The sequence below is a fragment of the Oncorhynchus gorbuscha genome, linkage group LG05 (assembly GCF_021184085.1).
Source record: "Oncorhynchus gorbuscha isolate QuinsamMale2020 ecotype Even-year linkage group LG05, OgorEven_v1.0, whole genome shotgun sequence".
NCBI lineage: Eukaryota > Metazoa > Chordata > Actinopteri > Salmoniformes > Salmonidae > Oncorhynchus > Oncorhynchus gorbuscha.
The window spans coordinates 56,724,930-57,013,287 of NC_060177.1; the positions used below are offsets into that span (position 1 = coordinate 56,724,930).

General features: G+C 42.9%; 13 protein-coding genes, 3 long non-coding RNA genes and 1 pseudogene across 27 annotated transcripts; 9 read left to right on the top strand and 8 right to left on the bottom strand.

The window, feature by feature from the left end:
- Nucleotides 1-12,430: 12,430 nt before the first annotated feature.
- LOC124036115 (long-chain-fatty-acid--CoA ligase ACSBG2-like) lies at nucleotides 12,431-32,404 on the bottom strand. 3 transcript variants are annotated; one of them, XM_046350270.1, is made up of 16 exons: nucleotides 32,201-32,403; nucleotides 30,915-30,973; nucleotides 28,184-28,258; nucleotides 27,748-28,022; nucleotides 22,790-23,061; nucleotides 21,567-21,655; nucleotides 20,671-20,791; nucleotides 20,120-20,200; nucleotides 19,646-19,795; nucleotides 19,204-19,371; nucleotides 18,796-18,977; nucleotides 17,962-18,195; nucleotides 17,517-17,734; nucleotides 16,031-16,170; nucleotides 15,598-15,841; nucleotides 12,431-13,112 (listed from the first exon to the last, which is right to left on the bottom strand). In XM_046350270.1, the coding sequence occupies exons 3-16, from the start codon at nucleotides 28,246-28,248 to the stop codon at nucleotides 13,027-13,029; spliced, it is 2,325 nt and encodes a 774-aa protein (XP_046206226.1). In that variant the 5' UTR covers nucleotides 28,249-28,258; nucleotides 30,915-30,973; nucleotides 32,201-32,403; the 3' UTR covers nucleotides 12,431-13,026. The 3 variants fall into 3 exon arrangements, with proteins under 3 accessions (XP_046206226.1, XP_046206227.1, XP_046206225.1); XM_046350271.1 differs by lacking the exon at nucleotides 30,915-30,973 and having other exon boundaries at nucleotides 32,201-32,404; XM_046350269.1 differs by lacking the exon at nucleotides 32,201-32,403 and having other exon boundaries at nucleotides 30,915-31,073.
- LOC124036116 lies at nucleotides 31,891-38,984 on the top strand. 4 transcript variants are annotated; one of them, XR_006838854.1, is made up of 5 exons: nucleotides 31,891-34,649; nucleotides 35,902-36,170; nucleotides 37,837-37,890; nucleotides 38,103-38,223; nucleotides 38,333-38,984. It is a non-coding gene; the product is annotated as an uncharacterized LOC124036116 (long non-coding RNA). The 4 variants fall into 4 exon arrangements; XR_006838856.1 differs by having other exon boundaries at nucleotides 31,894-34,649; nucleotides 38,103-38,193; XR_006838853.1 differs by having other exon boundaries at nucleotides 31,898-34,649; nucleotides 38,100-38,223.
- A 5,173-nt stretch (nucleotides 38,985-44,157) lies between these two features.
- LOC124036118 lies at nucleotides 44,158-46,566 on the top strand. Of its 2 annotated transcripts, none has more exons than XR_006838858.1 (2): nucleotides 44,158-45,215; nucleotides 45,408-46,566. It is a non-coding gene; the product is annotated as an uncharacterized LOC124036118 (long non-coding RNA). The 2 variants fall into 2 exon arrangements; XR_006838857.1 differs by having other exon boundaries at nucleotides 45,486-46,566.
- A 148-nt stretch (nucleotides 46,567-46,714) lies between these two features.
- On the bottom strand, nucleotides 46,715-55,115 carry emb (embigin). 2 transcript variants are annotated; one of them, XM_046350272.1, is made up of 9 exons: nucleotides 54,919-55,114; nucleotides 50,464-50,532; nucleotides 50,010-50,193; nucleotides 49,003-49,088; nucleotides 48,576-48,703; nucleotides 48,075-48,360; nucleotides 47,724-47,757; nucleotides 47,509-47,589; nucleotides 46,715-47,347 (listed from the first exon to the last, which is right to left on the bottom strand). In XM_046350272.1, exons 1-8 carry the CDS (start codon nucleotides 54,986-54,988, stop codon nucleotides 47,529-47,531), a joined length of 918 nt encoding a protein of 305 aa, XP_046206228.1. In that variant the 5' UTR covers nucleotides 54,989-55,114; the 3' UTR covers nucleotides 46,715-47,347; nucleotides 47,509-47,528. The 2 variants fall into 2 exon arrangements, with proteins under 2 accessions (XP_046206228.1, XP_046206229.1); XM_046350273.1 differs by having other exon boundaries at nucleotides 46,715-47,589; nucleotides 50,464-50,529; nucleotides 54,919-55,115.
- A 909-nt stretch (nucleotides 55,116-56,024) lies between these two features.
- LOC124035162 (complexin-4-like) lies at nucleotides 56,025-58,751 on the top strand. Its single transcript, XM_046348583.1, has 3 exons — nucleotides 56,025-56,211; nucleotides 57,161-57,248; nucleotides 57,949-58,751. Exons 1-3 carry the CDS (start codon nucleotides 56,147-56,149, stop codon nucleotides 58,174-58,176), a joined length of 381 nt encoding a protein of 126 aa, XP_046204539.1. The 5' UTR covers nucleotides 56,025-56,146; the 3' UTR covers nucleotides 58,177-58,751.
- A 22,274-nt stretch (nucleotides 58,752-81,025) lies between these two features.
- LOC124036119 (zinc finger protein 462-like) lies at nucleotides 81,026-108,369 on the bottom strand. The gene is made up of 11 exons (XM_046350274.1): nucleotides 108,085-108,369; nucleotides 92,068-92,136; nucleotides 85,879-91,865; nucleotides 85,456-85,736; nucleotides 85,141-85,259; nucleotides 84,450-84,602; nucleotides 83,961-84,201; nucleotides 83,542-83,678; nucleotides 83,133-83,359; nucleotides 81,606-82,563; nucleotides 81,026-81,471 (listed from the first exon to the last, which is right to left on the bottom strand). Exons 2-11 carry the CDS (start codon nucleotides 92,075-92,077, stop codon nucleotides 81,320-81,322), a joined length of 8,265 nt encoding a protein of 2,754 aa, XP_046206230.1. The 5' UTR covers nucleotides 92,078-92,136; nucleotides 108,085-108,369; the 3' UTR covers nucleotides 81,026-81,319.
- On the top strand, nucleotides 108,057-116,307 carry coq2 (coenzyme Q2 4-hydroxybenzoate polyprenyltransferase). The gene is made up of 8 exons (XM_046350275.1): nucleotides 108,057-108,733; nucleotides 109,545-109,896; nucleotides 111,392-111,558; nucleotides 112,066-112,187; nucleotides 112,357-112,442; nucleotides 115,301-115,434; nucleotides 115,608-115,796; nucleotides 116,016-116,307. Exons 2-8 carry the CDS (start codon nucleotides 109,596-109,598, stop codon nucleotides 116,157-116,159), a joined length of 1,143 nt encoding a protein of 380 aa, XP_046206231.1. The 5' UTR covers nucleotides 108,057-108,733; nucleotides 109,545-109,595; the 3' UTR covers nucleotides 116,160-116,307.
- A 370-nt stretch (nucleotides 116,308-116,677) lies between these two features.
- Nucleotides 116,678-118,481, bottom strand: mboat4 (membrane bound O-acyltransferase domain containing 4). Its single transcript, XM_046348305.1, has 3 exons — nucleotides 118,360-118,481; nucleotides 117,888-118,112; nucleotides 116,678-117,599 (listed from the first exon to the last, which is right to left on the bottom strand). The coding sequence occupies exons 1-3, from the start codon at nucleotides 118,479-118,481 to the stop codon at nucleotides 116,678-116,680; spliced, it is 1,269 nt and encodes a 422-aa protein (XP_046204261.1).
- A 3,278-nt stretch (nucleotides 118,482-121,759) lies between these two features.
- On the top strand, nucleotides 121,760-143,407 carry LOC124036122 (glycine dehydrogenase (decarboxylating), mitochondrial-like). Its single transcript, XM_046350276.1, has 25 exons — nucleotides 121,760-122,185; nucleotides 122,284-122,362; nucleotides 126,108-126,243; nucleotides 126,689-126,853; nucleotides 127,006-127,083; nucleotides 127,186-127,333; nucleotides 132,060-132,256; nucleotides 132,464-132,560; nucleotides 133,383-133,488; nucleotides 133,697-133,836; nucleotides 134,273-134,353; nucleotides 134,512-134,609; nucleotides 134,959-135,043; nucleotides 135,187-135,228; nucleotides 135,715-135,857; nucleotides 136,303-136,378; nucleotides 137,763-137,888; nucleotides 138,140-138,289; nucleotides 139,959-140,071; nucleotides 140,373-140,514; nucleotides 140,723-140,834; nucleotides 140,955-141,050; nucleotides 142,081-142,253; nucleotides 142,594-142,674; nucleotides 142,854-143,407. Exons 1-25 carry the CDS (start codon nucleotides 121,898-121,900, stop codon nucleotides 142,992-142,994), a joined length of 3,093 nt encoding a protein of 1,030 aa, XP_046206232.1. The 5' UTR covers nucleotides 121,760-121,897; the 3' UTR covers nucleotides 142,995-143,407.
- A 12,988-nt stretch (nucleotides 143,408-156,395) lies between these two features.
- LOC124036123 (solute carrier family 2, facilitated glucose transporter member 8-like) lies at nucleotides 156,396-171,224 on the bottom strand. Of its 2 annotated transcripts, none has more exons than XM_046350277.1 (10): nucleotides 170,798-171,224; nucleotides 162,388-162,550; nucleotides 161,983-162,189; nucleotides 161,688-161,787; nucleotides 159,796-160,007; nucleotides 159,229-159,378; nucleotides 158,920-159,028; nucleotides 158,506-158,673; nucleotides 158,108-158,253; nucleotides 156,396-157,531 (listed from the first exon to the last, which is right to left on the bottom strand). In XM_046350277.1, exons 1-10 carry the CDS (start codon nucleotides 170,893-170,895, stop codon nucleotides 157,364-157,366), a joined length of 1,521 nt encoding a protein of 506 aa, XP_046206233.1. In that variant the 5' UTR covers nucleotides 170,896-171,224; the 3' UTR covers nucleotides 156,396-157,363. The 2 variants fall into 2 exon arrangements, with proteins under 2 accessions (XP_046206233.1, XP_046206235.1); XM_046350279.1 differs by lacking the exon at nucleotides 170,798-171,224 and adding an exon at nucleotides 166,739-167,220.
- On the top strand, nucleotides 171,215-176,805 carry LOC124036124. Of its 2 annotated transcripts, none has more exons than XR_006838860.1 (5): nucleotides 171,215-172,199; nucleotides 172,324-172,389; nucleotides 172,614-172,783; nucleotides 175,204-175,488; nucleotides 175,897-176,805. It is a non-coding gene; the product is annotated as an uncharacterized LOC124036124 (long non-coding RNA). The 2 variants fall into 2 exon arrangements; XR_006838859.1 differs by having other exon boundaries at nucleotides 176,088-176,805.
- An 8,703-nt stretch (nucleotides 176,806-185,508) lies between these two features.
- Nucleotides 185,509-189,722, bottom strand: mymk (myomaker, myoblast fusion factor). Its single transcript, XM_046348584.1, has 6 exons — nucleotides 189,322-189,722; nucleotides 188,503-188,617; nucleotides 188,014-188,162; nucleotides 187,683-187,799; nucleotides 187,369-187,509; nucleotides 185,509-187,046 (listed from the first exon to the last, which is right to left on the bottom strand). Exons 1-6 carry the CDS (start codon nucleotides 189,454-189,456, stop codon nucleotides 186,270-186,272), a joined length of 1,434 nt encoding a protein of 477 aa, XP_046204540.1. The 5' UTR covers nucleotides 189,457-189,722; the 3' UTR covers nucleotides 185,509-186,269.
- A 5,975-nt stretch (nucleotides 189,723-195,697) lies between these two features.
- Nucleotides 195,698-223,541, top strand: adamtsl2 (ADAMTS-like 2). Of its 2 annotated transcripts, XM_046348586.1 has the most exons (20): nucleotides 195,698-195,831; nucleotides 200,095-200,197; nucleotides 200,631-200,773; nucleotides 200,908-200,983; nucleotides 201,299-201,401; nucleotides 201,511-201,656; nucleotides 201,876-201,999; nucleotides 203,755-203,835; nucleotides 205,809-205,984; nucleotides 206,654-206,981; nucleotides 207,673-208,027; nucleotides 214,227-214,330; nucleotides 214,632-214,758; nucleotides 214,961-215,174; nucleotides 215,479-215,634; nucleotides 215,780-215,950; nucleotides 216,220-216,396; nucleotides 221,838-221,982; nucleotides 222,203-222,232; nucleotides 222,369-222,467. In XM_046348586.1, the coding sequence occupies exons 2-19, from the start codon at nucleotides 200,096-200,098 to the stop codon at nucleotides 222,205-222,207; spliced, it is 2,733 nt and encodes a 910-aa protein (XP_046204542.1). In that variant the 5' UTR covers nucleotides 195,698-195,831; nucleotide 200,095; the 3' UTR covers nucleotides 222,208-222,232; nucleotides 222,369-222,467. The 2 variants fall into 2 exon arrangements, with proteins under 2 accessions (XP_046204542.1, XP_046204541.1); XM_046348585.1 differs by lacking the exon at nucleotides 222,203-222,232 and having other exon boundaries at nucleotides 222,369-223,541.
- A 3,413-nt stretch (nucleotides 223,542-226,954) lies between these two features.
- LOC124035165 (protein FAM163B-like) lies at nucleotides 226,955-234,962 on the bottom strand. Its single transcript, XM_046348587.1, has 3 exons — nucleotides 234,287-234,962; nucleotides 231,537-231,652; nucleotides 226,955-231,436 (listed from the first exon to the last, which is right to left on the bottom strand). Exons 2-3 carry the CDS (start codon nucleotides 231,627-231,629, stop codon nucleotides 231,017-231,019), a joined length of 513 nt encoding a protein of 170 aa, XP_046204543.1. The 5' UTR covers nucleotides 231,630-231,652; nucleotides 234,287-234,962; the 3' UTR covers nucleotides 226,955-231,016.
- A 17,118-nt stretch (nucleotides 234,963-252,080) lies between these two features.
- LOC124036125 (natterin-3-like) lies at nucleotides 252,081-256,474 on the bottom strand. The gene is made up of 3 exons (XM_046350280.1): nucleotides 256,347-256,474; nucleotides 256,044-256,167; nucleotides 252,081-253,375 (listed from the first exon to the last, which is right to left on the bottom strand). Exons 2-3 carry the CDS (start codon nucleotides 256,165-256,167, stop codon nucleotides 252,291-252,293), a joined length of 1,209 nt encoding a protein of 402 aa, XP_046206236.1. The 5' UTR covers nucleotides 256,347-256,474; the 3' UTR covers nucleotides 252,081-252,290.
- A 7,015-nt stretch (nucleotides 256,475-263,489) lies between these two features.
- LOC124034906 lies at nucleotides 263,490-266,567 on the top strand (annotated as a pseudogene).
- A 2,020-nt stretch (nucleotides 266,568-268,587) lies between these two features.
- On the top strand, nucleotides 268,588-275,603 carry LOC124035166 (probable peptidyl-tRNA hydrolase). 2 transcript variants are annotated; one of them, XM_046348588.1, is made up of 6 exons: nucleotides 268,588-268,664; nucleotides 269,027-269,155; nucleotides 273,294-273,513; nucleotides 274,448-274,547; nucleotides 274,651-274,696; nucleotides 274,910-275,603. In XM_046348588.1, the coding sequence occupies exons 1-6, from the start codon at nucleotides 268,608-268,610 to the stop codon at nucleotides 275,177-275,179; spliced, it is 822 nt and encodes a 273-aa protein (XP_046204544.1). In that variant the 5' UTR covers nucleotides 268,588-268,607; the 3' UTR covers nucleotides 275,180-275,603. The 2 variants fall into 2 exon arrangements, with proteins under 2 accessions (XP_046204544.1, XP_046204546.1); XM_046348590.1 differs by having other exon boundaries at nucleotides 268,647-268,673.
- The last annotated feature ends 12,755 nt before the right edge of the window (nucleotides 275,604-288,358 follow it).

The window sequence follows — 288,358 nt, forward strand, 5'->3', positions numbered from 1 at the left end:
GAGCAGAGCGCGCATAAAAGTGACCTGTTTTTTCGCGTGACCGAAAGGTTTCGGCCCACCAAAACTCTCATGAGAGTGCGATTCTCACAATGAGAAGCCCCATTGAAAGCTGAGATCGCGCTGAAGACAGAGAGACTGTTCCCAGACCTGTAAGTGCTTGGGACGGGTGGGTGCGATGACGTCAAAGTTGGGCCAACTTTTCCGATGATAAGAGAGAGTTTGGGGGAATGACTGCCCTGAGAGTTCTGCTTTACATACAGACATAATTTAAACGGTTTTAGAAGCTTTAGAGTGTTTTCTATTCAATAATATTTTTTATTTGCATATATTAGCAAATTTTGACAAAAAAAATTATGTTTACTATGGGCACGCAATTACTCCAGCGGGGGCAGTAGACAGCCCTATCCCCAACAGTTTAAAATGTTGTTTGACAATTGGCCAAATTCTCTTTGTCCTACCTTGGCCTTGACGCCTCATAAACTACAAGGACACTGCGTTGAAACCAAACGTGGCCTGGAGGGCTTTGAGAGGACATTCCTTCAAATCTCAACTGGCCCTTACTGTCTGTCACTCACACCACTGACAGTCGTTACCCCCTAAAAAAATTTGATCATATTACTCCAGTGCTAGCCTCTCTACACTGGCTTCCTGTCAAAGCAAGGGCTGATTTCAAGGTTTTACTGCTAACCTACAAAGCATTACATGGGCTTGCTCCTACCTACCTCTCTGATTTGGTCCTGCCGTACATACCTATACGTACGCTACGGTCACAAGACGCAGGCCTCCTAATTGTCCCTAGAATTTCTAAGCAAACAGCTGGAGGCAGGGCTTTCTCCTATAGAGCTCCATTTTTATGGAACGGTCTGCCTACCCATGTCAGAGACGCAAACTCGGTCTCAACCTTTAAGTCTTTACTGAAGACTCATCTCTTCAGTGGGTCATATGATTGAGTGTAGTCTGGCCCAGGAGTGGGAAGGTGAACGGAAAGGCTCTGGAGCAACGAACCGCCCTTGCTGTCTCTGCCTGGCCGGTTCCCCTTTTTCCACTGGGATTCTCTGCCTCTAACCTTGTTACGGGGGCTGAGTCACTGGCTTGCTGGGGCTCTCTCGTGCCGTCCCTGGGGGGATGCGTCACCTGGGTGGGTTGATTCACTGTTGTGGTCGGCCTGTCTGGGTTCCCCCCTTGGGTTGTACCGTGTCGGAGATCTTTGTGGGCTATACTCGGCCTTGTCGCAGGATGGTAAGTTGGTGGTTGAAGATTTCCCTCTAGTGGTGTGGGGGCTGTGCTTTGGCAAAGTGGGTGGGGTTATATCCTTCCTGTTTGGCCCTGTCCGGGGTGTCCTCGGATGGGGCCACAGTGTCTCCTGACCCCTCCTGTCTCAGCCTCCAGTATTTATGCTGCAGTAGTTTATGTGTCGGGGGCTAGGGTCAGTTTGTTTATCTGGAGTACTTCTCCTGTCCTATTCGGTGTCCTGTGTAAATCTAAGTGTGCGTTCTCTAATTCTCTCCTTCTCTCTTTCTTTCTCTCTCTCGGAGGACCTGAGCCCTAGAACCATGCCCCAGGACTACCTGACATGATGACTCCTTGCTGTCCCCAGTCCACCTGGCCATGCTGCTGCTCCAGTTTCAACTGGCCTGGGCCCTAGGACCATGTCCCAGGACTACCTGACATGAGGACTCCTTGCTGTCCCCAGTCCACCTGGCCATGCTCCTGCTCCAGTTTCAACTGTTCTGCCTTACTATTATTCAACCATGCTGGTCATTTATGAACATTTGAACATCTTGGCCACGTTCTGTTATAATCTCCACCCGGCACAGCCAGAAGAGGACTGGCCACCCCACATATGCTCTCTCTAATTCTCTCTTTCTTTCTCTCTCTCGGAGGACCTGAGCCCTAGGACCGTGCCCCAGGACTACCTGACATGATGGCTCCTTGCTGTCCCCAGTCCACCTGACTGTGCTGCTGCTCCAGTTTCAACTGTTCTGCCTTATTATTATTTGACCATGCTGGTCATTTATGAACATTTGAACATCTTGGTCATGTTCTGTTATAATCTCTACCCGGCAGAGCCAGAAGAGGACTGGCCACCCCACATAGCCCGGTTCCTCTCTAGGTTTCTTCCTAGGTTTTGGCCTTTCTAGGGAGTTTTTCCTAGCCACCGTGCTTTTACACCTGCATTGTTTGCTGTTTGGGGTTTTAGGCTGGGTTTCTGTACAGCACTTTGAGATATCAGCTGATGTACGAAGGGCTATATAAATACATTTGATTTGATTTGATTTGATTTGATAAGCTTTTCGTCCCACTGTAGTTAGGTTCTGAAAGGAGTGGATAGGTGTAAACTATATTACATTTACATTTACATTTAAGTCATTTAGCAGACGCTCTTATCCAGAGCGACTTACAAATTGGTGCATTCACATTATGACATCCAGTGGAACAGCCACTTTACAATAGTGCATCTAAATATTTTAAGGGGGGGGTGAGAAGGATTACTTTATCCTATCCTAAGTTTTCCTTAAAGAGGTGGGGTTTCAGGTGTCTCCGGAAGGTGGTGATTGACTCCGCTGTCCTGGCGTCGTGAGGGAGTTTGTTCCACCATTGGGGAGCCAGAGCAGCGAACAGTTTTGACTGGGCTGAGCGGGAACTGTACTTCCTCAGTGGTAGGGAGACGAGCAGGCCAGAGGTGGATGAACGCAGTGCCCTTATTTGGGTGTAGGGCCTGATCAGAGCCTGGAGGTACTGAGGTGCCGTTCCCCTCACAGCTCCGTAGGCAAGCACCATGGTCTTGTAGCGGATGCGAGCTTCAACTGGAAGCCAGTGGAGAAAGCGGAGGAGCGGGGTGACGTGAGAGAACTTGGGAAGGTTGAACACTAGACGGGCTGCGGCGTTCTGGATGAGTTGTAGGGGTTTAATGGCACAGGCAGGGAGCCCAGCCAACAGCGAGTTGCAGTAATCCAGACGGGAGATGACAAGTGCCTGGATTAGGACCTGCGCCGCTTCCTGTGTGAGGCAGGGTCGTACTCTGCGGATGTTGTAGAGCATGAACCTACAGGAACGTGCCACCGTCTTGATGTTAGTTGAGAACGACAGGGTGTTGTCCAGGATCACGCCAAGGTTCTTAGCGCTCTGGGAGGAGGACACAATGGAGTTGTCAACCGTGATGGCGAGATCATGGAACGGGCAGTCCTTCCCCGGGAGGAAGAGCAGCTCCGTCTTGCCGAAGTTCAGCTTGAGGTGGTGATCCGTCATCCACACTGATATGTCTGCCAGACATGCAGAGATGCGATTCGCCACCTGGTCATCAGAAGGGGGAAAGGAGAAGATTAATTGTGTGTCGTCTGCATAGCAATGATAGGAGAGACCATGTGAGGTTATGACAGAGCCAAGTGACTTGGTGTATAGCGAGAATAGGAGAGGGCCTAGAACAGAGCCCTGGGGGACACCAGTGGTGAGAGCGCGTGGTGAGGAGACAGATTCTCGCCACGCCACCTGGTAGGAGCGACCTGTCAGGTAGGACGCAATCCAAGCGTGGGCCGCGCCAGAGATGCCCAACTCGGAGAGGGTGGAGAGGAGGATCTGATGGTTCACAGTATCGAAGGCAGCCGATAGGTCTAGAAGGATGAGAGCAGAGGAGAGAGAGTTAGCTTTAGCGGTGCGGAGCGCCTCCGTGATACAGAGAAGAGCAGTCTCAGTTGAATGACTAGTCTTGAAACCTGACTGATTTGGATCAAGAAGGTCATTCTGAGAGAGATAGCGGGAGAGCTGACCAAGGACGGCATGTTCAAGAGTTTTGGAGAGAAAAGAAAGAAGGGATACTGGTCTGTAGTTGTTAACATCGGAGGGATCGAGTGTAGGTTTTTTCAGAAGGGGTGCAACTCTCGCTCTCTTGAAGACGGAAGGGACGTAGCCAGCGGTCAGGGATAAGTTGATGAGCGAGGTGAGGTAAGGGAGAAGGTCTCCAGAAATGGTCTGGAGAAGAGAGGAGGGGATAGGGTCGAGCGGGCAGGTTGTTGGGCGGCCGGCCGTCACAAGACGCGAGATTTCATCTGGAGAGAGAGGGGAGAAAGAGGTCAGAGCACAGGGTAGGGCAGTGTGAGCAGAACCAGCAGTGTCGTTTGACTTAGCAAACGAGGATCGGATGTCGTCGACCTTCTTTTCAAAATGGTTGACGAAGTCATCTGCAGAGAGGGAGGAGGGGGGAGGGGGAGGAGGATTCAGGAGGGAGGAGAAGGTGGCAAAGAGCTTCCTAGGGTTAGAGGCAGATGCTTGAAATTTAGAGTGGTAGAAAGTGGTTTTAGCAGCAGAGACAGAGGAGGAAAATGTAGAGAGGAGGGAGCGAAAGGATGCCAGGTCCGCAGGGAGGCGAGTTTTCCTCCATTTCCGCTCGGCTGCCCGGAGCCCTGTTCTGTGAGCTCGCAATGAGTCGTCAAGCCACGGAGCGGGAGGGGAGGACCGAGCCGGCCTGGAAGATAGGGGACATAGAGAGTCAAAGGATGCAGAAAGGGAGGAGAGGAGCGTTGAGGAGGCTGAATCAGGAGATAGGTTGGAGAAGGTTTGAGCAGAGGGAAGAGATTATAGGATGGAAGAGGAGAGAGTAGCGGGGGAGAGAGAGCGAAGGTTGGGACGGCGCGATACCATCCGAGTAGGGGCAGTGTGGGAAGTGTTGGATGAGAGTGAGAGGGAAAAGGATACAAGGTAGTGGTCGGAGACTTGGAGGGGAGTTGCAATGAGGTTAGTGGAAGAACAGCATCTAGTAAAGATGAGGTCGAGCGTATTGCCTGCCTTGTGAGTAGGGGGAAGGTGAGAGGGTGAGGTCAAAAGAGGAGAGGAGTGGAAAGAAGGAGGCAGAGAGGAATGAGTCAAAGGTAGACGTGGGGAGGTTAAAGTCGCCCAGAACTGTGAGAGGTGAGCCGTCCTCAGGAAAGGAGCTTATCAATGCATCAAGCTCATTGATGAACTCTCCGAGGCGACCTGGAGGGCGATAAATGATAAGGATGTTAAGCTTGAAAGGGCTGGTAACTGTGACAGCATGAAATTCAAAGGAGGCGATAGACAGATGGGTAAGGGGAGAAAGAGAGAATGACCACTTGGGAGAGATAAGGATCCCGATGCCACCACCCCGCTGACCAGAAGCTCTCGGGGTGTGCGAGAACACGTGGGCAGACGAAGAGAGAGCAGTAGGAGTAGCAGTGTTATCTGTGGTGATCCATGTTTCTGTCAGTGCCAAGAAGTCGAGGGACTGGAGGGAGGCATAGGCTGAGATGAACTCTGCCTTGTTGGCCGCAGATCGGCAGTTCCAGAGGCTACCGGAGACCTGGAACTCCATGTGGGTCGTGCGCGCTGGGACCACCAGATTAGGGTGGCAGCGGCCACGCGGTGTGGAGCGTTTGTATGGTCTGTGCAGAGAGGAGAGAACAGGGATAGACAGACACATAGTTGACAGGCTACAGAAGAGGCTACGCTAATGCAAGGAGATTGGAATGACAAGTGGACTACACGTCTCGAATGTTCAGAAAGTTAAGCTTACGTAGCAAGAATCTTATTGACTAAAATGATTAAAATGATACAGTACTGCTGAAGTAGGCTAGCTGGCAGTGGCTGCGTTGTTGACTTTGTAGGCTAGCTGGCAGTGGCTGCGTTGTTGACACTACACTAATCAAGTCGTTCCGTTGAGTGTAATAGTTTCTACAGTGCTGCTATTCGGGGGCTAGCTGGCTAGCTAGCAGTGTTGATTACGTTACGTTGCGTTAAAAGAATGACAATAGCTGGCTAGCTAACCTAGAAAATCGCTCTAGACTACACAATTATCTTTGATACACAGACGGCTATGTAGCTAGCTATGTAGCTAGCTACGATCAAACAAATCAAACCGTTGTGCTGTAAAGAAATGAAATGAAAAATGTGATACTACCTGTGGAGCGAAGCGGAATGCGACCGGGTTGTTGAGTGCGGAAGTTCTATTCAGTAGACGTTGGCTAGCTGTTGGCTAGCTAGCAGAGTCTCCTACGTTAAGGACGACAAATAGCTGGCTAGCTAACCTCGGTAAATTAAGATAATCACTCTAAGACTACACGCTCTAAACTACACAATTATCTTGGATACGAAGACAGCAAAGACAACTATGTAGCTAGCTAACACTACACTAATCAAGTCGTTCAGTTGAGTGTAATAGTTTCTACAGTGCTGCTATTCGGTAGACGGTGGACGTTTGCTAGCTGGCTAGCTGCTGGGCAGATAGCAGTGTAGACTACGTTAGGACGAAGAAATACGAAGTTGCAATAGAAGTGCTATATATGAATAGAAAAAAATTGTGAAGCTTACTTTCAATTGTCCCGCCCTGTTGCACACAATAAATGTCCATTTCCACTGACTCAAGGGGATTTATGGCTGATTTAAGGTGAAATCGCCAACTGTTTGCCAACCCTGTTACTTTATTTGGTACTTAAAAGGCACTTACTATAGTCAATTTTTTCTTGAGATGGCAAAACTTGTTTATATTAAGTTGATCATGTGCTCTATATGAAATCATTTTAAAATGAGGTGAAATCAAGTTTCTTTTCACAAAGTTACACATGTCAAAAGGCACCAAATTGGTGGAACAACCTATATATTACTTACCTACCCAATCCTGTTGGATCTTTGAGGGGAAAAGTAGTCATTTTAAAAACTAGTGATAATTTGATGGTAATTCTAGTGTTAAGAATTTGAGACCTATTTTTGTGGAACCTCAACATTTATGGCTTCAGTTCTTAGAATGAGAAACTTTGCCGTGGGTTCCTGTAGTTTTTATTTATTTATTTTATTTCACCTTTATTTAACCAGGTAGGCTAGTTGAGAACAAGTTCTCATTTGCAACTGCGACCTGGCCAAGATAAAGCATAGCAGTGTGAACAGACAACACAGAGTTACACATGGAGTAAACAATTAACAAGTCAATAACACAGTAGAAAAAATGGGCAGTCTATATACAATGTGTGCAAAAGGCATGAGGAGGTAGGCGAATAATACAATTTTGCAGATTAACACTGGAGTGATAAATGATCAGATGGTCATGTACAGGTAGAGATATTGGTGTGCAAAAGAGCAGAAAAATAAATAAATAAAAACAGTATAAAAACAGTATGGGAATGAGGTAGGTGAAAATGGGTGGGCTATTTTCCTATAGACTATGTACAGCTGCAGCGATCGGTTAGCTGCTCGGATAGCTGATGTTTGAAGTTGGTGAGGGAGATAAAAGTCTCCAACTTCAGCGATTTTTGCAATTCGTTCCAGTCACAGGCAGCAGAGTACTGGAACGAAAGGCGGCCAAATGATGTGTTGGCTTTAGGGATGATCAGTGAGATACACCTGCTGGAGCGCGTGCTACGGATGGGTGTTGCCATCGTGACCAGTGAACTGAGATAAGGCGGAGCTTTACCTAGCATGGACTTGTAGATGACCTGGAGCCAGTGGGTCTGGCGACGAATATGTAGTGAGGGCCAGCCGACTAGAGCATACAAGTCGCAGTGGTGGGTGGTATAAGGTGCTTTAGTGACAAAACGGATGGCACTGTGATAGACTGCATCCAGTTTGCTGAGTAGAGTGTTGGAAGCCATTTTGTAGATGACATCGCCGAAGTCGAGGATCGGTAGGATAGTCAGTTTTACTAGGGTAAGCTTGGCAGCGTGAGTGAAGGAGGCTTTGTTGCGGAATAGAAAGCCGACTCTTGATTTGATTTTCGATTGGAGATGTTTGATGTGGGTCTGGAAGGAGAGTTTGCAGTCTAGCCAGACACCTAGGTACTTATAGATGTCCACATATTCAAGGTCGGAACCATCCAGGGTGGAGATGCTAGTCGGGCATGCGGGTGCAGGCAGCGATCGGTTGAAAAGCATGCATTTGGTTTTACTCGCGTTTAAGAGCAGTTGGAGGCCACGGAAGGAGTGCTGTATGGCATTGAAGCTCGTTTGGAGGTTAGATAGCACAGTGTCCAATGACGGGCCGAAAGTATATAGAATGGTGTCGTCTGCGTAGAGGTGGATCAGGGAATCGCCCGCAGCAAGAGCAACATCATTGATATACACAGAGAAAAGAGTCGGCCCGAGAATTGAACCCTGTGGCACCCCCATAGAGACTGCCAGAGGACCGGACAGCATGCCCTCCGATTTGACACACTGAACTCTGTCTGCAAAGTAATTGGTGAACCAGGCAAGGCAGTCATCCGAAAAACCGAGGCTGTTGAGTCTGCCGATAAGAATATGGTGATTGACAGAGTCGAAAGCCTTGGCGAGGTCGATGAAGACGGCTGCACAGTACTGTCTTTTATCGATGGCGGTTATGATATCGTTTAGTACCTTGAGTGTGGCTGAGGTGCACCCGTGACCGGCTCGGAAACCAGATTGCACAGCGGAGAAGGTACGGTGGGATTCGAGATGGTCAGTGACCTGTTTGTTGACTTGGCTTTCGAAGACCTTAGATAGGCAGGGCAGGATGGATATAAGTCTGTAACAGTTTGGGTCCAGGGTGTCTCCCCCTTTGAAGAGGGGGATGACTGCGGCAGCTTTCCAATCCTTGGGGATCTCAGACGATATGAAAGAGAGGTTAAACAGGCTGGTAATAGGGGTTGCGACAATGGCGGCAGATAGTTTCAGAAATAGCGGGTCCAGATTGTCAAGCCCAGCTGATTTGTACGGGTTTGGTGACATCAATAGGTTCAGATACAGTACCCGAAGAACACCAACCAGTGGTTGGTGTCACTGTTTGCAAACTATTCAGACTCCTTGACTTTTTCCACATTTTGTTATGATACAGCCATATTCTAAAATGGATGAAATTGCTAATTTCCCCCTTAATCCACACACAATAACCCATAACGACAAAACAAAAACAGTTTTTTAGAATTTACATAAGTATTCAGAGCCTTTACTCAGTACTTTGTTGAAGCACCTTTATCAGGTATTACAGACTTGAGTCTTCTTCAAGCTACGGGGTGGCAGGTAGCCTAGTGATTAGAGCATTGGGACATTATTTGAGAGGTTGCTGGATCAAATCCCTGAGCTGAAAAGTTGAAAATCTGTCGTTCTGTCCCTGAACAAGGCAGTTAAGCCAATGTTCCCCAGTAGGATGTCATTGTAAATAAGAATTTGTTCTTTACTGACTTGCCTAGTTAAAGTTCAATTAAAATGTAAAAAATTAAATCCTTGATGAAAACCTGCTCCAGAGCGCTGTCGTGTCTTTACTATCATTAAACTAAAGATTCATCTTTATCAAATGACTCTCTGTAATTATTATTACGCGATTAAACTGATTAATCATGTAACTGTAATTAACTAGGAAGTCAGGGCACCAAGGAAAATATTCTTATTACAAAGTTAGAATTTTCCTAATATAACTTTTCAGATATTTTCATATCTGATCGATAGTCTTCTGATTAATGAATTATTTTTTAACTCACGTTAGTCTCATTACTCATTCAATCTGCACGAATCCAGTCTTAACTATGAATCATCTATACATGAATTGTCTTAAAATCATTTATTTACTAAGTAATTCACAGAAATGCATAAACAAACAGTAGATAGTTACAAGGAAATGATAACGGAGTTTCCCTAATGGGATAAACCGGCAACGTGGCTTGGTGTACAAAAGGGGAGTGGGGGTCAGCTGAGAAGTCACTACAGAGTTGATCATTATAACAATTGAAATGCTAATCCTTTGCACATGAACGCTCACTCATTCGGGAACAATTGCAATCAATATATATATATTTACGCTCAGTGTGTCGTCGGGGTCTCTGTTAAAAAATGTGTTTCTGTTGGAGAGTGTCCATCCTCTCGCTCTCTCTGTCGTGGTTAGAATGGATAGTTCAGAGCGACATTCATTCATGTCGTTATGGATAGATGTTTCGGCGGTTGTCGGTCTTCGCGTTCAATGATACCGAATTCCTAGCTGCAGACTAGTAATTAATATCAAAGACTTGTTCTTATTCTGTCGGTATCGATAGTCTAATAGTTTAACCACGTGGTATGGTTAAAAGATTCAGCCATCTACTCAAACCTTGGCTCTCTCGTTATCGAGGTAAGCTGGTCTGCAGCCTTTGTCCTCTCGTAACTGAAGGAAATATGGTCTGTTGAGAAGTTCTCAAAGTGTTTTTTTTATGCGGAACACCGATAAGGACTGTCTCATGACGCCTGGTCCTGTCTGTGCCCCTGGGGGCGTGCCAAGAACTTAGTGAAACTTTTTAGGAAATTGAAGTTTCCTTCATTAAACAGTTCAAAATCACATTACACAATTTTACAAACAGTATCATCCTCACTCATTCATCTTATACAACAATTAGATGTAAACCTAATATCTGAGGCTATTATATGAAGAGCGTTATGGTAATGTGCCCGTATTGTCTCCCATGAGTTTCACAAAATTGTACCAAACGGACCAGTTGGTAGCTGGATTCTTCACCGATCTTGTATACCTTCTCCAGAACATAAATGTAGTTTGGTTCTCCAGTTCTGTGAGGTGGAAGAAATTCCATTGTTCTCTATGAAAATTCACTCTGTCTCTATACTGTGGCCATGAGGAGATAATCTCCTCCAAGAATTTACGACCTCTCTCTGACCACATCAGCCTGGGTGTAGTAGACAGCGAGAGGGGGATGGGGCTTGCTGTACCCAAAGAGGGCAACGTCATGACAGCACTCAGGACCTCAGACTGGGGGTGAAGGTTCACCTCCCAACAGGATAACGACCTTAATCACACAGTCAAGACAACGCAGGACTGGCTTCGGGACAAGTCTCTGAATGTCCTTGAGTGGCCCAGCCAGAGACCAGACTTGAACCCGATCGAACATCTCTGGAGAGACCTGAAAATAGTTGTGCAACGACACACCCCATCCAACCTGACAGAGCTTGAGAGGATCTGCAGAGAAGAATGGGAGAAACTCCCCAAATACAGGTGTGCAAAGCTTGTATTTTTTGTAATTTTATTGAACCTTTATTTAACTAGGCAAGTCAGTAAAAACTGTTTTTATTTAAATGATGACCTAGGAACAGTGGGTTTACTGCCTCGTTAACAGTGGGTTAACTGCCTTGGCAGAACAACAGAATTTCACCTTGTCAGCTCAGGGATTCAGTCTAGAAACCTTTCGGTTACTGGCCCAATGCTCTAACCACTATGCTACCTGCCACCCCACGATCTCTCTGTACTTTGCTCCTTTCATCTTTCCCTCGATTCTGACTAGTCTCACAGTCCCTGCCGCTGAAAAACATCCCCACAGCATGATGCTGCCACCACCGCCCTTCACCATAGGGATGGTGCCAGGTTTCCTCCAGACCTGACGTTTGGCATTCAGGCCAAAGAGTTCAATCTTGGTTTCATCAGACCAGAGAATCTTGTTTCTCATGGTCTAAGAGTCTTTAGTTGCCTTTCGGCAAACTCCAAGTGGGCTGTCATATGCCTTTTAGTGAGGAGTGGCTTCCGTCTGGCCACTCTACCATAAAGGCCTGATTGGTGGAGTGCTGCAGGGATAGTTATCCTTCTGGTTGGTTCTCACATCTCCACAGAGGAGCTCTGGAGCTCTGTCAGAGTGACCTCCAATATTTTTGCTACCCTTCCCCAGATCTGTGCCTCGACACAATACTGTCTTGGAGCTCTGCGGACAATTTCTTCAACCTCACGGCTTGTTGTTTGCTCCGACATGCACTGTCAACTGTATAGACAAGTGTGTGCCTTTCCAAATCATGTCCAATCAATTGAATTTACCAAAAGTGGACTCCAATACAATTTTAGAAACATCTAAAGGATGATCAATGGAAACAGGATGCGCCTGAGTTCAATTTTGATTCTTATTGCAAAGGTTATAAATATTTATGTAGATAAGATGTGTTTTTATTTTTTTTAACTTGCAACAATGTCTAAAAACCTGTTTTCACTTTGTCATTATGGTGTATTGTGTGTAGATGAATAAGGAATTATTTGTATTTAATCCATTTTAGAATAAGGCTGTAATGTAACAAAATGAGGAAAAAAGGAAAGGGTCTGAATACTCTACCAAAGGTGCTTCAACAAAGTACTGAGTAAAGGGTTTGAATACTTATGTAAATGAGATATTTCCGTTTTTTGCAAAAATGTATAAAAACCTGAATTTTGATTTGTCATTATAGAGTATTGTGTGTAGATTGATAAGAGAGACAATTCAATCAATTTTCGTGGAAAATGTGGAAAAACTCAAGGGGTCTGAATACTTTCCAAATTTACTGTATGTAGCTAGCATAAAGCCTCTTCACAAATGGTTTCTATCAAGTCATAGCTATCACATCACTGGCACCGTTCTCTGATGAGGAGATTTTTAATTGCTGCTCCAGTGAAAAAACAGACACTAAATTGGACAGCAGCAAGTAAGGTGTGTGTGAGATACTACCAACTTTACTTTTTTTGTCCAGAAGAGCTTGTTGGCTTGAAATCGTTTCTGATTTTATTGATCAAGTTCATTTAACACATAAACATTTACATTTCAATATTTCTTCATGTACACAGAAAAGCATTGGGTAAAATTCCAAACAATTGTTGTGATTCATAGTATTTTTATGGAATCAAAAACATAACATTAATGATAAAAGAATATGTTTCCGTATCGTTGTCCTTCACTTAAAGTGATGTGTACTATGTTGCAGTGCTAAATGATTGTCCTTGGTATGTCCTTAGATTCTCCTTGAACATGTTGAGAGAAAATAAGTGTTTTTTTGCAAACATATATTTTACAAATAATAAAATAAAAGTCTATGACAGTGATACGACTTTGAAAGTATTGCTACGGTTGCAATTACAGTTATTGTTATTTTTTTCTACCAGAAGCACAAACTGCTTGCACAGTTGTGGACACTAGATTTGGCATTGATGATTATATGGTTTATTTACAAAAAAGTGCTAATATCGTTGCTGTGTAATCTTATGTGCATAAAAACAGCTTAAATATTGACATAGAGCAGATATATTTGATAGGTCAATAACTACAACAGTCCAATGTTCTCCAGTCCTGTTTGAGTGCCTCTGTTACTCTTGTGTCATTCCATAAATAGCATTGATTTTCTCCTGGAACATTTTGACAACAACCCCCCTCTTTAGCTTCATGGTAGGTCCTGGAGAGAATATTGAAGAAAGAAAGGATATTGAACCAGACTCACTGTGCTCTCAAAATAAGTGTCCTCTCTTTCCTGTGCTCCAATCACATTTGATGTACTCAACAGCTTGGAAGAAAGATTATATCATGTAATGGTATCCAGATGAATGTTGTTTAGTTTGAAACAGTCACATGGCTGCCTCGTCAGATACTGTACGTGATGAACATTACTGGCAAAACATTCATTTCAGATACCGTATGTGATTAACTTCAGATATTGTGCGTGATAAACATTACTGGCAAAACATTTACTTCAATCTCGACGTTCTTTGTAAAAGTGTGTCAAATTCTGAAAAAGCTCATTATCTATTGAAAATTACATACAGTAACATCACAAGACTAGCTTTAGTTTAACAATCTAAGTTAGTTTAATATATAGTACTATCAAATGTTTGGACACACCTACTCATTCAAGGGTTTCTCTTTATTTTTACTATGTTCTACATTGTTGATTAATAGTGAAGACATCAACACTATGAAATAAAACATATGGAATCATGTAGTAACCAAAAACGTCTTAGACAAATCAAAATATATTTTATATTTGAAATACTTCAAAATAGCCACCCTTTGCCTTGATTACAGCTTTGCACACTCTTGGCATTCTCTCAACCAGCTTCATGAGGTAGCCACCTGGAATGCATTTCAATTAACAAGTAGCCTTGTTAAAAGTTCATCTTCATGCGTTTGAGCCAATCAGTTGTGTTGTGACAAGGTAAGGGTGATTTACAGAGTAGCCCTATTTGGTAAAAGACCAAGTCCATATTATGGTAAGAACAGCTCAAATAAGCAAGGGGAAATGACAGTCCATCATTACTTGAAGACATGAAGGTCAGTCAATCTGGAAAATTTCAAGAACTTTGAAAGTTTCTTCAAGTGCAATCGCAAAAACAGTCAAGTGCTATGATGAAACTGGCTCTCATAAGGACTGCCACATGAAAGGAAGACCCAGAGTTACCTCTGCTGCTGAGGATAAGTTCATTAGAGTTAACTGCACCTCAGATTGTGGCCCAAATAAATGCTTCAGAGTTCAAGTAAGAGACACATCTCAACATCAACTGTTCAGAGGAGACTGTTTGAATCAGACCTTTATTTAATTAACCTTCATTTAACTAGGCAAGTCAGTTAAGAGCAAATTCGTATTTACAATGATGGCCTACCCAGGCCAAACCCTAGCCAGGACGATGCTAAGCCTATGGGACTCCCAATGACGGCCTGATGTAATACAGCCTGGAATAAAACCAGGGTCTGTAGTGATGCCTCTAGCACTGAGATGCAGTGCCTTCGACCACTGCGCCTGTCACGACTTCCGCCGAAGTCGGTCCCTCTCCATATTCGGGTGGCGTTTGGCGGTTGACGTCACCGGCCTTCTAGCCATCGCCGATCCACTTTTCATTTTCAATTTGTTTTGTCTTTGACTTACACACCTGGTTTCAATCTCCCAATTACCTGTTCATTATTTAACCCTCTGTTCCCCCATGTTTGTGATTGTTTCTATGTAGGAAGGTCCGTTATTGTGGGTTCTGGTATAAACGTATAAAATACGTTTATACCAGCTACACCCAGACTTCCTTACAGCGTCACTCGGGAGCCCGATGGTTGAATTGCTGCAAAGAAACCACAACTAAAGGACACCAATAAGAAGAGGATACTTGCTTGGGCCAAGAAACATGAGCAATGGACATCATACCGGTGGTAATCAGTCCTTTGGTCTGATGAGTACAAAAGTACTTCCAACCGCAGTGTTTTTGTGAGACGCAGAATAGTTGAAGGGATGATCTCTGCATGTGTGGTTCCCACCGTGAAGCATGGATAGGGAGGTGTGATGGTGCTTTGCTGGTGACACTGTCAGTGACTTATTTAGAATTCAAGGCACACTTAACCAGCATGGCTACCACATCATTCTGCAGCGATACGCCATCCCAGCTTGTTTGCGCTTAGCGGGACTATTATTAGTTTTTCAACAGGACAGTGAGCCAAAACACACCTCCAGGCTGTGTAAGGGCTATTTGACCAATAAGGAGAGTCATGGAATGCTGCATCAGATGACCTGGCCTCCACAATCACCCAACCTCAATCCAATTGAGATGAGTTTACCGCAGAGTGAAGAAAAAACAGACAACAAGTGCTCAGCATATGTGGGAACTCCTTCAAGACTGTTGGAAAAGCATTCTTCATGAAGCTAGTTGAGAGAATGCCAAGAGTGTGCAAAGCTGTCATCAAGGCAAAGGGTGGTTACTTTGATGATTCTAAAATATAAAGTGATTTGTTTAACACGTTTTTGGTTACTACATGATTCCATATGTGTGATTTCATAGTTTTGATGTCTTCACTATTATTCTATAATGTAGAAAATAGCCCCAAAAGATACAAATCCTTGAATGAGTGGGTGTGTCCAAACTTTTGACTGGTACTGTATATATTTCTCACACTGACTGACTCACCCAGTTCTCCCCCGGATATGGAGAAGTCTCTGTCCAAAATGACCCACTTCTGGACCCTCTGGGCATTGGAGTTGGCCTTAGCATTTACTCGCTCTATGCCCTCCTGGATGGCCTTGTAAATAGCTGGCTCCTCACTGGCTATAATCTCAGAGGCCTTGGTTGCCATGACGCCACGCTGCTGGCAGAAAGCCAAGGCCTCTGGGGTCAACTCGTCCGTTGGATCGCCGTTGTCGTCGACTACACACTACAGAAGGAGAATGGGGTCAAAGGTTAGGAGTGATCCAGGAGTCTTTCTGAACAGAGCCTGGTTCCAGATCTGTTTGTGCGGTGTAATTCTATTTGAATTGCTTAATAATTCTAAAGCAATAATTCTAAAGTATGCCAATGAACATGAGTTGGCAATACAGTCCACATCTAATGTTTGAGGCCTTACTTTGAGTGTGAGCAACATAGAGAGGAATTTGAGCTTGTCTCCGAGCAACATGGCGTTGCTGATGATGGCGGTCTCTGCTTTCACTGCATCCTCAATGGGCACAGGTGGAATATTCTCTCCTCCTGCTGTTATGATCAGCTCTGCAGGACAAGATATGTCATACTTAGCTAGATATTTAGATCATAGATCTACATGATGTTCAATGATTATCTTGTATATCCAGGCTCAAGGTAGGAGTTACCCTTAGGCACAGACTTAGGATCAGGGGAAGGTACACAAAATCGACCTTAGATCAGTGTCTTGAGGAAACAGCATCTTACTCACATCAAAACAGAACACTGGAAGGCATGTTGTGTAATGGCTATATACAGTACATCTAGAAAATAAACTATTTTTTTATTTCTTTTTTATTTCACCTTTATTTAACCAGGTAGGCCAGTTGAGAACAAGTTCTCATTTACAACTGCGACCTGGCCAAGATAAAGCAAAGCAGTGCGACAAAAACAACAACGCAGAGTTACATATGGGATAAACAAACGTACAGTCAATAACACAATAGAAAATCTGTAAACAGTGTCTGCAAAGGAAGTAATGAGGTAAGGCAATAAATAGGACATAGTAGCAAAGTAATTACAATGTATCAATTAACACTGGAGTGATAGATGCGCAGATGAGGATGTGCAAGTAGAAATACTGGTGTGCAAAAGAGCATAAAAATAAGTAAATATGAGGATGAGGTAGATAATTGGTTGGATGGGTTATTTACAGATGGGCTGTGTACAGCTGCAGCGATTGGTAAGCTGCTATGACAGCTGATGCTTAAAGTTAGTGAGGGAGATATAAGTCTCCAACTTCAGTAATTTTTGCAATTTGTTCCAGTCATTGGCAGCAGAGAACTGGAAGGAAAGGTGGCCAAAGGTGTTGACTTTGGGGATGACCAGTGAAATATACCTGCTGGAGCGCGTGCTACGGGTGGGTGTTGCTATGGTGACCAGGGAGCTGAGATAAAGCGGAGCTTTACCTAGCAAAGACTTATAGATGACCAGGAGCCAGTGGGTTAGACAACGAGTATGTATCGAGGACCAGCCAACGAGAGCATGCTGTTCGCAATGGTGGATAGTATATGAGGCTTTGGTGACAAAACGGATGGCACTGTGATAGACTGCATCCAATTTGCTGAGTAGAGTGTTGGAGGCTATTTTGTAAATTACATCGCCGAAGTCAAGGATCGGCAGAATAGTCAGTTTTACAAGGGTATGTTTGGCAGCATGAGTGAAGGAGGCTTTGTTGCGAAATAGGAAGCCGATTCTAGATTTAATTTTGGATTGGAGATGCTTAATATGAATCTGTAAGAAGAGTTTACAGTTTAGCCATGTATTTATTGTTGTCCACATATTCTAAGTCAGAACCGTCCAGAGTAGTGATTCTAGGCAGGCAGGTGCGGGCAGCACCTGCCCGCCTAGCATCACTAGTCTAAGTACTATACCCTTTATCCTCCCTGTGATGAACAGGAAGTTGTCCTTGTCGTGCTTGCCCAGGTCTCCAGAGTGCAGCCAGCCCTCCTGGTCCAAGGCCTCCTCAGTCTTTTCTGGCTCGTTCAGGTAGCCCATGAACACATGACGCCCCCAGAAACAGATCTCACCATTCCCATCCTGGTCTGGCTTGTCCAACTTTGTCTGGCAGCCACTCACCACCTTTCCACAGCTGAGGACAACATCAAGATATTCTTTGTTGTTGACAGTTTGCTGTCAACTCTTTCTACGGTGAGACCGCAAAGCAAGAATGTATTAAATGTCACTTTTATATCTGATGGCTTATCGGTATCAATTCATGTTTTGCTATCACAATGCTAGCTTTGTCAATGACAAATTAATGAATGTAAACAGTCATTAAAAATTGTCAGTGGACATCCTAGTTTTCCAGTTGCTGACCTCATGATCTTGAAGTTATTCTCCCAGGAGATGGTGTGAGGGCCGGTGCTTTCACTCATCCCATACAGCTCATACAAGGGGAGGCGAAGGCTCATGAAATACTCCAGGGTCTCCCTGGTGATGGGTGCGGCCCCTGTTAAGCAGTTCCTGCAGCGGTCCAGGCCCATGGCCCAGTGAACCTTCTTAAAAACCAGGTTGTTTGCCAGCATGTAGCCCCAGGGCAACAGGTTCTCACTGGAATCCACAACAAACAAGGAGGAATGCCACACATGGTGTAAAAGATTAAAGAGATTCTCTGTTACCTTTGTATACTTTTTAGCAGTAGTTCTGATAGTGGCACTCACGAGCCAAAAGCGGTCCCCGAACATTGTGCACCGCGTCATTGCTCGCCGTCTCTTGTTTTGCTGTGTGTGCATCTTGCTAGCTGTCTCTCAAATGGTGAGGGGCTGATTGGCTGAAACTCAAATTGCTAGGGGCCTGGCCCACATGGTGGAAAATGTAGGGAAAATGGCGCTGCAAAGCTTCCAGTGAACAAACTAGGGGTTTGCTGGCTAATTGAGGTAAGACAGTAATTCTGCCCATAGATTATGCATGTATGAACAAAACAAATTGACATATCCAGCCCAAAGCGGGAGGATTAAAAAAGATTTACTAGTCGCCAAACTTGGCTGGAATTTAATCTAGTTTAGAATACAAAAAATGCTATTTGGGCATGTTTTTTAAATTGTTATTGATAAGATCATGTCTATGGGTGAAATTTGATGCACTGAAAATCTGCATTATTTCTGCAGTACGGGTTTAATTGAACAACAAGAACCTGAGCTAAATTCTTACCCATTCATGGCACTGTAGCTGGCTTGCAATCCGATGGATTTAGCCCAGTCTGCCACTCTTTTCCTCATACCAGAGGACTTGGCACCAATGGCTTTCATCTTCTCCTGCATCTTCTCCCACACACGGGGAACTCCCAGGAAACTGGTGGGGCGCACCTCTTTCAGAGTAGTCCCCAAAGAGCCCTATGAAATCATAAAGTTGCTGGTTATCAAGTCATTTCAAGTTACTCCAGTCCAAGTTACTCCAGTCCAAGTTACTCCAGTCCAAGTTACTCCAGTCCCACCCTTCCCAACCAAGTCAAAACCAAACTACCACAATTCAATCAATTGTTCCCAATGTAAATAGCATTTTGAATGGAAAGTAATGCACATCATCAATTTCTGTAGTATAATAGTTATGGATTCTGACCTTCAGGGCGTCTGGTTCTGCGAAATACGTCACCGCTGCGAATCTCATGGCGAGCCACATGTCGTTGACCTGGGCAGCTACATGGCTCAGGGGCAGGTAGCTCACCACCACCTCCTCACCATGTTTCAGATCTGGCATGGTGCCCACCGCATTTGAAGTCCAGGTGATCTGAGGAGAGAGTCGGTCACCACTTAGAGGAAAAACTATGCGCTACTTTTTTGTTTGTCCTTACCGTGAACAATACATGGACAAAATTGTGACTTTTTCACATACTGTATCCAGAGCACAGTGGCCACAGAGCTATCTCAACCATATAGTACTACTGTAATGTGACTGAGGGAGCCACCACATTCTGTGAGGATGAAGGGAAGGCCAGCTGGTTACTGCAGTACAGTAAATGTACATGTAAATATAGAGCTTTTTCCTCAATAGGAATACTCACATTGTCATGACTCAGCATGACCCCTTTGGGGTTGCCTGTGGTTCCAGAGGTGTAGATGAGTGTACAACACTGGTTAGCCCTCTGACTGTCCACCACAGCATCTAGCCGTTCATCAGACACATCCTCACCCAGCTTCATAAACTCAGCCCACTGTAGGAGGACAGAGGTTGAGTCGGTAACACCTGATTCACATTATAGAGCCAATACGAATCGTACTGTGCTGGCTTAGATATTTTCTATTCACATGATCCTTTTCAGAAGGGTTCCAGCAACTATGGTGGCTGTGTTAACAAAGCTGTTTGCTCAGTAATGTGAATGGATTAACAGTCTCACAGTTACAGTGTAGGAAAGGAAATATTCTAGGAAATAATGTGTGCTACTAACATTTCTATCTATTAGGCAAATAAATCATGTTTTTTTTCCAGCTGGCTAAACTTGATCTTGTTTATAGATATTATTTTGATGCAAACTTACAGTGTACAAGTTTGGCAGCTTCTGTTGCAGTTCATCTTTGTACTGAACGATAGCTTTCAAGTGTGGAAGCTTGTCCTTAACCTGAAAGGTATGGACAAAGTAGGAATTTTAGAATTAATCATTTTGGCACAAAAACAAAAAACATTTTCACTTGATCTACTTACAAATAAAACAGCACAGTAATGGATGAATTCTTTTTTTTAATGTGTATATTATTTGCATAATTCTGTGCATAGGTTTCATGGCTATTGGTATTTTTCAGTTTTCTCCATATATTATTGTATACAAAATAATTTACGCATTTGTCTCACCCGTTTTTAAAAATCTATTGCACACCTACTGTATATTACTTGACATGGATAAATAAAACCAAAGTGTATTCATGTTTTCCTTATGTCTACTGTGTAATTTATTGTGATGTTAATGTGTCAAATGTATTCAACTGACCGAATGTACATGCCTGTACATGTATGTGTACATTTCTTTATTTTATTTTATTGGCAGACACGACCAGGGGACCGTATAGTTCAGTATGTGTTATGGGGTCTCACCTGGAGGATTTTGAGGAGCTGTTTGTGGTTCTCCACCACAAGGACATTGGCCTCACAGTTGTCTGCTACATACTGACATGCCTCGGGGGAGTTGGTGGTGTAGATGCCTGCAGCAAAACCCCTGGCACACAACACACATCAAACAACTTTCTTATTGAGGCGGTTTAGACTGTGAAGGCGGTTTAGACTGCTGAAGCAGCTGGTTGTCCAAGTCACACAGCATTTACAGTATGAACAATAGTGCAGGGTAGTGCATGGTATTATTGTGCATGGTAAGATAGTGCATGGTAAAATAGTGCATGGTAATATAGTGCATGGTAAGATAGTGCATGGTAAGATAGTGCATGGTAAGATAGTGCATGGTAAGATAGTGCATGGTAAGATAGTGCATGGTAATATAGTGCATGGTAAGATAGTGCATGGTAAGATAGTGCATGGTAAAATAGTGCATGGTAAGATAGTGCATGGTAAGATAGTGCATGGTAAGATAGTGCATGGTAAGATAGTGCATGGTAAGATAGTGAATGATAAGATAGTGCATGGTAAAATAGTGCATGGTAAAATAGTGCATGGTAAAATAGTGCATGGTAAAATAGTGCATGGTAAGATAGTGCATGCTAGATGTATAATAATAGGGGCGGCAGGTAGTCTACTGGTTAGAGAGGTGAGCCAGTAACCGGAGGTTTGCCAGTTCGAATTCCGGGTCTGACGGGAAAATATTTGGCCTGTCGTTGTTTTCTTGAGCAAGGCACTTAACCCCCCACAACAACATCTCCCCAGGCACCCAGTGTGGCAGCCCCCCCCCCCCCCCGCATCTCTCCAAAAACCTGTGTATGTACAGTATGTGTGTCTTTCAGAGGGGGTTAAAAGCAGAAGTCAAATGTTGCTATTATTACCCAGCCAGGATGCAGCCAATGTCTGAGATGAACCACTCTGGAGAGTTAAAGCCCAGAATACCGACACCATGGTAACGCTCCAGCCCCAACTACAGTAGAGAGAAGAAGAGAAAGAGTCCGAAAGAAACATTTAGAATCAATAAGAATGCGGCACACTGCCTCATTTACTGTTGACCTACGTGATGCTTTGAAAAGTACTCCAGTTTATAGCCTCTCCTTGACACTGGAGACGTAACTTAAGCATTGAATCTAACACACCCAAGTGTTGGTTTTCACCAGCATCATTCTTACAAGGAGACAGACATGGCAATGAGAAAAAAAGGAAATTATTTCTGCTGTGTCAACATTCATCATCCCCTTTCACTGGAGGTAAAATTCTAAATAGTCCATAGCCCAGGGATCATCAACTAGATTCAGCCTTGAGACAATTTTTAAATTAAGCAATAAGGCCCTCAGCCGTGGTATATTGGACATATAAAACAACCCCCTGAAGTGCCTTATGGCTATCATAAACTGGTTACCAACGTAATTAGAGCAGTAAAAATACATATTTTGTAACACCCGTGAAATACCACGGCTGTCAGCCAATTAGCTTTCAGAGCTGAAACCACCCAGTTGATAATGAAAAGTATGAAAATGTATGCACTCACTAATGTAGGTGGCTCTGGATAAGAGTGTCTACTAAATGACTCAAATGTCAAATTTAACAAATTTAAAATTACAAATAATTTGTAGACCTCAGATTGACTGCAAGAAGCCCAAAAAGATATGTTTGACTAAAACATAATAATTTCAAACATTGCTTACATTTGTATACGATCACGCATCTCTCTATTATCTGTGGGAGATTTCTTTAGTTAATTTCACTTAGGGCTTATTTCCACCAATGAAAAAAGACATATAATACTAATCTACATATATATTTTTTAGCTTAGAAAATTTGGGGGGCCAAATAAAACCACCCGCTGGCCAAATCTGGCTCAAATTTGCCAGTTTTCAGTGATGTTAACAGATCTTCATTAGAATTCACTGGCAAAGTTCAAAAATACTCATACGCCTCTATATAGATACAGACACTAATAAATGCAGAATACATCCAGGTAAAAGTACATCATAACATAGAACTTTGAAAGATTATTTTCCATTAAATTCCACGCAAGCATAGAACAGAGAGCAACTAAAGAGCACAGACACCGACACAACAACTACACCAATAAACAGACCTTGAGGAAGCTCTTGGCCGCCAGTCGGCACTGCTGGAGATACTCCCTCCAGGTCAGGGTGACCCACTGCCCCTCTTTCTTAGATGCCAGTGCAGGCAGGTCTCCGTAGTTCTCCACCGTCTCCAGGAACATCTGGTGGACGGTCATGGGGGCCTTGCAGCCCAGCCCTGTCTCAGTCATCCTCAGCTTGACCGCCTGATCCCTAAAGGAGCACCAGAGCTGCTCCGCTGGGGCCAGAGACACATCTGACAGCTTCAAGGGCACCGAGGCACCTGTAGTGAAATCAAATCAAATCAAACGTAATTTGTCACATGCGTCGAATACAACAAGTGCAGACCTTAGTGTGAAATGCTTACTTACATACAAGCCCTTAACCAACAGTACAGTTCAAGAAGAGTTAAGAAAATATTTACCAAATAAACTAAAGTAAAAATAATAAAAAGTAACACAATAACATAACAATAACGAGGCTATATACAAGGGGTACCGGTACCGAGTCAGTGTGCAGGGGTACAGGTTAGAGGTCATTTGTACATGTAGGTAGGGGTGAAGTGACTATGCATAGACAAACAGCGAGTAGCAGCAGTGTACAAAACAAATGGAGGAGGGGGGGGGGGGGTTGTCAATGTAATAGTCCGGTGGCCATTTGATTAATTGTTCAGCAGTCTTATGGCTTGGGGGTAGAAGCTGTAAAGGAGCCTTTTGGTCCTAGACCTGGCGCTCCAGTAGACTTGGCGCTCCACTTGCCGTGCGGTAGCAGAGAAATCAGTCTATGACTTGGGTGACTGGAGTCTCTGACAATTTTATGGGCTTTCCTCTGACACCGCCTATTATATACAGTGGGGAGAACAAGTATTTGATACACTGCCGATTTTGCAGATTTTCCTACTTACAAAGCATGTAGAGGTCTGTCATTTTTTATCATAGGTACACTTCAACTGTGAGAGACGGAATCTAAAACAAAATCCAGACAATCACATGGTTTTTAAGTAATTAATTTGCATTTTATTACATGACATAAGTATTTGATACATCAGAAAAGCAGAACTTAATATTTGGTACAGAAACCTTTGTTTGCAATTACAGAGATCATACGTTCCCTGTAGTTCTTGACCAGGTTTGCACACACTGCAGCAGGGATTTTGGCCCACTCCTCCATACAGACCTTCTCCAGATCCTTCAGGTTTCGGGGCTGTCGCTGGGCAATACGGACTTTCAGCTCCCTCCAAAGATTTTCTATTGGGTTCAGGTCTGGAGACTGGCTAGGCCACTACAGGACCTTGAGATGCTTCTTATGGAGCCACTCCTTAGTTGCCCTGGCTGTGTGTTTCGGGTCGTTGTCATGCTGGAAGACCCAGCCACGACCCATCTTCAATGCTCTTACTGAGGGAAGGAGGTTGTTGGCCAAGATCTCGCGATACATGGCCCCATCCATCCTCCCCTCAATACGGTGCAGTCGTCCTGTCCCCTTTGCAGAAGATCATCCCCAAAGAATGATATTTCCACCTCCATGCTTCACGGTTGGGTTGGTGTTCTTGGGGTTGTCTTCATCCTTCTTCTTCCTCCAAACACGGCGAGTGGAGTTTAGACCAAAAATCTCTATTTTTGTCTCATCAGACCACATGACCTTCTCCCATTCCTCCTCTGGATCATCCAGATGGTTATTGGCAAACTTCAGACGGGCCTGGACATGCGCTGGCTTGAGCAGGGGGACCTTGCGTGCGCTGCAGGATTTTAATCCATGACAGCGTAATGTGTTACTAATGGTTTCTTTGAGACTGTGGTCCCAGTTCTCTTCAGGTCATTGACCAGGTCCTGCCGTGTAGTTCTGGACTGATCCCTCACCTTCCTCATGATCATTGATGCCCCACGAGGTGAGATCTTGCATGGAGCCCCAGACCGAGGGTGATTGACCGTCATCTTGAACTTCTTCTATTTTCTAATAATTGCGCCAACAGTTGTTGCTTTCTCACCAAGCTGCTTGCCTATTGTCCTGTAGCCCATCCCAGCCTTGTGCAGGTCTACAATTTTAGCCCTGATGTCCATACACAGCTCTCTGGTCTTGGCCATTGTGGAGAGGTTGGAGTCTGTTTGATTGAGTGTGTGGACAGGTGTCTTTTATACAAGTAACGAGTTCAAACAGGTGCAGTTAATACAGGTAATGAGTAGAGAACAGGAGGGCTTCTTAAAGAAAAACTAGCAGGTCTGTGAGAGCCGGAATTCTAACTGGTTGGTAGGTGATCAAATACTTATGTTATGCAATAAAATGCTAATTAATTACTTAAAAATCATACAATGTGATTTTCTGGATTTTTGTTTTAGATTCCATCTCTCACAATTGATGTGTACATTTACATTACATTTAGGTCATTTAGCAGACGCTCTTATCCAGAGCGACTTACAAATTGGTGCATTCACCTTATGGCATCCAGTGGAACAGTCACTTTACAATAGTGCATCTAAACCTTAAAGGGGGGGGCGGTGAGAAGGATTACTTATCCTATCCTAGGTATTCCTTAAAGAGGTGGGGTTTCAGGTGTCTCCGGAAGGTGGTGATTGACTCCGCTGTCCTGGCGTCGTGAGGGAGTTTGTTCCACCATTGGGGGGCCAGAGCAGCGAACAGTTTTGACTGGGCTGAGCGGGAACTGTACTTCCTCAGTGGTAGGGAGGCGAGCAGGCCAGAGGTGGATGAACGCAGTGATAAGAAATTACAGACCTCTGTATCAAATACTTGTTCTCCCCACTGTAGGTACTGGACTGCAGGAAGCTTAGTCCCTTCTGTAGTGCCTTAGGGTCAGATGCCGAGGAGTGCCATATCAAGCTGTGATGCAATCGGTCAAGATGCTCTCGATGGTGCAGCTGTAGATCTTTTTGAGGATCTGGGGACCCATGCCAAATCTTTTCACTCTCCTGAGGGGGAACAGGTTTTGTCGTGCACTCTTCACAACTGTCTTGGTGTGTTCAAACCATAAATTATCTTTCGTAATGTTGTCACCAAGGAACTTGAAACTCTCGGCCCACTCCACTACAGCCCCGTTGATGTTAATAAGGGCCTGTTTGGCCCGCCTTTTCCTGTAGTCCACGATCAGCTCCTTTGTCACATTGAGGGAGAAGTTGTGGTCCTGGCACCACACTGCCAGTTCTCTGACCTCCTCCCTATAGGCTGTCTCATCATTGCCGGTGATCAGGCCTACCACTGTTGTGTCATCAGCGAACTTAATGATGGTGTTGGAGTATTGTTTGGCCACACAGTCGTGGGTGAACAGGGAGTACAGGAGGGGACTAAGTACACACCCCTGAGGGGCTCCCGTGTTGAGGATCAGCGTGACAGATGTGTTGTTTCCTACCCTTACCACCTGGGAATGGCCCATCAGGAAGTCCAGGATCCAGTTGCAGAGGGAGGTGTTTAGTCCCAGGGTCCTTAGCTTAGTGATGAGCTTCGTGGGCACTATGGTGTTGGAACGCTGAGCTGTAGTCAATGAATAGCATTCTCACATAGTGCCACGGGGCAGTAATATTTAGGCAGGTTACCTTTGCTTCCTTGGGCACAGGGACAATGGTGGTTTGTTTGAAACATGTAGGTATTACAGACTCGGTCAGGGAAAGGTTGAACATGTCAGTGAAGACACCAGTCAGTTGGTCCGCGCATGTTTTGAGTGCTAGTCCTGGTAATCCATCTGGCCCAGCGGCTTTGTGAATGTTGACCTGTTTAACGGTCTTGCTCACATTGGCTACCGAGAGTGTTATCACACAGTCATCCAGAACAGCTGGTGCTCTCGTGCATGCTTCAGTGTTGCTTGCCTCGAAGAAAGCATAAAAGGCATTTAGCTCGTCTGGTAGGCTCACGTCACTGGGCAGCTCGCGTCTGGGTTTCCCTTTGTAGTCCGTAATAGTTTTCAAGCCCTGACATATCTTATGAGCGTCAGAGCCGGTGTAGTAGGATTCAACCTCAATCCTATATTGACTCTTCGCTTGTTTGATGGATCGTCTGAGGGCATTGCGGGATTTCTTATAGGCGTCCGGATTAGTGTCCCACTCCTTGAAAGCGGCAGCTCTAGCCTTTAGCTCGTGGATGTTGCCTGTAATCCATGTCTTCTGGTTGGGATATGTACATACGGTCACTGTGGGGTCGACGTCGTCGATGCACTTATTGATTAAGCCAATGACTAAGGTGGTATATTACTCAATGCCATTGGATATATCCCAGAACATTTTCCAGTCTGTGCTAGTATAACAGTCCTGTAGCGTAGCATCCATGTCATCTGACCACTTGTAGTATGCGGACAGCAGGGGCAGCAGTTTCCTGCCATCAGTGGTAGTTTATGAAGTAATCTCAACGACTAGTATTCCCCTGCCCTGTCCCCAGTGGACCGCAGGCAGGTACAGAATGAGAATGTGTTCTCAGTGAACTTACTTTGTAAAATAAGGGTTAAATTAAAAATAAGTCAGGGTGTGTGTCTATTTCTGAGAATCAGACTGGACTATCTCTATCCCACCCTTCTTCGATGTCTCAGTGTGAAGCATAACCATTTGAACCCTCTTAACTAGAGCTGGGCTGCCTGTATCATATTGATTCAGAGAATAGAGGAAGCTATGGAATGTCCCTGCCTACCCACCAATCAGTTTTGAGTGGTGAAACTGGCTCTGATTAAATAGAAAAGGTTGATTGATCAAAATCATGCAATGGGGGACAGGTAAATCATTTTCTTCCTCAAGAAATAACACATTTCCTAGAAGTTCAGAATAACTGTAACCTTGAACTAATTATGCTTTTAGGCACATTTCTGTCAACCTGTTCCACACGTTTCTTTATAACTGCTGTATTATTAACTACAAAACACAATCATGTTTCTCTTATAGGTGATAAACATCTGATCTGCTTCAGTTAATGAAGTTGAGTACATATCCTTTAAAAAAACATCTTAGCTCTACCTATGATCACCATAAACTGCTATTACCTGAGAGAGGATCCCATTGAGGTCCCTCTGGTCCTGGTGATCTGGGTGGTTTGGTTGGTGCTTCAGGTATGCTTGCTGGGGTTATCATTGCAGGTTCTACAGCAGCTGTCTCCTGGCTGTCTTTGCCCTCTCCATCTGACTCGGACTCAGAGTTTGGCTGTGGATGGTCTACTACTCCTCCATTGACAAGGGGACTGGAATGGTTTCTGTTCTGTTGGAGTTTGAAGACTGGTGGTAACTGTTCGGTTTCGCCAAGAGGAATGTCACTCACACAACTAGAATGAAGCACACGAAAATAAAATATGCTTTAAAGAAACACTCAGTCATAAAATACTGTACCATTATTTGGTGAATATTTAGCAACTATAAACTGGTACTTCAACTGTCCTGACAGAATTTGTTCTCCAGCATAGAAGATTACTATAAGTCCACCTACCTCTCAGAACTCTTCTCTACGACAGGAACCCCATTGAGGACAATGGAATCCTCTTGTTCAGACATCTTGTAATTGCTTAAATAAAAGACGTAAATGATCTACATTGGACGTGCAGAAACCACTAGATCATGATGAACAAGCTTTACATATCAAATGAATAACATTTGTGCAAAGGCTCCTGATATTCTACTGATTGAAGAGACGAAGTGTAACCTTCTGGATCTTTATATGAGTGGGTATTGCAACATGACAGCGTCAGGGGTGGTGTGTCAATAGCTGCTTAGTTCAATTGATAACAAATGGCGAAATTAAAGGGTTTGTACCAAAAAACCTGTAACCATTTGAAGAGCTTTTTCCGACCTTTCACTTAAATATAGCAGGTTACACCAAGACGGTTGATTCTTAAATTAGAAAGTGACTGAGAAAGAGCGGGTATTTCTGCCGAAACACCCTTTTTTTGTCTTGTCTTCAAAGGCAGATCTCAGTCAAGGTCCTGTACAGTAGTTATCTCCACAGGCACACATAGTAAATGTGTTGGTTTTGAACATGTCTCAAATACAACATAGGCCCAAAGCATGTAGTGCACATAGAGTAACATGTTGGGTTACTTGACCATGATACCTCATCATTATCTCCGACATGATGTCAATCAGCCTAAGATGAAAAATGTCAATGAAATTATGCCATCTTGTGTTTTATCTTGAAATTGAAGACACTTTTCACACATAACTGCTCTAGTTTAGCTATGCCAGTCATAATGATGACATGGCTTGAGTATACCATATTGCCAAGAAGCTGCTGAACATGTATGGAGAGAGAAAAATGGATACGGTCTCTTCAAATTCCAAACAAATAGTTACAATATTGAGACAGAGCTCATAACAGTGACATAGCATTTTTCTCTGGTTCATGAGGACATTGTTTTGTTTCACCACTTCAACAAGAAAAGAACAGAATATCCGTCCAGATAGATCAGATAACTATGGTCAAAATGTCTCTCGGCAAAAGTTAATCATAATTGCAAAACAATTGCCTAAGTTATGTGGCAAAGTAAACACTGAACTTTTGCACAGAATGCTGCAAACATGAGTGCTTACTGACGTTTCTGCGAGAAAAAAAAACAATGAACTGAAATAAGATAAATTGGATAGAATCTCTATGCGCTCTTAAAGGATCAATGCACGCGTTTTTATCTCAATATCAAATCATTTCTGGGTAACAATTAAGCACCTTAACGTGATTGTTTTAAATTAGAAATGGTAAAACAAAATGAACAAAAATAGCTTCTTAGCAAGAGCAATTTCCCAAGCAAGAAATTTGATAGGGCTGTCTGTGAGTGGTCTAAGTGGGAGGGGAAAACTAAAAACTAGCTGTTATTAGCAGAGATGATTGGAACTCTTTCTTATTGGTCTATGTATTGCCTGGTGATGTCACCAGGGCAGGCAGGTCAACACTCCATCCCACCAAACAAACACTAAAAGGGCATATCATCAATTTCACAATTTCACTGTATTATTCCAAACTCATAGCGTGTAAATATATATAAAACACAGATAAATCAAGTTTTTGACTGCACTGGTCCTTTAACAGATTACCTCTAAACAAGTAGCAAATTGACACAAAAATATACAATTCTGTATCTATGTTCCTACATGAGCAAGGACTCAACCCATCAAGTAATGAGCTGTCCATTTCAAATATTGAAATATATTTTAGTATGTGTGTATCTCTCCAGCAGCATCAGCTCTAGAGTGACCCAGGCAAGCACTGTTTGTGTTGGCTTTAACAAGACAATAAAGAATAAGCCTGAGCCTGTTGGCAAAACAATAAAACCTGAGGAACCTGCTTGTTTAAGTTTAGTTCAAACATGCTTTTTGCATGTATGTCCTAAGATGTAGGCCAGGTCATGTTTGTTTGTTTGCTTTGAACACATGTATATATCTATATATAGATTTGGCAACCAATACATGCAGCTATTATAGGTTACCGGTCAAATTCTTTTCACTCTGAACATGCCTCTGCCCCTGAAATTCAAACATTACATTGGATTTATACCGTGAAGGCTACTGTATCAGTACCAGAAAGCAATCTAAAAGTCAAAATCACAGTTACTCTTGGTTATAATGGTTAGACAATTACATGCAATTATAGGCAACTTAACACCTCCCAGTATCAGTCAATGCTTTGCTGTAGATGCTGAATAAATAATCCTAAATATTCACCAAGGTTTATAATGCAATAACTGTCCAACTGCTTCAAATTGATTTCACAAACCAAGACTGACGGACCAATGTATACCAAGACAGACAGACGGACAGATGGACGGACGGACGGACGGACAGACGGACAGACAGACAGACAGACAGACAGACAGACAGACAGACAGACAGACAGACAGACAGACAGACAGACAGACAGACAGACAGACAGACAGACAGACAGACAGACAGACAGACAGACAGACAGACAGACAGACAGACAGACAGACAGACAGACAGACAGACAGACAGACAATTGACCCTAGTTCCCCACTCTGACATGTGAGCAAGGACTGTAGGAACATGTTGCAAGAGCTGTCTGTGATTTGTAGATTGACGTGGTGGTCTAGCATATGAAAAAATAGCCTATCGTGAAAGAATTGTAAGCACACATAAACAAATGTATTAATTCATTCCAGAGTAGTAATATGATAAAACCTTTCTATTGAATAAAGACAGAGCAGATATCCTACCTTGTTCAGAGACTTTGTTCAGACAGGGATAGACAGAGGCAGGTGCTATATGACATCACCTTGACAGGAGAGAGTGCAGGGAAAACTTGGATGGACCTCGATGTAATGTGCACAACGTGGGACTGTCACCCAGGACAGCAGCTGATAAGCCCGTAGAGGTATGTATAGGGAACAGTACTATCCAACTCAGGTCTGTATGTACTCTTACGTAATTTCCCCCACACCTGAGGGTCAAATAGCTAGTTAACGATCCACCGGTAAACTTGAACAAAGGTTACCTTCTGCAGCAGTAGGTGCTGGAAACTGACAAGGAGGTTGTGTGGGGGTAGCAGACTACATTACAGCCTATGGATCTAGGTTAAGCCTGTGTTGACATTGCTGTGAATGTTTACGTGAATGTTAAACAGTTTTAAGACACATTTCATGAGAAACATATTTCTGATTCTAAGAATATGAAGTAAAACCATCACTTTAGCTCAAGACCCTGATCATTTTGACTGGACTAAAGCAAGCTATTGTGTCAGCCCTTATCAGTTCTAAATCATGGGGATGTAACATTAATTATTTTCACTCTGAACATGCCTCTGCCCCTGAAATTCAAACATTACAGATGTATACCGTGAAGGCTACTGTATCAGTACCAGAAAGCAATCTAAAAGTCAAAATCACAGTTACTCTTGGTTATAATGGTTAGACAATTACATGCAATTATAGGCAACTTAACACCTCCCAGTATCAGTCAATGTTTTGCTGTAGATGCTGAATAAATAATCTTAAATATTCACCAAGGTTTATAATGCAATAACTGTCCAACTGCTTCAAATTGATTTCGCAAACCAAGACAGATGGACCAATGTATACCAAGACAGACAGACGGACAGACGGACAGACGGACGGACGGACGGACGGACGGACAGACAGACAGACAGACAGACAGACAGACAGACAGACAGACAGACAGACAGACAGACAGACAGACAGACAGACAGACAGACAGACAGACAGACAGACAGACAGACAGACAGACAGACAGACAGACAGACAGACAGACAGACAGACAGACAGACAATTGACCCTAGTTCCCCACTCTGACATGTGAGCAAGGACTGTAGGAACATGTTGCAAGAGCTGTCTGTGATTTGTAGATTGACGTGGTGGTCTAGCATATGAAAAAATAGCCTATCGTGAAAGAATTGTAAGCACACATAAACAAATGTATTAATTCATTCCAGAGTAGTAATATTATAATACCTTTCTATTGAATAAAGACAGAGCAGATATCCTACCTTGTTCAGAGACTTTGTTCAGACAGGGATAGACAGAGGCAGGTGCTATATGACATCACCTTGACAGGAGAGAGTGCAGGGAAAACTTGGATGGACCTCGATGTAATGTGCACAACGTGGGACTGTCACCCAGGACAGCAGCTGATAAGCCTGTAGAGGTATGTATAGGGAACAGTACTATCCAACTCAGGTCTGTATGTACTCTTACGTAATTTCCCCCACACCTGAGGGTCAAATAGCTAGTTAACGATCCACCGGTAGACTTGAACAAAGGTTACCTTCTGCAGCAGTAGGTGCTGGAAACTGACAAGGAGGTTGTGTGGGGGGTAGCAGACTACATTACAGCCTATGGATCTAGGTTAAGCCTGTGTTGACATTGCTGTGAATGTTTACGTGAATGTTAAACAGTTTTAAGACACATTTCATGAGAAACATATTTCTGATTCTAAGAATATGAAGTAAAACCATCACTTTAGCTCAAGACACTGATCATTTTGACTGGACTAAAGCAAGCTATTGTGTCAGCCCTTATCAGTTCTAAATCATGGGGATGTAACATTAATCGATATAGCAAGATAACTTCTGAAAGTTTATGAGAAAAGAGGAGACTTTGACACACATACACAGATCTTTAATCTGTGGAACAAACATTGTGCAACAACAACTTGTTGTAGTGTGAAACACCTCTGCATTGAAATAAGTGTAACAAATTAATGTCAACTAAGTTGTTTTCTAAGATTAATGTATATTGTTATTGACCCGTATTTAATTTCCAGTGGTTAAATTCTGTATTTTAGATCAAAGTATCAGTCTTATGTTGTGTCTTGAGGGGTGTTGGATTGTATGACGTGAGAACTGCAATAATCTGAAGCTGGACGTGGTGTTTGAGTAAATGCAGGTGAGAGTTCAACCACGTGCTCCAGTTATTCTGGGCACCAAGGTCATTTAGTCATACCACCAGTCACACCACACCTGCCCTCACTTATCATTGCCGCAGCAAGTCTGGAGATATGCCAGAAATATTAACAGGGCTACAATATCAAAATTGTACATAGCAACAACTATATATAGGCCAGACTTGTCTATGAAATTGGGTCCTGCTTGTGACATCTCCCCCCCCCCCCAAAATTGCTTAATTAAAAAAAAAAAAACATTCAAAATATTTTTTTTATTTAAAAAAGTACATACAGGAAAACTGTACAATTACATTAATCAACATATCAAAGATAGCAGACTGAACACAGCAGTGCAGATCACCTCAAGATAAAAACGTAGTATTCAATATCTTTAAATATTAGCACTTCAAGTACTGGTGGGTAATAACATTCAATCTGGATAACGACACAAAACAAATCATATGGCTAGAGAAATGTATCGACAAATATTACGAAAACAAGCAAAACCCAAACATGACGGAGAGTAAACAAGGAGAACCAATCTCCAAAAGAAAACATGAGTCCTCGATGGATACAGACGACTTAAGCTTTTCACCACCGGGAATCTGTTAAAATCAATAAATGACAAACTGGGAATACTTGAACTAGTCAGTAAAGATATAAAATAATTGTAGGCGAGCCTACAAAACAAACAAAACAAACAAACAAGCTAAAAGGGACAGTCAAGAAGATTGAAATGGACGTTAATGAACTTAAAAAGGAGAACATCTTTCTGAGAAAAGTCTAACGGCTCGTGTTCACTAGCACACGGTATATTTCCCAGAGTGGCTCGGTTGTGGGCGTGCTGGCAGCATATGGCAGCATTATAGCAGCACGTTTGATTGTGCGTCAATAATTCAGCATAGCAAATTGTATGAAGGTCTGGCTATTAAATGGGTAAATAGTTTAATCCTTTCTCAATTTCAGGAATTTATTCACAGGTAAATAATAATATGCTTTAAAATGCTCTGGTGACAAACACACTTTGTTGCCCTGTTTCAAATCGTCCACATGGCTGAATCGTCCATATGGCTGGGAGAACCTATTCAAGCAAGTAAATACATTTTGAAAATGTAAAAAATAAAATGATGCATTAAATATCACCAGCTGCCTAACTTCATATTAGCTAGGTATCTTGATGTATTTATCACTGTAAAAAAAAAAACTCCAAATGCATTTGTAGGTAGCTAGCTAGCTGTCAAAGTGAGAGAGTAGGCTATTGTGGATAGGACAGTTACTTTGTAGTTTCAGTCCATAGAAGTGATGTTCAAAGGGAGAGTGTAGGCTATTGTGGATAGGACAGTTACTGTGTAGTTTCAGTCCATAGAAGTGATGACGGAGATAATAGTAACATAATATTCAGTGCGGTCTAATTTGAGTATGATGAAGTCATAAGTGATGATGTTTCTTGTGAGTTCTTTGGTCCTCAGATACAGAGAGCTGTGAAAGCCTGTCTGCAGACTGAAGAGGTCCCAATGAAGAGCAGTGGTTCTTAGTCCTGGGGACTCAAAGAGGTGCGTGCACATTGTTGTTTTTGCCACAGCACGACACAGCTGATTCAAATGATCAACTCATCTTCAAGCTTCAAGTGGTATTTATGTATTCATTTGTGATGCTATCCTTGATATGATCCTGCTATTGTCACATGCTACCAGTGGCGATTTTAGCATGTAAGTCTTGGTGGGGCAAACCCCCCAAAATTGTGATGCACGCCAGAAAAGCCACTACACATAAAAACATAGCTGATATGGCAGACTTGCTTAGACAAATGTGTTTTCTAATGACAATTAAGATGTACAAACTATGGCATAAGGGGACGACAAGCGGATAAGAGGCAATCCATAATTTCGATTAAGACATTCATGAGAAAGCGCCGACGGACGTAGTCAATAACTAGGTGTTCAGCACTTTTGAAACGTACAGTGTGTGATGAGCATGATGGGAGACAGAGAGCCGGTTTCAAGCGCAGGGCGCAGCAGGTGTTTATTGGTAAAGGACCACAGGAGGAGGCAGGTAGCTGGGTCCAGGGGCAGGCAGAAGGTCATACACAGGGGGTCCAAAAAGGCAACAGTACAGGCAGGGAAAAGGCTAGTAACGTCGTCCGGGAGATCAGGCAATAGCTTGATAACAGGAAATACGAAAGGCTAAGGTACAGGCAGGGAATAGGCAAAAGGCGTCGTTAGTGAGACAGGCAAAAGTGATATTGCACGGGAGGATTACATTACAGGAAAAACAGCGCTCCGAATAGAAACAAACAATAGCTCACAATGATGAGGTGCAAAGAACTGAACTAAATAGTGTGTGATCATAACTATTCATCATGAACAGGTGATCAGAATTCAGGTAATTGGGATCTGGAGAGTGAGCTGTGTTCAGGGGATCTATGTCTTTGAGAGTGTGAGCTGGAAAGTGGGCTGGAAAGTGAGCTGCTATCAGGGAATCTACTGTTTGAGAGTGGGAGTTGGAAGCAGACGTTACACAGTGACAGAATTCAGAGCATTGGCCGTTATTACAGTGTTCTCCCTGTACAACAAGTCAAAATAAATGGGGCATATAAACAGACAATGAAAGCTCTTACAATATTCGATGATTACGTTAAAAGTGTGGCGCTCAGAACAGGTGGGACTCTACACACACGTGTGTGCACATGCATCTATCTATCCAATGATATCATGATTTGTTATAAGGGATATTATACTTTTGTAATCCACAATGACCTAGTGATGTAAAAGTCAAATAATGACATTATCTTCCATATTCCTACAGATACCTTTTAACTGGAGATCCCTTCAAAAAGATTGCCAACAGTTACCGTGTAGAGCACTGCCAGATTGGGTGACCAGGGCCATCTCGGACTGCCTCCTGGGGAATTCAGGCGTGTGAAGGCGACCTGTGTCCTGCATAACTTCATACGAATGGACACGAGGACCAGGAGGGGATCTGCAGCTCGTCGCCGTGTGCCAGAGGAGAAGTCTGCTGCTCTGCAGGATGTTTCAAGGATGGTGTCCAACAACGCAGGAAGAGAGGCAATCTGTGTGCGGGAGATTTTCACCTCCTACTTATTTGAAGAGGGTGCTGTTCCCTGGCAACACCATAGACTACACTATGCACAACCAAAGGCTCTTCCATTTACTTAGCTATGTCAACTGCAGTTATTCAATTCCCAGTTTCTTTCCCTTTGATTTCTGCTTCTCGGGTGAGGGTACTGTTTAGGTAATGGTGTGATGTCTGTACAAAAACAAAACAGGCTATTTTAAGTCACTGTTGGGGTTTGTTTCCTTATTCCTTGTCATTCATTGGCTCATTGGTGAAATTAGCATTTTGACAATATATTTAATTAAATCATTCAAAAACCTTTATTAATGCAATTGCAGACAGAAGTTGACAACAGGAACATAATGCATGTTTCCGAGTAAGTTCTGCAACATTTAAAAGGTCCCAAGTTATTTTATTAAACCCGAAGTCCAGTCCTTGTGATGTCACTGTACACGTCATTACCTTCTACGCTTCAGACCAAGCCCATGCATTCACAGCTACATAAACTTGCAAGAGAGATACAATAGTTCCAGTGTTTCTAAGGCCTAGGCAATAAATGTCAACTCCCCAAAGTTGATTTATTGTGGAATGTCTCACTAGTCTCTTATCTCCTACACTCCCCTGCAGAGTTCTGTCTCAGTCACACATTTCTCAGAGGGGTCTCTTTATACGAGGCAGAGTCTATAAAACAACTGTGAACTAATACTAAACCTCTATAATGAATAGATATATATTGTTAATCTGTAGTCTAGGACCCTACAAATGTAAGGAGGTCTTATGACCCCTCCCCTTCTATTAATACAACTTAAGCATAATAAATTATTATAATACATCAAACATTTGGTACAGCCCCTATCATGACCCCTAGGTGAACCTCTTTCATTTCCCCCTTTGAGACTAATTAGTCTCACAGCTTTAATCATAATATTCTCCTCTGAAATTAAATAGATTAGGCAAATCCCCTGGATCCATTTGATCCCAGGGATGGCCTTCTAAAGGGGAGAAACAACTCCTAAGGTTCCTGGAATACTAGTGAGGGTGGGTGAGTCTGGTTATACTCCCATTCCTCTTGAGTCCTGAAAAGAACCACACAAATTGAATAAACAATGGGATTAAGAGATACCAGAAATGCGCCAGTATCACCTTCAGCACGATTTGTATCAGCTTTTCTTATAACCCATCCCCTTCTATTAATTTCCACATAAGCATAATTAATTATTATAATACATCAAACATTTGGTACAGCCCCTATCATGACCCCTAGGTGAACCCCTTTCATCACCCATATTGAAAAAATGTAGAACACTTAGACAATTTATAACCCACACCTACACAGTCATGTATCAATCTGATTGATGGATTATGTTGTGCAGTAAGCAGGCTCAGGTGTATAAATGTGGCTCCTTCCACCTTCAAAGAATAGGCAAGAGGGCCAACCATGGAGCATATAAGACCCTTCATTATTTCTATAACTATGCTATATTGTTTGTCTTTATCTGTCTGCATGTTTTCCCACATAAAGTACTCTGCAGCCACTTAGTGTAGACACCAGGTGAGGCCACACACATAGATTCCTGTTGAACAATGTCTCTTTAACTACCTTTTTTTCTCAATAAGTCTCTCCTTCACTTCATCCCTCTCTCCTCTTCTCCCTAAATCCTCTAGGTGAACCCCTCCCGCATCTGAACTGGCTACATAGAGGGCACAGCATGATCAGAGGTGAGAGGTCACTTGGTCGGGTCAACAGGAAGTATTATTAAAGAGATGCTTTACATTGAAATACAGATAGAGATGTAGTAGTCCTGGAGTTAATGATCCAAGTTCAGTTTTGCATTTCACCTCCTGATAATTATGATGACTGACAGTGTCAGAATACATTTAAAAAACAAGGTTTTTAACGTGCTATCTCTCTATCTGTCTCTCGTCAGCAGGTATGTTTTGACTGAGCCAACCCCCAGTCTTGTCATCGCCACCTTACCCGCTCTTAAGATAACCTTTGGACTGACTGGGAGCAAAAGGCTGGTTAGGAGACACCACTAGAGACACTATTATGTAATTGTGATGAACTGAGAGAATATTAGGGTTGCCTTGTGATTCATTAATCATATGCTGCCTTCCGTGCTCCTCTGTTCATACCTCTTTCTCTTTCTGTCTTTTACAGATCTATCGACACATCCTCTTTCTTCCTCTGTTTTTATAATGCAGACCAGATGTGCATTGAAGTACAGATTGAACTTGTATTTATAATATTACAATTATAATATTTATAATACATGTATTATGTATTTATAACACTTGAATAATTACATTCTTTCAAGAAAGTGTTTCACATTCTCTACTGATTGAAATTAAGTCTCTCATTTGATGAAATACTACACCTATCCTGTGTTTATCAGATCAATGCAAATGAAGGAAATTAGATATTGAGATAAACCGGTTTTACAGTATTTACAAGATGCAGAGGAAGTGTGGTGTGCTGTATTTAAATTCTGTTTCTGTATATATGAGTTCCAAATCATCAGCCTTTAACTAGTTAAATCATGTTTCTAGTCTATTGAATAGTTACAATGAGTAACCATTGATGTCCCAGGGCCAGAATTGGTAAACACTGTTGAAGTGTAATGGGAGTCGTCTGAAGAAGAGGAATTGGACCAAAGCGCAGTGTGGTAAGTTTTCATGCCTTTTTATTGTAACTGAACACTATAACAAAATAACAAAGAGAAATAAAAGAAACCAAAACAGTCCTGTCAGGTGCAGAAAACACTAAACAGAAAATAACTACCCACAAAAACCATGTGGGAAAAAGCTACCTAAGTATTGTTCCCAATCAGAGACAACGATAGACACCTATTCTGAATCAGAACCATACCTGGCCAAAACAAAGAAATACAAAAACATAGAAAAAAGAACATAGAATGCCCACCCAAATCATACCCTAACCAAACCATAATAGAGACATAAAAAGCTCTCTACGGTCAGGGTGTGACAGTACCCCACCCCCAAAGGTGCGGACTCCGGCAGCAAAACCTGAACCTATAGGTGAGGGTCTGGGTGGGCATTTCTCCGCGGTGGCGGCTCTGGTGAGGAACGTAAGACCCTCTAGAGCGGGGACCCTCGCCGCCGACCCTGGACTGGGGACCCTCGTAGCGGGCCCCGGACTGGGCTCCCTTATTTTGGGCCCCGGACTGGGCACCCTCGTTGTGGGCCCCGGACTGGGCACCCTCGTTGTGGGAAACCTTGTTGGGAGCTCCGGACTGGAGAGCGTCGCTGGAGGCTCCGGACTGGAGGGCGCCTCTGGAGGCTCTGGACTGGAGGGCGACACTTGAGGCCCCGGACTGAAGAGTGTCGCTGATTGATAAAATCTGGCAGCCTTTCCTCTCCTACTTGGACGAGTCGGCGCTGTGAATTTGTACTTATTAACGCACTCTCAATGGTAAAATTTTAATCTACCTTTGGGCAGCGTGTGCTGGCCCTACCACCCGAGCAGTTGGGAGGGGGGGGGGGGAATAGGGGATGGGGGATAGGGGGGACATCTTCCCTCTTTCTTTCTACGTGTCCTTGTTTTGTATGTCGTGTTCTGTATTATTTGTTCTGCACCCAGAACTCTGGGTCTTGTTGTTCCTGTATGCTCTTTTATGTTTAGATAAGAATTGTATACCTGTCATGTATACCTATACACCATTCTTGTGTGTGTTTAATAAAAATATTTGAAACATGAAGAGTGTCGCTGGAAGCTCCAGACTGAAGGGCCCCTCTGGAGGCTCCGGACTGGAGGGCGACACTGGAGGCTCTGGACTGGAGAGCCTCACTGGAAGCTCCGGACTGAAGGGTGCCTCTGGAGGCTCCGGACTGAAGAGCGTCGCTGGAAGCTCCAGACTGAAGGGCGCCTCTGGAGGCTCCGGACTGGAGGCTCCGGACTGGAGAGCGTCACTGGAAGCTCCGGACTGAAGGGCGCCTCTGGAGGCTCCGGACTGGAGGGCACCTCTGGAGGCTCTGGACTTGAGGGCATCCGGAGTCCGGAGCCTCCAGAGGCGCCCTTCAGTCCGGAGGGGCGCCTTCAGTCCGGAGCTTCCAGTGACGCTCTCCAGTCCGGAGCCTCCAGTGTCGCCCTCCAGTCCGGAGCCTCTGGAGGCTCCGGACTGAAGAGCATCGCTGGAAGCTCCGGACTGAAGGGCGCCTCTGGAGGCTCTGGACTGGAGAGGCTCTGGACTGGAGGGCGACACTGGAGGCTCTGGACAGGAGAGCGTCACTGGAAGCTCCGGACTGAAGGGCGCCTCCGGACTGAAGGGCGCCTCTGGAGGCTCCGGACTGAAGAGCGTTGCTGGAAGCTCCAGACTGAGGGGCGTCGCTGGAACCTCCGGACTGAAGGGTGCCTCTGGAGGCCCCCGGACTGAAGAGCATTGCTGGAAGCTCCGGACTGAAGGGCGCCTCTGGAGGGATGAGACGCAGAGACAGCCTGGTGCGTGGGGCAGCCACAGGGCCCCCACCAGGCTGGGGAGACCTACAGGAGGCCTGTGCGTAGAGGAGGCACCGGATGAACCAGGCTGTGGGGGAGCACGGGAGCTCTGGTGCGCAGCCTTGGCACCACTCCTCCAGGCTGAATTCCCACTTTAGCCCGGCCCCTCCAGAGTGCAGGCACAGATCGAACCGGGCTGTGGGGGAGCACTGGAGATCTGGTGCTTACCACTCACACCTCTCCATTTGGCTCAATGCCCACTTTAAACCGGCATGGGCGGAGCGCAGGCATAGGACGAACTAACCAGTCCCAGCGCACCAGAGAAACAGTGAGCAGAGCCGGCACAGGATACCCTGAGCCGAAACGGAGCACCGGAGACCAAGCGTGCTGAGCTGCCACAATCCGCCCTGGCTGGATGCCCAATCCAAGGGTTCACATACTTTTTCCAACCGGCACTGTGAATGTTTCCACGGTGTGTTCAATAAAGACATGAAAAATTATAATTGTTTGTGTATTATTAGTTTAAGCAGACTGTGTTTGCCTATTGTTGTGACTTAGATGAAGAACAGATAACATTTTTATGACCAATTTATGCAGAAATCCAGGTAATTCTAAAGGGTTCACATACTTTTCTTCCCACTGTACATCAGTATTCAGACCCTTTACTCAGTACTTTGTTGAATACCTTTGGCAGCGATTACAGCCTCGAGTCTTCTTGGGTATGGCACTACAAACTCGGCACACTTGTTTTTTGGGAGTTTATCACATTCTTCATCTGCAGATCCTCTCAATATTTGTCAGGTGGGATGGGGAGAGTCGATGCACAGCTATTATCAGGTCTCTCCAGAGATGTTAGATCGGGTTCAAGTCCGGGATCTGGCTGGGCCTCTCAAGGACATTCAGAGACTTGTCCTGAAGCCACTCCAGTGTTGTCTTGGCTGTGTGTTTAGGGTTGTTATCCTGTTGGAAGGTGAACTGTCACCCCAGTCTGAAGTCCTGAGCGCTCTGGAGCAGGATTCATCAAGGATCACTCTGTACTTTGCTACTTTCATGTTTCCCCCAATCCTAACTAGTCTCCCAGTCCCTGCCGCTGAAAAACATCCCCACAGCATGATGCTGCCACCACCATGCTTCACCGTAGGGATGGTTACAAGTTTCCTCCAGACGTAACATTTGGCATTCAGGTTTCATCAGCCCAGAGAATCTTGTTTCTCATGGTCTGAGAGTCTTTAGATGCCTTTTGGTAAACTTCAAGAGGGCAGTCGTACCTTTTAGTGAGGAGTGGCTTCCGTCTGGCCGCTCTACCATAAGGCCTGATTGGTGGGGTCTGAAGAGATGGTTGTCCTTCTGGAAGGTTCTCCCATCTCCACAGAGGAACTCTGGAGCTCTGTCGGAGTGACCATCTGGTTCTTCTCCTGTGATTTCTCAGTTTGTTCTGGCGGCCAGCTATGAAAAGAGTCTTGGTGGTTCCACATTTCTTCCATTTAAGAATGATGGAGGCCACTGTGTGCTGCAGACATTTTTTGGTACCCTTTCCCAGATCTGTAGCTCGACTCAATTCTGTCTCAGAGCTCTACGGACAATTCCTTCAACCTCAAAGCTTGGTTTTTGCTCTGAAATGCACTGTCAGCTGTAGGACCTTATACAGATAGGTGTGTGCCTTTTCAAATCATGTTCAATCAATAGAATTTACCACAGGTGGACTCCAATAAAGTTGTAGAAACATCTCAAGGATGACCAACGGAAACAGGATACACCTGAGCTCAATTTAGAGTCTCATAGCAAAGGGTCTGAATACTTATGTAAATACGTTTGCAAACATTTCTAAAAACCTGTTTTTGCTTTGTAATTATGTGGTATTGTGTTTAGATTGATCAATGGGACCCTCTGCACACATCAACCACATTCACTCACGAAGCATCATTACCCATCGCTCCACAAAAGCCACAGCCCTTGCAGAGCAAGGGGAACAACTACTTCTAGGTCTCAGAGCGAGTGACGTCACCGACTGAAACACTATTAGCGCGCACCACCTCTAACTAGCTAGCCTTTTCACATCGGCCACAATAGCAGAGCATAAGAGTTGCCAAATCAATGTCACACTGAGTTAATTAGTTAAGTTATTCTTAATAGATGTTATTTCTGATGTTATTTTATTTAATGTTATTAGTTATATTCTATTCCAATAATCTAGACAAAACATTTTTTATGGGAATAAAAAACAACCATTGAAAACCTTTTGCTCCTGAATGTCACCTTATAGACTGCTGGGATGTAAAATCTTGCATTATACAAATAATATTTTGTGTAATTGTACATAATGTATTGTTTGGAAAAGGAACAACAAAGAAAATTCATGTGCAGGTGAGTTAAAAAGAGGGACTTTACATGGAATCTCCTCATAGTGCAGATATTAATGGTGACATTTATTTCACTTTATAATTTATTTACCTATGCATGACCTTCATCCATATACTATTTTTTTGCCAAACGTTGCTTGTTTTGTCTCAGCAATTAGACATTGTTCCTAGTGGGGATAGTTACCCCTACTACCCTACTGTTTGTCCATGTTGAGACGCTGTAGCCAGTAATCAGCATACCACCGCTGGCATGCTTCTGAAGCTAAGCAGGGTTGGTACTGGTTGGTTCCTGGATGGGAGACCAGATACTACAGGAAGTGGAGTTGGAGGGCCAGTAGGAGGCACTCTTTCCTCTGGTCTAAAAAAAATATCCCAATTCCCCAGGGGGATGTTAAACGGGTGTCCTGACTCTCTGAGGTCATTAAAGATCCCATGGCACTTATCGTAAGAGTAGGGTTGTTAACCCCAGTGTCCTGGCTAAATTCCCAATCTGGCCCTCAAAGTCACCAAATAATCCCCAGTTTACAATTTGCTCATTAATCCCCCTCCTCTCCCCTGAAACTATTCCCCAGGTCGTTGCTGCAAATGACATCGTGTTCTCAGTCAATTTACCTTGTAAAATAACGGAAATCCTCAAAATAGTCAGAATTCATCTAATATAACTGCCGATGAGATCTTAGGCGCGCAATTGTACATATAACTAAGATGTTTGGTGCATTATTTTTCTATGGGAAACATGTGCATGAAAACGAATCGTATTTCGTTGAATGATGACAAAGACTCCCTACACTTGACCAATCACGGACGAAGGGGTGTAAGACTTCGGCTCCCGAACTGGCCTTGATAAAAATGTCTGCCGAACAGCGCAAACACTGCTGTGGCAGTGCAGCACTGTCAACTGGAAAACGTCAATGAACCATTCTAACAATGCCAACCACTTGGTGAGTAGGCACTACTGTGCCACCTGGAGGACACATTTGCCCATGATCATCTCCGTCATTAAACAAATGCTGACGACTAAGACTAAAACAATTAGATTTATTCTCAGAATAGCTACATCAGTTCGGTATGCAGGGCGTGAATGGCAAACACTTGTCCTGAAACATTGTGCCTGCGAAAATGCATAGCTATACATTAGTTCAGAATCGTGCGTTACATAATTGGTGTAAAATGTTGTAAACATGACCTTTTAGATTAGAATAACCATTCAATTTATAGCATACAGTTTCCAGTGGCCCAGACATTATTTTCACTCGAATAGTATTTCAACCTCCACATAGAGGCGATATTCCGCGTTTGAGGATGTTGGACGAGACGCACAGAAGAAGAACCTACTGTCATTAGCAACAACCGTGGCGGCGCCCGCAATGTTGACTTTACAGTCATTAATTCATTTAAAAAAATGACTTGTGTTTAGAAGCGACCATATCGTTATTACTAAGATCGAATTTCAATAACCTGCATGGATCTGTGCTAAACTACTTCAATAATTGTATAATGTTATTTGAAGGATTCTTTCTCGCTGACGAAAGGTAAGGTCCATAAGGTTTCGAAAGCCGCGTCGCAATCGATAGCTTGTGGGCGAAGGTAATGGCTGGGACTCTAGGGAGAAGGCAGAATGCCGCCCAGGGTTTTCGAGAGTTAGCTATTATCATATGTCAAACATTGATGTCAAGCTGGGTTTTGGCTAACTGTTTTTGGGGCATGGAATTAGACCTACATTTGAGTGCGAATAGTTTCCTAATTAAAGTTTACCCCAGACCTGCTTCCCCTATTCAGGAGACAGTATGAGAACAACATCTTAACAGGTAATAATGGAGTTGGGAGCTGGATGTTAAGTGAGTGTCACAAAGTTTTGGTTGTTAATCTAGTTATATTGATCAATAATGTTTGCGCCAGCCTGCAACCGGTCTGTTTCCGCTTTAGTAATTTACTTTGTTATTCTCATAGGGGGTGCTTCATTGTTTCCACTAGTGTTGGTGGTAGTAGTATCAAAGTATTTTGTGTCCGTGTCTATTTCAACATGGTTATTTTTCTCTCTGCTTTCCCAGGAGCCAAATTTCCTGACCCAGGCTGTTATGGCCACACCCAGTTCCACCTGGTCCCTGATCGGTATCGCAGGGACAAAATGGCTTAACTGAATCTGACTGACCAGATTGAGGTCTACCTGAGAGCTCATGGCATTGCCAGTCTATTCACATGGACAGGAGCACAAGCCATGTATCATGGTGTGTAGTCATTACTTGAATATCAGGTGTTATTCTCCTTACCACCCTAAGCGTCAGTAACTTTTAATTCATTTTACCATTAAGCTGTTTTCTGCCTGCTCTTGAATACATTTATTAATGATACATTGTAGTTGTGAATAACATCAATTGTTGTTAATGGACATTTTGTAAACTTGAACAAAACATCATCAGGTTTCTGGAACCATGAGGATGTGGCCAGGTCCTTTGTGTCCCACTATTGGCCAGTACTTCTCTTTCTTCTGTTACCAGCTCAACTCCCTGGCCCTGTCCATGAGACGGATGCTGTGAACCCCAGGAAGAACTTGTGCTGGGGGACAGACAGTATTCATCTGTATGAAATGAAGCATGGTGTTGTGGTTGGGCTGGATTACAGGGTCCTCAAGCTCCTGGTCTGGTTCCTACTGGGCAGGTCAGGTGGACATGGAGAGATGGTGTATGCAGGGTGAAATAAGTGTTTTTGTTGAATTGTTTCCATTTGGATTCAACAGTGGCAAATGTCAATTCATGTACACTGACCATGTGCAGTGTATATGTATGTACGGTGTGTGTATCTCTGGTCTGATCTGGCAGAATGTATTCATGTGGAAAGTAAAAACAGTTGCATACAGGGTTGATTGGTGTCCACAACACTAAGGACCTATCATGGTTCAAACACACCAACATAGTTGTGAAGTGGCCACAACAATGCCTCTTCCCCCTCAGGAGGCTGAAAAGATTTGGCATGGGCCCCTGTTATTCAAAAAGTTATACAGTGGCACCATTGTGAGCATCTTGACTGGCTGCATCACCTTTTTGTATGGCAACTGCTCGGCATCTAACCGCAAGGCACTGTGGAGGGTAGTGCGTGCCTACGGCCCAGTACATCACGGGTTGTGCTCCCTGCCATCCAGGACCTCTATACCAGGCTGTTTCAATGGGGAAAGATTGGCTCGTACCCCGCTTCAGTGATTGTTGAAAACCCTGCTTCCGGTGTTCTGCTGTTTGCCACTAGGTGTCGCTTAGTCAATGTGGACATAGGTCACAACCACAGATGGAACAAGGAGACTGATGTTTCACCGGATGTATAAATCTGAAGGATCCGGTTGGAATTTCCACCCCTCACCAAATATGGTGAGGAGAGGAAGCCCAGTGGGAGAGTAATGGAGCGAGATGGAACTGGGCTGGCGTTCTGCTGATTTTTCTCATAGAAGAAGAAAAGCTCGATTTCAATTAGTTATCTTTTCCCAAAACTAGAATCTGTTACAGAGTGCAATAAGTTTTGTAAATGTGACCCTTTGCCAAAGTTCCCTAACGGAAATATGCAAATAAATGCCAGAACGCGCAAATAGGATCTCGGTAGCTTGTCCTTGGCTCTGCCCACCTCCTTGCTTGTTCTGCCCACTCTGCTTAATTTTCTCCTATGAAAAACTGCACAGATAAATGAGTTAGTTATAAATGTATTTGGCACAACCATTTATCAGGGATACTGACAAAGATGATTCATCATTAGGATTTTTATTTACCATTCACATACAACAGGAAAGTTTCATCTGAGTTAGGACAACAATAATATAGCATTTTAAAATGTATATTAAAGGCACATTGCTTTAACACTGACAGATAATGTAAGATAAACATCATATGGGGGCTTCAAGGGATGAATTATATCAGCAAAGCAGAGAATTGACTTGTTTGTCAAAGTACAAGGCACCGCACACCAACTACCATATGTAATTGATAAGTGTAGTTAGGCTAGAAGAGTGCAAGAATAAGAAGACTTGTCAAATAAGAAGACATTGGCATTTATGTCAAACCATAGGCACGCATATCCTGTTAGGCAAAAGTGAAGGCCTCTCAAGCGATCTCACCAACCGAACCAAGCAACACACTGTGCTCAGATATTACTGCTATTGACACAACCTCATAGGTAATGGTAGTATGATGCTGACTGAAACATGGACAAATATAAAGATCAATTATGTCAAAATGCAGAAAAAATATATTGTTGCATTATAATTATTGACCCAAAAATAAAACAAATATTTTACTAATATGTCTCAGTTGACACATTCAGAAAGGGGGACATTTTGTCTTTGGTAGTGGAAGTCCTTGTTTTTGTGGAAAAGGTGTTCCTGCAACAGTTTGCCATAAGACATTTTGTTGTTGAGTAAGGTTATGAAACTACTTAGAATTGATTTTAAAAATGTGCTATTGATTTATGAATAAGAAATGGTTTCGGCGACACTCAGAAAACAAAACTTAGCACTAGGAACATTTCTTATAGTTTATTTACCCTGTTGATGCTGTATCGGTTTAAATCTTTCGTTGTCTCGTTGTGGTATTCTCATCCATTCCATTATTACCTTCCCTTGTCCTAAAATAGCAGAAGTTAAAAAGAACATCATAGTCTTGAAAAGATACCGCTTGTGCAAAGTAATGTCACTGTAAGAATCAGTCGAACAATACAATTCTCTTGAGTAAGGTATGATTAGCTTAAAAAATACTCACAATTTATGTGTTGGTTCAGCATGCACCCCATTTTCTGAGAATAAGAAAATGTGAGTTTAGTTTTATACTAAGGATGACCTTCATGTTATAAAGAACACATTGTACGTGAAGGATAAAACAATGGCCCTGAAAGCTACTGCAAAGCTGTATACACAGCTGCTTGCTTAGCGAGTATCGCTTCCTCCTGATTCGACTTGCATGTGACACGTGACCGCGTCCCAAAGTGTCTTACCAGTCGCGCAAAACACGAAAAGCTAGCTGTTCGCTGGCATGCTTCAGGCCGAGTAGTAAATTCCCCACATCCCGATGTGCTACACAGAGCTGTACGCAAAGAAGTGTGTATGTTATTACCTGTGGGCGAGTGACTGCTCCTCTGTGAACTCCACCTCTCATAGAGCAGAATGAGGAGGACCAGGATGATCACCTCAGCCACGATGGCTATGAAGGGTTTCAGAGGCTCCATGAAGGTGATGACCCGAACTTCCACCCGGCTCACACTGGCCTTGATGTTATATATGGCACTGCAGACATAGACACCAGAGTCCTCCTCTGTCAGGTTCATCACAGTGAGCTTGGTTGTGTTTCCATCCACACTGATCTTGTAACGAAGGGGGTCTGTAGTTGCATTGATGAGTTCCTGAAACCAAAAGAAAACAATCGTACGAAGCCTCTTAACACGAAGTGGTACTATTGATAATTGTCACAACTGTCAAATGAAATAACATATGATTTATTAATGGTCAACTGTAAGTTGAATGGAATAAAAATATATTAGGTTACAATATGTAGTTAATAACTAATGTTGATGGCGTCTCCCTTTACAAATTGATTACATTTGGGCAACCTTCTCACCTGCTCGGTTCCGTTTGCTCTGTACCAAAGCCAAGTGTTAGGGGGAAGCTTGGTTTTACAGGCCATCGCAACAGAGTCACCCACATACGCAACAATCGGCTTGTCCTTCTTATCATCCATCTCTGGGGCTGGAGGAAAAGAAAGGGACCAGTATCAAGATCAAAATGCTATCTATAGGCACACTTCATTATTCAATACAAATTGCCAGGGCCTTGCACAGATGGGGTTTTAGTCCATTTCTGTGCATCCTTGTAATGTTGTGAATGATCACGTCGCTATACTTTTTATTTAATAAAAACATACATATTGGATGACAGAGAACATGTAGCCTAACTTGACATGCCTGTAGCAATACATGGCTATGCATGAGACTAGAGAATGTGAAATATGGTGTATGCATTGACTTATGTCATATAACATACTGTACCTGCCACATTGAAATCAATTTTTGCCTCGTCGGTATCACTAAAGATGCATGAGTAGTTCCCAAGGGTATCCCCAGTAATTCTGAATCTGTAAAATATATAGTCATAGCTTCATTTTCACTTACACATGTCTTGGGAAAATATAATTGTTTTGTCAGTCTAAGAAACATTTGCTGTCAAATGTCAATTAGGCACATCATTAGAAGATGTTGGCAAAGCATGGCCTCTGACCTCTGGCCATGGGCCAGAATTGGTTACAGTCAAGGAACCAACTACTCTGGGATACAATATAACTGAGGCTAAGTGTTTAATTTTAACTGCTTCAGTAGTGAAATATAACCAAGTCCTGACGTACCAAAAGTGTATTTGCACAAAGTAATACATAGTAGAGGTCTTCACGGGTCCACCCGAACCGGAATAGGCGAGACCTGACCCGGGACCCAAACTTTTCCCTCTGGTCCAGGTCGTGCCCTGTTTGATTGTCATCGGGTCCCAGACCTAATCTTGGGTCTATGTAACTACAGCTGATAAACTCGAGTGGACCTGAATGGACCCGCTCTGCATAGCCTATAGCATATTTATTTTACGCTAATAAGCTGAATTTATTTACTTATAGAAGGCCTAGCCAACATATAAAGACCTATTCGTTAACCTGAAGAGCAGCTTAGCTGATAAACATGTTTTTTTTGTCACTCTGGTCCAATTGGGTTTGGTCTAGACCTGGACCCGTTAGGGTACGGGTCTAGACCTGGACGTCGTCAGGTCCATTAGAGTTCGGGTCTGACTGTTCTCGGGTCCAGATCTGATTGTCCTCGGGTAAGTTAAGGTCAAAGTCCTTAACTCAAAGTTTTTGGACCTGAGAAGACCTCTAATACATAGCTGCCTAATTTGGAGAGTAGATACTGAAGATATTCTCCCAACCTCTATAATTAACATTTGGGTCCATTTGGGCTGTTACATTTCAGATTTACATTATCTATCCCTGATGGAATAATGAATACATACTTACACTCTTTTGAGATTATATTGTTCATTCTCCAATTGTACAGTAAGCCGAGAGTTAGTAATTTCACTCCCATCTTTTCGCCAGTACCCGGTAATGTTTGGTAATTTGTTTGGATTACCGGTCCAGGTACATGCTAGCTCTAAATCGATGGGTTTCAAGATTTCAACTTTTTCAACCAGACTGTCACCTGTGTTTAGAATTTTGGTGGGATTTCAAACAGATAGAAAGAAAGAAGCTAAAATGAGACATCTGTTCAACCCTATAATACAGCTAAAATAGATATGTAAACTTTACACAAAACATATACCAGAATTTCAGACAAAACATTTTCTAAAGTATCACAAGATGACTGAGTGAAGAATGAGTTAAGCATGTAACACTACACGACTGTACACAAAGAAATTGTGTACAGCAACGACACAAACTTGTGACTTAACAAGAACACTCTAGTAGTTACCTTTCAGGACTGCACTCTTAAAGACTGTTGTGACTGGAACTGTCAAAACCAACGGAGGATTTGTTTCTGCTATAAGGGAAATGAACATAAACATTATGTTGTTTGATATGACGAATGTTACTGAGTGATGTGTTGTGTTGGATTTGTTCCAAACATAAAGCTTTCTATTCAAGACATAAAATGTGGTTTTACTTTAGTGCCTTGTTGCAAACAGGATGCATGTTTTGGAATATGTTTTATTCTATACAGGGTTCCTTCTTTTCACTCTGTGGTATCTTTCCTCTCCAGCAACTAAATTATGAAGGACGCCTGTATCTTTGTAGTGACTGGGTGTACAGATACCCCATCCAAGGTGCAATAACTTTACCATGCTCAGAGTGATATTCAATGTCTGCTTTTCATGTTTTATTAATTTATAAAAACAATTCCACTTTGACATTATTGGGTATTATGTGTAGGCCAGAGACACATTTTAAAGGCAGGCTGTACACAATACAATGTGGAAATAGTTAAGGTGTGTGAATACTTTCTGAAGGCACTGTATGTACATATTTTTTAAAAGCTCAGTAGTCTAAACACTTAAGGATAGGGTTGATCCACGAAAAGAGTACATTTTGCATCCCTTTGATATTTTAAGTAGAAATTCTGCACCAATATTGCATTATAAAAGCCTGTTATAATTCTGCCATTTAATATAGACCACATATAAAATTCAATAAATCACATTTTTAATATGAACAAATGCTCGCTAAATTGCCAAAAATTCTGCATTTTGATATGTCCCTCTGTGCACCCTCTGTGACTTCAATATATAATAATAATAATATAATAATAATAATAATATATGCCATTTAGCAGACGCTTTTATCCAAAGCGACTTACAGTCATGGGTGGTCCCGGGGATCGAACCCACTACCCTGGCGTTACAAGCGCCATGCTCTACCAACTGAAGAAGATTTTAACCCACTTTTAACCCACTTAACCTCAACATTTCTCCAAGTTTTCACCATCATTTTAAAGCGCTAGTTATGCCATTAGTTATTTTGTTGCTTTTACAGAGTCATTTCTGAAGATTATTACTTATTTATTAGTGATTCATTTACACTCACCAGTCAATTTATTAGTTACACCACCCTATTCCCGAAAATAGATCGCTCCTACAGGCAGTGAGTCACATGGCCGTGGATTGCTATATAAAGCAGGCAGACAGGCATCGAGGCATTCAGCTACTGTCCGATTGAACATTAGAATGGCCAAAACTAGTGACCTAAGCGACTTTGAGCGTGTTATGATCGTCAGTGCCAGGCATGCTTGATCCAGTATCTCAGAAACGACCGCCCTCCTGGGCTTTTCACACACGACTGTGTCTTAGTGTTTCCTGAAAATGATGTGACAAAAAAAGAATAACATGCAGTCAGCGGAAGTCCTGTGGGCAAAAACAGCTTGTTGATGAAGGAGGTCGAAGGAGAAGGGCAAGAATCTTGCAAGCTAATAGGTGGACCACAAACAAACAAATAGCGGCGCAGTACAACAATGGTGTGCAGAACGGCATCTCGGAACGCACAACTCATTAATCCTTGTCATAGATGGGCTATTGCAGCAGACGACCACACAGGGCTCCACTCCTATCAGCTAAAAACAAGAAGAAGCGGCTTCAGTGGGCACACGATTACCAACACAGGACAACTGGGGAGTGGAAAAACATTGCCTGGTCCGATGAATCCCGGTTCTTGTTGTGTCAGGCTGATGGCAGAGTCAGGATTTGGCATGAGCAGCATGTGCCCATGACCCCATCCTACCTGGTGTCAACGGTACATCCTGGTAGCGTTGGTTTACTGATGTACAATCTGGAGCAACTTTGTGATGCCATCACGTCGGCTTTGACCAACATGCCTGTCGAGCGTCTCCGACTTGTAGAATCCATCCCCCATAAGAATTCAGGCTGTTCTGGTGGCAAAGCGTGGTCTGACCCGGAACCAGATGGGTGTACCTAATAAACTGACCGGTGAGTGTACGCCTGTCCTTCATAATATCTTGAAACTATTCCATTAATTAAAGACAATTCTAAAGAAACATTCAAATAGTGAAATAGTGTTTAAAGAAATCACTTTTTGGCCATTTTGTGGTGGAAAACTGAGCGGGTTGAGCATAACACGTCAACCCTATTACATATAGAAAAACAGGCTAGAAATGTTTTAGCAATTTAAAATGTTTTTGTGAAGCTTATATTCCATTGTCACTCACTGTTGCACACAACAAGCTTCCATTACCCCTATCACAAGGTGATTCATGGCTGATTTAAGATTCAATCGTCAACCCTGTTATGGGTCACACTTTATTTGGCATTTTATAGGCACATACTATAGTCATTTTTTATTTAACCTCTTGAGATGATGAATTATGTTTTTTATTAAGTTGAACATGTGGTATTTCTTTTTACTAAGTTACACTACCCAAAAGGTACTCAATTTTGGTGGAATGACCCAGTAATGTACAGTGGCTCCAGAATTGCTGGCACCCCTGACTGGCAATGCACAAACAAATATAAACAATATAATTATAGAGAGAAACTCAAAATACCAACATGTGAGAAATACTGTACTTTATTCATGTTTCAATGGAACCAACCAAAATAATTGATTGATTTAATTAAAAATCAATGTCCTCCAAACCCAGGTTTCACAATTAATGGCACCCTTAAAGATTATTGTAAATAACATCTACCAAAATTAAACCACAAATTAAATTCCACTTATTTAAGTTTATCTAAGTCATATTGAGCCATTACATCACTTCCAGTTTCACTAGGGTATAAAAATGAGGTAACACACATGCAGTATCCTGCTGTCATCCAACACCATGAAGAAAACAAAAGAACTAGCAGTTCAAAAAGAGACAGATGGTCGTAGACCTTCATTAATCTGGTAATGGCTACAAGAAGATCTACGATTGAATATACCACTGAGCACTGTCAGGGCAATTATTAGAAAATTCAAAAGATATGGAACAGTTGAAAACCTCACGGGTAGAGGATGCAAATGCATTTTGCCCCCAGGATCAGGAGGAGGATGGTGAGAGAAGCAACACAATCCCCAAGAATCACTGTGAAAGAATTGCAGGCTTTGGTGGTGTCTTGGGGTCACCAGGTTTCAAAACACACCATCAGACGCCACCTCCACAACCACAGGCTCTTTGGAAGGGTTGCCAGAAGAAAGCCATTTCTGACCCCAAGACGCAGACACAAGTGCTTGGAGCCAAATGTCATTTAAATTATGACTGGAAGAAGGTGCTCAGGTCAGATGAGACCTGAGCATGTTTCAGATACAGCATCTTGGCGTCGAAACAGAGATGTATACAAGGAGAGGCACCTCATACCCACGGTGAAATATGGAGGGGCTTCAGTGATGTTTTGGGGCTGTTTTAATTCCAGAGGTCCAGGGGCACTGGTTAAGATTGATGGCATAAAGAATTCTACCAAGTATCAGGCAATTTTGGCTGACAATCTGGTTGCCTCTGTCAGAAGGCTGGGACTTGGCCGTAGGTGGACATTCCAACAAGACAATGACCCGAAACATACCTCAAGATCCATACAGAAATGGTTCTGTGACAACAAAATCAATGTCCTGCCATGGCCATCTGAGCCGGACCTCAATCCAATCGAAAACCTGTGGGCTGAGTGGAAGAGGGCAGTTGATAAGCGCAAACCCAAGAATGTGAATGCTCTAGAAAGGATCTGCATAGAGGAATGGTCCAAAATCCCTCCAAATGTGTTCCTTAACCTTGTCAAACATTACAGGAAAATACTCCATGCTGTTATCCTTGCCAGAGGTGGTTGCAATAAGTACTAAATGAAGAGTGCCAATAATTATGAAACCTTGATTTTGGTGAAATTTATTTTGTATTAAATAATTGAATGATTTTGGTTGGTTCCATTGAAACATTAATAAAGTACAGTATTTCTCACGTTGGTATTTTGAGTTTATCTCTATAATTATATTGTTTATATTTTTTAAAGTATTGTTTGTGCTAGTAATTTTAGAGCCCACTGTATATGACATACAACTGACATTTAAGCAGTTAACTGCCGCAAAGGGTAGTCATGTAAAGCACAGGGTGCTTACGATACACACTTCAAAGTCATTGCCAGCAGCACACCACCAGTAATGAAAAATTATCTCAGTAACGGGAAAAAATGGCATCTCTGGTGATCCATACAACAGACCCAATTATTGGTCCAATGTCCTCCTGATACATAATACTGAAGGATTAGAAGCATATTGAATACACCAATACCAATGCAGTTACTGAAATCTAATGCACATTTGCAGATGTACTGCTGCAGCTAAGACTCTCAGCCACACTTGTTCCACTGGCTACAAGGTCACATCACAACCAGCCAAGCAGAAAGACCTGTCTACAAAGCTGATACATATAAAATCCAGAATCTGTATTTACTTGTATAGATGCCACTCCAGAAGAGAGGAAACAGGATGAGCTGAAGGGAAAGGATCCAGGGCGAAAACATGGTTGTTTCAGTCAGTCAGCTAGTCCTGCGTTATCTGCAGCGTAGAGTTTTTCTATAAGATCTCTCTCTCTCATCAGCTGCCTGCTGCTCCTCTCTCTCATCCCCTTCCCTCCCCTCTTTGTTCTTCCCCTCAGCATCGGTGACGCAGCAAAGATATCAGCCTGCTGGTGTTCCTCTATTATTCATACAGACACAGACCGAGGGTACAGACAGTCCTGTCCCATAGTGCAACAGCCACCTTGTCATGGAAGGTGCAAAAAAAGTAAAGAGATATACAGGTCATGTAAAATGTGATGTAGGATGGCTGTAAGTCACATGGTACAGAATGCCTGTCATCTTGGAGATCACTGTCCAAAGTCCTTGTCCATTATTCCCCTCAAATTATATGTGCAATATCAGATTTATACCATAAACATCACCTATGCTAATATTAGCAATGGTTGAGTTTACTTCTATATTCATTGCTATTTCTGTATTCACAGTTGTTATATTCTAATGAAATGTATATCTTTAAAGTTGTTTACCTCGGACAAGACAGTATAGTTTAATGTATTGAGTGTAGATCTGGTGATTTACTCAGGGGTATACAGATTCCACTCTGTTGGCAACAGGGCACTCAGGCTATGGTTGGTGATGTAAGGGGATTAAAGTCAAATTCACACACGTAGCATGAGACGAATAGTGAGTATAGCACCACACCCTGTCTGTAGAATATAACACTGTCCCAGTCTAAACCACAATAGTACCCATCTCAAAAGCAGTCCCTGTGAACTTTCACTTTCATTACTTATATTAAATGTTTACATTTATACTATCTTTCCCCAAAATAATTAATCCAGATCATGGCGTTGGCAGAAATTCCTCAGATTTTAGTCACCCGGGCCATCAGTGATCAGCCATGCCCTTCACAGCGCCATCCCCCAGTCGGAGGCCTCTCTTGGCTTAGCCCGCTTGGAGACCAATCGAATCCAGGGACTCAGTGACCAAAACTTGACAGAAAAAACAAAAGTGCTGTTTGCAAATCCCCTGGTAGGATATTCACCCTGCTGAGGCTGATAGTGAGTAGTCAAGCAGTTTGGTGAAGAGCTACAGTAGTAGAGCACTGTCCAGTCCAGCTCTCTACTGCAGTGTTCTACCAGGGGAAAAGGAGACGTCACCATGTCCACCGAAGGGATGTCTAGAGAGGAGGCAGAGGAGTACCAGAAACAGTTGGTGGAGGAAAAGTAAGTCACTACTACTAGCCCTTATTTTACAGTACTTTAAAAGTCATACAAAGTGATAATCAAACAACTGCAAAGGAATGCTTCAAGGTTGGGGTCAATTCCATTTCAATTCAGCCAAATACAAGAAGTAGAGATTCAATTCTTATTCATTTGAAATTAAATGTAAAATAAATTATGCTCCTGAATCTGAGGCAAACCTCATTGGAATGATTAAAATTGACATTTTGGATTAGATGTATTCAATAGCAAGCAAGAGCAGAGCATTTAGTTTGAATCTTTCCCTTTTTTGAAAAATGTTAGCATTTTTTATTATCCTAGCTATGTGAAGTAAAAAAGCCAAACAGGTGTAAGGGAGATACAATGGCAATTTACACCTGTAAATGTACCTCTAGTCAAGAGAATTACACTGATGAAAATACAATGAAACATATTTTAACATTTTTATGAAGAATGCTTTACCAAATAATAGGGAAGTCAAACTGGTAGGCAGACTAACCTCCATACAGTCCTATATTACTTCACACCCAGATTATTTCAGAATTACTGTCTGTCTCCAATTGCTGAGAGTGGTGGGATTGACAATGCTGCCATAATCTGGAGATTAATAAAATATATATATATATTACTCTGCTGCCCCAGAAACTGAGTCATTTCTATTGTTTTGTTTTCCTACATTATCTTATTTAGAGCTGACGCCCATAACATGTCATTGATTGATATGGAAACTGCAATGGCCATGAATAATTATCATTGCACAGAAGCATAGAAACATATTTATATATCTGAAAACAAATAATGCACATTTTTACACAACCAGCATCACGCAGTGAAAATACAAGCTTTTTACCTGTTAAGAATTTTGTAAGAGTTATATGATCGACTGCCGGACAATATATTAATTCGCTTTTATAGGTTTGGTAACATGGTTTCTTTTCTTGTCTGAAAACAGGATGGAGAGAGATTCCGAGTTCTTGGTAAAGAAAGCTGAGAGGGCCACACTGAGAACGTGCTTAAGAGACAAATACAGACTACCAAAGGTAAGACAGTCTCCTGTCATTCTCCTCCATTCTCATGTCATATGAAACAAGAGGAGAAATGCTCATAAATACTTTGATAAAAATGCCCTCAATAGCAAAATGACCCACATTTGTAATTTCCTGTGAATGACGTATGGTGATAATCTTATGCAATTTCTCAGTAAACGAGAACACATTGTCACAAATGAGTAACATGATGAGACACAGGCTGTGTCGGTCAGTGTCAGAGTGCGTGACTGAGTACATTTACAGGAGCACATGGCCTGCTAGTCAGATAGGCCTGAGTAGAGCCAAGAGATTAAGGCATAAAAAAAGCCCAGTGACCGCAGCTATCCTGCGTTTGAGCCCCAGGCCTGAAATGCCCTGTGTGTGTGTATGCTATCTATCTCAGAGGCCCTGTCAGGGTCATAGAGGGTTACATGTGATGCTAAGCTGTTTTCTTTAGCTGTTGGACCTATAGACAGCAATGTTTTAGGACCACGTGCCTGGATCAGGTGCCTTCCAACCCAAAATCTTACCTGGTCAGGAAATACCTATAATATGTTTTTTTAAATGGTCCAGGAAGAAAAAATATAGAATTAAACATAATAAACATAATAATATTTATACTGTGCCTGGGCATAATAATGTCCTCCTCAGCGAGTCTGAACAGTGATTCCTCTTCAGCCAGTCTGACCAGTGCATTGCTTGCTGTGTTTAGAGTGAACAGGACGCAAACCTGATGGAGTTGGCAGGGGACGACATTGACGTGCCTGAAGAACTACTCAAAATGGTGGACGAGGACGCCACAGAGGAGGAGGAGAAGGACTCTATCCTGGGCCAGATACAGAACCTCCAGAACATGGACATGGACCAGATCAAGGAGAAAGCCTCAGCCACCATGGTTGAGATGAAATCTAAAGCAGAGGAGAAGTGCTCTGTAATGTGATGTGATGAGAGGAAACACTGGTTCAGTTGATCTGAGATTAGTTCATAAGCACCAAGTTTGACCAAGGATAGGACTTCCAAGGTTGGACTTCCCTGAAATATTATAGCTTTCAAGTATTCTAATCTAGACTGTGGGCTTGGATTTATCCTAAACACATACAGTAGTCCTACTACAAAATCTAAATTTAACCAGTCTTAAATGGGTTAATCTGTCAATAGAGGGCCCTCTCTCCTGGAGAGATGACTCTTAATCTGTCTTTCTCAGAAAGCTGTGGGGAGGAGGTCAGGAAAAACATCACAGGGATGGCAGTAAAAGTATTTTTGTTGTTGAGGTTAATACGGTTTTATTTTATTTTATATACAGTAAACCTCATGTCTTCTTTGCAAGAAGGTACAATTAAGAGGATGTCATTTCATCACGGTTATAAATGCTCTGAATTGTTTCATGTTAAAAAATACATTCCTCTGAATCTTTGGTAAAGCCTTTGTAAAACGGACCGTATACAATTGGATTTTGTACTTGAGCACGTTTGTAATAAATATAGAGATGTTTCATAAGAACCCCATGAAAAACAATAGATGTTCAGACCTGTGGTTTATATAATGAGAGACAATGCCTCCATGTGGATAAAATCTTTACATTTTACATGAAACTGCTCTTAAATTTTCCGGATATATATCTCTTTATAGAATATGAAAGAGGCTGGTTCACAGGCTGACTACATAGCATGCGTCGAGTGCACGAGCGTTGCAAAATAAATGTAGAAATCTATATTATTCAATTATTGCACCCACACTGCTCGCGCGCTCCAACGAATGTCTGCGTTGCTGCAAGTCCTGCCTCCCCATTGGTTTATAGGATCAGGTACCCACGTACCATCTCCTCATTGGTTATACCCACATGGGTGACTGAAAGACGAATGAGGTCAGTGGCGGTAATGCACCTAATTTATGAAAGTTGCCAATAAAGTCAAGAGAAGATAAAGCCTAGAAGGAAGAGAGATGACTGGAAACGATTCGGTTGACTATTTTATGTGTGGATTAATTGTCGGAGTAGAGGACCTTGTGCATTTCAGGTAAAATAACAACTCAATGTTTATATCCCAGGACAAATTATCTAGCAACAGCAAGTTAGCTAAATAGGACAAATTAGCTAGCAAGTGCAAGCTAGCTAGCTAAATTGCCATAAATGTTTAATGGTAACACTGAGTCACTAGTAGTAAAGCAAGAGGAGCTACAGTTGTCATACAGCTTGGAGCTCACACAGCATGAGCCTCCCACAGCTCCCAGTAGACGCTCGTACACATCCAGGTAAAGGTTGGAGCAGTGTGGGGAGAGAAGGCCATGGTCTTGGGGGTGAGGGTGGTGGATGTGGAGATGCTTGGCTCTGGGGCTGTGTTAGGGGCTGTGGGGCAGGTCTGCAGACAGCTGTTCCTCATGGTGCACTGTAGGTCTATGGCGATCAGGGGCTTGCCAATGTTGACATCCGTGGTTCAGTCCACCAGCTCATCCACAGCCTTGAAAGAGTACTGTAGACACCCTGTGAACCCCAGCAGATTCTACAGAGATGAAGGAGTAGAATAATATTTTTTTGACCTTATGTATTTATACTAGAGCGACAATGGAGGTCAAAACTCTTGTCCAATGTGAATACTGCCCTAAGATGACATCAGCTGCTCCTACAGGAATGTAGTTTTAAAATGTTTTTTTCAAGAGATCAAACAAAAGGGGCAAATACAGTTTAATAAAGTAGTAGTAATGTGAGAATGTAGAGAGTGGTGATTATATTGTACGCTTCTGTAGAGAGCTGAGACGTGTGTACAGGCAGTGCTGGGACAGACTGCTGGAGAGCAGGAAGATGTGAGTCTCCTCTGGTGCCTTCCTTTTCATCGGTTTGGGGTCAACATATAGGAAAAGATTATAGAAAGTATTCACACCCCTTAACTTTTTCAACTTTTTGTTGTGTTAGAGCTTGAATTTAAAATGTATGAAATTGAGATTTTGTCACTGGCCTACACACAATATCCCATAATGTGAAAGTGGAAATACGCTTTAAAATTAAAATGATTTTACAAATGAATTAAAAATGAAAAGCTAAAGAGTCTTGAGACAATACGTATTCAACCCCTTTGTTATGGCAAGCCTAAATAAGTTCAGGAGTAAAAGTACAAATTTGCTTAACAAGTTCCATAATAAGTGGCACGGAATGACTGTGCAATAATAGTGTTTTAATAGTTTTTGAATGACTACCTCGTTACTATACCCCACACATACCAATCATCTGTAAGATCCTTCAATCGAGCAGTGGATTTCAAACACAGATTCAACCAAAGACCAGAGAGGTTTTCAAATGCCTCGCAAAGAAGTGCACCCATTGGCACATGGTTAAAAAAGCAGACATTGAATATCCCTTGAGCATGGAGAAGTTATTAATTACACTTTGAATGGTGTATCAATACACCCAGTGACTACAAAGACGCAGGTGTTCTTCCTAACTCAGTTGCAAAAAAAGATGAAGGAAACCGCTCAGGGATTTCACCATGAGGCCAATGGTGACTTTAAAACAGTTACAGATTTAAATGGCTGTGATAGAAGAAAAATTAGGATGGATCAACAACATTGTAGGTAGTCCACAATACTAACCTAGTTGACTGAGTGAAAAGAAGGAAGGCTGTACAGAATATAAATATTCCATAGCTTGCATTCTGCTTGCTACAAGACACTAAAGTAATGTGGCAAAACAATTCACTTTTTGTGTCCTGAATACAACGTGTTATGTTTGGGGCAAATCCAATACAACATATTACTGAGTACCACTCTTCATATCAGCAAGCATAGTGGTGGCTGCATCATGTTATGAGTTTGCTTGTAACTGTTAAGGACTGTGGAGTTTTTCAGTATAAAAAGAAACAAAATGGAGCTAAGCACAGGCAAAATCCTAGAGGAAAACCTGGTACAGTTTGTTTTCCACCAGACACTGGGAAACTAATTCACATTTCGGCAGGACAATAACCTAAAACACAAGGCCAAATCTACACTGGAGTTGCTTACCAAGAAGACCATGAAGGGTGTATCCAAGTTACAGTTTTGACTTAAATCTACTTGAAAATCTATGGCAAGACCTGAAAATTTGACAGTGCCTGAAGAATTAAAAAATAAAAATAATGGTCAAATATTGTATCTGCAGTCTGCACAATGCCACCTATGCTCCTAATGTTGTTTCAGTAAACCCCAATAAATTAAAATGCTCTCATTGGTATTGAACAGAGCTGGGAAGAAACATTATGGCATCAGTGGCATATTGCATTTAAATTCCTTTCCCTATCCTCCTATCCCTTTGGTGTTCACGGATCTGAAATGCTTCGATGGATGGATTGGATTAGGCTATTGGATTAGTTACACCTTTTCAGATCTGTGAACACTTGAAGGGGTAGGGGATAGGAAAGAAAAAGTGAGAAATTGGTGACAGGAGCTTGGGGAAGGAACAAGTTTGCATAATTGAACTGGGTGAAAGACTGTAGCATCTCACCAGGGAGAAGTTGGTGGGTGGGCCTGGCAGAAGGACATGGTTTCCTCTGGTTTCTTCATGATGTGGGTGTAGATGACCAAAACGTCGGAGAACTCTGCAGCGAAGCCCAGCTTGAGCTGAGCCCCACACTCAACTTCCAGAAACATTATCTCAGGCAGTAAAAACACAACGTTACATCCTCCATAAGTACATTGAGCCCAACCTGTTTTGAAGGGGGTGGGGGGGGGGCTGTTTTACATGTTATTTTGCCATTAATATGCGTCACATATCAGTTTGGATACAATGTAAAAAATAAAATAATTGAGTTCATAAAGCTGCATTCAAACATGAGCTGTGTTCGAACACTCATACTAGCCACACTAACTATACTATTTGTGATTTAAATTGGGTATGGAGTATGCTTATTGGTCATAGTATGGATATGGTTAGTGTGCCAAAGGTTCCCAGATATCGTATAAAATTTGCCAAAATACGAAGTACACAAGCAGTGAGCACCATTTCCGTACTTTTAGGGCAGTTGTTCAGAAAATTGGCGTGGGTTCAGAACGTTTTCATATTTGAAGAAAATGGGGGAAAACATACAGCCGAAGTCCAACGAGAGTGGATACAAACTCATTGCTTTATCTAATTATGACAAATGTTATGAAAATGTAGAGCAATTTAATTAATAAAGTAATAACTTTTCAAATAAGTAATGTTGCACATTATGTTGGCTGCCAATTTGTTAACTACACTATCCTTATGTACCACATAGCATTACAGCAGTATGTACCGCTAACAAGCTATCAAGAGGTTGCATAGCAACAGCATCAACTTCCGGTAGATAGGCGAAGCGCTAGTACAATAAAACTGTTAGTCTACAGTATACTAAAATGAACTAATAGTATGTAGTATATACTCATTAAGTATGTAGTATACAGTATGTTAGTATGGGTATTCGAACACAGTTATGGTCTCTTTTTTGCTTTCTGAGTAAGACAGCTCCAAAATGCAGGTGCTTCAGCCTAGCTCAGTGCTTTCTGTAGTGGTGGGGCTGCCAGTGGAAAATACAAAGCGTAGGGGTTGGTAATGTTCTCTAGTTGCGCCGTGATTGGCTCAGCTTTCTGCCGCTCATGGGGACACTACGTCTCCGCCAAATCTAAGGGTAGAGCTAAAACATTCATGCTCATTGGGTGCCGCCATAGAGTTACATTAGAACGTATTCAACCCCTTTGTTATGGCAAGCCTAAATAAGTTCAGGAGTAAAAGTACAAATTTGCTTAACAAGTTCCATAATAAGTGGCACGGAATGACTGTGCAATAATAGTGTTTTAATAGTTTTTGAATGACTACCTCGTTACTATACCCCACACATACCAATCATCTGTAAGATCCTTCAATCGAGCAGTGGATTTCAAACACAGATTCAACCAAAGACCAGAGAGGTTTTCAAATGCCTCGCAAAGAAGTGCACCCATTGGCACATGGTTAAAAAAGCAGACATTGAATATCCCTTGAGCATGGAGAAGTTATTAATTACACTTTGAATGGTGTATCAATACACCCAGTGACTACAAAGACGCAGGTGTTCTTCCTAACTCAGTTGCAAAAAAAGATGAAGGAAACCGCTCAGGGATTTCACCATGAGGCCAATGGTGACTTTAAAACAGTTACAGATTTAAATGGCTGTGATAGAAGAAAAATTAGGATGGATCAACAACATTGTAGGTAGTCCACAATACTAACCTAGTTGACTGAGTGAAAAGAAGGAAGGCTGTACAGAATATAAATATTCCATAGCTTGCATTCTGCTTGCTACAAGACACTAAAGTAATGTGGCAAAACAATTCACTTTTTGTGTCCTGAATACAACGTGTTATGTTTGGGGCAAATCCAATACAACATATTACTGAGTACCACTCTTCATATCAGCAAGCATAGTGGTGGCTGCATCATGTTATGAGTTTGCTTGTAACTGTTAAGGACTGTGGAGTTTTTCAGTATAAAAAAGAAACAAAATGGAGCTAAGCACAGGCAAAATCCTAGAGGAAAACCTGGTACAGTTTGTTTTCCACCAGACACTGGGAAACTAATTCACATTTCGGCAGGACAATAACCTAAAACACAAGGCCAAATCTACACTGGAGTTGCTTACCAAGAAGACCATGAAGGGTGTATCCAAGTTACAGTTTTGACTTAAATCTACTTGAAAATCTATGGCAAGACCTGAAAATTTGACAGTGCCTGAAGAATTAAAAAATAAAAATAATGGTCAAATATTGTATCTGCAGTCTGCACAATGCCACCTATGCTCCTAATGTTGTTTCAGTAAACCCCAAGAAATTAAAATGCTCTCATTGGTATTGAACAGAGCTGGGAAGAAACATTATGGCATCAGTGGCATATTGCATTTAAATTCCTTTCCCTATCCTCCTATCCCTTTGGTGTTCACGGATCTGAAACGCTTCGATGGATGGATTGGATTAGGCTATTGGATTAGTTACACCTTTTCAGATTTGTGAACACTTGAAGGGGTAGGGGATAGGAAAGAAAAAGTGAGAAATTGGTGACAGGAGCTTGGGGAAGGAACAAGTTTGCATAATTGAACTGGGTGAAAGACTGTAGCATCTCACCAGGGAGAAGTTGGTGGGTGGGCCTGGCAGAAGGACATAGTTTCCTCTGGTTTCTTCATGATGTGGGTGTAGATGACCAAAACGTCGGAGAACTCTGCAGCGAAGCCCAGCTTGAGCTGAGCCCCACACTCAACTTCCAGAAACATTATCTCAGGCAGTAAAAACACAACGTTACATCCTCCATAAGTACATTGAGCCCAACCTGTTTTGAAGGGGGTGGGGGGGGGGCTGTTTTACATGTTATTTTGCCATTAATATGCGTCACATATCAGTTTGGATACAATGTAAAAAATAAAATAATTGAGTTCATAAAGCTGCATTCAAACATGAGCTGTGTTCGAACACTCATACTAACCACACTAACTATACTATTTGTGATTTAAATTGGGTATGGAGTATGCTTATTGGTCATAGTATGGATATGGTTAGTGTGCCAAAGGTTCCCAGATATCGTATAAAATTTGCCAAAATACGAAGTACACAAGCAGTGAGCACCATTTCCGTACTTTTAGGGCAGTTGTTCAGAAAATTGGCGTGGGTTCAGAACGTTTTCATATTTGAAGAAAATGGGGGAAAACATACAGCCGAAGTCCAACGAGAGTGGATACAAACTCATTGCTTTATCTAATTATGACAAATGTTATGAAAATGTAGAGCAATTTAATTAATAAAGTAATAACTTTTCAAATAAGTAATGTTGCACATTATGTTGGCTGCCAATTTGTTAACTACGCTATCCTTATGTACCACATAGCATTACAGCAGTATGTACCGCTAACAAGCTATCAAGAGGTTGCATAGCAACAGCATCAACTTCCGGTAGATAGGCGAAGCGCTAGTACAATAAAACTGTTAGTCTACAGTATACTAAAATGAACTAATAGTATGTAGTATATACTCATTAAGTATGTAGTATACAGTATGTTAGTATGGGTATTCGAACACAGTTATGGTCTCTTTTTTGCTTTCTGAGTAAGACAGCTCCAAAATGCAGGTGCTTCAGCCTAGCTCAGTGCTTTCTGTAGTGGTGGGGCTGCCAGTGGAAAATACAAAGCGTAGGGGTTGGTAATGTTCTCTAGTTGCGCCGTGATTGGCTCAGCTTTCTGCCGCTCATGGGGACACTACGTCTCCGCCAAATCTAAGGGTAGAGCTAAAACATTCATGCTCATTGGGTGCCGCCATAGAGTTACATTAGAAATGCCCATCCAAGAAGGCTCAAGGCTAAAATGACGTCAAACTACGTTATATCTACAGTGGCTTTGATTGTACTGATCATGTCAACATTATACTTTCAAAATCTTAGCTAGCAGTCATCCTCATGAATCAAGTCGACAATCTACTGGCAAACTCGGAACTGGGAAATCTGACTTCAGTGAGTTCAAGACAACTAGGAACTCAGGAAAAAACACCATTAAAAAAGCACCATAAATCCAGAGAATGTTTGATGACAAAATTTGCCCACGGGGGACCGCCGCACAACCTTCCTGTTCAAGTGAGCACAGTACAACAAGGTGAGTCCAAAAATGTATTGTATACTGCTGCATAAATGATGTAATATGCCAGGGAAATATGTATATTGTAGCTAAGAAAGTAATACTAAGTCTATGTTGTGTAGTAAGATGTTAGTAGCCCATGTGCTTCACCATAATAATTTGGTCTATTTTCCCCTCTTAATTTGCCTACAGTTCTGACTTGGTGGTGCACATGTAGCCTATAACCTGTTTTAGAGAAATGTAATCATTGAATATTTGTGAGGGATTTCCTCCTCTTCTTCTGAAGAGGAGAGGCAAAAAGGATCGGAGGACCAATATACGGCGAGGTAAGTGTCCATGGTTCTTTTAATACGAAATAGTACACATGAACAACTGAATACAAAAACAATAAACGTGGAATGAACGAAACCCAAAATAGTACAGTGTGGTGAAAAACACAGACACGGAAACAAACACCCACAAACACATAGTGAAACCCAGGCTACCTAAGTATGATTCTCAATCAGAGACAACTAATGACACCTGCCTCTATTTGAGAACCATACTAGGCCAAAATATTGAAATCCCCAAATCATAGAAAAACAAACATAGACTGCCCACCCCAACTCATGCCCTGACCATACTAAATAATGACAAAACAAAGGAAATAAAGGTCAGAACGTGACAATATTGTAAGAGATTTCATTGTCTGCTTATATGCCACCTTTATTTATCCTATGGTTCTGACTTAGTGTAAGAATGGCCCATGTTATGAATTCTGTCGCTGTCCATTTCAAAAGTGCTCAACAAATAGTTATATTAACTACGTTCGTCCTAGCTCGCTCATTAATGTCTTAATTGAAAATATGGATTGCCCTTTATCCGCTTGTCTTCCCCTTATGCCACAGTTTGTACATCTCAATTGTCAGTAGAAACCACATTTGTTTAAGCAAATCAGCCATATCAGCCATGTTTTCTGAAAATCCAGTAAATTAAGCTGAATTAACTGTTTTGCTGCCAGACAAGGCTCTGCTGATAGCCAGGTGTAGTGGTAAAGTGTTGGGACTGCTGTTGGGATGTAGGCCCTAACAGTTTGTGTGCACCATTAATGTATTGTTTAGTATTGTGTTGTGTTGTGCTATTTTGTGTAGTGGCTTTGCTGGCATCCATCCCCCACCCCCAAAAAATGGTTTTCCCCTCCATGATTTAAATGCTGAAATCCCCACTGACTGTGAGCCTTGGCCCACTGACTGTTGTGAGCCAGGTCCATGTCAGAGCTGTCATCAGGCACAATAGTGTCAGTCAAGAGCCCTGAGCTCTGATAGGCTGCTGCGGATCTCCAGAGCCTGCTTCCCCTTAGTGGCGTCGAACTGGCCCATGTCTGGATAAAACAAACAACACCACAATAACATTATCTCAGGCTCTCACAGAAGTGATTTGTCAGGCAAGGTATTATTGCCATGATAATCAATTCATGGAGGTACTGTATACAGGGTAGGAAAGTATATATATAGTTTTTGTATCGCTTTTACTTACTTTGCATGGTACTGCACTGTGTACTTTATTATTAATAGACTTGTATACTCCATGACCACAAATAGTGACATTTGCAAAATGATGATTATTTTACCAATACATAATTGGTCCATTACTCCATACCCTCAGCCACTTTGTCCAGCAACACAGTGATCTTCTCATCCTCCAGAAGACGTTCCTTCAGAAACTTGATGAAGACACCGTTGGTGAACCTGCTAGAACTCAGCCCATAAGCTTCTGCATCTTGGCAGCTGCACAATAGAAGAATGGAACCACATAGAGGAATATATAATATACCACATAGAGGAATATATCTGTTCCTACAAAGTAACATGCTACAAATAGAAGTTTAGATATATTTTTGAGTAATCAGATTACTTACGTTGCATAAAAGAAAAATTAAATAGTCTAACAATATAACAACAACAGTATGGTGAGGGGCTTTATATCCCATGTTAGTAACAGGGAGTGGACACTGAACATTAGTGAAAATCAAATGAACATACTGTAGCATAAGCATCACAGCTAGCATACCTCCTTGGCACAGACATAAGTTCAACTTTGATTTACATTTGGTTGAGACATCAGTTCATCTAGTTTTGATTTACATTTGTTTGAGATGTTAAGTAACGTCAATTCAACGTGAACCCCCCTAAAATCCACCATGTTATTGGATTTAGATGACATTTGGGGTGAAAAAAAAACTACATTCCCTTATGTATCATTCTGGGGCGGCAGCTTAGTGGTTAGAACGTTGGACGAGTAACTGAAACGTTGCAATATTGAATCCCTGAGCTGACAAGGTAAAAATCTGTTATTCTGCCCCTGAACAAGGCAGTTAACCCACTGTTACTAGGCCATCATTGAAAATAAGAATTTGTTCTTAGCTGACTTGCCTGGTTAAATAAAAGTTCAATAAAAATTCTCTGCAACCTGGCTTGAGGTGAGTAAAGGACTCCCTCTGCTGGAATCAGAGTTTTCAGAAGCTATACTACCTGACCAAAAATATGTGGACACCTGCTTGTTGAACATCTCATTCTGAAATCATGTGCATTAATATGAAGTTGATCCCCCCTTTGCTGCGATAACAGCCTCCACTCTTCTGGGAAGCTTTCCCACTAGATGTTGGAACATTGCTGCGGGAACTTGCTTCCATTCTGCCACAAGAGCATTAGTGAGGTCATTCACTGATGTTGGGCTCGCAGTCGGCGTTCCAATTCATAACCAAAGGGGTTCAATGGGGTTGAGGTTAGGGTTCTGTGCAGGCCAGTGAAGTTCTTACGCAGCGATTTCGACAAAACATTTCTGTATGGACCCTTTATGGACCCTTTCTTTGTGTATTGTCTTTGTGTATTGTCTTTGTGTATTGTCATTCTGAAACAGGAAATGGCTATTTCTGATTTAATTTAAGACATTATCCCCGATTAATAACAAAAATAATGACATCCTCTTTAATTATTATTAAGAGATTTAAAATTGCACTTTATTTTTCTTTTTTGTGTGTATTTCAACTCTCTTCTTGTTTTTACCTGTCTGTTTTGTTTCGCGTTAGATGTGTTTGATGTAGTAATGTAAGATGTTGATTGCTGATAATTTGTATAATTATGCTTGATATTTGTAATTTGCACTTGGAATAAAAAATGTATTCATAAATTTACATAAAACATTTAAAAAAGGCCTACCAATTTTGTTCACTGGGTAGGCACGTTTGCCTACAGAAAACATTTTGCTCCTCTCTAGAGCATTTCTGACAGGAATTTAGGCTTTGAAGTATGCCTACATGCACGTACACAGTAATTCTCAGGGATAATGTTTTGAGAGTTGCACCAGCCTCAGAAATAGCAGCCCAAATAAATGCTTCACAGAGTTCAAGTAACAGACACTTCTCAACATCAACTGTTCAGAGGAGTCTGAGTGAATCAGGCCTTCATGGTCGAATTGCTGCAAAGAAACCACTACTAAAGGACACAAATAAGAAAAATAGACTTGCTTGGGCCAGGAAATATGAGCAAAGGACATTAGACTGGTGGACATTTGTCCTTTGGTCTGGGGTCCAAATTGGAGATTTTTGGTTTCAACTGCTGTGTCTTTGTGAGACGCGTTGTGGGTGAATGGATGATCTCCGCATGCGTATTTCCCACCATAAAGCATGGAGGAGGAAGTGTTATGGTGTGGGGGTGCTTTGCTGGTGATACTGTCTGTGATTTATTTAGCATTCAATGCACACTTAACAAGCATGGCTACCACAGCATTCTGCAGCGATACGCCATCCCATCTGGTTTGGGCTTAGTGGGACAATCATTTTACACCCAAGCCACCCCCTCTACCCAGACTTTGAACTACTCCCCTCTGGGCGCAGGTATAGGACACCCCTCAGCAGGAAAAACAGAACTAGACAATCATTTGTGGCAGGTGCGTCCCTACTAAATAGCTCGGGCGAATGTTCCTATCGACTCAGTAAGGCCAGCAGGCTAGTCTTCAAAAAAAATGTTTTTAATGTATTGGTATGTAACTGTTATGAAAGTTGTATTGTCAATTTTGTTTTGTATTTAAACGCCACATTAAACGACACTGCAACAAAATTTCCCCATGGGGGACAATAAAGTCAGTAAGTAATGGCCCAACACACCTCAAGGCTGTGTAAGGGCTATTTTACCAAGAAGGAGAGTGATGGAGTGCTGTATCAGATGACCTGGCCTCCACAACCCCCCGATCCCTGTTACTTAAATTGTTTTGTTCATCCCCCTCAAAATAAAAACTACTTCCGGTAGGGGCGCTGAGAAGGTACTGGCCTGGTCGGTGCTGCTTCTTTGAATGCACACCAGATTGAAAGGTACTGGGGCAAATGCTGTCTCACCACACGTTTTCCGGCAGCTCTTCCCTTCTCCCTGTTTTCTCCAAACTATATTTTCTATTGAACTCCAAGAGCAAATTCCGTACCTTTCCATGAGGTCACACTCCCAGCTCACCACAACCCACCTCAGTGTTGCCCTGAGCAACCAACCAATAACCTTGTAAATGAACTGTGTTTGTCTGCCCTGTATTAACATTTTTCGTATTTCCGATGACCCACAGTTCATAGTGATTGTTTGTGGTGACAGTGGTTACGAGTGCAGCGATCACATTGTTAGCCACATCTCTCTTCTATCAACTGTTTTGGGTCATTGGTTTTTGGTTTTTCAGTTGTTTCTGTCCGGGAGAGATTCTGGGTAAAAGTGCTAAACACTAAATATGTTTCAGTAAATTAATTAAGCTGTTATTAATAATCTGTCAAATCGTTCCAATTCTACAGAGTAGGCTCCCTCCTCCTTATCAATACTGATATTAGCCCCCCATGACTATACTCAATGGTCCCTAAAACTCTTATTTAATTTGACTTTGCACTCTCTTGTACTATAGTAGTGAAACTCCTCAGATCACATAAAGGGGAAATATAGCCCTGCAGAATATGGTTGCAAAGTTTGTGTCCAATATACTGCCACATTTACTCACACACATAAGATTACATACTGAGAAGCATAGTATGTATGTCAAGCCTGGGGGATTTCTTAGATTTATGGTTAATGGTATTTTGTTCATGCTAATCTCTAATTCATTTGATATACAGTGGGGCAAAAAAGTATTTAGTCAGCCACCAATTGTGCAAGTTCTCCCATTTAAAAAGATGAGAGAGGCCTGTAATTGTCATCATAGGTACACTTCAACTATGACAGACAAAATGAGGAAGAAAAATCCAGAAAATCACATTGTAGGATTTTTTATTAATTTATTTGCAAATTATGGTGGAAAATAAGTATTTGGTCACCTACAAACAAGCAAGATTTCTGGCCCTCACAGACCTGTAACTCTGTCCTCCACTCGTTTCCTGTATTAATGTCACCTGTTTGAACTTGTTATCAGTATAAAAGACACCTGTCCACAACCTCAAACAGTCACACTCCAAACTCCACTATGGTCAAGACCATCATTTGTGTAATTATTATTATTATTAAATATAACTTGTTATGTCTCATGAATTCCACATCTTCAATGGGATTGCATTGTATTAATCTAAGTTGCCATTGTTGTATAATTATGGTGTGTTTATATGTTTTCATACATTTGTAATGTTCCACAGCATGTTATGTCCAGGTACAGGTAGATTGTCATGGGCTAATCAAAGATGGTGGATAAATGAAGATAGTTCACTCAGGCTGTTTACTATTGGAAAAACTTAAGCAGCTAGGTCTGGTCTTCTTAGTTCATTGACTTCCATTGAAACATAAAAAAATGAGGGAGTGGGATGCCTGCTTTCTCTTCAGTCTCTAGGCTAATGTTAGTCTGTGACCTGTGTGTGCGCCTAGGGATCTCTCCCCCGTGAGAAGGAAACCTTTACATGCTGGTGGGAGCCTGGTTTTGATTATCCACCACCCACCAAATCAAATAAAGTTTATTTGTCACGTGCGCCGAATACAAAAGGTGAAATGCTTACTTACAGGCTCTAAACAATAGTGCGAAAAAAACGTATTTGTGTGTGTATGCGTGTGTGTAGCTAAGTAAAGAAATAAAACAACAGTAAAAAGACATTTGAAATAACAGTAGCAAGGCTATATATAGACACCGGTTAGTCAGGCTTATTGAGGTAGTATGTACATGTAGGTATGGTTAAAGTGACTATGTATATATGATGAACAGAGAGTAGCAGTAGCGTAAAAGAGGAGTTGGTGGGTGGTGGACACAATGCAGATAGCCCGGTTAGCCAATGTGCGGGAGCACTGGTTGGTCGGGCCAATTGAGGTAGTATGTACATGAATGTAAATAGTCTGGGTAACCATTTGGTTACCTGTTCAGGAGTCTTATGGCTTGGGGCTAAAAACTGTTCAGAAGCCTTTTTGTTCTCGACTTGGCACTCTGGTACCGCTTGCCATGCGGTAGTAGAGAGAACAGTCTATGACTAGGGTGGCTGTGGTCTTTGCCCATTTTTAGGGCCTTCCTCTGACACCGCCTGGTGTAGAGATCCTGGACGGCAGGCAGCTTTGCCCCAGTGATGTACTGGGCCGTACGCACTATCCTCTGAAGTGCCTTGCGGTACCAGGCAGTGATGCAACCGGTCAGAATGCTCTCGATGTTGCAGCTGTAGAACCTTTTGAGGATCTCAGGACCCATGCCAAATGTTTTTAGTTGCCTGAGGGGGAATAGGCTTTGTCATGCCCTCTTCATGACTGTCTTGGTGTGTTTAGACCAATCTAGTTTGTTGTTGATGTTGACACCAAGGAACATGAAGCTCTCAACCTGCTCCACTACAGCCCCATTAATGAGAATGGGGGCGTGCTCGGTGCTCCTTTTCCTGTAGTCCACAATCATCTCCTTAGTCTTGGTTACGTTAAGGGATAGGTTGTTATTCTGGCACCACCCGGCCAGGTCTCTGACCTCCTCCCTATAGGCTGTCTTGTCATTGTCGGTGATCAGGCCTACCACTGTTGTGCCGTCTGCAAACTTAATGATGGTATTGGAGTGTTGCCTGGCCATGCAGTCGTGGGTGAACAGAGAGTACAGGAGGGGACTAAGTACGCACCCTTGGGGAGCTCCAGTGTTGAGGATCAGCGTGGCAGATGTGTTGCTACCTACCCTCACAACCCGTCAGGAAGTCCAGGATCCAGTTGCAGAGGGAGGTGTTTTGTCTCAGGTTCCTTAGCTTAGTGATGAGCTTTGAGGGTACTATGGTGTTGAACGCTGAGCTGTACTCAATTAATAGCATTCTCACATAGGTGTTCCTTTTGTCCAGGTGGGAATGGGCAGTGTGGAGTGCAATGGAGATTGCATCATCTGTGGATCTGTTTGGGCGGTATGCAAATTGGAGTGGGTCTAGGGTTTCTGGGATAATGGTGTTGATGTGAGCCATTACCAGCCTTTCAAAGCACTTCATGGCTATGGACGTGAGTGCTATGAGTCTGTAGTCATTTAGGCAGGTTGCCTTTGTGTTCTTGGGCATAGGGACTATGGTGGTCTGCTTGAAACATGTTGGTATTACAGACTTAATCAGGGACATGTTGAAAATGTCAGTGAAGACACCTGCCAGTTAGTCAGCACATGCCCGGAGCACACGTCCGGAGCACACGTCCTGGTAATCCGTCTGGCCCTGCAGCCTTGTGTATGTTGACCTGTTTAAAGGTCTTACTCACGGGTTGGGCGCCCGCAAAACTGCTGCCATTTCTTCCATCACCACCTCTACTAACAGAAAGAAGAGATAGTAGCATGCAGTTGTGTCCACTGTTGATTTGTAAGTCTAGTGTCAAGATCACTCTTCATTTAATTAAATTTGGTGGATGCTTATATGTGTCCTATTTCATGTACAATTGTGTATTAATACAAGTGTGAATTTGGAAATGTGTTTTTTGCACATTCCACGAGACACACTCCGAGAGTGATTATATGGTGGTAGTCCTTGTTACCCAGCTTCAACAATATTGATATGTGTACTTGAAGCTCTCCTGTGTCAGTATTAGCTCAGTCTTCATACTTAACATGTGCAAGATCAGTCCACTGTGCAAGTCATTTTTTAAATTTCACTTCACCAATTTGGACTATTTTGTCAATTACCTGAAATCCAAATAGAAATCTATTTAAATTACAGGATGTAATGCAACAAAATAGGAAAAACGCCACAAACACAACACAATGCCACAGATGTTGCTGGTTGAGGGAGTGTGCAATTGGCGTGCTGACTGCAGGAATGTACACCAGAGCTGTTGCCAGAAAATGGAATGTTAGTTTCTCTATCATAAGCCGCCTCCTAACGTCATTTTAGAGAATCTGGCAGTCCATCCACCCGGCCTCAAAACCACAGACCACGTGTATGGCATTGTGTGGGTGAGCAGGATGCTGATGTTAATGTTGTGAACAGAGTGTGCCATGCTGGCGGTGGGGTTATGGTATGGACAGGCATAAGCTACGGCCAACGAACACAATTGTACTTTATCGATGGCAATTTGAATGCAGAGATACTGTGACGAGATCATGAGGCCTATTGTCGTGCCATTCATCTGCCATCAGCTCATGTTTCAGCATGATTATGCACGGCCCCATGTCGCAATTCCTGGAAGCTGAAAATGTCCCAATTCCTCCATGGCCTGCATACTCACCAGACACCAATTGAGCATGTTTGGGATGCTCTGGATCGACATGTACGACAGTGTGTTCCAGTTGCCTCCAATATCCATCAATTTCGCACAGCCATTGAAGAGGAGTGATGCAACATTGTGTAGGCTACAATCAACAGCCTGATCAAATCAAATTAAATCAAATGTTATTAGTCACGTACACATGGTTAGCAGATGTTAATGCGAGTGTAGCGAAATGCTTGTGCTTCTAGTTCTGACCGTGCAGTAATATCTAACAAGTAACCTAACAATTTCACAACAACTACCTTATACAAACAAGTGTAAAGGAATGATTAAAAATATGTACATAGAAATATATGGATGAGTGATGGCCGTGTGGCATAGGCAAGATGCAGTAGATAGTATAGAGTACAGTATATACATATGAGATGAGTAATGTAGGGCATGTAAACATTATATAAAGTGGCACTGTTTAAAGTGACTAGTGATACATTTATTACATCAAATGTTTAATTATTAAAGTAGCCAGAGATTTGAGTCAGTATGTTGGCAGCAGCCACTCAATGTTAGTGATGGCTGTTTAACGGTCTGATGGCCTTGAGATAGAAGCTGTTTTTCAGTCTCTCGGTCCCAGCTTTGATGCACCTGTACTGACCTCGCCTTCTGGATGACAGTGGGGTGAACAGACAGTGGTTCGGGTGGTTGTTGTCCTTGATGATCTTTTTGGCCTTCCTGTGACATCGGGTGGTGTAGGTGTCCTGGAGGGCAGGTAGTTTGCCCCCCGTGATGCTCCTGAGAGCCTTACGGTTGTGGGTGGAGCAGTTGCCGTATCAGGCAATGATGCAGCCCGACAGGATGCTCTCGATTGTGCATCTGTAAAAGTTTGTGAGTGTTTTCGGTGACAAGCCTAATTTCTTCAGCCTCCTGAGATTGAAGAGGCGCTTGTGTACCTTCTTCACCACGCTGTCTGTGTGGGTGGACCATTTCAGTTTGTCCGTGATGTGTACGCCGAGGAACTTAAAACGTTCCACCTTCTCCACCACTATCCCATCTATGTGGATAGGGAGTTGCTCCCTCTGCTGTTTCCTGAAGTCCACAATCATCTCCTTTGTTTCGTTGACTTTGAGTGTGAGGTTATTCTCCTGACACCATACTCCGAGGGCCCTCACCTCCTCCCTGTAGGCCGTCTCGTTGTTGTTGGTAATTAAGCCTACCACTGTAGTGTCGTCTGCAAACTTGATGATTGAGTTGGAGGCGTGCATAGCCACGCAGTCATGGGTGAACAGGGAGTACAGGAGAGGGCTGAGAATGCACCCTTGTGGGGCCCCAGTGTTGAGGCTCAGCGAGGTGGAGATGTTGTTTCCTACACTCACCACCTGGGGGCGGCCCGTCAGAAAGTCCAGGACCCAGTTTCATAGGGCGGGGTCGAGACCCAGGTTCTCGAGCTTAATGATGAGTTTGGAGAGTACTATGGTGTTAAATTCTGAGCTGTAATCGATGACCAGCATTCTTACATAGGTATTCCTCTTGTCCAGATAGGTTAGTGCAGTGTGATTGCGATTGCGTCGTCTGCGGACCTATTGGGGCAGTAAGCAAATTGGAGTGGATTTAGTGTGTCAGGTAGGGTGGAGGTGATATGATCCTTGACTAGTCTCTCAAAGCACTTCATGATGACGGAAGTGAGTGCTACGGGGCGATAGTCATTCTTGGGAACAGGAACAATGGTGGCCCTCTTGAAGCATGTGGGAACAGCAGACTGGGATAGGGATTGATTGAATATGTACGTAAACACACCAGCGTTGAACAGAACTGGGCGTTTCCTCTTTTAGTTTTTGTCTATAGGCTTGGAGCAACAAAATTGAGTCATAGTCAGATTTGCCTGTATGTGAAGGAGATGGGTTGTGCTGCAAGAGGCAAATAGTGGTCACACCAGATACTGACTGGTTCTGATCCAAACCCCTACACTTTTATTTAAGGTATCTGAGACCAACGGATGCCTGTCTGTATTCCTAGTCATGTGAAATCCATAGATTAGGGCCGATTGAATTGATTTCAATTGACTGATTTCCTTATATGAACTGTAACTTAGTAAAATCTTTGACATTTTTGCACATTTTTGTTCAGTGTGTATATACAGTGCATTCGGAATGTATTCAGTCCCATTGACTTTTACCACATTTTATTTAAAAAATGCATTAAATCGTTTTTTCCCCTAATCAACCTACAAAAAATACCCTATAATGACAAATCAAAAACCATGTTTGCAAAATCTGTAAAACTTAAATATCACATTTACATAAGTATTCAGACCCTTTCCTCAGTACTTTGTTGAAGCACCTGATTACAGCCTCGAGTCTTCTGAGGTATGACGCTACAAGCCTGGCACTACAGTATTTGAGGACTTTCTCCCATTCATCTTTGCATATCCTCTCAAACTCTGTCAGGTTGGATGGGGAGATGTTGCTGCACAGCTATTTTCAGGTCTTTCCAAAGATGTTTGAGGAGTGGCTTCCGTCTGGCCACTGTCATGACTGTCATGTGAGGATCAGAATGGGTCGGATCAGTTTGGCTATGAGGAACAGTAACCAGACCTCCTCTCACCCACAGAAGAGGAGAGGAGGGAACTGGTGTGGGGGTTATGACACCTCTACACCCTTTTGTAAATTAAGGTAGAAGAACCCTCCCTCTTCAAATGTGCATAGGAATGTGCATTTGTTTCACAGACAGTTTTCCAGCGGAAACTTTAACACGCTCAAGAGTGAATACTGGAACAATATTTCTAACATAAGAATGTGGGGAATGGTCAGAGATGAGCTATAGAAAACCAATGTTATTAAACTGATGTTATTAAAAAGGTTATGGAGGAAATTCTGTAACTTGAAAAGTATTTACACTACAGGTATGAAGTCTCCATCCTTAACGTTGTATATAGTGCATTCATAGTGCTTTATTATGAAGCATGATACATATATTACTGAGGATAGAAATAAGTTGTTTCATCTAACACATCTAACATCTTATCAAGCAGGAATGCATGATTCAAGATATTTTGATGTGTAACCTAATCCAGTGACTGTCATGAATTTCGGGTTGGCAAATTAGACTATAGTTGCTATTTTACTGTCAAAATCGGACTCCACAATTTCCGGATTTGTTTTTGGTTCAAATAGAGATGAATTACATACATATGTACGTGCACTAACTAATATCATAGGCTAATTCCTTTGGGGTTCAACACCTGAGGAAGTGGAAACTCGAAACACATTATCTAGATTGCTAAATGTAATACCCACTGATCTCGAGCACACAAGGGGGAGAGGAGAGTGGCTCGCTCATCACAGCATCAGGCTCCAGCGAGGGCACAGGAACATGGGCAGACACTTTCACTACAGGAATCATGAGGATTTATGCACTTTACTGTTTGACCAAATTATGGCTTTAGCCACCCAGAAAATAGGATATTTTGAGTGAGGTGACAATGTAGAATGTGCTCTTTATACTTTTTGTCTAACTGATGAGCAGGTCTCTTGCCTGATGCCGTGTTTGACTTTGAATGTACGTTTTTGAGGCGTATCGGAAAACAGGGCCAGCCCATCTTGGTAAGGGGGGCGGTCATTGCACACTGATCAGACAAAGGTCCATTATAAACAGTGTACAAAACATTAGGAACACCTACCTAATATTTAGTTGGAACCATTTTCAGAACAGCCTCAATTCGTCGAAGCATGGACTCTACAAGGTGTCAAAAGCGTCGTTCCACAGGGATGCTGGTCCATGTTGACTCCAATCCATCCCATAGTTGTGTCAAGTTGGCTGGATCTCCTTTGGGCCGTGGACCATTCTTGATGCACCCGGGAAACAATTGAGCTTGAAAAACCCAACACGGTTGCAGTTCTTGAACCGGTGCACCTGGCAACTACTACCATACCCCATTCAAAGGCACTCAAATCTTTTCACTTGCCCATTTACCCGCTGGATGGCACACACACAATCCATGTCTCAATTGTTTCAAGGCTGAAAAATCCTTCTTTAACCAGTCTCCTCTCCTTTCTCGACACTGATTGAAGTGGACATCAATAAGGGATCATAGGTTTCACCTGGTCAGTCCATGTCATGGATAATGTTTTTCTAAACTCAGTGTAGATTATTATAACAGAGAAATTGCACAAAAATCTTTTAAACAAATCTTTATAGGCCCATAGGCCGTAGGCCATGTCATGTTTTTCTAATATTTTTGTGTGTGTCAATTTTTACCAGCCCACCCAACTAAAAAATACATTTCAATACATTTTACAAATACATGTCCTGGGAAAAAAAGCAGTCTGCAGCATGGAGTCAGGGGTCCAGTAGTCCCTCATAGAGCCCTTCTTCACTAGCCCCATCAGCAGCACTGTGACCTGGAAGGTATACATATCACTGAAGGTGGTGTTCACCAGTTTTGAGAGCCTCCCTTTTACACCAAGGGCAGTCTTCTTTTTCAGTTCATGAGCATACTTGCATATTTAGTAGGCTAAAGGGATTCTGGATGTGGATACATTTGAAGAGAGCCTTGGGTTTTTCTCTAGTATGATAATGAGCTTACCTGTTGGTTTCCTGCACCACACTCTCCACCAACTCCTCATCATGGAACATTTTAAAACCCCTCTGAGGGGGTAGGCAGGGTGCTTGTACACCAGACAGGGCATCATTGAAGTCTGTCTCCAATGGTGTGAAGTGACAGGATTTGAAATATGCTGAAAAGTGGCAATGGGCGCAGCAATTCTTGACTGTTTATTTGCGATTTATAGTGAAAGGAATTCTATGATTAGGGAGTTTTCGCTTGTCAAACATACATTTGCTTATTAGCGTTTTTATAGTGAATGGCATTTTTAGAACCAACATAAACAGAAATGGCTGCCATCACAAAGAACTTAAACAATATTATATTTCTCCCTTGTACTCACCAGAGATGTGGTATGTTGTAAACAAGTCTAGCTGTTAGGTCGCTAAATTGTTTTGTTGTCAGCCCAACCTGTTATTTAGACTGGTTTATGGAATGAGTTTGGCTGTGGATGTGTTCCGTGTGATGCTTGGACGAGGAAGTTTGCATTTATCTTTTACAATGAAAGGAATAAGGAATAAAGTTGTGAATGCCTTTTATTTTCCGACTGTACAAAACATTGTTTCGATGCTTTAAAAACAATGTTATTTATACTTGTTGGTTGCATCATATGTAGGTAGATGTTGTTGATACTGTTCTAATCACATATTTGCAATGGTATGCTGCAGTGACCACTCAACAATGATCACTAATATGTAATTGTATGCATCAAAATGCTATTAAGTAATATTCTGTCTTATGTAACCATACCAAACTAATTTATGTGTCCTGGATTGTATTTTACTATGTTATGTCTAGTCTATGAGACTAGGCTAATTGAATACAAACTGGCTACTTGTATGAGAAAAACACTGAGTGAATGTGTGAAGAAATGTATTAAATAAAGGTTGAGTGTGATGTCAATGCAGACTTACAGCTGTTGCCACTCTCCTCAACATTCCCCCATTCATTGTACATACAGTTGGGCCAACAAGTAATGTTATTTCTCTGAAAAGGGTTAGAGTAAAAATAATTCACTCATTTTCAAAACCTCATTTTCAAAAACGCCACTGAGCCTTTTTCTAAAATGTTTTTATTTGAGTTGGAAGGGATCTTATAACATTCTTCCTTTCAGAATCCTTCCAGATCCTTGATATCCTTTGTCTGCGCTTATGGACTGCCCTATTCAATTCAAACCATAGGTTTCAATGGTCAAGTCCAGACAAAGATGGCCATTGCAAAAAGTGGATTTTGATGTGTGCTTGCAGTTGTCGTCTTGCTGGACGATCCATGTGGCCAAGTTTCATCCTCCTAGCAGAGGCAACCAGGTTATTGGCAGAGGCAATCCTGGTACTGGTTAAAGTTCTTGATGCTGTTGACCTTAACATGGGCCTCAGGATCAGCCCAATAACATCAAAGATCCACCTCCATATTTTACAGTAGGTATAGGGTTGTTTTTGGCTCATGCATTCTAATTGGACACCAAACCCACCACTGGGGTTTGTGGCCAAAGAACTCTATTTTCATGTCATCCAACAAATGTAAACGAAGTTTGCTAAACAGCATTGTCATTTAGATTGGAACCGGTGGTTTGGTCCGATGAGAATACATGAGCAGAAAATAACCCCATACCTACTGTAAAATATGGCGGTATATCATTGCTGTTATGGGGGGGGGGGGCTATTTTGCTTCCACTGGTCAATTTTGACCCCTACCTTTGAGAGAGAAACTTTTTGACTTGTTTCTGATCAATTGTACTGTATTAAAATATACATTTCCTTTTTCTTAGCATACAATAATGCTCAGTATTTAAATGTATTTTATAGTCATTTTTGATAATCCTTAACAAGGGTGTCAATCATTTCAGATCCCATTGTATTTACAAAAAAAAAAACACCACCTCTTTCTCTAGATGAGACTAGGATTTTTTTCATTGCTTCGTCCTCAGGAACAGTTCAGGAACAGCTAATATCCTTAAAACAAGGAAGTGTTTTCACAAATGAAATATCTATAAAACAATAGTTCTAGGATAGTCATTTATTACAAAAATGTTAAAAGACAACAGGATGAAAATATTAAGAAAGCACCAAAACTAATTAGTTGGAAATGTGAACCGCTGTCATTCTGGGATAAGACTTTTTGTCCTTTACAACAATAGCTACAGTGTCTCCTCAGTCAAGACTAGTTACACGTGGAAACAATATGCAACCGTTTCAATTGAAATTCACATAATCTCCTTGCTGTTAAAATCAGCATTTCTAAGCAGCAACACCCTCAAAGTCAGTACATCCTTATCAATTGCACCGACACACTGAGTTACAAGCCATGGCGCATCACATGTCGTTCCAGGTCAGTGCTGTTCATGAGAGTTCGGCCACAGAGCTTGCAAGAAAGCGCATTTGCATTTATGGTCGATGGAATTATCCTCAGGGTAGCGGAGGCATCTATACTCAGGGCAGTGGAGGCATCTATATTCAGGGTAGTGGAGGCATAGAATAGGAATGATAATAGAATGAGTAGCAGAGTTAAACACCTGACAGGGAACCAGAAACAGTTTCATCAATTGGATGTCAATAGTTTCATCATGTCAAAATGTACATACCTTTTGGTGCAGATGTGTTGCCATTTTCATGATCTTGCTTATCGTCACTCATGGGGTTTTCTTCAGACATTTCGTTCTCTACAGACCCTTGCTCCCGTTTCGTATTGCACTCAGGTTTCAGACTGTCATTCTTTACCACCACCACCTCCTCATGTTCCGGTTTCTCACTAGGATTCCTGTGTGTCTCCTCTTTGCCCTCTTCATTTTCAAGCACTGGCATTTCATGATAGTGGCAGGCTTCATTTTTAAGCACTGGCATCTCATGATATTGGTCGTTTTGTTCTCCTATGTCTATCTCTCCAGGTTCTCGGTTCTCTTCCTCAAAGTCCATAAATTGTTCCTCTACCATCTCCTTATCCTCATGCTCGAGCTCCCCATGGCAATCTTCATATTGTTCCTCCTTGTTCTCCTCATAACTAAAATCATGGCTCTCGTGGAATTCACTGCTTTGGGCACTGTTCTCTGACACCTCATTATCTCCACCTTTGTTCACCTGATCTTGTTGCCCATGGTTCTCTTCACAGTCCATGGATTTTTCTTCTACGTACCCTTTGTTCTCGTATTTTTGGGGGGCAATGTTCTCCCCATTTTTCTCCAAACCTTTTTCCTCAACGGTATCCCCTTCTTTGAGCCCTTGAGTTTCTTTAAGTCTTCTGTTAGTTTCTTCCTGGTCTTTCTCTTCTTCTTTTCCTAGCTTCTCTATGTTCTCTCCCTCCTCCAGCACCATCTCACTATGTCTGTGGTTGGTTTCTTCCTTCTCTTTGTTTCTTAGCTTGTCAGAGTTCTCCCCCTCTCCCTCCAGCCCTTGTTTCTCACCATGTTTATTTCTTTCTTCTTTGTCTTCTTCATTTTCTAATTCCTGGTCACATTTCTTTTCCTTTTCTCGGTTGACTCTGTCCAGTCTGGTCTCCAGTTCCTCCAGATGGACCTGTCCCACCAGCTCATGGTTCCTCACGACCTACAAGAAAGAACAACACAAGTCAGAAGACATTTACATCCGATATAGAAGGTCAAACGACTCAACAGAGAACAGTTGACTATAGAACAAAATTTCAGAATCAGCATTAATAAAACAATGTGTAAGAATACTACGAGTTGTGAGCTTTGATTGGCTATTTGTCAACATAACCACTGTCCATGTGTAGAGACACAGGCTCATCCAGAAACATCCCTGATCACAAAGGTACTGTGCAGCTCTGATGGGAGTACAGGTGTAAGCAGTCCAACAGATATCCCCTCTAGTCTTTCAGAGGAAAAGTTGCGCAGTGGTCTAAGGCACTGCATCTCAGTGCAAGAGGTGTCACTACAGTCCCTGGTTCGAGTCCAGGCTGTATCACATCCGGCCGTGATTGGGAGTCCCATAGGGTGGCGCACAATTAGCCCAGCATCGTAGGGGTTTGGCCATCATTGTAAATAAGAATTTGTTCTTAACTGACCTGCCTAGTTAAACAAAAAAAACAAGTGGATACACAATCATATTGCTTACACCTATGCAGTCCTTTCAGATCCTAAGGGTAGAACACTAACCTGGTGCTTATCGCATAGGTGTGCCTCCAACTCGCTCAGCTGTGTGAAGTCAAAGTAGCACAGTCTGCATTTGTACGGCTTGATATCATCGTGCTTAATGAGCATGTGCAGATGCAGCTTCTCGTCACTGGAACTCGTGAAGGTGCACTTGTGGCAGCGGAACACGAGGCCCTGGAGATATCGCGATAGCCTTGAACGACGCACCTCTATCGGGGCCACGGGCTCCTCTGTTGTAACGGGATAAAAACCAGGATCAGCAGCATAGAGTCGGGTAAGACACTGATAAGTATCCGACAGAATAAACGGTAGACAGCCAGATTAAGTGTCTAGAGAGTGTCATGGATGTATAAAGCATAATTGTGTATAGTCATAATGTAATTTATTGTGTTAATACCACAAAAATACCTACCACGATGGAGGACGATGTGGTCGATCATGCAGTTTTTGTTTTTGGTGTGGTAAAGACAGAGAGGGCAGCGTAGGTCCTTAGGAGCTTCTGTTGCGCTACTGGCATGTGCCGTCTCTATGTGTATATCCAAATTCTTCCTAATGTAAGCATTCAGAGAAAAATGTGTTACACTCATTTGGCAATACAGCATATTGAGGCTTAATAGTTAGAAACAATTATGACCACGAAGTGATCATTTAAAGAGGGAGTTAATTTAGCAACCCTTGTCGTCACAGGTGCTAATTGTTCAATCACTTCAATTAGTTTCTATATTCTTAGATATCCATAGCAGGAATGTGTATACTAAAGCCCCAACTATGACCCAGCAAAGTCAAGCATTGGCATTTGAGCAGATTCTACCACTGAAAATAATATATTACCTGAAGCCTGTGAAAAAGGAGCAGTCCTTGCACCTCACCAGCCTTTTCCCATTGTGACGATTGATGTAGTGCCGGCGCATACTCTTGATGTGTGTTGAGGTGTAGATACAAAACTCACAGATGAATAACGCATCTTGAGTGGTCGCGGTGGCCTGTTGGCCTGGATGTCTGGAGGCCTGAGCCACCTGCCTGTAGTGGTTGAGCTGCCGCTGAACATCTGGGGGCTCCAAGTACACTGGTTCTGTAATGGAAAGTACACTGGATATTAGAACCACATTACATTCAGTCACTCAGCAGATGCCTTGTAGGGGTAGGGGAGGTGTGCTATTGACAAAATACTTGAGGTCAATACGTAAAATGTTATGCGTTTTTCAAAAATATTGATGGTCTGTATGCTGCACAACACATTTGATAATTTATAGGAAAGGTTCTTAATCATGAAGTTTAATCATTAAAATTCAAATAATGAATGTAAAGGGGAGCACTTGCTTTCAGTGAGGTCTGTTTCCTCAGAATCGTCAGACATGTGATTGCCTTCCTGAGGTTCTGGCAGGTTAGGGGCCTCTTCATTGGCCTCCAGGGTGTGTTCTCTGTCCTGGCTACCGGTCACGGGGGAAGGAAGGTTCTTGGATGGGTACTCAGCTACTCCAGCAAGACAGATTAAAAAAGGAAACAGGTTTTAACATCTTTTTCACAGCTTTTGCCATTTCAATTGACATTTTATACAGTATCAAATTCTGCAAAATTAACAGATAAATATTTTTTTTAATCTTTAAAATGTGGTGACATGACAAATCAAATCTTATTGGTCACATACACAAATTTAGCAGATGTTATTGCGGGTGTAGTGAAATGCTTGTGTTCCTAGCTCCAACAGTGCAGTAGTATCTAACAATACACAAATCTAAAAGTAAAATAATGGAATTAAGAAATACATAAATATTAGGACAAGCAATGTTGGAGTGGCATTGACTAAATACAGTAGAATAGAATACAGTATATACATATGAGATGAGTAAAGCAGTATGTAAACAGTATTAATGTGACTAGTGTTCCATTATTAAAGTGGCCAGTGATTCTATGTCTATGTATATAGGGCAGCAGTCTCTAAGGTGCAGGGATGAGTAGCCGGGTGGTAGCCGGCTAGTGACAGTGTGCTATATTAGTAAGGCTGCCTCACCACCATGTACTTTGAGCAGGTGGTTCTTCAAAAGGCTCAAGATGGTAGTTCTGTACCGACAGAGCCCACAATGGAAGGGTTTGATGGTCCCGGGGCGATGTCTAATATGGCGGTCAAACCTGAGGAGACATTTGCAGACAAGCTGTCATTTCACAAATGGATTTATTCAGATGTTTAAGCAAATCTTTATGGTTATATAGAAGCAAGAAATAATGTTGTATTGTGGTACCTAAAAAGGTAACATCACAAGAGTGATTCTATCACATACTATCAATACTCTCCTCTGATGTAAATATACAATATATTTCCTCTTACATCTGCTTCTGTTGATGTGGTACGTTGTCCAGCCGTTTGAGCGCTGCTGTAGCTGCATGGCTCCGCTCATGTGAGCGCAAACCTTTCAAAGACATGAAAGTTCGCCCGCAGTGCTTGCACTCCTCTCCTGCTGACCCCCCCTCTGGTTCTGTTGTCGACGGGACAGGGGAAGGGGACCCCATTGGACCCATCCCTGTTGCAACAGATTCCACCTTTGTCACAATCCAATGACTGTCCGATTCCGCTGCCGTCAGAACATCGGACAGTTCTTGTCTTTCATGCTGAAAGACAAATAAATGATTACGGTTGAGAATCACATATGGGAAAACACAGATGTATTTTTCCAATGTTGTACAGTACTACCATCTGTCAAACAATCACAAGCCCGTAGGTTTGCAGTTTACTACATTATGTGCCACTTACCTTAATAGACTTGGTCTTTATTGGTGGTTCACTAAGGTGTTGTTTCCTCTTCTGTCCATTTTCCAGCGTCTGAAACTCCTCATTATGATGGTCGAGATGGGAGCCGAGGTCCACACTGCCCTGGATTTGGAGGTTACAGTATCCACATCTGTAGAACTCTGTGCCAATCTCTGAAGTCTTTGAAAGTATAGTGAAGTCCCGTTTGAAATCTTCGTTGTGGAAATTGGTGTAGTGGATACTTAGCAGGAGATTTGAATTGAAAAATAATTTCACACATTTCTTGCATTCAACTGGACGCAATGCGCTGCCTTTCTCACATTCTGGATCAAATAACTTGCAGACAGGTTTCTGCTGCCTGTGGCGATTTCTGGGCTTTGGCGGAGAGTGCAGTGTGTTAATCGGTCGGTGTTCGCTAGATTTGTGCATGCTGTTAGAGACTCCTGGATGGCAAATCACATAATGGGAGACCATGCCTTTTTCACTAAGACATTGGAAAAAACAGAGAGAACAGTTTCTCTTCTCACCAGATGATTTGGTTTCCGGACTCAAAGAAGCCTTATGGTGTGGTGAGGTTGGAGGAATGCGGTGAGCTCTGAATGCTGGAACAAAGTGGTTGTTGAAAGCGGCATTGTCATGTTGCCTCCTATAGTGGGCTGCAAGGTACTTACAAATCAAAGTCGTATACGAGCACAGTGCACACTTGTAGGAAAACTCTTTGTCCTCAATTGGAGCCACTGTACTGTGGTTAATGCGAAGATGGCGGGCAAGACCCTTTTTAGTGGTGCAAAAGTACTTGCAAAGGTGGCATTTGACTATGATGGATTTCCTATTTTTTAAAATGGCAGCTTGGGCAATTGAGGTCTGGGAGCCTCTATATTTGGAGAGAAGATGTTTTTTAATGGCAGCGGATTTTTTCAAGGCCGGTTTGAACATATTGGGGGCAGATCGTTTGTGATCCATCTCATAGTGAGCTTTCAACTTCTTGAATTTTGCATGGATGACTGGACACATATTGCACTGGAAGCCTGCCAATCCTATCCTCTTACCCGATCGGACTTTCACACATTCATCTGGGTCACTGAAGTGTACAATTTCTTGTTCAAGTCTCTCAGTTCTGGCTTTGGTGGTTGGATGCCTCATCTGGCAGTGAGTTAGAACACCATGAGGGCGAGAGTTCACATACGGACAGATTGAACACTTGAATACCAGAGTCCCATCACCTGTACTAGATTTAGGTTCCTTTTCACAAGTTGATGGATCATATTCCGGATGTTTCTTTCCACAATGAGTTAACACACCATGGAGGGTGTTGAACTCTCCGGAACAGACAGGGCAACTCCATCGCTGGCTTGGATTTGAGGTTTCATGAACATCAGACTGCTCATGAACCTTCATATCATATTCTGGATGTTTCTTTCCACAATGAGTAACCATACCATGGAGGGTGTTGAACTCTCCGGAACAGACAGGGCACATATGTGTCTCGCTTGACCTCGAGGTTTCATGAACAGCTTGCTCTTCATGGACCCCTGGCTCTTCATGGACCCCTGGCTCTTCATGGACCCCTGGCTCTTGAGTCTGCCTACTACGAATGACATCTAACACAGATCCATCTTCCTTGACAGACCATGGATGAACTACACGGTAGTGGCTGCCGATACCCCCCATTGAAGTAGCCTTAAAGGAACATGCTCGGCATGGATAGACTTTTGTGTCACCTTCTCCGGACTGAAAAGATGGAGAGGTCTTCGGAACTTCCCCAAACCTGAGGGTAATATTTTCATGTTTAACATTGCACTCTGTGTTAGGCTTGATTGTTTTAGATAGAGAAGTCTTAGGGCCAACATGTAACCTCAGGATGATGGACTCAAGTCCAGTATTTTTATCTGGATGACGTTGCCGGTAGTGCCGGAGGAGTCCCTTCGCTTCAGTGTGTGAACAAACACACCACTCACAATGATAACCTGCTTGTAAATGGCCATCTTGGTAAGCCCAACGCATAATCGTTGTGATTGGGGCTTTCTCTTGGTGGTTATTCCTCAGATGCCTTTTCAAAAGATATATATGGGGAGTTATATAAGAACATTTGCGGCATTTTAAGGACCTGAGTGGTGCAGCTTTCTGCGTGCGAGATTGTGAAGCTTTCACGGGGGACTTTTTAGGTTGTTGGGTTATTAATTTCTTGGGGGGGGTGCGAACAATGGTAGTATACCGGACAACTTGATCCGCAGTAGCCGGCAGATCACTATGTCTTAATTTCTGATGATTCAAAACACCCCTAACTGTGGCATTGTCATAGTCACAATGCTGGCAGTAAAACAACTTCCCCTCTTCTTCTTGGGATGAGTTAAGTGGGTCTTCTTGTACTGGCTGCGATTTGCCCATAACCGTAGCAGTATGTTCAAGGATTTGCTTAGCAGTTAGTTTCATATCAAGGTGTCTTTTCCTTTGATGATTCAAAACCCCTATCACTGTTGGATTGCTATAGTTGCAAAGCTGACAGAAAAACATGTCTGCAACCTCGTCCTTCAAAAGAGGACGAGACAAGACGTGAGGAGAGTTGGGTGAGTGGACTGCTTTTGACTGAGATTGTTTGGTTTGCCCTTGAACCACAACTGTATGCCTTAAGATCTGCGCAGCGTTTGTTTCGAGATCACCATGCATTTTATTTTGATGATTCAGAATCCCCCTTACTGTAGAATTGCTATAGTCACAATACTGGCAGAAGAACTTCTCTAATTCTTCCTGGAAAATCTCAGATGTTAAGAATGATGAGTGAGGTGATTTGCCAGATTGGGCCAAAATCATAGCAGCAGTATATTCAAGGATTTGTTTATGAGTTGCCTTAAGATCAGGGTGTCTTTTCCTTTGATGATCCATAACCCCACTCATGGTTGGATTGCTGTAGTTGCAAAGCTGACAGAATAACACAGCCTCTTCCGTCACAAGAGGAAGAGGTAAGATGTGAGAAGAGTTCATTGAGTTGACTCTTTTAGACTCTTCTGATGTTTTCATTTGCCCTCGAACCTCAGTAGTATGCCTGAAGATGTCATCAGGAGTTGTTTTGAGTTGACCGTGTCTTCTCTTCTGATGATTAAAAATCCCGCTCATTGAGGGATCTCCATAGTTGCAAAGCTGACAGAAAAACAAGTTACCTGCCTCATTCCCAACATCAGATCTGAGGAGAGAGGAGTTAGGGGCCCCAAATCCAGCAGACTGAGATGTAGATTTTTGACTAAGAAGCTCAGATGTATATTGAATAATCTGATTAGTGGATATCTGAAGACGGCGATGTCTTAATTTTTGATGATTCAAAACCCCTGCAACACTTGGGTTGCCATAGTTGCAGTACTGGCAAAAAAACAAGTCAGCTACCTCATTCTCAACAGTAGATTTGAAAGAGGAATTAGACGAGTCATATCCAGTAAACTGAGGCTTTTCACATTGACCATGAACCTCAGCAGTATGTTTGACGACATTATCAGCAGTCACCTTGAGACGACTATGAGACGACATCTGATGATTCAAAACCCCTCTCACATTGGGGCTGCTACGAATCATAGCAGTATGTTTGATTATACTTTCAGCAGTTGACTTACGAGTACTGTGTTTTAACTTCTGATGATTCATAATGCCTCTCACTGTGGGGTTGCAATAGTCACAAAACTGGCAGAAATATGGACTCTCAACATCTGCCTGTGAAACACTGGATATGGGAGAGGATGTGTTTGGAGACTTAACTTCTGGAAGTTTGAATGGCTTTAAAACGTCTTCCTGTGTAACATCATTTTGGAGGGGAGTGCTAGGTGAGACTATTACGATGCCCTGTGATTTTTTACATTGACTACGAACCTCAGCAGTATAGAGGTGTATCTGCTCAACAGAAGCCTTGAGATCACGGTGTTTTGACCTTTGGTGATTCAACACCCCCCTCACTGTGAGGTTGTCATAGTTGCAATGCTGGCAGAAAAACATGTTCTCTGCATCTTCCTGTGCAACATCTGGTTTGGAGAGGGAAATGTTGGGGGACTTAACTTCTAGGAGTTTAAATGGCTCCAAAACCATATTTTCAGGAGACACCTGTGTTTCGTCCTTAGGTTTCCTGGAAGTGGCAAGAGAAGCTTGTTTTATGCTGTCAATTGTCAATCCTGCCTTCGGGTGGCTTTTTTGGTAGTGGACAAGCATGACAACCACTGACTTATTGCTGAATACACAATGTTTGCAGTGGTACAGTTCCACATCCACTCCCATGGAAGCAGAACATGCTAATGAGGGTGTATTGGTGATATTAACAGTTTCTTTATGTGGGGTCGGAGACCTCTCAGGAGAGACCTCTGCATTCTTTAGGCTGGAGGTATGCCCTAAATTTTGTGATGTAGAGGGTTTATGTTCAGTGGGCTTGGTAGTAAAACTGCAGTACATTAAGGGATTGCTCATTTTCAGTTTTGGATGCTTGTTTTTGTAATGGGGTTTCAAGTACTTGCCATTAGAAATGGTGAATGGGCAGGCAAAGCACTTATACACCAAATCAAGCTGATCTGATCGCATCATGAACACATTTGGGGCTTCTGGGTGATGATCCCTATAGTGCTGCTTAAGGTCATCAGGGGCGGCAAAATCAACCGGACACTCCAAGCAACGGAAGGTGGCAGTCCAATCATCTGGATTCATGATGTACTGAAAGTCATACCTGATGTAAGGGTGCATTCTCTGGTAATGGGTGCTCACACTGCGAGATGACTTGTGACTGTAGTCACAGTGTTTGCAATGATAAAGATTTTTTGGGTTGTCCCTGCTTTCCCCATTTGCCAACTGATCTTCTATTTCATTTCCTGAGGCATCTAGTTCAGTTCTCCAGGCATTTCCCTCCTCTTCATCCTCGCTAACCTCAAAGGTGAAAGCAGTGCCCCCTGATAGCTTACTTTGGATGACTGTACTTTCGGGGTTTGTTTTGATATTTTTCTTAGCAGGACTTAATGGAGTGTCATCATGCGTTCTCTTCTTGGTGGTTTTAGCTAATGGCTCTGTCAGTGACATTACATTATACGTTTCAGGTTTGAGATTCCGCTGTTCTGTCACCGTTTTGTCCAGCAGACTTGACCCCATGCTGTAAAAAAGGTAACTGTGCTTACTTCGCTGGTGAGTGTGAAGATCTTCCAACCAAGTCGCAGAGAAGTTGCAGAGCGAGCAGCAGTGAGAGCCCATCTGTTCACTTTCTGAATGAAATCTCTCGTCAGTTACTTTAGAAACACCTTTACAATTGTCTTGGTCATAGCTATGGAAAGGCGCATCTGACATGACAGTCACATCACACGCACCTGATGGCCTTGGGAGGGTGGACATCTTCATTGGCAAGGAATTTAAAGATGACTCATGCGCTGAACTTCCAGGTACGACTCTGAATTTAGAACAATTTCCTGAGGATCCCACTTGAGTTCGCAGGTTCTTCAACAATAAGCTAGAGCTAGGAATGTTTATGGTTTTCAAGGTAGACTTGGAATTCACTCTCCCCACGTCCCCTTTTTTGCGTTTGAGTGCTGACACATTTTTGTGATTCTTCTTACCTGGCAGTGACACTTTGGTATTGAGAATCTTGCCCCTCAAATACCGTTTCTGTGTTTTCAAGGTCCCGCCCTTACCAGGACCCCTTACCGGCATCTTGTGATATGTTTTTTCATGTTTGATAATAACGGTCCAACTGGAAGACATAAACACACAATGCCGGCAAGAGAAAAACTTTTTTGAACTGTTGTAGCGTGTGCTACTGTGAGGTGGCGTGGAACTCTCTGAGGGAGTAGAACTCCCTTCATTTTGTGAAGGATCCACATCAACGCCATGCACCTTCTTCGTGTGTTCAAGGAGGAAATACTTTGATTTGAAGAGGAGGACACAATGGTTACACTGGAATGACTGACTTGGAGACACGGATTGTTGAGAGCCTGGTTGACCTTGGGTCATTTGGTCAGACTTCTTGAGGTGCCCGGAATCTGTGGGAGTATAAAATATCTTAATAATGAATGAAAACAATATACAACTACAGAATAAAAATGTGTATCATCAGATATTAATGACTAAATGTGCCATGCACCTAAGCATTTCCAGACCAACTAAGCAGTTAAAAACATCAGGTGATAAAGTTCACCATTCTCCTGTTTACAACTTGTATTATGGTATAAGAACAAGTCATACCTTCCTCCATGTCCCCTGGCTCTGTGAGATTCTTGATCCCAGAAATTCCCTGACAAACAGGAGAGAAACCTGTTGGGCAGCATAATAATTTAATGACAGTAACCAGGTTCCCATCCCAAAATGTTTAAATTAATTACGCGAGAAATGGTGGTGAAAACGCCTTTATGCGCAAATGTTATACGACTCGGGAAAGCATGCAGTTTATTAGGATACAGATTAAATACATTTAGATGAAAGTGCACTATGAGCTTGATGCTCCTTTCCAATTAATAGTGAGGGTCTTATTCTGGTGACATGATGATAAGATGCTTGGCTGCTGTTTGACAAATAAAAATAATCTCATGTACAGGATAAAATGTAAAAAAATTCCACTCATCAAGCTACACAGAAGACCCAATCATGACAAAGCAAAAACAGGTTATTTAAAATGTTTTCAAATTTACTTTCAAAACTGTTCTTCACATTTACATAAGTATTTTACTCCAATCATAAGCCCTTTACTCCAATCAAACTTTATTTGCCACATGCGCCAAATACAACAAATGTAGACTTTATTGTGAAATGCTTCCTTACAAGCCCTTAACCAACAGTGCAGATTAAGAAGAAGAAAATACTTACCAAGTAGGCTAAAATAAAGAGTAACACAATAAGAATAACGAGGCTATATACTGGGGGCACCGGTACCGAGCCTGTGTGCAGGGGTAGAGTCTTGAGTCTTAAAATGGTATCCATGAGTTCATCTGACTCTGGGTAAATTAAACAAACACCAGAATCTAGCAGTTTTATCCCTTTAAAGCTTACTTTGTGGACTGCACCACCAGTCAGTGATAGTAGCAGGGATAGAAATAACCATTTGACAAGACCATCATTGTCAAACCCCCCCCTGCCTTTTGGATTTTGTGTAAGGTCACCTGCATTACGCAATGTCGGCACTCCACTTGTTAGAGCAAGGAAGTTAACCTTGAAGGTTTTAGAATCTCCCTGGTGGACAAGTTGACCTGTTTAACAAATGTGATTGGATGGTTGCTTAACATAATGGATAATTTTGTCAGGTTTACCTGAGAAAAGCTATTAGCTAGCCATTTTAGACCAAAGGTCTAAACAATGGGTCTGTAAAAAAGTTTGTGAGTATGGAATCCGCAGTAAGGGAAACAGTACCACTGTCTGTATCCCCACCTATTGTTTCGTTGATGAAGCAGAGGTAAGGAGTGTTGCGCAAGGTGGTCATTTTTTTTTTGCAGTACACATTATGCTGTTCTATCACGCATACAAAGATGTCCATAGGACAAAAAAACTGTTCATTATTTGCAGTAATGTCTTTGTAATATCGCAAACAGACGTAGCAGTTTCAGCATTAAGGGTTCCAGCTTTAAAGTTGGTAAACCAGTTTAAATACGCTATAAAAGTCCTGCCTACTTCCTGGATCATGTCCCTTGCTGTGCAGCGATATGCTTCTGTTACTAGCTAGTAGCGCCTAACAATACAGTAAAACGTCAAAGTACAAAAAAAACAAGGCCAGGAAGAATCCAATCAACAACCCAAATAGCACAGTAACAGTATTCCAAACTATACGTATGAAAACGGGAAGAATTTCTGCAAGATATACAAAGAATGATATGAACAGCAGTACAGTGCCTTGTGAAAGTATTCGGCCCCCTTGAACTTTGCAACCTTCTGCCACATTTCAGGCTTCAAACATAAAGATAGTCTCAGAGGTCCGTTAAAAGCGCAGAGAGCATCATGAAGAACAAGGAACACACCGGGCAGGTCCGAGATACTGTTGTGAAGAAGTTTAAAGCCGGATTTGGATACAAAAAGATTTCCCGTTTTAAACATCCCAAGGAGCACTGTGCAAGCAATAATATTGAAATGGAAGGAGTTATGTTTGGCGTAAAAGCAACACAGCTCATCACCCTGAACACACCATCCCCACTGTCAAACATGGTGGTGGCAGCATCATGGTTTCGGCCTGCTTTTCTTCAGCAGGGACAGGGACTGAGATGGCCGCCTCGCTTCGCGTTCCTAGGAAACTATGCAGTTTTTTGTTTTTTTACGTGTTATTTCTTACATTAGTACCCCAGGTCATCTTAGGTTTCATTACATACAGTCGAGAAGAACTACTGAATATAAGATCAGCGTCAACTCACCATCAGTACGACCAAGAATATGTTTTCCGCGACGCGGATCCTGTGTTCTGCCTTACAAACAGGACAACGGAATGGATCGCATGCAGCGACCCAAGGAAACGACTCCGAAAAAGAGGGAAACGCGGCGGTGTTCTGGTCAGACTCCGAAAAAGGGCACATCGCGCACCACTTCCCAGTATTCTTCTTGCCAATGTCCAGTCTCTCGAGAACAAGGTTGATGAAATCCGAGCAAGGGTGGCATTCCAGAGGGACATCAGAGACTGCAACGTTCTCTGCTTTACGGAAACATGGCTTACTGGGAAGACGCTATCCAGGGCGGTGCAGCCAACGGGTTTCTCCACGCATCGCGCCGACAGAAACAAACATCTCTCTGGTAAGAAGAGTGGCGGGGGCGTATGCCTCATGACTAACGGGACATGGTGTGATGAAGGAAACATACAGGAACTCAAATCCTTCTGTTCACCTGACTTAGAATTCCTCACAATCAAATGTAGACCGCATTATCTTCCAAGAGAATTCTCTTCGATTATAATCACAGCCGTATATATCCCCCCCAAGCAGACACATCGATGGCTCTGAACGAACTTTATTTAACTCTTTGCAAACTGGAAAACATTTATCCGGAGGCTGCATTCATTGTAGCTGGGGATTTTAACAAAGCCAATCTGAAAACAAGACTCCCTAAATTTTATCAGCATATCGATTGCGCAACCAGGGGTGGTAAAACCTTGGATCATTGTTACTCTAACTTCCGCGACGCATATAAGGCCCTGCCCCGCCCCCCTTTCGGAAAAGCTGACCACGACTCCATTTTGCTGATCACTGCCTACAGGCAGAAATTAAAACAAGAGGCTCCCACGCTGAGGTCTGTCCAACGCTGGTCAGACCAAGCTGACTCTACACTCCAAGACTGCTTCCATCACGTGGACTGGGACATGTTTCGTATTGCGTCAGATGGGAATATTGACGAATACGCTGATTCGGTGTGCGAGTTCATTAGAACGTGCGTCGAAGATGTCGTTCCCATAGCAACGATAAAAACATTCCCTAACCAGAAACCGTGGATTGATGGGAGCATTCGCGTGAAACTGAAAGCGTGAACCACTGCTTTTAATCAGGGCAAGGTGTCTGGCAACATGACTGAATACAAACAGTGCAGCTATTCCCTCCGTAAGGCTATCAAACAAGCTAAGCGTCAGTACAGAGACAAAGTGGAATCTCAATTCAATGGCTCAGACACAAGAGGCATGTGGCAGGGTCTACAGTCAATCACGGACTACAAGATGAAATCCAGCCCAGTCACGGACCAGGATGTCTTGCTCCCAGGCAGACTAAATAACTTTTTTGCCCGCTTTGAGGACAATACAGTGCCACTGACACGGCCTGCAACGGAAACATGCGGTCTCTCCTTCACTGCAGCCGAGGTGAGTAAGACATTTAAACGTGTTAACCCTCGCAAGGCTGCAGGCCCAGACGGCATCCCCAGCCGCGCCCTCAGAGCATGCGCAGACCAGCTGGCCGGTGTGTTTACGGACATATTCAATCAATCCCTATACCAGTCTGCTGTTCCCACATGCTTCAAGAGGGCCACCATTGTTCCTGTTCCCAAGAAAGCTAAGGTAACTGAGCTAAACGACTACCGCCCCGTAGCACTCACTTCCGTCATCATGAAGTGCTTTGAGACTAGTCAAGGACCATATCACCTCCACCCTACCTGACACCCTAGACCCACTCCAATTTGCTTACCGCCCAAATAGGTCCACAGACGATGCAATCTCAACCACACTGCACACTGCCCTAACCCACCTGGACAAGAGGAATACCTATGTGAGAATGCTGTTCATCGACTACAGCTCGGCATTCAACACCATAGTACCCTCCAAGCTCGTCATCAAGCTCGAGACCCTGGGTCTCGACCCCGCCCTGTGCAACTGGGTACTGGACTTCCTGACGGGCCGCCCCCAGGTGGTGAGGGTAGGCAACAACATCTCCTCCCCGCTGATCCTCAACACAGGGGCCCCACAAGGGTGCGTTCTGAGCCCTCTCCTGTACTCCCTGTTCACCCACGACTGCGTGGCCACGCACGCCTCCAACTCAATCATCAAGTTCGCGGACGACACAACAGTGGTAGGCTTGATTACCAACAACGACGAGACGGCCTACAGGGAGGAGGTGAGGGCCCTCGGAGTGTGGTGTCAGGAAAATAACCTCACACTCAACGTCAACAAAACTAAGGAGATGATTGTGGACTTCAGGAAACAGCAGAGGGAACACCCCCTATCCACATCGATGGAACAGTAGTGGAGAGGGTAGCTAGTTTTAAGTTCCTCGGCATACACATCACAGACAAACTGAATTGGTCCACTCACACTGACAGCGTCGTGAAGAAGGCGCAGCAGCGCCTATTCAACCTCAGGAGGCTGAAGAAATTCGGCTTGTCACCAAAAGCACTCACAAACTTCTACAGATGCACAATCGAGAGCATCCTGGCGGGCTGTATCACCGCCTGGTACGGCAACTGCTCCGCCCTCAACCGTAAGGCTCTCCAGAGGGTAGTGAGGACTGCACAACGCATCACCGGGGGCAAACTACCTGCCCTCCAGGACACCTACACCACCCGTTGTTACAGGAAGGCCATAAAGATCATCAAGGACATCAACCACCCGAACCACTGCCTGTTCACCCCGCTATCATCCAGAAGGCGAGGTCAGTACAGGTGCATCAAAGCTGGGACTGAGAGACTGAAAAACAGCTTCTATCTCAAGGCCATCAGACTGTTAAACAGCCACCACTAACATTGAGTGGCTGCTGCCAACACACTGTCATTGACACTGACCCAACTCCAGCCATTTTAATAATGGGAATTGATGGGAAATGATGTAAATATATCACTAGCCACTTTAAACAATGCTACCTTATATAATGTTACTTACCCTACATTATTCATCTCATATGCATATGTATATACTGTACTCTACATCATCGACTGCATCCTTATGTAACACATGTATCACTAGCCACTTTAACTATGCCACTTTATTTACTTTGTCTACACACTCATCTCATATGTATATACTGTACTCGATACCATCTACTGTATGCTGCTCTGTACCATCACTCATTCATATATCCTTATGTACATGTTCCTTATCCCCTTACACTGTGTATAAGACAGTAGTTTTGGAATTGTTAGTTAGATTACTTGTTGGTTATCACTGCATTGTCGGAACTAGAAGCACAAGCATTTCGCTACACTCGCATTAACATCTGCTAACCATGTGTATGTGACAAATAAAATTTGATTTGATTTGATATTGATGGGAAGATGGATGGAGCCAAATACAGGACCATTCTGGAAGAAAACCTGATGGAGTCTGCAAAAGACCTGAGACTGGAACAGAGATTTGTCTTCCAACAAGACAATGATCCAAAACATAAAGCAAAATCTACAATGGAATGGTTCAAAAATAAACATATCCAGGTGTTAGAATGGCCAAGTCAAAGTCCAGACCTGAATCCAATCGAGAATCTGTGGAAAGAACTGAAAACTGCTGTTCAAATGCTCTCCATCCAACCTCACTGAGCTCGAGCTGTTTTGCAAGGAGGAATGGGAAAAAATGTCAGTCTCTCGATGTGCAAAACTGATAGACATACCCCAAGCGACTTACAGCTGCAATCGCAGAAAAAGGTGGCGCTACAAAGTATTAACTTAAGGGGCTGAATGATTTTGCACGCCCAGTTTTTCAGTTTTTGATTTGTTAAAAAAGTTTGAAATATCCAATAAATGTTGTTCCACTTCATGATTGTGTCCCACTTGTTGTTGATTCTTCACAAAAAAATACAGTTTTATATCTTTATGTTTGAAGCCTGAAATGTGGCAAAAGGTCGCAAAGTTAAAGGGGGCCGAATACTTTCGCAAGGCACTGTAGATACAAGTGAGTCATGTCAAGAATCCAGTATTTTAAATAAGTGTGTATAAACAGTTTAACTAAAATATAAAGTACAAGTACAAATATTATACTGAACCAAAATATAAAGCATGTAAAGTGTTGGTCCCATGTTTCATAAGCGGAATTAAAATATCCCAGGAATTTTCCATACGCAAAAAGCGTATTTCTCTCAAATTTTGTGCACAAATTTGTTTACATCCCTGTTAGGGAGCATTTTTCCTTTGCCAAGATAATCTATCCACCTGACCGGTGTGGCATATCAAGAAGCTGATTAAGCAGCATGATCATTACACAGGTGCACCAAGAGCAGAGCACCAAGTCTAGGTCAAAAAGGCTCCTTAACAGCATCTACCCCCCAGAGCACCAAGTCTAGGTCAAAAAGGCTCCTTAACAGCATCTACCCCCCATGCCATAAGACTGCTGAACAATTAACCCCCCCCCCACGGCTACTCACTGTTTATTATCTATGCAGTCACTTTACCCCAACCTACGTGTTAATATTACCTCGACTAACCTGTACCCCTGCACATTGACTCGGTACCCCCCATTGTTATTTTGTGTTAGTTTTATTTTATTTTTTACTTTATTTAGTAAATATTTTCTTAACTGCATTGTTGGTTAAGGGCTTGTAAGTAAGCATTTCACGGTAAAGTCTACACGTGTTGTATTTGGAGCATTTGACAAATAAAATTTGATTTGACAATGTCACAAGTTGAAGGAGTGTTTATGTAATAAAGCCCTTTTGTGGAGAAAAACAAATTCTGATTGGCTGGGCCTGGCTCCCCAGTGGCCTGGCTCCCCAGTGGGCGGGTATGATTTTAAGCAAGAGACATCTAAGCCTCCCCTAACACGGATGACGCTGGGCCAATTGTGCGCCGCCCCATGGGGCTCCTGATCACGGCCGGCAGTGCCACAGCCTGGGACCGAACAAGAGACATAGTGGCGCCTCAGCACTGCGATGCAGTGCCTTAGACCACTGTGCCACTCGGAAGGCTTAGATGTCTCAAGTTGAGGGAGAGTGCAATTGGCATTCAGGAATGTTCGCCAGAGCTGTTGCCAGAAAATGAAATGTAATTTCTCTACCATTACCTGCCTCCAACATTGTTTTAGAGAATTTGGCAGTACGTCCAGTCGGCCTGACAACCGCAGACCACGTGTATGGAGTCGTGTGGGCGAGCGGTTTGCTGATGTCAACATTGTGAACAGAGTGCCCCATGGTGGCAGTGGGGTTATGGTATGGGCAGGCATAAGCTATAGACAACGAACACAATTGCATTTTATCGATGGCAATTTGAATGCAAATAGATACCATGACAAGATCCTAAGGTATCTGTGGTATCTGTATTCTCAGTCATGTGAAATCCATAGATTAGTGAATTAATTTCAATTGACTGATTTCCTTATATGAACTGTACTCAGTAAAATCTTAAATTGTTGCGATTATATTTTGGTTTAGTATATTTGTCCTACAGTACTTCACACATGTATTATACACACCTCAACCTAACGTAGCAGGAGTAAAAGAAACACCTGAAACTAGATCCCTTACATACTGGGCTTGACGAGAAGGGGGAAGGGGGTTCTCTTCTGCACTGTTCAACCAATCCAGTAAATGTGGAGGAGTTGTTAAGATGGAGTGTCACCTTGTTAACATCCAAAAGCGGAAGTTGTGTCACAGGCTCTCTTTCCATGTCCCCTGAAAACCGGAACACCCGGATGCTGGGGAATTGGCGAGGCTTTACGCACCCTGAGACACCCTCAGACAGTGGTTGAATGAGATTTAGACATGAACACACATTGAAAACCTATTTAGCTTCAGCTATTCAAGCACAACAGAGGCATGGCGGTGACTAATAACAAAATAAACAAGGGAAACTTATAGGCAGGTGTAATCGTCATGTTGGACATTTTGGATTCAGAATGGGCATAAGCGCTGTAACCTTAAAATGGCAGCCATATTGGATTTGAGGCAAAATCCGTGGTGAACCCAGAGAGAATCTGTGGTGGCCCCGGACATAATTACAAGAGTAGGGCCTAAAGATACAAAATCCTTCAAGGAACCTTGGACCCCCAAAAAAATTGAATTCCAAAGCCTGAGCCCACTTGTTTTCCATCGAGCTGGTTAAAATAGACTCAACATTTTTTTTTAAACATGCCATCGTGAGCATGTTGAGTTTGTCTATCCCGATCAGACCCGATCAGGATACGCAGGTTGAAATATCAAAATGAATTCTGAACCAACTATATACATTTGGGGACAAGTCGAAACACATATGTAACATTCATTCATGGACATTTAGCTAGCTAGCTTGCTGTTGCTAGCTAATTTGTCCTGGAATATAAACATTGGGCTGTTATTTTACTTAATGTACAAGGTCCTATTTTTTTCTGGATCTTTGTAGAATACCGACCCATTTTGAGTCACACAAAATTGTGTGTTTTATACAATTAATCCACAAATTAAAAGGGATAAACCTTGTTGCTTTCTAGTAATCTCTCTTCCTTCAGTCTTTTTCCTCTGTGGATTTTATATGGTGGTTGGCAATCAACTTTAAGGTGCATTACTGCAACCAACTGGACTGGAGTGTGGACCTCGTTCATCTCTCAATCGCCCCCGTGGGTATATGCTTCTAAAAACCAATGAGGAGATGGTAGAGGTGGGACTTGCAGTGCTTCAAGCATCTAAAATAGAGCCAAGTTTTATTTTAGCCCCCGGCAGCTACGCAGGCCAGGGATGCCAACTGGTGAGAGCCTAAAAACGTGACACTTTTTTGTTGTTGTCGAAACACACAAAATAAATCCCTGCTAGGGGGAAATGCAGGTTAACTAATTACACAACAAAGAATATGATCTACATGATCAGTCTGCGTGTGTAAAATAAAGTGGTTAATGTGAACCTAACAGCTAAAAAATGTAAAGAAAGCAATCCAATGTTACTTGTTGCCTAGACTTTACTGCAAATGACACTTGAGAAAAAACATTACACTAATATTGCAGTTAGCCATGACAGCCTTTACAATAGAACGCTTGTGAACACACACATCTAAATATTGCACTTAAAATAGAAAGAAACAAATAGGCATTCTATTTTTGCTCTATTATAGTGGCCACTATAGTAGACATTGATCAAGTGCACAAGGCTACATGTGTGCAAAAATAACATTCACTGAGTAAAACACTTTATAATCCCCCCTCACAAGTGTTTCTGTCAAATTCAACAACAAAATCAATATCTTTGGGCTACACTGCACATCATTACATTATACACTTTCTGCCTGTGGACATCTGTTCTACAATGTGCCAGCAGAGCACGATACCGTTTGTTGGCATAATTGATCTCTTTCAGGCAGAGAGTACACCTGGCATACCCCTTTTTATCCAGTGAGAAAGAGGGAACGTGTGTTGTGTTCCTTTCACCTCTATAGTGGCATCCAGCTTAAGCCAGGCCCAGCTCCAGCTACACTTGTTAAACAAGCAACACCTCATTTTCACTTAATTCTCTCATTCTGAAAATTAACCACATACTGTAAAGGGAAAACATTAGTTAACAGATAGTGGTTTGCTAGTTAACTAGTTAACATTTCACAGATTGCCAGGGTCCAGTAAGCAACCAAAGCGTTATAACTTGAGGAACGGCAAGGAGTCGTATACCAGCTAACACTATCGCATATTGGTTAGGTTACTAATGTTAGCTCATCTGATGTTGTAATGTTAGCTGTCGGCCTTTAATAGCCTGCTAATTTTCAAAAACTCAATAATTTGATCAGACAAGTTGGCTAATGTTGCTCAACATTTCTCTGGCTAGCTAAAGGAGAAATCGATCCGGCTAGCAAGATTCTTAAACTCAACATGCAGAATAATGCCAAGCTGGAAAGGGGATGGGCTGCATAAGCTCATGTAACCCAATAGTGGAAGCTCTGATATACTGTAGCAAAAATGTGGAATAAAAGTAGTCGGTTGCCTGCCCTACATGCATAAACAAACAGCATTTGGATGTTTTAATGCATACCTGTAAACACAGAGATACAATAGGAAGACATATTAAACTATGAATATTTATGAATGTAAGCTTTACTTTTTGGTAGCTGATTATTAGACAACTTTCCAAGTCAAATGTGCTCTTATTCCGTGCTGTATGAGCCTCCCTGACAAAAAATACATACTGTTACATGAACAACACACCGTCCGGGTTGCGTGCACGAGCATAGCGAAATAAATGTACCCCTACATGTTATTCAACCATAACATCCAAACGTTGTGCGCGCGTCAACGGACGTCTGACAGGCATGCAAACTAGTCACCTTATGGCGAAATTTGCTGTTTTAAATCCAAAAATAGGTGGGGGGGGGGGGGCGTTGGCTGTATCAAGGCTCCTATCCTTCACCTAACAACAGAATGCAGCACGCGACTGAAGAGAGATGAGACAACCAACTTGCTTACAGCATCAGCATGCGCTCTGGAAAGTCAGCTTGCCAGTTAACTTACAGCAGCGCGTCCCCTGAACGAACTTCATGAGCTGTAACTGAAAAACAACTGGCATCTGGAAAGTCTGAGGTGAGGGAGAAAGTGTGGAGGAACAAGTATGGTTAGCATGGTTAACCTCTTGTGGCTAGGGGACAGAATTTTCACTTTTGGATAAATAGCGCGCCCAATTTCAACTTCCTGCTACTCATGCCAAGAATATAAGATAGGCATATTATTCATAGATTTGGATAGAAAACACTCTGAAGTTTCTAAAACTGTTTGAATCATGTCTGAGTATAAGAGAACTTACGTAGCAGGCAAAACCCCGAGGACTAACTGTTCAGAATTATCCCCCCCTCTCTGTTACCTGAATTGTCTTTGGCAAGAAATATTTTATAGGAACTTGTTTTCAGTTCCTACCGCTTCCACGGGATGTCAGTCTTTGGAATTTGGTTGAGGTTATTCCTTTGTGCAATGAAGAAGTAGGCCAACTAGGAACTGAGGACACTTTTGTGAGTTGCGCAAGACGTGAAAAGCAGCACTGGTTTGTCTTCTTTCCTGTATTGAATACAGATTGCCCCATCTACAATTTGATCGATTATTAACGTTTAAAAATACCTAAAGTTGTATTACAAAAGTAGTTTGAAATATTTTGGCAAAGTTTATAGGCAACTTTTGACATTTTTTGTAGTGACGTTGCATTTTTTGTAAGCTGTTTTCTTCTGGATCAAACGCGCTTTACAAATGGACATTTTGGATATATATGGACAGAATTAATCGAACAAAAGGACCAATTGTGATGTTTATGGGACATATTGGAGTGCCAACAAAAGAAACTTGTCAAAGGTAATGTATGTTTTATATTTTATTTCGGCGTTTTGTGTAGCGCCTGCAGGGTTGAAATATGCTAGCTCCTTTGTCCACTGCTGGTGCAGATGGTGCAGGCTATCAGATATTAGCTTCTTATGCTTTCGCCGAAAAGCATTTTTAAAATCGGACATGCTGGCTGGATTCACAACGAGTGTAGATTTAATTGAGTATCTTACATGTTTGATTTAACGAAAGTTAGAATTTTTTAATCTGGCGCTCTGCATTTTCCCTGGTAATTGGCCAGTTGAGACATTTGCGTCCCGCCTCTCCCTAAGAGGTTTTTAATGGGTGTGCCACAATATCTTTAAATGTAACCATGTTTGCAGTAAACTATTATTACCCAACCATCCATTTCATAAATCGGAGACATTAGGGATGTGAAAAAACATATTTTGCTTGTCCATTCCCAGCGCGCCTCTACAGGGTGCTGTTGGAGAGATGCATCGCTGAGGCGCTCCACCAATGTTCAATCAAATAAATCATGTATCAGATATAGGATATGGTAGAAAAAGTGTGTGGCCTTTTTCTGTAGCCTACAGGCTGGAGATAAAATGGATGACAATGTAATGAGATGGACACTAGTGATGCACCAATATGACATTTTTGGCCGATAACGATATCTGAAATGTTCCTTGCCAGAAAAACCGATAACCAATGTTTAAAATGTTAGCGGCCTTTTAAACATTCTAGTACAGTTAAACAGTTAACACACACGCAGCGGTCTAAAAGGTGTCACTATAGTCCCTGGTTCGAATCCAAGCTGTATCACATCCAGCCGTGATTCGGAGTCCCATAGGGTGGCGCACAATTGGCACAGCGTCGTTCGGATTTGGCCGGGGTAGGCCATCATTGTAAATAAGAATTTGTTCTTAACCTACTTGCCTAGTTAAATAAAGGTTACACACACAAACACCACACTGACCAAAAAGTTATTTTGTTGGCATTTTACGTATGTCCCCATTACCAGTAAAACAATCAAAACCTGTTACTTTCACTTACTTGCTATGTTGTTTCGTTGTTCATTTGTTCAGACGTTCCATTCTCAACCAGGATTTCTATGGAACGCTGTTTGGGTCTTTGCATGTCAAAAAATATAGGGGAATAACACTATTTGACATGTCAAATAAGCTTGTTGACAAAACAGGACCTGAATATGACCGCACATAACATAATACTTAAATGCGTTAATTAATTTTAAAAGTAGTTATTATACTAGCACTCGTATTTCATATGTCACAACGATTCATCGATACGTATGCTATGATGCTGGTAAAGTTGTCTCAAACACCTACAGTGCTGGTCATAAAAAAGCTAGCTATCTCATGGATGCAAACAATGTTCTCCCCAAAAACATAGCAAAACAATCTGTTTCAGTAGCTATAGTTCGCTAGCTAACTATATAGCTAAGTGTCATCATCTAAAATAACACTAATTCATAAGACAGTTTTAATTATATTAATGGTGGTCGGAACCATCTATGTGAAGCTAGCCACAATAAGGATGAGTTACAATAGTGGACTTTGCGGTTTGCCTTCAAAATAAAAGCATGCCATTGACAGTGATGCAAATGCATACAAATAGTAGAACTATGCCTTAATTTAATAGATCACGCTAAATGAGGTTGGAATGTTATATAGAATCAACAAAAGACTATTTGTTAATTTGACAAATCTGTTAATCACACTTGATGTATTATACTTTAGAATTGCATTGGGGGCATACTTATTTCACTGTACAGCCTTACATATGGATTGTGGATCAATTACATGGTGTTTCAGTATACTCAGTGACACCCAGAAAACATTAGCATTGTAGCTCTTATTGCGGGACTCAAACAACTGAATTGAGACACATTTATTGTCAACCAATGTGTATTGAACAGTATTCCAGAGATAAACAATACTGCGTGGATGTTAACTCTGAGCAGGATGTTCTGAAAAAATATATTGGGTATTGTGATTGTGTGAAATCACCTCCCCAGTCAGCCTATTGTGTGTATTGACATTCATATTGCACTGTAAAGCTTTACCTAAGGATTGGGCATTCATTTTTTAAATATTTTTTTTAACCTTTATTTAACTAGGCAAGTCAGTTAAGAACAAATTCTTATTTTCAATGACGGCCTAGGAACAGTGGGTTAACTGCCTGGTCAGGGGCAGAACGACAGATTTGTACCTTCTCGGCTCAGGGGTTTGAACTTGCAACCTTCCGATAACTAGTCCAACACTAGGCTACCCTGTCGCCCCAATGAAATGCCGTAGACTGTTACCACATTTCATTGGGGTGACAGGGTAGCCTAGTGGTTAGAGTGTTGGACTAGTTATCGGAAGGTTGCAAGTTCAAACCCCCGAGCCGAGAAGGTACAAATCTGTCGTTCTGCCCCTGACCAGGCAGTTAACCCACTGTTCCTAGGCAGTCATTGAAAATAAGAATTTGTTCTTAACTGACTAGCCTAGTTAAATAAAGGTAAAAAATAAAAATAAAAAAAAGAATGCCCAATCCTTAGGTAAAGCTTTACAGTGCAATATGAATGTCAATACACACAATAGGCTGACTGGGGAGGTGATTTCACACAGTCACAGTCCAGCAATAAGAGCTACAATGCTAATATTTGTGTAAACTCTTCAGTTGTGTTCTGTGGGTGTCACTGAGTAGACTGGTACCCCATTTCATTACTTCACATTCCAACCTTGTTTAACATGATCTAGTCTAAATATGGCATGATTCCACCAATTGTAACCTTCTGCATCACTTTCAAATAGGTACTTTTATTTTGAAGTCAACCGCAAATTCCACTATTGTGCCTAATAGTCAGATAGAGCTTCACAGTAGCTTCACAGAGCTACTGATAGTAGTGGTGGCGCCTGCCTTGCAAGTGCAAATACAGAACACACAACATTCTATAATAGAGCTGTGTTATTTGACGTGTCACATAGTGTTATTTGACATATTTTTTTTGACACGCAAAGATCCAAACGACGTTCCATAGTATGCCATGAAGCTAATAGCAGTGGCGCTATTACTGTGTAACTCCGGTTGGGCAACATCTGAACAATATCGCACTTGGTAACATTAGTGTGTATCGTGCTCAACCAGTCGCGAAAGCCAACATCACCCACGACAGAGAACGGTTGCTTGTCAAGGGCAATGAATTCCATTATCTTGGCGTTAATGGATTTCGGCTTTGAGTTGTCTCGCTGAAATGTTGTTACTATTTCAAATGACTGCTCGACTTTGACTGCTTGATCCACACAGCCGACATTGTGGGCTAGGTAGGGAATGCTGTGTTGCAGGTGAACCGCAAAATTGTACATGGTGTCACTTACCTACGCTGTATAGGTATGCACGTCAGCTTTGACATTGGTTTATCACATCAGCGTTAAACTAGACATCGGGCCGATAGCGATGTTGGCATTTTTAGCTAATATCGTCTGATTCCGATATGTTCACCGATATATTGTGCATCCCTAATGGACACTTTTTAAACCATGCAGGTTTCTCTGACCAAACAGCCTAACCTAAAATGGTGCCCAATCCAACAAAAACAAATGTCTTGTCATGTAACAAACTATCCTAAAAAAGGTATCCTAAAAGCAGGCCAGGTCAAAGTAAAATGGACAAAAAATGGACAATATGAAATGGACAATCACAACTGCTTTCTGGAATTTTTGACAAGTTGTCATAGCAAAAAAAATAATAATTCTGCACTTCCTGCTGTGTAAACATGTAACTAGAGTCAAGATAATTCCTGATAAAGATGGGTAGTTGATATTCAGAGCTTAAATAGCCACACTGATATGTCACAGGAATCTGGACTAATAAAGCCAATGAAACAGCCTGTTTTACAAATGGTGGTCCTACCACATGGGTGGGCATTCATACAGTTCTATTGTGGGCTGATATGGTAGGCTACACCCCAGTAAGCACGGGCCGACGTTTTTTTTTTGGTACAGTCCGGTCACCTTGATTTCCACATCCACAGACATTCGTTTTTGGTCCGGTCCAAATCTGAACCAATCATAGACATCGATGTTTGGTTCAGATTTTTTAGCGGCCTGGACCAGCCTTAATTTGACCCAAACATAGACGTCTATAAATTACGCCCTTTCAATTTACAGTCAACCCAAAAATTAGATAGATATCAACAATAGGAAAATACGTATTTTTCGAAGTCCTGGAAAATATGTACACTTGCCTTAACAGTCCTCCAGACAAAAGTGTATCCGTTAAGTAAATAGCGACCATTAGCGGCTGGCTGGAAAACAACATACTGCAAACTCCGATAACTCACTGCAGAGATTGATCAAAAATCACTTGCTGCATTTGGTATTAGAATCAAACTTGTGACCAAAATTAAGATGATCCGACTAACTGTTTGGCCACTCAATTAAATTGACAACATTTTCGTCCCAGCCCTAACGTTAGGTCTTGTCGAAGAAGAATTAACAAGGGGCGTGGAATCTGAACCCCTCTCTATTTGATCCACCATAGAAATCTGAAATGGTTTCGCATGCAAATAGTTAACGTTACAAAACGTGGCATAATTTACCAAAACGTTAACGAAATATATTGAATAGCCTACTTACACGTTCATACAGAGAAAAGAGGCGCCTCAGACAATGTTTTGCGTCCTCAATGTGCTAGCTAGCTTCGTAGATGTTCGTCGCCATGTTTTTCCCGCTCCTACAACAACATGTATCTTCTTACGTCTGCGGACCAAGCTACACTGGTGACCAGTAGCTAGAGCTAGAGACTACAAAGAACTCTGCAGTCAAGCAAGAAACGGGGTGGCGGTGCAATGGAGAAAAAAAAATCTGGCAATTGCCGCTAAAGCTCATCCCATACTGTCTCTGATGGGCCCTCGTGCACACTGATTTATTTTGAAAGAAAGTCTACTGAACATACACTGTACCTATAAATTGTAGCCACTTTAACTAAGACTTGCATGTGATAATGTCATCTTTCGTATTTTCAAAAATAAAGTTGAATTTATGTAGACACCCTAAAATCTACTAGCGACAAATTTATTCGTTTCCACCTGGTTTTTAAAAGTGTCAACCCCGAATATGACCATAAAACATTTAGCTGCGCCAAAATTGGCGGTGTTTTGATATCCCACGTGGAATATCGTCCCACAAGCAGAACAACAACCGATCAGGCGAGTGTTTCTTGCGGAACATTTAACACGTCGTACCAAACATTCCGCGAGAAAAAATGGGAAGCCATTTTAGTAAGGTAAGTTTGCATGTTTTGTAAAAATATGACCGTTCAGTGAAAAAAAATGTAACACATTTCGTCCTACAATCTGAAATAATATAGCAAGTGAACTCTAACCTCAATGCGTTCAGCGTTATGAATCCATAGATTACTTAGACCGATAGTGCAGATCTAGCGCCCATGCACTAAGCTTGATGTGCATTCCCGGCGATCGTGTCCCCCGTGGACCTGCTCATACATAAAGTATCCACCATTTAGCCTGCGAAGGCAACATGTTTCTCTAACTAGCTTTAATGGCGAGAAGGCGAAAAAACAGGGAAATATACGTATTTTATTAAACATAATTTTTCTATTTTCGGACAATTTAGGATTTTGTACATCACGTTCTGCCAAGGGTATGCAACAACTTAAATAGTCTGAAATCGGACATTTGGTGCCTAAACTATAGGCTGCCTAGGCTATTAAGAGTAATTGATTCACGGCAGAATTTTTATTGTAGATTGCAAATGTCACAAAACACTTGGTTAGCTTGTTTTGAATTTAGAAAATGCTCCTTTTAGCCGTTACAGTATCTAACCTGGAACGGCGAATGGCGCACCACATTAGCCCGTTACAATCAGCTGTATATTACATTATATTTGAGTTTTTCCACAGTCTGATGGTGTGTCAGTCATGTAAATCCATTCAGTTATGGCACACAATAAAACACTAGACTGTAAAGGCAAAGAGTGCAACCCTATTGTGTGTGGTTGGCACTTCGTGACAAAGGACATAATTTGCATATAAATTACAACGTGTCATGTGCCCATCATGTTTCCTCTCTCTCCAGATGTGACAAGTGTCAGGGAGGATAATGTGCATTTGACTGCAGAGAGAGGAGATGATGCTCCCTGCCAGATTAACTTCTCAAATCATTCTGAACACCTGGAGGCTGCGTCACCATGGGACCTGCTACTCCAACCTCCCTAGCCTCTCCAGCAATTACCTGAACAATCAGAGAAAAACAACAGCCTCTACCCACCACCCAGAAAATAGCCCGCAATCATGGTTGTTAAATCCACCAACCAGACTTGATGCCACCAGGAAAAGACTATTTAGCCTGTCAGCGGCTGGGATTGTCAACTCTGCCCCAGCGCCCATGCAACCCTACCTCAGATTAATGAGACTTGACAAACCAATCGGTTAGTAGCTTTAATGTTGACCTAGGGTTTGAATGTTATATTATGTGGTAGGTGGATAACTGATGGACTATAGATTTAACAGTCTGGAATCATATTATAATTTTGTATTTTTAATGGCAGCCCTTTACACTCATACCTGAGTTGGGTTGAAAATGGCTAGATCTGGACTGTAATAAACACCTACATTGGAACCTAGTGTCTGTACAGTAACATGATATACATGTCAGAGTTCTGACTACGCTTCACAGCCCTGTATAGATTTTTACTGACAGCCATTCTGAACTTGAGCACCACGCACAACAAGAAGTTGCCATCAGCCCTCCTGGTAATTGGGCAACTTTCTCATATTTATTGTTGTCTGAGTGAGGGAAATGATGTAAATGATGTAAATTAAGATTACTCAATGTATTTTGAAAGACGAGATGTTGAGGATTATAATAAATACCGCTTTGATGTCATACAAGCAAGTCAAACCCCCCGTGAGTCCAAATGTGCACTTCACATTTCCAAATCAGAAAACTTGTCATATACAGTGTCAACGTTGATTATCACTATGTTTGATGTACAGTTACAAGATGACATAGCATCATAACCTGAGTTGTTCTAACCCTATGTTTGTTTTATTGTGAAAACAATTTGTCGCAGAATACGCACCTAAATGCACTTGTGACTCCTTTTTATGCATTCCAAAATGACCAACCGTTCTTCTGAATTGCCTTGTGACAGCCTAACACTGTAAGATCTTCTTTTTTTTTTTTTACTTCCCTAGTCAGGTTGGCAATAGAACAAGCTTTCAAATCATTCCCACCTGACCCAGATAGTGATTTATAATGGACTGATTTTAGATTAGGTTAACAACAGCAGTAATTCAGAGATGCAGGGTGGTTTAGTTATTCAATGGCACAGCTAGGAGAGTGCCAAAAAGTACCTTATAGTTGGACTCTTCTTTGAGCCATAAAAGTGCATTGAAATTGCTTAGGAACTGCACACTTTGTTGAGGTGTGTGCCGACTTGGAGACATCAGTTCGTCCTCTCACATAAACCCTTGTCATTTTTTGTTGTTGTCTTATGTTGTACCTAGCCCACATTTCCCAGGAATACTCTTATCGTGTTACTGAATGTATCCAGAGTATTTTCAGATGTACTTATCAACAAATATGCCGAAAGTACAGAATGTAAAATGCACATAAAATCAACAGTGTAATGTTGGGATTCAGTCTTGTGTCAGGTGAACTCTTGTGCACTCACCTTTGGTCTAATTCTTTTCCCATGATCTCCAAACTGTTCACTTTCAATTGCTACCATGGTCATGCATATGCTTTTCATAGTTCTTTTTAAAGAACTATTTAAAATCAGCCCTATCCATATAGGCCAATTCCCATGAATGTAAAGGGTTAAGAGGTGTACGTATGTATGAGGTGTCTGAAACGCCATCAGTTGTTCTTCATTTAATGTTTTGAAATATTGATCTGATTGCCTGTTCTTTGTGACATAGGAACATGGTTGTTGTACCTGCCTTGCACTTGGAGCATCGGCCTGGCTGCAGACCCAGGCTGCCTCCCACATCTGGGCATGCTCACATTATTCGGCACGGGGGCCCTGCTGATGAGAGGGGCTGGCTGCACCATCAATGACATGTGGGACAAGGACTTTGACAAGAAGGTAATCTACTAGTTGTCACCTTTTTTTATAGTATAGGCCTACTCATCGTTTTTGTTGAAGTCCTACCCCAGTCTCCTTTTCACCTCATCTGATTTACTTTTAAAAAGTTACATCTCAATAGGTGGTCCTCATGACATAGCACATGTGGAGGGGGACTTTCCTCTTTTGTTCTCTGTTGTCCCTCAAGCGAGGGAGGAGACTGAGGAAATCAGCGGGGCACCATCAGACTAACTACTACTTGAATTTTGATCAAAACATACTTTTGTTTTGTCCTTTACTGTATTTTGACATGGGATATTGTTTTTCTCAACAGGAAAAGTAAAAAAATATATATTGCCGGAGGGTGTCTTTTTAAATCACACTTGTCACATAGTTTATGGCCAAAAGTAATTCATCTTTACTCAAAGCAGCACAAAATGGAACAAACTGCCATGGAAATGATACAATCAGAGGACTTAATTGAAAGGCTTTTGACTGTTTATTTTGCCTCATCTTTGTACTTTGCAGGTTGCCAGGACAGCTACTCGGCCAATTGCTGCAGGGGAGATCACTCAGATGCAGGCCCTAGTCTTCTTGGGGGGTCAGCTTTCTCTGGCATTGGGGGTCCTGCTTTGTCTCAATTATTACAGGTACATGCCCCATTCAAACCAAAGAACACATTAGCCAGCTGTAAAATACTTTTCTAAAATTAAATTAAGGCTAGATTGTGAAAGTGCACAAGATTGTGACCGGAATACTGTCTTGTCCACGAGCAGTCCACTTGGACAGATGTGATGACATTCACTTTCCCGTTCACAGTATAGCTCTTGGAGCTGCTTCCCTATCTTTGGTAGTCACATATCCACTAATGAAGAGGATCACCTACTGGCCACAGCTTGTATTGGGTATGTTTTTTGTAAATACTTTTTAATCCGCATTGTTTCAATTGTCACAAATAGTAGCTTCCCCTTTGCAATAGATAGTTAGAGAAGTAATTAACCTTGCATGATCCTTGGCTTGTAGGAGCCAGAACGTCTCAGGGCGATCTGGATACAAATCCATATCGCGATAAATGTATCCATTTTTTATGATAACTATGAATCAGCGCTTAAATTACAATAAAATATTTTTTGGGGAAGGTGCTAGAGCTGGGCGTTATGGTAAAAAGTCATATTGCAATAAATGTAACTATTTCTCTCGATAACAACCAACACAATGATAAAGACATTTTTGATGGACAGTTACTTTACATTAGCGTCAGGGCTCCAGACATAAACATTTTCAGTGCCAAGTAAGACAATGGCGATGGTGTAGCCTATGATTAAAAAAGTAAGCTATTGCATCTAACATATCCAGGAAATGCATGATTGATTTATTTTTTAAATTGCCACCTGGCAAAATAGGATCCAGAATTATAAGATTTATTTTGGGCTTTTCAGAGAATTATTCAACATCTTTGGGCATATTTTCCATGGTTATATTATTCAACACCTGAGGAAGTGGGATCTCAAAACACTTAGCTAGATTTCTAAATGGGGTATTGTTGCTAGGTAGCCATGTAGGCTAATTGATTCATCTTTAAGTAAATGTAATGTCCTACAGAAAATTTCCAGTGCTAGGACTAGGCCTATTCATTGCAAATGGCATCCCCGCGGGCGCACCAAAACCATCCTAACTACATCCTACTTCGGTTGTAAAGTGGTGCCATGAATTTTAATATTAAGAGGTGAGAAATATATGATATACTCACAGAAAAGCTGTGACTCTACTATCTGTAACTAGAACAACAGTAGTTGCGCAACAGTCGTATGCTTGTGCTTCAGTAGTCGACAGTGAAACAGGGACATTCAGATACTTTCATAACAGGAATCGACATAATGCATTACTGTTGACCAAATAATGGTTTTAGAACAATCTACAGGAACGTTGTGTGGCAAAATGACTGACATAAGCTTTGGTAAGAGGAACTGAAATCTCGGTGTCAGTAATTTTTGGTATATCGTCCCAGCTCTAAGCAGGAACCCATCTCCTTTTTCTGTAGCGTGAGGCAGGTGTATAAGTACACCCCCTGGACAGGACGTTAGTTTGTTGCAGGGCCTTACCCCAATATGTCTCCTTAATGCTGAGTGCCAAGCAGAGACTCATCTGGTCCCATTTTTACAGTCTGATATTACTTGGCCAGGGTTCGAAGTCCCAACCTTCCAATCTTAGGGAGGACACTAACCACAAGGCCACTGAGTTGGTCTTTGCAATAGAGCTGCCATATGCAGTGCATTTGGAAAGTATTCGGACCCCTTGACTTTTTCCACATTTTGTTATGTTACAGCCTTATTCTAAAATGGATTAAAGAAACAAATGTGCTCATCAATCTACACACAATACCCCATAATGACAAAGCCAAAACTGGTTTTAAGACATTTTTGCAAATTTATTTAAAATAAAAAGTATTCAGACTCTTTGCTATCAAACTTGACATTTAGCTCAGGTGTATCCTGTTTCCATCATCCTTGAGATGTTTTTACATCTTGATTGGAGTCCACCTGTGGTAAATACAATTTATTGGACATGATTTGAAAAGGCACACACCTGTCTGTATAAGGTCCCACATGACAGTGCATGTTAGAGCAAAAATCAAACCATGAGATCGAAGGAATTGTCCGTAGATTTCCGAGACAAGAACATTTCTGCAGCATTGAAAGTCCCCAAGAACACAGTGGCCTCCGTCATTCTTAAATGGAGGCAGTTTGGAATTAGCAAGACTCTTCCTAGAGCTGTCGGTCCGGCCAAACTGAGCAATCGGAGGAGCAGTGCCTTGGTCAGGGAGGTGACCAAGAACCCGATGATCACTCTGACAGAGCTCCAGAGTTCCTCTGTAGAGATGGGAGAAACATCCAGAAGGACAACCATCTCTGCAGCACTCCACCAATCAGGGCTTTATGGTAGAGTAGCCAGGCGGAAGACACTCCTCAGTAAAAGACACATGACAGCCCGCTTGGAGTTTGCCAAAAAGGCACCTAAAGGACTCTGACCATGAGAAACAATATTCTCTGGCCGAATGAAACCAAGATTGAACTCTTTGGCCTGAATGCCCAGCGTCACATCTGGAGGGAACTTGTCACCATCCCTACGGTGAAGCATGGTGGTGGCAGCATCATGCTGTGGGGATGTTTTTCAGCGACAGGGAGACTTGTCAGGATTGAGGGAAAGATGGAACAGAGCTCAGAACCTCAGACTGGGGCGAAGGTTCAACTTCCAAAAGGACAACGACCCTAAGCACACAGTCAGGAGGGGCTTCGGGACAAGTCTCTGAATATCCTTGAGTTGCCCAGCCAGATCCCGGACTTGAACCCGGTCAACATCTCTGGAGAGACCTAAAAATAGCTGTGCAGCAACGCTCCCCATCCAACCTTACAGAGCTTGAGAGAGTCTGCAGAGAAGAATGGGAGAAACTTCCCAAATACAGATGTGCCAAGTTTGTAGTGTAATACACAATAATTTGCTTCAACAAAGCACTGAGCAAAGGGTCTGAATACTTATATAAATAAGGTATTTCTGTTTTATATTTGTAATGAATTTGCAATTTTTTAAAAAGTATTTATTTGCTTTGTCATTATGGGGTATTGTGTGTAGACTGATGAGTAAAAAAAGCAATTGAATCAATTTTAGAATAAGGCTGTAACATAACAGAATGTGAAAAAGGTCAAGGGGTCTGAATACTTTCTGAATGCTCTGTAAACAAAATAAAACACTTGTTTCTCCTCAGGTCTGACCTTCAATTGGGGAGCACTGCTTGGTTGGTCAGCGGTCATAGGCTCCTGTGAGTGGTCGGTGTGCCTGCCTCTGTATTTCTCAGGAGTGATGTGGACATTAATTTATGACACCATCTATGCCCATCAGGTATTAAGTGTACACACGTGCTATGACTGTCATTTTGTGACAATTTAAAGTTGCTGTTGCAAATGTTGGTGCTTCCTCAGTTCATGCTGTTTGTTGGAGAACATTCTAGATTGTTCTATGAATGACGACTCTGTTTATAATGTGTGCACTATATTCCTTCCTATTGTCACCAGGACAAAGATGACGACATCAGGGTAGGAGTCAAGTCTACAGCATTGTGGTTCCAGGAGCAGACCAAGCCTTGGCTCAGTGGGTTCATGGTGGCCATGATGTCAGGGCTGATTGTGGCTGGGGTCAACGCGGACCAGACTCTGCCTTACTATGCAACACTATCAACTGTGGCTATTCACCTCACACATCAGGTGAGGGTATATTTGATATACGGTGTGCTAACATTTTAGTTTGAGATGATTCAATAATGATTTAGCCTTGGTTATGCAGAGAAATATCATTCTATGTTATGTTAATGTTTTACACAGAACCCTCAACTGAATCATTCCTTAATAATCGAGACAAATGCATCCCAACAACTATTTTCAATGGATGTAACTGATTGTGATTCCTTTCTCTTTATCGGGTAGATCTACACATTGGACATCAACAAACCAGAGGACTGCTGGAAAAAATTTGTTTCAAACAGAAACCTTGGACTACTCCTGTTCTTAGGAATAGTCTGTGGAAACTTGTGGAAAGAACGAAGAGACACTTCATTGCAAAATGATTAACTAGCGGTACAATGAACTTCTCAGAACACAAGATTTACATTCTAGTGTGCAGAGGACATTCTAGCTATAAAGTAGTACTCAACCCATTATTTTGTAAGTCTTGACCGTATTGGGTGTTGTCTCCTAATAAAGCTCATGTTAAGCTCTGGCTTCTATGAAAATCTATGTCAAGAACAGCTGATCAACTATAATTCAAACAGCCCTAAAAAAATGTTTAAAAAAGATGCAACAGCCATACAATTAGGATAAAATCATTAAGTTTCTACAAATCTACACTGACCCTCAGCTGGTAGATGCATTCAACAAGGTATATAGTGTTCTGTAAATAAGATAACAATTGCTCCAAAATAATCAGATGGTTGCACTCTCTCAGAACACGATACCTTCCCCTTCAGTCCTCCAAAACAAGCAAGAATAGAAGTGTGCTTTTTGTGTCAATGATGAATATGAATAACGTCAACTAATTGATTTTACAGCAACATTTAAAAACCCAGATGATATGATTGTTCTTGCTCTTATCATACAATGAAGATAAAGAGAACATTAAGAAGAGGAAAAACACCAGTGTATGTCAGACCCAATATTTTCAAAGAGGAAGTGCTTCGAAGCTCGATTGCAATAACAACACACGCCATTACCATTTGAGTGTTTAACCAACACAGACAGGTGCGCACCAATCTCCTCCTAGTAGACGTGAGCTTTGGCTTCAAGTACTTGTGTATCTGGTAGTCTGCTCTCACAGCTGCAGCCCAGAGAAGAAACCCTACAAACTGACCCAGGTGTATGCCATGCCACCAGATGGAAAACCCAAACGTCATTACCAGCGGAGCGGTTTTGCATCTTTGGAAAACCAGCCTACGTAGCCATGTAGCTGTCGTACCATTCCACCGACGGGCAAATTCGGACACCTGGCAGGACATCTCTGTGGTCCAAAGATCTCCGTCAGACAGGCCACTCCAGTTTGGGCTGTCCTCCCTGACCATCCCCCTGAACCCAAACCCAGCAGCATTATTCAGACATTCACTGATCTTCCAGTGGGAATAGTATCTGATCCTCAACACCACAGCAAGGCCCCATATCCACAAGACATCGGTGAGGACGTTGTTGGAGACGGACAAACTGGAGGCATTGTCTCTGAGGAGACGAGTGAGATAGTTCCTAGCCCACTCCAGAGATAACACCTGAAAGCCCTTGTAGGATATAACGGACAGAGGCTGGGGAGGAGGGCTGATGGTAATCTGCTCTACAAAATATACAAATTGGTCAAATGAGGACAGGGGTCCGCCGAGCAAGGCAGTGAAGTTTAGTGCATAGCTGATGAGTGGGAGAAAGACCCGGCATTGGGTCATTAATGTCACCCTGCCCCCGTCCTGTAGATCCATTGACACGGAGGTGACTCTCTGGGTGAGTAGCATCAAGGAGGACATTGATAGGAGAAGCCTGACAGAAAATAAAAGTAAGACAGTCAGTCTGAGATTAAGTTCTGTACTTTACACATTTTATTGGTGGATTGGGACTGGGAGATGACTATTTTATTTCAAATGTACTTATTGTGGAGCTGATGTTATGTTTTCCATTGTGAACTCATTGATCCCCCCAAGCCCCAGATTATAGTTTGCTCATGAGGTCTACTGCACAGACAACCAACACAAACATTTAAGTCACAAGGACATGTAGGAAACTAACATCCTTTTGAAAGTCTTGACTGAATTAAGAACAGTGCTGTACCTGGAATCAGTGGGCTCATTGAGGTAGTATTCTCTGTACTGTATGAGCAGGTGCCAGAATGTTTGCCAACCCATCTGCAGTCCAAAGACCCATGGATGGACACGCTCTGGGCTCAGTGAACACACCAGCAGCACAAAGATCACAGTGGAGATGAGCAGAAGCAAGCTGTATACACCCATGGTGACAATCGCTAGGATACAGCCTCCGGATGCCAAGAAGAGGTACCTGTTAAGACCAGTGTTATACCTCCTACCGCTCAAACAAAATAAGCAGTTTGATTGAAATCCTTTGTTAATTCCAAATGGAGGTTCCAACAAGTGTGAATTAACCAGTGGATAAAGAATTTGTATACACAAGTGTGTGTGTATACTAAAAGTAAATTATAATTGGTCTGACCTTGCAATTTTCTTTTTTAAATGCCCTGATCTTCAACTTAATACTACAATAGATGTATAAAAGATATAATACAGACCTGTATGTCAAAGAGAGACATCCCTGTTTAGCCAAGACGTAGAATAGTAAAGCAAAGGGAATGGAAAAACATTGGTACGTCAGAAATGGATGCTGCTCACACAGCCACTGGATTGGCTCCATTTTAAATCCTTCCTGTGAAATATCAACACTATTATGAGTAGAGAATGGTGGGACTTTAGGCCTATATATAGTGTTGACTGTCTTTATAGACAATTCCACCTGTGTCTGGCATGAACATAATTATCATTGTTTAATGATAAGCAAGCAGTACATTTGAGCCATCTGCAAACCACTTTGTTTTCTCTTTGTCTATAGCAACCATGAAATCTCTATACTTTACAGTCCACTGTTGATAATGTAAAATGGCCTGAATATACTGTAGTTGTCTCCACCCTGATATCTTGGATGGATAAATAAATTGTATTCTACTTTTTTTTAAAGAGCCATCCACAATGAGCAGCAGTAATCTATTATTTTAATGCAAAACAGTTGCACATATGAGCCAATATTTCTCTCTATTTCTAAAAAAAACAAGGCCATAATGTGTTTTGAAAAGCTTTTACAACCAACTGCAGGGGCAAATTCAGTGACTTCTATTGTACAACATGTTTTGGTCAGGGTAATGAGGAGAAGCACTATGGAAACTGCCTCCATTCTCATCTGTGCTCAAAGCATTTTAAAAGGAATTGTTTAGTAGACAAACATTATTGCAAAGATTGCAACAATACAGATTGCCAAAAAGACAGTAGGCTTGGCTTCAGTTTGACCTCCATTCACAAAAAATAAACAGTTCTGTCATTGTTTTTAACCTTTACAATTTCCGTGGTGCATGGGAGGCACTATTAATGCTTTATATACTAAACAAAAATATAAACTCAACATGTAAAATGTTGGTCCCTTGTTTCATGAGCTGAGATTAAAGGTCCCAGAAATTGTCCAGATCCACAAAAAGCTTATTTCTCTCAAATTGTGTGTACAAATGTGTTTATATACCTGTTAGTGAGCATTTCTCATTTGCCAAGATAATCCATCCACCTAACAGGTGTGTAAATAAAATGGCACTCTAAAATGTACAGTTTTGTCACACAACACAATGACATGTCAAGTTTTTAGGGAGCGTGCAATTGGCATGCTGACTACAGGAATTATGAGGTTGGTCCCTTTACATGGTGTGACAGCTACTTTAGTCTACCAAAATATTAAGAACGCCTGATCTTTCCATGACAGACTGACAAGGTGAATCCAGGTGTAGAGGAAGGTGGAGGAAACGAGTCAAAGAAGGATTTATTGGCCTCGTGTTTTAGTTTATTGTCCTGTTTAAAGATGAATTTGTCTCCCAGTGTGTAGTGGAAAGCAGACTGAACCAGGTTTTCCTCTAAGATTTCGCCTAGTCTTAGCTCTATTCAGTTTATTTTATCCCTTAAAAAAACGAGTCCTTGCCAATGACAAGCATACCCATAACATGATGCAGCCACCATCATACTTTAAAATATGAAGTGGTTCTCAGTATTCAGGACATAAAGTGAATTTATTTGCTACATTTTTTGCAGTTTTATGTTAGTGCCTTATTGCAAACCGGATGTATGTTTTGGAATATTTTTATTCTATAAAGGCTTTCTTCTTCTTTTCACTCTGTAATTTAGATTAATATTGTGGAGTAACTACAATGTTGTTGATCCATCCTCAGTTTTCTCTTACCCCAGCCATTAAAATCTGTAAGTGTTTTAAAGTCACTATTGGCCTTATGGTGAAATCCCTGAGCGGTTTCCTTCCTCTCCGGAAACTGAGTTCGGAAGGATGCCTGCATCTTTGTAGTGACTGGGTGTATTGATACACCATCCAAAGTGTAATTAATAACTTCAACATGCTCAAAGGGATATTCAATGTCTGCTTTTTTTTACCCATCTACCAATAGGGGCCCTTTTTGAGGTGCATTGAAAAACCACTCTGGTCTTTGTGGTTGACTCTGTTTGAAATTCACTGTTCGATTGAGTGACCTTACAGATAGTTGTGTGGGGACAGAGATGATGTAGTTAAAAAAGCATGTCAAACACTTAAAGCACACATACTTATGTGACTTGTTAAGTAACATTTTACTCCATTTATACTGAACAAATTTTTTTATGCAACATTAGAAGTGTTGGTCCCATTTTTCATGAGTTTAAATAAGATCACAGAAATGTTCCATATGCACCAAAAAGCTAATTTGTCTCATTTTGTGCACACATTTGTTTACATCCTTGTTAGTGAGCAATTCTCCTTTAGCAAGATAATCCATCCACCTGACAGGTGTGGCATATCAAGAAGCTGATTAAACAGCATGATCATTACACAGGTGCATCTTGTGCTGGGGACAATAAAAGGCCACTCTAAACTGTGCCATTTTGTCACATAACACAAGGCCACAGATGTTTTGAGGGAGCATGGAATTGGCATGCTGACTGCAGGTATGTCCATCATAGCTGTTGACAGATAATGTAATGTTAATTTCTCTACCAGAAGTCACCTCCAATGTTGTTTTAGAGAATTTGGCAGTAAGTCCAACCAGCCTAACAACCACAGACAACGTGTAATCACGCCAGCTCAGGACAGCCACATCTGGCTTCTTCACCTGCGGGATCATCTGAGACCAATCACCCTGACAGCTGATGAAACTGAGGAGTATTTCTATCTGTAATAAAGTCCTTTTGTTGGGAACAACTAATTCTGATTGGCTGGGCCTGGCTGTAACTGTAACTCGGTAAAAATCGTTACAATTGTTGCTTACGTGTTACATGTTGCATTTATATTTTTGTTCAGTACACTTAAACACTTCAACCATTAAAATGGCTCTTCGGCTAGCTTTTGCTAAAGCCGATATCAATGAGCATTAGCATTCTAGCTAACAACGGCTGCATCCAAAATGAGCCATTTTGCAAAGATCACAACCAAATATAATCTTAGCACCACCGTTGGAGCAAGAATCAAAACATAAATGTAAGTGTATGAGCACCCCAAAAAGTTATTTAATTTAGAAGTAATAAAAAGGTACATCTAGGCTATGTTGAATGGGTGCAGATGGCGATGGCTTTTTACTGCCACCAAAAGTCACGCGAATCTCTCAACTGCGCGATATATGTCATTTATTTCCCGTGTAAACGCAGGTTGCAACCTGAGAGCCACAAGGTTGGTATAAGCACAGATGGTGGATATATGTCCCGTTTACGATTGGGGGAAAATTATAGGCACCAATGCATTGGCAACTGGGTCTGGTAGGCTTTCATTGACTGTATATAAACCAGAAAAATTAAGAAGTTTGATGTCTCGCTTCCGTATCTGGGCTCAGTGCAGCCTGGCATATTCAGCGACCGTTCTCTTATCGATTGGTTAGTTCTTGTGGAATGGGCAGGCGTATAAATTAAACAGTTTCAAGTAGTTTGCAGATACTTTGGGAGAAAGCAGAGCAGTGTCTAAGGGATTCAGTTGAGGTCGGCCGCTTGGAAGGTTTCTTTAATCTCTCTATATATATTTTACATTATCGTTTTAGTGAGTTAAAAATGCAAAGCTGTGCAAAGTCATGGGGGATCCTATTCGCCAAGTCTGTGAATCCCCATGCACCTTGCAGACACATTAATGGCAAAAGCCGTATCTTTGGGAAACAACAGAATAGATTCCAAACACTTAATAATGCTTGTGTAACTGTACGGGGTCTACGGACTTCTGCAGCCTATGCTGCTTCTAGACAGATAGACAGAATACTGCCGAGACACGATGATTTTGCAGAGAGGCACATTGGCCCAGGTGAAAGGGACAAAAGGGAGATGCTGGATGTGCTTGGACTTGAGGTAAGTTTTAAATACATTTTGGATAAAGAGAGAAACTATTGCAACTATTTATACAAATTCAGTTGGTTTTGACTTGTATCGCATTTATTGCTTTTCAGTCGATCGCCCAGTTGATAGAAGATACAGTTCCAGAATCCATCCGTATTCAAAGAAGTATGAAAATGGATGATCCTCTCTGTAAGTGTTTCTTCTCTCCAACATCTTTGACAGCACGTGTTATTGTTGATGTTTGTGTTCTCGATAGATATATTGCCTCGTCAATGGTATAAAATGCTGAATTTGCTAGCCGGTGTTTTTTCTTTACAAGTGCGTTATAATGTATTTCTGCTGATATCCCTGACAAATTCATCGTGAATTGATTGATTAATAAATCATCTTGCATATGTCACTTTTTTAAATGTTTTGTCAATATATTTGACTGATCTCTGAATTGTATTCTACAATGGGTGTAAATAAAGCCAAACGAGTGGCTGAAATGTAGATTGCACTCCTATTGTGTGCCAGTGGGTGAAGCGCTCTTCACCCTTAAGTCTTCCTTTGAACATATTTGGAGTTGTTTTTGCGAAACTCAATGACCAGCACCAATCTCCAGTTGGGGAGCCGATGCTAATAGGATGGCAATTGGAGTGTAAAGTTCAGCCTTGAGCTCCTGTCCCAACTCCAGTTCAATCTGGTTATAACATTACATCACAGTTGAATGAAATGCACAAAGGAACTTCATGAGATTCCTTGATGGGTTAGGCATGTATTTTTCTTACTTGAATACATATTTTTCATATTTAATAATAGACTGATTTCAGTTGCTTGAGCGAATAGTGAAACCTTTTGAAACGTGTTTCTATCAATAATGGTCTACAGCAGACCTACATCTACGAGGTGTATTTCATTAGCAAACCCATGCTGTATAATTCCATTAGAGACCGACATATCAGATCACTTGCTTGAGATTTACAAGGCTACATACACATACTATTCTGGACAAGTGCAGTACATTGTATTACTACTTTACCTTGTTTTGTATAATAAATTAGATTTATTTAAACAATAGTTCTGAAGCAACTGACAATATGGCCATAATACAATTAATTAAACAAGTCAATTAAACAGACAAGCATTACATGCAAAGTAAATCAACACAATAGTATTGCTTAAGACAATTATTTGTAATAACATAGATGCATATTTTTTTGCCAATATTTTCACTACTGTAAATTGATGCTCTAATGCGCTCTTCCCATTTGATAGTGATCCATAACCTATGTCATACAAACAACTGCATTGTTTTCAGAGGTCAATAGTGAAACTCAGCTGTCAATTCATAGTATTATTGTTACGTAATTTTCTATTTTACATTAGATACATTAGTCATTGTTTTCACTATCCTGATACACTGTATATTATATACAAAAGTGTGTGAACACCCCTTCAAATGAGGGGATTTGGCTATTTCAGCCATACCTGTTGCTGACAGGTTTATAAGATAGAGCACACAGCCATGCAATCTCCACAGATAAACATTGTCAGTAGAATGGCCTTACCAAAGAGCTCAGTGACTTTCAACGTTGCACCGTCATAGGATGCCACCTTTCCAACAAGTAAAATGTCTGCCCTGCTAAAGCTGCCCCGGTCAACTGTAAGTGATGTGATTGTGAAGTGGAACATCTAGAAGCAACAATGGCTCAGCCGCGAAGTGGTAGGCCACACAAGCTCACAGAACGGGACCGCCGAGTGCTGAAGCGCGTTGCAAAACTTACTACTGAGTTCCAAACTGACTCTGGAAGCAATGTCAGCGTAATAACTGTTCGTGGGGAGCATCATGACATGGGTTTCCATGGCTGTGCAGCCCCACAAAAGCCTAATCACCATGCGCAATGCCAAATGTCTGGAGTAGTGGAAATGCGTTCTGGCAGTCAGACGGAAGTTCATCTGGCAGTCAGACAGACTGAGCTGGGTTTGGCGGATGCCAATAGAACACTACCTGCCCTAATGCATCGTGCCAATTGTAAAGTTTGGTGGAGGAGGAATAATGGTTAGGGGCTGTTTTTCTTTCATGATTTGGGATAGGCCCTTTAGTTCCAGTGAAGGGAAATCTTAATGCTACAGTATTCAATGACACTCTAGACGATTCTGTGCTTCCGATTTTGTGGCAACGGTTTTAGGAAGGCCTTTTCCTTTTTCAGCATGACAATGCCACCATGCACAAAGCGAGGTCCATAAAGAAATGGTTTGTCGAGATCGGTGTGGAAGAACTTGACTGGCCTGCACAGAGCCCTGACCTCAACCCCGTCAAACACCTTTGTCATGAATTGGAACGTCGACTACGAGCCAGGCCTAATCGCCCAACATCAGTGCCCAACCTCACTAATGCACTTGTGGGTGAATGGAAGCAAGAACCCACAGCAATGTTCCAACACTGATTGGAAATCCTTCTCAGGAGAGTAGAGGCTGTTACAGCAGCAAAGAGGGGACCAACTCTATATTAATGCCCATGATTTTGCAGTGAGATATTATTATTATATATTATTATGTTCGACAAGCAGGTGTCCACATACTTTTGGTCATGTAGTATATTTCAGAAGTCCTCAACTTGGGGGAGAGGAATAAGTCCTTCAATTGGTAATGAAGACTTTGCCTAGTGTACTCTGAAATAACACTGTACTACTAGTCACATGTTAGAACAGAACACAGTATCTGCCACTTGCTATTTGCAGAATGGTTGACTGAATATTGCTCGGACCTTATTCTAGGTTGGGTAATAAGGTCCGTGGATCGGGGGGGTTTAATACCACCTTCGGTCACTCCTTTCTGTCGCGTTCCGTTATGTAGCAAGCCATGCATGAAGGAACAAACTGATGGCCATACTGGTTTTTGCTTGTTCAGGTTGGAGGAGGTTGGTTTGCAAAGCCAGCAAGGGATTCGCTCCTCAACAATGGTTCTGAATCAGGCTTTTCTGTTGCTTTGAGGATCTTTGCGACCATAGTGAAACTCCCCTTTGATGAAATGTGCAAATCCACAGTACGGCCCCCCACACTAAACCACTGGCCTCTACTACTAATGATGCTTCCACTTGTTTTGTTATTAATGTTAGATATTTCCAAACACCATCTTGTGCTGCTGTGTCCTAAAGCATCACATTTTTAAATGCAGGATGGATTTACAGTAAAACGTCTTGTGCCACCTAAATTCAAACCGCAAATGTTCACATCTTTGTGTGGTGTATAACAGGAGAAATGCTCATCCTGAATATGAGCGTAGTTTGGGCATTCGGTTCAGAGGGGTCGTGTTGTCCATTCTTTGCTGAGGGAGTTGCTAAGCAGCAATGGAATGCCTGAGGAATTCCAGTGTCTCTGTGTGTATTGGCTGATCCTTGCCACAGCACTGAGGAATTAGGCTAGATAACTAGCCATCGGGAAAGGGACCATATGTTGCACATAATTGTCCCCGCCAATGTATAGAAATATGATGACCAAATGGAAATGCATTCGACATGTACCAAAATGTTGTATACAGTTCACACACTAACATGACACGCAGAGATGTGGATTACACATCCAATCACATAAAGCTGTTTAGTTTAAATTCCTATCCACTCCATTTTGAAAGCAAATCTGATGCTATATGATGTCACTGCCCATTTCAGAAAATGGATGTGTAAAATCATTTTCAAGTTGGTTTCATGCAAGCCTCATCCCCATCCTGACTGAGTCAGGATGATCCGTAATCATAATGCAGCTACCTGTCTAAATGGGAGAGAAGATGCCATCAATCTTGTGCTGTTTTACAGTTGAAATGAAGATACATTTTTATTCATTTAAATCAAACCAATAAGGAAACATACACATCAGAAATGTCTTTTTATTGAAATGCATTTTTTTTTTGTCTCAAATGCATGTGATACCAATTGTGATGGCTATTTCTCCAGGTGAGAATGAAGTCTTGGAGCGTCTCCAAAAGATTGCATCAAAGAACAAGGTGTGGAGGTCTTACATCGGAATGGGCTACTACAACTGCTCCGTGCCTCCAGTTATACAAAGAAACCTTCTAGAGAATTCGGGATGGTATGGGCCACTTTGACACACACACAGAGTGATATGTTCGTCTTGTAGCCAAATTGTCCCCATTTAATAGGGCATTCTATATTTGATTGTGTACTCAAGGTGTGTATATGTATGGGCTTCTGTTAGTCATTAAAGCACTAATTGCTACGTTGCAGAAAAACTTGCCCCGAATCAGAAATCTTGTGACTTGATGCTCAAGTTTCCAGTTTAGGTTTGCACTGGATTAAATTACATGCTCACATGTGGAATCTTGTGATCCATATTTGTTCAACTTAAAACGAGACAACACTCTCAATCATAACACTTTGATTTTACATTTTACAAATGCATTTCTCTCTTTATCTTCGTAAACTTCCACTCACGTCAGCCTAGTGTCTTGATTCCTTGAAAACCAGCTTGTTTTTCTGTATCTTTTAATGATTTCTCTGTATCCTCTTCTCTTCAGGGTGACTCAGTACACCCCCTATCAGCCCGAGGTGGCTCAAGGTCGCCTGGAGAGTCTGCTCAACTACCAGACCATGATCTGTGACATCACGGGCATGGCTGTAGCCAACGCCTCCCTGCTGGATGAGGCAACAGCTGCCGCCGAGGCCATGCAACTCTGCCATAGGTAAGGCGAGAATAAACACAAGTGAGAGATAGTGGTTGACCATTAAAGGATAGTTAATTTAGTAAAGTAAATTGGGCCCAGGCCACTTAGTCAGGAAAGACTCCTGGTCCTACAGGTGTGTTCATCATTTTATTGTTACATGCTCCCCACAGACAGAACAAGAGAAGGACGTTCTACATTGACCCACGTTGCCATCCTCAGACGATCGCTGTAGTGCAGACAAGAGCCAAGTATGGGCATCCTTTCAATACTTCAGGAACAAGGTTAGAACTGTGTACCAAAAGCAGCATCCTCACTATTGGGTGCTCTGCTCTGTGATTGTTGACTAACAGCTACATTGGGGTGAAGACAGTGCTGAAGCTGCCTCATGAGATGGACTTCAGTGGGAAGGATGTGAGCGGGGTGCTGTTCCAGTACCCAGACACCGACGGCAGAGTGGAGGACTTAACCGCGTTGGTGGACCGCGCTCACAAGGGAGGGGTAAGAGAGCCGCCACGTCTGACGTTATTGTTAGTAATGGTTTATTAACCTAGGATGATATGGGGTGTCAGGTAGCCTAGTGGTTAGACCGTTGGACTAATAACCGAACGGTTGCAAGATCAAATCCCTGAGCAGACAAGGTTCAAATCTATCGTTCTGCCCCTGAACAAGGCAGTTAACCCACTGTTCCTAAGCCGTCATTGAAAATAAGAATTTGTTCTTAACTGACTTGCCTAGTTAAATAAAGGTAAAATAAAATATATCTTCAAGTAAATTGGGGTGGGGGTTTGGTAGACTTATTTGGATTTGTCGCTCCTGGTTTGGTAGGAAAGGATCCCTTCTTGCCATGCCACATAGCTTGCCCCTGTCTACTAACTGCTAGCTTGCCGGCCCCGGCTTGCTAACTGCTAGCTTCCCTGCCCGGTCTGTAACTGCTAGCCCCTGCTAACTGCTTGCTTACTAAGCCGGCCTGCTAACTGCTAGCTTGCCCCGGTCTACTAACTGCTAGCTTGTTTAGCTCCGGGCCTACTAACTGTTAGCTTGTTAGCATTGACCTGCTAACTGTCTGAATCGCCATGTCTTCAGTCAGCCCAACCACTCACTGGACCGATATGTTCACTTGGCTACGCATGCCTCTCTCTAATATCAATATGCCTCGTTCATTACTGTCCTGGTTAGTGATTACGGTCTTATTTCACTGTAGAGCCTCGAGCCCTGCTCAATATGCCTTAACCAACCATGTTGTTCCACCTCCTACATATGCAATGACATCACCTGGTTTAAACATCTCTAGAGACTATATCTCTTTCATCATTACTCAATGCCTAGGTTTACCTCCAATGTACACACATCCTACCTTACCTTTGTCTGTACACTATGCCTTGAATTTATGCTATCGTTCCCAGAAACTTGCTCCTTTTACTCTCTGTTCCGAACGTGCTAGACGGCCAGTTCGTATAGCCTTTAGCCGTACCCTTATCCTACTTCTCCTCTGTTCCTCTGGTGATGTGGAGGTTAATCCAGGTCCTGCAGTGCCTAGCTCCACTCCCACTCCCCAGGTGCTCTCATTTGTTGACTTCTGTAACTGTAAAAGCCTTGGTTTCATGCATGTTAACATTAGAAGCCTACTCCTTAAGTTTGTTTTACTCACTGCTTTAGCACACTCTGCCAACCCAGATGTCTTAGCCGTGTCTGAATCCTGGCTTAGGAAAACCACCAAAAACCCTGAAATCTCCATCGCTAACTATAACGTTTTCCGCCAAGATAGAACTGCCAAAGGGGGCGGTGTTGCAATCTACTGCAAATATATTAATACAGAACTCTGCAGGCTATCTAAGTCTGTACCCAAACAACTTGAGCTTCTATTTTTAAAAATTCACCTTTCCAGAAACAAGTCTCACTGTTGCCTTTTGCTATAGATCTCCCTCTCCCCACAGCTGTGCCCTCGATACCATATGTGAATTGATTGCACCCCATCTATCTTCTGAGCTCGTGCAACTAGATGACCTAAACTGGGACATGCTTAACACCCCGGCCATCCTACAATCTAAGCTTGATGCCCTCCATCTCACACAAATTATCAATGAACCTACCAGGTACAACCCAAAATCAGTAAACACGGGCACCCTCATAGATGTCATCCTAACTTACTTGCCCTCCAAATACACCTCTGCTGTTTTCAATCAAGATCTCAGCAATCACTGCCTCATTGCCTGCATCCGTAAATGGGTCTGCGACCAAACGACCACCCCTCATCACTGTCAAATGCTCCCTGAAATATTTCTGCGAGCAGGCCTTTCTAATCGACCTGGCCAATGACATTGACCTCATCCCGTCAGTAGATGATGCCTGGCTATTCTTTAAAAGTGCCTTCCTCACCATTTTAAATAAGCATGCCCCTCTCAAAAATTTAAACTAGGAATAGAGGAATAGAACTAGGAATAGATATAGTCCTTGGTTCACTCCAGACCTGTCTGCCCTTGACCAGCACAAAAATATCCTGTGGCGTTCTGCATTAGCAGAATAGCCCCCGTGATATGCAACTTTTCAGGGAAGTTAGGAACAAATATACACAGGCAGTTAGAAATGCTAAGGCAAGCTTTTTCAAGCAGAAATTTGCATCCTGTAGTACTAACTCAAAAAAATTCTGGGACACTGTAAAGTCCATGGAGAATAAGAGCACCTCCTCCCAGCTGCCCACTGCACTGAGTCTAGGAAACACTGTCACCACTGATAAATCCACTATAATTGAGAATTTCAATAAGCATTTCTCTACGGCTGGCCATGCTTTCCACATGGCTACCCCTACCCCGGTCAACTGCCCGGCACCCTCCACAGCAACCCGCCAAAGCCCCCACCATTTCTCCTTTACCCAAATCCAGATAGCTGATGTTCTGAAAGAGCTGCAAAATCTGGACCCCTACAAATCAGCCAGGCTAGACAATCTGGACCCTCTCTTTCTACAATTATCTGTCGAAATTGTTGCAACTCCTATTACTAGCCTGTTCAACCTCTCTTTTGTATCTTCTGAGATTCCCAAAGATTGGAAATCTGCCGCGGTCATCCCCCTCTTCAAAGGGGGTGACACTCTAGACCCGAACTGCTTACAGACCTATATCTATCCTACCCTAAGGTCTTCGAAAGCCAAGTGAACAAACAGATTACTGACCATTTTTGAATCCCACCATACCTTCTCCGCTATGCAATCTGGTTTCAGAGCTGGTCATGGGTGCACCTCAGCCACGCTCAAGGTTCTAAACGACATCATAACCGCCATCGTCAAGAGACATTACTGTGCAGCCGTATTCATTGACCCGGCCAAGGCTTTCGACTCTGTCAATCACAACATTCTTATTGGCAGACTCGACAGCCTTGGTTTCTCAAATGATTGCCTCGCCTGGTTTACCAACTACTTCTCTGATAGAGTTCAGTGTGTCAAATCGGAGGGCATGTTGTCCGGACCTCTGACAGCCTCTGGGTGTGCCACAGGGTTCAATTCTTGGGCCGACTCTCTTTTTTGTATACATCAATGATGCTGCTCTTGCTGCTGGTGATTCTCTGATCCACCTCTACGCAGACGACACCATTCTGTATACTTCTGGCCCCTCTTTGGACACTGTTAATTAACCTCCAGACGAGCTTCAATGCCATACAACTCTCCTTCCGTGGCCTCCAACTGCTCTTAAACGCAAGCAAAACTAAATGCATGCTATTCAATCGATTACTGCCCGCACCTGCTCACCCGTCCATCATCACTACTCTGGACGGCTCTGACTTAGAATATGTGGACAACTACAAATACCTGGTTGTCTGGTTAGACTGTAAACTCTCCTTCCAGACTCACATCAAGCATCTCCAATCCAAAATTAAATCTAGAATCGACTTCCTATATCGCAACAAAGCATCCTTCACTCATGCTGCCAAACATACCCTCGTAAAACTGACCATCCTACCGATCCTCGACTTCTGTGATGTCATCTATAAAATAGCCTCCAACACTCAACAACAGACTGCATCCAGTTTGTTTATCACAGTGCCACCAAAGCCCCATACACTACCCACCATTGCGACCTGTACGCTCTCGTTAAAAGTCCCTCACTTCATACTCGTCGCCAAACCCACTGGCTACAGGTTATCTACAAGTCTCTGCTCGATAAAGCCCCGCCTTATCTCAGCTCACTGGTCACCATAGCAGCACCCACTCGTAGCACCCGCTCCAGCAGGTATATCTCACTGGTCACCCCCAAAGCCAATTCCTCCTTTGGTCGTCTTTCCTTCCAGTTCTCTGCTGCTCATGACTGGAACGAATTGCAAAAATCTCTGAAACTGGAGACTCACATCTCCCTCACTAGCTTTAAGCACCAGCTGTCAGAGCAGCTCACAGATCACTGCACCTGTACATAGCCCATCTGTAAACAGCCCATCTATCTACCTACCTCATCCCCATACTGGTATTTATTTATTTAATTTGCTCCTTTGCACCCCAGTATCTCTACTTGTACGTTCATCTTCTGTCGATCTACCATTCCAGTGTTTAATTGCTATATTGTAATTACCCCCCCTTAAAATATTTAGATGCACTATTGTAAAGTGGCTGTTCCACTGGATGTCATAAGGTGAATGCACCAATTTGTAAGTCGCTTTGGATAAGAGTGTCTGCTAAATGACTTAAATGTAATGTAAATGTACTTTGCCACCATGGCCTATTTATTTCCTTAACTTACCTAATTTGCACTCACTGTATATAGACTTTTTGTTGTCTTTTGTTCTACTGTATTATTGACTGTATGTTTAGTTTATTCCATGTGTAACTGTGTTGTTGTACGTGTCGGATTGCTACGCTTTATCTTGGCCAGGTCGCAGTTGCAAATGAGAACTTGTTCTCAACTAGCTTAAATAAAGGTGAAAAAATATATATATATTCAGTGATTCCCTTTGATGCAGGTCTTTGGTTGAACAGTGGGCAAGGGAGAAAGTGTAGGATGTGGTGACTCCAGTTTGGTACCTAAGTGCTGTGTATTTATTTAGATTTTTTTTATTTTACGAGGCAAGTCAGTTAAGAACAAATTCTTATTTTCAATGACGGCCTAGGAACAGTGGGTTCAGGGGCAGAATGACAGATTTGTACCTTGTCAGCTCGGGATTTGAACTTGCAACCATCCGGTTACAAGTCCACCGCTCTAACCACTAGGCTACCCTGCCGCCTCACTGTCGCTCATCCCTGTAGGCTCTGGCTTGCTGTGCCACTGACCTGCTGGCCCTGTGTGTGCTACGCCCCCCTGGAGAATTTGGGGTGGACATTGCCCTGGGCAGCTCCCAGAGGTTCGGGGTACCTCTCTGCTATGGTGGTCCCCACGCTGCCTTCTTCTCTGTCAAAGAAAACCTGGTCAGGATGATGCCTGGCAGGATGGTGGGAGTGACCAGGTGAGAGCCCTTGAGATCCACATTGGTCCTGTTCAGAATGGAAGTCAGATCTCTTGAAGTTGTTCAGTTTTGGGCAATATAAGCAGCATATCGAGATTCACTTTATATCATACTTGCTCATAGTCGAAAAGACTGAAGTATGTGGAACACATACATAAAGACTATCTTGATGTACATTTGTTTTAAATGTCCCTTTTTCACCTGCAGGGATGCCGCTGGTAAGGAGGTGTACCGCCTGGCCCTGCAGACCAGAGAGCAGCACATCCGCAGAGACAAGGCCACAAGTAACATCTGCACTGCACAGGTACTGTACACTGAGCCTCCATCCAATATTGACACACTGAGCCTCCATCCAAGATTGACACACTGAGCCTACATCCAATATTGACTGTTGGAATCGGCTAAACTTTGAACATTGAGATATGAAATAAATGATAGAGAAGAAGCCTTGAGTGAATGGGGCTGGGTTTTATGTCAGAAGTTAATGGTTCTCTGTAGGAAGACAGATAGCTTCGGAATGTGTTGGGTGGAAGGGAGGAAATCAACGTGTAGAGATAGAGATAGAGATGACAGATGCACTGTGGATTAGGTGAAGGAGGGGTTGAGGTCAGTAGGTGAGGACAGAGTCCCTTAAGGGAGTAATAAGGGTTTGGTATTCTGTTACCCTTTTCCTGTTGAACCATAAAATGTAAGGATTGGAGAGAAGGAGTTTCTTAAGTGGGATGTATATAACTGTGATGGTGAGAAATGTTTTGCTGTCTGAATTACAGCTTTACAGATCCTTTGGGAAGAATTAAACTTGGTTAAAGCTTCTCTAGTGTCTGAGTTACTTACTCTGAAAAATGAGAACCTAACATGACACACTGAGCCTCCATCCAATACCGACACACTGAGCCTCCTTACAATACCGACACACTGAGCCTCCTTACAATACCGACACACTGAGCCTCCTTACAATACCGACACACTGAGCCTCCTTACAATACCGACACACTTTGCCCCAGAGCAGTTTTTTTGTGTAAATTTCAAATAAAAAATTAAACTAGGTGTAGTGGTTGTCTGCGTTTTTCTAAGTATATTTTTAAAGAACTTTCTCTCACCTTCAAACTGTATATGTCTCTTTCAGGCTCTGCTGGCCAACATGGCAGCCATGTTTGGAGTGTATCATGGACCCCAGGGCTTAAAGCACATTGCTGAGAGGACACACAATGCTGCACTGATCCTGGCTGAGGGTATGTCCTCCAACACTCTCGCTGCACATGTGCATTGCTTTATTATTTCTCTTACATCACAACACTTAGGACTTATGTCAATCAACCGTGACCTAATTTAATCACAAGCGTGTATTGAGAAAGAAATAGTAACATTGCTTTTCTTTAGATAAATTATGAATGATACTGGGTTTTTAGAAATGCCTTTCTCTCTCTCCCTTTGTATCAGGTCTGAAGCGGGCCGGACACAGGCTGCACAGCGAGATGTTCTTTGACACACTGAAGGTTGGCTGCAGTGTGGCAGCCAAGGACATTCTGGCGAGGGCTGTCCAGAGAGAGATCAACCTGCGTGTTTATGGCGAGGGAGTGGTGAGTAGTACCAGATACGTTTTAGGAACAGATTACATACACGTCCATCCAGTGTTCCTACTGTAAGCAGGGCAACAAAGGTACAACAAAACACATCACACTTCAGTCCATGCTCCCATGTGCTTTATTGACAATGTTTGAACCTTAGAATACTTTGTCAAATCATTTTGTAAATAAAGCATAGATACTCTTACGTTGAGTCCCCCCCTATAGATAAAACCAGGGGCTAGTTCCGGATGGGGAAGTGTTACAGAACGTTCAGATAGAAATGTATTGTAGAGTCATTTGAGCTCTACTCATTAAATATCTATCTGCAGCATTGTAGAATTAGCACCCCTGTGAATAAGCCACGTGTGGCCATGTTCATTTATGCTTTAGATACACACACACACACACACATTTCTTTCACTCTGAAATGATTACTATGTTTCCCTAGTTAGGTGTGTCTCTGGATGAGACTGTGAAAGAGAGGGACTTGGACGATCTGCTCTGGGTCTTTGGATGTGAATCCTCAGCGGTACGTTTTGATTTCAATATTCAATATAGGAGTATGCATAAACTCTGTATTGACCCGATTGCAATCTTGAGAGTGAGTGCAAAAGATGCATCTTGAAGCCATGGGACAAACTGATTTCAGCTATCCCATATATAATTCCATTAAATCTCAATTGACAGGAGCTCATTGCTGAAAAGATGGGTGAAAGGGTGAAAGGCATTATGGGTAGTCCTTTCAAGAGGACCAGCAAGTACCTCACCCACGCAGTCTTCAACAGGTTGGTCTGTTTGTAACGAACTCAAATTCCAGTACTGGCCTGGGCGTGATGAGGATGACGCTTGATATGCCATAATTGTTATTATGACTTGTGTTCTCAGCGACAATAGTATTATCAGTATGATACCAGAATGGTGAGAGACATTAGCTGACCTTCCATATTGATTAGTTCTTTCTGTTGTCCCAAACTGCACTTGATGCCTGATAGAATAATTCCTTACACTGGTAACATAAGGTTGTTTACACATGTACTGTAAGTGATAATACAAGGTTTTAGAAGTGAAATAACATATCAGGCCTAAAACGTGTCTTATGATCTTGATTCACTCTGATTCTTCGTCCCCGTGCAGTTACCACTCCGAGACCAACATTGTGCGCTACATGAAACGCCTGGAGAACAAGGACATCTCTCTGGTTCACAGCATGATCCCACTGGTGAGTCTCATGGGAAAGCAAATAAGACATGTTTTACTTTAGACATGGTGCTGTTCACATAATCTGAATACTACACAAAAAAATTGCAAACCACTAAAGTTTAGTGGGCTATCACCATTTTTAATATCCATTTTGTTTTCCAGGGTTCCTGCACAATGAAGCTGAACAGTTCTTCAGAGCTCATGGTGAGTTAATAACAGGTTAACAGGTCAATTCGAATTAAAGGCAGTCAATTCAGGGCATGAACTGAAATTCCAGTTCACTAATAAAAAAAAGGGCATGTATTTTCAATGATTTCTCAATAAACTTAAAAGTAAAAGCTATTTATTTAAAAAGTTGTTTATTTCTCCTTCATTTTAAAATCCAATCAGTGCCTGAATTGACTTTCTTCAATTTGAATTGAACCCAACCCTGGTTAATATCTCTCCTTGGACAAAACATTAATACACCCCCCTAGTATTGAGTGGGAAAAACATCCTTCTTTAACCTCTCCTCCCCTTCATTTACACTGACTGAATTGGATTTAACAGGTGACATCAATAAGGGATCATAGCTTTCATGTTTTGTACACTCAGTGTATGTCCCCTTTTTACACTGATTACTGCAGTCCTTTTTTTTATGGTGGTGTTCTGACTATTTCTCACATTGTTCCCTCTTTCCAACTGTTTTAGCCCATCACCTGGAATGAGTTTGCCAACCTTCACCCCTTCTGTCCCCTGGACCAGGCTGAGGGTTACCAGCAGCTCTTCAGGCAGCTGGAGAAGGACCTCTGTGAGGTGACTGGCTATGACAAGATCTCCTTCCAACCCAACAGGTAAGCCCCTCACTGACACCATGGGGGGGGGGGGATTCATGACCAAATGGGATGTCAGTTTCCCACACATCATCTGAGCGTGATTTACCAAACCGATTCACCACACTGTCAATTAGTTCAGGTCATTTTACTTGATCATTTAACTATCAAAGCTAACTTTGTGGCTGATATCTCTATGTTTCCAAGCCCCCCCCCCCCCCACACACTTATTCAGTATTAACTGGGCTGATGTATAGCACGTCGTGCGACATTGGCCGAGATGGCAAGATGGCGGTATGGTTGTTCAACTTAGTCTATGCTTTCCCTTTACAGTTACTGTAAAGCCCATTGACCAACCTTAGAACTTGGCACGTTTGATGATTATGCTGAGACAGGACTTCACTGGGAGCATGTTTCTGTGCATGTGGCTGGTACATTAACAAACTGGATGACCTTGTCTTTTTAGTGGTGCTCAGGGAGAATACGCTGGCCTCGCTGCCATCAAAGCCTACCTGAACTCTAAAGGAGATGCCCATAGAACGGTAAGTATTGTGCTAATGAAACGAAACACATTCATTTTTGCTAGCACACGTACTAGACAAGGCAGAGTCATGCAGTATGGGAAAGGGGGATACCTAGTCAGTTGTACAACTGAAATGTGTCTTTAACCCAACCCCCCCCGAATCCGAGAGGTGCAGGGGGCTGCCACAATCGACATCCACATCTTCTGCGCTTGGGGAACAGTGGGTTAACTGCCTTGCTCAGTGGCAGAACGACCTTGTCAGCTTTCGGTTACTGGCCCAATGCTCTAACCTCTAGGCTAGTATGTCCACCCTTTGTTAATTGTTAATGCAATAAAATGTAGATTATAAAAGTACAGTATTATTTTTGGGAGTATATTGTCAGAAATGTGGGGGTGTATGTACTATAAATGATAACCCTAATAAATGTTCAGCCTGAATGTTTGCTGTAGTCAGCCTGTAATAAGCGTGTCACATGGTATTGCACATGGGATACTTAGACCTGCCTACAATCATTTGTTAATCAGCGCATGTAAAGCCATCAAGAGACTTGTTTTAGGTACAGACCGCTTTTAGGTATGATGATGGCAAAGATAATCATCCACTCGTTTGCCGACAGACATTGTATTGGAAAAGCCTTCTGAAGAATATCGCGTTTTGGATACTTAAACAGGAACTGTTTGAAAGTCCTCAAGTAGACTAGCGGTTAAGGGAGTTGAACCAGTAACTGAAAGGTTGATGGTTCGAATCACTGAGCGGAATAGGTGGAAAATCTGCTGATGTGCCCTTGAGCAAGGTACTTAACCCTAATTGCTTCTGTAAATCGCGCTGGATAAGATCGTCTGCTAAATTACTAAAATGTAAATCTAAGTATCACAACTGTGTCAAGTAGAGTTCCCGTTTTGTAATTTGACATTTGTCTCAAGAGCTCTCACCACTATCAAAAATAACAACTCCCTTATAAGCACATCTTAGATAGTGGTGTGAGCTTTTCAAACAGTCAATGTCCACAGTTGTGCAAATAAAGGACAGAAAACCCAACACTACCTGGAGGTTACTTGATTTCAAGATCCCATATTTGGTGATTTTAAGACTTTGTGATCAGCAAGTCATGTGCAAAACTGATTGAGCGCGGCTGTTTTTCCCGTCAGGGGGGAATGTAAATGTTACCCAACAAACACACAGGTATTCGTGTCCCTGTGACATTTTTGACAATGTATAAATAAGTCACCTAATAAGAAATCAAATCAGCTGATTACCTATTTTGCATTGATGTCACAGAGATTTGCACAAAGAAATGTTAGGACTCTAATGCTGTAATGGTTGACTTACTTAGGCCTAGTTGGATCTCTTTTACTTTGATGGTCTGATTGTAACTGTCTTTGATGTTTTCTATTTTGCTCAGGTTTGTCTGATCCCCAAGTCAGCCCATGGTACCAACCCAGCCAGTGCCCAGATGGCTGGCATGAAGGTGCAGGTGGTGGAGGTGGACAAGGATGGCAACATTGACATGGCAAACCTCAAGGCACTGGTAACAGCTGGTTGGAGTGATTCTGATAATAAGCTCGCTGTTACAGAAGAGCCTTTAAATATAACCAATGATCTTGAGTATCCCTTTCAAATGCTTTTAAATCTAGGCACAAAGAATAATTGAGAAACATGATGGCCAGAGAGTCGGTGGTCACTATCTACCGGTCGTGCAACCAGCAGTGAATTAGCCCCCTTAAAAGTGGCCTCACACATTGCAGAGTCACACGGACTAACCCATTATTCCTTACTTAGGTGGACAAACACAAGGCTAACCTGGCAGCCATGATGATAACGTACCCCTCCACCTTTGGTGTGTTTGAGGAGAGCATTGATGATGTGTGCAATCTCATCCACCAGAATGGTGGACAGGTCTACCTGGACGGTGCTAATATGAACGCACAGGTGAGAGAAGAGTATATGTTTGTCACCTTGCTGATAAAGTATGTTTTTGTGTGGACATACTGCATTGATACTTTTTTAAAGTTGAACAGTGTGTTTATATAAACTATTTTGTATAGTAAAACTTTGACCCTTTTTGCCAAAATAATTAAAACAACACATTGGGTTGCTTATCCAGGTGTTAACTGAATCATGGACACATCAATCACAAGACTATTTTGAATACATTTAGTTATTTGAGTTAATTGAGATACTGTGTGCGTGTATTCACATGCACACACACAAGTATGTGGACACTCCTTCAAATGAGTGGATTTGGCTATTTCAGCCACACCCGTTGCATATATAAAATTGAGCACACAGCCATGCAATTTCCATAGACAAACATTGGCAGTAGAATGGACTTACTGAAGAGCTCAGTCACTTTCAACGTGGCACCGTCATAGGATGCCACCTTTCCAACAAGTCAGTTTGTCAAACTGCTAGAGTTGCCCCGGTCAACTGTAAGTGCTGTTATTGTGAAGTGGAAATGTCTAGGGGCTGGGGCTGTTGTTCATGGTTTGGGCTTAGTTCCAGTGAAGGGAAATCTTAATGCTACAGCATACAATGACATTCTAGATGATTCTGTGCGTCCTACTTTTTGGCAATAGTTTGGGGAAGTTCCTTTTCTGTTTCAGCATGATAATGCCCCCGAGCACAAAGCGAGGTGCATACAGAAATCGTTTTTCGAGATTGGTGTGACCTCAACCCCATCGAACACCTTTGGGATGAATTGGAATGCCGACTGTGAGCAAGGCCTAATCACCCAAAATCAGTGCCTGACCTCACTAATGCTCTTTTGGCTGAATGGAAGTAAGTCCTCCAACATCTAGTGGAAGACTTCCCAGAAGAGTGGAGGCTGTTCTAGCAGCAAAGGGGGGACCAACTCCATATTAATGCCCAACATTTTGAAAAGAGGTGTTCGAGCAGTTGTCCACATACTTTTCGACACTACTTTTGGTCATGTAGTGTATATTATTTAGTTATTTATTTGTAGCATTTGAACACAGCATTTTTACAAGGCTACCAGGGAGTGCATGGTTGTGCTATTCCACAGCGTACAGAGTGACCTTTGACCACAAGTCTGTGAAAAATACAAATTTCTTCAAACCTCCTTGCACCAATAGCCATCGGTCTGAGCACCCCAAATTCCTTTCTTGAGCAGAGGTCAACTTTCTCATGCTTTTCCTCCCCTGTCAGCAGTAGCCTCTTGCATAGTCAGTCTACACAGGATCCTAAGGGCAGGGATATTTGTATGTGGAGTGGTGGGGGAAAACCCTCTTTCATATGAATAACATGTTTCACTACCTCGTGCATTGCAGGCATGGATTCAAATAGTATTTCAAATCATTAAAATACTTAGGCTGTGTTTCATAGAGCTTGCCTGGGGCAACAGAAGCAATGCAATAGTCCCAAACGTGCAAATAAACAAACATTTGGTACTCCAGGCAGGATCAAGTATTTGAGCAATTACATTTGAAAGATTTATATTTAAACTCAAGTCTGATGCATTTTACCCTCCACCAGTACAGTAGCATCTGCTTCTGCAGATAAGAGGGAATGTCATTTTGGAGAATTGCCTTTCTATCACCCTGAAATCTCCTCTCTCTCCTGCCTGCTCTGCTCTCTACAGGTGGGCTTGTGTCGTCCTGGTGACTACGGATCTGACGTGTCTCACTTGAACCTACACAAGACCTTCTGTATCCCCCACGGGGGTGGAGGACCAGGGATGGGACCTATCGGAGTGTAAGTGACCATAACGGGATTGTTTCCATCAAATGCACAGTAATGGACTAAGTACAAAAACTGAACCTGCCCAAAGGAATATAACTGGCCAAATCCATTATAAATGGGGAGTTCTGTCCTGGTCAGGTCACATAATATATGTATGCCATTTAGTAGACACTTTTATCTGAAGTGACTCGTAAATGTGTGCATACATGGTAAGGAAACACTCCTGGCACAATTTTTTTGTGTGCAAAACATGACTTAAAAGTGGATAATTAATGACTTTTGATGACTTAATGGAGTTGTGCATGTTTAACAGGAAGGATCACCTCGCCCCGTTCCTGCCCTGCCACCCAGTGGTCAGCATGTCAGCAGGCAACATGTCCAGCTCCCTGGGCACCATCAGTGCTGCCCCCTGGGGCTCCAGTGCCATTCTGCCCATCTCTTGGGCTTACATCAAGGTCAGTACCAGTGTACTGTAACTATCCTATGGTTCAGTGCCATGAAATGTAAATAGAGATAATGATAGATTTGTTAGAATAGTGATACTTTATTGGTGATACTTAAAGGTCTTTATAGGCAAATGCATGGGAGAAAAACATGCAACTGAAGTGGGGACGTACCAGTTTAGTACACGCGTTGATACCCTTTTTGGATCCTACTGTGTAGATGATGGGAGCCAAGGGACTGGTTCATGCCACAGAGGTGGCTATCCTTAATGCCAATTACATGGCCAAGAGATTAGAGAGCCACTACAAGATTCTCTTCAAAGGCAGGAAAGGTGAGTGGTGTTGGTCCTATTCACCCAAGTATGATGTCCTGTGTCCATCAGTAATCGGCCAACACTAGCAAATGTTGATTTTCTTAATTAACACAGATTTTTTTGGGGGGGGGTCCACAGGTTTTTGTGCCCACGAGTTTATTTTGGATGTGAGGCCATTCAAGAAGACCGCCAACATTGAAGCGGTGGATGTGGCAAAAAGGCTACAGGATTATGGTGAGCTGGAACATGGATATTCACAACATTGCATTTACGGATAGTTTGGTACTGCTTAAAAGTCAACAGGGTCTACTTCTGTCTCTTTCTGTATATTATGTAAAAGATAATTGAATTATATATATATATATATATATATATATACAGTGCCTTGCGAAAGTATTCGGCCCCCTTGAACTTTGCAACCTTTTGCCACATTTCAGGCTTCAAACATAAAGATATAAAACTGTATTTTTTTGTGGAGAATCAACAACAAGTGGGACACAATCATGAAGTGGAATGACATTTATTGGATATTTCAAACTTTTTTAACAAATCAAAAACTGAAAAATTGGGCGTGCAAAATTATTCAGCCCCCTTAAGTTAATACTTTGTAGCGCCACCTTTTGCTGCGATTACAGCTGTAAGTCGCTTGGGGTATGTCTCTATCAGTTTTGCACATTGAGAGACTGACATTTTTTCCCATTCCTCCTTGCAAAACAGCTCGAGCTCAGTGAGGTTGGATGGAGAGCATTTGTGAACAGCAGTTTTCAGTTCTTTCCACAGATTCTCGATTGGATTCAGGTCTGGACTTTGACTTGGCCATTCTAACACCTGGATATGTTTATTTTTGAACCATTCCATTGTAGATTTTGCTTTATGTTTTGGATCATTGTCTTGTTGGAAGACATCTCTGTCCCAGTCTCAAGTCTTTTGCAGACTCCATCAGGTTTTCTTCCAGAATGGTCCTGTATTTGGCTCCATCCATCTTCCCATCAATTTTAACCATCTTCCCTGTCCCTGCTGAATAAAAGCAGGCCCAAACCATGATGCTGCCACCACCATGTTTGACAGTGGGGATGGTGTGTTCAGGGTGATGAGCTATGTTGCTTTTATGCCAAACATAACGTTTTGCATTGTTGCCAAAAAGCTTACTTAAGTACATACTTACTCTGCTTACTTAAGTACATATTTAAAGTAATGTTTTTTACTTTTTTATTTATTTAACTGAGCCCTCTCCTCATCCCCCTCTGTGTCTGACCCTGGCCAGGTTTCCATGCACCCACCATGTCGTGGCCCGTGGCAGGAACCCTGATGATCGAGCCCACGGAGTCGGAGGACAAGGCAGAGATGGACCGCTTCTGTGATGCGTTGATGGGAATCAGACAGGAAATAGCAGACATTGAGGAAGGCAGGATGGATGCCCGCGTTAACCCACTGAAGGTGCACTTCACTGGCCTGACTCATAGACACAATTTACACAGTGTGTATTAAGCCATGCAATCAGCTACATACAATGGTCTATAAACTCATAGTTGTGTGTGTGTGTGTGTGTGTGTGTGTGTGTGTGTGTGTGTGTGTGTGTGTGTGTGTGTGTGTGTGTGTGTGTGTGTGTGTGTGATAGCATCCTATATTTCAACCTAAGTTATAACAACTGATTGTGATAAGACTGGTGTTCTAAAAAATGTGTGCTTTATTGATAGGACCTAAATGTAGCAAGATTTGAGGTATGTTGCCAGAGCAGCTAAAATAGATGTTCACTTGGGTCTGTCTGTGTCCACAGATGGCCCCTCACTCCCTGGCGAGCATCACCTCCTCCACCTGGGACAGGCCATACTCCAGGGAGTACGCTGCTTTCCCCCTGGTGAGTCTTCCATCTGGACAACATCACTACCAACTCCACTTCCCCTGAGGAAATTATGGCTCTGTTTACAATTTGATTTACCAAAATCGTTAGACACAAATTATTTTACTCTCTCTGTATTAATGTTAATAAATTGTAAGCATGGTAAACTAAAATGTTTCTCATTTTAAAACTTCCAGCCATTTGTGAGGCCAGAGACCAAGTTCTGGCCATCCATCTCCAGGATCGACGACATATACGGTGACCAGCACCTGGTCTGCACTTGCCCCCCTATGGATGTGTACGAGTCACCATATGAGGAGAAGAGAGCTTCCTCATGACACTAACGCCTCTGTTATACCAGCCCTCATCATTCACCACACTTCCAAATTCTGAAAGTCCAAGAGTTGTGCATCTTTTTTCTGTATTTCCGTGATGTACCCTTGGTGCCTCAACTCTGTCTATATTCTATGTTGTACAAATAATTGCCTTGACTCTTCCTTCACGCTGTTTTATTCTCTAAAGTCCAGGATCGGCCCAAAAAAACGTATATCTCAACTTGTGTAGGGTTGTTGTTTATTTGCCATGTGTTTTGTGTTTGAATATTTTTAAATGTGTATTTTGACACTTGTTTACCTAATTACTTATACTAACGTTAGTCTTGATGTTAATACTTTATGGGGATAAAGAAAGTTAATCATCTTTAAATGACCTGTTAGGGAAAAATAGTTGTAATAAACATTGATTGTCTGGATCTTTTCTTATTCAGTTTTGGAAGTAGACTAGACTTCAGTAAAAATCACATTTGAGGTAATACTGCCAGCTAGATGTGACTGTTGGAATATTGGCACTTGCTTTGTCTCCCATGGTTTGCCACATGATTTATTCTGCGGGACACAACACTAATATATTTGGACATTCAGAGTTTTTTTTTATCACCAGACGACATTATATAATTGGGTGAAAAAGAATAAGTGCCGATTACAGTTCTCATAACTGTCCTGTGTTCAGTCTTTGATGCTAATTAATTGGGTTTTTACAGTTCAAAATATGAGCATGAGACCCTAAGGGAAGTTGGTTAATCCTATTGGGTGATAATCATTTTGCTTTGCCTCAAATCTAGTTTGTGTGGTTTATGACTGAAAGCACAATCAAAGGAACTGTTGTGGGTGCATGCCTAGTTTAAAGTAATACCTACACTTACTGTATGCAAGAAGCTATGGCATTTTTCCATTTCTTAAGACACACACCCTATTTTTACCCCGTCTGCTTTACAACTCCCCACACGGTGCTAAAGTTTTGGGGATTGACATTAAGGATTTCCCTATTGCCTGGGGCAAGTGAGCAGTCCTGCTCTGAGGTTGCCCCATTGGGCAGGTTGTATTTTTTTATTTTATGTGAAAACAATAAAACTGCTAGGAATTCCAGTTGCCTAAAATGAATCATCTGGGGCCAGATTCCCAAAACCTTATTAAGAAGAAATTTCTTAACTGACATTTTTTTCCTTAACTATAGACTTAAGAAGAACATGTTTTAGAACAGCAATCCCAGTATGAAATATGCTAACATGACTGCCATTGCTAGCTAAATTGGTTACCCAGCAACAGACATTCTTAAGAAAGTTCATTACGGAATTGCACTTACAAACTATCTTAAGAAGTTCTTAAGTTTTTGTGTAAGAAGTGTCTTGTGAATCCAGCCCCTGGTTCCTCCCCATTGTTTAAGTGAGAGACTATTTTTTTTTTTACACCTCTTGACATTTTCCACATTTTGTGTTACAGCCAAAATGTTACATGGATTACAATTGTCTTGTTTGTCACTGGCCTACACACAATACCCATAATGTCAAAGTGGAATTGTTTTTTGAAAGTTTTACAAATGAATTAAAAGCTAAAATGTATTGAGTCAATAAGTACAGTGCATTCGGAAAGTATTCAGATCCTTTGACTTACTCCACGTTTTGTAATGTTAAAATAAAATAACCAATGTTTATATCCCAGGACAAATTAGCTAGCAACAGCAAGCTAGCTAGCTAAATTGCCATACATATTTAATGCTTTTCAACCTGTCCCCAAATTAATATAATTGGTTCAGAGTTTGTTTTGATATTTCAACAGAGTTTGTTTTGATATTTCAACCTGGGTGTCCTGGTCACGTCTGGTGTGGGGGGACAAAATCAACATGCATGCAATGGTGCATGCAGACTCACACGTGTGTGTTCGGGTCAGCATGTTATTCTAAAATGGATTTAAACAGTTTTCCCCCCTCATCAATCTACACACAATACTCCATAATGACAAATGTATTTTCAAGTCTCTTCAAAGATGTTAGATCAGGTTCAAGTCCAGGCTCTGGCAGGGCCACTCAAGGACAATCCGAGACTTGTCCCGAAGCCACTCATGCATTGTCTTGGCTGTTTGCTTAGGGTCGTTGTCCTGTTGGAAGGTGAAACAGTCTGAGATCATGAGTGTGCCAGGTTTCCTCCAGACGTGACACTTGGCATTCAGGCCAAATAGTTCACTCTTGGCTTCATCAGACCTGAGAATCTTGTTTCACATGGTCTGAGAGTCCTTTAAGTGCCTTTTGGCAAACTCCAAGCGTACTGCCTTTTACTGAGGAGTGACTTCCGTCTGGTCACTCTACCATAAAGGCCTGATTGAAGGAGTGCTTCAGAGACGGTTGTCTTCTGTAAGATTCTCCCATCTCCACAGAGGAATGACCATCGGTTCTTGGTCACCTCCCTTACCAAGGCACTTCTCCCCCGATTGCTCATTTTGGCCGGGCGGCCAGCTCTAGGGAAAGTCTGGGTGGTTCCAAACTTCTCCCATTTAACAATGATGGGGCCACTGTGTTCTTGGAGACCTTCAATGCTACAGAAATGTTTTGGTACCCTTCCCCGATCTGTATCTCGACACAATCATGTCTCAGAGCTCTACGGGCAATTCCTTTGACTTAATTTCTTATTTTTTTCTGTGACATACACTATCAACTGTGGGACCTTATAGACAGGTGTATGCCTTTCCAAATCATATCCAATGAATTAAATATAACACAGTTGGATTCCAATCAAGTTGTAGGAACATCTCAAGGATGATCAATGGAAACAGGATGCACCTGAGCTCAATTTCGAGTCTTGTAGCAAAGGATCTGAATACTTATGTAAATAAGGTATTTCAGTTTTATATTTGTAATAAATTTGCAAAAATTTCATAAACTGTTTTTGCTTCCTCATTATGGGGTATTGTGTGTAGATTGATAAGGACATTTTTAGAATAAGGCTGTAACAAAATGTGGAAAAAGTCAAGGGGTCTGAATACTTTCCGAATGGACTGTATATCACCTTTTCCACTGGGAAGTTTTTGAAATGCTGGCCTTATAATTTAGGATGACATTTGGAGACCCCAGCTACAGGCTTCTGTAACCATATGTAAATGAAAAACCAGTTCCAAACCTACTGAGTTGATTTATGATTTCTAGAACGTTCTAATTATTAGCCCAGACTTTTCACTGTATTTTTGTAACCATTATCTACTATCGGTAGCCACTGTCAGTTACACCCAAATAAATGTATAACTTTTACTGACTTTTAGTGTTAGTTTCCTTATATTTTGCATCATTCAATTACATCGTTCATTTACCTTTTTGTTACCACTGTCATGTTCATGTGGTTGTTCCTGAGGATTGATTGCTGGCAATAGTGGATCATATTAGGTTAACATATTACAAGTTGTGCAATAATTTGAGACATGTAGCCTATTTGAATCGTTATGAAACGCAGATCACATGTAGCAGTTTAAACCTCAAGCCTGGCCGCACGGTTCACGAAGAATGGACCGTTGTCATCACAGTTCCTTGATTGGGGAGGATTATTAGGGTAGATTTATAGGACTAGTGTTCAACCCCTATTGTACACTTCTCACCTTCCAATATTTCATGGATGGAGCAATTGAATATGGCAATTTGGAGGACTCAAACCACTATTTTTTCATTCACCAATATATTTTGTATTATTCATGAATATTTTCCTAACCCTAAATAATATACAAGATCAGAGTATTTTAAAATCTACAAATTGGTGCTGAAACGGAGACGAATATGTGTGTATTACAGCTGTGAGTCTTTCTGGGTGAGTCTCTAAGAGCTTTGCACACCTGGATTGTACAATATTTGCACATTATTCTTTTTAAAATTCTTCAAGCTCTGTTATGTTGGTTGTTGATCATTGCTAGACTGACATTTTCAAGTTTGCCATAGATTTTAAAGACGATTAATGTCTAAACTGTAAGTAGGCCACTCAGGAACATTGATTATTGATTATAACTCCAGTGTATATTTGGCCTTGTGTTTTAGGTAATTGTCCTGCTTAAAGGGGAATTTGTCTCCCAGTGTCTGTTGGAGAGCACACTGAACCAGGTTTTCCTAGGATTTTGCCTGTGCTTCATTTTATTCTGTTCACTTTTATTTAAAAAATCTCCCTAATCATTGCCGATGACGAACATACCCATAACATGATGCAGCCACCACCATGCTCATGTATATTATTAAGAGTGGTACTCAGTGATGTGTTGTGTTGGATAACAAAAATATCCACTGTCCAAATCACTTTTGGAGCTTACTGTGTGTAAACTGGCAACTTTAAAATAGTGACTGACCGGGTATAATTTCAACACCCTCTGTTACTTACTGTAACTCCTGTGAAGCAGCTTAATAAGGATAAAACCCTAACTACACACTACAAGCTCTGACTCGAGAAATCCCAAGAGCTCATAAACTGCAAACACAGTTACTGCAATATCATCTGAAACAGATTCATATTATTTGCAGTAGCTCTCACAAGAACCTCCTTCAACCCCTTACACCTTAACTCCCTAACTTAACTCTCTCCTTAACTCTTGTAAGTGCAGGCCTGGGTGACCATTGGGTCTGTTTCACTGGGAGCTGCCTTCCTCCTCTCGACAAGCTAGTCTACTAGTGCCACAAGCACACCAGATATGATGAGAACCAATCCAGACAGGTAAAAGCCTGCACCGAAGTCATTGGCCCGGTCAACCAGCCAACCTGTGCCAAGGAGAGAAGGAGGAGAAATGAGACCACAACAAATGGCCTGGATGAATAAACCAATAGCTTCACTGAATTAAAGCTTAGTTTATTCAAAGTGCAAATTAATTCAAACTCTTAGTAGGAAGCAATTTTTAAAAACAAATTGTCCCATAATCTCCAAACTGTTCCCTTTCAATTGTTACCAAACTTGTGCTTTTTATATTTATTTTGTATGAAAATGATTTATTTAGCCCTATCTATACATACTCAGTAGCCAGTCAATTAGATACAGCACCCACAAAAAGAGTTTGCTCCTACAGACCGTGAGTCATGTGGCTGTATATTGCTATATAAAGCAGACAGACAGGCAACAAGACATTCAGTTACTGTTCGATTGAACGTTACAATGGGCAAAATGAGTGACCTAAGTGATTTCGAGCATAGTGTGATCATCAGTGCTAGGAGCACCGGGTTCCACTATCTCAGAAACAGACGACCTCCTGGGCTTTTCATACACAACAGTGTCTAGGGTTTACCAAGATCGGCATCTCGGAACCTAAAAACAAGAAGCGGCTTGTTGGCACGTGATCATCAACACTGGACAATTGAAGAGTGGAAAAACATTGGTCTGGTCTGACGAATCGCGATTCCTATTGTGTCATGCAGATGGCAGAGTCAGGATTAGACGCAAGCAGCGTGAGTCCATGGCCCCATCCTGCCTGATGTCAACAGTACAGGCTGGTGGCAGGGGGTGTTACATGGGGGTGCACACGTTAGGTCCCTTGATACTGATTGAGCAACGTTTCCATACCCCAGAGAATTCAGGCTGTTCTGAAGGCAAAGGGGGGTCCAACTCAGTACTAGATTGGTTTACCTAATAAACTGGCCATTGAGTGTAGGCTAGCCTTAGTGAGCGCTATGGATCTCCACTATCGTCTTGGCTTAATGTGCACAGCTAGTAATACACTCGTGTTCCCCGGCTACCGACAGAGAGGGTTGCCCTCGCTTCTAGTCCTCAGGAAACAATGCAGTATTTAGTTTTTTTATGTATAATTTATTACATTGTTAGCCCAGAAAATCTTAAGTGTTATTACATACAGCCGGGAAGAACTATTGGATATCAGAGAGACTTCAACTTACCAACATTATGACCAGGAATATGACTTTCCCAAAGTGGATCCTTTGTTCGCACCACCACCCAGGGCATTTAATCTGATTCCAGAGGCCGACCCAAAACAACTTTGCCGTAGAAGAGGTAGACGGATCGGCCTTCTGCACACCACCCACAGCTTCCGAGTATGGTTATCTCGTTGGTTATTGTCACAGCCGAGTATATCACCCCTCAAGCTGATACCACGTCAGCTGTCAAAGAACTTCACTGGACTCTATGCAAACTGGAAACCATATATCCTGGGGCTGAATTTATTGTTGCTTGGGATTTTAACAAAGCAAATTTGTGAACAAGGATACCTAAATTCCATCAGCATATTGATTGTAGCACTCGTGTGGGCAATGCACTAGATTACTGCTACTCTATCTACCTCTATGCATCTTCCGCGATGCATAGAGGGCCCTCTCCCGCCTTGATTCGGCAAATCTGATCACGACTCCATTTTCCTCCTCCCATCCTATAGGCAGAAACTCAAACAGGATGTACCCGTGACAAGAAATGTTCAATGCTGGTCGGACCCATCGAAATTTTGATCATGCAGACTGGGAAATGTTCCGGGTAGCCTCAGAGAATAATATCGACTTATAGTGAGTGACTTTTTAAGGAAGTGCATTGGTGATGTTGTACCCACTGTGCCTATTAAAACCTACCCTAACCAGAAACTGTGGATAGATGGCAGCATTTGCACAAAACTGAAAGTGCGAATTACCACATTTAACCATGGAAAGATGACTGGGAATAAAAACAAACAAATACAAACAGTGTAGTTAATCTCTCCGCAAGGAAATCAAACAGGCAAAATGTTGGGATAGGGACAAAGTGGAGTTGCAATTCAACAGCTCAGACACAAGACGTATGTGGTAGGTCTATATGAAATGAATGGTTGTGTAAAAATATTTTACTGCAAAAAGTGGTTACATTTATAGATATTGTAACACACCCCCTTAACTCAATTACCTCAACTAACCGGTGCCCCCACACATTGACTCTGTACCGGTACCCCCTGTCTATAGCCTCGCTATTGTTATTTTACTGCTGCTCCTTAATTATTTGTTACTTTTATTTATTTTCTTTTTAGGTATTTTTCTTAAAACTGCATTGTTGGTTGAGGGCTTTGCAAGTAAACATTTCACTGTAAGGAAAACACCTGTTGTGTTTGGAGCATGTGACAATTAACATTTGATGTGATTTCATTATCAAGCATGACAAGGCATTCTAGGCATGCTCAGAGGGGGAGAGAGCGTGCACCTCATCAATGCAGGTCAGGAACAAAGAGAAAGAGAATTCATCTGAGTCCTTTTTATAACATCTGAGTTTTTGGGATTCAGAATCTGAATACTTGACCAATAGTATTACTGTAAAATTAACCTGCAATTAGATATCAGAGCTACAGGATGTCAAGACAACAGAACCTCTGCTTCACAGAGGTGTGACATAATGGGGTTTGGAGAGCAACACAGAAGGCTGAATTCCTGAGAAGACAATGAAACCTTTTGCATAGAGTGTAAAGACTCAGGTGCATTCTTACATAATCCTCCCGGATGGCCACTGGTAGTCACTGTAGACAATCTCATGGTCATAGTAGCACCCCTTCAGGAGTGTCCTTTTAGCGGGTAGCATTGTCATTCTTTAGACATGCAAATGCAACTAGGTAACACCTTCCCTGCAAGCAAGCTATAAAGGAATGCTCCATTCTCCTTGTAAAAGCAAAGCACAGAGACTGAAGGTACACCAAGACATCACAGATTAAATGCAACATTTCAACGGACATAAACTCGTCTATTCATCTGATTGGATTGATCAATGTTTAACGTCAGATGTAGTTTTATCAAGTCAGTCAGATGAATATTGAAGATGATCAGAGATCACTGCATCATAAAATACAGAATATTTAAGATCAGACAAAACTTTCAAGGAGAAAATAGATTCACCTTGAAAATGAGAAAATAAACAAAATAACCAGAATTTTGAAATATTCAAGAACAATTTCAAAACAGGCTTTCAAGCAACTGGTTTAGTTTACAGTCAAAACATTAGCATACCAATGGTGAAGGTTCTAAGATAATTTCGTGAGAAACAAGGCAATTCCTTTTCATACCACACACACACATCTATCTATTCATGCAGATGGACTTAGCCATATGCACTGCACTACGCATAGGAAAACAAACTGTTCTTTGTGTCTTATCAGGAGCCGTTACATTTTGTCTATCAGTACACATAAAAAGCACAGTCACAAAAGTAACCTATATACTGTAGCGTCACAAATGGATATAGAAACTATTGAGTTGCAAAGGAAGAAATTATACAACGGGTGGCTCTAATCCTGAATGCTGATTAGTTAAAACCGCATTCCAGCCGGTGTCTATTCCACAAGTTGCCACTGGCTAAATCTATGACGCTAAAATGCCTATTTACTCTTTTCCATTTTCCCGTACTCCTTTTTCTAGTCCTCCCTGTTTTGACCCTTGCGTGTTTTCTGGACTTTGTACCCACCTGCCTGACCATTCTGCCTGCCTTGACCACGAGCCTGACTGTCACTCTGTACCTCCTGGACTCTGATCTGGTTTTGACCTTTAACCTGTCCACGACCATTCTCTTGCCGACCCCTTTTGCTTATTAAACATTGTAAGACTCCAAACATCTGCTTCCTGTGTCTGCATCTGGGTCTCGCCTTGTGTCGTGATAGTAATATTGTTGTATTACACATTTTGTAATGTAGATGTGGAATAATTTGTTGAATGATGTATTGTTTTATTTTTTTTCTTTAGATGTAATTGTTTTAATCTTGTCTGGACCCCAGGAAGAGAAACCTTGGCAGCAGCCAATGGGGATCCTAATAAATACAAATACTGTCACGACTTCCCTTGTTCGGGTGGTGTTCGTCGGTCGACGTCATCGACCTTCTAGCCATCACTGATCCATTTTTCATTTTCCATTGGTTTTGTCTTCACACCTGGTTCCAATCCCATCATTACATGTTGTGTATTTAACCCTCTGTTTCTCCTCATGTTTTGTCGGAGATTGTTTTATTGTATGCTTGTGCAAGTCATGTGTCGGTGTGCGGCGAGTTTTGTACCCAATGTTATTTTTTGTATATTTTGGTTTTTGGAATTGTATCAGCACTTATTAAACGACTCCGTTTATACCAAGTTTGTTTTCCTGTGCCTGACTTCCCTGCCACCGACACGCACCCATTACAAATACCACCACTGGCTACTTTGTCTCCTCATCCGGTTAGGACACACATGTCCTGGCCACCTCAAAGACATTGCATACTTAATTTTAGTGTGGAAAAGAGGGCTGTGCATATCTGCTACTAGAGTAGTTGACTGTTGTATTACAGTTAGTTACCTGTAACTTGGTTACACTGCTATGTGCTTCTGTCCTGAAAGGCTTTTTATTATATTTTGTGGTATTGCTCATTGTTTATATGCTATAAGTGTGTGAATGAGATTAAAACATGAACACACATTTAAAAATCTAGTTGGCTTGGGCTATTCAAACACAACAGAGGCATGACAGTGCCATTCCCTAGATATAGTGTACCAAGACTCTTATGAAACACTTTCAAAGACAGAATAACATTATATAAAATAAACAAGGGCTGCTTACAGTGCCTTGCGAAAGTATTCGGCCCCCTCGAACTTTGCGACCCTTTCCACATTTCAGGCTTCAAACATAAAGATATAAAACTGTATTTTTTTGTGAAGAATCAACAACAAGTGGGACACAATCATGAAGTGGAAGGACATTTATTGGATATTTCAAACTTTTCTAACAAATCAAAAACTGAAAAATTGGGCGTGCAAAATTATTCAGCCCCTTTACTTTCAGTGCAGCAAACTCTCTCCAGAAGTTCAGTGAGGATCTCTGAATGATCCAATGTTGACCTAAAGGACTAATGATGATAAATACAATCCACCTGTGTGTAATCAAGTCTCCGTATAAATGCACCTGCACTGTGATAGTCTCAGAGGTCCGTTAAAAGAGCAGAGAGCATCATGAAGAACAAGGAACACACCAGGCAGGTCCGAGATACTGTTGTGAAGAAGTTTAAAGCCGGATTTGGATACAAAAATATTTCCCAAGCTTTAAACATCCCAAGGAGCACTGTGCAAGCGATAATATTGAAATGGAAGGAGTATCAGACCACTGCAAATCTACCAAGAACTGTCCGTCCTTCTAAACTTTCAGCTCATACAAGGAGAAGACTGATCAGAGATGCAGCCAAGAGGCCCATGATCACTCTGGATGAACTGCAGAGATTTACAGCTGAGGTGGGACACTCTGTCCATAGGACAACAATCAGTCGTATATTGCACAAATCTGGCCTTATGGAAGAGTGGCACGAAAGCCATTTCTTAAAGATATCCATAAAAAGTGTCGTTTAAAGTTTGCCACAAGCCACCTGGGAGACACACCAAACATGTGGAAGAAGGTGCTCTGGTCAGATGAAACCAAAATTGAACTTTTTGGCAACAATGCAAAACGTTATGTTTGGCGTAAAAGCAACACCCTGAACATACCATCCCCACTGTTAAACATGGTGGTGGCAGCATCATGGTTTGGGCCTGCTTTTCTTCAGCAGGGACAGGGAAGATGGTTAAAATTGATGGGAAGATGGATGGAGCCAAATACAGGACCATTCTGGAAGAAAACCTGATGGAGTCTGCAAAAGACCTGAGACTGGGACGGAGATTTGTCTTCCAACAAGACAATGATCCAAAATATAAAACAAAATCTACAATGGAATGGTTCAAAAATAAACATATCCAGGTGTTAGAATGGCCAAGTCAAAGTCCAGACCTGAATCCAATCGAGAATCTGTGGAAAGAACTGAAAACTGCTGTTCACAAATGCTCTCCATCCAACCTCACTGAGCTCGAGCTGTTTTGCAAGGAGGAATGGGAAAAAATGTCAGTCTCTCGATGTGCAAAACTGATAGAGACATACCCCAAGCGACTTACAGCTGTAATCGCAGCAAAAGGTGGCTCTACAAAGTATTAACTTAAGGGGGCTGAATAATTTTGCACGCCCAATTTTTCAGTTTTTGATTTGTTAAAAAAGTTTGAAATATCCAATAAATGTCGTTCCACTTCATGATTGTGTCCCACTTGTTGTTGATTCTTCACAAAAAAATAGAGTTTTATATCTTTATGTTTGAAGCCTGAAATGTGGCAAAAGGTCGCAAAGTTCAAGGGGGCTGAATACTTTCGCAAGGCACTGTATATGCTGGTGAAGGTGTTTGATTGAAATCATGTTGGCTATATTGGATTCAGAATAAAATTGTTTTCCACTAACAGTCTTTATAGGCATGAGTTTTGCACACATTTTTGAAAAAAGTACTAATTTCAATCATTTATGTTTACAGGTGATTTAACCTTCATCAAATTGTATTATTGCAGCCATATTGGATTTTGGACTCCAGACTCGATTTGAGGATAAATATAATGATAATCTGTGATGATTTATTTGATAGACTAAGGGCTAAAGTTACAAAATCCTTTAAGGAACCTTGGACTCCGAAAAAGGTAATTTCGATGTCGGAGCCCACATGTTTTCCTCAGAGACCAACACAATAGCCAAAACATCAAAAAGCATGTCTAACTTTATGCATTTTTCTCAAGCAGGACCATGCAGTACTGGTTAACGTTCATCATAAATATTAAAATCTGATAATTCCACCTATTGTATCTGTCTGTTTACAGGTCTATGTTTCCAAGATGCATGAAGATATCTTAATGGTGTTTATTTGTGTATTTTGGGCAGACAACGGACTACTTGTCTTCCAAATTTGAGCAATATCAGAGCTTGCAATATTGGGTTACATGAGCTTACGTGGCCATCCCCTCTCCAGCCAGGCATTATTCAGTGTTGCGGCGTGCCTAAGAAATGGCCATATACCTACTTGTCAATCCTGACTAGTCTCCCAGTCCCTGTCATTGGAAAACATCCCCACAGCATGACGCTGCCACCACCATGCTTCACAGTAGGGATGGTGCCAGGATTTCTCCAAACATGACACGTAGCATTCAGGCCAAAGAGTTAAGTCGTAGTTTCATCATACCAGAGAATCCAAGAGGGTTGTCATGTGCCTTTTACTAATCTATGGATTTCACATGAATACAGCTATGCATCTATTGGTCATGCAGCGTGACACATCTCCTTTGCATAGAGTTTATCAGGCTGTTGATTGTGGCCTGTGGAATGTTGTCCCACTTCTCTTCAAACGGCATGTGAAGTTGCTGAATATTTTTATTTATTTTACCTTTAACTATTATTTAACAAGTCAGTTAAGAACAAATTTTTATTTTCAAAGACAGCCTAGGAACAGAATCAGAATCATAAAACACGGGACGAGATGTTAAAAACTGTCCATTGTGCCAATAGATGGAATGCACTCGCATGAGATTTGCCGTGATGTTGACAGAGTGGCATGGGAGGTTTATTTCTTAGACTGGGGTAAGATGTCAATTATTTTCAAAGACGGCCTAGGAACAGTGTGTTAACTGCCTGTTCGGGGGCAGAATGACAGATTTGTACCTTGTCAGCTCGGGGATTTGAACTTGCAACCTTCTGGTTACTAGTCCAACGCTCTAACCACTAGGCTACCCTGCCACCCCAGGGGAACTGGAACACAATGTCGTGAAAATCAAACCAGAGCATCTCAAAAAATGCTCAATGGGTGACCTGTCTGGTGAGTATGCAGGCCATGGAAGAACTGGGACATTTTCAGCTTCCAGGAATTGTGTACAGATCTTTGCAACATGGGGGGGTTATGCATTATCATGCTGAAACATGAGGTGATGGCGATGGATGAATAGCACGACAATGGGCCTCAGGATCTCACGTTATCTCCATGCATTCAAATTGACATCGATGAAATGCAATTGTTTTCGTTGGCTATAGCTTATGCCTGCCCATATCATAACCCCATTGCTACCATTGGGTACTGTGTTCACAACATTGATATTAGCAAACCTCTCGCCCAGACGACATCGTACATGTGGCATCGTGTTGTGACAACTACACATTTGAGTGGCCTTTTGTCTCCAGCACAAGGTGCATCTGTGTAATGATCATGCTGTTTAAAAAGCTTATTGATATGCCACACCTGTCAGGTGGATGGATTATGTTGGCAAATGAGTAATGCTCACTAACAGGCATGTAAACAAATTTGTGCACATCAAGTATTAAGCTTTTTGTGCGTATGTAAAATGTCTGGGATCTTTTATTTCAGCTCATGAAACCAACAGTTTACATGTTGCGTTTATATTTTTATCAGTGTATATTGGGTATCATGTGTATATTTATGTAGTATATACAGGGCACATTTGTAAGAGACCTAGGTCTTAATGTGTCTGCCCTGTTAAAATAAAGGTTAAATAAACCATTTTTAGTTGACTGATTTCCTTATATGAACTGTAACTCAGTAAAATCTTGTAGTTAAGAACAACACCATAACCCCAAGAACCATTCAAGGGAAGAAACCCAAATAGAATACATAAGGGAAAAATGAAGGTGCTTCTATGATCGACAAATCTCTTTTAATAACACGATATTATGACCATTCACTAGTGTAGCACTTTGAGTTCCAATGTTTTGGAACTGTCAATTAAATTACAGTGTGCATTGATACTTTAAAATTGTATTCACACAACCATTCTTAACAAAATCACATGAATTACACATTTTTTTTTGGAAAGGTGGAAAAAGAGTATTAACATAGTTATTTGAAAAGATATGAAAAATTATAATTCCAAGAGGACATTAGTGCACACTTACAAATGTACAGAAACGACATTTAAAAACATACCACAGTTCCTGCTTCTCCTGGTTCTTTATGTTCAAAGGTTCACCTGTATAGAAAGTGTCAGTGTTGTGTAGATGTGCTCAGTGCATTAGTTTTTAACAGCTTTACCTGTATTACAAGTGCATCAGTAACCCATAGTATACCCACATGGTATAAACAGAACATTAAATCAGCCAACAAGAAAATATTATTTTTGGAACTATTCACTTATCATTATGGGCCAAAACATTTGTGTTCTCACATTTGAATAAGGCAGTAACCGTGTGTGTACTGGAAAAAATAATACATACAAAAAGTGTGTTTCATTATGTTTGTGTAATCGTTCTTATTATTATCAATAAGTAAAATGTACAAATATCTCGGATTCATAAATATTTTCTTGAATGTGTGAATGTAATTACTCCAGTGAAAAGAAATAGTAAAAGTACCATTAAAAGCTCGCTTAAGAGGTCCAGCATGCATTCATTCAGGATGCCCAACAGGCCAAAAGCCCAGACTCCAGGACCCGCTACTAAGTCAGAGTAGAGCATAATACTCAGCCACAACCATTATACTTTTTCAAGTAAGAGAAAGCGATAGATTATCCCATCTTAAAAGGACCATCCAGAGAACTATCAATCACAAGGTATCACGAGACCCTCCAAACTGTACTGTCCTTACTGAGGTTATATTTGGCATTGATGTTAAGTTGGTCTATTGTAGCTTAATTGTTCTGGAGTCCCTTTGAAACGTGCCTGGATCTGCTCCAGAGTCTTGCCTTTGGTCTCCGGGACAAAGATGATGGTGAAGACTATGTTGAGCGCACAACACCCAGAGAACAGCCAGAAGGTTCCAGCACTGGTTAGGAGATCCTGAAATACATTTTCATGGATTGTTATTACAATACCCAAATACATCCTTACAGTTACCAGCATTACCTTATAGACCTCGGAGCTGATCCTCTAAAAATGTACTGACACTACATATTAACTGCAGAGTAAACCTCTTTGTTCAGTGCATTAAGTGTCTATCTGTATACACAGCAATGTTTGTATATCTGCTTTATTTTTTATTTTACCTTTATTTTACTAGGCAAGTCAATTAAGAACAAATTCTTATTTTCAATGATGGCCTAGGAACAGTGGGTTAACTGCCTGTTCAGGGGCAGAATGACAGATTTGTACCTTGTCAGCTTGGGGATTCGAACTTGCAACCTTTCGATTACTAGTCCAACGCTCTAACCACTAGGCTACCCTGCCACCCTGTAATAAAACTGTTGTTAAATTTCACATATAGACATTTGTGTCTCTGCTTGGCTAAGAGAATGCGAACCAGTAAAACCACAACTGCTAAATGGCTCCCTCACAAGCCCTCTTTATCGGCCCGCTCAACATCTCTTTAGCCTCCACATCTGCCATATAGGATGCCCAAAATCAACAGCAGCTCACCATCAAGTTCTGGAAGTTCTTGGTGATGACGAAGGCAGAGCCCCAGTTGGTGAGGACACAAACAGAGCTGGCAAACCCCTTTACTCGCGTGGGAAAGATCTCTGACATCACCAGCCAGGGGATGGGACCCCAACCAAGAGAGAACCCTGAATTGACCACAAGGTATGACGATTAGAATAAGTTTCACACTAAGCTAAATGTCAGATCTGAACTTAAAATATAAATGGCTATATGGCTGATAGTAAGTTCAAAACACATGGAAGAATTGACAGGTGACTAAACCAACTATACTCTAAAAGAAACATTACTAGGCAATGCAGACAATTCATTTCATTGTTTTTATCTAGCCAGGATAGTTTTCTGGGCCCCAAAAGTCACAATTTAAGAGTGGGGTTCACCTGTGATGAAGAAGCCCATGCTGGACAGTGCGAGCCATGACAGATCAGCCGCAGGGTTCTGGGCAAGGGGACTCTCTACTAGAGAGAGTCCTGAGGAGTTACCATGGGTTTCACTGGACAACTTGAAGTAGACACCAAAGGCAGCAGTGCTTAGACACATAAACACTCCTTAATAGAGAAAGAGAGGGAGGAAGAGAGAGAGAGGGACATTTCTTTTCACAATTGAACATGGATTTTCAGGTAGTTGGGGCCCAGTTTGGGTGATGGGTGTGGCAATTTGATGTCAAGCTTGACAGTGCCTTATTTCCGCCCTACAATTTTGGAGAGTGATTGCTACAAAGGACTCTATTGATGCATTATAAAATCAGTGGAGGAGAAAGATAAGTAACTGATAACACGCAGACAGACACACACCAGAGAGGATGAGGAGAAGCTTCCTTCCAGCGCGGTCCATGACCAATGCTGCTACTGCAGTGAATACTACCTGGGTTGCTGCTACTACTACCGTAGCAACATTACTGTTCTGAAAAACAAATAATCACCTGTTATTTTATTACATTTAACTGCACTGGTATGTCAATATTCATAATATCTATAGTACTTAGATAATCAATTTACAGCTTATGAATAGTAATGACATTAAAATACATCAAAAAGATTACAATAAATAAAGCATTGGTCGGTCCAGCTGCCAAAATACCGATAACACTGAACAATTCTTACCTTAAAATGGGCCTTCTCAAAGATAGTCTCAGCATAGAACATGATGGCGTTGATACCGGTGAGCTGCTGGAAGAGCATCAACATGATGCCCACTCCAAGGGGCTTGTATACTCCAGGATCCTTAAGATCAGCCATCCCAAAACTACCTCCCTGGTTTAACACAAAGCACACAGTCATCACACACTCTAATGCCAATTAACATGGGTCAGATGTGTTAGCATGCTTCTTTGTTCCAGATTCTCCTCAGACTAAATCCACAACGTAGAGGACAACCGTTTCTCAGCTCTGTCAAGTTTCTCTCTGCTCTGGTTCCCTACAGTAGGTGGGCTGACCTAAATATACTTACTCAGACACATAACCATGCAAGTAAAGAGAGGTACCGCTATAAATATTGTAAGACTGTTCCTACTGATTTGGTTAAGTGCAACACAGCGGTGTGACTCTCTCTCCCTACCTGAGTATTATTCTACAATCAATACCTTTGTCGCACACATTGTGAAATGGCATAATGCCTTTCTTAAAGCAAGTCTTATACTTCAAGATTACAAGGGAATACGCAAAGCTCACCTGGTCGTCAGAAGCATCCTCGATGCGGGCACACTCCCACTCTGCAGGGGCGTCTGGCCCCCTCAGAAAGCGCAGTGCCTCCTCAGCTTCCTTCCGTTTACCCTGAGAGAGCAGGAACCTGGGCGTCTCAGGCATGAAACACATGAACACCATCATCAGGGTGGGAGGGATGGAGCAGCAGATCGCTAGCCAGCGCCAGTCCAGTGACAGCCCTGGGAAGCATCTACATTTAAGTCATTTAGCAGACGCCATTATCCAGAGCGACTTACAGTTAGTGCATTCATCTTAAGATAGCTACATGTAGGTGGGACAAACACATCTCAGTCACAGGAAGTACATTTTCCCCAATAAAGTAGCTATCAGCAAAGTCAGCGCTAGTAAAGGGGGGGTAAAGTAAAGTCAAGTGCGAGTGTTAGTTCATGAAAGGTGGGGTGAGTAGGGGGTGCGAGGGGGAGGGTGATGGTTGTGATTATTTAAGATACTCTTTGAAGAGGTAGGGTTTCAGATGTTTTCGGGAAGATGGGCAGGGACTCTGCTGTCCTAGCTTCAGGGGGGAAGCTGGTTCCAACATTGTGGTACCAGGACAGAGAAGACCTTGGACTGGGCTGAGTGGGAGCTGCCCACACATAGGGGTGGGAGGGCCATGAGACCAGAGGTGGAAAAACGAAGTGCTCGGGTTGGGGTGTAGGGATTGAAGATAGCTTGAAGGTAGGGAGGGTGCAGTTCCTCTTGCTGCTCCGTAATCAAGTACCATGGTCTTGTAGTGGATGTGAGCTTCGACTGGAAGCCAGTGGAGCATGCGGAGGAGCGGGGTGACATGGGAAGGTTGAACGCCAGGCAGGCTGCAGCGTTCTGGATAAATAGCAGGGGTTTGATGGCACCCAGCCAACAGAGAATTGCAGTAGTCCGGATGTGAGATGACAAGTGCCTGGACTAGGACCTGTGCCACTTCCTGTGTGAGGTAGGGTCCTACTCTACGGATGTTGTAGAGCATGAACCTGCTGGAGCGAGTCACTGGAAGCAGAGAGACAGTAGAGTATGGAATGTGAGAAGGCAGTAGTGTGATGACCCTAGTAGAGTCATTCCGTGTGAAAAGAAACTATTAAGTTCGGGATTCCACAGCTGTGTTGTCGATATTACGTAATTTGATGTTTTTTTATTTATTGTTATTTTTTTACAAGGTAACTCCAGAACATGAACAATGAAAATGTAGAATGTTGATCATTAGTATTCATCACTAGCCTAGCACAAATTAGATCAGGATAGCTTGTACAAGGCAAATCCATCACCCCGGTTCATTAAATTGAAATTCATATTTAGAAGAGCATATACAGGAAATTAAACGTTTCTTCCTTTCAACATTCCTCAGCCAGAGACCATTTGCCTCTAAATATTAGAGACTATGGAGACAAAACAGCCAACCGCTCCTGCAATGGTACTGTCTATTGAGGAAGCAAATGGAGAAACACGCATGGTATGTCGGTAACTAGATTAGGTATAGCGGTGGCTTGTGAGGCCGGCATAAATGAGAGCATTCTCAGTCAGTAGGCTGGAATCTTGATCATGCCTGGCGATGATGATCACATGACAATACCGATTGCAGCTGAATAGCCTTTGATGGTGGTTTGTACCTTGAACAAAACACCACATCATTAAAATATTGCTCTCTACAACTACCTCTACCCGTATGACTACTGCTGTAACTTCTGTCATAAAATTGTACAACACTGACAAACTCTTAATGACATGGTCAGATGCTTGTCAAATCCTGTCTCCAATCCTGTCTGCTGACCAGATACAGTATAGAAATGTTATTTACAATTTCTCATGAGATTCAAACCAATAAATCATAACATTCAAATGCTGCTAAAAAATGGACATCTGTGGCGTACCTGCTATATATACTCCCATGATTCCTGTGACCACCATGAGTTGAACACAGGAGCCCATTGCCCCACGGACACGCTCATGGGCCATCTCTGAGATGTACAGCTAGAGCAGAGGAAGAGAAAAATTATGTTCACACAGGAAGAGTACGAAGCAGGACATATTGCTAGAAGCGATAAAACAGACGTACAACGTAAAATAGGAAATCAACTAATTAGAATGCATGCATTAATTTATACAGTCATGCATCTTGGTTAATTTAAGCAGATAGCATCAGAGTAGACATTCCATAGTACTTACTGGGACCACTAGAGATGTAACCCCACTTGCCAGTCCTGTAAGGACCCTTCCAAGATACAGCATCCAGACATTCTGAGCAGCAATGATGATAGTAAAACCAAAGATATAAGGTATGGAGCAGAACATAAGACTCAGCTTCCTCCCGATCTTGTCCACCATCCAACCGCCGAGTAGACCCCCTATAGCAGCTCCTATCGTCACGATAGACTGAAAAAGAGAACAGTGTCAATTAAATGGATAATGTCCACTTTAAATCCACTCAGGAATGATTAGAGCCCCGACCTGACCAGGTAAAAAAACTCTGAGTCCGTGTTAGAGCATGACAATGACCCAAAGCTCATCCTGGTTGGGTTATATGGGGGGGGGGGGGAATCAGGGCCCCATGACAAGAATGCTATATCTCACCCCAAACCAGGAAGCCTCTTCTTTGTCTAGTTGTAATCTCAGGTCAGTGATTGTGCTTAGTTCCGGGATGGCAGGGGAGCTGTACCCTAACACGAACCCAAAACTCAGGGGGCCAAGGACTGCTGCAAAAGTGGCAAGGTACAACTTTCCATTCTTCACCTTGCTGTTGAAAATATAGAACAGATGGGGTTAAAAAATTAGCTTTGTTGTAACAACACTATTTACATGCAAGACTTCACCAACCCAACAAAACTAGACCATGTTTTTAGTAAAAACAACACTTTGCTACTGCTGTCAAGTAAGCAGACACTCGCAAAATGCAGTCAAGCCATCCCCCTGAATTTGGGTGCTCGAATACACAAGACTTGACCGGCGTCGCTTGTTTTCTGGTAGGGAAACTGAGTCGGATGCACAGATGGAGACGATCGCTACAAATCATTCCAAGCAAACAGTTTGAAGCGCACATTCAATATTCCACAAAAATCATACCAAATGTATATTTCAGTTTTGCGCCTTATCGAAAATGACTTTATCACGGGTGAGGCTGCAGTAGCCTACCGGGGGTGCTGTTTAGCAAATATTAAATTGTGGAAGCAAGAAGTGTTTACAGCCATGACATCCAAACACAAAGCTATGATCTAAGTGAGCTTGATGGGTTTTCCATTAGAGAGAGATTATACATTTCTATAAAGTGTTAAATAACTACATTTTACTTGGTCTATTCCCAAATTCTTTATCTTAAGCATTATTTTATGTACTTCTGTTAATGTGTACTTTGATCACTCCTAGGAAATCCACATTGAAAATGTCTGGTAAATGTTTAATTATTTTTAATGCGTGTCACTAGTAGATCATTAATCCAGTATGATGGATGACAATTGCATACCAAAGTGACAATATTATGCCACATCTTAAAAGGAGTTGACACACACCAATTTTATGCAGCCTCTTGAATGATGTTCATTTCAATATTTACCCTTGGAACTGTTCCTAACATTAACCTCTCTCTCGTCTGTCTCCCTTACAGGGTTCCCAGGGGAACTATGAGGCGCGGACACAGGAGGGAGGGATGAGGCAGATGACAGGAGAAAAGCGAGGGAGGGGATGGAGCAAAACAGAAAAGGTGTTGCACAGGGGAGGGGGAGACACCACGAACCAGCCCTCACTCCTGATCTAAGCGCACACACACACACACAAGTTTGAGCCAGCTATACCCTTCCTGTGACGTTATACGCTTGCTTTCTAAATACAGAATCATGTAAGAAAGATATCATTTGTGCTTGAAAATGATATATTTATGACTGACTTAATTACAATATTTATTAAGAATTGTCATTAATTTCATATGTTATCGCTTGAAAAACATGAAATCCTGTGGTGCTGTAGAGCAGGAATGTTGGAGGTGAAAACAATGTATTTTTACACCAGAAATTAATATAGGCGATTTCAAAAGGCTTCTGATGTTCTTATGCTCGTGATTTGTGTAACTCTGTGTAATAAACAGCTCCCCATCCTCTGGATGTGTACCAAACTCACTAACAGTGGCAGTAATAAAGCCTCTCCTGAATAAGACAAACCTTGACCACCCAAAAATAAAACAACAAATAAAAATGGCCTATATCAAATCTCCCATTCCTCTCAAATCTTCGGGAAATGAAGTTTACAGAACGCTCCAGTCTGGTTTTAGACCTATTCATAGTACTGAAACCTCACCCGTAAAAGGTGGTAAATTATATTTTAATGGCGTAAGACCAAGGCCCTGCTTCTGTCCTCCTGCTCCTAGACCGTAGTGTCGCTTTCGACACCATCGATCACCACATTGTTTTGGAGAGATTGGAAACCTTAATTGGTCTACACTGACAAGTTTTTGCCTGGTTTAGATCTTATCTGTTGGAAAGACATCAGCTAACCTCTGTGGATGGTTTGTCCTCTGACAAATCAATGGTTTCAGTGTTCTGTTCTAGGACCACCATTGTTTTCACACATATGTAACACACACTCAGCAAAAAAATATATTTCCCTTTTTCGGGACCCCGTCTTTCAAAGACAATTGGTAAAAATCCAAATAACTTCACAGATCTTCATTGTAAAGGGTTTAAACACTGTTTCCCATGCTTGTTCAATGAACCAAAAATCGGACACGGTGGTTGGATTTACAAGAAGTGTATCTTTAAAATGGTGTAAAATACTTGTATGTTTGAGGAATTTTAATGATGGGATTTCTGTCGTTTTGAATTTGCGCCCTGCAATTTCACTGGCTGTTGGCGAGGTCGGACGCTATCGTCCCACATATCCCAGAGAAGTTAATGTCATTTGTGAGTTCTACTTCTGAAAATAAATAAGAAACATTAAAGCCTTTGGTTTGTTCAGGCATTATTTGATTAATATCATGATAATTATCAAATTCTATATAAATAAATCATTTGTTTGCCATGTCGCCCAACCCTACTCCTGAGGTGTTGACCTGTTGCACCTTCTATAACCACCGTGATTATTATTTGACCATGCTGGTCATCTATGAACATCTTGAAGAACGACCGGGCCATGTACTCTTATAATCTCCACCTGGCAATGCCAGAAGAGGACTGGCCACCCTTCAGAGCCTGGTTCCTCTTAAGGTTTTTAATCCTAGGTTCCTGTCTTTCTATGGAGTTGTTCCTAAACACTGTGCTTCTATATCTGCATTGCTTGTTATTTGGGGTTTTAGGCTGGGTTTCTGTATAGGCACTTTGTGACAACTGCTGATGTAAAAAGGACTTGATAAATACATTTGATTGATTGAGTCTCTGGACTTTATCCCCATTTAAAACCTGTAGTTTGATTTGAAGACAGGAGTCCATAAGTGCAGATGAAGGATATCAAAGATCTGGAAAGATCATGTATGGAGGAATAGTTGGAAAAAAAATAAAGTTCCCAAACAGTCACCGTTTCCCATGTAAAATAGCACTTTGAGTGATTAAAATATCACTCATAATGTTGGTTTGGATAGAAATACTTGAAAGGTGCTTTCAATGGCTAACTACTTAGAAGTTTCAACATTTTTTGGGGCATGGAAACATTGCTCAATTGGTATCAAGGGACCTAACCCCCAGCCTATACCATCGACAAAAGGCCGGATGGGGCCATAGCTAGCTAACTATAGCTACTGAAACAGATTGTTGTTTTTGCTATGTTTTTGGGGAAGAACATTGTTTGCAACTTTACCAGCTTCAAAGCATACGTATCGATGAATTGTTGTGACATATGAAATACAAGTGATATAGTGTAATCAATGTGTAATGACTACGTAAAAAATCATGAATGCATTAAATGCAGTCATATTCAGGTCCTGATTGGTCAAATAGTATTATATGACACGTCAAATAGTATATTTTTTGACACACAAAGACCAAACGGCGTTCCTTAGAAATCATGGTTGTGAATGAAACGACTGAACAAATGAACAATGAAACAGCACAGCAAGTTAGTGAAAGAAATAGGTTTTGATTATGTTTTATTGGTAATGGGGACATACGTAAATGCCAACAAAGTAACTTCTTGGTCAGTGTGGTGTGTGTGTAACCTTTATTTAACTAGGCAAGTCAGTCAAGAACAAATTCTTATTTACAATGACGGCCTACCCCAGCTAAACCCGGACAACGCTGGGCCAATTGTGCACCGCCCTATGGGACTCCCAATCATGGCCGGATGTGATAGAGCTGGATTCGAACCAGGGACAGTAGTGACTCTTGCACTGAGATGCAGTGCCTTAGACCGCTGCGCCCATGTGTGTGTGTGTGTGTGTGTTACCTATTTATCTGTACTAGAATGCTTACAAGGCTGCTAAAATTTTAAATATCGTTTTTTTTTGGCAAGGAAAATATTGGATGTCGGTATCGGCCAAAAATGTCATGTCGGTGCATCACTAGTGAAAACCCCAGGAGGCCGGTCATTTCTGAGATACTGGAACCAATGTGCCTGGCAGGGACGAGCATACCACGCTCAAAATTGCTTATGTCACTCATTTTGCCCATTCTAATGGTCAATTGAACAGTAAGTAAGTGAATGCCTCGATGCCTTCTGGTTGCTTTATATAGAAAGCCACAGCCAAGTGATTCACGGTCAGAAAGAGCAAATAATTTTCGTGAAGGTGGTGTACCTAATAAACTGTAGGGTAGTGGACATCATTGGTGTTGGCTCACTTGAACGCAGCATGGAAATGGCGCCAGAGGGGATGATTGCCGTTTTATGTGCTATTTTGTCAATGTTTCTGAATTGTTTGTATTTTTTAAAACTTATTTTGTACATAATGTTGCTGCTACTGTCTCTTGACCAAAAATAACTTCTGGACATCAGAACAGCGATTACTCACCTCAAACTGGACAAAGATATTTTTCTTTAACGAGTCTGACGCAAAGAATATACTGCTTTCACGGGAACGGGCCCAAATCCCCGTCATTTTCCTGAAGAAAAGAAGGTGAAAAAGGGGGTGGAGATCGGGCTGCCTTCTGAGAATTCGTAGGTGAGTGAGTAAACCTCCACTACCGTCCGTTCTATTGGCCAACTTGCAATCATTGGAAAACAAAACTGATAATATACGATCAAGACTATTCTACCAATGGGACATTAAAAATGGTTATATCTTATGTTTCACTGAGTCGTGGCTGAACCATGATACATTATATAGAGCTGGCGGGATTAGCCATGCATCGGCAGGACAGAGAAGCTAAGGGCGGGGGTGTGTCTATTTGTCTATAACAGCTGGTGCACAATGTCTAATATTAAAGACGTCTCGAGGTATTGCTCGCCTGAGGTAGAGTACCTTATGATAAGCTGTAGACCACACTATCTACCAAAAGTGTTCTCATCTATATTATTAGTAGCCGTCTATTTACCACCACAAACCAATGCTGGAACTAAGACTGCACTCAACCAGCTGTATAAGGCCATAAGCAAAAAAGAAAATGCTCATCCACCAGCGGCGCTCCTAGTGGCCAGGGACTTTAATGCAGGCCAACTTAAATCCGTTCGACCAAATTTATACCAGCATGTCACATGTGCAACCAGAGGGGGGAAAAACAACAACTCTAGACCACCTTTACTCCACACACAAAGACTCATACAAAGCTCTCCCTCTCCCTCCATTTGTCAAAACTGACCATAATTTTATCCTTCTGATTCCTGGTTACAAGCCTGAACTAAAGCAGGAAGTACCAGTGACTTGCTCAATACAGAAGTGGTCAGATGACTCAGATGCTACGGGACTGTTTTGCTAGCACAGACTGGAATGTGTTCTGGGATTCATCCAATGGCATTGAGGAGTATACCACCTCAGTCATCGGCTTCCTCAATAAGTGCATTGACGACATTGTCCCCACAGTGATCGTAAGTACATATCCCAACCAGAAGCCATAGATTACAGGCAACCGGAGCAGGATACTAATCTGGACGCTTTTAAGAAATCCCGCTACCCCCTCAGACGAACCATCACACCAGCAAAGCATCAATACAGGATTAAGATTGCATCCCATTGCACCGGCTCTGACGCTTGTCGGGTGTGGCAGGGTTTGAAAAATATTATGGACTACAAAGTGAAACCCAGCCGCCAGCTGCCCAGTGACCAGACGAGCTAAATGCCTTTTATGCTCGCAACACTGAAGCATTCATGAGAGCACCAGCTGTTCTGGATGACAGTATTATAACGCTCTCGGTAACCGATGTGAGCAAGAACTTTAAACAGGTCAACATTCACAAAGCCACGGGGCCAGACGGATTGCCAAGACGTGTACTCAAAGCATGCGCGGACCAACTGGCAAGTGTCTTCACTGACATTTTCAACCTCTCCCTGACTGAGTCTGTAATACCTCCATGTTTCAAGCAGACCACTATAGTCCCTGTGCACAAGGAAGCGAAGTTAACCTGCTAAATGATTACCGCCCCGTTGCACTCACAACGGTAGCCATGAAGTACTTTGAAAGGCTGGTCATGGATCACATCAAAAGTATCATCCCAGATACCCTAGACCCACTCCAATTCGCATACCGCCCCAACAGAATCACGGATGACGCAATCTCAAATCGCACTCCACACTGCCCTTTCCCACTTGGACAAAAGGAACACCTATGTGAGAATGCTGTTCATTGACTACAGCTCTGTGTTCAACACCATAGTGCCCACAAAGCTCATCACTAAGTTCACTTCTTAAGGTATAAGGGGTAGCATTTTCACTTTTTGATAAATAGCGTGCCCAATTTCAACTTCCTGCTACTCATGCCAGGAATATAAGATATGCATATTATTAGTAGATTTGGATAGAAAACACTGAAGTTCCTAAAACCGTTTGAGTCATGTCTGTGAGTATAACAGAATTTATGTAGCAGGCAAAACCCCGAGGACTAACTGTTCAGAAATGGTTTTTGAGGTCTCTGTCTGTTCAGTCAGTTCTCATTGGGAAACAATATTTCGTAGGCACTTGATTTCAGTTCCTACCGCTTCCACTGGATGTCACCGGTCTTTGGAATTTGGTTGAGGTTATTCCTTTGTGCAATGAAGAAGTACGGCCATCTAGGAACTGGGTAACACTGTTGAGAGTTGCGTAAGACTTGAAAAGTAGCGTTGGATGGTTGTCTTCCTGTATTGAACACAGATAGACCCGTCTTCAATTTGATTGATTATTAACGTTTAAAAATACTTAAAGTTGTATTACAAAAGTAGTTTGAAATGTTTTGGCAAAGTTTACAGGCAACTTTTGAGATATTTTGTAGTGACGTTGCGCAAATTGAAAGCTGTTTTTTTTCTGGATCAAACGCGCCAAATAAATTGACATTTTGGATATATATGGATGGAATTAATCAAACAAAAGGACCAATTGTGATGTTTATGGGACATATTGGAGTGCCAACAAAAGAAGCTCGTCAAAGGTAAGGCATGTTTTATATTTTATTTCTGCGTTTTGTGTAGCACCTGCAGGGTTGAAATATGCTACTCTTTGTTTACTGTTGTGCTTTCATCAGATAATAGCTTCTCATGCTTTCGCCGAAAAGCCTTTTTAAAATATGACATGTTGGCTGGATTCACAACGAGTGTAGCTTTAATTTAGTATCTTACATGTGTGATGAAATGAAAGTTTGATTTTTATATCATTTTATTTGAATTTGCCGCGCTGCATTTTCCCTGGCTGTTGGCCAAGTGGGACGCAAGCATCCCCTATCCTAGAGAGGTTAAGGACCCTGAAATTAAACACCTCACTCTGCAACTGGATCCTGGACTTCTTGATGAGCCACCCCCAGGCGGTAAGGGTAGGCAACAATGCATCTGCAACACTGATCCTCAACACTGGGGACCCTCAAGGGTGTGTACTTAGTCCCCTCCTGTACTACTCCCTGTCCACCCACAACTGTGGGGGCAAACACGACTCCAACACCATCATTAAGTTTGCTGACAACACAACAGTGGTAGGCCTGATTACCGACAATGATGAGACAGCCTATAGGGAGGAGGTCAGAGACCTGGCAGTGTGGTGCCAGGACAACAACCTCTCCCTCAATGTGAGCAAGACAAAGGAGCTGATAGTGGACTGCAGGAAAAAGCGGTCTGAACAGTCCCCCATTAACATTGACAGGGTTGTAGTGGAGCGGGTTGGGAGATTCAAGTTCCTTGGTGTCCACATCACCAACAAACTATCATGGTCCAAACACACCAAGACAGTCGTGAAGAGGGCACGACAACACCTTTTCCCTCTCAGGAGACTGAAAAGATTTGGCATGCGTCCCCAGATTTAAAAAAGTTCTACAGCTGCACCATCGAGAACATCCTGACCGATTGCATCACCGCTTGAAATGGCAACTGCTCTTAAGGCACTTACAGAGGGCAGTGCATACTGGGGCCAAGCTTCCTGCCATCCAAGACCTATATACTAGGCAGTGTCAGAAGGAAGCCCCAAAAAATGTCAAAGACTCCAGTCACCCAAGTCATAGACTGTTCTCTCTGCTACCGCACAGTGCCAGAGTGCCAAGTCTAGAACCAAAAGGCTCCTTAACAGCTTCTACCCTTATGCCAGAAGACTGCTGAACAATTAATCAAAAGGCCACCCAGACTATTTACATTGAAACCCCAACCTATTTGTTTTTACACTGCTGCTACTCGCTATTTATTATCCATTCATAGTCACTTTACCCCTACCTACATGTACAAATTACCTCGACTAACATGTAACGTACTCCCGCACATTGATCCCCTGTATTTAGCCTCGTTATTGTTATTTATTTGTGTTACTTTTTTACTTTAGTTTATTTCGTAAATATTTTCTTAAATGTAAGTAAGCATTTCCCGGTATGGTCTACTCCTGTTCTATTCGGCGCATGTGATAAATAAAGTTTGATTTGATCGCTGGGTTAAAACTTTTCTTGCCATAATCATAACACAAACTTACTCAAGATATTCGTCCTGTTCCGACCTTACGCCTGTCTCTTCTTCTCCATATTCTGCATCAAGCAATCGTCTCGACTCATTATTTTGGATTTCCATCATGTTTTGTTCTGTTGTTTGCGGTCACTTAACAACAAAGGCCAGGGATGCTGGACATGCAGAGCCAGTGAAAATCTTTGCCAAAAACACTTCGCGAAGGGGAAAACCGCCGCACGCGAGACTACAAACCCTCAATTCAACAAGAACATTCTCAGGAACTTATGGAAATCATAATAATATAATATTTTTGTAAGCAAAATATATCCGTTTCACTTTTGTCAACTGACCGACCGGACGGTTATTGTCAAATTGGGTCATATACTTTCACAGAATCAGCTGATTCGCATTCTTCCTATAAATTCATATTTCCGGTTCCGTTTAAAAAAAGTTAAGTTGCAGCCATTCCCAGGGTGTTCCGTATAAAGATAATGTCATCATATTTTGAAACAAAGTACAAGAAGTTGGTGAATGGGGTGCTGATAGACAATCGTTGATGGATATTTATAGAGCTCTGATCAGGACAACACTTGATTACGAGTGTAGAGTTTATGGAACAGCGCGGAAGACTTTGCTTCAGAGGCTGGACAGAATCCAGTATATAGCTTTAAGGATGTGTATTGGTGCATTTATGCCGTCGTTGTAAAATAAGACTTACCGATTTGCCTAGTTAAATAAAAAATATATTTTTAATGATCAACATCTGTATATGCCTTAGTAGTGGAGGCAGGTGAGATACCTTTAGAAATACGGCATAAAAACCCAATAAGCATTTTCTTAAGTTGAAAGGCTGCCATTGAACATTGAGTTTAACATGTCAATAGATTGTTTTAGCTTTGACATTAATGTATATTAGCTACTTTAATCACATTATGATTTCTGAAGATGAGTTGAGTTTACCTTAAGGGGCATTCACCTAGATTTAGCAATTTGCAGCTATGGAGAAGAGGCAATACCAATAGCTGTATCAATTTTCAGTCTGTGACTTGCTTCGCCAAAGCCATCAATAGTTGGGCTCCCGAGTGGCGCAGTGGTCAAAGGCACGACATCTCAATGCTAGAGGCGTCACTACGGACACTCTGGTTCAATTCCAGGCTGTATCACAACTGGATGTGATTGGGAGTGCTGTAGGGTGGTCCTCCACCAGCTCTATGTGAGCCAGGTGGAGGACTTCAGATGTGTGACTTCCAGCTCTATGTGAGCCAGGTGGAGGACTTCAGATGTGTGACTTCCAGTCTATAGCCATCATCTGCAGACATGCCTGCCTCCTGGAGCCTCAGGCTAAGGCCCTCCACAAACCTCTGGCCTGTGATCTTCTTAGAACAGTCTGAGAAAACATTCAGACATAATGATAATCCCTACACAGTCAAGTACGCACCCAACACTGTTGAAATACCTCTTGCTTTCGCTTGCATTTTTTTTGTAAAAATCCGAAAACTTGTAATTGTCTTGTTTAGAGAATAGAGATAATATTGAGTTTTGTCCACTCCGCAGGGGATGTTCCTGGATGCTCTGGAGTTGTTTGCCAAGGTCTTGCTGCTGGTCATATCACATGAGGAGGTCAGTGTGAAATTTAAGGTATTCACATAGCTATGTGCATGAAAATTAATATAGTTGTTACTGTTTCCACCATATACAAACACTTTCTTTGGTTTTATCCAAATGTTATCTGCCTAAGGAGGGCATGTGAAATCCTTTGACCTCAGCCATCTCTACAGACAGACACTCCTTGCACAGCCAACAGATGGTGCTATTCACCTAAGATTTAAAACAATGTTTTACAGGTGTGAACCACGGAAGTGTCTCTCTTTGCTGCTGTTTTAGCCTGGCATGTCTGACGGCCCTGGGCCGCTATTCTGACTGTCTGAGGCTGGTTAGTAACTGGCATCAGGTAGACTCTGAGACCGCAGATCTGCTCACCCTCAGAGCACGTCTCCACAAACAGCTCAACCAGGTCAGTAGTACACTCTCACACTTTGTTTCCTCGGTGTTAACACTTGGCAATATCTGACAATACCATGCTATAAAGAACGCAGGTGTGACGATTTCTAGCACCAAATGTAATTTCAACCACTAACCTATGAGCTGTAACCTTTGGGAAAAATTGCTTATGTACCAGTTCAACACTTGTGACATCATTTCCACTTTTGTCCTCTCGGACCATCTAGTGACTACCTATAAAAAGTATTTAAAAAGCCACATTTACATGCATTCTAATGGAATGACAGGACCATTCTTCATTAGTGATGGGGGGAAAAAATCTATACAGTTACATATCGCAATATTATTTTTGGAAGATATATAGATATTTGACTCCCAAAAATTGCTACCATAGGTAGCGTTAACTAGCGCTAGTCAGCTGTGCCTCTTCCAAAACGTAAGTATTTTTCATCCTTTAGCTTGTTCTCCATCTTCTTTTTAAATAGTGAGCCAACATGTTTTCAGCACTTTTATTTCTCTGACGGATCAAAACTTGTTTTCTCTTGTCTCTCTGCAGCAGACATTTAGTGAGCAATATGTTTGGAACATAAAATCGCAATAAAATGTCAGTATGGAATCGCAATACATATAGAATCGTGAAAATCGCAATACATATCTTATTGGCACTAAGTATCGTGATAATATCGTATCGTAAGGTCCCTGGCAATTACCAGGACTCTTCTCCATACAGGTAACACTGTGCTACCCTGATCTGAGGTCAGCCGTGGTCCTCAGTCCATCGTGCCTAGAGGCAGGTGCCCTGCTGGGCTAGAGGAGGCCTGTGAGAGGGCCAGGCAGCAGGCCATCAGCAGGGCCCTGGCAGGGAAGCTCACGGAGGCCCTGTCCAAGATCAACATGGCCCTGGAGCATTGCACTGAGACTGAAGAACGATCTGGCCTTAATAGCGATGCACTCTTATAATCTCCACCCGGCACAGCCAGAAGAGGACTGGTTCCTGGTTCCTCTCTTGGTTGCTTCCTAGATCTGCCTTTCTAGAGAGTTTTTCCTTGCCACTGTGCCTTTAAATCTGCATTGCTTGGGGTTTTAGGCTGGATTTCTGTATAGGCACGTTGTAACATCTGCTGACGTTAAAAGAGCTTTATAAATAAATCTGGAAAAAAAGAGCTTTATAAATACATTTGAGCAGCACTTCCTCTTCAGGTGTTCAAATCAAATCAAATTGTATTAGTCTCATGCGCCGGATACAACCTTACAGTGAAATGCTGGAATCACAAGCCCCTAACCAACAATGCAATTGAATAAATAAATAAAAATATGAATAAAAAAGAAATGAAAGTACCATGTAATTAACGAGCAGCATTAAAATAACAATAGTGAGACTATATACAGGGGGGTACTGATACAGCAGGTGGTCATAAGGTTCTTGTTAGAAGCTAGAATCTTGATCTTGTTGACAGAGTATTTATCTGTACGTGTAAAGGTTCTGATACAGCAAGCAAGAGTGTTGTGGTTTAGTTGATACATGCCTGGTTGATCCCATTTTACCAGACCATTCTCCTCTACCAATTTTTTAAAATTTATTTTACCTTTATTTAACCAGGCAAGTCAGTTAAGAACAAATTCTTATTTTCAATGACGGCCTAGGAACAGTGGGGTTAACTGCCTGTTCAGGGGCAGAATGACAGATTTGTACCTTGTCAGCTCGGGGATTCGAACTTGCAACCTTTCGGTTACTAGTCCAACGCTCTAACCACTAGGCTACCCTGAGAGATACACTGAGTGCACAAAACATTTTAAAAAACAATCATAATATTGAGTTGAACCCCCCCCCCCCCTTCTACCTTTTCCCCTCAAAACAGTCTCAATTCCTCAGGGCATAGACTACAATGTGTCGAAAGTGTTCCACAGGGACGCTGGCCCATGTTGACTCCAATGCTTCCCACAGTTGTCAAGTTGGCTGGATGTCCTTTGGGTGGTGGACCATTCTTGATACACATGGGGAAACTATTGGGTGTGAAAAGCCACCTACTTCCATACCCTATTCAAAGGCACTTACATTTTTTGTCTTGCCCATCCACCCTCTGAATAGCACACAAACACAATCCATGTCTGAATTGTCTCAAGGCTTAGCAATCCTTCTTTAACCTGTCTCCTCCCCTTCATCTGCACTGATTGAAGTGGATTTAACAAGTGACGTCAATAAGGGATCATAGCTTTCACCTGGATTCATCTGGTCAGTCTAGGTCATGGAAAGAGCAGTGTTCTTAATGTTATTTTTAGAAGCTACAAGCTTGATAATGTTGACACGTTTTCAGACTGATTCCCGTCTACCAATTTACAGTAAACAAATGAGGATACATCATCTACATTGTGTTTCTGTGATATGCTCCATACTGTCTATTATCCACTAATATGTAGTATTTTGCACCATAGGGGTATTATGTACCGCAGGCTGAAAGACTTCACTTCTGTCATTGAGGACCTGGTCCTGGCTGTGGAGCTGAGTGAGACTTGAGTCCAGGGGGCGGAGCCGAGCGGACACACCCAGGAAAAACTGAGGGCCGTGCAGTAGGCGGCCCAGGCCCAGCTGGTGCTCACCTATAACGACTTTGCCGTGCCGTGCTTCTTCCCATAGCTTCTACGTCGAGGAAACCATGCTGCTCAGCAAGGCCGTCCAGGAGCAGAAGGAGGAAAGCGGCCTCCACATTAACAGAGGAGGTGAGGGGAGGGGAAAGGAGAGGACGGGAGAGGAAAGCAGAGGAGAGATGAGGGAAGGGAGGTAATGTTTAAGGGGGTGGGAGGAAGTGGAGGTGAAGGGGGTGAGTTTGGCTGAAGTAAAATGAGAGAGGTTGTGGGCTCCCTCTTGAAAAAGGTGCAATTGATGTCTGGCTCTGTGAAATAGAAATAGTGTGTGAATATGGACAGTGGGCAGGAGTCTCTGAGATCAAGAGTGGATGTGTTTAAAGTGACTGGAGATTTGATTTCATATCACCTCACAGACCTTGAATACATCAATGCATAAAGTTAGTACCTATATCCATTATATCCAATTTCAGGAAGGAGTGCATCTGAGTCGACAGTAGATATCACCTCTGATATTTACAGAGGTGGTTGTGGTTTGTGCAGACTGTTTCTTCCAGCAGGACGAGTGGGAGTTTGCCCTGGCTGACTACCAGCAGGCGGAGGAGATGTCTCCTGATGACCAGGCCATCTGGATCCGCCTCGCTGTCATCCTCAACACCCTGGGCACACACTGCTACCAGGACTGGTGAGTCTCAGTCTGTCATCCGTAACACTGTGTATTGTCTTCACCGCAGGAAGTACCATGAGGCAGCTCTGACAAGTTATCTGAGGCCATCAAGTACAACCCTGGAGATAGACAGTACTATGAGAACTGGGCCAAAGCCCCACCATAAAGTGCCCAACGTGGAGGGGGCCTAGCCAGATGCCATCACTACCCTTCTCCTGGACCCCACAAATGATCAGGCAAGACCCTCAATGCCTGTACTGTGTGTCTCATCAACTCTATCCATAATACTGAGCTGTTATAGCTAGGGTCTAATGTGGACTAAAGACCCTAGTTATGCAAGTACTAAGCTCTCACCACTTGTTTCCAATGCACATTGGGGGGGGGGCATGTTTTTTATAAGTATATGAACAGATTATTCTTTATTTTAACGCACATTTCATTTTATGTAATACATGTTTCATAAAGTGGTGTGAAACTCCCACTTGGTGCAGAACTGACTACTGTAGTAAATCTGTACCTCTGTCTGCATGTGTGTGTTTCCAGTTTTAATGTCACATGGACAGGTACAGTGAAATGTCTTTCTTGTAACCAACAAAGCAGTAATCAATAACAATGTAATACAACAAATAACATGGTAGAACAAAAACAAGTGAGATATAAACATAAAAAATAAGAACACAATAAAGTAAGCATACTATATACAGGGTCAGTGCCAATACCATTATTAACAATGTGCAGGGATACTGGATCGATAGAGGTAGATATATACAGTACCAGTCAAAAATTTGGACACACCTACTCATAAAATAAAGGGGTTTTCTCTATTTTTACTGTTTTCTACATTGTAGAATAAAGGTGAAGACATCAAAACTATGAAATAACACATATGGAATCATGTAGTAACCAAAAAAGTGTTAAAACAAATCTAAATATATTTTATGTTTGACATTCTTCAAAGTAGCCACCTTTTGCCTTGATGACAGCTTTGCACAATCTTGGCATTCTCTCAACCAGCTTCATGAGGTAGTCACCTGGAATGCATTTCAATTAACAGGTGTGCCTTGTTAAAAGTTCATTTGTGGAATTTATTTCCTTCTTCATGTGTTTGAGTTGTGTTGTGACAAGTTAGGGGTGGTATACAGAAGGTAGCCCTATTTGGTAAATGAACAAGTCCATATTATGGCAAGAACAGCACAAATAAGCAAAGAGAAACGACAGGCCATCAAAACCTGTTTTTTTTGCTGCAGAGGATAAGTTCATTCGAGTTAACTGCACCTCAGATTTCAGCCCAAATAAATGCTTCAGAGTTCAAGTAACAGACACATCTCAACATCAACTGTTCAGAAGAGGCTGTGTGAATCAGGCCTTCATGGTCGAATTACTGCAAAAAAAACTCTAATAACGGACACCAATAAGAAGAAGAGACTTGCTTGAGCCAAGAAACACGAGCAATGGACATTAGACCGGTGGACATCTGTCCTTTTGGTCTGATGAGTCAAAATGTGAGATTTTTGGTTCCAACCACCGTGACTTTGTGAGACGCAGAGTAGGTGAACAGATGATCTCTGCATGTGTGGTTTGCTGGCGACACTGTCTGTGATTTATTTAGAATTCAAGACACACTTAACCAACATGGCTACCAAGGCATTCCATCTCATCTGGTTTGCACGTAGTCTCACTATCATTTGTTTTTCAACAGGAAAATGACCCAAAACCCACCTCCAGGGTGTGTAAGGGCTACTTGACCAAGGAGAGTGATTGAGTGCTGCATCAGCATATGTGGGATCTCCTTCAAGACTGTTGGTAAAGCATTCCTCACGAAGCTGGTTGAGAGAATGCCAAGAGTGTGCAAAGCTGTCATCAAGGCAAAGGGTGGCTACTTTGAAGAATCTAAAATGTAAACAAAATAAATTCTGATTTGTTTACTTATTTGTTAAACTTATTTCATAGTGTTGATGTCTTCACTATTATTCTACAATGTAGAAAGTATAAAAAATAAAGAAAAACTCTTGAATGAGTAGGTGTTTCCAAACTTTGGACTGGTACTCTATGTACGGTGCATTCCAAAAGGATTCAGACATTTACACATTTTGTTACATTACAGCCTTATGCCTTATTGATTACATTTTTAAAAATCCTAATCAATCTACACGTAATATCCCATAATGACAAAACAAAATCAGGTTATTAGAAATGTTTGCAAATTTATTAAAAAATAAAAACAGAAATACCTTATTTACATAAGTATTCAGACCCTTTGCTATGAGACTTGACATTTGGCTCAGGTGTATCCTGTTTCCATTGATCATCTTTGAGATGTTTCTTCAACTTGATTGGAGTCCACCTGTGGTAAGTTCAATTGATTTGACATGATTCTATATAAGGTCCCACAGTTGACAGTGCATGTCAGAGCAAAATCAGAGCAAAAACAAAGCCATGAGGTCGAAGGAATTGTCCGTAGAGCTCCGAGACAGGGTTGTGTCAAGGCACAGATCTGGAGAAGTGTCCCAAAACATTTATAGTATTGAAAGTCCCCATGAACATAGTGGCCTCCATCATTCTTAAATGGAAGAAGTTTAGAACCACCAAGACTCTTCCTAGAGCTGGTCGCCTGGCCAAACTGAGCAATCGGGGGATAAGGGCCTTGGTCAGGGAGGTAACCAAGAACCCAATGGTCACTCTGACAGAGCTCCAAAAGAACCTTCCAAAAGGACAACCATCTCTGCAGCACTCCACCAATCAGGCCTTTATAGTAGAGTGGCCAGATGGAAGCCACTCCTCAGTAAAAGGCACAAGACAGCCTGCCTGGAGTTTGCCAAAAGGCACCTAAAGACTCTCAGACCAAATCAAATTGTCACATGCGCCAAATACAACAGGTGTACCTTACCGTGAAATGCTAACTTACAAGCCCTTTACCAGCAATGCAGTTAAAATAAATTGGGTTAAGAAAATATTTACTAAATAAACATTTTTTTTTTTAAAGATTAACACAAGAAACTTACATAACAATAACAAGGCTATATACAGGGGAGGGGGGGACAATGTATATAGTCTGGGTGGCCATTTGACTAATTGTTCAGCAGTCTTATGGCTTGGGGGTAGATGCTGTTAAGGAGCCTTTTGGTTCTAGACAGTGCTCCGATACTGTTTGCCTTGCGTTAGCAGACTGAACAGTCTGCTGTGACTTGGCAACTGGAGTCTTTGACAATTTTTTGGGCTTTCCTCTGACACCACCTAGTACATCCTGGATGTCAGGAAGCTTGGCCCCAGTGATGCACTGATGCACTACCCTCTGTAGCGCCTTACAGTCAAATGCCGTGCAATTGCCATACCAGGTGGTGATGCAACTGGTCAGGATGCTCTATATGTTGCAGCTGTAGAACTTTTTGAGATTCTGGGGACCCATGCCACATCTTTTCAGCCTCCTGAGGGGGAACAGGTGTTGTCGTGCCCTCTTCACAAGTGTCTTGGTGTGTTTAAACCATGATAGTTTGTTGGTGATGTGGACACCAAGGGACTTGAAACTCTCGATCCTCTCCACTTCAGCCCCATCAATGTTAATCGGGGCCTGTTCAGCCCTCCTTTTCCTATGGTCCACAATCAGCTCCTTTGTCTTGCTCACATTGAGGGAGAGGTTGTTGTCCTGGCACCACATTGCCAGGTCTCTGACCTCCCTATAGGCTGTCTCATTGTTGTCAGTGATCAGGCCCACCACTGTTGTCGTCAGCAAACTTAATGATGGTGTTGGAGTCGTGCTTGGCTATGCAGCCGTGGGTGAACAGGAGAGTACAAGAGGGGACTAAGCATGCATCCCTTAGGGGCCCCAGTGTTGAGGTTCAGCATGGCAGATGTGTTGTTGCCTACCCTTACCACCAGGGGACTGCCCGTCAGGAAGTCCAGGATCCAGTTGCAAAGGGAGGTGTTTTGTCCCAGGGTCCTTACCTTAGTAATGCGTTTTGTGGGCACTATGTTGTTTAATGCTGAGCTGTAGTCAATGAACAGCATTCTCACATACATGTTCCTTTTGTAAAGAAGGGAAAGGGCCGTGTGGAGTGCAATTGAGATTGCGTCATCTGTGGATCTGTTGAGGCGGTATGTAAATTGGAGTGGGTCTCGGGTTTCCAGCATGATGGTGTTGATGTGAGCCATGACCAGGCTTTCAAAGCACTTCATGGCTACAGACGTGAGTGCTACGGGGTGGTATTCATTTAGGCAGATTACCTTTGCTTTCTTGGGCACAGGGACAATGGTGGTCTATTTGAAACATGTAGGTATTACAGACTCGGTCAGGGAGAAGTTGAACATGTCAGTGAGGACACTTGTCAGTTGGTCTGCGCCTGCTTTGAGTACACATCCTGTGAATTTTGAATGTTGACCCGTTTAAAGTTCTTGCTCACATCGGCTACAGAGAGTGTGATCACACAGTTGTCCGGAACAGCTGGTGCTGTCATTCATGCTTCAGTGTTGCTTTCCTCAAAGCGAGCATAAAAGGCATTTCGCTCATTTGGTAGGCTCACATCACTGGGCAGCTTGCGGCTAGGTTTCCCTTTTGTCGTCCGTAATATTTTTCATGCCCTGCCACATACGACGAGCGTCAGAGCCGGTGTAGTAGATTCAATCTTAGTCTTGTATTGACGCTTTGCCTGTTTGATTGTTTGTAGCGGGATTTCTTATATGCGTTCGGATTAGTGTCCCGCTCCTTGAAAGCAGGACACTCATTGAAAGCGGCAGCTCTGTACTTTAGCTCGGTGCAGATGTTGCCTGTAATCCATGGCTTCTGGTTGGGAAATGTACATACAGTCACTGTGGGGAGGACGTCGTTGATGCACTTATTAATGAAGCCGGTGACTAACGTGGTATACTCCTCAATGCCATTGGATGAATCTCGGAACATATTCCAGTCTACGGTAGCAAAACAACAACCATGAGAAACACATTTCTCTGGTCTAATGAAAACAAGATTGAACTTTTTGGCCTGAATGCCAAGCGTTACGTCTGGAAGAAACCTGGCACCATCTCTACGGTGAAGCATGGTGGTGACAGCATCATGCTGTGGGGATGTTTTTCAACGACAGAGACTGGGAGACTAGTCAGGATCGATGAAAGATGAACGGAGCAAAGTACAGAGAGATCCTTGATGAAAGCCTGCTCCGGAGCACTGAGGACCTCAGACTGGGCCAAAGTCTTCCAACAGGACAACGACCCTAAGCACACTGCCAAGACAACGCAGGAGTGGCTTCGGGACAAGTCTCTGAATGTCCTTGAGTGGCCCAGCCAGAGTCTGGATCGAACATCTCTGGAGAGACTGAAAATAGCTGTGCAGCAACGCTCCCCATCCAACCTGTCAGAGTTTCAGAGGATCTGCAAAGAAGAATGGGAGAAACTCCCAAAATACAGCTGTGCCAAGCTTGTAGCATCATACCCAAGATAACTCAAGGCTGTAATCACTGCTAAAGGTAATTCAACCAAGTATTGAGTAAAGGGTTTCAATACTTATGTAAAGTTGATATTTCATTATGGGGTACTGTGTGTAGATTGATGAGGATACAATTTAATCCATTTTAGAATAAGTCTTTAACGTAACAAAATGTCAAGTGGTCTAAATTCTTTCCGAATGCACTGTAAATGTGTGTGCATACAATGTGTGAGCAAATGATGGAGTGAGTGTTTGTTTGTATGTGTTCGAGTGTCAGTGTGCGTAAGTGTATAGGGCTCTGTGAGTGTGGTCAACTCTGATTGTGGTCAACTCTGAGTCCGTGTAGTCATTTGGTGTGTGTGTGTAGGTGGCCCCTCTGCTGCTGAGTCTGTTCCCAGGCTGCTCAGTGTCAGATGTGCTGTCCAGTGAGACGGCCAGAATGGTTAAAGCCGAGCTGATGGACAACATCCAGGCCTGGAAACACTGCATCCTCCATGCTAAAGTTAGGTTAGGCTAACACTGTTTGTCCACAACCCCTCCCTGCCACGGCTAAAAGTGGTCAGACCTGAATCAGAAAGATATATAAATACCTGGTTTAGTTTTCCAGGTACAATAGAATGGAAAACCTCCCAAAGTACAGAATCATAGCTAAATCAAGCACATGTACTTTTGTGTTTTTTTAAACATATTTATTTAACTCTGGTCTGAAAATGGTCAAAAGGGCAGTTGCACAGATCCAGATGAACACTTCTCCTGGACTAAATAGAAGCCTGTTCAATAGAGAGTCTCAATTGGAAGTGCTTTGTAGTCCTTCCTTACATAGGCCAAATATGGGTGTGTACACCAGTCCCAAAGTGTACAAACTAATTGTGGTTGATGCTCATTCAAATCAAATCAAATCAAATTTATTTATATAGCCCTTCGTACATCAGCTGATATCTCAAAGTGCTGTACAGAAACCCAGCCTAAAACCCCAAACAGCAAACAATGCAGGTGTAAAAGCACGGTGGCTAGGAAAAACTCCCTAGAAAGGCCAAAACCTAGGAAGAAACCTAGAGAGGAACCGGGCTATGTGGGGTGGCCAGTCCTCTTCTGGCTGTGCCGGGTAGAGATTATAACAGAACATGACCAAGATGTTCAAATGTTCATAAATGACCAGCATGGTCAAATAATAATAAGGCAGAACAGTTGAAACTGGAGCAGCAGCACAGTCAGGTGGACTGGGGACAGCAAGGAGCCATCATGTCAGGTAGTCCTGGGGCACGGTCCTAGGGCTCAGGTCCTCCGAGAGAGAGAAAGAAAGAGAGAATTAGAGAGAGCATATGTGGGGTGGCCAGTCCTCTTCTGGCTGTGCCGGGTGGAGATTATAACAGAACGTGGCCAAGATGTTCAAATGTTCATAAATGACCAGCATGGTTGAATAATAGTAAGGCAGAACAGTTGAAACTGGAGCAGGAGCATGGCCAGGTGGACTGGGGACAGCAAGGAGTCCTCATGTCAGGTAGTCCTGGGACATGGTCCTAGGGCCCAGGCCAGTTGAAACTGGAGCAGCAGCATGGCCAGGTGGACTGGGGACAGCAAGGAGTCATCATGTCAGGTAGTCCTGGGGCATGGTCCTAGGGCTCAGGTCCTCCGAGAGAGAGAAAGAAATTCATTTCAGATGTGTTTCCCCAGAATCTGCAGTGGGCTTGACAAGATGACCCTGTCACATGACACAGACACCCAGTCTGACATCCAATCCTCAGAGGACCAGTCTAACCAGGTGGCGGAGCCGCTTAAAGCCTGTGTGGCACCCCAGTACGTGTACAAGCAGATCGTCAGGATCAACCAGCGGGTACTAGACCAGAAAAACACCCAGACACTGGGACAGACAAACTCATCTGTGAGGTCACTTAATTAAGTGAGGTCACTTAATAAAGCCCTTCAGTTCAAACTCTCTTTCCATACCTCTTATTCACAAAATCACATAAAACACTCAACTTATGCTTCACCATAGATCAGTACTTGTTTTAGTTGTGTCCTCCACCCGTAGAGATCATTGAAAGAGTCTCTCATACTGAGCAGAGGTGCACTTCCTGTGTTGGCTGTGCCAGGTGAAGCGAGCAGTGCGATTGGCCCTTGAACGGCGATAGCCTCTGCAGTATGATGGGTCCAGCCTGGCCCCCACCCGCACAGTGGAACAGGAGCAGTCTGCACTGGTCTCTAAGGACAGGCTGTACCACTGTAGGAAGTTTGGGGGGTTTGGAGTGAATTCCACATAAGCATCAACACTATGGTGTTTACTACTCTTAGGGTGACATAGTGGAGTGTGGCCATGGTACTATAGCTTGAGGTTGCCATGGCACAACACTATTCTCATATCCAACAGGTGTCAGTAGAGGCCCAGTTTTCCTTAGTTCCACCTCACCTGTTTGGATTTACAGTCATTTATCCATTAGTCTAGATTGTCAGGGCTCAAGGATTTTCTAATGGGATTGTTTTTGTCTATAACTATGATTGACAGGCAAATGGAGACATGTAAAGGGCGTATGACAAAAAGCAAGATGTGGGCCAGTTAGATGAAGGCAGTTCAATGATATGACAGATAGAAATGATGGAGAAGCTGTAGCTCTTTTGTATACGTTATATTCCCTTGAGAATTTAGTTGAATGCCAAAGGTATTGTGCCTTGGACGTTTTTTCCCTCAACATTACAGTACATCTTTATTTTTAACAAGATCATTTAGCTGTGTAAATTTGCCTGAAAATTATGATTTTTTTTCCCTTGCCAAATATAATAAAGATATGTATCAAGATTATAGACAAGTGTATAGATTGAATTCACCCCGAAACTGTAAATGTATCTAGAGTTTAAAAGTTTTGAATATGTGCGGCAATAATGTGGTATACAGTGTGTACCAGTTGGGTATTGTAGCATACTGTACATGGTGGAGACTGGAGAAGAGAGGGGGGTTGTTTTGAGAGAGAAGCAGCTGCCCCCCCCCCCCCCGCCCAGCTCTGACAGCAGCTATAGTAACAGCCGATAAGGAGATTGTGACACTCAACCCTGTAGGAAACACCCCAGCAGCATCTGATCACATGCATTCCATCCACACCAGCTATTGTTTCAATTACTGAACATACAATCATTTGTGATGAACGTACAGTGCAAATTCTACTCAGGTTCCCCCCTTGCATGTATAAGACGTCATTGAGAGCAGTGGCATAATCCCATGCGGAGTGTGGCGTAGCAGAGATTCTAGTTTAAACGTACATGTTCACACAGTACGCCTGGTACCACCCAAATCTTCTCAATGGTGTCTGCCCAATGTTTGTGCAGGCGACCACGGAGCCCATGCCTAGACTGATGTCAATCATCAGATGGGGTGATGATGTTGTGGCTCCATTTGGAGAGCGTGGTCGACCGCCGCCTCACAATGCGATGTCGGCGTGGGGATGGGGCTTGGTGCTTGGTTCAGCTCCCTCAGACAGTATGTGTGGGCTGCAGTCCTTGAACAAAGTGGTCTGGGACAGACAGTGGTCATAAAGGAGCTGAAAAGTGTTTCACCCCCTCGCAATAAAAGTTTAAGGTTACCGTCCTGTCAGGAATGGGGAAATGCAGCCAGGAGAGCCCAGTGGCCGCCAGGTTCTACCCCAGACAAAAACACCTTTCTATGGGCACAGGAGCTGGTGGCTTTGCCCCCAGTCAAAAAAAAATGATTGGTGGACCGGAGGAGTTTCATTCACGTTTGGCTAGAGACTGTTTTGTCTAAGACTTGCAGAACACGTTTGTAATCTTTGGGTAGTGTTCGGAACAGGTGACGTGCAGCTAACGCACGCCACTTTTTCCTCCCGAAGGGAAATGTAGAATTCTTGCAGCTTTATGATGTGAAGGGCTTTAAGTGGATTAGTGCTGCTTGAATTAAGTATGTGCCAGTCAGGGTGTGTATCAATAGTGAAAGAGCTGTTCTTGTGCAAAAGAAAATTACTCCGATACAGGTAGTTATTTTCACATGAGGGGTGTCTGCTCAATTCCATCCATGAAACAAGGATACAGAATCATATCAAAGGAAACATCAACCATGTATTTTCAAATATTTATTTGAAAAATAATTACATACATTATAGTGAAACCATCACGGTTAAATAAAACCCTTCCCATTGCAATAAATAAGCATTATGTAAAGTACATCATGAAAACGCTTAGCGAGAGTGAGGCTGAAAAGGAAGGATACAAAGTTGAAGTTGCTTGGTCACTCAATATATTGGAATAAATACCTGCCACCTCATTCTAAACATTCTAAAACACTGCAGTTGGTTTACAGTCTAGTGTCTGGACCGGATTCTGCTGCACTCAAATGTCTGATGCACCAGATGACATGTTTGGCACCTAGGGGATATATAAAGCGAGTAAAATGTGCTTTTACAATCTTGTAATTTTCATAACTGAATTTAACTGCATAGTTCCTTTCTCAGAGAGAGAGAGCAGCAGACGAAAGGTCCCTCCTGAGAAACATTTGAAAGACAATTTATTCATCTTGGAGAGAAAAAATGTCTGCCGCCTGTGCTACTCACAAATTTTCCAGTCAGTTTTACTGGCTTGCCTCAGGAACCCTTCTCCCTGTCACTCTCCTCATGTTTTGAAGTAAAGGGCTTCTCTCCTGTTTTCTGTACAGACAGAAGAGACAGCCATACTCTTTGTCTCCCTGGGGGCACAGGCCAGGGCTTGACCTTCGTGGATGATGTCTGTGTTCCTGTAACCCCGTATTGTATGACATCGTTCTCTCTCTATTTGCTTTCTCCCTGGACATCACCAAGACCAACTGACTCATAAAAGTTTATCTGTCTTGTGGGGTCACTTCCACCCATTCTGTTCTTTGAGCTTGCTGATGTCCAGTCCTTTGTGAACAGGTTTAGTGCTGCTAATATCTAGTCTGATGTCCAGTCCCTTCTCAACTGGTTTAGTGCTGCTGAAGTCCAGTGCTCTCTTAACAGTTTTAGTGCTGTTGTCCAGTCCTTTCTTAACAGGTGTAGTACTGATGATCTCCCATCCTTTCTTAACAGGCGTAGTGAAATCCAGTGCTTTCTTATCAGGTGTAGTGTTGATGTCCAGTCCTTTCTTAACAGGTGTAGTACTGATGATCTCCCATCCTTTCTTAACAGGCGTAGTGAAATCCAGTGCTTTCTTATCAGGTGTAGTGTTGATGTCCAATGCTTTCTTATCAGGTGTAGTGTTGATGTCCAGTGCTTTCTTATCAGGTGTAGTGTTGATGTCCAGTGCTTTCTTAACAGGTGTAGTGTTGATGTCCAATGCTTTCTTAACAGGTGTAGTGTTGATGTCCAATGCTTTCTTAACAGGTGTAGTGTTGATGTCCAGTGCTTTCTTAACAGGTGTAGTGTTGATGTCCAGTGCTTTCTTAACAGGTGTAGTGTTGATGATCTCCCATCCTTTCTTAACAGATGTGGTGATGTCCAGTGCTTTCCTAACAGGTGTACTAGGTGGGTTGTACAGAGGGAGAGTTGGTGAGTTGCAGGCCCGTGTCCAAGGCCGCTCAGTGGGAATGGTCCAAATGGTTCGAGACGTGGTCTTCTTCTTGTCCTTCTTCTCCTTCGTAGAAGCAGGAAAAGGTGTCTGATCGTACAGAGAGAAAAGTTAGAGAAACCTTGGTAAGGAGAGTTGGAGAGACAACAAATATGTTTTGAAACAAATGTGACCATAGGAGCTTACAGCACCTTCTCTGACTAGCAATTCAGCAAGTGTGTTTGGTTCAACTGTAAAAGACACGGCAGCTCCGGGAACAAGCACCATTGCAGTCGCTGCGACTGATTATCTAAGTTATAGGCAGAATCCAACTTTTCATTGAACAAACTGAAATGAACTTGTTCTGTACGTCATGCAACATGTTCATAGCACTGAAACTCCGTGCATTGGTGAGATATAAAGGGAGACATACGCAGCAGAGGAGCGTGTAGCAGCTGAGCTTGGCGGGGTTGCCGTCGGTCCCCGCGTAGCGGTTCTTTTTGGGTAGCAGCAACACGAAGGACACCGCCATAGACAGGTGGTAGAAACTGTGGACATAGGCGTAGTCCCACTCCTGACAAACAAATTGAAATCGATAAGTCTCACCCCCCCCCAAATGTCAATGTTGTTCCCACTTGTACAAGCGAAACACAGATCTCAACCAGGTGTTTTGCAGTTGACCGTCTAGTTATTGTCTTGATTGTGAATGGGGCGAGGGGAAGGAGGGAGATGGAGTTGTTCTGATACCTCGAAGTAGAAGCGGAGCATCAGAGCCAGGGCACCGAAGCAGCATCCTGGTCCCACCTGTTGAGTATATACTCTCTTCTCGGGGTAGAGGCCCCTTGTCTCTTTCATTTTCTGTAACTGAAATATCATGCACGGGATGTGTTTCCAAACAAAATAGGTTTAGTTGGAGAGATAGTCAATGCAATGTTGCTAGGCAATACCTCAACTAAGTATGGACTTCGGTGTACATTTCACATTATGAGATCTCTTATCACATTACTGTAAACATGACCATATTAGGGCATATCGTTATCAGTGTTTGTCATAGCCATATTGTATTGTCTTCACACACCCATTTGACAGTGATTATGAATACTGCTGATCCTATTGGTCCAGAGTAGATCCCATAGCCCCAGCGGTCCTGGTAGATCCTCACAGCACAGGTCAAAACCCCAAACATGGTCAGAGTAGAACGCTTTGGCTCATCAAAATCCCCTAAAGCTGGAGAAGAGAGAGAGAGAGAGTGTGTGTGTGTGTGTGTGTGTGTGTGTGTGTGTGTGTGTGTGTGTGTGTGTGTGTGTGTGTGTGTGTGTGTGTGTGTGTGTGTGTGTGTGTGTGTGTGTGTGTGTGTGTGTGTGTGTGTGTGTGTGTGTGTGTGTGTGTGTGTGTGTGTGCGTACAAGAGAGTGAGAGACAGACACAGCACATGCTTCCGAACAACTGCTCAGTGGTACTGAATGCAGAACTCACGAGCTCTCTGAACATAGTTTTAGGCCACTTAACACACTCCGAGGGTAAGCCATTAAAGTGTCATGACACAACAGCGTGCTGTTTACACTCACCTATCAGTGTGACCCAGATCGAGATGGCTGTTCCGTACACGCTGAAGTACTCCAGGATCTCATACTTCATGAAACATATGATGGAGAGGCCTGGCCCATCACACGCATGGTAAATCTAGGGTCGAACACATCCCATATGGGTTTCACGTACAACAGTATTACACAGCCACTTCCTTTCTGCTCGTTTCAGTTCTGATAGGACATCCTGTCTCTGGTAGGTTAAAGTAGACCCACACTTTAGGTTGTAATCATAAGCACCCCTACGAAATGGCTCAAATGACTGTACAAGGGACTGTACCACAGGAGGTTGGTGGCACCTTAATTGGGGAGGATGGGCTCGTGGTAATGGCTGGAGCTTAATGATGGAATGGTATCAAATGCATCAAACACATGGTTTGATGCCATTCCATTTACTCCGTTCCAGACATTATTAAGAGCCGTCCTCCCCTCAGCAGCCTCCACTGGTCACTGTGCAATGCATTTTCTTCAGTATTACAGTACTAATCATAGATTGTTTGAAGTTGTCTACACAATCACTCACAAGTACAGCACACACACACAGCCCCACTCACAAGTACAGTACACACACACAGCCCCACTCACAAGTACAGTATACACACACAGCCCCACTCACAAGTATAGTACACACACACACACACAGCCCCACTCACAAGTATAGTACACACGCACACAGCCCCACTCACAAATATAGTACACACACACAGCCCCACTCACAAGCAGTGTCAGTAACACACAGACAGCCTCCATAATACAGTAATGCACATTGTCAACATCTCAGCGTCATGCCATGGATCTTACCGTGGTGAAGAACATGGTGAAGAAGTAGACCATGGCCTCCATGTGGAATCCTCTCTTGGTGGCCACGCTGGCTGCAGGCAGGAACACCAGGCTGCTAACGGTGGGCAGCAGCATCTTGGCAATGTAGGCTCCCATGGTGGCTAACTACAGCAACACCGACTCCCTGGGTGTTGGGTATCTGGTGCAGATGATAGGTTGATCTGATCCGAGGTTTCAACCAGCAATAATCACACCTCAGCTGAATTGATATTGATACAGGCTGTCTACAGTAGTACTGCTCTGTGGCTGTCTGGCAGCGCTGGATGGGAAGATGTCCTTGAATCCCTCAGTCCTCTACCAGTGAAATGAGAGAGCTGGTAAGTGGACAGGGAAATGTACACCACACCACACACACTCTCACACACAGCTGTCCTGTTGGAGCTCTTTAAAGTTTTCATTTGCCCCAGCGAGGCGTGTATGTGCGCTGTCGTCGTAGGACAGCTGTCTGCATACCAGGTCTGGCAGGCACGGCTGGGTGGGGAGAGTGGTCGCATGCCATGGCATTGCGGCATGTTTGTGACGTGTCGTGTTTCAGGTTGTTAGGCTCTAATTTTCAGAGCACAAACTCAACGGAGATGATGAAAGCTTTAAAACCAAGATAATTCTGCCCAGAGGGTCAATACAACTGCATTCAGACAAAGACATGGTTTCAGCCGTAGTAGTATACAAACCCCACTTTGGGTGGAGTCTCCTCCTTATCGCTACACATTGCATTGTTATTGCTAGGCAGGGAGCTGAGTGAAATTGTCCTTAAATGGTTCCTCCTCTTATCAGTACTGCCACGTGTGACCGTGTTCCCTGCACTCAGCCCCTCCCAAACTTCATTATGCCCCCCCCCCCCCATGTCTCTTTTAGAACTAATGATTGGTAATTGTTCAAGCTCAGAAACCAAGCCTATCATTGTCAATGGTGAGGCACACGTTAGATTCGAAGCTCTGCCATGGGTTTTGTTGTGGTTGTATGACTGTTGTTGAGAACCTCCATCTCTTGTGGCAGTCACTCCAGGCAAGTCAACTTTTTAGCAGTGGCTCTGTTAGTGTCCCATACAGAGAAACACTGCTCGTCTGAATTTGCCAATGGTGACCATGCAATACCAGTCCACCCCAGGCAGCACTCTTAAAGTATTTCTATGAGTATGTATTGTACATTGGATCAATGTTTTTCCAGAGCCAATTGTGAAGTAGTAAATGTTAAACTCGCATGGATCTAATTAAATGAGGAGGTCACGGTCGAGAGGGAGCTCTTTAAGCCTTTCGAAGTAGCTGGTGGTGCAGCAGTTGCCCTCTCCTCTCCTTCTCTCCTCTGTTCCTTCTCTCCTTTCCTCTCCTCTCCGCTCAGCTGTTGCACCTGCCCTGTGGGGCTGACGGGAACACAAAGAGTGCAGTGTAGTTGGGAACACACCCCACGCCTCAGATTCCTGGAGGGACTCCGTAACATGAGCACTCGGGACATGGTCAAAACGGCTCTCAGGCTCGGCTTGGGGACCCCTATTGGCTGGACCCTGCGCTCTGTCAGTATCCTCTCTATACCAGCCCATAGTTTTTATTTTATTTTATTTTTTTAACCTTTATTTAACTAGGCAAGTCAGTTAAGAACAAATTATTATTTACAATGACAGCCTACCAAAAAAGCAAACGGCCTCCTGCGTGGACAGGGGCTGGGATTAAAAATGTAAAATAAATAAAAATATAGGACAAAACACACATCACGACAAGAGAAACAACACATCACTACATAAAGAGAGACCTAAGACAACAACATAGCATGGCAGCAACACAACATGACAACAACATGGTAGCAACACAACATGGCAGCAGCACAACATGGTAGCAGCACAAAACAAGGTACAAACATTATTGGGCACAGACAACAACACAAAGGGCAAGAAGGTAGAGACAACAATACAGCCAATACAACAAGTACAGCCTTTGGAATTTGGAATGACCCCTGGAATGGGGTGGGCTGGTCCCAGGATTCTGAGGTTGGAGTTCGTTCAAGTTTGAATTTGTTGAGAGTACAATGTGAGAGCAGGGGGATAGCTAACAAAATGAAAGTGTGTCATTGTTACTTTCACCCCAGCAGGCCCATGCCCCTGCTCAGTCCCTGTCTAAACATGGGCATGGACGGTAGTGTGGGAATGTGGCAGCCAGGGACTTCCTGTAAGCATCTGAGAAAACACTGGGCTTCCTTTTGATTTTCTCATAAATAGTTCTGCCCTCTGCCCTCTAGTTCTTTTATAAATAATTGAAAAGTAGATGTTTTAGTTAGTTTTCTCTGTGAGCGCACAATTCCAAAAAATATATTTGTTTTAAAGCTGTGGGAATGTATCCAAATTACAGTGCATTTAGAAAGTATTCAGACCAATTGACTTTTCCCACATTTTCTTACGTTACAGCCTTATTCTAAAATTGATTAAATATTTTTTCCCTCATTAATTTAATTTACCCATAATATCCCATAATAACAAAACAAAAACAGGTTTTTGAAATGTTTACAAATGTATAAAAAACACGGAAATCTTACATTTACATAAGTATTCAGACCCTTTACTCAGTACTTTTTTGAAGCATCTTTGGCAGCAATTACAGCCTCGAGACTTCTTGGGTATGACCCTATAAGCTTGGCACACCTGTATTTGGGGAGTTTCTCCCATTCTTCTCTGCAGATCCTCTCAAGCTCTGTCACATTCAGAGACTTGTCCCGAAGCCACTCCTGCGGTGTCTTGGCTGTGTGCTTAGGGTCGTTGTCCTGTTGGAAGGTGAACCTTTGCCTCAGTCTGAGGTCGTGAGCACTCTGGAGCAGGTTTTCATCAAGGATCTCTCTGTACTTCTCTCCCTTCATATTTCCCTCGATCCTGACTAGTTTCCCAGTCCCTGCTGCTGAAAAACATCACCACAACATGATGCTGCCACCACCATGCTTCACCATAGTGATGGTGCCACCACCATGTTTCACCATAGTGATGGTGCCAGGTTTCCTCCAGACATGGCTCTTGGCATTCAGGCCAAAGAGTTCAAGCTTGGTTTTATCAGACCAGAGATTCTTGTTTCTCATGGTCTGAGTCCTTTAGGTGTCTTTTTGGCAAACTCGAAACGGGCTGTCGTGTGCCTTTTACTGAGGAGTGGCTTCCGCCTGGCCACTATACCATAAAGGCCTGATTGGTTGAGTGCTGCAGAGATGGTTGTCCTTCTGGAAGGTTCTTCCATCTCCACAGATGAACTCTGGAGTTCTGTCAGAGTGACCATCAGGTTCTTGGTTACCTTCCTGACCAAGGCCCATCTCCCCCAATTGCTCAGATTGACCAGGCGGCCAGCTCTAGGAAGAGTCTTGGTGGTTCCATTTAAGAATGATGGAGGCCTCTGTGTTCTTGGGGACCTTCAATGCTGCAGACATTTTTTGGTACCTTTCCCCAGATCTTTGCCTCAACACAATCCTGTCTCGGAGCTCTATGGACAATTCCTTCGACTTCATGGCTTGATTCTTTTCTATGACATGCAATGTTAACTGTGGGACCTTATATGGACAGGTGTGTGCCTTTCCGAATCATGTCCAATCAATTGAACTTACCACAGGTGGACTCCAATCAAGTTGTAGAAACATCTCAAGGATGATCAATGGAAAAAGATGCACCAGAGCTCAATTTCGAGTCTCATATCAAAGGGTCTGAATACTTATGTAAATAAGGTACGTCTGTTTTTTATTTGTTATAAATTTGCCAACATTCTAAAACCCTGTTTTTGCCTCATCATTATGTGGTATTGTGTGTAGATTGATGAGGACTTTTAAAAAATGTAATCAATTTTTGAACAAGGCTGTAACGTAACAAAATGTGGAAAAAGTCATGGGGTCTGAATATTTTCCGAATGCACTGTATATTTGGAAAATAACATAGATATACTTATAGAACAGTATAGAATACAGAATAGTATAGAATAGTTTTGTGTATAAACTGTTATTGCGAGTGCATTGTGCCCCATTGAGAAATGATTTCCAGGGCACGTGCACACGTGTGTTTGTGTGTGTGTGTTGGTATGCAATTATGTAGTTGTATTTTGTGTGTGTGTGTCAGTCTGTGTCATCTGCTTGATGATGTGTAGGTCTGCCAATCTGTCTGGCTGTCTGACTTGCTGCCTGCCTGTTTGTCTGTCTGTCTGCGAGCATGAATGTGTCCGTCTAAAGTGCAGTACAAGCCTGAATAAACCTGGGCTGTGAGCCAAGAGGACATCAGAGAATTTTATGACAGCTCCTCTCCTCTCCTGCTGAAGAAGAGCAGTCTGTGCTTCTAAAATAGGTTGGAATTTGAAAATATAAGACTATAACCTTTGAAATGGACTGGAAATCAATTTACCAGGTATCTAGATAGCTGATATACATTTAAGAGAAATTAAAACGTTTAAAATAAAATGTGGAAAAGACATCTCACAAATGAATAGAGGTTTATCGCTAAACAATTCAGATAGGTTTTTATAAATCTGACTTTAGACATATAAATGATAATACACAGTAAATTACTTAAATTTACTTAAAATTACTTAAATTTACTTAAAATTACTTAAAATTAATTTCAATTTTTTTGTGGATTGTTATATCTCAGTTTGAGAATACACCTTTTTATTCTAGAACATTTCTCTCACTGAAAGAGTGTCATCAACTTAAACAGTGTATATTTATTTTCCAACATCTGTGGAGGGGAAAAAACACACTCTGTTTTTTCTTGTCTGTGTGTAGCCTACTAACCACAATGTTTCCAAAATGTTTCTCCACACAACAACACAACACCTAGGGACTATTGTTAGCCCTCCACGACCCATTTCCTCTGTTTTCCTCCTCTATTTAGAGAGAGAGAGAGAGAGAGATGGGGAAAGATAGACACACACAGAGAGAGAGAGAGAGAGAGAGAGAGAGAGCATGCTTCTTGACTTGCAGACTGTGCAGTTCTCCCCCTGAACTACTGTATGTCTATCACCATATAAATCTGTGATGGCATGGAGGATGTGATTGATGCCTAGCAGTGTAGTGTAGCAGAGCAGGCCTAATGCACGTAGCAGACACCGAGGCAGCGCAACAGAGAGAACATGTGGCTGCTGGGTGCAGACGTCGTGGGCAGGCATGGTGGTCCTCCCTGTCCCAGCGTCCGTCACTCTCTCTCTCCCTGCTGCTCAACACATTCTAGAGACTCAACCTCTGTGTATGTCTCTCTCTCTCTCTTTCTCTCTGTGCTGCTCAATACATTCTAGAGACTCAAACTCTCTCACTTTCACCATAGGTTTTTCTTTTCTCTTTTTCATTCACTCTTGGTTCATGCAGCTTTCGATATGCATATGCTTTCTAATGGAAATATTTGTTGAGATATTCTGTATTCACCTCAGAGATAGGTAAAGGCCTGCTCTGAAACTCATGACATAGGTAGGCCATTTCCAGGTGTGTTCTCTCCATATAGAAACATATGAGATGAAAGAGGGGAGCACACAGGGCAAGACACCAGCATCTGTGGAGGAGATGGAACAAAGGACGTGAGGGGGACTGATAAGATGGGGTGATGGGAGGCCTCCCGGGTGGCGCAGTCGTCTAGGCCGCTGCATCGCAGTACTAGCTGTGCCACCAGAAACACTGGGTTCGAGCCCAGGCTCTGTCGGGAGGTCCATGGGGTGACGCACAATTGGCCTAGCGTCGTCCAGGTTAGGGAGGGTTTGGCCAGTAGGGATATCCTTGTCTCATCGCGCACTAGCGACTCCTGTGGCGGGCCGGGCACAGTGTGCGCTAACCAGGTCGCCGGGTGCACGGTGTTTCCTCCACCACATTGGTGCTGGCTTCTGGGTTGGATGCGCGCTGTGTTAAGAAGCGCAGCTTGGTTGGTTTGTGTTTCGGAGGACGCATGGCTTTCGACTTTTGTCTCTCCCGAGCCCATACGGGAGTTGTAGCAAAGAGATAGTAACTACTAACAATTGGATACCACGGAATTGGGGAGAAAAAGGGGGTAAAAAATATATGGGGGGGGGTAGGGGGTATGGGGGGGTCGCACTGTGGGAAACAGCGACTTCCTCTGTCTGTCTGCCAGTGGAGCGAAGTGGAGTGGAGGGGAAGAGCAGAGAGAGAGAGTTGAGAGAGCAGGGAGAGCAGAGAGAGAGAGTTGAGCTGCCAGGCTTGGCTTTGGGCTGTCAATGGGACAGAGTCCCCACCACATACAGCAGCAGCAGAGGCAGGAGAGGCAGACCCCAGTGCTTGGCACTGGGCAGGAGCCTCCTGTTTGTCTAGGCGTTCCTCCCTACTGCCACTCTCTTCCTGCTGCTCGAAGGAGGAGGGGTGGGGGGGGAGGAAGAGAGGGGCTGAGGGAGGGAGGGGAAGAGGGATGCAAGGCACACACCTTACCTCTCTCTCCCTCTGCACACACATCTCTACAGCACCACCACCACCACACCACCCACTCTGACCCGGCATCACACAGCTCGGCGGCCCCTGGACTGCAGCTAGGTGAGTGGGTAAATATTTACACTCCTCCAGCCTGTCTGTGTGTTTAAGTGTGTATACGTGTGTGTGTGTATGTGTGTGTGTTCATATGTGATTCTGTGTGTGTGTGTGTGTGTGTGTCTGGCATTTTGTGAGGTGGCAGGCGAGCCAATGGGACTTGTCTCCTGTTCCAGACCAAAACAAATCCTAACAATGATGTTTACTTTCCTACAGCGGTGTGTGTGTGTGTGTGCGTGTGTATGTGTGTGTGCTGATGCCAGACTGTCTGGAGAGCTCTCTGTTGCTGTGGGAGAGACGGATGAGGTGAAGGTTTCATGCTAATTCAATTTCTGAAAGTGATGTAATACTTTGGTGCTCCCAAATGAAACTGTGATTTGGAAAGGTGATAATGTGTCATATAGTTTACCACATGCATTGTGTTCTGATGATGTAAGTTGTTCTATCTAAGAAAGACAAGTGTTCAGTCATGCCTAGGTCATAGGTAATCCAGTTAAAAGTGTGAAGATGGTCAGATCTTGTTCTCGGGGAGGCGACTGCAGCAGCATAAGAACCTTGAGTAGAAAATGTACACACATGATGACACCATGTTTGTGGCATCAGTGAAGCAACAAGCACCAGTCTAAGAGAGAGTCTGTGTACATTCTGTAGTATTATGTTTTACAAGAGTGAAATTAGTGAATTGCTTGGAGTTAAAGGAGTGGGGATAGTTTTTGGGGAAAATGCACATGGAAATGTACCATATCAGAGCAACAGATACATAGGGAAATGTACCATATCAGAGCAACAGATACATAGGGAAATGTACTGTATCAGAGCAACAGATACATAGGGTAATGTACCATATCAGAGCAACAGATACATAGGGAAATGTACCGTATCAGAGCAACAGATACATAGGGTAATGTACCATATCAGAGCAACAGATACATAGGGAAATGTACTGTATCAGAGCAACAGATACATAGGGAAATGTACCATATCAGAGCAACAGATACATAGGGTAATGTACCGTATCAGAGCAACAGATAGATAGGAAATGTACCGTATCAGAGCAACAGATACATAGGGAAATGTACTGTATCAGAGCAACAGATACATAGGGTAGTGTACCATATCAGAGCAACAGATACATAGGGTAATGTACCATATCAGAGCAACAGATACATGGGGTAATGTACCATATCAGAGCAACAGATACATAGGGTAATGTACCATATCAGAGCAACAGATACATAGGGTAATGTACCATATCAGAGCAACAGATACATAGGGTAATGTACCATATCAGGGCAACAGATACATAGGGTCATGTACCATATCAGAGCAACAGATACATAGGGTCATGTACCGTATCAGAGCAACAGATACATAGGGTAATGTACCGTATCAGAGCAACAGATACATAGGGTAATGTACCGTATCAGAGCAACAGATACATAGGGAAATGTACCGTATCAGAGCAACAGATACATAGGGTAATGTACCGTATCAGAGCAACAGATACATAGGGTAATGTACCGTATCAGAGCAACAGATACATAGGGTAATGTACCGTATCAGAGCAACAGATACATAGGGAAATGTACCGTATCAGAGCAACAGATACATAGGGTAATGTACCGTATCAGAGCAACAGATACATAGGGAAATGTACCGTATCAGAGCAACAGATACATAGGGTAATGTACCATATCAGAGCAACAGATACATAGGGAAATGTACCGTATCAGAGCAACAGATACATAGGGTAATGTACCGTATCAGAGCAACAGATACATAGGGAAATGTACCGTATCAGAGCAACAGATACATAGGGAAATGTACCGTATCAGAGCAACAGATACATAGGGTAATGTACCGTATCATAGCAACAGATACATAGGGTAATGTACCGTATCAGAGCAACAGATACATAGGGTAATGTACCGTATCAGAGCAACAGATACATAGGGTAATGTACCACATCAGAGCAACAGATACATAGGGTAATGTACCGTATCAGAGCAACAGATACATAGGGTAATGTACCATATCAGAGCAACAGATACATAGGGTAATGTACCATATCAGAGCAACAGATACATAGGGTAATGTACCGTATCAGAGCAACAGATACATAGGTTAATGTACCATATCAGAGCAACAGATACATAGGGTAATGTACCATATCAGAGCAACAGATACATAGGGTAATGTACCATATCAGAGCAACAGATACATAGGGTAATGTACCATATCAGAGCAACAGATACATAGGGTAATGTACCATATCAGAGCAACAGATACATGGGGTAATGAATAGTGGCACTAGTGAGATGATCCACCTGTTGCTTTTTCCTGTTAATGACACAGCTCCAGGAAGTTTCCCTGGTAAAGGAGGAATACCACCAGCTGCTCTGAGGAAGGTAGGCTGTTTGGAAGTGCCTCGGTGTGAAGGAGAAGTATTTGGTAGCTAGACCATTACTCACAAAGGACACATCAATTGCTGTTATGGTCACTGAGGGAAAACAATGTACGCAGAATGAGGTGTGGAACAAACTAGTGGAAGGCACTCTATCACAAAGAGGACTGAGTCCCCAAAGTGGTGTTTACTCGAAACAATGTCTAAAATGTCACTCATTCTGCAAATACATACCACATGCACTCTCTCTCTCTCCACTCCAAAACACCAGTGTCCTCTCCTCTCCTTCTCTCAGCCATGCCTCTGTGTGCACTTTATATAAGCAGAGCGAGGTCAAGGACTCGTGGAGAGCAACGGGCGATTGAGTGGGAGCAACATCAATTTTCCACTTCACATATGAACGTGAGAAGGCTGCTACGAAAGGACGAAGGAGCCCCAGTCTGGTTAAACAGCTCCTCCAGAAAGGATGAGTCTGCCTGGGCCTTCCATCCAGACCAGACAGCCCCGATCCGACCGGCCCCAGCTCCCCACAGCCTCCCCAGGGATAGCCTGCTGTCTGTCTGCTGCCTGTGAAAGAAAAACACCCCTCCTACCCTGAACAGGGGGCCCCAGGGGGGCAGAGGGCCGGGAGGGGAAAGGGGGACGCAGGGGGGTGTGGCTAGGGGGGAGACGCGCAGGGCTGTGTTTACTCTCCTCTGTGGCCCTGTGAAGCCATGTGAGGAGGAAGGCCTGTCTCGACGGCGACAGACTGCGTGGTTTGTGGGAGAGAGAGAAAGGGAGAGCGAGAAAGAGAGGCATGGGAGAGGGAGAGAGAGAAAGGGAGAGCGAGAAAGAGAGGCATGGGAGAGGGAGAGAGAGAAAAAGAGAGCGAGAGAGTTTGGCAGCTGGACACGTTCCAGCTGTGTCTGGGAGGATAATGAACTCCAGGTGTTCCAGCGGGTAGTTTAAGACACCTGTCACCAATATTTAGTGCCAGAAAAAGCCAGACTGCAAACAGGGCTAGACGATCTGTTTGCTTATTTTAAGAAGCCTACCTAACTGGAGTTGTGGGCCTGATGAGGAGGAGAGGTGGGACAGGGGGATGTGCAAGGGGGCTTTTTCTAGAGTCAGAGCGTGTGTATGTCACTGACCTGATGTGTGTATCACGTGTGTGTGTGTGTTTGCATGAACGTGTGTATGTTACCATACAGTAAACGTCTGGGCAGCCGGTGCATTCACACTAAGGTGGAGGAAACAAAGGCCTACCTGTGTGTGGAAGGGCTACACCTTCAGTTAGGAAACTTACCTTAGTCCCTCCAGCACTGAGCCTTGTTTCACATGCTGCTTCCATGTTCCAAATCCTGTCTCCAACACCTGTGCTCACTCAACAGCCTGTCTTTGTCACCACCTGTCTGCGTCTGAAGGTTTTCATCCAAGTACACGGTGATTGCCAGTGCACTAAAAAGTCTGAAGACATTTACGTTGAAGCCCACACGGATGTGGCACGAATAGGTTTCCTCTGAAACACTTTTAAGTGCTGTCCCTTGCAAGGACAGTAGATCCCTGATATATATGCAAAAGCTAAGGACGGTTATAAAAGCCTGTTTTATATCACAGCATACAGATATCCAAATGTTGTATTGGAATTGGGACTGGTGATTTATGAACTGAGTTTACTTCGCACTAATCGTACAGTGCATTATGCCCTAGTTAGGGGTCTGCTGTATCAGATATACCAATGTAAGTTCATTAAAGATGTCTTTTCATTTCCACAGTGTTCTTCCCATCCTGTTTGTCTGTACCTAGTTCAGGTTTATCAATGTGTGAGTCTTCAGCTCCTACCTTTCTGTCCCATTGAGGTCTTTCTGTGTATTTGATCGTGTCAGGATGAGGATCTGGTCGTGGGAACAATGTGGGGAGACCAGCCTGGTGCTACTGGGGTTTCTCACCTTGGCTTTGTCTGTAGGGAACCTCTCAACCAGGGGACAGGTACGCTTGTCACACTCTCTCTCTCTCTCTCTCTCTCTTTCTCTACATGGTACATGCTCGCCCAACTCAGGCCTCTCTCTTACACACACACACACACACAAACTCTCTATCACTGGCATCATTTCAGTCAGTCAGTCACACTGCTTGTCTGTTGGTCTGTCTTTCTCTTCTTCTCTATTTGCCAGTTGTTCCCTCACTCACTCTTGCTCCCTCTTTCTGGCCCTCACATCTCCAGACTATTCTTTGTTACATGTCTTCTTATAAAAACCCACAGCTGTTTTCTCTCACACCTTTTACAAGGAGAGCACAGTACATATCACTTGTCTCCACTTAACCCAGATTGGCAGAGTGGCTAGACATGCTTATAATTAGTCACAGTGTGTACAGGGCCCTGTTCTGCTGCTTCTCTCTAAGGGTTCTGTGTTGTGTCTAGGAGGAAGGGGGAGCCTCCAACAGTCTGGAGGACGAGCTGGAGTCCACCACATACTGGTGGGGGGAGTGGGCCAAGTGGACCGCCTGCACACGCACCTGCGGAGGGGGGGTCATGTCCCAGGAGAGGCACTGTCTCAAACAGAGGTCAGTCCGCTGACAGACAGTTTCGATTCTAACCTGTTCTATTCCATTGCATTCTATTTTAGTCAATAAAGGTGTTATTTATCTTCAAATCTCAACATGCAGGTTTACTAAATTCATTCATTTTCTATCCAAAGAAAGAAAGCAGCCGCTGCTAGAGACAACATGACCTGCACTGGCACTTCGAAGAAATACCTCCTCTGTAACACCAAGGTTAGCATGCATCTATTACTGCCACCCCGTTTCCTGACGTTAGCAAAATACATGTTGACACAACACCCCACAACCCGAAGCCTATGATGCAGAAGTCAATGTAGACCACACAGCTTTTTTTGTAATCAGTTGAGATACAAATTGCTTAAGGTTTAGTAAAGCGGCCACAAAGTCTGGTCCTGGAGAGGTACAGGGTGAACGGCCTTTTTGTCCTAGAGTTGTCACACCCTTTCATAATATATTGTAAAACCATTCTAAAATTAAAAATACATGAAGCAGACAGAAAAGTGTGTGTATATTTTCTTTCTTGTGCAGGACTGCCCTTCCTCTGGGAGAAGCTTCAGGGAAGAGCAGTGCTGGTCGTTCAACTCACAGGTCTACAATGGCAGGAACTACCACTGGATACCCCTGTATCCGGGTAAGACCCATAATAAACCCACTCAGCTCTGTGTCACTCCCTCCTGTGTGGCCTGTCCTCGAAGCTCGTTATTACACTGTGACTGACCTTTGTATCCATCCATCTACAGATGACTATGTCCATATCTCCAGTAACCCATGTGACCTGCACTGCACCACGGCCGACGGCCAGAGACAGCTGATGGTTCCTGCTCGGGACGGAACGTCCTGCAAGTACAGCAACTACAGAGGGGTCTGTGTGGACGGCAGATGTGAGGTCAGGGAACGCTTGTTTCTTACATCTGCTGAGGAGATTGCTTTGCATAATCTGTGAGAATGGCCGAAATGCTTATTATCCTGGTCACATGATAGTGTCAATAAAATAATTCAGTTTACTTGCTATATTCCGTGAGTGTCATACGTTCAACTTGCTTTGCATGTGCTGAAATGATTCAAAATGATAATCATCCTGTTTGTCTTAACATCATTTCTGCAGCCAATCGGTTGTGATGGAGTACTTTTCTCGCCCAACATGCTGGATAAGTGTGGTGTGTGTCAGGGGGATGGCAGCAGCTGCAGCAGGGTCAATGGAAATTTCCGCCGCGGGGCCACCACTTTGGGTAGGAGTGTGTTCAACCTCAACCACAAACTGAGATAGTTTGGGTGTGTGGATGGATGGATGGGTGGGTGGGTGGCATGGATAGAGGGTACTGATGGAGGAGATATTTCTCTCCATCTATTCCAAACCTTGAGCACACCTATCTGGGACGAGCCCCACAAATACAGTGGGGCAAAAAAGTATTTAGTCAGCCACCAATTGTGCAAGTTCTCCCACTTAAAAAGATGAGAGAGGCCTGTAATTTTCATCGTAAGTACACTTCAACTATGACAGACAAAATGAGAAGATAAAATCCAGAAAATCACATTGTAGGATTTTTTATGAATTTATTTGCAAATTATGGTGGAAAATAAGTTTTTGGTCAATAACAAAAGTTTATCTCAATACTTTGTTATATACCCTTTGTTGGCAATGACAGAGGTTAAATGTTTTCTGTAAGTTTTCACAAGGTTTTCACACAATATTGCTGGTATTTTGGCCCATTCCTCCATGCAGATCTCCTCTAGAGCAGTGATGTTTTGGGGCTGTTGCTGGGCAACACGGACTTTCAACTCCCTCCAAAGATTTTCTATGGGGTTGAGATCTGGAGACTGGCTAGGCCACTCCAGGACCTTGAAATGCTTCTTACGAAGCCACTCCTTCGTTGCCCGGGCGGTGTGTTTGGGATCATTGTCATGCTGAAAGACCCAGCCACGTTTCATCTTCAATGCCCTTGCTGATGTAAGGGGTTTTTCACTCAAAATCTCACGATAAATGGCCCCATTCATTCTTTCCTATACACGGATCAGTCGTCCTTGTCCCTTTGCAGAAAAACGGCCCCAAAGCATGATGTTTCCACCCCCATGCTTCACAGAAGGTATGGTGTTCTTTGGATGCAACTCAGCATTCTTTGTCCTCCAAACACGACGAGTTGAGTTTTTACCAAAAAGTTTTATTTTGGTTAATGTGTGTTACTGATGGTAGGCTTTGTTACTTTGGTCCCAGCTCTCTGCAGGTCATTCACTAGGACCCCCGTGTGGTTCTGGGATTTTTCCTCACCGTTCTTGTGATCATTTTGACCCCACGGGGTGAGATCTTGCGTGGAGCCCCAGATCAAGGGAGATTATCAGTGGTCTTGTATGTCTTCCATTTCTTAATAATTGCTCCCACAGTTGATTTCTTCAAACCAAGCTGCTTACCTATTGCATATTCAGTCTTCCCAGCCTGGTGCAGGTCTACAATTTTGTTTCTGGTGTCCTTTGACAGCTCTTTGGTCTTGGCCATAGTGGAGTTTGGAGTGTGACTGTTTGAGGTTGTGGACAGGTGTCTTTTATACTGATAACAAGTTCAAACAGGTGCCATTAATACAGGTAACGAGTGGAGGACAGAGGAGCCTCTAAAAGAAGAAGTTACAGGTTTGTGAGAGCCAGAAATCTTGCTTGTTTGTAGGTAATCAAATACTTATTTTCCACCATAATTTGCAAATAAATTCATTAAAAATCCTACAATGTGATTTTCTGGATTTTAGTTGAATGGCATAGTTGAAGTGTACCTATGATGAAAATTACAGGCCTCTCTCATCTTTTTAAGTGGGAGAACTTGCACAATTGGTGGCTGACTAAATACTTTTTTGCCCCACTGTATGTCTCTGAAAGAGAACTATAGCCAGTTAGTCTGACAACAAGCTCAATATGTGCTTCTTTAGCCAACTCTTCTGATGTTCAGGCTATTTAGTTGCAGGTAAAATGGAGTCATCATAATGTTTCCTGTCTCCAAGGTTACTCCTTCATCACATCAATCCCCGAGGGCTCCTGGGACATTCAGATCATTGAGAGGAAGAAGTCAGCTGATGTTTTGGGTGGGTACTTCCTTCTTATCCTGGTCACCATGCCATGTATACACACATCTCTAATGTTTGCTGTTGGTGATGTTGTTATGTTGCATATAAGGTGCAAAACATTTATTCAAGATTTTCAGAAAATACAGCAATGGGATCCCTATTAATCAACTGAAATTAAACTCTGATGATCTACAGTCTGAAGTTTACATACACCTTAGCCAAATACATTTAAACTCAGTTCTTCACATTTCCTGACATTTAATCCCACTAAAAATTCCATGTCTTAGGTTAGTTAGGATCACCACTTTATTTTAAGAATGTGAAATGTCAGAATAGAGATAATTATTTATTTCAGTTTTTATTTCTTTCATCACATTCCCAGTGGGTCAGAAGTTTACATACACTCAATTACTATTTGGTAGCATTGCTTTTTAAATGGTTTAACTTGGGTCAAACATTTTGGGTATCCTTCCACAAGCTTCCGACAATAAGTGAATTTTGTCTCACTCCTCCTGACAGAGCTGGTGTAACCGAGTCAGGTTTGTAGGCCTCCTTGCTCGCACAAGCTTTTTCAGTTCTGCCCACACATTTTCTATAGGATTTAGGTCAGGGCTTTGTGATGGCCACTCCAACACCTTGACTTTGTTGTCCGTACTCCATTTTGACACAACTTTGGAAGTATGCTTGGGTTCATTGTCCATTTGGAAGACACATTTGCGACCAAGCTTTAACTTCCAGACTGATGTCTTGGGATGTTGCTTCAATATATCCACATAATTTTCCTACCTCATGATGCCATCTATTTTGTGAAGTGCACCAGTCCCTCCTGCAGCAAAGCACTCAACAGGATGCTGACAAACTCGCGCTTCATGGTTGGATGGTGTTCTTCGACTTGCAAGCCTCCCCCTTTTTCCTCCAAACATAATGATGTTCATCATGGCCAAACAGTTCTATTTTTGTGTCATCAGACCAGAGGACATTTCTCCAAAAAGTAAGATCTTTGTCCCCACATGCAGCTGCAAACTGTAGTCTGGCTTTTTATGGCGGTTTTGGAGCAGTGGCTTCTTCCTTGCTGAGCGGCCTTTCAGGTTATGTCAATTTAGGACTGTGGATATAGATACTCTCGTACCAGTTTCCTCCAGCATCTTCACAAGGTCCTTTGCTGTTTTTCTGGGATTGATTTGTACCTTTCACACCAAAGTACATTCATCTCTAGGAGACAGAACGTGTCTCCTTCCTGAGAGGTATGACGGCTGTGTGGTCCAATGGTGTTTATACTTGCATACTATTGTTTGTACAGATGAAAGAGGTACCTTCAGGCGTTTGGAAATTGCTCCCATGGATGAACCAGACTTGTGGAGGTCTACAAAAAATGTTTTTGAGGTCTTGGACTATTTCTTTTGATTTTCCCATAATGTCAAGCAATGAGGGACTGAGTTTGAAGGTAGGCCTTGAAATACATCCACAGGTACACCTCCAATTGACTCAAATTATGTCAATTAGCCTATCAGAAGCTTCTAAAGCCATGACATCCTTTTCTGGAATTTTCTAAGTTGTTTAAAGGCACAGTCAACTTAGTGTATGTAAACTTCTGACCCACTAGAATTGTGATACAGTGAATTATAAGTGAAATAATCTGTCTGTAAACAATTGTTGGAAAAATTACTTGTGTCATGCACAAAGTAGATATCCTAACCGACTTGCCAAAATTATAGTTTGTTGACAAGAAATCTGTGGAGTGGTTGAAAAACTAGTTTTAATGACTCCAACCTAAGTGTATGTAAACTTCCGACTTCAACTCTATATACTTTTATTTCCTTTGCGATCTCTTGAATTGACTGTATCCATTTATGGTCATGTATGGGGAGGAGAAATTCCAGTTTAGGGTGAACATCAAAGATATGACCTTTTCTGTAGAGTCAACCAACTGGTCCTCCTCCAATGGTCCTCCATCCCCTCAATGAGACTATGTTCTATCCTATCCCCCACAGCTGTGACCGATCAGGCGGGGAACTTCTTCTTCAATGGGAACTACAAGGTGGACAGCCCCCAGAACTTCCACGCGGCGGGGACCGTCTTCAAGTACCGGCGGCCCATGGATGTGTATGAGACGGGGATCGAGTACATCGTAGCCAAAGGGCCCATCGACCAGGCCATCAATGTTCTGGTACTGTAGCCTGCTGAGGTCTGCTCTGCTCCCTCCCCTCATCTGGCAGCCAGGGCATCTGGGTAATGTCTAGTTTAGAAGTAGTGTACACGTATCCAGTAGCTTGCAGGTGCAGGGTAGAAGGAAAAGTTCTGCAAGATAGATACCTGCAAACTGATAATGCTCCTTCATTTTCATTGCGCATCTTTTCCTGTTAATGCGTTACACAGTAAAACTTCAATAGTCTACATGTATCTTATCTTTTCTTTCATGGCCTCACTCACTGGCAATCAAGCCCCATGTCTGAATGAGTGCAGGCAGGCTAGACGGCTGACTCTAACAGCAGTCATGTACTGTACAGTATTTACTGTATATGTGCAATTGACTGAGTTTGATAGGAGGGAGGAGGGAATGGGTGAGCTCTCGGTCTCTGGTGCTATGCTGGTCTGTCTCTGCTGCTTGCATGTTCTCTCTTAAGTCATCCAAAAAAAGACCTTGGCAAATACCTGGTCAGTAATAATTCTGTTTGACTGTGCTGTTTTGTGCACAATGTAGTTTATTACGCAAAGCATTACCTCTGGTGTAAGACACTGTAAAAGAGAAGTATAACCAACATCATTTAATCCAAAGAATCCGTCTGACCACCCCCCCACCCCCCCCCCCCCCACTCATTATTTTGACTCCTCATAGGTGTGGAACCAGAATGGTCGTATTCCTTACATCACGTACGAGTACACCGTCCTGAGAGAGTCCCTGTCCCCTGTCCCTCAACCTCCAGTCTACACTGGCCCCGACAGCACCACCCCAGGGGTTTCAGTGGAGATGGGCAGTATGGTGGCCCCCAACGGGAGCACGTATGACAAGGTGGCCCCTGAGACCCAGAGGAACCAGGTGCTGAAACAGGGGGCCAAGGCGGCAGGGACCGAGGGCCAGAAAGGCCAGGAGACCAACGAGGTGTATGAGGAGACAGGAGCCATCGACTGTCACCAGGACAGCCCAACCCCACCACAATACACAGGTAACACCAGCATACCAGAAACCAAAAAACCAATACAATAAACATAACACAAATAATCCTAATTATACATAACCCCAATGCACAAGTGATTAACGCAGGTAACTGGGTGGGAGGGAGAGATGTTTTCTTGACTTGCAGACTGTGCAGTTCTCCCCCTGAACTGCTGTATGTATCTCCATATAAATCAGTTCACCACTCAGATATCAGATGAGATAAAATATTGTTTTACAAAAAAGAGAGTCCTCGCTGCTGGCCCTTTGGAGTCCTGCATTATTCACAGGCATATATACAAAGAGGAGCTTGGGGAGATGAAAAATTCAGAGAGCTCTGGCATTTTCTCCTTTTTTTAAATGGCTGCATCACAAACATGAGTGGTAATGAGTGCAAGCCGACCTGCCTGTACCAAGCTCTCAGACAGCCCTTCCACTTAGACTGTGGGACAGTTATGCAGGGAGTTTGGCCATTGGGTGAGACCGAGGCCCTCTACTGCCTTAAGGAATATGTTGAAAGGCTTTGTGTGCTGTTTTGTTGTAGTGCAAACTGCACATAAAACTCCTCTTTTATTAAGGAAGCACCAGGAGTTTTTTCTGACCACCTGACCAGTAAACGCCTCTGGTGCGACTTAGTATAAGGCTTTCTCCCACTTTAATAATTTCTCTATCTTTCCACGCCCTTCTTGTTATCCCAACAGATGGCAACAGCAGTCACACAGGTAGCGTAGCAGTCCCTGCCCCGGCAGCCAGCAAGCCTTTAGAGGAGAGACCAGACTCCGAGAACCTCATCTGGAGAGTCTTGCTGGGCAAGCAGATTGGTCCAGATGAGCTGCTCACCAACATCTCAACCAATCAGCTCCTGACGGAGGGAGAGGGAGTGTTCTCGTTGGAGGTGGACTATAGCAGTGTGGAGCAGGGAGGCCAGTTCCCCCTCAACAGCTCTCTGGGGGAGTTCAGTCTGGGCGCGCGGAGGAATGATACTGGAGACCTGCTGTTCCCCAACAGGACGCTGCTGACGGGGATGAGGAGCAACAATCGCACCAACAGAACCAGGTAGTGTAAGGAGGAATCCACACAATGTTGAGCAGAAGTAAAGAGGCAATGTTGACCCAACGTCAGCTTGCTATCTGGTATAGGAACCCATCCAAACAATATCACTTCAGAATCCCATCCACAACCCCTCTGGTCTTTATCTTCCACCTCTAATACTCTTCACTTATTGATGCTGCTGCTGAGGGGTTAGAGTGAACACAACAGACCCACTGGGCACACACTGGTTGAATCAACGTTGATCCTTGTCAATTCAATGAAATTACGCTGAACCAACGTGGAATAGATGTTGAATTGATGTCTGTGCCCAGTGGGGAGTCCTTCTCTCTCTGAGTAAGGATTGAAGTGAAGGTCTGTGACGATACCAGTATCGCAATAAGTTTTCCATGGAAAAAAGGAAAACACGAAGCAGACCGAACTATTTGGTCTTTTAAAAGCCTGCTTTGTAAAATATAGCTTGTAAAATATTTACATGTGACTGTGGATGACAACATAATGATGTTTGTATCCAACATTAAGGCTGTTTTCCTGAGGAAGTAAATTTTGCTTCATGTTTTGTTTCCTTGCCACGATACTGACACGTATCGCGATATTGGTATCGTCCCGGCCCTACTGCAGTGAGTCATTTCAAGGCATGTAAAAGGGCTGGATATTCTCGTCAGGAAAAGGGCCCATGCTGCTGGCTGGGGGAATGGAATGTGCTCCAGGCTGGCTTCTGGCCCCATCCATCCCTTACTTCTTTTTCTTTTTGAGACATCCAAAGAATCGCATGAGGAGACAGCCAAAGAATCACATGAGGAATCAGCCAAAGAATCACATGGAGAGGAGACAGCCAAAGAATCACATGGAGAGGAGACAACCAAAGAATCACATGGAGAGGAGACAGCCAAAGAATCACATGGAGAGGAGACAGCCAAAGAATCGCATGAGGAGACAGCCAAAGAATCACACGGAGAGGAGTCAGCCAAAGAATCGCATGGAGAGGAGACAGCCAAAGAATCACATGGAGAGGAGACAACCAAAGAATCATATGGAGAGGAGACAGCCAAAGAATCATATGGAGAGGAGACAACCAAAGAATCATATGGAGAGGAGACAGCCAAAGAATCACATGGAGAGGAGACAACCAAAGAATCACATGGAGAGGAGACAGCCAAAGAATCGCATGGAGAGGAGACAGCCAAAGAATCATATGGAGAGGAGACAACCAAAGAATCATATGGAGAGGAGACAGCCAAAGAATCATATGGAGAGGAGACAGCCAAAGAATCACATGGAGAGGAGACAACCAAAGAATCACATGGAGAGGAGAAAACCAAAGAATCACATGGAGAGGAGACAGCCAAAGAATCGCATGGAGAGGAGACAGCCAAAGAATCACATGGAGAGGAGACAGCCAAAGAATCGTATGGAGAGGAGACAGCCAAAGAATCGTATGGAGAGAGGAGACAGCCAAAGAATCGCATAGAGAGGAGACAACCAAAGAATCGCATGGAGAGGAGACAGCCAAAGAATCACATGGAGAGTAGACAGCCAAAGAATCTCATGGAGAGGAGACAGCCAAAGAATCTCATGGAGAGGAGACAACCAAAGAATCGTATGGAGAGAGGAGACAGCCAAAGAATCACATGGAGAGGAGACAACCAAAGAATCGCATGGAGAGGAGACAGCCAAAGAATCGTATGGAGAGAGGAGACAGCCAAAGAATCGTATGGAGAGGAGACAGCCAAAGAATCACATGGAGAGGAGACAGCCAAAGAATCATATGGAGAGGAGACAACCAAAGAATCATATGGAGAGGAGACAACCAAAGAATCATATGGAGAGGAGACAGCCAAAGAATCATATGGAGAGGAGACAGCCAAAGAATCATATGGAGAGGAGACAACCAAAGAATCACATGGAGAGGAGACAACCAAAGAATCGCATGGAGAGGAGACAGCCAAAGAATCATATGGAGAGGAGACAGCCAAAGAATCACATGGAGAGGAGACAGCCAAAGAATCACATGGAGAGGAGACAGCCAAAGAATCACATGGAGAGGAGACAACCAAAGAATCACATGGAGAGGAGACAGCCAAAGAATCACATGGAGAGGAGACAGCCAAAGAATCGCATGAGGAGACAGCCAAAGAATCACACGGAGAGGAGTCAGCCAAAGAATCGCATGGAGAGGAGACAGCCAAAGAATCACATGGAGAGGAGACAACCAAAGAATCATATGGAGAGGAGACAGCCAAAGAATCATATGGAGAGGAGACAACCAAAGAATCATATGGAGAGGAGACAGCCAAAGAATCACATGGAGAGGAGACAACCAAAGAATCACATGGAGAGGAGACAGCCAAAGAATCGCATGGAGAGGAGACAGCCAAAGAATCATATGGAGAGGAGACAACCAAAGAATCATATGGAGAGGAGACAGCCAAAGAATCATATGGAGAGGAGACAGCCAAAGAATCACATGGAGAGGAGACAACCAAAGAATCACATGGAGAGGAGAAAACCAAAGAATCACATGGAGAGGAGACAGCCAAAGAATCGCATGGAGAGGAGACAGCCAAAGAATCACATGGAGAGGAGACAGCCAAAGAATCGTATGGAGAGGAGACAGCCAAAGAATCGTATGGAGAGAGGAGACAGCCAAAGAATCGCATAGAGAGGAGACAACCAAAGAATCGCATGGAGAGGAGACAGCCAAAGAATCACATGGAGAGTAGACAGCCAAAGAATCTCATGGAGAGGAGACAGCCAAAGAATCTCATGGAGAGGAGACAACCAAAGAATCGTATGGAGAGAGGAGACAGCCAAAGAATCACATGGAGAGGAGACAACCAAAGAATCGCATGGAGAGGAGACAGCCAAAGAATCGTATGGAGAGAGGAGACAGCCAAAGAATCGTATGGAGAGGAGACAGCCAAAGAATCACATGGAGAGGAGACAGCCAAAGAATCATATGGAGAGGAGACAACCAAAGAATCATATGGAGAGGAGACAACCAAAGAATCATATGGAGAGGAGACAGCCAAAGAATCATATGGAGAGGAGACAGCCAAAGAATCATATGGAGAGGAGACAACCAAAGAATCACATGGAGAGGAGACAACCAAAGAATCGCATGGAGAGGAGACAGCCAAAGAATCATATGGAGAGGAGACAGCCAAAGAATCACATGGAGAGGAGACAGCCAAAGAATCACATGGAGAGGAGACAGCCAAAGAATCACATGGAGAGGAGACAACCAAAGAATCATATGGAGAGGAGACAGCCAAAGAATCACATGGAGAGGAGACAACCAAAGAATCATATGGAGAGGAGACAACCAAAGAATCGCATGGAGAGGAGAAAGCCAAAGAATCGCATGGAGAGGAGACAGCCAAAGAATCACATGGAGAGGAGACAGCCAAAGAATCGCATGGAGAGGAGACAGCCAAAGAATCATATGGAGAGGAGACAGCCAAAGAATCATATGGAGAGGAGACAACCAAAGAATCATATGGAGAGGAGACAGCCAAAGAATCGCATGGAGAGGAGACAGCCAAAGAATCGCATGGAGAGGAGACAGCCAAAGAATCACATGGAGAGGAGACAGCCAAAGAATCATATGGAGAGGAGACAGCCAAAGAATCATATGGAGAGGAGACAACCAAAGAATCATATGGAGAGGAGACAGCCAAAGAATCGCATGGAGAGGAGACAGCCAAAGAATCACATGGAGAGGAGACAGCCAAAGAATCGCATGGAGAGGAGACAGCCAAAGAATCATATGGAGAGGAGACAGCCAAAGAATCATATGGAGAGGAGACAACCAAAGAATCGTATGGAGAGGAGACAACCAAAGAATCACATGGAGAGGAGACAACCAAAGAATCACATGGAGAGGAGACAGCCAAAGAATCGCATGGAGAGGAGACAGCCAAAGAATCACATGGAGAGGAGACAGCCAAAGAATCGCATGGAGAGGAGACAACCAAAGAATCACATGGAGAGGAGACAGCCAAAGAATCGCATGGAGAGGAGACAACCAAAGAATCGCATGGAGAGGAGACAACCAAAGAATCGTATGGAGAGGAGACAGCCAAAGAATCGCATGGAGAGGAGACAGCCAAAGAATCGCATGGAGAGGAGACAACCAAAGAATCACATGGAGAGGAGACAGCCAAAGAATCGCATGGAGAGGAGACAGCCAAAGAATCACATGGAGAGGAGACAGCCAAAGAATCGCATGGAGAGGAGACAGCCAAAGAATCATATGGAGAGGAGACAGCCAAAGAATCATATGGAGAGGAGACAACCAAAGATTCGTATGGAGAGGAGACAACCAAAGAATCACATGGAGAGGAGACAGCCAAAGAATCACATGGAGAGGAGACAACCAAAGAATCGTATGGAGAGGAGACAACCAAAGAATCGTATGGAGAGGAGACAACCAAAGAATCGTATGGAGAGGAGACAGCCAAAGAATCATATGGAGAGGAGACAGCCAAAGAATCGCATGGAGAGGAGACAGCCAAAGAATCATATGGAGAGGAGACAGCCAAAGAATCGTATGGAGAGGAGACAGCCAAAGAATCGTATGGAGAGAGGAGACAGCCAAAGAATCGCATGGAGAGGAGACAACCAAAGAATCGTATGGAGAGGAGACAGCCAAAGAATCACATGGAGAGGAGACAACCAAAGAATCACATGGAGAGGAGACAGCCAAAGAATCATATGGAGAGGAGACAACCAAAGAATCACATGGAGAGGAGACAGCCAAAGAATCATATGGAGAGGAGACAACCAAAGAATCACATGGAGAGGAGACAGCCAAAGAATCACATGGAGAGGAGACAGCCAAAGAATCATATGGAGAGGAGACAACCAAAGAATCATATGGAGAGGAGACAGCCAAAGAATCACATGGAGAGGAGACAGCCAAAGAATCATATGGAGAGGAGACAACCAAAGAATCGTATGGAGAGGAGACAGCCAAAGAATGACATGGAGAGGAGACAGCCAAAGAATCATATGGAGAGGAGACAACCAAAGAATCGTATGGAGAGGAGACAGCCAAAGAATCGCATGGAGAGGAGACAGCCAAAGAATCGCATGGAGAGGAGACAGCCAAAGAATCGCATGGAGAGGAGACAGCCAAAGAATCATATGGAGAGGAGACAGCCAAAGAATCACATGGAGAGGAGACAGCCAAAGAATCACATGGAGAGGAGACAACCAAAGAATCGCATGGAGAGGAGACAGCCAAAGAATCACATGGAGAGGAGACAGCCAAAGAATCACATGGAGAGGAGACAACCAAAGAATCGCATGGAGAGGAGACAGCCAAAGAATCGCATGGAGAGGAGACAGCCAAAGAATCGCATGGAGAGGAGACAGCCAAAGAATCGCATGTAGAGGAGACAACCAAAGAATCGCATGGAGAGGAGAAAGCCAAAGAATCACATGGAGAGGAGACAGCCAAAGCGCAGGGCTGGCTGGGTTAGCATTCCATCATATTTATAATTCATGTTGGCTTCCCTGCACTGTGTCCAAACACCGCTTTGCCAGTTCTCCTGCCAGAGCCCCATAAAACACATCACATGACACACCCTGTCTTCCCCTGCCCTGGGGAGAAGAACGGATTGGAGGAGAAGAAGGAGAGGAGGAGGAGGGGGGAGGAGAGGAAAAGAGGAGGAGGAGGACGAGTAGGAGAAGGAGGGGGACAGATGAGAGGAAAAGGAGGAAGGGAAGGAGGAGGTGGAGGAATAAAAATGGGATACGGTCCACTTAAAAGCAAATAATTCAAGGTATTTGCGGCAAAGTGAAAAATATGACTGGGAAGAAACATACTGTCAGACTGTAGTCACCTCTAGGGATAAATGTGCAGGAATTAGTCACAGTTGCACTGAGATATGCCGGTTAAGAATGATTCAAAGTTCCTGTGTATTTTCAAATAAACATCTCTGCTCTGGCTATAAAAAAAAACAGCCAGTGATATGACAAGAATGTTCATGTCACTTTTATGTGAATTAATGAAAAACAGAATGTCGCTGGCTGTTATGATTTGGAGGGTGAGGTGAATCAGCCGTGTGTGTGTGTGTATGTGAGAGAGAGACAGAGAGAGAGAGCTGGGGTTCAGTGGGTTTACTGTGAAGGCCTGGTCATGTCTTGTTTGACAGTGTGAAACATTCTTAAAACCTTATTGTCATGTTGTGTTTGACAGGACTAATCAGAGGTTCCTGCAGAAGAACTTCAAGCTGAGCCCTGCAGACATGTACCGCTGGAAACTTTCTTCTCAGGAACCCTGCTCCTCCACCTGCTCTATAGGTAAACATACACACACACACACACACACACACACACACACACACACACACACACACACACACACACACACACACACACACACACACACACACACACACACACACACACACACACACACACACACACACCCCACACACACACACACACACACCCCACACACACACACACACACACACACACACACACACACACACACACACACACACACACACACACACACACACACACACACACACACACACACACACACACAGTATGTATGGATTAGTTATGAAATTTTAAGTTATCATTTCTGCTGCAGGAGTGTCAAAGTCCTTTGCCATGTGTGTTCGCTACGACGGCGCTGAGGTGAATGACATGCACTGTGACACTATGACCCGACCTGAGCCTGTTCATGACTTCTGCATTGGGAGGGAGTGCCAGCCCAGGTATGCACCAGAAAACAACACACTGAGAAAGTACTTAAAGGACTGTTTACCGGTCGAACGACTCTTGAAGTGATGCAAAGTTCTTTGAGAACAATGTTTGCCTCTTGGCCATTACCATTTTATTTAAGATTCAATTTAATTTACTTCCGAAGATAACTAATTGTGCCTGAACTCTGCTCTATTTGCATCCTCTCACCCTCAGGTGGGAGGCGAGCAGCTGGAGTGAGTGTTCTCGTACCTGTGGTGAGGGCTTCCAGTTCCGTCTGGTGCGCTGCTGGAAGATGCTGTCCCCCGGGCTGGACAGCTCTGTGTACAGTGACCTCTGCACCCTGGCAGAGCTGGAGAGGCCCCTGGAGCGCCGCGCCTGTAAGAGCCCAACCTGTGGCCCCCAATGGGAGGTGGCCGAGTGGACTGAGGTGGGTGGAGCTATACTGTGGGAGTGGATGGTGGGACAGGGGTTGTGTGTGTGTGTGTGTGTGTGTGTGTGTGTGTGTGTGTGTGTGTGTGTGTGTGTGTGTGTGTGTGTGTGTGTGTGTGTGTGTGTGTGTGTGTGTGTGTGTGTGTGTGTGTGTGTGTGTGTGTGTGTGTGTGTGTGTGTGTGTGTGTGACTAATGACTGAGCAGGTACACAATATAGTAGGTAGATTGTTGCATCCTACTGTTTGAGCAACTGTAGGTGATATTGAAGGTGAGTGTGTCCTCTCTCCTCTTTCCTGTACAGTGTCCAGCGAAGTGTGGCCGCAGGGCCCAGGTGACCCGGGAGGTCAGGTGTTCAGATGAAACCAAGTCATGTGATCCCCTGACCCGCCCCCATAACACCAAGAACTGCACAGGCCCGCCCTGCGAGCGCCAGTGGACTGTGTCAGAGTGGGGGCCGGTGAGTACACTACTTCCACTCACTACTACATTTCTATGGTACGTTGATGACTGATACAAATAGTGATTGCACTGGCTGTTTCTCTAGATCAGTAATACTATGTGTTATTGCCGTGTCATCCCCGTTGAAACTGTGACCTCTGCAGTGCTCTGGGTCGTGTGGCCAAGGGAAGATGGTACGTCACGTGTACTGTAAGACACCAGAGGGCCGTGTGGTGCCTGAATCCCAGTGCTCTCCGGAGAATAAGCCCCTGGCAATCCACCCCTGTGGGGAGAAGGACTGTGCCCCACACTGGCTCACTCAGGATTGGGAGAGTGTAAGGCAACTGGGTCCTTCTGTTGATGTTCTGTTGATGTTCTGTCGGACGTTTTATTGATGTTCTGATGATCTATATATGGCCTCTTAATGCTCTGTTTGTGTCCTATTTTGACAATGTTTACTTGATGTTCTCTTGATGTTCTGCTGGTGTTCTCTTGATGTTTTGACAATGTTATCCCAATGTTCTGTTGATGTTCTATATACGTTTTCTTGATGTTCTCTTGGTTAGAGATTCATTGGCTGAGAGCAGTCTTTTTTTCCTCTCAGTGTAACACGACATGTGGCCGCGGTGTGAAGCGGAGGATCGTGCAGTGCGCCGGCATCACTGCTGGGAAGTTCCAGACCCACGACGACGAGGCTTGTGGTGCCAGTAAGAGGCCCGAGGACGAGAACACCTGCTTCGAGAGGCCCTGTTTCAAGTGGTACACCACGCCCTGGTCTGAGGTGAATAACATTTCAACCATGACATTGTTCACAAAGGCAGTCGGTCACACTCACTTGCTACAAATATCATATTCCCAAGACGTGCTAACCTCTGACCATTACAATAACAGCGGAGGTTAGCATTTTTTTTTTGAGGGGGGGAGGGGTATGTTATTGGTACTGCTGTAACTTTCTAACTGATCATTATTCACAGTTAATTCAGAACTATCCATAGCATCCACATTACTGTAGAATTGTTTAGAAACAAATAATATTCTTTTACAATAAAAGTGACTTCACAATGCATCATTTATCATTCATTTTTATTTGGCACAAGATGATAGTCTGAAACACAACCAAAACAAATAGCAAATCCAACCAACAAGTTTGTAGAGTCACGAGCTTGATGTTATCATTGCATGCTAGGAATATGGACCGAATACTAAACTTTTGACTAATTTAATACATATATAAGTGAATTTGTCCCAATACTTTTGGGCCCCAAAATGGTGGGACTATGTACAAAACATGCTGTAATTTCTAAACGGTTCACCCGATATGGATCAAAATATCATCACATTAAATCTGACAGTGTGCACTTTTTTTTAACCTTTATTTAACTAGACAAGTCAGTTAAGAACAAATTCTTATTTTCAATGATGGCCAAGGAACAGTGGGTTGACTGCCTCAATCACCACCTTCCGGAGACACCTGAAACCCCACCTCTTTAAGGAATACCTAGGATAGGATAAGTAATCCCTCTCACCCCCCCCCCTTTAAGATTTAGATGCACTATTGTAAAGTGACTGTTCCACTGGATGTCATAAGGTGAATGCACCAATTTGTAAGTCGCTCTGGATAAGAGCGTCTGCTAAATGACTTAAATGTAAAAATGTAAATGTTCAGGGGCAGACTGACAGATTTCTAACCTTGTCAGCTCAGGGATTCGATCTTGCAACCTTTCGGTTATTAGTCCAACACTAATAACAACACTAACCACTAGGCTACCCTGCCGCCCACTTAAACCTCATATTGATTGTGTCATTTCATATCCAAAGTGATGGAGTAAAGTGTGTCCCTGTACCAATACTTTTGGAGCTCACTCTAGATGGTGTTCTATTAAAGACGACAAAATCATCCAATCAAATTGGATTCGTCACATGCGCCAAATACAAAAGACGAGCAGTGCTGCTGTGTTCATTCCTCAGGTCACTAACACACGTGGTGTGGGTGTCCGGATGAGAGATGTAGCCTATTAAATATCATTGTTAAAAGAAATGTCCCTTTTTCAGGACCCTGTCTTTCAAAGATAATTCGTAAAAATCTAAAGAACTTCACCGATCTTTATTGTAAAGGGTTTAAACGCTTTTCCCCATGCTTGTTCAATGAACCATAAACAATTAATGAACATGCACCTGTGGAACAGTCATTGAGACACTAACAGCTTACAGATGGTAGGCAATTAAGGTCACATTTATGAAAACTTCGGACACTAAAGAGGCCTTTCTACTGACTTTCTTTTGACACCAAAAGAAATATGCCCAGGGTCCCTGCTCATCTGCGTTAACGTGCCTTAGGCATGCTGCAAGGAGGCATGAGGACTGCAGATGTGTCCAGGGCAATAAATTGCAATGTCTGTACTGTGAGAAGCCTAAAACAGCACTACAGGCAGACAGGATGGACAGCTGATCGTCATCACAGTGGCAGAGCACCTGCACAGGATCATTACATCCGAACATCACACCTGCGGGTCAGGTACAGGATGGCAACAACAACTGCCCGAGTTACACCAGGAATGCACAATCATCAAATCAAATCCCTCCATCAGTGCTCAAACTGTCCGCAATAGGCTGAGGGAGGCTGGACTGAGGGCTTGTAGGCCTGTTGTAAGGCAGGTCCTCATCAGACATCACCGGCAATAACGTCGCCTATGGGCACAAACCCACCGTGGCTGGACCAGACAGGACTGGCAAAAAGTGCTCTTCACTGATGAGTTGCAGTTTTGTCTCACCAGGGGTGATTGTCGGATTCGCGTTTATCGTCGAAGGAATGAGCGTTACACCGAGGCCTGTACTCTGGAGCAGGATCGATTTGGAGGTGGAGGGTCCGTCATGGTCTGGGGCGGTGTATCACAGCATCATCGGACTGAGCTTGTTGTCATTGCAGGCAATCTCAACACTGTGCGTTACAGGGAAGACATCCTCCTCCCTCATGTGGTACCCATCCTGCAGGCTCATCCTGACATGACCCTCCAGCATGACAATGCCACCAGCCATACTGCTCATTCTGTGTGTGATTTACTGCAAGACAGGAATGTCAGTGTTCTGCCATAGCCAGCAAAGAGCCCGGATCTCAATCCCATTGAGCACGTCTGGGACCTGTTGGATCGGAGGGTGAGGGCTAGGGCCATTCGCCCTAGAAATGTCCGGGAACTTGCAGGTGCCTTGGTGGAAGAGTGGGGTAACATCTCACAGCAAGAACTGGCAAATATGGTGCAGTCCATGAGGAGGAGATGCACTGCAGTACTTAATGCAGCTGGTGGCCACACCAGATACTGACTGTTACTTTTGATTGACTGTTACTTTTACTGACTGTTACTTTTTTCCTGACTGTTACTTTTGATCTTGTTCAGTTTGTGTCTCAGTTGTTGAGTCTTGTTATGTTCATACAAATATTTACACATGTTAAGTTTGCTGAAAATAAACGTAGTTGACAGTGAGAGGACGTTTATTTTTTGTTGAGTTTAGAATAGACCTATGCATCAAATGCATCCTCAAACTGCAACGTCTGCCTATGCCCATGGAGAGGGAATATGCTTTTAGATCTTCTGGAATGACTGTTTCATGGGTGAATTAAAGCAGATGGTGATAAACAACTATTAGCCTTGCTTGTAGACCTATTTGTTTCAATCTTAGCATATATCCTGCCTAGTGGCGCGCTCTGTTAAGTTTTGGCCACATGAGGAAAACAATTAGATCATTCAGCTTCAGATAATAAATGACTGAGTTGGGTGTAACAATGACTTGGGTGTAACATTTTCTAGGCCAACTATCCTACGGTTGAAGTCGGAAGTTTACATACACTTAGGTTGGAGTCATTAAAACTCGTTTTTCAACCACTCCACAGATTTCTTTTTTTTTAACAAACTATAGTTTTGGCAAGTCGGTTAGGACAGGGTCAGAAGTTTACATACACTAAGTTGACTGTGCCTTTAAACAGCTTATACAATTCCAGAAAATTATGTCATGGCTTTAGAAGCTTCTGATAGGCTAACTGACATAATTTGAGTCAATTGGAGGTGTATCTGTGGATGTATTTCAAGGCCTACCTTCAAACTCAGTGCCTCTTTGCTTGACATTATGGGAAAATCAAAAGAAATAGTCCAAGACCTCAGAAAAGAAACTGTAGACCTCCACAAGTCTGGTTCATCCTTGGGAGCAATTTACAAATGCCTGAAGGTACCACGTTCATCTGTACAAACAATAGTATGCAGGTAAAACACCATTGGACCACACAGCCGTCATACCACTCAGGAAGGAGACTAGAGATGAATGTACTTTGGTGCGAAAAGTGCAAATCAATCCCAGAACAACAGCAAAGGACCTTGTGAAGATGCTGTCGGAAACTGGTACGAAAGTATCTATATCCACAGTAAAACAAGTCCTATATTGACATGACCTGAAAGGACACTCAGCAAGGAAGAAGCCACTGCTCCAAAACCGCCATAAAAAAGACAGACTATGGTTTGCAACTGCACATGGGGACAAAGATTGTACTTTTTGGAGAAATGTCCTCTGGTCTGAGGAAACATAAATAGAACTGTTTGGCCATGATGACCATCATTATGTTTGTAGGAAAAAGGAGGAGGCTTGCAAACCGAAGAACACCATCCCAACCGTGAAGCACGGGAGTGGCAGCATCATGTTGTGGGGGTGCTTTGCTGCAGGAGGGACTGGTGCACTTCACAAAATAGATGGCATCATGAGGGAGGAAAATTATGTGGATATATTGAAGCAACATCTCAAGACATCAGTCAGGAAGTTAAAGCTTGGTCGCAAATGTGTCTTCCAAATGGACAATGACCCCAAGCATACTTCCAAAGTTGTGTAAAAATGGCTTAAGGACAACAAAGTCAAGGTACTGGAATGGCCACAAAGCCCTGACCTAAATCCCATAGAAAATTTGAGGGATGAACTGAAAAAGCATGAGGCCTACAAACCTGACTCAGTTACACCAGCTCTGTCAGGAGCAATGGGCCAAAATTCTCCTCAATTTACTATAGGAAGCTTGAGGAAGGCTACCCGAAACATTTGACCCAAGTTAAACAATTTAAAGGCAATGCTACCAAATACTAATTGAGTATATGTAAACTTCTGACCCACTGGGAATGTGATGAAAGCAATAAAAACTGAAATAAATAATTATCACTACTATTATTCTGACATTTCACATTCTTAAAATAAAGTGGTGATCCTAACTGACCTAAGACAGGTCATTTTTACTCAGAATAAATGTCAGGAATTGTGAAAAACTGAGTTTAAATGTATTTGGCTAAGGTTTATGTAAACTTCAACCGTATATGCTCTTATATTCAGTTCTGTTATGTAAAATGCTAATTAATCATTGTGATCTTGGGAAACATCGATTCAGCTTTGATCTAACTTTACTAAACGAGCACCATTGTGAGAAGTGATAATCTTCTATTTGTAATAATAATAAGTGATGAGTACGACTACTAGGTGTAGGGAACAGATCTTGATGAAGGTTATTTTAAGCGATTTGAGTGACTTTCTAATTGTGGTGCTGAAAGAACAGCTCCGTAACCAAGTGGTCGCATATTGTTCTGGGTTCGACTGCGCAAGAGGGGGTCCGTGGAGTCTTATGAACATCAAGGCAGACACGCCGTGAAGTTGGATCCTAGATCCATTCGGTAGATCAGTTTGTCTGCATACGCAATATAGGTGGTACGTTTCCGTAAGCTAAGCACGCGGACAGTAGGGCGAGTTCAAGTGTGTCGTACATGAGCCCCAAGTCCATAACAAACCGCTTTGAGGAAAGACGTTTTAGCAACCCCTGGCAGAGTTTTCTGTCTCTGGCTGTTCTTACGTCAGATTTGGCCCGCTCAAAGTGGTCAAGCCTTTGACAAGTGGGCCCCTGTACACACGCCTACAGTTATTCATCATTTGCGCCACCGCCAGAGAGAGAGAAGACAAGGAAGAAACCACCATTTACCTACCTATAGGCTGCTACACATTTATTTCGTTTATCATTCTAGAATTTCCATGGAATGTTTGTGGTAATTAAATATCATTTATTTATAATTGATCAGAATTTGAATGACCAGCTCTGTGTTATCTCAAATTGAAAAAAGTGAGGGAGCGCCGCTCCTCAGTGCAATGGCAGCACTGTACCCCTGGTATAACCCTGGTATAGTGCTGACGTGTGGTGTGTTCACTCCCCAGTGCACTAAGACATGTGGTGTGGGTGTCCGGATGAGAGACGTGAAGTGCTACCAGGGCAGGGAGATCGTGAGAGGTTGTGACCCCCTGACCAAGCCTGTGGCCAAGCAGACCTGTGCCCTGCAACCTTGTCCCACTGAACCCCCAGGTACGTAAGCAAAAGCCTGGTCCCAGATCTTGCCAACTCCAATGACCATAGGACACTTGGGATCACATCTGGGATCAGGCTCTGTAAGCAGCAAATCACTCTGGAAACTTTAGGAGAGTTAAAGTCTAGTCACAGGCAAAAGTCAACCGCAGAATACAGCATGTTTAAAGCACTTGTTTTTAATTGTATTATTTAAGTACACCTCTTTCTTTCATAACAGCCTAAGGTCCTGAGCATTTAGATTGTGGAGGTAAAAAGGCATTGATTGATTAATTCATTCATTAATTAATTCATTGATAGGTTTATCATTGCAGTATTTTTGGGTCGTGATGAGGCTACTTTTTCCATGTCATTGAACATGTCATATATGTCTCTCTGCCATGCAGATGAGAGCTGTCAGGACCGTCCCACCACCAACTGCTCTCTGGCTCTGAAGGTGAACCTGTGCAGTCACTGGTACTACAGTAAGGCCTGCTGCCACTCCTGCAGGGTCCAGCACGCCTCTTAGTATTGCCTGACACCTACAAAACCTTACCCTGCAGCTCTCCAACCCCCACTCCCCACCCCCTACCTCCAGCAGACCCCCACAAACCCCTTAACTCCAACCATTGCAGACCCATACCCGCAACCCACTTACTTCCAACCAAAGAGCCCTCTACCCCAGACTACTCGTCAACAAATTACCCCCCCAGTAGGTTCCTCTACTAGCCCCAGTATGTTACTCTATGACCCCCAGTAGGTTACTGTACTACCCCCAGTATGTTACTATATTACCCCCAGTAGGTTTGTCTACTACCCCCAGTAGGTTACTCTACTACCCCCCAGTAGGTTTGTCTACTACCCACCAGTAGGTTACTCTACTACCCCCAGTATGTTACTCTACTACCCCCAGTGTGTTACTCTACTACCCCCCAGTGTGTTACTCTATTACCCCCCCCCCAGTAGATTACTCTATTACCCCCCAGTAGGTTACTCTACTACCCCCAGTATGTTACTCTACTACCCTCCAGTAGGTTATTCTAGTACCCCCAGTATGTTACTCTATTACCCCCAGTAGGTTACTCTATTACCCCCAGTAGGTTACTCTTCTACCCCCAGTAGGTTACTCCACTATCCCCCAGTAGTTTACTCTACTACCACCCAGTAGGTTACTCTACTAACCCCCAGTATGTTACTCTATTATCCCCCCCAGTAGGTTACTCTTCTACCCCCAGTAGGTTACTCCACTACCCCCCAGTAGATTACTCTATTACCCCCAGTAGGTTACTCTTCTACCCCCAGTAGGTTACTCTTCTACCCCCAGTAGGTTACTCCACTACCCCCAGTAGTTTACTCTACTACCACCCAGTAGGTTGCTCTACTAACCCCCAGTATGTTACTCTACTACCACCCAGTAGGTTACTCTACTACCACCCAGTAGGTTACTCTACTACCCCCAGTAGGTTACTCTACTACCCCCAGAATGTTACTCTATTACCCTCCAGTAGGTTACTCTACTACCCCCAGTAGGTTACTCCACTACCCCCAGTGGGTTACTCTATTACCCCCCCCCAGTAGGTTACTCTATTACCCCCCAGTAGGTCACTCTATTAACCCCCCCCCCAGTATGTTACTATAGTACCACCCAGTAGGTTACTCTATTACCCCCTCCCCCAGTAGGTTACTCTATTACCCCCCCAGTAGGTTACTCAATTAACCCCCAGTAGGGTACTCTACTACCCCCAGTAGGTTACTCTACTACCACCCAGTAGGTTGCTCTACTAACCCCCAGTATGTTACTCTACTACCACCCAGTAGGTTACTCTACTACCACCCAGTAGGTTACTCTACTACCCCCAGTAGGTTACTCTACTACCCCCAGAATGTTACTCTATTACCCTCCAGTAGGTTACTCTACTACCCCCAGTAGGTTACTCCACTACCCCCAGTGGGTTACTCTATTACCCCCCCCCAGTAGGTTACTCTATTACCCCCAGTAGGTCACTCTATTAACCCCCCCCCCCCAGTATGTTACTATAGTACCACCCAGTAGGTTACTCTATTACCCCCTCCCCCAGTAGGTTACTCTATTACCCCCCCAGTAGGTTACTCAATTAACCCCCAGTAGGGTACTCTACTACCCCCAGTAGGTTACTCTACTACCCCCAGTATTTTATTCTACTACCCCCAGTAGGTTACTCCACTACCCCCCCCCCCCCGGTTGGTTACTCCACTACCCCACCTTAGGCTACTCCACTACCCCCAGTAGGTTACTCTATTACCCTCCCGTAGGTTATTCTATTACCCCCAGTAGGTAATTCTATTACCCTCCCGTAGGATATTCTATTACCCCGCCGTAGGGTACTCTACTACCCCACAGTAGGTTACTCTTCTACCCCCAGTAGGTTACTCTAATACCCCCAGTATGTTACTCTACTACCCCCAGTACATTACTATATTACCCCCAGTAGGTTACTCTACTACCCCCAGTATGTTATGCTACTACCCCCAGTAGGTTACTCCACTACCCCCGGTAGGTTACTCCACTACCCCACCTTAGGCTACTCCACTACCCCCAGTATGTTACTCTATTACCCCCAGTAGGTTACTCTACTACCCCCAGTAGGTTACTCTACTACCCCCCAGTAGGCTACAGTATATCTAAAGGGCCTGGTCCAAATGAGAAGGAACAGTAGCATATGATAAAGGCTTCAGTCTGAACCACAACCACATACCTTTCTTTCAGAGAGGTTGTCAATTGGGCACATACAAAGAATGACACCCTGAAGTACTAAGAGTTAAGGGGGATAGATGAGAGAGCGAAGAGTGAACTGGTGCGTCTATTTGTGTCTTTTGAAGAGAGAATCTTACACCAGAAATCTCTTAAACCATCGCTGTCATTGCTCCAAATATTAACAACCTATTTCGAGAAGGGTCCACACTAATGTGGAAAGATATATTAAATTATTTCCTGGTTGACTATACTGCATGTCTAGTCTGAATTTAAGATAAATATTGACTATGAATATTATTTAATTATCTTTTAAATTAGTGTGTGGCACAGGAAAGGTGTCCATACTGAATGTTATCCTTAACTATGATATGAGAAATAGTACAATACAATGTAACTGCCCCATTTCAGTTTTTATTATTGGGCCCATACTGCTATTTTTTGCAGAACTTACAATTTATTTATTGCTCATCACACATGATTTTATCAATTATGGCATATAATTCACGAAGTTACTAAATGCCAGGAAGTTACAGTGCCTTGCGAAAGTATTCGGCCCCCTTGAACTTTGCGACCTTTTGCCACATTTCAGGTTTCAAACATAAAGATATAAAACTGTATTTTTTGGGGAAGAATCAACAACAAGTGGGACACAATCATGAAGTGGAACGACATTTATTGGATATTTCAAACTTTTTTAACAAATCAAAAACTGTAAAAATTGGGCATGCAAAATTATTCAGCCCCCTTAAGTTAATACTTTGTAGCGCCACCTTTTGCTGCGATTACAGCTGTAAGTCGCTTGGGGTATGTCTCTATCAGTTTTGCACATCGAGAGACTGACATTTTTTCCCATTCCTCCTTGCGAGCTCAGTGAGGTTGGATGGAGAGCATTTGTGAACAGCAGTTTTCAGTTCTTTCCACAGATTCTCGATTGGATTCAGGTCTGGACTTTGACTTGGCCATTCTAACACCTGGATATGTTTATTTTTGAACCATTCCATTATATATTTTGCTTTATGTTTTGGATCATTGTCTTGTTGGAAGACAAATCTCCATCCCAGTCTCAGGTCTTTTGCAGACTCCATCAGGTTTTCCACCAGAATGGTCCTGTATTTGGCTCCATCCATCTTCCCATCAATTTGAACCATCTTCCCTGTCCCTGCTGAAGAAAAGCAGGCCCAAACCATGATGCTGCCACCACCATGTTTGACAGTGGGGATGGTGTATTCAGGGTGATGAGCTGTGTTGCTTTTACGCCAAACATAACATTTTGTATTGTTGCCAAAAAGTTCAATTTTGGTTTCATCTGACCAGAGCAGCTTCTTCCACATGTTTGGTGTGTCTCCCAGGTGGCAAACTTTAAACGACACTTTTTATGGATATCTTTAAGAAATTGCTTTCTTCTTGCCACTCTTCCATAAAGGCCAGATTTGTGCAATATAAGACTGATTGTTGTCCTATGGACAGAGTCTCCCACCTCAGCTGTAGATCTCTGCAGTTCATCCAGAGTGATCATGGGCCTCTTGGCTGCATCTCTGATCAGTCTTCTCCTTGTATGAGCTGAAAGTTTAGAGGGACGGCCAGGTCTTGGTAGATTTGCAGTGGTCTGATACTCCTTCCATTTCATTATTATCGCTTGCACAGTGCTCCTTGGGATGTTTAAAGCTTGGGAAATCTTTTTGTATCCAAATCCGGCTTTAAACTTCTTCACAACAGTATCTCGGACCTGCCTGGTGTGTTCCTTGTTCTTCATGATGCTCTCTGCGCTTTTAACGGACCTCTGAAACTATCACAGTGCAGGTGCATTTATACGGAGACTTGATTACACACAGGTGGATTGTATTTATCATCATTAGTCATTTAGGTCAACTTTGGATCATTCAGAGATCCTCACTGAACTTCTGGAGAGAGTTTGCTGCACTGAAAGTAAAGGGGCTGAATAATATTGCACGCCCAATTTTTCAGTTTTTGATTTGTTAAAAAAGTTGAAATATCCAATAAATGTCGTTCCACTTCATGATTATGTCCCACTTGTTGTTGATTCTTCACAAAAAAATACAGTTTTATATCTTTATGTTTGAAGCCTGAAATGTGGCAAAAGGTCGCAAAGTTCAAGGGGGCCAAATACTTTCGCAAGGCACTGTAAGTGTGAATGAGAGAGTGAATTTAGAGGTTAAGACTAAAGACACATGGTATGGCCATACAGTTATCCCATTCATGGACTGAAATATTCTTGACACTTGAAAAGGTTGAATTACATTGAAGAGTTTGTGTCTCATTTTTTACAATATATATCCAGTGTACTGTTTTTGTGTAACTGATACCTCTTTGTACAAAGAAGTAATCATTGAGCTTTTGTACTGTTGTTAACTGAAGTCCTCAATGTATTTACCTGTATTTCGATTAAAAACTGTAAATTATCGTTGTTTCTTTGATTGATTTGTTGTGTTCAGCATACGAAAAAAACATGCACAAATTGTTCTGTTTATTGTTGACGCTATTTTGTACAATGCAAAATGCTGTATTCCACATATGGTTCATCCATAGTAGTTAATGGGAAATGCATATACCAGGACCTGATGCCACCTGCTGGTTTATGTATAGGGCTCTCCCTCTCACATTTACTGCTGAAATAAAACACAAATATCCTATACACCAAGAAGACAAAACACTGTTAAATCAAAACAAGACATGCCATGTTACATTTTTGGGGGGAATTCAATAAGAGTTTGGCCACCCATACTTGCCAAGTAAACAGTACATACATTACTAGAGCAACCAACTCAATTGACATACACTAACTTTTTATTGTGGAACTTGAAGTATATGACTTGACAATGAGCTACATGAAAATCACTTCAAATATATATTTAAACATATTTTCCCTTTAAGTTTGAACCAAATGAGCTCTTAAAATGGTTATGTTTCCTCTCGATTAAGAATATATTGAGAGGACACTCAAAACTGAAACAACAACACTTCAGAGGATTTGAGAATCAGGCTAATGAGACCAAGATATTAGGGTTCTGTCCTTATTTTAGCAGCTTACAGTGCCTTATGTGTCATCACCTACACATAAACCCCAAGAAAATTCACCGTACAGATATCACACAACAGACACAGTTATTACTATGCCTCGGAGGTGGCACCACAGGTCCCAGAGTGGTGGGGCGATTCTTTTTTTCCTGGGTCCCATAGTTTTTCCTGATCTGGTAACCTAACGAGGTAAAACTCTGGACCTTATATGGTATGACATGATTCATCAGTTGTAAAAAATAAAATAAAAGCTTTAATATGGGCTATGATGAGAGCGGCGTTTTCTAATCAGGTCACGTTTATAATAACCAGGAGAAAAATAACCTGGCAGTGGGGAGGATAAAAACCCTGTCAAACTGCAGCAACCTGTTCATATGAGTTATATTTCAAAGCTAGACTAACAGGGTTTCTCTCTACACAGACATAGATACAGCAATATGATTGGATAATAGAGGTCACAGGGCTTAGCTTGCTTTATGCAAGTTTGCATTGTGGAGGCCTGCCCTCTGCAACTGTAGGCCTAATAAAACATTGAACTCGCAGTCTATGTCAGCTATTGTGTTTACTCGTTAATTCCGGTTAATCATTTTTTGGATAGAAAAGGTCTAGGCAGCCCAAGTGTGAATATAAACCAAATATGATCAGTTCCTAACACAAACAAATGGAGCAATAAATACATACCTTTTCCGCTTCGTTTACCCCGGCCAGAGGTGGACCAACCGACTGGCAGATGGTGTTATTATTCCTTGTACGTCGTTTGTCATCTGCGTCCAACAGGAATGTAATTCAGCCGGCTGTACACTTGTGTCCCCTGGCCATTGGCTCGTACATAAAACCTTTTTTTTCAGGCTGCAAAGGCGTCAGTTGCCTTGTTAACTAGCTTTAATGCCAAGCCAGCAAAAAAATAAATATGGGAAAAATATGTATTGTCTTAATACATTTTTTTCGAATGGATAATGCTACTTCCTGGTGTTGTACACAGCGTTCAGCCAGGGGTACGCAACCGACTGTTGCAACTTGATTGGCTGAACATCAGGAAGTAGCATCAGCCACTCTAGCATGGTGGTGGAAAATTGTGTTTTATGAACAGGATTATTAAACTAGCATATGGAGTTGTTTTAATACGGCCATTCCAATTGTAATTTTGCTATTTGATTTAGAATTTTAAGACCTCTTTAAGGTATCCAAAATATATATTTAAAAATATATTTGATGAAACATTGAATTTGGCCTTACTGCTATTAGCCCATAGAAACAGATTCACTGCAGTTTCACTGCATGGGACAACACTCCCCAAAAAATCAAAAGGAAGTTTGTTCTGAAATATATCTGAGAGATATAAGAAAGATCAGGAAACTATTTATATATTTTTGTACACCTATTTAACCCTAGATTTTAGGCACTAAACTACTTCCATATATACTTCCATTCATTTTTTAAAACTTATACCGGGGTACCTTCAGGCGAGGCTTGAAAATCGTCCTAGAGCAAAACAAGAAGGGGTCATATTTTTGTGTAGGCCAAACCGCTAAAGACGTTTTTATGTGAGAAGACCGATTTTCGGGATGTCTCATGGTCTGACAAACACCAAACACTGCTGTAGCTCAGCCACCTTTCACCGCAGATGCGAATGTGGTGGATTGAAAGGCATCCAAAGCATCCAAACAAATCTATCTAACTTTAACAGATGGATTTTGATGGAGATTTTGATATTATGCTAATTACAATTTTGCCGTGGAAATCGACTCGAGGGGGTTAAGGGGACACACTCTTTTCACACTCCGATACAAAGTGATTGTCATAGCAGGATAAGAGAGAATTTACGCTAACCCTTTTCCTAACCTTTACCTCAGTCTCATAACTTTCTATGGTAATTCTCCTAACCTGCTGTGTATGTTCTCCTAACCTACTACGAAAACGTCAATTTGTTATTGAAGTGACGTGAAAAAGAGTGTTTCCCTTTTATTAAGGCAGTACGCATATTTTTCATGGGTATTTTTTCAGGCGGCTCACATTTAAAGCTTGTTGAGGAGGCAATCAACGCCCTTGCAGCCTGAATGGAGAACAAATTAAGTCAAATTAATAATAGCGCAATTTGCCGGCGGGTTGAGCTAGGCTAGAGGGACAGGGTGTAGTAGACTGTTTGCAGCTGCTGTTGTTAGTAGCCTACAGTTGATCAGACTGAAGAATCGTCTCGTTTCCATGCAATACAGCATGTCAGATTGCTAATGTTCAGGTGTAGGCTGCTACAACATTTATGTAAAGACTTTTTGCTCGTGTCTGTCGGGAATGATATGTTATCACATTTGCTAAATAAATACTGAGGAAAGTGAAGCGTGCCTTGAGCTTTGTGCCTGGCCTAACCTAAACCTAATGGAGCAGGTGTAAAATAAATGCCTGAGCAGAGCTCCGGTTAACAATGGAAAAGGAAGCTAGGTTGAGTTAGCTGTGTCCCTGAAAACTGGGTGCATCCGGTTGTTGGCAATTCAGGTGAGGGTGTGCCAGGCCAGACCTGTGATTTCCGTTCATCTCTTTTGTCAAGACACTGCAGCAGAACAGCGATGTGAAGAACAGAGAAATTGTGAGCGAGTTGACAAATCATGAGGCAAATCGGTCTAAAAAAACGGCACATTTCCCCTAGTTTTTTACGCCTTTCTCGTCAATATTTTTTTGTAAACTAAATCAGAAGTTGTGGAACCCTGCCACATCTGATAAAAAAATGCTGGTGCAAATGCCAGCTCGCCACACGTTTTCCAGCGGCCCTGTTCTGCCAGCTTAAGCTTTTCTTGAGAAAAAATGTCTCCCTCACAATCACAGATCCTCTATGCTGCCTATGATATTAAGCCCTTTTTAAAATACCGTTCATGTGCTTCCCCACACACAAACACACACACCTACACACACACACCTACACACACACCTACACACACACACACACACACCTACACACACACCTACACACACACACACCATGTCCTTGCTGTGTTCTTGCTGTCTGAATCATAATCCTCTAAAGAAAGACGAGCAGATTGACACATTGCCATCAACATACTGACAAATTAACCTTTGAAGTGAAAGCATGACGTGAGAAAAAAAGGTGAATTCAGGACTAGGTGTCCATATATCTACAAGTGAGACCAAAAAAAAACTCTTTACATCGTGTGAGTGAGTGAACGTACCCATCGATTTGTTGAGGTGGAAAATATCTACACTAAGTAAGAGTTCAATCAAATTCCCTCCAGCCAGGTCAGATCCCTGACATTGGTCCTCCCAGCCACCAGGGGGCTACACGTCAGTGCTGACACTGTGGCTGTGGGTGACCACCTCCCTCATGGTGACAGAGCGGATGAGGTTGAGCTTGTGGTTGAAGCTGGCCAGGTCCATGGGCAGGTCCAGCTCCTGCTGCTGCACAGTCCTGTAGCTGATGCGCCCACCGCCGTTACGCAGCCTCTCAGAGGGGTGCTGCAGGTAGAAGGGCAGGGAGTAAGGCGTGCAGGAGGGGCAGAATGTATGGGAGCGTGTCACTGGTTTGCGGACCAGGGGCGGAGTGTAGACAAAGGCGGGCCCGTTAGGCTCGGAGGGGGGCGTGGTCATCACGTCGAGGTCCCCAGCTGTGTGTACTGGTGTGGGGAGAGAGGACATGGTGGTGATGTCCGGTTGCTCCTCCTCCTCCCTCTCTGGCTCCTCCCTCTTACAGCAATAATACTGCAGAGAGAATCATATGAAAGAGTGAACAAGCTGGTCGCCGTAAACCCTGAGCATACATGCACTTATCATAGCTAAGTTAGACAAAACTATAACCTACCTGCAACCTACAGTAGCACAGTACTGCAACGATAGTCAGTAAGATGACTGTAGCTAGAATTCCACCACAGATAACCACTGTCCCGGCTGACATTCGAAGTCCTCTCCATCAACACCCTGCAGGAGAAGAGGATAGGAGGAGAGATGGATTGAAAGGGGGTGCGGTGCTTAAACTTACATCATCTGTCAGTTATGTACTGTAGATTTGTATCCTTGCCAACAGCCCTCATTGGTAATCTGATGTTGCTGCTTTTAGTGATCACTTCCACTCTTTGAATCAAAGGACTGGTCATAGTGCAGTAATTGCCCATTCCTTCAGATCATCTGGTCAACTTAAAGAGTCAAAATGGTGATATTGCCATTTTAGTACCTGTTCAGGTGGGAGGGAGTTTCAGCCTGTTCAGGTGGAATGGAGTTTTGGTCCACAGCATGACATCAAAATCTGATCTGATTATTCTGACCGATGACCAGTCATGTTTTATTTGCATATGTGTCCTACTTTGAAGGGGTAAGTGGGGTTGGCTCGAGAGTCTAGAAGTTCCTATCCAGCCAATCAAGGCTGTTTATGTTAATATATTTAAATATGCATCAACACGCCTGAACGGTCACACTGAGCATTTCAAAGGCGAAAGGAGGCTCAGGGAAATAAATTATAAAAAATATGTTTTAAGTTATTTTCATGAAATAAACCCACAGTGATGTATTAGAGATACAGTGATGATTTTAAAATGAAATTGAAAAGACTGCATGAGTGCTTTAAGCTATTTCACAGAAATACAGTATGTACATTAGAGGGGATATTGAAAAGCCATCGATTTACTAGTTTTAGAGAGAAAATCAAGCTCAAATCCAATGGTTTACGCAGAGACATGGTAAAAGAACTGTGGCATATACTATAAATACACACGGTTGTATGATTCTTAAATTAAATCATATCCTCCTGATATCCTGAGTCCATCTTAGCTTGCTTTTCCTATTGCTGAGACTGTTAGATACTGTGGGAAAGGTTCTTGGAACATGTCCTTGGGACCATCATGGAATAATGCATGGGAGTTACACAGCAGAAATGACATCAAACCCAGAAATAGCCCCAACACTAAGGCAGAGACAGAGAAAGGCTCCCATGTGAATTTTAATAAGACGCTCATTTTCCACCTGATTCTCACCTCCTACTCAATCAAAGCAATCAAAGCCCAAAACAACCACTCGCACATAATATTAATCAGGAATATTGTAGAATATTGCACCAGACCAAAGTAGTTATGGATCAAAGTTGAAGATGCTTGATGCTGTAGATGTCTGGACTGTTCTATTGAGTGTCCCCTGCTCAAGCAAACGTTAATGGAATGGTCACTTCTAAAGCAGTTAGAAGTGATATGTGATAGGTTTGATAGTCAAACTCAGCTGGTATCTCATCTCAATAGCTATGAAAGACTAGCTTGTATGTAGAGCTACACAATTTCTCGCGATGACCATACAGATACTGTATTCTCTAACAGAAAAATGGCTAACCTTGCTGAAGATATCTTGTGACAGATAAGGAAAATGGTGGCCACCACAAACGCTCAGACCATTATTTATCCTATCCTCCCTGAGTGTGGCAGCTCAGCTTGCCACATCTCTCAGACCTAAGCACTTCATCAGCCCCAGGATCCAGAGTCAACCCAACATATTGCATTCTGTTCTCATGACAAGCTGGCATGGACATCAGTGTCCCTGAGCGTAGGGAGTCATTTTCACCCATAGATTCACCATCAAACACAAATCACTGGCCAAAGACATGCGGCCAAGACTCAAAAGGTCATCATGATCCACACTGTAGAACACACAATTACTTTCACAGTAGAGCTGGCATTATTGTATTGACCATGGCTCTCAGATTGGAATCTATTGAAATAGATCTTTCTGAGAACAATCTCTGACATGACCTCTAGAGACTCTAAAGACATTCAACCGACTCTCTAAGTCAATGGACAGGCTTTTACACTTGGTATTCTATCGTCAACTAACCATGAACGTTTCCCTCAGACTGAAAAAAATGCTATTTCGTTGGAGAAAGTTCAATTGTTTATTTGTTTAACAGATTTGTACAAGGCATCTAATCATAATAAACAATTGCAGTGTTGAACCATTGAACATTTTTTGCTAAAACCCCCACAGCACATTACAGATATAGGCTATAACATTAAATAATCGCTTGGTTCAAGACAGAGATGCATATCCGGGCCACGAGTGAAAAATATCCCCCACAGGCTACGCACTTCAGCCAATCTACCAGTCTGCACAGAGTTGCTTTAGGTTTTAACCGCACCGCTGCATGGAGAGCATATCAGCACCATGGACAGCCGCTCAGTGCCCAGAGCACGCGACAAGTGAACTGGATTGATCAAATATATGTCGTATTAAATGATCATGATAGCCTAGATAGTGTCTCTTTCACTCTCATGACACGTTTCACTTTCTATCTCTGTCTCATCGGATCTCTTTATCTATCCAGTTTCATGATCCAAACTCATGCCTTCAAGATAAAACTTAGTCCACGTACAGTTATTTAAAAAGGCCATAATCACCAGAATATGACGGAACAAAGAAACACAAACTTTTCTCAATATACAATAAACCAATTGCAAAAAGCAAAGGTTTTTATAATATGCCCAAATTAGCCAAGTTTAGCCAACTCCATGAGCACAAGCAAGACGGTCAATTAATTTTGTTAAAACAAAGACACCAGACCAATCAAACTAATCTTACCTCTATAAGTATTTGAATCGTCCCATGTTGCTTCTCCGGCGCCTACGGCTCCTGCAACACCGGTTCTGGGCATCCGTGTGGCAGCCACGTGACGCTCAAAGGCAGCCGCGCCTGAAGGTGATTGATAGAGTTTCAACAGAGAGGAATGGACCTCTCATAAGCTACTGCTACTCTTCGGAGCACACATTTGTCTTGTACCTTTAACACTGAACACCACAAAAGTGACTGTCCCTGTGGATCTTCTGTGGTAAAGCACTTATTTCCTTGGGAAAAACGAGTCGAATCTAAAAGAAACCAAACATAATTAAATTCCCATCACAATTTCCCAGGTTTATCGCCATCTGTCTTCATTTCCAAAAAGGGTTGAAGAGATGGGTACTTTCAAGCAATATTGAAAGATAACTGAAGTAGGCCTACAAGTTCATTTGGATGCTTATGCAAGAATGGTTATGCGCAACTGAATTATTTCCCGCGCTCCCAAGTACATTTTCTCCTTACCGCGCAATTTTACCAGGGACATTTGATAGGGGAACGCTGAAGAATGGCACTAATGATGCAAAATACATGACAAAAAAATGAAATAAACTGCTAAAAATAAATAAAGATGACGACCCAAAAAGAGAAAAAAAGGTTGGTAATTGCTCAGCGGATACCATGAAATGTATTATCTTTTCCGCGTGCGTTGTCCTGTGCCGTCCCCTATGTATTGCACTTTAGCAGGACATCGGACCACGCGCGCATTAGTTTCCTCTGCTGATCTGACGAAATGTGGCCATGCGGCAAAGCAGCGGTGCGTTGTTTTTCATTGACGCACTTTTACTAAAGGGCATACAGTTGACTTTCATGATAGAATAACTGTGCATCTACAGGGTCATCGTTCTTTCCAGTTGCCACACAACGATATGGAGAAGGATGTAATTGATTAAAGCATCCTTGGTCGGTTTCCTTGAAGAATTGCCAAGAGTTGACAGTTATTAGGACAACTGGATGAGCTGTGTGGGATAGGACCTACAAATTACAATTTGATGGTATTTCTTCAGAAGGAAATACAACATTTACTATAAAGATATAATAGAAATGCTGAATCCCTTATCATATCAATTTAGCACTAACAATGTTCATAAGAACCCTTAAATATCTGTAATTATTTGAGCTTGAACTTCTGATCTCAACAGTAGAGAAATCATCAAACATTCCCTTCAATGAGTCAGAAAGAATCCAATTGTCAGCTGGGAGAGGCACTTAGTCAGAATCACGGACTTAGTTTCCACAAGTATTATCTAACCTTTTCCTATTATCTAACAACCTTTCTCTCTCTCTATCTCACACGCACGCAGGCAGGTACGCACACGCACGCACACACACAATCCCCTTCATCTCTACTCTCTCCCAGCACTTTGCCTGGGCCTGAAATCTTGTTCCCCACTGCTACCACTTTGAGAATGGCCAAGAAAAGAAGATAGTCTGAGGGAAGTGGAAAAAAAACACAGATTTTATTGCATTAATTATTCAGATGTTAAAGGAGGCTGAGATTCCACTGTATTGTACAGACAAGGACGTGTAATATTTATGAGTAGAGATGTGGTGTGATGATGGTTGGGTTATTTTCCGTCTTGTCCTGTTCTGGTTCGTCTTCCATTCAGGTCTGCTTGCGTTATCCCCATCACCCCATCAGGAGCCCATGAAGCACTGGTGGTGTACTGTATATCGACTGTGATCAGTGTAAGATGGCCTGAACACACTCATATAACCTGAACCATAATGTCACAACATCTTTGCAAACAGAAATGAGTTGTTAGGACATCCCGGAAAGTCACAAAATGGTTGCCTAAAGTCATCAGGACGTTGTGTTATGGTCCCCTGGAGGCTTTGTCTAGTTCACAGTTTGTCCTGGGGACGTTTTTAGTACATTGTTGGGATGTTGTGTCATGGTCCCCTGGAGGTTTTGTTTAGTTCCCAGTTTGTACCGGGGAAGTTTTTAGTACATTCTTAGGACGTTGTGTCATGGTCCCCTGAAGGTTTTGTCTAGTTCCTGGTTCTTGGGACGTTGTGTCATGTATGTGTAGGGACTTCCAAAATTATAGACTTTGTGGTGCAGCAGAATGAATAGCATGCCCCAAAACCAGAGGTTGTGAATTCAAATCCCAGGTGTGGTCATATTGAAAAGTTAGTGCTAAGTGATGATGTCAAATGTAATCATATTGTAATTGATTGAAGACTTGTTTACTATTTTAGCTGACCAGCATACCACTTGTCACGAATATCACCAAAGGTGGCTGCCCTTCCCATTCGGGCAGCGCTCGGCGGTCGTCGTCGCCGGTCTACTAGCTCCAACGACGACGGTGGAGAGTCCAGACCAGGTTTCCACCGTACGCATTCCCGCAGAGTATGCCGATTTGGCTATCGCCTTCAGTAAAAAGAAGGCGACCCAATTACCACCCCATTGACAGGGGGATTGCGTGATAAACCTCCAGGTACACGCTGTACTGCCCATGAGTCACGTGTATCCTTTGTCCCAGGAGGAGACGTTGGCTATAGAGACATATGTCACGGAAGCTCTGGGACAGGGGTACATTCGGCCCTCCATGTTCCCCGTCTCCTCAAGTTTCTTTTTTTGTGAAGAAAAAGGAGGGTGGTTTGCGTCTGTGCATTGATTATCGAGGTCTCAATTCCATCACGGTGTGTTTTAGTTACCCACTACCTCTCATCGCTACGGCGGGGGAATCATTTGACGGGGCACGGTTCTTCGCGAAACTGGACCTCAGGAGCGCGTATAATCTGGTGCGTATTCGGGAGGGAGATGAGTAGAAAACCGCTTTTAGTACCACATCTGGCCATTATGAGTACCTCGTCATGCCTTACGGTTTAAAGAATGCTCCAGCCATCTTTCAATCCTTCGTCGACGAGATTCGCAGAGACCTGCACGGACAGGGTGTGGTGGTATATATTGACGAAATCTTGATCTACTCCGCCACACCCCCCACGCATGTGTCTCTGGTGCACAAGGTTCTTGGGCGACTGCTAGAGCATGACCTGTACGTGAAGGCGGAGAAATGTGAGTTTTCCAAACGATCCGTTTCCTTCCTGGGTTATCGCATTTCCACCTCGGGGGTGTTGATGGAGTGTGACCGCGTCAAGGCTGTGCGTAATTCACCGATTCCGACCACGGTATTGCCAATTACTACCGGTTTATCCGGGGTTTTGGTCAGGTAGCGGCTCCCATTACTTCACTGCTGAAGGGGGGGCCTGTGTGTTTGCAGTGGTCGGCAGAGGCGGACGGGGCTTTCCGTCGTTTGAAGGCGCTGTTCACCGACGCGTCAGTGTTGGCGCATCTGGACCCTTCTTTGGCGTTCATAGTGGAGGTGGACGCATCTGAGGCTGGGTTTGTAGCCGTGCTCTCACAGCGCTCGGGTACACCACCGAAGCTCCGCCCCTGTGCTTTTTTCGAATAAGCTTGGGCCGGCGGAGTAAAACTATGATGTGGGAGACAGGGAGTAGTTGGCTGTGGTTAAGGCCCTGAAGGTGTGGAGACACTGGCTCGAGGGGGCTAAGCACCCTTTCCTCATCTGGACTGACCACCGTAATCTGGAGTATATCCGAGCAGCTAGGAGACTGAATCCTCGTCAGGCAAGGTTGGCCATGTATTTCACCAGATTTCGATTTACGATCTCGTATAGACCAGGTTTCCTCAACACTAAGGCCGACGCGCTGTCCCGTCTCTACGACACAGAGGACCGGTCCATCGATCCTACTCCCATCATTCCGGCAGCTAGGCTGGTGGCACCGGTAGTATGGGAGGTGGACAAGGACATTGAGCGGGCGCTAAGGGAGGAACCTGTGCCTCCACAGTGCCCAGAGGGTCGTAGGTACGTGCCGCTCGCTGTTCGTGATCAATTGATTTGGTGGTCTCATAGTCTACCCTCGTCTGGTCACCCAGGTATTTCGAGGACAGTGCAAAGTCTTAGGAGGAAGTACTGGTGGCCCACCTTAGTTAAGGACGTGCGATTCTATGTCTCCTCCTGTTCGGTGTACGCCCAGAGTAAGGCTCCTAGGCACTTGCCATGAGGGAAGTTACAACCCCTCCCCGTTCCACAACGGCCGTGGTCCCATCTATCGGTGGACTTTCTCACTGATCTTCCCCCATCTCAGGGAAACACGACGGTCCTGGTCATTGTGGATTGGTTCTCTAAGTCCTGCCGTCTTATCCCGTTGCCTGGTCTCCCTACGGCCTTACAGACTGCGGAGGCTCTGTTCACCCATGTCTTCCGGCACTACGGGGTGCCCGAGGACATCGTTTCTGATCAGAGTCCCCAGTTTATATCACGAGTGTGGAAGGCATTTATGGAACGTCTGGGGGTCGCGGTCAGCCTGACCTCGGGGTATCACCCGGAGAGTAATGGGCAGGTGGAGAGAGTGAACCAGGAGGTGGGTAGGTTTCTGCGGTCATATTGCCAGGACCGGCCGGGGGAGTGGGCGAGATACATCCCCTGGGCTGAAATGGCCCAGAATTCACTAAGCCACCGTTTCAGTGCATGTTGGTGTACCAGCCGGTCCTGGCACCATGGCATCAGAGCCAGACCGAGGCTCCTTGCAGTGGAGGAGTGGGTGCAGCGCTCTAAGGAGACCTGGAGGCCCGTCCAGGAGTCATTACGTCAGGCGAGTGGACGGCAGAAGAGGAGCGCTGACCGTCACCGCAGTGAGGCCCCCGTGTTCGCAACGGGGGACAGGATCTGGGGGGAAGGGGGTACTGTCAAAAATATCACCGAAGGTGGCTCCCCTTCCAGTTCGGGCGGCGCACGGCGGTCATCGTCGCCGGTCTACTAGCTGCCACCGATCCCTCTTTTCCCTTTTCATTTGGTTTTGTCTAATTGTTTTCACCTGTTCCTTGTTGGGGTTTTGGGGTTGGGATTATTTAAGTTCGGTTAGCCCGCCTGTGTTTGTGCGGGCTTGTAACTGTTTATGTTAGAGGTGTACTCTGATTATTGTTGGGTTTTCGCTGTCTGGTATTACCAGTTGCACTTGGGTTTGGTATGTTACGCCTGTGTTCGGCGTCACCCATTGTACGTGTTCCTGTCTTGGACATTAAAGCGTTTTTTCCCCAGATACTTCTGCTCTCTGCGCCTGACTCCACACCCATCCTCTTCGGGCGTTACACCACTTACCTTAAAATCCCCATACCATTTCATGACTTTACTTTACTAATGGTTTGGGACACCTGGGACCATCATGTGACAAAAACCTCCAAAGGACCATGAGACAACGTCCTGGGAACTTACAGGGAACTACACAAAGGTCCTCAGAGAACGTTCCCTTGGGTCTATCATGCGAAGTCCTAAGGACTACATTTACATTTACATTTAAGTCATTTAGCAGACGCTCTTATCCAGAGCGACTTACAAATTGGTGCATTCACCTTATGACATCCAGTGGGACAGTCACTTAACAATAGTGCATCTAAAACTTAGGGGGGTGAGAGGGATTACTTATCCTATCCTAGGTATTCCTTAAAGAGGTGGGGTTTCAGGTGTCTCCGGAAGGTGGTGATTGACTCCGCTGTCCTGGCGTCGTGAGGGAGTTTGTTCCACCATTGGGGGGCCAGGGCAGCGAACAGTTTTGACTGGGCTGAGCGGGAGCTGTACTTCCTCAGTGGTAGGGAGGCGAGCAGGCCAGAGGTGGATGAACGCAGTGCCCTTGTTTGGGTGTAGGGCCTGATCAGAGCCTGGAGGTACTGAGGTGCCGTTCCCCTCACAGCTCCGTAGGCAAGCACCATGGTCTTGTAGCGGATGCGAGCTTCAACTGGAAGCCAGTGGAGAGAACGGAGGAGCGGGGTGACGTGAGAGAACTTGGGAAGGTTGAACACCAGACGGGCTGCGGCGTTCTGGATGAGTTGAAGGGGTTTAATGGCACAGTAAAATGAAAGTCCTGAGAACGTCCTAAAAAGGTCCTGAAATGGTCCTCAGTGACGTCCTGGGAACTTACAGGGAAATAGACAAAGATCTCCCAGAGAACGTTCCCTTGGGACTATCAAAAATAATTATATGTGTGTGTTTTATTGTCACACATCGGATGGGTGCAGTGAAATGTGTTGTTTTACAGGGTCAGCCATTGTAGAGCAAATTGGGTTTAAGTGCCTTGCTCAAGGGCACATTGACAGATTTTTCCCCTTGTCGGCTTAGGTATTCAAACAAGCAACCTTTCAGTTACTGGCCCAATACTTTAACCACTAGGCAACCTGCCACCCTATCATGAGATGGCCTAAGGACTTGTAAAAACTAATGTCCTAATAACATCCTAAAAAGGTTCTGATTACATAAAAGTCCCCCAGAGAACGTTCCTTTGGGACCATCATGCGACGTCCCCTTGACCATCATGAAACGCCCCCTTGTGGTCATTGAATGTTCTATGGATAACGTCACGCTGAAAACCTTTAAGGGATCTAATGGGAACGTCCTTGAACATCCCTAGGACGTCCCCTGTTTACGGGGATACAAGTGATTTGGAGATGTATCCCCACCACATGGTATGTATAACTGTATATAGTGTCTGATGCATTGGTCTCAGCAATATGATAGAACAGTATAGGCCTGCCGGAACTGCAGATACAAAAATCAAGTGAACATGGTTCATGTCTAAATAAACAAATAATACACGGCTTTGAGGCAGGGTTCGGGGCAAGTATGCGTCCTGTGTTCAGAACGTCTCAGCAATTTCAAGTAAAGGAATACTTTTCTGCTCCTGCCTTAATGAAGTCAAACCCAACTGCAAAGAAATACACTACAGTCTCCTGCTGCTCACTTGACTTTCTTTCCCTTTTTTTTATCCACTCCAACTCATCTGTGTGTACTTGTCAATATCCCTCCCTGCTCTGGCGTCTGCCTGGGCTCTCTCCACCCCATACCCCACCCTCCCTCCCTCCCTCCCCTCCCTCCCTCCCTCCCTCCCTCCCTCCCTCCCTCCCTCCCTCCCTCCCTCCCTCCCTCCCTCCCTCTCCCACCCCTCTCTCTCTCCCCCTCTTTCATTTGATTGCATGTCCGATAACGTTGGCTGTGCTGTTCACAGTTCAATACAACAAACATGGATCCAGTGTTGTCATCTACTTAGCATTGGTTCAATCGGTAATGTCGTACATTAGGGTACGGACACTTACTGTCAAGGTCACCTAACAAGCCCAGTCCACAGATACCAACCCTGTTTAATATGTGGTGCACTAACTAACCCTTTGTATCCTCTGAATTGAATCGATTCACACTATAGGTTTCAATGGATGTTCACTCATCTGAAACATGAGTCTTTGGAATCGCTTGTGGCGTGCTTATAATACATGTAATCTCTATACAACGTCGATTTGACCATTTTGACTTATAAATGCCTTTTTTCGAGGGTTGGTAAAACTGTTTATATTGTTCAATCAAATCCATCATATGGGTTCACTATTTCTCCATTACTCTCTCTCTTACTATGATGTTCCCTTCTGATCTTCTTTCTTTGCTGTCTATGAAAATGTGAGGTTCAAAAAAGATCCCTCCATCTGGGTTCGTGTCATTCCAAAGCTCAGATGTATGCATGACTTACCTAACTGACAGGAACTGAGAAAAAGACACAAAGGCATGAACAAGCTGGTGAATGTTTAATGTGGCCAGGCATAATGATACCCACCAACTGTTATTGCGCTTCCTGTATCTCTCATTCTGACAAGTCCCCTGTTCCGAAGCACTGATGTGTTGTACACGCATGGGCTCATTCAGAGGGATACGGAGAACATGATTTGAAACCCAAAGCATGTCTGACTCCTTATACAAGAGACCACAAGAGCAACAGCAGGCTTGCTACAGTACAGCAGTGGGGGCTGGTGGGAGGAGCCATAGAAGGATGGGCTCATTGTAACGGCTGGAATGGAAATAATAGAACGGTATCAAATACATCAAACATCATATGGAAACCACGTGATAGACTCCGTTCCATTGATTCCATTCCAGCCATTATAATGAGCCCATCCTCCTACAGATCCTCCCACCAGCCTCCACTGCAGTACAGTAGCGTACAAAAACAGCTGCTCCTGCAGCTCCACTATATTACCTCCTTGTGTAACTCTTTGGCTGCACTTGAGGCTTATTCTCCATAATTATAGCAATAACCATTTATGCAGAATCCATCATAAGAGATAGCCATAGAAAAAACTGAGCTCAATATGGGCTTGACAGAACCCTACACTATCTCCCTGCTGCGGGTATTGATTTGTAGTGCTGCAGTGCTGAGTCTATGGACACCCGGGGCCCATAAAACTTCCCTCTGGGCACTGCCCATCCCATCTGATCACTCATACCGAATGACTGAATGAGAGGAGCTCCTGCAACTGGCAGATATACAGATTGATACAGCTGCTGAGGAGTCTATCTCAAACATCAACCAGTCAGAAGTCATTTGAATGTTAAGGATCGTTTGTGAATTTTGGTGGTGTATCGTGACTGTCCGAATAAAATTGGGGTAGAAATAGTCCTATGTTTATAACCAATTACTTTTGGCATATGGACAACGCTGCATTTCACAGTTATGATGATAGTTACTGACAGTTCTACAGCACACATTGCAGTTTGTTAATGCCAAAATAACTAGGCTGACAAGATGAGTCCTCTTGCTTGTGGCATCCAGCTCCAGCTTTGCCCAATCAGATTTTGACTAACAAGCCCAAGGCAGACTCTAATGAACTGCAGTTTTGGGAAAGATTCACATCCAGATAACCCACGCACGAGGTACGAGGCAAGTTTGAGGGAGTTCTTCACAGAGTTTAGACTAGAGACGCAGAAGCCAAAGAGCTATTGAGAAGAAGGGCTGCTTTGGTTGACTCCTTTGTTTGCCAGTTTCCCAACCTACAATGAATTTATAGGGCTTTATAAAGAGAGGTCACATTGCATGAGCAACCAGACCAATTGGCCTTAGTCATGTACTCCTATCTGAAACCAACCTCTTGGCCATGTTGGGGAGTAGTAAACAACATGTAGTCAACTAGTCATTTCACTACATATTTGCAGTGTTTGGTGGTAGTTGAACTAAAATCAAATCTTGGTAGTGTTCTCAGTAGTTAATTACTTTTTTTGTTGCCATTTAGCGGTGTAGCTAACTACTGGAACTACATACTACTTTTTTTGCAAAAAGAAAAGATATGGGTGAAGTAGGGAAGAATTACCTTTATTTTTCGGCATCCGACCTGCCTAATTCTCACTTGAAACGTGTGTTTAATAGGCTAAATTACACATTCTGGTAACATCTGACTCCAGGGGGATCTGTCTTTCAATTTGTAGTCTATGAAATATCAGATGTAGATATGATAATGCATCACTTAGTAGTTTGGATGTAGTGAACTACTTTTTCAATGTAACTTCAAAAAAGTAAACTATATTTTTCTTAAGGGTAGCTTTAGTGTAGCTTATCTTCTTCCATTGTGAAGTAATTGTAGCTTGGTAGGCTCTATTTTCAGAGGAGCTTCCCCAACACTGCCTGTTGGAAGCTCTTGGATACACTACAAAAGTATGTGGACACCTGCACATCCAACACCTCTTTCCAAAATCATGGGCATTAACATGGAGTTGGTCCCCCCTTTGCTGCAGCAACAGCCTCCATCCACTCTTCTGGGATGGCTTTCCACTAGATGTTGGAACATTGCTGCGGGGACTTGCTTCCATTCAGCCAAAAGAGCATTAGTGAGGTTGGGCACTGATGTTGGGCAATTAGGCCTGTCTCGCAGTTGACGTTCCAATTCATCCCAAAGGTGTTCGATAGGGTTGAGGTCAGGGCTCTGTGCAAGCCAGTCAAGTTCTTCCACAATGATCTTGACAAACCATTTCTGTATGGACCTCGCTTTGTACACAGAAGCATTGCCACGCGGAAACAGGAAAGGGCCTAAAACTGTTGCCACAAAGTTGGAATCACAGAATCGTCTAGAATGTCATTGTACAGTGCCTTCGGGAAAGTATTCAGACCTCATGACTTTTTCCACATTTTGTTACGTTGCAGACTTAATTTTTTTACTCAGCAATCTACACAATACCCCATAATGACAAAGCGAAACAGGTTTTTAATTTTTTGGGGAAAATTATTACAAATAAAAAACAGAAATACCTTATCTATTTAAGGTCCCACAGTTGACAGTGCATGTCAGAGCAAAAACCAACCATGAGGTCGAAGGAATTATCCGTAGAGCTCTGAGACAGGACTGTGTCGAGGCACAGATCCATCATTCTTAAATGGTAGAAGTTTGGAACCACCAAGACTTCCTATAGCTGGCCACCCGGTCAAAATGAGCAATCGGGTGAGAAGGGCCTTGGTCAGGGAGCTGACGAAGTACCTGATGATCACTCTGACAGAGCTCTTGAGTTTCTCTGTGGAGATGGGAGAACCTTCCAGAAGGACAACCATCTCTGCAGCACTCCACCAATCAGGCATTTATGGTAGAGTGGCCAGATGGAAGCCAGTAAAAGGCAAATGGCAGCCCGCTTGGAGTTTGCCAAAAGGCACCTAATACTCTCAGACCAAGAGAAACAAGATTCTCTGGTCTGATGAAACCAAGATTGAACTCTTTGGCCTGAATGCAAAGCATCACGTCTGGAGGAAACTTGGCAGCATTATGCTGTGGAGATGTTTTTCAGTGGCAGGGACTGGAAGACTAGTCAGGATCGAGGGAAAGATGAACGGAGCAAAGTACAGAGAGATCTTTGATGAAAACCTGCTCCAGAGAGCTCAGGACCTCAGACTGAGGCGAAGCTTCACCTTCCAATAGGACGACCCTAAGCACACAGCCAAGACAATGCAGGAGTGGCTTTGGGACAAGGCTCTGAATGAAAAATGAGAGAAACTTCCAAAATACAGGTGTGCCAAACGTGTAGCAACGGTGCTTCAACAAAGTACTGAGTAACGGGTCTGAAAACTTACGTAATGTGACATTTAATTTATTTTGTATTTTTATAAATTAGCAAAAAATTCTTAAACCTGTTTTTGCTTTGTCTTTATGGGATATTGTGTGTAGATTGATGACGGGAAAAAAACTATTTAATCAATTTTAGAATAAGACTGTAATGTAACAAAATGTGAAAAAAAGTCAAGGGGTCTGAATACTTTCCGAATTCACTGTATGCTGTAGCGTTTAGATTTCCCTTCACTGAAATTAAGGGGCCTAGCCAGAACCATGAAAAACATCCCCAGACCATTATTCCTCCACCACCAAACTTTACAGTTGGCGCTATGCTTTGGAACAGGTAGCGTTCCCCTGGCATCCACCAAACCCAGATTCGTCCGTCAGACTGCCAGATGGTGAAGCGTGATCCCTCACTCCAGACAACGCATTTCCACTGAGTCCAATGGCGGCGAGATATACACCATTCCAACCAACGCTCGGCATTGCGCATGGTGATCTTAGGCTTGTGTGCGGCTGTTCGGCCATGGAAACCCATTTCATGAAGCTTCTGACGAACAGTTCTTGTGCTGACGTTGCTTCCAGAGGCCGTTTGAAACTCGGTGGTGAGTGTTGCAGTCAACAACAGACCATTTGTTTTTACACGCTACGCACTTCAGAACTTGGTGGTCCCGTTCTGTGAGCGTGTGTGGCCTCCACTTCGCTTCTGAGACGTTGTTGCTCCTAGACGTTTCACTTCACAATATCAGCACTTACAGTTGACCAGGGCATCTCTAGCAGGACAGAAATTTGATGAACTGACTTGTTGGAAAGGTGCCATCCTATGACGGTGCCACGTTGAAAGTCACTGAGCTCTTCAGTAAGGCCATTTTCCTGACAATGTTTGTCTATGGATATTGCATGGCTGCGTGCTCTATTTTATACACCTATCAGCAACGGGTGTGGCTGAAATAGCCAAATTCACTAATTTAAAGGGGTGTCCACATACTTGTGTATCTTTATTATATTTTTGTTAACTTCAGGGGGATAGGAGGTAGTCCATTAAAATTCAGGCTCCTGGCTAGACAGTGACTTTAGTGTGAAGGTTTCAGTTTTGTGGGTGTAAACGGCTTTAGTTGAAATCGCCAAAAGTGCTGCGGGCAAGGAAATACCAGACCTCATAGCTGCCCCCAAAATCCCAAACCTCAATGTTTATAAAATATATAGAGTTAGCCTCGAGTTACTGTCTCTGATGTCAGAATGCATGGGAGGTTACCACTTAGCGCCCTCTCCATGCGTCACCAATGGGTCTGGGTATGAGGGTTCAGAGTCTGGATTCATTCAAACATCTTTCAGCTCCCGGACATTAGAAAAACACCCTCACCTGTAGACAAAACAAAGTAAGAACCTGTCTTCCACCTGTCTTTGCGGTTCAGGGTGTTTTTCCTTTCTTTTCATTTGTTTCCAGTAATTTGCTAGATCTATATCTTTCGGAACCACTCAACATGGTTTTCTGTTTTGGGTCAAGAGTTTCAATGCACTGACTGGAGTAAATTCAACACTGCAAGTGTGTTGTCTCTGACTTCAACCTAAATTCCCCTGGAGAACCTTACTCAGAACAGAATGCTGAGATTTGACCCTCACTTGCTTTGAGTATACATAATAACAAAGCAGCACTGAATACAGTGTGTATGTTGGTTTCTAGTTATTCACTGTATGATCTATGACATAACTGGAGCAGCTACTCAGAAATAGAGGAAATGCCCGCATTATATGTAAAAAAAAAAAAAATGTAAAGTACTTTTCTCAAACACAAACACCAGTATAGTTTGTGAATCCGAGCTACATCACTTCAGTTAATCTCCTAGACCATCCATGTCCCAACTGATTACAAACTCCCCAAACCCACTCAGAGCACATAACTAGGAACCAACAGGAGATAAATAATGAATCAAAATGTTTCAATTTGATGTTATACTCTTACAAGCTGTTCTGCGACTCCTACTTTGAGAAGAGGCTTTTCAAAGAATTCAGGCCCGTATCCATTGAAGCGCATGGGAAAGCATCCCAGGAGGAACTTCTCGTTGGAGGAGAGGAACTGGAAGGCTATTAAAGTATACAGCGCTTAAGAGCACCTGGCCTGTAGTACACAGCCTCAATTACCACTACATACATCTCAGCACCAATAACATGCATTCTGTGACGCACATACGCCATACTATGCTTCATAGTGTACTTATATTATTTCGTTATAGTCAGGGGTGGGTTCAACTTGGACTTTCAAAATGGTGGACCGTATCATCCACAAATCAAAGCATTCTTGGTATGTTAGTTATTGTAACGGTACTATTGGAGTACAGTGGTGAGTAATGCTGCAGCTGTTGTTAGACGGTAATTCTGTCCAGCAGGCTCAGACACATGTCCTCCTGACACCCCCTTAGAGTCTCTCTATGACATCACTCTCTGGCTCCACTGTCCTTACTCCTTAAGCCAATGATAAACTCATTCATATGCATTCATGACATTAGCATTTTCCTCATATAGATTAACATTTCCTCCGACACAAACAAAGGCATCAAGAGAGAGGGGGCAGATGAATCAGATGGCATGGGGAGTGTGGGCTGAACTGGCTCAAAGGGAGGACAGGTCAGCATTCGTTACTTGCCTGAGCTGGGAGGGTTGAGCTGGGGAGGGGAGAGAGAGGTGGCAGAGAAAGTTCATTGGAGTTGTAATGCTTATCTGAGATGATGAGGCTCATGGTTTAGATCTGCAACTATCACACACACTCATGCGTCATGCACACATTCACATGCATGTACAGTAGCGCACACACACACACACACACACACACACACACACACACACACACACACACACACACACACACACACACACACACACACACACACACACACACACACACACACACACACACACACACAACACACACACAGCTCTGAGCACACAGCTCTGATGGAGGTTACCGAGTAACGTTGAGGCCTTGAAATGCAAATGTGCTGAAAGACAAAGTCAATGCATATTTAATGGAGAACAAGGCAGCTTAGTTTCTGCTGTGTGACAGTGACCACTTGTGTGTGCTCACTGGGATGTGCTGTTGCCAGAGATGGACAGTATTTATGTTACAAGTATTTGAAATACGAATTTGGTCATTTGAATTACACTGGGCTGAACTACACTCCAATGTATTTTGTATTTTTAAATACTGTAACTTGTATTTTCAAATACGTTTCCTATACCATTTAAAAAAAATAGTGATTCACATTTTGTGGCCCCCTTTCACCCTGCATTTGTATCAGAAGTCTGATAGCACTGTTGTTTAAAGAGCATCTGCTAAATGAACTAAATATAAATGTAAAAATGTTGATAAATACTTTATTGAGGGAAATGTACTTGATATAATTGTGATATGTTGTTGTCTCACCTAGCTATCTTAAGATGAATGCCCGAATTGTAATTCGGTCTGTATAAGAGTGTCTGCTAAATGACAAATGTAAATATGAAAAATTGCAAAGCATGCTGAGTATTTTTCTAATGAACTCCGCCCCAAAACAACGGCAATAATAATAATAGCCAGTGTGCTTTGCAGTTCATTTTGGTATGTTCATTTTCATAGATACATTTATATGTTGTTCATTTAGCAGACACTCTTATCCAGAGTGAATTACTCATCTATGCTAGATAAACAACATTTCACAGTCATAGCAAGAAAAATGCTTTTGTAACCGTTGTTGCTGTTCGGGCTAGCTAAATACAAATGTTTTTTGTATAATAAATTACAAAATTAATGTATTTTAATTAAATACATTACAAAATACAATACATTTCAAAATACATGATCTTTATGGTATGATCTTTTTGTATTTTGTCATTCTATTTTGCCATTTTTGCCGATCCCTGGCTGTAGCCGTAGCGGGCACAGATGAACCCTCTCACTTGAAGATATCCAGCTGCACTACTGGGGAGCAGAGAACAATTCAGACGCCGCATTTTATGGTTTAACTCATGTAAGATTCTGTAAGGATCTAAACGTAACAGATCATTTCAGGCACAAGAGTTTGTCGCAGCGAGACGCAATATTTAGTCTCAGTGAAGTGACTTGTTTGTGGATTTGACAATGAAGCTGTTGACCCAGGAGACAGCTTGTGTGCGTGTTTCTGTGCACGTCGGTGCCGTTTAAGATGAGAGAGGATGATAGAAACATGTACGACCTGCCTTTTGTCTATTACAGCATATTGGATGACTGTCATTCATATTCCATTCACCCAGCTCAATGTAACATCTGTAGGTTTAGGCTACTACACTATACTAACATTTTCCCCGTACCCATCATGAGGTTGCTACAACCTAGCCTATGAATGAAAGCTTACAACGAAGGTTCAAGATCATTTTTAGTAATCAAGGTGACAGACAGTGACACATTCAATACCGTCTTGCACACCCGTGCCTGCATCCAGCTAATCTAGGGTGTGGTCATTAGTCCAACAGTTGCAAATGAGAGTTTCTATTTGACAAATTCAGCTTGCTCACATAGCATCCCGCTGTGTTTGAGGCGGGTGCTTGAGTAGGCTAAACTAGCTAGCTGGTCACTAGTTAAGTGAATGCAGCCAAGTAAATATATCAATCTCTCTCTCTCTTCTCCTTCATTTTGGATGAAATACATTTGTTCAAAACTGTTCTACTATCGTTTTTTTCTCTTTTTGAGTCAACTCCTCACCACATTTAATGCACTGCAGTGCTAGCTAGCTGTAGCTTATGCTTTCAGTACTATATTCATTCTCTGATCCTTTGATTGGGTGGACAGCATGTCAGTTCATATGCTACAAGAGCTCTGATAGGTTGGAGGACATCCCCCGGAAGTTGTCAAACTTACTGTGTAAGTCTATGGAAGGGGGTGAGAATCATGAGCCTCCTAGGTTTTGTATTGAAGTCAATGTACACAGAGGAGCTTCCACTGATGTTAATGTTTTACTATTTTTATGAAATTCACTGAGGAGGATGGTATGGAAGGGGGTGAAAACCATATATTGAAGTCAATGTATCCAGAGGAGGACAGAAGCTAACTGTCCTCGGTCTACACTGTGGTGCTACTCTACAGAGTGCTGCTGAGGATGCTCTAGACCTTCATTGCAAAACAGTGTGTTTTAATACATTATTTGGTGAAACTGTATTAATGCTTCACTATTTCTATGTTTTTGAAATTCACTGAGGAGGATGGTCCTCCCCTTCCTCCTCCGAGGTGCCGCACATGTGCATGTGTGTGTATGTGTGATTGTGCACATTCCTGTGTGTGTGTATTTAGCGGGACACAAAGGCTGGTGTTCAATGTGCAGTTTGCTTTCTGGTTACACAGCTGTAATCCTACTGACAACACAAACAATCAACACACACAAACTTCGTCCTTGCAATACTGGAGTGATAATGGGGACCATCTTCAAGCTAAAGGAATGCCATGGGCACTTGGATCATTCAGGGATACTGTTAGGATCTCATGAATACTAACATGTCTAACAGAAGTTACACAGAAATGTGAAGTATGAAGAAGCCACACAAGTATCTGGCCACCGTGCTGGATCTGTTCACTCACCCATACTAAAGCCTTTTAGGGCCTTTGAGGGCTAACCCTATCAGACCACACTGTACTAGCGGATGGACTTTCACAACAAACAAAACAAAAAAACAGTGTTAGATCAAGTCAATGCCGTAACAATTCTCGTATCTACATTCTGGTGTTTTTCTTTTCATAGAAGATTTTAAAAAGCATACATTTCAGGATTGAGAGTGTCCTATTTTCTGGAATAATCAAAACATCTATAGTTCTGAGTTACTGTGGTAACATTACATCATACAAGCAGCTCACAACATCCTTCCCATTCCAACGGCTACAGACACCAGACCCTGCCCTGACGCAATCGATAAGGGGAGAGGATTCAGAGTGATACAGAGCACACCTTGGCCATTATTCCACATGAAGGAAAATTACTGGAGCATTTCATCTCAGCCATGAGAGAGAGGGAGAACAGAGGGCATGAGACATATTTTATTCATCCCACTGGTAAGTGCAGTCACAGTGGAGGGAGGAGGCTGCAGGTCCAGTCCTCTAGGCCAGAGGTTTCATACAGACTGGCCGTCTTCTCTACTGTACAGACCATCTCTAAAAAAGCACTTGTATAGCTGTCAATAATTGTCAATAGCAACTCTGAGTTGGGCGCAGCTGAATGCACAGATTTCATGTAGAACCCTGATACACCTCTCTTCTTAGACACGGTGTATAGTTGCAGTAAGCAGTAAGTGCTTATTGACACTGTGGAAAGGACATGCACAAAAAACACACACACACACACACAGATGTCCACGCAAGGACGCAGGCAAGCACACACACACACACACACACACACACACACACACACACACACACACACACACACACACACACACACACACACACACACACACACACACACACACACACACACACACACACACACACACACACACACACACACACACACACACACACACACACACACACACACACACACACACACACACACACACACAGGTTGTGTAATCTGATCCCAACTTCCATCTCGGGCCAGCTGTCAACTATTCCTGCTCTCCAAAATCCATTAGCTGTTGCTGCCCTCTGCTGCTCCATTATAGTAATTGCAATGGAGGCAAAGTTATGAGCTGTACCGTGAAGTCAGTAGCAGTAATTTGTTAAGCCTATCAAATTGTAGATAAAAAAGACAATAACAAGGTATTCAATAAATATAAAGTGCAATATTTCTATGTGAAACAGATAAAGGCACGTGTGTGTATTTGCTGTCATTTCCTTTCACAAACATAAATTGTGAAAAAGCTTTTGAACAGAAGAATCACAGGAGTCAGTTTTGCCATTGCATTGTAGTTTACACTTGGTCAGGAACCACAAACTGTACAATACTTATGCAAAATGTACTTCACATTAATCAGTGTTGGTATAGCCTTGGAAGTTACAGGAAATCCGGACCATATACATTGGAACATATACTGTACATTTATGAGTGTAGATATATTTATTAGGTTCAGAGTAATGAGTCAGTTTGGATGAGATCAGTCTTAAGGACAGGGTTTGGAGTCTACGACAGGCTCACAGCGGTCCACCACGGCCCGGATCTCGCCAATCTGAATGCCATCGTACACCCCAGAGATGGAGGTCCACTGGGTCTCTCCGTTGCGGTATGTACGGCTCAGCCTGGCTGTGAAGGGGATGTCTGCTGTGATCTTACGGCCCTCCATGCGCACGCTACAGGAGTGGTTGGGTGGCACCTTGAGCTCCACAGACACAGAGTGGCTGAGGGCTTCCACCATGGTGGTGCCCCTGTTGAACTGCAGGGTCTTCTCCCCACTGAACTCAACCCCTGCGGAGCCGATCAGGGGGATCTTGGCGGTGATGCCGGCGGTGATGCCCAGCATGGTGGTGCGTCCGATGTTCCAGGTGCTCTCCACCTCCGACGTCTTGGAGATGGTCACCGTCTTCACCACCGTCTGGCACTCGTTGTTGGTGACGCCGGAGAGGCGCATGGTCTCAGGGGGGTAGTGGAACATTTCCACCTCATCAATGCCATACTTGACATGGGAGATATGCTGGGTGTAGGCATCTCTGTTGATGGCCAGGACCTGGTAGCTCTTGTACCAGTACTCATCGCCCTCCCAGGGCAAAAAGAAAGCCTCGAACTGAGGGACCACCTTCCCCAAGCCATACTTGTTCTTCCCAACGTAGATGCCCACTCCAGAGCACGTTCTAACTGAGTGTTTGGGCAACGAGCCGTATGAGTCCTCCTTCCACTCAACAAACTCAAAGTTGTCTCTGTTGGCCAGGATCTCAAACTCTGAGGCTTTGTACTCTCTCTCACCGTAGGGGTATTGGCAGTACGGGCCCTTGCTAGGAGTGTAGAAGCCGGCTTCGCAGTTGTATTTGCAGATGTAGTCGGTGCGTTCGGTGTAGCCGTTGTAGATGCCCATAGCTGCGGTGGGGAGAGAACCATTCCAGCTCAGCCACTGCAGGTTGACATTGTCCCCGAACATGAATGGAGCAGGCTTCTGTTGGTCCTCAAACTCAGGCGGGTTCTTTGGACCCTGGATAGGACCATTACTGGACAGTGGGGGGACCTTTCCTTCCAGCACTGGGTTTAACAGGGACACTGGAAGACAAAGAATACACTGGACATGTCAGAATACCAACACTTTAGTCCTAAATAGTAGGCAATTTGAGTACGCACATTTTTTTAGTTTAATAGTATGCAACATTTCGAAAATCGAGTATACTTTAAATGCCCGCATGTCATACTCGTTTTGGCTTTTGTCAATGAGATATGGGGATGCGCTATCGAAATCAACGAATAGCAGGAAACAACGCAATCGCACATGACACATTCTCAGTATGAGAAAAAAATGATATTTTATAGTAGCCTATGTGATTTTTTTTTTAAATCAAGTATGGTTTAAATGTCAGGATGTTAAAGGCCTACTCATTTCGGCTCTTCATCTAGTAGAATTTGATGCACACTTTTCCATAACGCATTGGAAGAGGTGGGCTGGGGGTGATAGGCCCTAGTTCTCTTCAAGTAGCCAAACAACAACATTAAGCTACTTAAATGGGAAGACGCCGAATAGCGAAGCTGCTGCGGTGGTGTTCAAATGTAGGCCAAGTAGTTTTTGTTCTCCTGAATATGATCACAAGTATTGCATCGTAGGCTACATCTTTGAAAACAGAAGTCTTTAAAAAAATTTTTTTTTACCCAAAGTGGATTTATGTTTTCCCATTGAAAAGTGCTTCTTGTCCTCTTGGCCTTCATCAGGGCTTTTAAAATAAATACTAAACCACCTTTTGATTTCTGAATGTGCCGGCACCAGGGACTCAGGATGTGGCTGCATGATTGATGTCAAGTTAATCAGGCCTTTTGATTTGAACATATGGTTTGTCTTGGTTTTGTAGGCTGAGGTCGTTAAAGCATACACAAGTGACGATGGTGTCAATATTGGAGTAATTGGCCAGAACCGTAGACAGGAGAGAGTTGATGTCATGGACACGGGCTCCTGTGTGACAGTGGACCTTGGTTCGGTCCACAGACCGTAGGCAGGCCAAAATCTCTCACCATCGAGCTGCCCACAATGATGGTGGTCATGATGGCATCCGATGGGTAAACAACCTACTGAACTGTGGTGGTCATGGGGGAGGGTGTCACTGGGCGGCCGCCGGCTGTTGGTATACACCCAGGATCTGTAATGACCCCCGGGCCTGGTATGTCCGTCTTAAGCGGGGAAAAGCTGTTTGATAGCTGGATCAGACCTTATCGGATAGATGGGTGGCCAGACTGCCTCTCCGATCTACTACGCCTTGCGAGTGTCCAGTCTCCCAGTTGAGCTTAATATCTGTCAGTTGGATTAGGACAGATCAATGCCACCAATACGCTCATCGATAGCTTTGCTACAGGAGGCATTTAAAACTGATATTCAGTTTTCCCTTGGTTACAGAAAGGTCGGTGTACATAGAAAGCAGGTTGTCCTTTTTCCTTGCAGCCGAGCTATCAGCCGGAGAATCACTTCCCTAAGATGCTTGATGGTGGTGCTCTTAGGGCAGACAAATCCCTGCCATTTTCCAGTTACACCTTATCTTCAACTTGTCATTGTGTGGAAATCATCTCACACCTGAAGCATTTGTGCCCAGCCATGGATAAAAATACAGATGGGCTAACACTGCTAGCGTTACCCTGCTCCATTTTTATGATGTCTAGCAGCTGCTACTCAACAGGAATCCGGGACAAAAATGTGAGGTCCCAGCCATAAAGGCTGACCGGTTCGCAGAACCAGAAGCAATAGAAACTTAAGCTACGATTAAAAACTATTTAATAAAAACTATTACATAAAAACAACAAACCGGCAGTACACTGTTCTGTTGCGTGCTATGGTGACGTCCGTTGCGTGCTATGGTGACGTCTGTTGCGTGCTATGGTGACGTCCGTTGCGTGCTATGGTGACGTCTGTTGCGTGCTATGATGACGTCCGTTGCGTGCTATGATGATGTCCGTTGCGTGCTATGGTGACGTCCATTGCGTGCTATGGTGACGTCTGTTGCGTGCTATGATGACGTCCGTTGCGTGCTATGATGACGTCCGTTGCGTGCTATGGTGATGTCTGTTGCGTGCTATGATGACGTCCGTTGCGTGCTATGGTGACGTCTGTTGCGTGCTATGATGATGTCCGTTGTGTGCTCCTATAGCGCCATGATGATTTGGCTCCTATATGTTACAGCACTTTGGTTTCCCTAATAAATATGTTGAAATGGAACCAAATGATCAGTTTCTGTATGCAGTCCTTTAAATAGGCTAGACGGACTATATGGGCTACATTATAGGTCGAATGTGATAGTCTGCCTCCAACCAGCCTGAGTAGGCCAATAACTCCATTCCTATCCTATTCAGAGTTTAGAGAAATTAATCAAATTGGAAATGAGCTATTATCAGGTTAGTTAATGTGATGCATTTTTATTTAAAATTTGAAAAAATTAATCCTCACATATCCCCGCCCCAGCCCACCTACTCAGCCAGTCAGGAGCCAGTACTGCATTGAGGCCGTGGCATACTGCAAACGTTTTACTAAACGGTACATGCTAAATAGTATGTGATGATGAGTACATAGTATGCAGTTGAAGTATGTAGTACGCTGGTATGGGTATTCGGACATGGATACTGTCACAACATGCACCCATTACTGTTGTGTTGAAACAACTGACTTTCTGAATGTTTTCTGTTTTCCTTTCTAAGAGGTTAAACGCTGGGATTGGTTGAATAAAAGGGGTATATAATTTACCCTTCTGTCTCAGTGAGCTCTTCCTCACTATGTCCTGCAGGCTGCCTGGAGGGGAGCCTGCATCCTGGGCACAGGACAGCCCCAGGTGCAGCAGGGAAACGACCACCAAGACGAACAGCTTCATCTGAGGAAGACCAGGAAAGAGGAGGAATATTAGGAAACATTAAAGTACAATAGTGGTTACCACTTTAGCTATAACACTATAGTGTTACACAAATTCACGTTGTGTTAGTGATTCTTCTTCCATTAGCTCCATTGAAATAGTGCCCTAAATGCACTAAGTAGAAGAGCCAGTGCACTCACCCTCACAGTCTTCCCTCAGTGAGCAGTGAACCTGTCCGTTCTCCAGGGTTATATAGCTAGCTCCTTTATGACACTCGTAAATTACAACACTCACTCTCTCAGGGCTTTGACATGGACTAGCATGATAGGACAAACAGGAGGAAAGTGGATAAAATGCTACACACTCTTCTTTTTGTTTTATTGTTATTATTGGTTTCATTATCATAATCATCTGAAATGTATGAGCTAATCTCTCTCTCGCTCTCTTCTCTCTCTCTCCAGCCCCCTCTCGCTTACGCCCTTGACCGCACCAGACCATGACAATGTATTAGCTTGACAAAATAATGTAACTTGGAGTTAGCTTAGACACTTCAGAATATTTTTGTTGTTCTTGCCATCCTGTTGATGTACAGTTTTCTTTGGAAGACAAATTGTCCTGTCTTCTCACTTGTCACACCAGCTATGAGAAGGGAAGAAGCGACACATTGAAGACGAGGGATTATTAACATGATTACGCAAACAGAGTAATAACAGAGACAAGAGGTAAAAGGCTTCTAGGACAGAGCTGACTGTCCTGAAATATCAGACAGTCTTATCGGTGTTCCCATACGTTTCCTCAAAGTTGGTTAGGAAGGAGAATTTAGTTGTGGGCATAATAGAATGATGCAATTCAATGGATCTTTATTGTTTCCAAAGGGTAACTTGTGCATTATTGATATGGAGTTGAATGGCAGAAAGGACGACAAGTGGGGTGATAAAGAATGATCAAATACAGATTCTATCAATGTAAAAACCTTTATACAGCCTATCAATGTAAAGACCTTTATACTGCCTGTCCTATTTCATTATCTGCAGAGGAACATTGAACTAGCGTGATAAAGACATTGATAATAGCTATCTGTGTCAAGGACTTATAGAGATGGCCTTGACACTTGGGATCATCAGTAGATTTGGCCAATCAGTACAAATCCAAGTTTTTGGCCTTCGCCCAATAGGATCAACATTACATCTGGGGGATTCTGAAGGAGGGTCTTCTCTTGGCTTATCAAAGGAACGCTTGTGATATCTCCGAGAACAACCTCACTTGCTAGTCAGGCAAAGCTTCAATACAGGACTAAGATCGAATTGTACTACACTGGCTCTGACGCTCGTCTGATGTGGCAGGGCTTGCAAACTATTACTGACTAGAAAGAGAAGCACAGCTGAGAGCTGTCCAGTGACACGAGCCTACCAGACAAGCTAAATAACTTTGAGGCAAGTAACACTGAAACATGCATGAGAGCATCAGCTGTTTCCGGACGACTGTATGATCACGCTGTCCGCAGCCAATGTGAGTAACACCTTTAAACAGGTCAAAATTCACAAGGCCGCAGGGCCAGATGGATTACCAGGACGTGTACTCCGAGCACGCGCTGACCAACTGGCAAGTGTCTTCACTGACATTTTCATCCTCTCCCTGTCGGAGTCTGTAATACCAAGCAGACCACCATAGTCCCTGTACCCAAGAACACTAAGGTAACCTGCCTAAATGACTAGCGACCCGTATCCCTCACATCTACAGCCATGAAATGCTTTGAACGGCTGGTCATGGCTCACATCAAAACCATTATCCCAGAGACCCTAGACCCACTCAAATTTGCATAATGCACCAACAGATCCACAGATGTCACAATCTCAATTGCACTCCACACTGACCTTTCACACCTGGACAAAAGGAACACCTATGTGATAATGCTATTCATTGACTACAGCTCAGCGTTCAACACAATAGTGCCCGCAAGCTCATCACTAAGCTAAGGACCCCTAAACACCTCCCTCTGCAACTGGATCCTGGACTTCCTGATGGGCCGCCTCCAGGTGTTAAGGGTAAGTAACAACACATCTGCCACGCTAATCCTCAGTACTGGGGCCCCTCAGGGGTGCGTGCCTAGTCTCCTTCGTTACTCCCTGTTCACTCATGACTGCACGGCCAGGCACGACTCCAACACCATCATTAAGTTTGTGTGTGTGTGTGTGTGTGTGTGTGTGTGTGTGTGTGTGTGTGTGTGTGTGTGTGTGTGTGTGTGTGTGTGTGTGTGTGTGTGTGTGTGTGTGTGTGTGTGTGTGTGTGTGTGTGTGTGTGTGTGTGTGTGTGTGTGTGTGCTTGCCTGCGTCCTTGCGTGGACATCTGTGTGTGTGTGTGTGTGTTTTGTGCATGTCCTTTCCACAGTGTCAATAAGCACTTACTGCTTACTGCAACTATACACCGTGTCTAAGAAGAGAGGTGTATCAGGGTTCTACATGAAATCTGTGCATTCAGCTGCGCCCAACTCAGAGTTGCTATTGACAATTATTGACAGCTATACAAGTGCTTTTTTAGAGATGGTCTGTACAGTAGAGAAGACGGCCAGTCTGTATGAAACCTCTGGCCTAGAGGACTGGACCTGTGTGTCAGTGACGTGCGGTGAGGTCTGAGGCCGGGTAGGCACTTTCTAATGACCACCCTACCCCCCACGTCCCCATCTCTCACTCACACACGCACAGTCAAAAAGCGGATTTTTGTTACTGTAGTCATCAGTATGACACGATCACAAAGTAACCATCAAACAACTACAGCCAACCATCAAACAGCAGCAGGTATGCAGCGCAACCATTAGACACACATTCACAGGCCCTAATAGCTTGTGCCACGCAACTGGCCCGCACGTACAGACAACGTTCAACACCACAGGCAGCAACCCAAATGCCAACGAGTAGGCCTATAATAACCCATAATGACATTTGCGATGTGGCATAGGCTACAGTTGAGTAGTGGCGTTTATAGGATATCCACAGACGGGGAACATTTGTACTTTTAAAAACTGTGCTGCTGTTCGCAAAAAATTGGGAGTTGTTAAGAAATAATTGGTTCTATAGACCGATTAGTCTTCTCTTTTCAGCGGTAGGCATTTGCTTTCCCGACTGTAATTTTTTCCCACAATTGTATTTTGAAATCTGCAAAAAGAAAACAGACAGTCACAACCAACCATAGAAATATAATCCATAGATGGCAGTTCACATTCAAGTCAGGACTGGCGGCCATTGCTAGCGTACTTTGAGTTTAACACTAAAAAAGCCAAGGTAAGAGGTTCCAAAACCTATGGATTATATGTCTATGGCCACAACCCAACAAGCTGTATATTTGGCATGCATGCTGCCCAAATTGCAACAGGTCGAAATTGCCTAAATAAAGGAAACATTTGAGTCTCAATGTCAACAGTAAAGAGGCGACGCCGGGATGCTGCCCTTTTAGGCCAGAGTAGCAAAGAAAAAGCCATATCTCAGACTGACCAAACAAAAGAAGAGATCAAGATGGGCAAAAGAACACAGACACTGGACAGAGGAACTCTGCCTAGAAGGCCAGCATCCCGGAGTCGCCTCTTCACTGTTGACATTGAGACTGGTGTTTTGCGAGTACTATTTAATGAAGCTGCCAGTTGAGGACTTGTGAGGCGTCTGTTTCTCAAACTAGACACTCCAATGTACTTGTCATTATGCTCAGTTGAACGGTAGTACATATCTAATATGTACTGTATAAATGTATACTGAGTGTACAAAACGTTAAGGACTCCTTCCTAATATTGCGTTGCACCCCCCCATTTTGGCCTCAGAACAGCCTGAATTAGTTGGGACATGGACTCTACAAGGTGTCGAAAGCATTCCACAGGGATGCTGGCCCATGTTGACTCCAATGCTTCCCACTGTTGTGTCAAGTTGGCTGGATGTCCTTTGGGTGGTGAACCATTCTTGATACACACGGGGAACTGTTGAGCCTGAAAAACCCATCAGCGTTGCAGTTTTTGACACATCTCCCCTTCGTCTACGCTGATTGAAGTGAATTTAAAAAGTGACATCAATAAGGGATCATAGATTTCACCAGGATTCACTTGGTGTCATGGAAAGAGCAGGTGTCCTTAATGTTTTGTACACTCAGTGTATAAATATGTATTCTTTTTTTACAATTGTTTTACTTTTTATTTTATTTTGCTGCTTCTTGCGCCCCCCCACGGGCTTGGGCCACAGGGCTTCAGCCCTGGTAAGCTCCAGCATTAAACCGCCCCTGTTGAGACTTAGACTTACATAGACACGTAATATAATAATAGTAGACTGCTCTACTGTAAATAAACACTTTACCTTAAATTTACTTGTAAACAAAGTATATTTTATCCTGCTGGATAAAGACATCAGTGACTGAACTGTAAAACTCCTCCCTGTTGGCCCTCAGTTTTAAAAGTCTCTCTGTCTCGATGGAGATGATGGCAAGGGATGAGAGTCGTCCTTGATAGGCCCGGATTCGACTGTATGTCTTGATCCATTTCAGCGCAGAAAATGACCTCTCAACGGATTCTGTTGTAGCTGGTATAGTGAGGACCAGCTGCAGTAACTTTGGCGCCTCTGGGATAGTCTGTGTCAGGTCATGATGGAACAAAAAGCTGAGGAGCTGTCCAGGCGATTTGTCTCATACCATTTGTGAACTGTACAATAGACAAGATCAGCCTTAACTCCCTCAAAATCGAAGTACTTTGCATATTTTGACAGACTCTCCAGTTTGCAGCTGTCAAACTTTTGTGACATTGTTTCTATGTTTTTGCAGCCCACTAAGCCAAGGAACTTAAAATCCCCAGAGTGGTTGTTATGGATTTCCCTGCCTGTGAGTTTTATAACTTCATGCAGCTCACTCCACCCATCCCGGCGGATCCAGAGAGACTAGGGGATCATAAACTGTTTCCCCAAAGTGACCTCAGCTTCCAGGCCACCGATAGGTTGCTAGGGGGCCAGACACCTGGCTTCTGCCCAACCTGGTCTCAGAGAATTTCATATTATTATGTATGTAAATCTGAGTTACTCTATTTAGTATATGTTATGTTCCGTATGGTATGGTATGTATTAATTTGTGGATGTCCATCACCCATTTTGTATGATATGTTACATTTTACGATTTGAAATATGTTATGACTTTGCAAAATGTACGATATGTTACGAATTTGCAAAAATGTATGATATGTTACAAATTCTAGCTTACTAATTTAAGGTTTGAGATAGGCGAAGGGTTAGCTAAAAGCGTTAGGGTAAGCTAACATGCTAAGCAGTTGCAAAGTAGCTAAAAAGTAGTATGCAGTTGAACAGTTGCAAATTAGCTCAAATTGTCTACGATGAGATTCGAACTAGCAAGACATTCACGTTATACACAAATCAAATCAAATCAAATTTATTTATATAGCCCTTCGTACATCAGCTGATATCTCAAAGTGCTGTACAGAAACCCAGCCTAAAACCCCAAACAGCAAGCAATGCAGGTGTAGAAGCACGCCCATCATCCAACTTTTGTTTTTGCCTTAAGTAACCATGCCAAAGTAACTTACTGTATCATACTACATGAAGAATTTCACATTCACATACAGAATAATACAAAATGCTCTAAGACAGGGTTGTTCTGCCTGCTCATCCCAGATCCTCCCCAGTCTCTCCAAGTGGAGTGATGGAGTGCTTGGACAGACGTGAGCGATGTTGTTATTGAAACGTGTGCATTTACTGTTGGTTGTTACTATTGCTGTTTGCTAATAGTAGTTGATTACATGTATTATACAGTCCTTTGCTTATGTCACCATCTCCTTATACAGTCCATATTATTGTTGCTCTTGTGTTATTTATTACTCATTCATTATCATGTTTATTAGTATATTCATTTATTAGCATATCCATTCAGAACTATTCTCTGTACAGAACCACATCCATCTCATATGTCCTCTCTAAATAAAGTGGTTAAGTGTGAGTAACTCTCTGTGAGGTTGCCTTATTCCTCTACCCAACTGGAGAACCGTTATCTTTCAGTGGTCAAACCTGGCTCTCATCTGAACATTGATATTGTCCAGTATGTTGTAGAAGATTCATTGGCTGTTTCTATGAGTTTCGCTTTCAGCCAGGCCCAGTTTATTGCATTTCTGCTCGAGTCGCTCATAGAAACCAAGGCATATAATAGTTCCAGAGTTGCCCGTATGTTGATCTGGCACTCTCAATTACAGACTCCTGTATACCTAGGTAGCATGTAGCCTAGCATTTATTAGGTCTTTCGAAATCTTTTATCTTCTGCCTTTGCATTGTGCATGCTGATGTTCAATCTCCGTTGTTCATTCAATGCCAGATCTATCCGTGAGCTGCCAAATGTCTCATTAAGAGCTATCTGGCTTTGGATGTGAGAAAGACTTTTCATTCTTGTTGAGCACTATATGCAAGTTCAAGTTGCAGTACCTGGCTCTTGTCCACACGTTGTCGCTGGTGTAGAACTGTAGGCATGGGAAGCAGTAGAGTCGGCTGCTACCAGCGCAGCCTCAGAGCCAGACGTTCTATTGATACCACTCAGATTTAAATGGTGGTGTGATTTTCTGTCCCTTCCTTTGATTTAGGTCCATAAGCTCAGGTGTTGGTCACCCCCTGTTTCGCTCGGAAATACAACTTTGATAACTGTTTCAGATGCAATATATTAGCTATCCTGATCACCTTCATTTTGGCTAGCAGTAGAACGAATTGAACAGGGTTGTTGCCAGTCTCACCGCTTAGCGTATTTCAGGAAACACAACTCAAAACTTTTATGAAAGCAAACATGACAAATTATTACTGGTATAATAGTGTCATGAGGTATTGTATTGTACAGTCTCAATCGTTTTCACAAAGACAACTCAAGATTTTATGAAAGCAATATAGTGAGGACACAAGAATATCTTCCACCAGGATAACCTCATTTTAATCTCCTCATAATATAATTTCCTAGTATGAGACGGTTATCACCGTAGGCTGTAGGCTATTTTTGCCCGAGCCACTCGCATCATCGGCAGCCGGGCAAGGAACCCATAGGTCTGCCCTTACGCAAGCTTGCCATCAGTGTTTAGAAATGGCACATCGACAAGTTTAAAAATGACATTGCGCACAGTAGACTAGACAACTGCAATTAAACGTGATACATGTAACGTTATATGTAACATGTTTACAAGATGAAAGCATGTTAAGATACATGCATTTGCATGCAATGTTTTTCACGATTTCACGACACCATCATTCTGAGTTTCCCAAAAGTAGACATGACGCAGTCATGTTTCTACTAATATCTGCACTCGCTGGCAAGAACTGACAGAAAGGCAGGCCAATTACATGTGCGCCTTCGATAGGCCGACTTTCTTTCGACTCACCCAGTGTCCGGCTGCCATATTGGAGGTACAGAGTGTGCGGTGGCACCAGTTCGTCGAGGTAATTGCAGTAATAAGTACATGTAGGTAGAGTTATTAAAGTGACTATGCATAGATAATAAACAGAGAGTAGCAGCAGCGTAAAATTGGGGGGTATCCATTTGATTAGATGTTCAGGAGTCTTATGGCTTGGGGGTAGAAGCTGTTTAAAAGGCTCTTGGACCTAGACCTGGCGCTCCGGTACTGCTTGCCATGTGGTAGCAGAGAAAACAGTCTATTACTAGGGTGGCTGGAGTCTTTGACAATTTTTAGGGCCTTCCCCTGACACCGCCTAGTATAGCAGGAAGCTTGACCCCAGTGATGCACTGGGCCGTACACACTACCCTCTGTAGGTCGGAGGCCGAGCAGTTGCCATACCAGGCAGTGATGCAAACAGTCGGGATGCTCTTGATGGTGCCGCTGTACAACCTTTTGAGGATTTGAGGACCCATGTCAAATCTTTTCAGTCTCCTGGGGGGGAAGGGTTTTGTTGTGCCCTCTTCACGACTGTCTTGGTGTGCTTGGACCATGTTAGTTTGTTGGTGATGTGGACACCAAGGAACTTGAAACTCTAAACCTGCTCCACTATAGCCCAGTTGAGAATCGGGGCGTGCTGGTGTAACCGATGTGAAATGGCTAGCTAGTTAGCAGTGGTGCGTGCTAATAGCATTTCAATCGGTGACGTCACTCGCTTTGAGACCTTGAAGTATTGGTTCTCCTTGCTCTGCAAGGGCCGTGGCTTTTGTGGAGCGATGGGTAACGATGCTTCGAGGGTGACTGTTGATGTGTGCAGAGGGTCCCTGGTTTGAGCCCAGGTTGGGGCGAGGAGAGGGACGGACTAAAGTTATACTGTTACATTGATGCTGTTGACCCGGATCACTGGTTGCTGCGGAAAAGGAGGAGGTCAAAAGGGGGGTGAGTGTAACCGATGTGAAATGGCTAGCTAATTAGCGGTGGTGCGCGCTAATAGCGTTTCAATTGGTGACGTCACTCGCTTTGAGACCTTGAAGTAGTGGATCTCCTTGCTCTGCAATGGCCGAGGCTTTTGTGGAGCGATGGGTAACGATGCTTCGAGGGTGACTGTTGGCGTGTGCAGAGTGTCTCTGGTTCCGGCCAAGTCGGGGCGAGGGGACAGACGTAAAGTTATGCTGTTACATTGATGCTGTTGACCCGGATCACTGGTTGCTGCGGAAAAGGAGGAGGTCAAAAGGTGGGTGAGTGTAACGGATGTGATATGGCTAGATAGTTAGCGGTGGTGCGCGCTAATAGCGTTTCAATCGGTGACGTCACTTGCTCTGAGACCTTGAAGTAGTGGTTCCCCTTGCACTGCAAGGGCTGTGGATTTTGTGGAGCGATGGGTAACGATGCTTCGTGGGTGACTGTTGTCTGTGTGCAGAGGGTCCCTGGGTCGAGCCTGGGTATGGGCGAGGGGACCGTCTAAAGTTATACTGTTACTCTCGGTCCTCCTTTTCCTGTAGTCCACAATCTTCTCCTTTGTCTTGATCACGTTGAGGGAGAGGTTGTTGTCCTGACACCACACGGCCAGGTTTCTGTGTCATCAGCAAACTTAATGATGGTGTTGGAGTCCTGCCTGGCCGTGCAGTCATGAGTGAACAGGGAGTAACAGAGGAGACTGAGCACACACCCTTACCATGACAGGGGCGGCCCGTCAGGAAGTCCAGGATCCAGTTGCAGAGGGAGGTTTTTAGTCCCAGGGCCTTTAGCTTAGTGATGAACATTGAGAGCACTATGGTGTTGAATGCTGAGTTGTAGTCAATGAATAGCATTCTCACATAGGTGTTCCTTTTGTCTAGGTGTGAAAGGGCAGTGTGGTGTGCAATAGAAATCATCTGTGGCTCTGTTGGTGCGGTATGCAAATTGGAGTGGGTCTAGGGGTTTCTGGGATAATGATGTTGATGTGAGCCATGACCAGCCTTTCAAAGCACTTCATGGCTACAGATGTGAGTGCTACGGGTCTGTAGTAATTTAGGCAGGTTACCTTATTGTTCTTGGGCACAGGGACTATGGTGGTTTTCAAACTTGAAGTATTCATCCTCCAAGTTCGAAGTCCTGGTCAACATGGACAACTTTGAGTTTGTGGAGTGGATCGAGGAGGAATACGGTGCTGTCCCTCATCATACTGTCAAGACCTGCCCAGACGTTGAGATATATGTCAGCAAGAACAAATACAGTCTGGGAAAGGTTGTGACCCAACATAAAGCCTTCGTCCTGCCCTTGGAGGGTGATGACTACTGGTACAAGAGCTACCAGGTACTGGCTATCAACACAGATGCCTACAGCCAGCACATCTCTCACCTGGAGTAGGCCAACGACCAGATCGAGCTGTTCAACCACCCTCTTGAGGCCTTGCAGTTCGTCAGGGTCACCAACCTGGAGTGCAGCAGTGTAGAGAAGACGGTCTTGCTGGAGAAGACCAGCACTGTTGAGAAGACCTGGGACATCGTCTGGGAAAGCCACAACAGTTCCACCACCATGACAGCCAAGGTGCACATCCTCATGTTCAGGCACCATGTACTTCACCAAGCAGCAGACCGTGAGCTTTTCAGAGAGTACCACCATGGTGGAGTCCATCAGCCACTCCATCTCTGTGGAGCTGTTGGTCCCTCCCAACCACTCCTGTACCGTGCAGATGGAGGACAGGAAGATGACAGCCAACATCCCCTTCACGGGTAGACTGAGCCAGACCTACCATAATGGAGACAGCCACTGGACCACCATCACAGGGACTTATGATGGTGTGAGGGTGGGGAGATTAATGCTGCCGTAGAGAGATGCCAGCCTGTCCCTGATGCCATCCCCTGCTACCCTGATGTGACAGACTACTGAGACAGATTCTAGATGTGTGAATTTTGAACTCTAATGTGCCCGTGGTATCTCTGCAGACACAAAGTGAAGAAATTAGAACCCTTGTATCGCAATAATTTTTCATCAAACACGAATAAACTGATATACTGTGTCTCCATATTCAGATTAAACAGACAGTTAATAGTGTGTTATTGGGTCAAGAAAATAAATGTTTGCAGTATTTTTCTAGACAATAAATATGATCTTGGTGCAAAATTTTTTTTTTCTCTTTTCTTCATTGAACTCATTTACTCCTGTCGGCTACACCAGCTCAAATCAAATCAATGTTTATTTATCACATGCGCTGAATACAACAGGCTTACGTTGAAATGCTTACTTACAGGCTCTAACCAATAGTGAAAAAAAGGTATTAGGTGAACAATAGGTAGGTAAAGAAATAAAACAACAGTAAAAATACAGGCTATATACAGTAGCGAGGCTATCAAATTAGCGAGGCTACATACAGACACCAGTTAGTCAGGCTGATTGAGGTACATGCACCTAATACTGTATCATCATCATTAGTTTCAATGGCCTATTGAAATTAAATATAATTTCAACACATAAAGTTTCACAATGTCCAAAATCCCTTTTCCAAACCAGCAGCCTATGTATATTACACTGAGCATTTGCTACGAGTGTTAAGGTGTGTTTTCAGTGCATTTGCAATATTCACACCCCTTTACTTTTTCCACATCTTGTTGTGTTACAAAGTGGGATTAAAATGGATTTAAATCGATTTTATTTGTCAATGATATACACAAAATACTCCGTAATGTCAAAGTGGAAGAAAATGAAAAAAATAATTAATAGAGGCAAAAAAACATGAATATATCTTCAGTAGAATAATATTCAACCCCCTGAATTGATACATGTTAGAATCACCTTTGGCAGCGATTACAGCTGTGAGTCTTTCTGGGTAAGTCTCTAAGAGCTTTGCACACCTGGATTATACAATATTTGGCAATTATTCTTTAAAAAATGTGTCAAATTGGTTGTTGATCATTGCGAGACAGCCATTTTCAAGTCTTGCTATAGATTTTCAAGTCAATTTAAGTCAAACTGTAGCTATGCCAGTTAGGAACATTCAATTTTATCTTGGTAAGCAACTCCAGAGTATATTTGGCCTTGTGTTTTAGGTAATTGTCCTGCTGAAATGTGGATTTGTCTCCCGGTGTCTGTTGGAAAGCAGACTATTCCGCTTGTTTTTATCCTGAAAAACTGCCTAGTCCTTGCCGATGACAAGCATACCCAGAACATGATGCAGCCACCGCCATGCTTGAAAATATGAGGAGTGGTGCTCAGTGATGTTTGTGTTGTATTTGGCCCAAACATAATGCTTTGTATTCAAGACAAAAATATCCATTCTTTGCCACTTTTCTTGCAGTATTACTTCAGTGCCTTATTGCAAACAGGATGCAATGTTTTGATGCAATATTTTTTATTGTGTACAGGCTTCCTTCTTTTCACTCTGTTATTTAGATTAGCATTGTGGAGCAACTACAGTGCTGTTGATCCATTCTCAGTTATTTCCTATCCTATCAGAGCCATTAAACTCTAACTTTTTTTAAATCACCATTGGCCTCATGGTAATATGCCTGAACGGATTCCTTCTCCTCCTGCAACTGAGTTAGTGTTGATACACCATCCAAAATGTAATTAATAACTGCAGCATGCTAATCTACCAATAGGTGCCCTTCTTTGCGAACCAGTGGTCTTTGTGGTTGAAACTTTGCTATAAGTACTCTGCTCGACTGAGGGACCTTACAATTATCTGTATGTGTAGGGTACAGAGATGGGGTAGTCATTTACAAATCCTGTTAAACACTATTATTGCTTACAGAGTGAGTCCTTGCAAGTTATTACGTGACTTGTTAAGCACATGTTTACTCCTGAACTCATTTAGACTTGAAAAAAAAAAAGACTTATTGACACAAGGCATTTCAGCTTTTCATTTTTATTAAATTGTAAACATTTCTAAACACATTTTCTACTTTGACTAATGGGGTGTTGTGTGGAGATCGTTTAAAAAATCTACATTTAATCCATTTTAAATTCAGGCTGTAACACCACAAACTGTGGCAAAAGTCAAGGGGTGTGAATAGTTTCTGAAGACACCGTAAGTATAAACCTCCAAGCTAGGTGGCGGTATGGTTGAAAAGATCAGAAGTTGGTCACAATGAACCCTCTCAGTTTTCTGCCCACCAGTCTCTTTGATTCATGTCAAAGTTACATGGTACGGCAGGTTTGTTTTTACCAAAATAACTATATAGATATCCTTTTCCAATGTTTCTTCTTTTGTGTTCTCAATTTTATAGTCAGGGCCGAGATTTTTAAACTATAGACATTTCAAATATATTAGTTTATTACTGAACTGAAACGTCGGAGTACGTTATTGGATCTAAGCTATTGATGGTGGTCACAGACAGTAGGCTTTTTACGCTAGGCTCCAAGAGAACATGAAGTTATGAACGTAAAAGTGTTTGTAACGTTGCCTTTTCTGTGCTTATGAGAAACGTCAATAGACATTAAAGCCTGGGAAACGTCACTGTTGTTGGTAGGTCTAAACTTTGGCTTTGTGTGTCACCGTTTTTCAAGACTCTGCTGAACTTTGTCACAATGAGACGACTTTTATTAAAACTGATAAATCGGGCGATGCTGACTGGACCCGTTGGACCTATGATGGGCAGTGAAGCTGGAGTCCACACAAATTCTCGCCGGAGACTGGTAAGTGAATTATTAAAGAAAAACTATTGCAACCCAAATATGTTGTAGTCAGTACACTGCATACACTATTTTGACTAGATTGGATGCAGTTGGTCAGTGTTGACTTTTCAAGCTGGTTAGGAGAATTAATATAGCAGTTTCGGACAATTAGGTTAAGGTTTGCTAAAATGCAAACACTTTAAATGTTTGACGTACATTTGACAAACTTTATCTATGTTTTTACGTTATAAAAGTGAAATACATTATTTTATTTTTTTGCTCCTGGGTGTTATTGTCAATGATTGTCAGTATTAACCTGAGCTACGGTGCACCGGCCTATGACCTGTGACGTGAACGGACAAAATTGGTGAGGGAGGAGCGCCCTTTTGAAGTCATGTTGTAAACAATGTAGCATGGTGCATCATCCAGAAACATACATCTCTTTATCATAAAATAGATGTTAGAATTACAAATGAGTTTTCATTGGGAAGGCAGATAAAGCATTTTTTAAATCAAAAGTAATGAGTTTTGCATGTGAAAACAGTGTCATACTCATCACCCCACGTGCTTAATCAAGCCTAGGCTAACACACTTGTTTTGAGCCGATTTCACCGTGGGATTTGAATAGGACACCTGGCTCATGAGGAGATTTGGCAGGAGGAGACGTTAGGTCCCTTAGCCTACTACTGTAGCGTCACCTTCCTAGGTATGAGTGTCTTTTGGGCTGCAAAGCTCACTAGGCAAAAAGTATTTAAAATAAATGATGGCTTTTAACTAACTTGACAAATTTCTGTTTTTATTATTAGATGGATAATACATTGTTTTAGGCATACAAGTTATGTTAGTTATTGATAACGACTAGGCTTGTAGCGGTATACCGATCAGTTTGAAAGCAGGCTATTGCAATACAGAAAATAAATCTTCTATTTATTTTCTATAAGTTCATAGTTCTAATTATGGGAAGGAGAATGGGAACAATGGCAAAAGCATGGTAGAGTCTTTCAACAGGCCTTTCTGCAGCCACAACTCTACAACCTTTTTTTGTGGCCATTGTGCTTTGAGAAAAAGTAGACTTTTGTGACCTGTCACGAATTTAGAATGAGTCATAGGCTTATGTAGCGGACTAAACTCCACTCCACTGCTTTTAATCAGGGCAAGGTGACTGGAAACATGACCGAATACAAACAGTGTAGCTATTCCCTCTGCAAGGCAATCAAACAAGCTAAGTGTCAGTATAGAGACGAAGTAGAGTCAAAATTCAACGGCTCAGACATGAGAGGTATGTGGCAGGGTCTACAGTCAATCACGGACTACAAAAGGAAAACCTGCCCCGTCCCGGACCACGATGTCTTGCTCCCCCACAAACTAAATAACTTCTTTGCTCGCTTTGAGGACAATACAGTGCTACTGACACGGCTCGCTACCAAAAACTGTGGGCTATCCTTCACTGCAGCCAACGTGAGTAAAACATTTAAACGTGTTAACCCTCGCAAGGCTGCCGTCCCAGACTGCATCCGCGTCTTCAGAGCAGACCAGCTTGCTGGTGTGTTTACGGACATATTCCAGTCTGCTGTTCCGACATGCTTCAAGAGGGCCACCATTGTTCCTGTTCCCAAGAAAGTGAAGGTAACTGAGGTAAATTACTATCGCCCTGTAGCACTCACTTCCGCCATCATGAAGTGCTTTGTGAGACCACCTCACCTCCACCCAACCTGAAATCCTAGACCCACTCCAATTTGCTTACAGCCCCAATAGGTCCACAGACGACGCAATCACACTGCCCTAACCCATCTGGACAAGAGGAATACCTATGTAAGAATGCTGTTCATCGATTACAGCTCAGCATTTAACACCATAGTACCCTCCAAACTCGTCATTAAGCTCGAGACCCTGGGTCTCGACCCCGCCCTGTGCAACTGGGTCCTGGACTTCCTGACGGGCCGCCCTCAGGTGGTGAGGGTAGATAACAACATCTCCACCCCGCTGATCCTCAACACTGGGGCCCCACAAGGGTTCGTTCTCAGCCCTCTCGTGTACTCCCTGTTCACCATGACTGCGTGGCCATGCACGCCGCCAGCTCAATCGTCAAGTTTGCAGTCAACACTACAGTGGTAGGCTTGATTACCAACAACAACGAGACTGCCTACAGGGAGGAGGTGAGGGCCCTCGGAGTGTGGTGTCAGGAAAATAACCTCACTCAACGTCAACGAAACAAAGGAGATGATCGTGGACTTCAGGAAACAGCAGAGGGAGCACCCCTATCCACATCGACGGGACAGTAGTGGAGAAGGTGGAAAGTTTTAAGTTCCTCGGCTTACACATCACGGACAAACTGAAATGGTCCACCCACACAGACAGCGTGGTGAAGAAGGCACAGCACTGCCTCTTCAACCTCAGGAGGCTGAAGAAATTCAGCTTGTCACCGAAAACACTCACAAACTTTTGCAGATGCACAATCGAGAGCATCCTGTCGGGGTGTATCACCACCTGGTACGGCAACTGCTCCGCCCACAACCATAAGGCTCTCCAGAGGGTAGTGAGGTCTGCACAATGGACCACCCGGGGCAAACTACCTGCCCGCCAGGACACCTACACCACCCGATGTCACAGGAAGGCCAAAAAGATCATCAAGGACAACAACCACCTGAGCCACTGCCTGTTCACCCCGCTATCATCCAGAAGGCGAGGTCAGTACAGGTGCATCAGAAGCTGGGACCGAGAGACTGAAAAACAGCTTCTATCTCAAGGCCATCAGACTGTTAATCAGCCATCACTAACATTGAGTGGCTGCTACCAACATACTCACTCATCTCTAGCCACTTTAATAATGAAACATTTGATGTAATAAATGTATCACTAGCCACTTTAAACAATGCCACTTTATATAATGTTTAAATACCCTACATTACTCATCTCATATGTATATACTGTACTCTATACCATCTACTGCATCTTGCCTATGCCGTTCGGCCATCGCTCATTCATATATTTGTATGTACATATTCTTATTCATTCCTCTACACTTGTGTGTATAAGGTAGTTGTTGTGAAATTGTTAGATATCACTGCATGGTCGGAACTAGAAGCACAAGCATTTTGCTACACTTGCATTAACATCTGCTAACCATGTGTATGTGACAAATAAAATTTGATTTGATGAAGAAAGTTTCTGATGACTCCACCAACGGAGTGGAGCAGATACCAGGCTTTGTGGAATCTGGCTCTGACTACATCGATTCACCTAAGGTCAATACTTCAATTATGTTTTGATTATGAAACGCCTACCGTGTACCTATATTTGTCCTCTGTAGTTGGGTGCCTTTTTTTGTTTGCTGAAATCCATCATTTTTCAATAAACGTTAACCAAATGCAACCACCAACTCTTTGTTCATTGCTGTTGCTCTAAGATGGAAAATCATCTCTAATTCGAATGTGCCAATTGAATCTCAGCAGGGAAACAGTTGTTGGTTGTATTTGATTCATGTTTATTGAAAAAGTATGGATTTCAGCAAAAAAAGAAAAGCACGCAACTACAAAGGACAAACAAGTACAAGACAGGGGGTTTCATTATTTACAGTTTTTGAAGTACTGACCTTTTGCGAATTGATGTAATCAGAGCTAGATTCCACAAAGCCTGGTCTCCGCTCCACTGCGTTGGAGTCATCAGAAACTTCCTACACCATTGAGTGGAGTTCAGTCCGGCCTACGTGTCTATTTCACAATAAGCCGTGATGAAGGGCTCGCTTCGCCTGCGATCAGTCCTTTGATTTAGTTCACGCTGTCCATTTTGCTGATTTTTATGCACTTGTATTAGGACACATCAAGGGATTCTCGCAGGCGGGTTATATGTCTTTAAAGTTTGCTATGTGGGGTAGCAGCAATGTAGGCTACCTGGGGTTTCTACATTTTTATTCTTCATAATTATAAGTTAGACATGAAGAGCTCCAAAAACAAGGCTCCCTGGCACAATTATGAGCCAAAAACAGATTTTGATCATATATTTGAAACAAGACTTTGTGTTATTGTTAGTTAAAAATGTGTGGCTAGCATGACACAAATCAGTATGTTCTTGTGGTAGGAGAACCACTGTGCTCACCAATGGCGTTTAGAGAAATATAATATGCAAAGATGGAAAATATGTATTTATTGTCGTTGTGCAGGTTGTGGGCTTGGGAAACCCTGGAATGAACCGTTCACGCCACAGCGTAGGCATGGCAGTGCTGGAAGCACTTGCTTCCCGGCTTGGGGTAGCTGATAACTGGCGTGGTGATAGGCATGTGTCCGGTGAGGTCATCGTATCTGACATCCAGGACACCCAAATCGTGCTTCTCCGACCACGACTACTGATGAACATAAATGGTGTATCCGTGGCCAAAGCAGGTGAGGAATCTTGTCTTCTTGATGTCTTTTTACATTTTATGCATTTTGAGTTTTGACTGAGGAATTAGTCCAAAAGGCTAGTTGTAAACATGTTCTCATTTAAAACTGCAGTCAAAAATACAATATAAAAAGTCCTGGCCAAGATAAAGCAAAGCAATAGTGTGAAATAATTACAATATAGCAATTAAACACAAACAACAACACAGTTACAAATAACAGTGTGGGGATGGAATAATGAGATAAGGTGCAGTGATCTGGGCTTTACCTAAAGCAGAGATTTGTAGATGACCTGGAGCCATTGGGTTTGGCTATGGGTGGGTGCTGCTATGGTGACCAGTGAGCTGAGATAAGGCGGGGCTTTACCTAGCAGAGATTTGTAGATGACCTGGAGCCATTGGGTTTGGCGACGAATATGAAGCGAGGGGACACTGTGATAGACTGTATCTAATTTGCTGAGTAGTGTTAGAGGATATTTTGTAAATGACATCCCTGAAGTCAAGGATCAGTAGGATAGTCAGTTTTATAAGGGTATGTTTGGCAGCATGAGTGAAGGAGGCTTTGTTGCAAAATAGGAAGCCAAAGGAGAAGGAGGCTTGGGCAAGTTGCTGTGGGGTGCGCAGGGCTGTTGACCGGGGTATGGGTAGCCAGGTGGAAAGCATGGCCAGCTGTAGAAAAATGATTATTGAAATTCTTAATTATTGCAGATTTATCGGTGATCACAGTGTTTCCTAGCCTCAGTGCTGTGTGCAGCTGGGAGGAGATGCTCTTATTCTCCATGGACTTTAGCATCCCAGAACTTTTTGGAGTTTGTGCTACAGGATGCACATTTCTGTTTGAAAAAGCTAGCCTTTGCTTTCCTGTTTGTTAATGATATTTGATCATATGAATGATGTCATTGTTAATGATATTTTGTTTTTAATTACCTTGAATCAAGCGGGTAAATACAGCATCAAGCCTGAGCACATACTGCTGGTTCATGATGAGTTGGATAAGCCTCTTGGAAAGCTTGCTATGAAACAAGGAGGGAGCGCCAGGTGAGTTGATTCCCAGACAGATATCCGCATGATTATTGACGCTATCTGACAACAATGTGATCTTCCCAACTTTGTGCTCATTCTATATGTTGTTGATTGACAGGGGTCACAATGGTGTGCGGTCCTGTGTCGAGTGTCTGCAGACTGATGTAAGTAACTTTCCACATGGACAAATACTCTCCCTTCCCACATTGGGAGGAATTGAGAGCTGACTGTTCCTTTTGACAAATTTGTGGAAAGTGCTAGAGAGTCCAGAGAAATGTCATGTCTGTCGAAGGAAACTGTTGTCTGGGGGGGGGGGGGGGGGGGGCAGAGCAAAAAGACAGACAACAAATTACTATTCTATTCTTGTGCCCCCCCAGGTGATGCCCAGACTGCGTGTTGGGATTGGCAGACCATCAGGTAAAACATCAGTGGACAGGCATGTTCTGGGCCGCTTCTCTCAGGAGGAACAGGAGGTTCTGAGTGGGGTTTTAGAAGAGAGTGTGGACATTCTCCTCTCCCAGCTCACTGACAAGGAGAATGTGCAGTCCCCAGTGTCGCCACCTGGAGGCAGACTAGCATCACAGACTGGGAAACAAAGGGAGCGAATAAGCGCTCCACGAAAGGACACGACCACTGGCCAGACCTGAGACTAACAAGAGACTTTGACAGAGCCAGTGAAACTATGACTACTCTGGGATAGTAGCTTTGCTGCTGCTGAAACAAAGCTGCCTCTTGCAGAAATATGAAAGTGTGTACATGTTTTTATTTATTATGACTTTGTTTATGCTCTGGTTTAGGATGTATGTGAAATGAATGCCAAGTAAGCACACTTCGTTTCAAGGACAAAGAATTTAGATGTGTATAAGATAATCATCGCATAGATCTAGATTGGTATGCAGTATGCATTTATTTTTAAGTTTCCCAAACTACCATGTGTATGGCTTTTGGTGGTCTAATTATGTGCAAGGTCGAAGGAGAGACCAATACTTGATTTTAAAATGATTAAACAACCATCTTACCAATGGCATTGAGAAGAATTGGAACTAATAGTGAATAAACGGGTTTTCCTGATAAAAGAGCATGGTTCATTCATGTTTCAGCCACCCAAACTCTCACATCTTCTAAACTCATTGTCTTTGGTGTATTTACTGATACAACATATTGATTCCATCCTATAATGGTCAGCCTATAACCACACTCTTAATCAACGAGCGTTCTTAATGAGCAATAGCAAACTGTCAATAAGTGTAGGATTCTCACCAAAGTGAATACCAGCCCACAAAAACTGAGCAAGGACCATATAAAAAGTACAGAAAGAGGCAGAATGAGAGAGAAACTGATAGAATGGGCCAAATAGATTGCAATGCAGGTCGAAAGAAAGGGCGGGGGAGAAAACAATGGGGGCCAAACATTGTAGGATAGGGCTGTTTGAAGCCGTCTGTTTGGCCTTAGCTCAGAGTCACAACAAAGCATCAGGGCCACACTTGTGGATGTGGGGAATGGGACTCAAAGGGAATCTCTCCACTCATGACAGACTCCCACCTCTCTACCCCTTTCGCTTTCTCTCATGTGACCCTCTTGAGCCAGCCATCTCACCTACCAGGGCACTTTCCCAGCCCCTCTGAGTGGTCAGCCTGGGAGAGTGCAGTGGTGGCCTCTAACTTTTCTCTGAAAGGTCAGAGGTCACTAATAAGGATGGACACTGGGCTAATTTATTCAGGAATGGCTTCCCCTCAGCAGTTATAGGCTGAGCTGCACTAGCCCAAAGCCCAGTGGGGGGTCTTCCCCTAAGCTCACAGATGTGCTAAGACCAGGGATACACAAAAAGACAGGGATGGGGGATGGATACACACAAACAAACTGCATTATTGTCACTCAAATTGCAGACCCTCAGAGATTTCTTGAGGTTGAGGCTTTTTAAGCTTTGAGTTTAAAGTGGATTTGTTATTCACTGTGATCCCCAACAGATGAACTGGGAACGATAATATGGACATTATCAGTATAGGAATGTGGATCGATTTCACTGGTTGTGAAGGTGAACTTTCTCAAAGTAGTCCTTTGTAAATATCAAGCAAGATACTGTCTTCCTTCCCTCTCTTTGGGATAAGACCGTCAAACTAATCCTAATGGTTTAGTGTAGGATCTTATATTGAGGCTCTGGTTTAGTGATGCCATATGTCACAGCCAGCCACCTTCACCTAGCTTATTGGGGCCATTATACTCTCCTTACCTAGGAACCGTGCAGTATTGGCATGCTGTTTTAAGTCAAGAGAAAGGTGAATATGACGAGAAGTGAAATCAAGAGGATTCCCCAGTTCTACTGGTTCACATTGAGGCTTGGAGAGTGAAATGTATTTCCCCATTCACTTAAAGACTGCAAAGATTTTTTTCCCTATATCCAAAAATGAACAAAGTCGGTCTCAGAAAATATATATGATAACTTGATGCCCTACATTAAGATTTACACATGGGCTATGGCCCTGGTTTGTATTGTTGCTTCTGTTATAAGCATACAAAATGGAATGAACTTATATCAAAGTAAGGAAAACTAAAGAGAATGTATTTCCAATGAAAGAGGCAAAGCTTTGGGCCTAGAATATACCTCTCAGATTTACAAAAATTGTTACAATAAATGATGTTATTATATATTCAGACCTTGAAAAATTGGCTAGGCCTACTCAAATCCACACTGCACTGGGGAAAGAGTGTCCTTACAGACCTGCTATCTTAATTTGACCATGTTAATCACAGCAGGAAAATAATAATGCAGCAACAGGAAATGTGAATTACTTTGTGGATTAAAGTTCATGGAGATTTTTTTTAGGGTTGATACATTTTTCGTTAGGGCAAATCAAGTCTGATATTTTAAAGAGGGAATTCACACTTTTTAGAAGCCTTTTTAAACCTTGAATAAATTACATTTAGCATTTTCGGGTGCGCAGGAAAATTCTCAGGGACAACAGTGATCAAATTAAGAGGCCTATGTGTTTTTTCATTTAGTGGTGACTGTGGTGACGAACTAGGAAGCATCAGTTAGCACTGAAACTTTTGAAATGTCGAAGTTGACTTCATACAATAACAAAACATGTATGAAAGGAGTATCAATCTCTGGAAAAAAAGAAGAAAATATAATATAGTTTTAATATAATAATATAGTTTTTTCTCTCGAATGAACTGAATGGGTTTAGTTTAGTGAATCAGTGAAGTCCCTGCCTGCATTCCCGATAAGTAAGCATTAATAACGCGTCTTTTCCCTCCCTTCAGCCATAATCTCCAGTGATCTCGCGCCTCCCGCAATAAATTATTCTGACATGGCCGTGAAAAGGCAGCAGCGGGCAGGCCCTTTAAGAGGCAAATGAGCATCGACAGTGAGAAGATGTTCCCAGCAAAGGAAATGTTAACTCACTCCCCTGTAGGAGTGCGATGCGATGGATGAAACCAACTGAGATGTCTTTAAAGGGAAAGGGGAGAAGAGTCCAAACCCGAAGGCGATCACTGTTTAATAATGTATCAGGGAGAAGTAGGCTTTTAACCCGAGCTATGATGGGCCTAAAGCATCTGGAGTGTGGGAAGCGCAAGTAGCATGCCTTTTTGGGCAAGGGTTACCTTCCTCCACACCATGCGATGCATATTCGATAAGGGAAGTGATTCGATATAGCAATTGAACCTAGCAAATCATTTGATCCAGTCGATCTAATTGCCTTTTGAAAGAGATGTTTGGGTCCAAAAATTTGAAGAATAGTAGGCTAGTCAGAATAGTTGCAGGTCTTCTGGGGATCTGGACACTTACTGGTAAGTTTGTTTCAGAATGAGGTCACAATTTTAGACCCATAAGCACAACATTACACTCGCGCGCTTTGTGGTTCACCTGTCAATCACCTGTGTCATACAGCTCTAAAGAAATCTTTAGTATGTGTCTTGAAGATTTTCCTGAAAACGACTACAATGTCCTTATCAGATAGATGAGGCATAGACCTAAACTACACGAGCATTTATTCAATTTATGGTAATCAAATTGACCTCAAAGTCTTATAGGCTCTACTAATTAATATGTAATTAACATGTTATTAACAGGCAAATCATCTGCCAATAGGTCATTCATTAATATTTTTTTATAAACTAATGAATAAACAAGTTGATATTTGTTAGTGCCTGGCTGCATTGTACGAATACCCCTGGTTTATTCTTGTGAAACAACAGAGAGGAAAGTTCATTTCGTATTGACAATACGTTTACAAGGATAACAGCGTTTTGATTGTAATTGCCCTGGAGAGCCAAAATAGGTCTGTTGTGTCTTTAAAATGTTTACTGGTCCTTCATTCGCAGCTGCTGGCTTGTGTGTGCTATCAGAGCTAGTGCAGATGCATTACTTCTTCAGCACAATGGACATTTATCACCCCGTGGTGTTATTCAAATTCAGTACCAAGCGAAGACCATCCCCACTCCCTCTCGCCGTCCATCTCGGTAACACCGTTATTGTTAGTGAAGCTCAAGAAAAGCCTTTGGATAACAGAATAGCGAGCACGCAGTGCCATGCCCGTGCAGTCGTCATATTAAGTAATAGCCAGTTAAAGGAGCGCCACGAGTTGACTCATATAACCCTTTTTTCGCGTCTTATACTTTTTCTACAAGCTGGAGTATACAAGAAATGCTGCTTGGGGACGGCGGAGGAGCAGGTGCATTCGCGTTTTAACAATTTCCCCTCGGCTTTCTCGCATCAGCAATGTTCTGCTTTGTCGCCTTATACCGTTTTAACATGAATATAAACATTGAGTTTTTTTTTGTATGATTGGAAGAATTTGAAGTCGAGTTAAAAATGCTTGTGTTCTGCTATATAATGGTGTGGAAACTATATGTGCAAGGAGATGCGTCTTACAGGTGCTGATATGTCGAAACGCAGTCGTAATGCAGTTTGAACGACTCGTTTCTTCTGATTCCTATGCTGGTGATTAGAGCAAACCATTTTCATGTTGTCATATTATGGTATTGAATTTCAGAAGTTTTTACCGTGTTTTGACGTTTTCCAGGGGGAAATTGTATAATCGTTGAGGCCTTCGTCGAATTAAACATCTTCTGGTAAATCATGCCATTGGTATAGGCTATCAAAGATCAGAGTATCGAAAATCGTAGATATTGTGAATTTGAAATGTGCATGTTTGTTACTAGACCTGTTGACTTATAAAATGTTTAAAGGAGAAAACAAAAGTTTTGCTATATAAGAAAACAATAGACTACTGCTTTTTAAACGGTATTAGTTTAATTTGCACATATCCAGATTACATTATGTTTCTGTATCCTGCAATTGATGATATTTCATTTGACCAAATAAGATGAGGATCCTTGGTCAGGTACATGATTGGAATGACAATTACTGATAGTGCCTCCATATTTTCTATAGGTCTATATATTCTACAGATTCAAAGATCATTTATATGATGAATTTAAATGGATTAATTGAGAACTGTTTTGAATGATGAGAGCAATTCGTTTTGAGACACACTTTGAGCCCTTGCAGTTGATTGTCCAAACGCAATTCTTGTGAAATTTAAAACACAACCCGAGAATTGTATCTGGACATCTGTTGCTGGGGGTTCCTTTCACATCAGTGTCGTAAATACAAGTCCTTAGTCTTGTAACCATAGTCGTGATATTTCTTTTTTGGAAATCTGCCTTAAAGTGTTGATTATTCGATGTATTCATAATACCACCAATTATCCAAAACGGAGTCATTATTGGTCAAAAGCTTTAGACGATTATGTCAACTAAAAGTCATTGTATAGCCTGCAGTATAGCCTACACGTGTACATTCATTGCATTATAACATTATACATCAACAATGCTTTATTTAGGACTAAGTAGGCCTACAGTTATTTTGAGAAGAGTTCGGTCCAATCCCCCGAAGAGAAGCTTTCAATGTTTTCCATTTCCCTCTTCCTACTTTCGATTGCCCCTAGGCAAGGATGGGTTTATTGCTGCTCTACTGGTGAGCTTTTGTTGTGGCTCCTAGTGCTGTTTTAGGATTACAATTTGCATAATTCTTAAGGAATGTATCATTTGAATTTTGCTTAACAAACCGTGACCTTTGCAACCTCTTTATAATTTTAAAACACCATTACAAGCCAATTAAGAGGGAATTCGTTTGTACTTATATTTCAAGGTATAGCTAGTTTTACATCATTAATAATACAATTATTAATCTAGGTTTATTCATTTTTTGTTTGTTTTTGTTGATCTTTTTGGAAATAAGATTGTTTATGTGTTGTTGAATTCATATTGCATGTAAGCTTGAGTTGCACATGTGTGATATTGAAATATGATGCTTTAAAAAAAAATAATAATAATACAATTAAAACTTAAACATCATTTCATTATTTCTTGCTTTGACCAGTCATTGGTTTTAACTTAGCATGCAAATGTTTTTGTCACATAGACCTTTCAAATACTTTCTTAATTCAATTATTCCAGTATGTTTTTATGGATATGTGTAAACTCCTGTGTTTATGCCATCTCAACACATCAACTCAAAAATGTATCAGCCCATCATTGATATAAGTGTTGGTAATGGGGCAGACTGGTCAATGCTTTGAAAAACATTCTTGCCTATTCTTAGCCATTCTTCTTTGGACATTTCCCTTTCAACCACTCATCTCTATACCATCTCATGATAAGGTCATATAGGAAGTTATGAATAACTGCATTATTAGTATGAACAGAAATAAAGTACTAAATATCAACTAAAACCATGAAAATGTAATATTGTTGCTCTAATCAGAGATGCCAGTATGGAATTCGTCCCAAGTCTCCAGTGTGGGATAAACAGACACGCTTTTGCCATCCTCGCTTGGTGATATATTTTGTTTTTTTACATCACAATATCAACACAGTTTTGGTAACTACTGCTCTCAGTAATTCATTCATCAAACTCGTCTCTTGTTTCTCTTGTAAGCATGGAACGCAAATATGAGGATCTATTGGAAATGTGTCTCAGGTAAATGGGTGTGATTCAGCAAGGATATTTCTTTGTTCAGTTTATACATGAAATAATAATAAAAAGTGGATTATTGCTTGAGACAGACATGTGTGTGGTCCTCTCACTCCCACCCAACACGCAAGCCTAAACACCTTCCACCAGCAGCCTCAAATCTGAATCTTTTACAACAGAGAGGATGATATAGAAACATTAAAGTACATATTTTGACACATTGTTATTATTATTATTTACCTGTAATTAACTAGGAAAGTCAGTTAAGAAGAAATTCATATTTACAATGACGGCCTACATGGCCAATCCCAGACGACGCTGGGCCAATTCTGCGCCTCCCTATGGGACTCCTAATCACGGCCGGTAGTGATGCAGCCTGGATTCGAACCAGGGTGTCTGTAGTGACACCTCAAGCACTGATATGCAGTGCCTTAGACCGCTGCGCACTTGGAGCCCAGTTAATTATATTGCACAGGCATTCTTAGTGATCAGTGTGTATTGATAAGAAATGGATTGATAATAGTCAATTAGTCTTTATGAGATCATGTAATGACTGGGATTATTATGTGATATACTGTACACTATTAGCATGTCTTTTGATGTGATTTATTTTATCTACAGTTCAACAGCAGTGTGTTTCGGATGTCTGAGCCCAGCCCTCTCTGTTGAACACGTTCTTGTAATGATAGAAATACACTTCAACATGAAACAGCTGCAAACTGCACTGATTAAACGAGTCTTTCAACACCTTTATCAATATCCAACTAGGGTTTATATGCCAGAAAACAGCTCTAATTTGACTTTGTATTCCGTAAGCTGGTAGTACATTTAGAGGACGACGTACATGGACAGGAAGTGTATTATTGTGAATGAAAATAAGATGATAAAAGATAAGGTTGGATGTGTTATTTATCTTTATCACAGTTTTACTGCTTTAAACCATGACCTCCATTGCTGGATCACCATGTTCCATATACATTCAACACACACAGCTGATACTATAGCAGCCTTCATTGTGATCAGGGTCAGTCGCTTCTTTCCTTCCTTCCTCATGTCCCTTGGACACCCCAGTCACGTGACCAGGCTTCTGTGTCTTTGCGATGGGTGACACAACACCACTGTGTAAGAGCAGGGGATGGCGGAGAGGCGGAGGAGCATCACAGGGCTGCTGAGCTGACGTTACAGCCGAATAGCATTTTCCACTGTCTGGTCACATAGACTAACTCCTGTGCTGGGTATGGTACAGCACGCCAGGGATAACCTGAAACCCCTCCAGGCTGTTCTTAGATCCTCAGTTATACTTCACATAGATAGTGACACAGTAACATATCTTGAGAGAGACCACCAGGTAATAACACTATGTGTGTGTACACCTCCCCCCCGCCTGTTGTCTTCATATATCCCCTTACATCCTAACGTAGTCTGAGTTGCATACCACCACAGCTACCTAGTGATGGCAGAGCTGAGGGAGACAGGGACTGCAGATATCCATATGATGATGTACCACCCCCTTCCGCCTCACCATCCCCCCCCGGATATGTCATCACTAGCCGCCTATGCCGGATCCAGCCAGTTCTCTCTGTGGTGGTACGCTGTTGTTCTCAAACAGAGAAATTATAAAGAAGTCTTTAGTAAGCTTGCCTTGCATGTGGTTTGTAATATGCACCTATTGTATGCATGTGTGGTTGTGTCCATCCATATACATGTGTCATTGTGCGGTGCAGCTGTGCAGGCAAGCGCCACTAGCCCTTTCTTGGTCTTCCGTCCGTGGCAGCAGGCAGGCGTGTGAGTCTGAGTGAGAGATGTCTGAGATGTCTGGAGACATCACTGAGGCTGACTGACCACTCACAGAGCCAGGGCACTCTCAGTGTCCCCTACATCCCCTTTGTCCTCACCACCTCCATCACCACCCTTTGGTACCAAAGAGGAACCCTGCTTTGTTGTCTCTGAGAACAGTGACTCTCTACTCTCCTTGTCGCTTTCTCTCTCTTCACACTCCACCATTGTTCCACCTGTCCATGGAGTCACAGTTACAGACATACTCTGTTTATAGTACAGCTCTGACTGTATAGGAGAGGGATGACATCATTGATTAGAGACAATAACAGCCATGATGCTCTTTTTTTTTTTGTTGAGCGAAACCATTTGCCCAACCAGAGGGAGAGATTTTATATTGAGGGACAGAAAGTGAAGCAATCCGTTTTTATTGCCTGTGTCATCATCAATAGCTCATCTAATCTTCAGAATTGTTTCAATATTATTACTAAAGGACATTGTAAATACTACAATGAACTTTAGTCAACATGCATAAAACCTTTAACACTTTAGCAGAGAGGATTTAAACCCTAAAGTGTGATGCAGATGTTTCTACTTTCGGTGGCATTAGTCCACACCCCTTCAGGTCCACAGTTGCACGTTCCTTGCAGCATTACCATGATGTGTCGGTGGGAATGGAGTCATTCATCAATCAACAGTGTTGGGAAAGAGACCATGTCAAAGGACAGGGTAGTGTTTGAGCAGCAGCAGGCCTATAGAGATCAGATGGGATGGTGTGTGGTGCGGTGGGGGGTTTGGGAAGGCTGGTTTGTGTGGAGAAAGAGGGGGGTGAGTGTTTGTGTTGTTATTAATCATTCCAGGTTTGAAGAGAATGAGAGGCATTGTGATATTATTCCTCTTCACTCCTCCTCATCCCTAAACCCACCAGGCCTGAGGCCCTCACACCCCATCTGACCACATAGAGGCCAAGGTCAGCCCCTGCCCCCCCGTCACCCCCTTTTACCCTGCGCCCCACATTCCCCCCCACCGCTAACCCTTTGTCCACCTGTTGTCGTGGAGACTATAACCACAGAGACCACGCCTTTGTTGTGTGCGAGGGTTTTTGTTGAGGTCAGAACAGAAGCTAAAATAACATATAAACCCACTCTACACTGACCAAGACATGACACCATGGTGGCCGTTCCACCACCCTCCTTCTCCTCCTCCCTTGCACTCACTTGCAACATGCACCCACACAGGAAAAATCTGTGAGACATTTTCTATCAACAAGGTGAGCAGGATATTTCGACACTAACTTTTACTCCCAAATTAAGTCTATCAACAGAAAAAACTGTCACTGTATCATGATTGAATAGCTAAATTAGTAATTGGTAGGAAGTCACAACAGTATCATCCCAATAGTTTCAAATAAGGCCAATGGGATTTTTTAAATGACATGTTTTTATTTATTTAACTAGGCAAGTCAGTTAAAGAACAAATTCTTATTTACAATGACGGCCTACACCTGCCAAACCCAGACGATGCTGGGCTAATTTTGCTCCACCTATGGGACTCCCAACCCCAGCCAATTGTGATACAGACTGGATTCAAACCAGGGTGTCTGCAGTGACGCCTCTAGCACTGAGATGCAGTGCCTTAGACCACTGAGCCACTCGGGATCATGTTATACTCACACTCAAACCAACTCCATTGGTTTCAATGGTAGTGATATAGCAAGTGTCCATGAAAACCAAACCAAATGCTTGTCCTGTGTCTTGTCTCTGCTGCCTCTGCAATGTCTTGCTAGGAAGCTTACAGGAATGCAGGCAAGAGTTTGGTTGGCCAATCGTCCCAAATGATTGCACACAAAAAAAGGATTTAACTCTTTGTCGCAATTGTGCCTCCACTCTGGCCCAGCCTCCTACCCACTGCATCCCTCTCCTCCCTTCCCCAACCCCTACCTTTCCTCTGACCCCGGCCGTGTAGATAAAAGACCCATCAGAAGTATCGCTGGCCACATTTACAAGTGAAAGAGGGACTATAATGGAGCGGTTAGGGGAAGAATAAGGAGACAGAGGGGCACTCACAGATGTGGTGGAGGAGGAGGGGGAGAAGAGGGGTTGGGGTGGCCCATTGTTGCCCAAGGAAAGGGGGGTGGTACAGTGCCTTTTTAAACCCGATTTGTGATGGAGGAGCGGAAGGGAGAGATAGCCATACAGAGGGTCTGGATAAAGGCTGGGACCCAGGCTGGTCCAGCTGTCCTAGGGGGAGCGTGTGAACGCAGGCCCTAACATGCCCAGAGGTCAGGCCAGGAGTGTTGGAGAGGGATTGGGGATGGGGGGGGGGGGGTCATCCTGGAATTATCTGTGCGTCTTTTTGTCCAGGGATGGTGATACAGAAAAGCCTTTCCTTTAGTCCGGCTGGGGTGAAGAGGCCACTCAGAGCAGTCACCCTTTAGGCCCCTCATCTTCATCACTGACAGGGGGCTAAGGGTGGAGAGGGTAATGAAGTCATCACAGTAGGGCTGGGTGGAGAGAAGTGGCATATATGTGTGAGGAAGTCTGAATAGTCTTAAGAAAAGGGTCTCCAAATGTTCTAAGTAGAAACAAGTTGCTGGTTTTAGTGGCGAAGAGTTGAGCTCGTCAAGAGAAACTCTAGTCGAGTCTAGTGGCAGTGCTTGTATTCTTCTCTGGTTTTTCTCATTCACACCATGCAAGCAAGCACGCACGCACACACACACACGCACGCACGCACACGCACGCACGCACGCACGCACGCACGCACGCACGCACGCACGCACGCACGCACGCACACACACACACACACACACACACACACACACACACACACACACACACACACACACACACACACACACACACACACACACACACACAAACCCCAACAGAACCTTTGACACCTGTTAATTTCCTGTAGACAACCCATTCATTTCCTGTTCTTTTTGATTCATTAGATAAAGGTGACCAGCAGCACTGTGCTCTCTCTTGCCTGAGGACCAGTCTATTTCTGCTCTCTTGCCAGCTCCTTATGGAATTATCATGTCATGTTTGGCATGACATGAGGAGTTGGCAAGAGAGTTGAAACAGACTGGCTCTCAGGCTATGTGCTCTCACTCTCATTCATTCTCAACACAGTGGGGGGAATAAGGACCGTGCCACTCAGTGTGTGGACAAATGGACAATGAAATGGACTAGTCCCACTGGAGACAAAGACAGAACCATGAATGTAAAGGTCGTTTTTTAAAGACTATAATTTATTGATATCAGTTTCCAAGAACATGTATTTCTGTATAACAGCCTTTAACTCAAATATACTCAGTGCTACATTATCCTCAAGAAGTGATCTACAAACCGGGGACCTGAATCAGTCAGAACCCTTTTGATTACATGGAGAGAATCTTTTCAAAAACATATATGTTTTTTTAAAGCAACGAGATGTTCATACAGCAGAGATGAAGACCACAAGCGCTAGCTTGGCATTCTAGTGTGGGGATACTGTAATAAGGCATCCAATGTGGGTCCCAATCTAATGTGGTGTAAAGAGGAGGGATATTGGGAAACATGTCAAATAACCCCAATGCATTCGGAGCAAACAGTGTTAGGGTTTAGACACACCAATAGTGTTTGCTGACCGAGAGAACTTAGCACCTCTGAACTGTGCCGGTGTTGTGCCGAAAATCTCCCCCCTGCCACATTTCACTGATCTTAGTAGCGGAAAGCATTATCATTTGTCCTTCAAGGCAGCTGTCAATGATCATGTTAAGCTGTGTTTCATTTTTTTTTATCGCTGGGGAGGCCTAGTAATGTCTGCAGTAATGTCTGCAGTTTGGCTATTTGTTTCAAGTGTATTCGTCTATAAATAAATCTCTTTGACAAAATGTGTCATCTCTCCCATGTCCTATTAGACTAATAGTTGCTCTGAAATTATTATGGCTTGCCTACATTTTACTCCCTCCTCTATGTGTAATATAACACACATGCATTGATGATTCATTTCGCTTGCCACAGAAAGTATTTGACTCTAGAGTCAATACTTTCAAATACTTTTGACTCTAGAGTCAATACTTTCTGTGGCACACATCAGAGTCAAATACTTTATATAGAACCAACTTCACGTCAGGATATTGCAACCGACATTTTTAAACAGAGGGAGTAAAATGTAGGCAAGTAATAAACATTTCAGAACAACACCGGGTCGAATAAGACATGGGAGAGATGACGAATTTTGGCAAATAGATTTATTTCTAGACTGCAGACATTACTACTACTTCCCCCGCGATCAACCCGATATAAAAAAATATGAAACGCAGCCTAACGTGATAATTGACAGCTGCCTTGAAGGACACAAATAATAATGCTTTCTGCTACTAAAATCGGTGAAATGTAGGCTAAACTAACAACGGTGTGAAGAGCAGGAATCTCAACTAGAAAGCAAGTCGCAGCAATGAAGAAATAATGAATGAAGGGAGGGGGGATTCTGGCAGGGGGAGATTTTGGGCACAACACCGGCCATAATTTGCGAACGGAGTGCGCATCGATTTTTACATGTAGTGTTGAACGATCCGCAGACGAATGCTAGATCCACACACCGTGCAATGTGTGCAAGCGTTTAGAACGCGACATTACATGTCAGCGAGTCAGTTTATATTTGCAATGCTAGCCAGATCAAGTCATTCCTATCACTATGGGGTAGTATTCATAAAGCGTCTTCAGATCTAGGTTCAGGTTGCCCCCGTACATATAATCTTATTCATTATGAACCAAAAGGCAAAACTGATCCTAGATAAGCACTCCTGCTCTGAGACTCACTGTGAATACTGGACCTGGTCTCGTCATAACATCCTGGAACCGTGTCCAGAAACGCATCTTGTTTAGTTGATAAAGCCAGAGTCATGGTTAATGGAATGAATGAACGTTTAGCAAGTTTACATTTATTGGGATGAGTTTTGTCCTGGAGGCAGAGCTGAGCAATTCCTGTTAGATGGGCCAGCTGCAAAGTCAAACTTGGCTTTATTGTAAAAATTCATGAAAACAGAAATGAGCTTTTCGGTATTAATTTAAGCTTGCAG

Bases quoted from the DNA above. Each gene is read 5' to 3' on its own strand.
- LOC124036115 (XM_046350271.1), bottom strand. From the start codon at position 28,248: ATGTCTGAACAAGAGGATTCCATTGTCCTCAATGGGGTTCCTGTCGTA. The intron at 20,792-21,566 runs GTAATAATAGCA...GTTGTGTGCCAG, and splicing joins ATTGGCTGCATCCTGGCTGG to GGGTTTTGCTGCAGGCATCT. The intron at 13,113-15,597 runs GTGAGTCAGTCA...TATTCTCTCCAG, and splicing joins CATATCCGGGGGAGAACTGG to GACCTACCATGAAGCTAAAG.
- emb (XM_046350272.1), bottom strand. From the start codon at position 54,988: ATGTTTTCGCCCTGGATCCTTTCCCTTCAGCTCATCCTGTTTCCTCTC. The intron at 48,361-48,575 runs GTGAGAAGGTTG...TTTTGGTTTCAG, and splicing joins GAGCAAACGGAACCGAGCAG to GAACTCATCAATGCAACTAC. The intron at 47,758-48,074 runs GTAATAACATAC...TCTTATTCTCAG, and splicing joins GAGCAGTCACTCGCCCACAG to AAAATGGGGTGCATGCTGAA.
- LOC124035162 (XM_046348583.1), top strand. From the start codon at position 56,147: ATGTCCACCGAAGGGATGTCTAGAGAGGAGGCAGAGGAGTACCAGAAA. The intron at 56,212-57,160 runs GTAAGTCACTAC...GTCTGAAAACAG, and splicing joins AAACAGTTGGTGGAGGAAAA to GATGGAGAGAGATTCCGAGT. The intron at 57,249-57,948 runs GTAAGACAGTCT...TGCTGTGTTTAG, and splicing joins ACAAATACAGACTACCAAAG to AGTGAACAGGACGCAAACCT.
- LOC124036119 (XM_046350274.1), bottom strand. The intron at 85,737-85,878 runs GTAAGTGGCACA...TTTGTCTTTCAG, and splicing joins TAAAGACCAAGTCTATTAAG to CATGAAAGACAAGAACTGTC. The intron at 84,202-84,449 runs GCAAGTGCTCCC...TTTCCATTACAG, and splicing joins GGAAACAGACCTCACTGAAA to AACCAGTGTACTTGGAGCCC.
- coq2 (XM_046350275.1), top strand. From the start codon at position 109,596: ATGATGCTCCCTGCCAGATTAACTTCTCAAATCATTCTGAACACCTGG. The intron at 111,559-112,065 runs GTAATCTACTAG...TGTACTTTGCAG, and splicing joins ACAAGGACTTTGACAAGAAG to GTTGCCAGGACAGCTACTCG. The intron at 115,435-115,607 runs GTATTAAGTGTA...TATTGTCACCAG, and splicing joins ACACCATCTATGCCCATCAG to GACAAAGATGACGACATCAG.
- mboat4 (XM_046348305.1), bottom strand. From the start codon at position 118,481: ATGGAGCCAATCCAGTGGCTGTGTGAGCAGCATCCATTTCTGACGTAC. The intron at 118,113-118,359 runs GTCTGTATTATA...TGGTCTTAACAG, and splicing joins TGTCTCTCTTTGACATACAG to GTACCTCTTCTTGGCATCCG. The intron at 117,600-117,887 runs GTACAGCACTGT...ATTTTCTGTCAG, and splicing joins AATGAGCCCACTGATTCCAG to GCTTCTCCTATCAATGTCCT.
- LOC124036122 (XM_046350276.1), top strand. From the start codon at position 121,898: ATGCAAAGCTGTGCAAAGTCATGGGGGATCCTATTCGCCAAGTCTGTG. The intron at 122,363-126,107 runs GTAAGTGTTTCT...CTATTTCTCCAG, and splicing joins GAAAATGGATGATCCTCTCT to GTGAGAATGAAGTCTTGGAG. The intron at 140,835-140,954 runs GTGAGTGGTGTT...GGGGGTCCACAG, and splicing joins TCTCTTCAAAGGCAGGAAAG to GTTTTTGTGCCCACGAGTTT.
- LOC124036123 (XM_046350277.1), bottom strand. From the start codon at position 170,895: ATGATGGAAATCCAAAATAATGAGTCGAGACGATTGCTTGATGCAGAA. The intron at 162,551-170,797 runs GTAAGTTTGTGT...TATTTTCAACAG, and splicing joins GAACAGGACGAATATCTTGA to CAAGGTGAAGAATGGAAAGT. The intron at 157,532-158,107 runs GTGAGCTGCTGT...AATGTATTTCAG, and splicing joins AGAACTTCCAGAACTTGATG to GATCTCCTAACCAGTGCTGG.
- mymk (XM_046348584.1), bottom strand. From the start codon at position 189,456: ATGGGAGCCTACATTGCCAAGATGCTGCTGCCCACCGTTAGCAGCCTG. The intron at 188,618-189,321 runs GTAAGATCCATG...GTTCGACCCTAG, and splicing joins TCACCATGTTCTTCACCACG to ATTTACCATGCGTGTGATGG. The intron at 187,800-188,013 runs GTGTGTGAAGAC...ATGATATTTCAG, and splicing joins TCATAATCACTGTCAAATGG to TTACAGAAAATGAAAGAGAC.
- adamtsl2 (XM_046348585.1), top strand. From the start codon at position 200,096: ATGAGGATCTGGTCGTGGGAACAATGTGGGGAGACCAGCCTGGTGCTA. The intron at 202,000-203,754 runs GTAGGAGTGTGT...CCTGTCTCCAAG, and splicing joins CCGCGGGGCCACCACTTTGG to GTTACTCCTTCATCACATCA. The intron at 221,983-222,368 runs GTACGTAAGCAA...TCTGCCATGCAG, and splicing joins TTGTCCCACTGAACCCCCAG to ATGAGAGCTGTCAGGACCGT.
- LOC124035165 (XM_046348587.1), bottom strand. From the start codon at position 231,629: ATGTCAGCCGGGACAGTGGTTATCTGTGGTGGAATTCTAGCTACAGTC. The intron at 231,437-231,536 runs GTAGGTTATAGT...TTCTCTCTGCAG, and splicing joins TGTGCTACTGTAGGTTGCAG to TATTATTGCTGTAAGAGGGA.
- LOC124036125 (XM_046350280.1), bottom strand. From the start codon at position 256,167: ATGAAGCTGTTCGTCTTGGTGGTCGTTTCCCTGCTGCACCTGGGGCTG. The intron at 253,376-256,043 runs GTAAATTATATA...TTTGTCTTCCAG, and splicing joins GAGCTCACTGAGACAGAAGG to TGTCCCTGTTAAACCCAGTG.
- LOC124035166 (XM_046348588.1), top strand. From the start codon at position 268,608: ATGAACCCTCTCAGTTTTCTGCCCACCAGTCTCTTTGATTCATGTCAA. The intron at 268,665-269,026 runs GTACGGCAGGTT...CCGTTTTTCAAG, and splicing joins ATTCATGTCAAAGTTACATG to ACTCTGCTGAACTTTGTCAC. The intron at 273,514-274,447 runs GTGAGGAATCTT...CCTTGAATCAAG, and splicing joins TGTATCCGTGGCCAAAGCAG to CGGGTAAATACAGCATCAAG.